General features: G+C 37.8%; 23 protein-coding genes, 6 long non-coding RNA genes and 2 pseudogenes across 59 annotated transcripts in view; 17 read left to right on the top strand and 14 right to left on the bottom strand.

Annotated features, from left to right (window-relative positions):
• Positions 1-10,028: 10,028 nt before the first annotated feature.
• LOC149042854 (uncharacterized) lies at positions 10,029-10,929 on the top strand. 2 transcript variants are annotated; one of them, XR_016188343.1, is made up of 3 exons: positions 10,029-10,450; positions 10,575-10,738; positions 10,817-10,929. It is a non-coding gene; the product is annotated as an uncharacterized LOC149042854 (long non-coding RNA). The 2 variants fall into 2 exon arrangements; XR_016188345.1 differs by lacking the exon at positions 10,817-10,929 and having other exon boundaries at positions 10,174-10,450; positions 10,575-10,796.
• Positions 10,930-11,067: 138 nt separating this feature from the next.
• Positions 11,068-16,809, bottom strand: LOC149042855 (uncharacterized). The gene is made up of 3 exons (XR_016188347.1): positions 16,756-16,809; positions 16,534-16,605; positions 11,068-11,480 (listed from the first exon to the last, which is right to left on the bottom strand). It is a non-coding gene; the product is annotated as an uncharacterized LOC149042855 (long non-coding RNA).
• Positions 16,810-24,258: 7,449 nt separating this feature from the next.
• On the bottom strand, positions 24,259-40,375 carry LOC113685351 (serologically defined colon cancer antigen 8 homolog). The gene is made up of 21 exons (XM_027202851.2): positions 40,191-40,375; positions 39,901-40,002; positions 38,995-39,074; positions 38,727-38,840; positions 37,572-37,697; positions 36,560-36,886; positions 35,673-35,726; positions 34,878-34,942; positions 34,413-34,466; positions 34,221-34,245; positions 33,700-33,800; positions 33,183-33,321; positions 32,745-32,897; positions 27,992-28,057; positions 27,795-27,863; positions 27,360-27,476; positions 27,140-27,268; positions 26,782-26,914; positions 26,072-26,189; positions 25,467-25,641; positions 24,259-24,895 (listed from the first exon to the last, which is right to left on the bottom strand). Exons 1-21 carry the CDS (start codon positions 40,237-40,239, stop codon positions 24,701-24,703), a joined length of 2,391 nt encoding a protein of 796 aa, XP_027058652.2. The 5' UTR covers positions 40,240-40,375; the 3' UTR covers positions 24,259-24,700.
• On the bottom strand, positions 29,123-32,042 carry LOC113685376 (uncharacterized). Of its 2 annotated transcripts, XR_016188346.1 has the most exons (4): positions 31,922-32,042; positions 31,570-31,617; positions 31,348-31,419; positions 29,123-29,591 (listed from the first exon to the last, which is right to left on the bottom strand). It is a non-coding gene; the product is annotated as an uncharacterized LOC113685376 (long non-coding RNA). The 2 variants fall into 2 exon arrangements; XR_003447564.2 differs by lacking the exon at positions 31,922-32,042 and having other exon boundaries at positions 31,570-31,636.
• A 24-nt stretch (positions 40,376-40,399) lies between the features above and the next one.
• Positions 40,400-43,858, top strand: LOC113685353 (nuclease EXOG, mitochondrial). The gene is made up of 3 exons (XM_027202857.2): positions 40,400-40,963; positions 42,322-42,530; positions 43,226-43,858. Exons 1-3 carry the CDS (start codon positions 40,423-40,425, stop codon positions 43,709-43,711), a joined length of 1,236 nt encoding a protein of 411 aa, XP_027058658.2. The 5' UTR covers positions 40,400-40,422; the 3' UTR covers positions 43,712-43,858.
• A 975-nt stretch (positions 43,859-44,833) lies between these two features.
• On the top strand, positions 44,834-55,356 carry LOC113685352 (uncharacterized). 2 transcript variants are annotated; one of them, XM_027202852.2, is made up of 7 exons: positions 44,834-46,384; positions 50,324-50,475; positions 51,277-51,399; positions 52,306-52,392; positions 52,631-52,717; positions 53,571-53,939; positions 54,543-55,356. In XM_027202852.2, the coding sequence occupies exons 1-7, from the start codon at positions 45,964-45,966 to the stop codon at positions 54,732-54,734; spliced, it is 1,431 nt and encodes a 476-aa protein (XP_027058653.2). In that variant the 5' UTR covers positions 44,834-45,963; the 3' UTR covers positions 54,735-55,356. The 2 variants fall into 2 exon arrangements, with proteins under 2 accessions (XP_027058653.2, XP_027058656.2); XM_027202855.2 differs by lacking the exon at positions 44,834-46,384 and adding an exon at positions 47,840-48,371.
• Positions 47,653-48,450, bottom strand: LOC149042856 (uncharacterized). Its single transcript, XR_016188352.1, has 2 exons — positions 48,296-48,450; positions 47,653-48,124 (listed from the first exon to the last, which is right to left on the bottom strand). It is a non-coding gene; the product is annotated as an uncharacterized LOC149042856 (long non-coding RNA).
• A 1,404-nt stretch (positions 55,357-56,760) lies between the features above and the next one.
• Positions 56,761-69,459, bottom strand: LOC113685385 (uncharacterized). Of its 4 annotated transcripts, none has more exons than XM_089212004.1 (7): positions 68,923-69,459; positions 62,294-62,439; positions 61,652-61,774; positions 61,232-61,330; positions 60,739-60,825; positions 59,770-60,144; positions 56,761-58,968 (listed from the first exon to the last, which is right to left on the bottom strand). In XM_089212004.1, exons 1-7 carry the CDS (start codon positions 69,389-69,391, stop codon positions 58,765-58,767), a joined length of 1,503 nt encoding a protein of 500 aa, XP_089068130.1. In that variant the 5' UTR covers positions 69,392-69,459; the 3' UTR covers positions 56,761-58,764. The 4 variants fall into 4 exon arrangements, with proteins under 4 accessions (XP_089068130.1, XP_089068131.1, XP_027058694.2 ...); XM_089212005.1 differs by having other exon boundaries at positions 62,294-62,436; positions 68,923-69,453; XM_027202893.2 differs by lacking the exon at positions 68,923-69,459 and adding an exon at positions 64,062-64,787.
• Positions 69,460-71,299: 1,840 nt separating this feature from the next.
• LOC149042857 (uncharacterized) lies at positions 71,300-74,269 on the top strand (annotated as a pseudogene).
• A 5,533-nt stretch (positions 74,270-79,802) lies between these two features.
• LOC149042858 (uncharacterized) lies at positions 79,803-83,483 on the bottom strand. Its single transcript, XR_016188356.1, has 2 exons — positions 83,425-83,483; positions 79,803-81,273 (listed from the first exon to the last, which is right to left on the bottom strand). It is a non-coding gene; the product is annotated as an uncharacterized LOC149042858 (long non-coding RNA).
• A 465-nt stretch (positions 83,484-83,948) lies between these two features.
• LOC113685381 (uncharacterized) lies at positions 83,949-89,440 on the top strand. The gene is made up of 4 exons (XM_027202889.2): positions 83,949-84,722; positions 86,768-86,817; positions 87,232-87,753; positions 88,072-89,440. Exons 1-4 carry the CDS (start codon positions 84,335-84,337, stop codon positions 88,258-88,260), a joined length of 1,149 nt encoding a protein of 382 aa, XP_027058690.2. The 5' UTR covers positions 83,949-84,334; the 3' UTR covers positions 88,261-89,440.
• A 1,779-nt stretch (positions 89,441-91,219) lies between these two features.
• On the top strand, positions 91,220-111,776 carry LOC113685377 (uncharacterized). Of its 12 annotated transcripts, none has more exons than XM_027202882.2 (20): positions 91,220-91,594; positions 93,065-93,154; positions 93,537-93,612; positions 98,422-98,546; positions 98,674-98,781; positions 99,394-99,647; positions 100,996-101,021; positions 101,434-102,156; positions 103,036-103,190; positions 103,907-103,970; positions 104,376-104,498; positions 105,944-106,038; positions 107,019-107,724; positions 108,348-108,835; positions 109,416-109,501; positions 109,785-109,896; positions 110,369-110,420; positions 110,680-110,735; positions 110,952-110,997; positions 111,151-111,776. In XM_027202882.2, the coding sequence occupies exons 1-20, from the start codon at positions 91,484-91,486 to the stop codon at positions 111,273-111,275; spliced, it is 3,621 nt and encodes a 1,206-aa protein (XP_027058683.2). In that variant the 5' UTR covers positions 91,220-91,483; the 3' UTR covers positions 111,276-111,776. The 12 variants fall into 12 exon arrangements, with proteins under 12 accessions (XP_027058683.2, XP_089068186.1, XP_027058684.2 ...); XM_089212060.1 differs by having other exon boundaries at positions 108,387-108,835; XM_027202883.2 differs by having other exon boundaries at positions 105,959-106,038.
• A 790-nt stretch (positions 111,777-112,566) lies between these two features.
• Positions 112,567-136,736, bottom strand: LOC113685384 (peroxisomal ATPase PEX6). 2 transcript variants are annotated; one of them, XM_027202892.2, is made up of 11 exons: positions 135,130-136,735; positions 134,424-134,572; positions 133,825-134,009; positions 132,457-133,149; positions 131,938-132,022; positions 131,492-131,662; positions 130,464-130,658; positions 129,200-129,339; positions 128,177-128,349; positions 122,079-122,109; positions 112,567-114,511 (listed from the first exon to the last, which is right to left on the bottom strand). In XM_027202892.2, the coding sequence occupies exons 1-9, from the start codon at positions 136,711-136,713 to the stop codon at positions 128,183-128,185; spliced, it is 3,369 nt and encodes a 1,122-aa protein (XP_027058693.2). In that variant the 5' UTR covers positions 136,714-136,735; the 3' UTR covers positions 112,567-114,511; positions 122,079-122,109; positions 128,177-128,182. The 2 variants fall into 2 exon arrangements, 1 of the variants encoding a protein (XP_027058693.2); XR_016188359.1 differs by lacking the exons at positions 112,567-114,511; positions 122,079-122,109 and having other exon boundaries at positions 130,464-130,653; positions 135,130-136,736.
• Positions 119,206-120,110, top strand: LOC149042859 (uncharacterized). Its single transcript, XR_016188366.1, has 2 exons — positions 119,206-119,789; positions 119,922-120,110. It is a non-coding gene; the product is annotated as an uncharacterized LOC149042859 (long non-coding RNA).
• Positions 136,737-136,773: 37 nt separating the features above from the next.
• LOC113685382 (ribonucleoside-diphosphate reductase subunit M2) lies at positions 136,774-138,099 on the top strand. The gene has a single exon (XM_027202890.2). It carries the CDS (start codon positions 137,019-137,021, stop codon positions 138,021-138,023), a length of 1,005 nt encoding a protein of 334 aa, XP_027058691.2. The 5' UTR covers positions 136,774-137,018; the 3' UTR covers positions 138,024-138,099.
• Positions 138,100-139,027: 928 nt separating this feature from the next.
• LOC113685379 (uncharacterized) lies at positions 139,028-163,980 on the top strand. Of its 7 annotated transcripts, XR_016188362.1 has the most exons (19): positions 139,029-139,266; positions 139,932-140,065; positions 140,780-140,875; positions 141,574-141,648; positions 141,750-141,827; positions 142,489-142,549; positions 143,599-143,711; positions 143,885-144,003; positions 145,458-145,568; positions 145,952-146,031; positions 147,493-148,239; positions 149,296-149,416; positions 149,890-149,990; positions 150,521-150,727; positions 151,252-151,363; positions 151,741-151,791; positions 158,931-159,024; positions 159,143-159,206; positions 163,215-163,286. XR_016188362.1 is itself a non-coding variant. In XM_089212066.1 (17 exons), exons 1-17 carry the CDS (start codon positions 139,110-139,112, stop codon positions 163,239-163,241), a joined length of 2,403 nt encoding a protein of 800 aa, XP_089068192.1. In that variant the 5' UTR covers positions 139,028-139,109; the 3' UTR covers positions 163,242-163,434. The 7 variants fall into 7 exon arrangements, 2 of the variants coding, with proteins under 2 accessions (XP_089068192.1, XP_089068193.1); XR_016188361.1 differs by lacking the exon at positions 163,215-163,286 and having other exon boundaries at positions 159,143-159,306; XR_016188364.1 differs by lacking the exon at positions 151,741-151,791 and having other exon boundaries at positions 139,030-139,266; positions 163,215-163,434.
• Positions 152,566-157,824, bottom strand: LOC113685380 (uncharacterized). Of its 2 annotated transcripts, none has more exons than XM_089212068.1 (4): positions 156,711-157,824; positions 154,256-154,401; positions 153,806-154,171; positions 152,566-153,447 (listed from the first exon to the last, which is right to left on the bottom strand). In XM_089212068.1, exons 1-4 carry the CDS (start codon positions 157,186-157,188, stop codon positions 153,259-153,261), a joined length of 1,179 nt encoding a protein of 392 aa, XP_089068194.1. In that variant the 5' UTR covers positions 157,189-157,824; the 3' UTR covers positions 152,566-153,258. The 2 variants fall into 2 exon arrangements, with proteins under 2 accessions (XP_089068194.1, XP_027058689.2); XM_027202888.2 differs by having other exon boundaries at positions 154,250-154,401.
• LOC113685383 (transmembrane protein 272) lies at positions 159,806-161,777 on the bottom strand. The gene is made up of 3 exons (XM_027202891.2): positions 161,328-161,777; positions 160,700-160,765; positions 159,806-160,269 (listed from the first exon to the last, which is right to left on the bottom strand). The coding sequence occupies exons 1-3, from the start codon at positions 161,368-161,370 to the stop codon at positions 159,875-159,877; spliced, it is 504 nt and encodes a 167-aa protein (XP_027058692.2). The 5' UTR covers positions 161,371-161,777; the 3' UTR covers positions 159,806-159,874.
• Positions 163,981-164,932: 952 nt separating the features above from the next.
• LOC113685422 (transmembrane protein 272) lies at positions 164,933-169,201 on the bottom strand. 3 transcript variants are annotated; one of them, XM_027202933.2, is made up of 4 exons: positions 169,087-169,201; positions 167,607-167,673; positions 166,954-167,019; positions 164,933-166,614 (listed from the first exon to the last, which is right to left on the bottom strand). In XM_027202933.2, exons 2-4 carry the CDS (start codon positions 167,617-167,619, stop codon positions 166,166-166,168), a joined length of 528 nt encoding a protein of 175 aa, XP_027058734.2. In that variant the 5' UTR covers positions 167,620-167,673; positions 169,087-169,201; the 3' UTR covers positions 164,933-166,165. The 3 variants fall into 3 exon arrangements, with proteins under 3 accessions (XP_027058734.2, XP_027058735.2, XP_089068195.1); XM_027202934.2 differs by lacking the exon at positions 169,087-169,201 and adding an exon at positions 168,644-168,777; XM_089212069.1 differs by lacking the exon at positions 169,087-169,201 and having other exon boundaries at positions 165,746-166,614; positions 166,954-167,105; positions 167,607-167,820.
• Positions 169,202-173,308: 4,107 nt separating this feature from the next.
• On the top strand, positions 173,309-176,155 carry LOC113685394 (putative skeletal organic matrix protein 5). 2 transcript variants are annotated; one of them, XM_027202905.2, is made up of 4 exons: positions 173,309-173,705; positions 173,790-173,820; positions 174,738-174,870; positions 175,400-176,155. In XM_027202905.2, exons 1-4 carry the CDS (start codon positions 173,426-173,428, stop codon positions 175,904-175,906), a joined length of 951 nt encoding a protein of 316 aa, XP_027058706.2. In that variant the 5' UTR covers positions 173,309-173,425; the 3' UTR covers positions 175,907-176,155. The 2 variants fall into 2 exon arrangements, with proteins under 2 accessions (XP_027058706.2, XP_089068196.1); XM_089212070.1 differs by having other exon boundaries at positions 173,342-173,681.
• A 10,050-nt stretch (positions 176,156-186,205) lies between these two features.
• On the top strand, positions 186,206-189,720 carry LOC113685368 (putative skeletal organic matrix protein 5). Its single transcript, XM_027202875.2, has 4 exons — positions 186,206-187,064; positions 187,154-187,199; positions 188,371-188,503; positions 188,956-189,720. Exons 1-4 carry the CDS (start codon positions 186,815-186,817, stop codon positions 189,469-189,471), a joined length of 945 nt encoding a protein of 314 aa, XP_027058676.2. The 5' UTR covers positions 186,206-186,814; the 3' UTR covers positions 189,472-189,720.
• Positions 189,721-192,334: 2,614 nt separating this feature from the next.
• LOC113685401 (uncharacterized) lies at positions 192,335-198,783 on the top strand. Its single transcript, XM_089213656.1, has 7 exons — positions 192,335-192,422; positions 194,541-194,791; positions 196,188-196,302; positions 196,422-196,553; positions 196,745-196,778; positions 197,461-197,608; positions 198,125-198,783. Exons 1-7 carry the CDS (start codon positions 192,335-192,337, stop codon positions 198,641-198,643), a joined length of 1,287 nt encoding a protein of 428 aa, XP_089069782.1. The 3' UTR covers positions 198,644-198,783.
• A 1,446-nt stretch (positions 198,784-200,229) lies between these two features.
• LOC113685323 (putative skeletal organic matrix protein 5) lies at positions 200,230-202,344 on the bottom strand. The gene is made up of 4 exons (XM_089213657.1): positions 202,263-202,344; positions 201,358-201,394; positions 200,909-201,044; positions 200,230-200,748 (listed from the first exon to the last, which is right to left on the bottom strand). The coding sequence occupies exons 1-4, from the start codon at positions 202,342-202,344 to the stop codon at positions 200,230-200,232; spliced, it is 774 nt and encodes a 257-aa protein (XP_089069783.1).
• A 2,455-nt stretch (positions 202,345-204,799) lies between these two features.
• LOC149042860 (uncharacterized) lies at positions 204,800-209,250 on the top strand. Of its 2 annotated transcripts, XM_089212080.1 has the most exons (7): positions 204,800-204,994; positions 205,611-205,870; positions 206,200-206,314; positions 206,495-206,617; positions 206,731-206,767; positions 207,620-207,767; positions 208,583-209,250. In XM_089212080.1, the coding sequence occupies exons 1-7, from the start codon at positions 204,913-204,915 to the stop codon at positions 209,099-209,101; spliced, it is 1,284 nt and encodes a 427-aa protein (XP_089068206.1). In that variant the 5' UTR covers positions 204,800-204,912; the 3' UTR covers positions 209,102-209,250. The 2 variants fall into 2 exon arrangements, with proteins under 2 accessions (XP_089068206.1, XP_089068205.1); XM_089212079.1 differs by having other exon boundaries at positions 206,200-206,617.
• A 4,355-nt stretch (positions 209,251-213,605) lies between these two features.
• LOC113685402 (uncharacterized) lies at positions 213,606-218,344 on the top strand. Its single transcript, XM_089212094.1, has 7 exons — positions 213,606-213,801; positions 214,724-214,983; positions 215,312-215,426; positions 215,605-215,727; positions 215,841-215,877; positions 216,450-216,585; positions 216,875-218,344. Exons 1-7 carry the CDS (start codon positions 213,720-213,722, stop codon positions 217,397-217,399), a joined length of 1,278 nt encoding a protein of 425 aa, XP_089068220.1. The 5' UTR covers positions 213,606-213,719; the 3' UTR covers positions 217,400-218,344.
• A 6,362-nt stretch (positions 218,345-224,706) lies between these two features.
• LOC113685403 (uncharacterized) lies at positions 224,707-229,562 on the top strand. Its single transcript, XM_089212081.1, has 6 exons — positions 224,707-225,044; positions 225,545-225,659; positions 226,311-226,433; positions 226,769-226,811; positions 227,737-227,872; positions 228,538-229,562. The coding sequence occupies exons 1-6, from the start codon at positions 224,853-224,855 to the stop codon at positions 229,066-229,068; spliced, it is 1,140 nt and encodes a 379-aa protein (XP_089068207.1). The 5' UTR covers positions 224,707-224,852; the 3' UTR covers positions 229,069-229,562.
• A 5,851-nt stretch (positions 229,563-235,413) lies between these two features.
• LOC113685404 (uncharacterized) lies at positions 235,414-251,672 on the bottom strand. The gene is made up of 16 exons (XM_089212076.1): positions 251,553-251,672; positions 249,265-249,303; positions 248,604-248,757; positions 244,030-244,223; positions 243,538-243,828; positions 242,508-242,703; positions 241,348-242,057; positions 240,684-240,919; positions 240,326-240,419; positions 239,782-239,922; positions 238,601-238,833; positions 238,092-238,281; positions 237,608-237,747; positions 237,323-237,411; positions 236,610-237,020; positions 235,414-236,240 (listed from the first exon to the last, which is right to left on the bottom strand). Exons 1-16 carry the CDS (start codon positions 251,605-251,607, stop codon positions 236,006-236,008), a joined length of 3,408 nt encoding a protein of 1,135 aa, XP_089068202.1. The 5' UTR covers positions 251,608-251,672; the 3' UTR covers positions 235,414-236,005.
• Positions 251,673-260,491: 8,819 nt separating this feature from the next.
• LOC113677157 (uncharacterized) lies at positions 260,492-264,899 on the top strand (annotated as a pseudogene). The gene is made up of 7 exons (XR_016188845.1): positions 260,492-260,708; positions 261,459-261,718; positions 262,140-262,254; positions 262,844-262,966; positions 263,281-263,323; positions 263,583-263,718; positions 264,246-264,899. The product of XR_016188845.1 is annotated as an uncharacterized LOC113677157 (transcript).
• A 2,613-nt stretch (positions 264,900-267,512) lies between these two features.
• LOC113685410 (uncharacterized) lies at positions 267,513-270,412 on the bottom strand. The gene is made up of 5 exons (XM_089212082.1): positions 269,968-270,412; positions 269,509-269,564; positions 268,953-269,059; positions 268,515-268,624; positions 267,513-268,180 (listed from the first exon to the last, which is right to left on the bottom strand). Exons 1-5 carry the CDS (start codon positions 270,316-270,318, stop codon positions 267,878-267,880), a joined length of 927 nt encoding a protein of 308 aa, XP_089068208.1. The 5' UTR covers positions 270,319-270,412; the 3' UTR covers positions 267,513-267,877.
• Positions 270,413-272,129: 1,717 nt separating this feature from the next.
• LOC113677158 (uncharacterized) lies at positions 272,130-279,612 on the bottom strand. The gene is made up of 9 exons (XM_027193916.2): positions 279,440-279,612; positions 277,772-278,031; positions 276,862-276,976; positions 276,144-276,266; positions 275,663-275,746; positions 275,108-275,141; positions 274,711-274,846; positions 273,550-274,104; positions 272,130-272,720 (listed from the first exon to the last, which is right to left on the bottom strand). The coding sequence occupies exons 1-8, from the start codon at positions 279,513-279,515 to the stop codon at positions 273,601-273,603; spliced, it is 1,332 nt and encodes a 443-aa protein (XP_027049717.2). The 5' UTR covers positions 279,516-279,612; the 3' UTR covers positions 272,130-272,720; positions 273,550-273,600.
• Positions 279,613-280,458: 846 nt separating this feature from the next.
• The window catches only part of LOC113677155 (TNF receptor-associated factor 3), a 4,196-nt gene continuing 1,930 nt past the window's right edge, over positions 280,459-282,724 (top strand). The window contains exons 1-4 of the mRNA XM_027193913.2: positions 280,459-281,446; positions 281,807-281,963; positions 282,142-282,300; positions 282,693-282,724. The exon at positions 282,693-282,724 is cut by the window's right edge and continues 124 nt beyond it. Coding sequence (XP_027049714.2) covers positions 281,307-281,446; positions 281,807-281,963; positions 282,142-282,300; positions 282,693-282,724 — 488 coding nt within the window. The 5' untranslated portion in view covers positions 280,459-281,306. The remainder of the gene's footprint in view (positions 281,447-281,806; positions 281,964-282,141; positions 282,301-282,692) is intronic.

Raw genomic sequence — 282,724 nt, forward strand, 5'->3', positions numbered from 1 at the left:
CTAAATTAATGCCTAAGTGTTCTTTATTTACATAACTTGTATGTTTTGCCTTCTGTTTTTAATTCAGTTAATTTGACAGAATGGCAAGGTGGTTTATGGGTTTTAAAGTGAATGGTTCCTTTTTAACCCCAACTCACGAAATGTTTTTTTGCACATTGCATTAGCTGGTTTCACAAATTGAAAAATTAACAAATGACCCCACTCCCCCCCTCTCTCCCTCTCTCTCTCTCTCTCTCTCTCTCTCTCTCTCTCTCTCTCTCTCTCTCTCTCTCTCTCTCTCTCTCTCTCTCTCTCTCTCTATCTCTCTCTCTCTCTCTCTCTCTCTCTCTCTCTCTCTCTCTCTCTCTCTCTCTCTCTCTCTCTCTCTCTCTCTCTCTCTCTCTCTCTCTCTCTCTCTCTCTCTCTCTCTCTCTCTCTCTCTCTCTCTCTCTCTCTCTCTATCTCTCTCTCTCTCTCTCTCTCTCTCTCTAGACGAAAAGTGTGGCACTTTAGTCACCTTTTTTCTCCCTTGTTAGAACTTCTTCAAAATCATGCCCTTTTCAATGAAACTCTAGGAGTTACAATAGCAGAGTACTGTGCATGTTTGTCCAGAGTTTTACGTCCACAACTTAAAATGCTTTTATCTTAGATGGCTTTTTACATCAAAAAAGGTACAAAAGTGCCAGTGATCGGGGTTTCGCAAACAAAAGAAGGGAACAATCCAATTTTATGTTGAATAAATGGATAGATGAGAGACTAATAAACGCTGGTATATTCCCCCGACCACCCCGCCAATTTTAAACAGGGTATTGAAGAGATTGGCAGAAAGTCGGGTGTAATAGTATAAACTTTCATCTACGTTCAAGTTTACCGTTCCGAAAAAGGCCTAAAGTTTACTCTTTGAACTTGAATGTTTTACTGCGGTCAAGGCATTTGAGGAAAAAGTCTGAAACGTTATTATGTTTGATCTTGTCTACTTAGCATTATGTTCACCAAGTTACAGCTTTCCAGCTTGCGTTGTTTTGCAATTACAGCCACTTTTTTGGAACCATGTCTTGTTGCGAAGCCGCGTTGCAAAAGTGCCACATTTGGTAACATTGAGCTAGGAATTGCGACAAAGGGAGAAATGACCTTGCACAGCGCCTGATTTCAAATCCTTTTGTACATAAACTCTCTTTGTATATATCTTGTTCTGCTAGTAATTCCAAGCTAGCAGCTTATAACCCATTCCTGCAGTTAGAGGTAAAACCTGCTCATCCTCCATACACATGCTTTTGGTGTTTCGACTGATTTTGTTGTCAAGGGGAAGTTTTAAACACTATATTTTGTACTTGATAATATTAGAATTCTACTGACTTTGTAGCATAATAAAATACCCAGTCATCCAATTTCCATGAGCTGGTATAAAACTCCGGGAAATCGGCCGCTTATTTTTAGCGCCAAATATGCATATAAAGAAAGATGAGCGGGGGAAGTAAGGGGTTCAAACTTCAGTTAAGTTTGCTTGTTATAATAAAACAGGCAGTTATTCGGTTTTTAGCGAATGTTAAATAGTTAATGACCTCTAGGCATCTCTACTGCAGAAAAGCTCCGTTCCGTGATAAAATTCCTCACTTAAGAGAAAAATGCACGAATTAGTCACCACACTCGCATGAATGTGCCGTAGTTAAAATGTTTGAGGTAATCTCACTGAATTTTTATTCCTTTGAAGACTGAAAATAATACAACTTGTGTCAGAGAGGCAAGGGCGGCAAGGAATTTTTCATCGAGCATAGAAAATTGCACAACGTCGTCAGAATTAAAAGAAGTCAGATTTTTTCAGCTTACCTATAGGTCTATTATTTTGGCTGTTGCTTTTGCTTGTTTTTTGTTTCTTTTTACCGACAAAGTAATGACGTCGAGCTTAAAAAAAGAAGTTCAATTTTCTAATAACCATTTTTTTTTTGCGTGGATTTAAAACCTCAAATAATTCATTGAAGGCACCGTGGAATGTCTTGCACAACATCGCAAGAGCACAGTAATTCCCAAGGTGAATCAGTCGCTGTTGGATGATGGATTAATATCAGGGTTGAACACCATTTCCAGATTATCTGAGTATGCTAGCCCATAAATAATAATAAAAATGATGGCTGCTTCCAAGACAACTTATGCTGCAGCTACAGCCACACACTGAAGCAATTTTTTTTTACACCATGAGCAATTTTTGAAACATTTTAAGTACTGCATTGTAAGGGTAAGCGTTCTGCACGAAGGGGACATGCGATAGACACTATATAACTTGAAGGGGCTTTGTCAGGGATTTTAACAAATTTTTAAACAGCCAAATTATGTATTGGTGTCGTAGGAAACCTCAAAATAACTGCCATTTTTATTAACAATTGCTATATCAGAGCACTGAAAGAGCTTACAACCGTCTTTGGCTGCGAATGGCTTGGATGGAAATGAATTACAACGTGAAAAATTTAGGCTAAACTTTTCAAGTTGTTTTCTCGGGCCATCAAAAAATCGAAATTAATAGTAGGGGTCTTATTTCTTTCCGCAAATTTATTTATTTTTTATTATTTTTCTCTGGATGTTTTTCTGGGTTAAGTAGTCTACCAATAATTTCAGAGCAGTTTAGACCAACTATCCACAAAATTTCCGTGACGTAGCTCCTTTAATTATTCCCCTAATATTCCTCCCTTGCACCTCGACAGATTGAATCAAAAGCCAGAGAATCCGGCCATCTTAATGAACAAGCGAAAGGGCGGATCGAAGACACGAGAGGAGCCAAACTGAGAAATCGATCAGAAAGATGCCCAAAGAAGATTTACAGGGTGGCGGGGGTAGGATTTCAAGGCTAAGACGTAGAGGGGAAGAAAAGAGGGAGAAATTAAAAGCAGAAATAACAATGACATACAATCCGCGACTAAAAAACTAATGCTCCCGTTGACATGTAATATGCTGCGTTGCAAAATTAAAGACGTCAATCAAACAGGCGCGGGAAATAAAGAATGACTAAAATGAAAGCAAATAAAATATACGAACGACTGAATATGCTGCATGTTGAATTGAGACTGAGCCTGTCTGCCGAAGGCAGTGTTTTCAATAACGACTGAACGAAATAGCGTGAGTTAAATTGACGACTAGCTGATGACAATCAAACTAAAACGTTCCCCAACGTGAATCGTGAGGGCCTGAGGTAATTGGAACTAGGAAATTTGCTGGGCATTTTCTATCCGTAAGGGCGCAAGCAAATGCAATCGTGACAACGTCTCCCAATAACAAAAGAGACAGAGAATTTCTGGATTAATGGTCGTTTCTGGGAAACTGCCCACCTACCCCTCCCCAAACCTAACATTTTGCCCAAAGAAAGAAGTAAGTTTTAATGTTAGGTTAGGGGAGGGGTAGGTGGGCAGTTTCCCAGAAACGACCATTGATCATTATTTGCTGATAGTTGACAAGGGAAGAAGGCCCAAGTCAACTATCAATGTTAATAGAGCGCCGATAAACGACACTGGTGCGCGCGTTATAAAAACGATAACGAGTTGTGAAATTGCCATACAAATGATGCCAATTCTTGGTATTCAAACCTCTCTCCTGCACCTTGTGTTTTACTCTATATTTGAGCATTTTGTGATATTCCTACTGTGTATTATAAAGTGTGTAAATCATGAAAAGAGGTTGCAGATTTGACAACACTATGAAGGTTAGGTTCTGAAAATAATAACAAAAATAATAACATGTAACCCTGACTTTCCCAAAGTGGCACATGAAAGTTGCCAAGTGCCATAAAGGTGCCAAAGTGCCACAATGGTACAAAAGTGCCATGCAAGGTTAACAAAGTGCCACGTGAAGTTAGAAAAGTGCCATAAGGTACGTTAGAATTGTGCCACTAGTTACAAAAGTGTCACTTGAGGGGTGCAAAAGTGCCACTTAACGTTGCGAAAGTGCCACATCAACGTTACAAAAGTGCCTTTTCGTCTAGCTCTCTCTCTCTCTCTCTCTCTCTCTCTCTCTCTCTCTCTCTCTCTCTCTCTCTCTCTCTCTCTCTCTCTCTCTCTCACCTTGATTGGAACATAATCTGCCAGCTATCGCAAACAGTTAAAAAAAATCTGTGGGAAGAATCCTTAAATCAACTCAACTACATTTATTGTTGAAGTAGTATTAAATGTCCAGAAGACTTTTGTAAAAAATACTACAGTTTTGGATATGTCACAGTTAATTTTATTGGAATGATTTCAAACAAGCCTCTTGAATTATTGTACTCTTCAACAACTTTTATGGTTAAGAATTGGCTTTAAAAAGGCACTTTCGAGCTCAGTAAATAACCAGAGGCCGCTAAGTTGTAAACATGGTATGACTTGCTTAGAATTTATTGTAGTTTTTGATAAAATTTTATTACTCTCTAATATTAGAGTATCTACATTTCTTATTGTTATTCTTGTCTTCACATCTGACTGATGGAAAAATGTCTTTTTATCATACTAGAATTATTGTCGTGGTTTAATGATTTATGTAAATATTGAAAATGCTGCTTCTATCCATGTCAAGCATTAAGCACTTTTAGCTTAGTATATTTAATGATTACACACAATCTAAATTTTTTTTCCCTTTCTGTGCATAATGTTAGACTTAGTTGTTAGTCATCACATGATGAAATAGATTCTGTAAATTGGCCATTTTGAGGATTATTTATTAGATATTAAAATTATTTATTGTTTTAGAGTAAAGGTTCTGAGCAAAATATCCTTATCTCGTAACTTATGTTTAATTTATTAGTCTTTAAGAATGTTTAAGAATGTTACTGTAAGGGTACAAGAATTATCTCAAACAAAGTTTGTGAAAATAGTATTTTTATGAACTATCACGAGTAGGCATTTTGTCTTACAATATTTGACAATTTTGTTGTCCAATAAAGTTTTTCTTAGTTGTAAAATATGTGTTTATAAATCGTTGGTAGGGAAGGGGAATCCAAGGTAATCAAGGCACACGGTACTTCTGTGGAAGAATACACTAGTAAGAGGGTGCAAAATTATGGGGGAGAATTCGTTGCTTTTCCAAGAAAACCTGATAGTATGTAGTGTGGATCAAGATGCCGAATGAAATTTCTCGTTCCGTGGAATATCAAAATCTAGAATACTAATCTATTCTTCAAGTACCGCGGCATTTCGGGTTCTTGAATACCAAGCGATTCTCATAGTACCGTGGAAAACCGAGTTCTAGAATACTACGCGATTCTCGTAGTACCGTGGAAAATCGGGTTTTAGAATACAGGTCGACTCGTCTAGTATTTTGGGAAAAGAATACCTAGGGAAACTGTTCTCAAGGTGGAAAAGACAATTTTTAGAAAGACACGAAAAGAAAGACCCAATTTCACTGACCGCGCGCTCGTATACGGTACGCCATTATTTGCTCTGAAAGTATAAGGAAATTTCCGGGTCTCCACACGCCGTGTTTCAATGACGTATCCTGACAACGGATTTTCCATGCCACAGGTCAAGTCCGAATCAGAACGAATACAGTTCCTGACACTCAGTGGATACGTCGCGTGTCTTGGAACACGGTACGAAGAATACAGGTCCGTATCGTGCGATACGCCTTATTTCACACAGTGCACGTATAAAAAAATAAGCTCACATAATGTTATAATGTAACCTATTGTAATAAAATAATTCATGATCAAAAGGTGGGATATCTTATTTCCTTTAAAGGAACTATAAAGTCATAAATAAAGGAACGATCAGTCATTACAGAAAAAACGTTGCGTTAAACAGTGCCTAGAGAATAAAGACAATGGAATTCTTAACATTAATTGTGACAAATAGATGGTTATGATCCAATAAAAGAATTCTTTAGCTTCCTTGATAATAAAAATAAAATAGTAAGAAAATCAATACACTACGTTTCTTAGGGTTGTGACAATTTGTCAACAATTTAATCAAACTCTTTTCTACCTTATCCTCTTATACTGACTTACCTCCCCTATGCGCCTCAAGTATCATCTCATTCATCAATCTGGGTACATTAAGCATCAAACCACCACTACTGCTCCTGATTGTCCACCTTATATGCATTTCTTTTCTTTTGTCCATAACCTTTTCCTTTTTCACGGACCCCAATACCCGATTGATGCATTTCTGTACACATGCAGAGTATGGTATCATAAAAAACCAAATTTTTTTAACAGAAGGGTGATGGTATTTTTGATGCCGTTGGTAATTTTGCATTAAAGAGCTTTATATCAAAAGGTGTTTCCTATTTAGCAAAGAAGAAAGCTGAAGCTGGCAAATATTATGCATCAGAGGCTACATGAGATAAGACAGTGCAGAAGAGGCTGTTGATTATGCTCTTGATAAATTAGACCTTGCTTTTCACAATATTGCCAGTCAAGCTGTGGATCAGTTGTCAACAAAGGTAAGACCAAACAGAAGATCTTGATGCTACTGGTAAAGGATTTGAAGATAAGTTACTTGAGATGGCCAATCAAACAAGAAGACTGGCTGCTGTTCCTGAAGCCATTAGGTTGTTAAAGGATACATTAACAAGGCCAACAATAAGTAAAACGGAAGCTAATGAAAGATATGATATGAAAGAGAGTATGGATAGTTTAAAGAGATGGTGGCAGAGAATGGGCTTTAGAAAAGGGTCGTCTATAATAACAAAGTATGGTCAGTGTGAATTATTTGATTATTTGCAATATAATCCAGTGAAAGGATCTTCATATACTCCACTTCCAACTGAACTCAAACATTCGACAGAGGGGCTCATAAATATCAAAAACAAAGATTATGAGTCTTTCAGGTGGTGCCAAATCCGATTTTTGAATCCACAAGGAAAGGATCCTCAAATAATAAAAAGAGATGATAGACATTATATAAATGAATTGGATTATTTTTGCATTGAATTTCCAGTATCTATCAAGCAGTAGAACAAAATTGAAAAGCGGAACAGTATCGATGTCAAAGTATTTGGGTATGAAGAAAAACTGTTCTTTCCAATCTCCTTTCCAATGTCAAAAGAAAAGTTCACAGATGTATTAAATCTTTTATTGATAACAGGAGGTGAGGAAAAGCATTATGTCCTTATAAAAGACTTTAATTCTCTCATATACAAAAAGATAAAACACAAAGCAAGAAAAAGCTTCTGTATGCACTGTTTTCAATCACAACTAAGACATTCTCAACAAACTTGAGACTGATTGTATTGTCATTATTGTAAATCAAGGAATAAAAATGCCTGGAAAAGAAAACGAGACATTAAATTTCAATAATTTCAAAAAAATTGGCCAGTGTCTTTTATCATTCATGCAGATTTTGAAGCAAGAACAGAGAAGATTCAAACATGCTCACCAGAACAAAATCAATCACATACAGAAGCATATCAGAAACACACAGATTGTGGGTATGTTTATAAAACTGTTTGTTTTTATGATGAGAAATTTACAAACCTGTGCAGGAGAAAATGCTGTTTACAAGTTTATGGAAAAGATGATTGAAAAAATGATTGAAGAAGTTGAAAATTGCAAAAAAAAAAAAAAAACAGACAAGAAGCATTTCAAAAACCATTGAAAATGTCTGAAGAAGATGAGAAACATTTCTAAAGGGCAGAAGAATGCCATATTTGCGGTAGATCATACACAGAAAAAGACACAAGAGTAAGAGATCATTGCCATATTACAGGAAAATATAGAGGCTTTGTACATCAAGATTGTAATGTCAATTACTTTGGATTAAAATTGGAAGATATGAAGATGATAACAGTTATTTTTTTCATAATCTGCAGGTTATGACAACCATTTTATCATGCAAGAGATTGGTGAAATAACTAATAAGTATACAGTCACATATAAGAACAGGAAAGGAGAAGACAAACAGGTGGATATAAATGCCATTCGAAACAACATGGAAAAATACATGGCTTTTATGTTGGGAGAGCATCTGGTTTTCCATGATAGTTTTCAATTCATGAGCTCAAGTCTTAACAGTTAACAAGTAATCTTCCTGGTGAAGCATTCAAATACAGATCAGAAGAAAAAAAGTGGAACACATTCAATCTCAATACAATGGGTGAATATCATGACCTGTACTTGAAGTCAGATATTCCTCTGCTTGCTGATGTATTTGAAAAATTCAGAAAGACCTGTTTACAATATTACAAACTTGACACATGTTTTTTTTTTTTTACATCTCCAGGAAGGTCTTATGTTAAAAATGACTGATGTCAAATTGGAACTCATGACTGACATTGATATGTTTCAATTCATTGAAAAATGAATGAAAGGTGGATCTCATATCTTGCCAACAGATATGCAAGAGAGAACAATGAGCACATGAACAGCCACAGTGGATGGGCCATGAGCCAATATCTTCCACAGGAGGTTTTAAACAGTTGAGTGAAAGTGAGATAAATAATGCAAACTTAGGAAAATGCACAGAGGAAAGCAATAAGGGATTGACATTAGAGGTCGACCTTGATTATCCTGAACAATTACATGAAAGTCACGATGATTTCCCACTTGCAGCAGAAAAAATATTATCTTTCTCAATTAAAGCATGGTATCCAATTATTGAGAAAGAATATGACAAAATACAAGCATCGGGCAATTAAGTTCAAAAGCTTGTTCCAACGTTATAAAAAAAAACCAAAGTATATCCTTCAATACAGAAACCTTTAATTATATATATATATATATATATATATATATATATATATATATATATATATATATATGGACATGGGATTAAAGTTGAAGAAAGTCCATAGAGCATTACAATTTAAACAGTCTGCTTGGTTAAAATAATACATCGATCTCAATACACAGAAACGAACAGCCGGCAAAAATTCATGTGAGAAAGACTTCTTCAAACTTATAAATAATAACGTTTTAGGTAAGACTTTGGAGAATATTAGAAGAAGAATAGATGTCAAACTCATTACTGATGAAAAAAAATTATGTAAACCCAGTTCAAAGCTAACATTCGTAAGCAGCAAAACCTTTCATGGCAATCTTGTCCCAATTCACAAAATAAAAGAAGCAATCACACCCGCTTACTTGGGCATAAGTATTCTAGATCTGTCAAAAACACTTATGTACGATTTTCATCACAATAAGATCATGAGCAAATACCGTGACATGGCCAAATTATTATTCACAGACACTGACAGTTTCACATATCAAATACAAACAGAAGACGGTTATAAGGACTCTTCGGCCGATAAAAATGAATTCGATAACCGCGAATATCCTGGAAATTCACAATTTTTTGATAAAAAAAATAAGAAAGTCATCGGTAAATTCAAAGATATAGCATGTGGCGTTCCCATAACTGAATTCGTTGGCGTGAGATCCAAAATGTATTCATACATTCAAGGAAAACCAAAAGGGGGGCAAAACAGCAAAAGGAATCAAGAAGAATGTGATCAGAAAAGACATCAAACACACTGTTTATAAAAATACATAATTCAACAAAGAAAAGATATATCATACCATGAAAACTAAACGAAGCGTTCATCAACTCGGAGGCCATGAACTAAAAAAAGTGTCGCTATCTTGCTTTGATGACAAGCGTTACACACATGAAGATGCTATAACATCTTACGCTTATGGACATTATAAAATTTGAAGATGCAACGTCACGGCGCAGCTGTGCCAACCTACCTACAAGTGCCATAACTCACTTCTTCGCGAAAAGTCCCTGTTGCATCATCAACTTCCTGTTTTCTGAGAATGTCACGCAATGGTAAGCGAGCAAATTTTAAATAGCAGATATTTCTTTACTTTATAAACATATCAGTATCCACCAAGTGGAGAAGATATTATGGCGTCACGGTACAGCTGTGCCGGTCTGAATGTCAATTTATTTTTATCATATAATTAACTAAATGATCTTTCAATTTCTTGGAATCCGTTTGTATTAATTTTCTTGGAATTCTCTCTCTTTCAATATATTATCAGAGCATTTTGTGATGACTTGATATGAAGACATCGAACATCTCCCAACCAAATGATCTTTCAATTTGTCGCAATTCTTTCTCTTTATTATACTATACTCATTCTGGGTATAAAGAGACAACACAGATATTTTTGCACCAAGTATCCACAAAATCTGGAACATGTCTCTAGAATCGAGTATTTGGCCGTCTTCATGGAGAAGAGCTGACGTAAACCCTTTACCTAAAGTCCACATCCCTAAAGACATGTCGGACTACAACGGAATCAACATCACTCCGGTGATTGCGTGTGCCTTTGAGAAGTGTGTGTAAAATACCCACGCACGTGATACCACGGAACAGAACTTCAACCCAATCCAATTCGCCTATTGGCAAGGAGGAAGCTGTACAAATGCTTTGTTAGCCATGCAGCACGTTCTATATGAATACCTTGACGACCCCAACTGTGGCGCTGTTGCGAGAATGTCCTATACAAGCTCCCTATTTGTGTGTTCATTTTCACTTCTTGGTGAAGGTCAGCATACGCTGTCAAGTTCAGGTAACTTTTCGCTATCAGAAGTCTTTAGTAATATTATTTTTTTGACTCAGTGGTAACTGCACAAACGTGTATTTCATTATGTTGCATTCATTCAGTTTTGTTTCTCTATGTTATCATTTCACAGGAAACCATAACATGGCAGAAGTTAAAGGGCATGAAGACTATGGAACCCTTAAGACGGGCTCAAAAATTGTCTGATGTGTCATAAATAAGCTTGTGGAGCAGGGCTACATGTAGATTGATGGAAATAAAGTTCACCTTCATTTCCATCTGGAAGGTGACTACAAGGTCAGTAAAATCCATGTGCCTAATAATTTTTATTTTAAGCGAAAAAAGCGACTGTGATTTTCCTCTCTTTTTTAATAGTTTCTGTTAGTTGCAGTGGGCACGAAAGGGGCAACATTAAACAATTCTTGCATCTGGTGTTGGATTCACAAAAGACAGGCAAGTACCCCCATAAACTTTCATTTGAAATGAAATACGAAATTTGCAGCTGCGGCAGATTCTCAATATTTATGGTCAGTGGCTCTTAAGAAGCTCTTGTATAACTTACCGGCCGTGGGATGGCAATGGGGTGATGGTGGGTCCTTTAATTTATACCAAAAATCGGGCAAATGTTCATGCCAACTTATTTATTATGTTTTTTTTGTTTTACAGGGATTCATGAATAATTTAATTTAATCAATTCATACACCTACTACTATATTAAGACAGCAAATCATTTTGATATACAGAATACCCTTTTATCTAGATTTCATATCTTTCATGAAAAACACAATTTAAAACAGTGCAAATCCGTTGTTATACAGAACACTGTCTACATTTAAATGACATGTTCACAAGTATTCGAGGTTGATCAGTTTTAAGCCTTGTGTTCGCTTGAAGAGTTTCCAGCCAAAGAAAATAGTGCTACAACACCCACGACCGCGATACCAGCGACTCCGAAGGCAAGCCAAGGACTTGTAGTAGCCACGGTCATTGTGAGAGAAGTCGCAGTAGCCGTTACCGATACTTTATGTTCATCCGACATCTGTTTTTCAGGAAAGAACAAGGAATACTGAAAACGGCCTACTTAGATAAGCCCGAGAGGATGGAAGGGGGAAAGGCATTTTCAGAAGAAAGTTTATTTGGGACATTATGAAAACCTTGACGGCAACGAAAATAAGAATATAGAGAACAGTAGCTATAATTAGCAGAAAATGCAGCACTGCACATGCGTTTCAAACCAGTTGTACGTTTCCCAGCCATTAATTCCTTGCAAAAAAATGATATAAAATCACCAAATTTAAAGTTGTCTGAGAACAAAACCCCCGACTGCAAATCAATGTTGTCCGTAATAACTCAATGTTTTAGTGTAAGAAGTAAGTCAATCTTTTTTATCACCTTCGGCATATTCTACAGCAAGGCTGTGCTCTAGGAAAATTTTCAGGGCGCCCTTCGGGCGCCTAACCATGACAAGTAGGTCGCCCAGCCTTCCAGGTTGGTCGCCCGAATTGATTAATTAATTAATAATCCATTTTATAGTTGAATGAGTTAATAATTAACAATAAGAAATCCTTATTCAAAGATTTTGATTCATGGATGGACTTCAAAGTTTATCTAGCTCTCATTAGAGAAAGTTACAGTGAATCGGGAAGCCTTCGTCATTGCAACTTACTATTTGCAAGAAAGTTAAAATTTTCAGAAAGTAGACGAAACCATTGATAGGATGTTTAATTAAAACTTGATTGCAAGTTTGTGCGACATCCGGCCGAGGAAACCATTGCTGAATGACAATCTTTACTAATCCGTGACGTTTTGAAAGAGTAGCGTTGTATACTTCTTACAGTTCCAGGGAATCCGCAGAATTGCCAAACAGTTTCATCTTTAATCTCTCTCGTTCAATATTCACTTCACCGGGCACGGGCGGCGGAGCGAGTTACTATATTTAGCAGTCACGTACTCTATTTTGGCGAACTTGTGATATCATGAAATTCTGTTATAAATTAACCACATACATGTTAAAACCGCTGAGAAAATTTCTTTGAAGATCACTAAAATAGGTTTCGAAACAAAAGGGTTCTTATATTAAAGTTTCATTTTCGTCAAATTTTGATCGAATGATCACAATTGAGAGCAAGTCGCCAAATATGGTGCTGACAAACATCTTGCATGCCACGGACGAAGCTAATTAAATAAACACAAATTTGCATCAAGGACGGTTTCGTTTTCTTAATCACGCGCTCCACTATTGAAACTGCTTTTCGGGCTAGCGGGAGCCGGGGAGCACGATGGAGTTTCTTTTTGTTTCGTTCCGTTCCGTTCCGTTTCTATACGTTTGCTGGTTTCGTTTCGAGTTTTCACACAAGCCGAAATCTATGCGCCCGGACGGGCGACCACTTTTCTTTTTCAGTCGCCCGAGACCAAATGTTAGTCGCCTGAGGCGACCGGGCGCCGCTAGAGCACAGCCTTGTTCTACAGTACTGCTAAAATTAAAGTTGATAGTCCCACAGAACTCGACTCCATCCTTTACTCTCGAAAAGTTCAAGAATCAAGGCTTTTGTCGAGTTTCAAGACTCGAGCTGTCAGGAACAAAAGGGTGGGGAATGTATCTTTGCAGTATCATCGTCAATAACTTGCTTGTCAGCGAGAAATTGTCAGCGAAACGAGACAGCGATCAACGTGCAAAATTAGTAAAGAAATAAGAGACACGCCAAGTGCATCGTTGCGTTTTGGAAGCTCGCGGGATCCTTTCAGAACACGAGAGACATGCTAGAGAAGCATAAGCCCTAAGTTTCTTAACTTAATTATGTTTTATCTTATTGCATATCATAAAAAAAAACCGTTAAAAAAAACAAAAACTTGTGTGCTTTGTTCTTATAAAGGGTTGAACTAAATATGCGAAACAAATGAAAACCTCAAAATTGAATTTTGTGAAAAGACGAGCTCTGCAATTTGTGTTATTTTTGAAAATCGGACGGGCGTTTGAGCGCTGAAGTGATTTTCGCTCAGACAAAAAATATTTTGCTACATTTGAAAAATACAAGGTGGTTTCGATTACTTTTAGATTAAAGTAATCTATGGTCACTTGACCAATGAAAAACTCTACAATGCGCACAGTGACACGCCGGGTAAGCCGGAAAGCAAAAGGCAGCCGATCGTTAAAAGGTGTTGATAGCTTGAGCGACTCGTGCTATTCGCTTGCGCTTTTAAATTTTCTGACCCGAAAGTTTGGCGGTCATTAGGATATCTTTTAATGACTTTGCTCTGCGATGCGATAATAATGGTTAGTCGCAAGGTGTCATTTCCCCATCTGTATGTTCTTGAGGTTTGGCAAAGCCGAATGAGATTGTGTTACAAAAGGTAATATTTTCATATGCGCGCTATTTTATTTGTTTTAAGTGTACTCTCTCTCCCGTAGAAAGTAAGTCCTTAGATACGTTTCCCAAAACCTTGTCCTAGGCATTCTCTTTTCTTTAAGTATAATTGAAACTCTGTACGTTTCTTATAAACGTTAAGCGTGACGAATTTGGTCTTAGGAGGCGTAAGGCTTCTCCTTTGGCGAATTCAGTATTTACGCCTTTAAGTGCATGACATGAAAAATTCTCCGTGTGTTAGATGTTCGCTGTCTCTTTGTAATGTGATACGTTTGCATGTCAAGGGTCGGTTCCCCGTTAAATAACTCGCGAATTTGAATTCGAATTTTATTCATACAGCCATCAGCTGTGAGTGTAACTGCTGCCAGATGTGTAGATTCTTGGACAAGACTGCAGTTGCGATTACTTCTGAATCTCGTCAGTTGCCTCCCTGGAACGAATTTTTCACGGAGGATTAACAGGAGACATTGTTTCTTCGCTCTGCCGTGTCTCTAATAGGTTCAATGCTGGTTCAGCCTTCTGTTTGTAAATTTCCTCTTGAATTACGTATTCCCGGTCTAGAACAGGTTTTAATTTGTGCTTTCATAATCTACCTTGAGGCTTAGCATTCGATTGCAGTGAGGTAACTTATCACGTGAACGTTAATCTGAGCAGCGATTGGTTACTGTTTTGTTTTGGTCTGCGTTATCAAATTTGATAATTATTCCGAACAGTTCACGGTCTCTTTGTTCGAATGTTCATGAACAGTGAAACGGTTTCAGACATTAACACACATATAAGCATGCTCTGTTCAGTATTATAATAAAGTTCGGATATAACGCGCGCTGTCATTGATTGATAGAGCGTGCTCTATGAGAGTATAGAGCATAGAGCTGAGCTAAAGCTGTCACGCCATGTGGCAATTGTACTGTGTTCGAGCTTTTCCGGGACTTCTTTTTAGCTTTTTTCCGATAATTGAAAGTGAAATTTCGGAACTGAAGCGAGCCGGCAAGTAGCAACAGAAGAATCAAACAAAGGTTTGTAAACATACCAGGCGCCGTAATTTACGTTATTAAAACGTGAACAGATACGAAAATCCTCAAAGGAAAAACAAAATAAACATTCCGAGTTTTAAAGATTTTCACGCTCAGTTAGATTGCAAGCTTACGTACGGTAATAAAAATCAAACACAGCCAACACTCGTATAGTATATAAAGTTCAGTGTTCAAAAACAAAACAGAACAAAACAGAAATGATGAAAAATATAACCAAACTGGCATAATTGTTAAAATTCATACTAATCATGACGGTGTCTGAGCGAATATGATCATGCTGAATTTCATCGCGGCTTGCTCATCATGGCGATCTCCTATCATCACAGTAAAGTAAGCCTCAGAAACTACATCGGCGGCCCTTCGAGTGAAAAAATAAGAGCTTGCTCTGATATCCTTTCCGATACATTGAGTGACAATTCACATCAGTCACTACAGCCGAGTTTTGCGGCGCTATCATCCCGAGCGATCTTCATGTTCCGGTGAATTCGGCTGTCGTTCATTCAAAAAACATTCGCCTTGAACAGTTTGTTTTCTACCTTCTCATGTGAAAAAACTCGCGTGTTTTTATGAGCCATAATTCGGCTGTAGTTCACTGAACATTTCACTTCAAGATTCTGTCTTAGAGACTTAAAAACTTCAGGCAAAAGTGTTAAATTCGACTTGCGGAATTATTTTAGTTTCTAAACTATCGTGGAATGTGAACTTTGATGGTTTGACACTTTTGACAGCTTTAGTCTTGAACAGCCAATCAGATTATTTTAACCACTCTAACAAGGATTCTGATTGGCTTATTGTAGCGTGCTTTATAAGAGTATAGAGCATGCTGACGACATTGTTGTTCGCTTTGGAAATAAAGTTTGTTTTGAAAATTAAAAGTAATGCTTGGGTAATTTAACGGATTCTTTATTATAAAACAAATAGAGAAGCCTTGACTGTGCTCTGTTCTGTTATAAAGCACTTAGGAAGCGGCTAGAGAACTCAAGAAGTGGGAAGAAACACTCGACTACGTCTCGTGTTTCTCCCTACACTTCTTTCGTGCTCTAGCCGCTTCCTGCGTGCTTTATAACAGAACAGAGCACAGTCAAGGCTTCTCTATTTGTTAAATATAAACGGGAAAGAGCGGCTTGACGCGAACTTGGGTCTTGTGTGAGATGGAAAAAAAATTTGCAAACATGAGAGGGCTTGCGTGTCATGTTGGAAGCCTTTGCTATCGCTTTGCATTCGATAATTAAATCGCTCGCTCGAAACCTCGAAAAGTTCTTCAAGTGTCTCGAAGCTCGAGACTGCCAATTCACATTTGAGCGGCATTGTAAGCCGTGACTTTTTCGTGTCTGCTGTCGGTCTTCAATATGTACCTCCAACGGATTGTTGCCTGAGGTTGATTACATAACTTATTCGTGAAAATGTGCATGTTTTATCGCACACTCGTCGAATAAGAACGGTTCGAAGTTGTGAACTTATGACAATATATCAGCTAAGACTTATCAGCAAACAATGTTTTATCAAAGTTACATTCAACAAATCAGCAGAGGATTGGCGATAACGAAAGGTAAAGTAAGCTTCGACCCATGAGGAAGTTACTACGCAATTTCATGAATTCGACCATTTTCTACTGTGCACTCATGATTCTTCAGCTCTAAAAGTTTTTTTGGGTTAAATGAATATATTATGTCAAACGTATGAGCATACTTACCGCTGTTAATAATATTTTTGAAAACGTCAGCACTTGTGGTTACTTCCGCTTATGATGTTCGTGTCGCTCCGCCTGGAAAAAATGAAATTAAAACCTTTTGGCGAATGCAAACGGATATCTACAGAGAGCTAAAGATATCTGGGGAGGATTAAAAACACGTAGAAAGAATCTAAATTGTTTTATCATTTCCATTCTAGCCATTTTAGCAAAAACGTCACCTACCCTTCGACTCACTGCGAGCAGAGGGGCAATTTGTTGCGCATGTCCGGTAAATTTAGTTTGATACGAGAAACCGCTGCTATGCGCCTGCGTCGGTTTCCCGCTCGAGAATCACGAAAGAAAAGAAGCAGTAAAATACGTCTGAATAAACAATTGTTCGAGTATTTGAGACAACCTTTCTTCTCATTTTTTCTTCTGTAACGTAGATGGAAGCGCCAAATCCTTGAAATTATTGTGTGATGTGTAGAAGGAAGTTATTTTCAGAATGCAAAAGATTGTTCGAGTCTTGTCTCGTGATTGTCTGGGCGATCGATGAAGATATTTTTGAAGGATGCAAGTGGCCTGTCGAAGAGTACAAAAGAATTGGATAGTATACTTTCATCGTGTCATTGCTATCTTAAGTTATCGGTGATCATTTGAAGTACTCGCCTTTCTGTAAGCGTTTTTTAGAGCTTCAACTGTACTGCTAGTGCAGTGTACCTTCAATTTTGGCAAAAATGTAAAGTTTAGAGAGGTTTATGTTTTGTTTCAAAAGTTTTTTTGACATGAATCACAACCAGCAGGGCCGATTACCAAAATAAATAGGTCAATGTCGAGTAAAGAAAGGTAAGACAATGCTAATGCTAGAGATACGGTAGCTTCATCTGGTTAGAAATGGAGGAATAATTATGGATTTTATCAGAGTAAGATGAAGTCTTTTCAATCATTAGTCTCGGAAATATCATCAGATATGATCGATGATGTGGGGAAATTGTGAATGAAAACAAGCACTAGTTTGGGCTTCCAGTTGTAAGATGAATAGTTAAATAAATCAATTATTACCCAGTAAAAATCGCTATCATTTATCATTTCAACTGCACAAATAATCGTATTCACTCTTTGCAGCCTTATTCTCCAACCTATTAAATTACAAGAGTTGTGTGACAACTTGACGGTCTGAAAAGACTATTACACATGCCAAACAACAAAGAACCAGTAAGGCTGATATTTAACAGAGAGGATAAAAAACAAAATATTTCAAAAAGCCTTCTCTTTTCAGGAATAAGACTTAGTGAAGTCAGATTAAACTAATGTGAAGAGGTTTGTTGATCTCTTTATGAAAATGGATGATTTACATCTATTAGATTTTAGAGAAATGAGACTTAAGTCAAAATGGGACTTTGACATCACATATTCTGCAGTAATGGGTGTTGGCGTAAATGCCTATTTACAGAAATTAATAGTTTTCAAGCCAGGGGTTTGGCTGTGCTAATTTTAAGGCAGAAAAATCATAAATCAGTTGCTTAAGAAATTTTATAGCTCTGACTGGAAGCTCAAACACTCTTAAGGAACAGGACAATATTTCACCCGATCACTCCTATTTTTTTCCCATGAAATTTGGACAAAACTTTCCAAAAACTTTATTGGTAATTTTATAGTTGCAAAAAAGGTATAGACACAAGTTGCATATAGCATAAGCTAGTTGAGGCAAGTTGTGTGGAGAGAACAAAAGATTGATAATTTATACCAGTAGTAAGCTTCTGGTACTAATGACATTCTCTTGAATGCCAGCTTCCCACAGCAAATGTCACACCTATCCTTTCTGTCAATAGTACCAACCATATGTAGTGGGGTCACTTCACATCTCCCTAAACAGCCGAGAACATAATAGTCAATTCCAATCATCAGTCTCAATTAAGAAGTAAAAATTGAAGGATCAAGACTTATCTGGCAAAGTGAAATACAAGTCAAACTGGTTAGAAGACATTTTAACCCGAAATTCGGTTTTAAATATGACAGAAATACTGTGGTTCACATTCTAAAGAAACAAGGAGTTCCAGCCCCTTGAGTAATTATTCATTTGTTTTATCGCTCATCTCATGTTTTAAGAACCAGAGAAAGTTAGATAATTTTAATCTGCGAGTTTTATAGTACACTTCGACTCAAAATTCATTTCGTATGGCAGAAGTATTTTATTGAAATAAACAAGATAGAATGAAGCTGACGCCATCCGTTTATATAACACATGAACATGAAGAAAACGGCACCAGTTTTAACTCATGAGACAAAGCCCACGCATTTTTTTGAGGTAAATGAACTGGTTAGACCGAAAGCTAAATAAATAAACAATGAACTGACAGTGGTGAGGGATTTGGGGGCCATGTGATAAAACAAGTTCTACCGAAGTTTATCCTCTTGTTAGCACTTCAAGCCCAAAAGGGCAATCAGAAAAATTCTCACCAAAACACAGCAACAAAATTAAATAAAACCGGAGATGATCGAGGCAAGACTATAAACGTTGTTAAGACACATGCCTAAATACCAAGTTCAACAGACTTGGAGAGCAAAAAGGCCAAAGACAGTTGTTAGCCATGACTTGGAAAATCCACCTCAACCTCCCAAAAACGAACTCGCTGAAGGTTATAGAAAGAGCAACTCAATCCTGAAGCTGGAACATTTTTTTAAGCCTTGTGTCCTATGGAACTACAAAGAGAAAGAAGAGAAGATGTTATTTGAAGTGATTTGAAGCTTGGGGGCCACCTCGAACTTAGCGTAATTTTATTTCAAAGTTGAGGTAAAATAAGATCAAATTGTAAACTACCTTCTATTATCGTAATGAATATCTCACGATCGCCTCCGCACACCACTTTGTGATTCATAGAAGTAAGACATCAACATCTTAAGACAAACCTTCAAGCTTTGTAGTCTCATGTGCACATCTTGATCGTCAGCAAATCAAATCTCAAACTTCAAGTTTTCGGCCTTTTTTCGCGTTTTGTTCGCACTTTGATCTTAAAAATATCCTCATCCGAGGAGCCAGCAAACTCCACGAGTATCCACAGAGTTAGAAATGGTGGTATACTTGTCATACTCTTTCATCCCTCTCCAAAAAGTATCAGAAAGGTGTCGATCGCTCAGTTGAAAACCCGCAACAGCGAACTGAAAATATCGAAATGGCACCGAACGCGCCGAACAAATTTTCTTGGTGCATGCGCAACAAAATTCCCCTCTGCTCTCACTGCGTACTTTCATTTTAAAAACAACAGGAGCGAAGACTGAGAATGACGACCCCGAATATTCAAGCCCAGCTTCCTATAATTCCGCTCGGCCGTTTAATTCAATATTAGGCTGGAGCAGAATTCAAACAGAAAGCTATGGAAAAACTAGTTTCTGCTTCGTAAGCATGATGGTTTGTAAAAAAAGTTTAGTTTTTTATTAAAATGTAACCTCTCCTCCATGCATTGCCGTTGAAAGAATAGTTTCAAGGAATTGAAGGTTTCAAAGCTCTTGTGGCTTTGTATAATTGTACAGATATAACACAACATAACATTTGAGCGATCAGCTATTGTTTGTAAACATATTTACCAAGACAACTAATGTAAGACAATTCGCAAATTTGGTTCACAACTTTTATCGAACGACCCAATATAATTTTATTCCAACAAATTTTAAGACCCATTCCACAATGGAAACAAACATTTGTTCAAAATATGTGATTTTGACAAGTTGCGACATTCCTCCCTGGAAATGGCAAGCACTCTCCATTTTAAATTCATGATTTAATTCCGACCTCAACTCCACTCTTCTCAACCCCAAAAGGAACTTTTGATATGTTTATTTTTCGCATTTTTGTTCTTAGGTTTGTCTTAGTGTGGTAGGTTATAAAGTTGATTTTAGTGTATTGTGTGGACCATTATCCAGTATTTTATCTTATTTTTTTTTTAGAGGGCACGGTAACGAATCCTGCAATCTGATTGGTTCTTTACCCGGTCAGTATTTTCCTATCTCTGCCCACGGGCCACGGTAACGCTTTCGTGAGTCGCTGAGTACATCTCAACTTTCGTTGCCATTTTTCATAAATGTACCTCGTTTTCCCGCTGGGAAGTATTTTTAAGCAAACACATCGGTCACTACCTCAAGCCGACTTATGAATCCTCTCTTTTCTCTCTCTCAAATCACTTTAGTTAACGAAAAAATATTGGTTTCAGAATGAATTTGTATAGGCAATAGTGTCATTACGTTGGTTGACAAGCGGCCTAAAAACCGTCTGCAATTGATTTTAATCATTCACAAAAAGTACCTAGAAAGTTAAAACGTGAGGTATTTGGTTACAGGTAAACTGAACAATGGAACTTTCATTCATTTAATGTCTGAATTTTCTCAAACAATTTGTTCGTAGTGAAAGAGCGAGCGAAGTTTTAATTTCAGTTCGACAATAAATATACGCTCTTGGTGAGTCTTTCAAAGTCCGTTCAATTTGGACATTTGGACCATAAATTGCACAACAGAAACTGAAGGAATTTATTGAGAAAAGGCCGCATTAAATCCCCTTGTGTCTCGTTGGAGTGTTAAAGTAATTTGTGATTTAGTTTGTTAAAAACACGACTTTAGGATAAAAGGGCTATAAGTTCGAAGTTGTACTTCAGAATAGGGGTAGAAACAGTATGTACTTACACGTCGGTTCCTCCTTGCACTCTTAATAATAGCCAACACTCAAGCTTAGTTTACCAAAAACACATATGTTAGCTCTGTGAAGCTGAAAACAAGAACTACTAAAAGAAGGCAACTAACGGCATTTATATATACTCCAAGTGTTAAAGCTTATGATGTAATTGCTAAGTAAACAAAATCAGAAAACTTCTGACGCAATTTATCAAAAACTTTTTTCTTTTTGCTTTGGTAACTACAAAAAACTGTAATATTATTTGAGTGGCATTTCATATTCCAGCTCAAGTTTTGAATATTGCATTGCTCTTATAAACATTAATATCCTTTCCACGAAGGAAATTATCATAATGACAAATTGTTCAAAAGGTGGTATATTCCTACTTAGGTCAGAAAGTGGCAAGAATCTTCCGCTTTAATTCAAAAAGTAATGTCGGTTTAACTCTACCTTTAGACGGGTGTCGAACTCACGCCTCCCAGACCCAAGCTGGACTCAGTTGATGTGCATAAAAAGATGGGACCAGAGAACCAAGTCCGGATAACCGAGGTCCAGATAATCAAGAATTGACTGAACTACCAACTATGCTACAATTCAAATGTTGACAGCAAGGAAAATGCTAACAGATTTGGTCTATAAAGCCTCACGGCATACTCAAGTGTCGCATTAAGGGATACTAATCGCTGCCATTTGTAATTTCTTTACCTAATTTTTGTGTCTTCACTTTTCCCTTTAGAGAACCGTGGGCTACACTGCTCCTGAGGCAAGAGCTGAATATCACTCCACCTTCCGGAGGAGAATTTGGTTCCTTCTTTTCATTGACGCAACTCCTTGGAAACATGTCCGGTGATCATCAGGGAAGTATGCAAAATTTGCCATTGTGCCACGCATATCTTCGGAGAACCACTATCGGGTTACGAATCTTTCGTCTAAAAAGCCGTTTGATGGCGAAGGGGTAAGGAGAGGAATGGGGAGAAAGGGCCTTACGTCACAACCAGAGAAACATTTATGCCAACTGATTTCATGATCTCGTTTTGCAATGCTTTATTCAAAATTTACTTAAACACTACTATTTTAAGACAGAAAATTATTTTGATATACAATCTGCCATTTACATCTAAATCGTTTGTTGACAACTATACTAGTCTGATCAGCTCTTCGTCTTATATCCTTCATGAAAAACAAAATTTACAACAGCAAAATAAAACTATTCTAAGAAATTCTATGAAAAAAATCATTTCATCAACTTCTCTTCAACAATTCGATAGAATTCGATAGAAAAAGAAATTTTGAGAACGTTCTCCCTACATAAGCCTGATAAAATGATCCCTCCCCCCTTATTCTCCCATAAGGCTCTGTAATATCCTTCTGATCTCCCCCTCATTGGCAGTTAATTGGAAGTCAATTATAGTCCCCGTCTTTATACCCTGTTGGCGACAACTGATCCCCCCTCGTTCCCCTAAGAAACCGAAGGATACCTAGATAAATGAATGTTTTTGTCACGGCGTAACACAATCCAGTGTAAAATAAATAACCTAAGAGCGACGAATAGTGGTGGGACTCTCAGTTCTCATTGTTGGTGACTAATTCGATCTATTGATGGCATACTCATGTCGAGGTGTCAGTTTTTGATTATCCTGTGTCACTTTAAATGGTTGTTTCAATAAGAACCAAAAAGAAAACTGCAGGCGCACGAAAACGAGGATTTCGAATGTTGCTAAATGAATTTTGGCAGAAATGAACACGTGTAAACGCATACTTTTTCAACAATCATTTTAATATATTTGCATGCATACGAGTGGTATGAGCGGCATGAGTGTCATTAACGAAGCCTTTGCTTTCGCTTTGCCTTCTAGAATTAAATTGTTTGCTCGAAAGTGTGCATTAAGATTCTCAAGAAGTTCGTCATGTGTCTCGAAGTTCGAGAGTCAATCGTGCTGTAAATGTGGTTTGAGATGGGTAAACAAGAATTCAAAGTGGCTGCTGATATGTACAGCAGACGACATCTTATGGACGAAAATCTATGGTGAAAGGGTATAACCTGCAGTGCAACCTCAACTATGAAACAAATTTCAATTACTCACTGAAAAGAATGGTCAAAGGTAACAATAATGAAAACAAAACTTAACAAAAGCCTGTTTGAGGAAAGATTTGATGTGTTTTTTTTTTAAAACGCTAGTCTTATGAATATTCCAAATTTGTATGGTCAAGTACGATGGACACCTACTGAACTATCGCGCTCAAAAAGGTCTTTTTTAACAATTTTAGTAACTCTCCTGATTGTCAATTAGGACATAAGCAACCAATAAATGAATCTGAATGAGGCTAGACAAAGGAAGTGCTGGACAGATTTGACGAACTTGGCTTTCACTGCAAAACACAAAACCAATATAGCCACTGGAAACTTGGATGGTCTGTGGGTCCGATATAACCCTAATAAATTCCTGCAAAGTTCGGTACTGACCCTGGCCAGCAATTACTAAGAGGACATGGTTCGATATAAGTGTAGGTGCTGTAGACCTAATATCTGAAACTTGAGGCCATGAAAGGAACCTTGAACCTTGAAAGTACACCAGCTTTATCCCCACTTAGTCTTTTTACTCCCTGGAATGACTAACAAATAATTTCTTCATTCATTATCAAAACTATATCAAACAGACAAATGATAAGAGAAAAAAAAAATGTATATATATATATTAATGTTGATTATAGTATATTATAGTCCAACTTTCAGAGGGATATATATATATACACATATATATATATATATATATAATTTTTAACTTGGGTATAAATAACTACTTGATCCAACACAAGTTTCTTAGGACCATCATCATAGGAAATGTATAGGAGACACCTAAGAAATTACTTTAGATATTTTGGGAATGAAAGGGTTCATATTTGGGTGCTCTAAACAATTCAGTTTTAACTTTAAGTGCCTTTCATTATCATTGCAAGAACTGCTTGAAAATCACATGGGAATAGAATGGTTTAATTTACAACGAAATGTGAGGAAGATTGTCGGCAATAAACATGAAAGAGAAAAGACTGATGACAGAAAGGAGCAAAAGACCGAAAAAAGCTAACTGTTTTCTAAGACTTTATTTGAGATTATTATATTGTTAGATGTTTACATTTTTAATTCGTCTATCAGTAATAATATTTTAATAAGGTGATTTCTCTTTTCATACAGTTAAGAAGTATATGAGGCAAAAACAAGGCAAACAGTATTTAGTGTTAAGACTGGTTCTCTTTTTTCTGCGCTGCCTTTTCTTTTCCTTTTTGGAAACGATAAAATAGAGGTTTTCCTAAACAAAAGATAAGAGCAAAGGCAAGCCTGCAGATATATGCAAAAAAGATTTCACTACGTTTTGAAAAACTAGAGCTAAAAGATGATAAAAGTAACGATAACACTAATAATGTACATTAAAAATCTTATCATTTTTAAATGTAGTTTTTTTTTAAATTCGTCTCTGGGGGCAAATATGTAAACAGGATTCATAGTGGATCGATGGATGCCACGCATCAAGCGTCACGTTGGTTTTCTTCGGTCATGCGACCAGGATCTTCAGCACTTGAGTTACTGGCAGTCTCCATAAAGGGTGTCACAGGTTCAGAAGGTATCTTCGTGATCAACTGCTTTCTCAAGAATTCGACTTCTTGACTCAAAATTTTTCGTTCCTTCATCAAGTTATTTCGTGTGGAAAGCAACTGACACATCTACTCACAAAAAAGGAAATCATTTATTCAATAACAAATATAATATCAATAGTAAGGATGATGATGATAATAATAATAATAATAATAATAATATCAGTAGTTACAATGATAAGAACAATAATAAACAATACGGACAACAAATCCATGAATACCAGCATCAGCATGTTGCCTTTCCAACCTTTTAAAATATCACAACTTATACTTTATCTCTAACATAGTTTAGTTACAATAATATATTTGTTCGTTTTTTTGAATTTGTTAGTTTTGTTTTTGTTTTTGTTTTTGTTTTTGTTGTTGTTGTTGTTGTTATCGTTGTTGTTGCTGTCCTTAATAGCCAGAACCAACCTAACTCGATCATAGAATCAAATCAGGTATTGCTCATTTTCCCCAACAATGAAAAATTCTTTCTTTTAGTTTTTTTTTTCCCTCTTTTGTTCGGGTTTTAATTTTTTTTTTGATTTGGTGTTGTTGATCTCCTTTTGCCAGTCACCCGTTGCTAAGAGACGTCCTATAAAAAGGTGATAACAGCATACAGATACATCTGTATACAGATATATCTAAACTTTTTTACCTGATCTACTTGCTTGCGAGTGTTCTCGTCGTTCTGTTTGAGACGAGACTGCAATTCATGTATACGTTTGTCTTTTTTCGTGTTTTGTTCCTCTAAAGTCCGCCTCCGTGTCACAGATTCGTCAAGTTTCTTCTTCAACTTACTGCATTCCTTGTTTGCATCTTGTACCTTGGCACTAAATTTAATCAAATCTCATTAAGGGGAACTCAAGGTGAATATTTAGAGAACATGCTCAAGCATAAATCTCTTTCTGACTGAGAGCGCAAGAAAGTAGTTTAAAGCAGTTTGCACCATGAACACAATACAACCAACCAAATTTCCTATCATTGATTTCAAAGATTTCACAGTATTCTGGAAGAGGCCAGATCAGACAGGAAAAAACAATCAGACAGAGGGAAAATAGGTGTGGAAATATCGACCGAATGTATTATGGGATGGAAATCTCTGTAGTGGAAATTTGCTTAGTTACTAAAATGGGATATCAGGTGGCTAAGGTTATCAAACTGGATACGAGAGGTCTGGGCCCAACCTCTGGTCAAGTCACAGAGCTGTTTTGATTTCCTTCTTTTTATTTTTGTCTAAAACACTCTACTCAGATAACCTACCTTGATTTCTCAGCGGAATCTTCCAACTGCTGAGTGAGTCTCTTGCACTCTTCTTTCATTTTGTTGCACACATGAATCTCAGCCTCGAACATCTGCTGCAATTCAGTTCTACACTGAGCTGCAGAAAGCAGAGCGAGTCATGTATAATGACATACATATCCGAAAACAAAAAGCTACTTTTAACGATGTCGTAATAATATAATCAACAGCGCAGAACGATAAGATCTAATGAAAATCAAACAGATGGTATCGGAAGCAGGATACCGATGCCGCCTTCAACTTCGCCTATTAGAAACTGTTGGGAGTCGTACTCAGAGGGCCTTTCATTGTGTTTGGTTTGTTCTTTCGCTTCTGTTTACGGCATCTCCGATAAAAGTTCCCTCAGGTAATAAAGTTTCTAAAGGATTATAAAGTTCCCATAGGTTTATAAGCGCCAGGTCAAAGGGGAAATCGGAAAAAAAAGGCAACGTTCTGATTCTCCCAAATCTGAAACTTTCTGGTCAAAAACTCTGCTTTTGACTCAAACTACGACTCCTATGACTACAGCCTTAACTGTTGTCGACAGCACAAGCTTCAACCATGAAACATTTTTGGTTTGTTTGCCAAATAAACATTCAAAAATAGCGCACATAACGCATGCGTCAAGCCTTACAAGGCTCGAAGGAATCGAATACTCATAGAGAAGAAATGATCGATAAAAATCCACTAACTGTGCCTTGTTTCTGTCTCTTGTAAGAGCGTGGTAAGTTGCTCATCTCTCTGTCCGCTTTGTTTTCGGAGTTGTTCGAAATCTTCCGCCCTAGTTTTCTCCAGCTTTTCTTTAGCAGCTATGGCACCTTTAGCCTGTAAATGAACAATCAAAATTCTTTGAACTAATCGACAAGAGGTTCATCGTACCCTGAGTATTGTGCGCCTTGCTCCCCGCGGTTCACGCGGCGCCGGGATATTTCCAGCCCACTTTGCTAAATCACGCGACAGATTATGCCAGGTAAGGGAAGGATGCAGGGTAAACGAACGGAGAAAAAAAAGAAACGACTAAAAGAAAAAAAAAAGCTGGTATACACTTACTTCTCGCTCTGCATTATTGAGTCTTTCAGTAAATCTGATGCAGTCCTCTTTACATTGCATCCACGAGTGTTCAGCTTCTTGGAGACGCCGTCTAAGTTCATCCATTTCACTCGTCAGCCGTGTTCTCTCCTGAACAGAAGAGCATGAGTAAAGTGGTCAGAGATCTGTAATTGTCTATGAATACATCAAACACGTTTTCTTGCTCTCTTTTATCTTTTACCTGCTCTCTTTCTCTCTGCGCTTGCTGAGCAGTTGCTTTGACTGAGTGCAATTCTTGTGAAGCAGTTGACAATCTCATTTGTGTCTGTTCAAGTTCTTTCTCCACAGTCTCATTAGCCTGGTGAAAACCAAAAACCTTAGATTGACCATACGAGTGAACTATTCCAAATACTCTTTGCATTTTTCACGTGTCTCTTGTGCTACGCAAGCCTAATTGACGCGCCAGTGAAACGTGACACACATTGAATGTCATAATCCCACTAACTCAAAGAGTCTTTCCTCCGATCAAAGAAAACTTTAATCCAACAAGAATGTGGTGAAAGCGAACCCAAACTTATGGTATGAGATGGATCACCACCCATCTTGTCTCGCCCTAATCTCTTCGCGCTTAGAGCTCTCATTTCATGTCATAAGGCATGGGCCAACCTTGACTTACCTTAGAAATTTCAGATGCATTCGCCAGGATTTGGCTATTTGCTTGTTCCAGCTCTGCCATAAGGTCGACCTAACGCATTGCAAAAATAAAGAAACTGAAAAATGAACGCAGAATGAGGGACAAGGATAAACGTAGCAATTAATCATCTCCGGGAAATAAGTATATTATCCCCAGAAGATAAGTCGATAAACACGAACCTTTTCGCGTGTTAGCCGTTCTAGTTGGTTCTCCAGCGCTGACTGAGCCTCTCTTAAAGATTCTATCTGTAAGAGTAAAGACACAAAAAAACTTGAACTTAAAAAAAATTGCAACAATACACTGTAATAAAACTGAAAAGAGACAAAACATTAACCAAATTAATAATTAAATAAACAACAACAACAACACCAACACTACCCATCTTGGCAATCGCTAGGAACAGACAAATGTCGTTGGTTGGCATCCTCAATTTTATCAGGAAATCAAGTGAAAAAACATGCATATTAGCCGCGAATTACCCAAGCATATAAATAACAGTTTTAAGTTCCTTTCCACTGTCTTTTCATTTGTCAGTCATATTTTTTAAATTACAGAATTTCGAAACTTGTTTAGGAGTCTGATTGGTCTTTGATTAATTGTTGGAAGTGAGAGAAACATTTGAATTTATTACTCGCGACGAGATAGTCCAGAGACTAATTCTGAAAAGGAGTGATAGTAACTGTGATAGAGATGACTTGAGAAAAACTACACGTCAAACGCCTCTGACTAAAGTTTGATAAATGTTTGCTGAGGTATTTGAGACGTCTGAATTCGCTTGCAACCTTCACCTGAACGGTCTTATACCATAAGATAACTACAAAAACGTGTTCATATTATCTGCAGAACTACTGCAAGTACAGTGTCGGTCAGTGAAATAATCATCAATGTGAATTATCTCCTATTTGGATGAATGTATGGGAGCAGTAATTGAATTGATTGACCCAAATTTTTGCATAGTGAATTTTGGCGTTGTTGCTGTTCTTTTTCTTTCCCTTTTTTTCTGTTTTTTTTTCTGTTTTTTTGTTGTTGTTTGTTTTTGGTTTTTTTACTGTTTAGTAGCTTGTTTGTGTTTTTCATATATCTATTTTTTAAGGGGAAAGGAGAAAGGGTTCATTTAAATTTAATAAATGCACAGTCTGATCAATTTAATCAAAAACTGCTTTCTTTTGCATAAGTAACTACAAACAACTGTGGTGTTATTTGAGAGGCATTACATATTCAAGCTTAAGCTTTGAACGGAAATTAAGATAATGAAAAATTGTTCAAAGACATGAGAATTGACAGGACTCCATTACACAATCAGAGAAACATTTATACCAACCGATTTCATAATTTTATTTTGCAATGCTTTATGAAAAATTTAATTAAACACCACTAAACACTACTATTTAATGACAGAAAATCATTTTGATATACAGTCTGTCCTTTACATCCAAATCGTATTTTGACAATTACACTAGTCTGCTCAGTTCTGTTTTTTATATCCATCATAAGAAGTAACATTTAAAGCGACAAAATAAAAATTTTTGAAGATAAAAAAGTAACTTGCTATTCAGAACGCCATTGACATCTACATTTTATGTTAACAAGTATTCGAGTCTGATCAGTTTTGCTTTCTCTTTCCTTCTTTTCGCCGCTTCTCAACCACAACAGTTACTACTGCAACAGTTACACACACTGCACCAACGACTCCTAGGACAACCCAACCGCTTGGGGTAGTCAATGAGGCAGTACATAAAGCAGTCGATATCGAAAGTGTATGGGCAGCCGCCATCTTTCCTGGAAAGAAAAATAAATTTTGAGAACAGTCTCCCTACATAAGCCCGATAAAATGATTCTTGCGATCGTTTAAGGGAACTAAAGGGAAGCAAATGCATTATAAGATAACTTTTTGACGATTTTATGATTTAAGGTTAGAATGAAGAGATACTATGTCGAAAGCTGTGAAGTTTTTTCTTTTTTTGTTTGGTACGCTCTGGTTACATGATCGGCAGCTGGTCAAGGCTCTCAAATGACTAAATGAGTAGCAGTCGGATATTTTTCCGAAAATGCAACATATTGAGAGAATGTATAATTCAAACTATTACATGTCGATGAGGAACCGCCAAGCGATCCCGAAGCGATTTGTAAATACCATATCTAACACTCGTTCATGTTTAACTCTGGGCCCAGAGTAAGGAGGCGTCAAAATTGCGTGAGGTCGACTGCCGGTCACGGTTCTCAAATGACTAGATGACCGATAGTTAGACATTTTTCGTAAAGTTTAAGAAATCGAGGCAACCTATGCAATCCAAATTATTATACGTCGATGAGTAACTGCTAAGCGATCTCGAGGAGATTGATAAATCTCATATCTAATGCTTGGTTTACGCTGACTCAGATTACTTAGAAATCGCGTGAGATCAACTGCCCGTCACGGTTCTCAAATCACAAGATAACCGGCAGTCGGAATTTTTTCTCAAAATTAAAGAGACCAAGACAACCTGAGCAATTCAAACTGTCACATTTCGGTGAGGAACTGTTGAGAAATCCCGCACAGGTTTATCATTTTCATGTCCAACTTCTGGTCAACGCTGGGTTTTTCCCAGATATTAAAGTAATTCAGTTTGGCCTGTCACAACCATGCCTAACATTGTAAGGCATGGCTAAAAACGAAATACTATTTCTTTTTTAATTAACTTCTTGTTGACCAGAAAAACAATGAAGGACAGGCGCCATCCGATTCAATCACTTAATTCGTCTTTCTGCGAACTTTTGAATTCCTCCTCTTCAAAATGTTAAGAGCACACTTTGGTACCAGATCTCACTCTTATATTATACTTTGATCTCATTTCATCCTGAAAGTCAATATCTCTTTTAAAAGAAACTGAAAAACAACAATTTTTAAATCGGGAAGAGATTAACTTATATTCGGACCATTTACTCACGCAGATTAAAACACAAATTTGTGCCACAAGCGGTTGAAAAAATACGGCATGGATACTTATCATCTGAAGCTTAGCATCCACGGGGTATTTATGAAAAGACAAATCCGAATTTGTGGAAGTACTGTGGCAGTTACAAACGCAACGATAGTGGACAACCCTCTACGTTTTGCAGTTAACTTTCAAGGCCGCCACTGTTATTTACCCGTTTCGGACCACGTGACCAACCTATGACTATGAAGCTAAAGAAAACAACTTTATTGCGTGAACTAGATCATGTGACATTGGTGGAAATAAACATGTTTCACCTTACACTCGCCAAACGAAATTAAAATAAGGAATGGTTATAAACAGACAAATTGTAACAGTGCATCGGCTGAACCTTAACTGAAAACAATATGTCAACAAAAGTTACATTCAACCAGTCAACAAAAGAATGGCGATAAAGAAACGGTAAAATTTCTTGACCCGTCAAGAGGTTACTACGCAATTCAATCAATTCAAACATCCTCTATTATTCCCAATTGATTCTTCAGCAATTATGGTTCCAATTTTATTGCCGGGTTAAATGAACATGTTTTATTAAATGTATGCACATACACTGTACTTACCGCCAACGATAATGATATTTTGAAACCACCTCTATGCTTGTGGCTTCGCTTCCGGTGTTCAGGTCGCTTCGCCTGGAATACATAAAAATTAAACCTCTCAGAAAACGCAAACAGGTATCTAAAGAACAATCGAGCTAACTAAAGGAAAAAAAAACACAAAGATAGACTCTTATCTCATTTATCACTTTACATTTTGGCCATTATGAGGAACACATCGCCTACCTTTCTGCTCGCTGCCGGCTTTCACTTTGTCAACACCAGAAGGGGAGACTGGGAAAGAAAATCCTGGCTATTTAGACCCAGTTTCCCGATACTGGCCATTAAGCTCAATAAGGCCAGAGTAGAAATTCAAACGAATTTCTCTTTAGTAGAGATAATATTTATTTGTGAGGAAGTCTGGTTTTTGAACAAAATGTGATCTCTGTCCTCCATGGATTGCCGTTGAAATTCCCATTTCAAAAAAGCCGTTCAAAGTTACGTTTTAGACAACCTGAGGTGTTTTTACACCGCAGGAAGAGTAATTAACATTTATACCTTTAAATTTGCACCATAAAAGTATTTAAAAGAAACTTACCCTCAGCTATCATGCGGCGTTCATAAAAATATTCGCCAAAAAAAAAGGAACAGTGTGAGCCTGTTTGTTTTTTTCTCCGATCGGAAAAACACATAATTTACTTGCCAAGGTTGTATGATGACCATCACGTATGTTCCACGCAATAAGACACACTTCTCCATTTTCTTTCGCCTTTGGTAATCTTAACAGTATCCGGTCACATGTGAACTTTGTGATGCCCTAAATCGCCGTAGCGTCTCTGTGGTTCAGTGGGGTCAGCATCGAAGCGCAGAATCTAGAGGTCTGAGGTCTGAGGTCTGGTTCCTTCTGGGGATTCAGAAGGTTCGTTGTCCCAGGCCCGTGACGAGACGAAAATACGTCTTTCTTCATTTCATTTCACCATCTTTCTTGTGTCATTGGCAATTACGACCGTTCGAATTTACGGCTTCGGACTTTGAAAGGGACAATCCTGACTAAATGAAGTTTGTAAAGGCGTTTGGGCTTTCGAGTGCCGTCAAACTAACAAACTTCCACTTTTTGAACACATGGGGTTTCAATCCTCCCTGAGTCGTTGCAACCTCGCTATGTCTGGTACAATTATTTCTTACTGATTGCGTTTGCAGCATATGTCTTGTGATCTTTTAAATCAACGTGTTATTCCGTTAGCTTTTCTACTGTTACAGTAGTACTGTAGTTCGAAGATGTTCAGATGCTCTTCACCCCGAATTAAACGATTAATTCACTCTGAAGCCATGAAATTTTTTTTTCATGTTTGGTTAGAAACAAAAACAGACACACACAAATTTACTTAACATATAAATTTACGAAAAAATTCCAAAAGCACCTGTTTAACAAGACCGCTGACTTCCTCCCGACATGCTTCTTGCACCTTTTTCCTCTCCATGTCCATTTTTTCGCCGAACATTCTCATGCTGTTTTCGTGTCGCTCTCGTTCTTTCCGCAAATCTTCTCGGAGCTGGCGAACATGAATGATGGCCTAGCGAAAGTTCACACCCAGAATTAAACACAATTGAAGCCTTTCAATATCGTCCTTCTTAAGTTTGGTCCCAATTATTCGCGGGTGACCAGCTACCTAACAACAGGACCTCGTTGAGGTCGAAATTTTATACGATAAAAAGCCATGGCGACTTCCACTCGCTGTCTTAATATTGGAAATATGCAACGGCTGCAAAATGTATGCAGCAAAATCATGTATGATGCACCCCAATATAAAGTATTGTAAACGTACACCCATTTAAGTTATATGTTGACATCACAATACCTCTGCCTTTTCTAGCTGAGCCTGTTCCACCATATTACAGCTCTTTTTAACTTGGTTGTAAGCTTCAAACTCCCGCTGGCGAACCTCAGCTAAGACGGCTTTCTGCCCTGTCAACATGTTCATCAAATCATCCCTCTCTCTGAAAACAGGGAAAGATGTACAAGAGATTAAACAAAAATATAAACAGACATGTAAAAAAAAACAACAACATCAGAAAAAAAAATAACAATAACAATAACAGAACGAAACCAAGCAAACTTACAAGGTCTTATTTTAAATGTTGGTTACATTGGGTTTACTATAATGAAGCAGATGGGAGACAACGAAGTTTATCCACTCAATGCACTAAGTACATGCGAGGACCTTTGATTTCGGCGGGGGAGGGGGGGGGGCTGTTACCAAGGTCTGTTTTGAACACGGCTAGTCGTGTGTCGTACTAGATTCACTTTAAATATTGACTCTAAGAAACCTTCCCTGGCCTCAGGGTATTTCTTGATACACCCGTTCAGATTCTTACTTTGTCAGTTGATTGATTGTGTCTATGGCTGCTTCACTGTGTGTATTGGACAAAACGGCAGAATGATGCCCACATTTGACGCACAAGGCTGGTTGACCTCTCTGATAAAATAACCAAAAGATGTACGCTTTATCATTACTCGCAAGCATATCCAGAAATAAAAGTAAAGGGTTAAGTAACACTTTGCTCATCCAGAGAAAGTCATCCTCAATACATCTTTTAAAAGCCATCTTTAATCATCCTTGTTCGTACACCTTCGATTTCACACTCGCAAAACATTAGTTATTAACTAAGATTTCTTTCTAGTGTATTCAAGAGTACTTTTTCCCTTTGCATCATCAAATAAGAACTATCTTGACGAAAACTGTCCATAGCAAATTTTTAAGGCAATAAAAGCCTCACAATACCATAAAACAGAACCAAAAGACAAACCACGCCAAAAACAACAAAAAAATTCCCAAATTTGACAAATCAATAATCTCTAACTCATAAACAACGACATAACCGTGCAACTGTCTGACCTGATCCTCTAATACTTTTTGAGCTCTGCAAGACAGGTAAAATTAATATATGGAAATTAATAATTTCGAGAAAAATGACAGGAACATCAAGTAGAACTTGGCATTAACATGTAGAAGTAGTACTTTATACTTTACTCTTCTAAGTAACAAAAACAACATATAATTGTAGTTTGTTATCTCATTCTCACTGACCTTAATTTTGCTTGCAGCTCTGATAACTGCCTCTGGTAGTCTTCAAGTTCATCTCTAAAAAAATTAAAATTAGAAAAGAAAAGAAAAAAGGTTGAGATGGCCCCATTAAAGTCGGGCAACCAGTGACAAAGAGCATGATGACAAAATGAAGCAGAAGTTCATTGTTAAATCAAGATACACAAACTCATCAGCGATATCTCATAGAGGCTGTAGCATGTCTAAATTAAGAAGAAAGGCCTCTATTGGGTGCGAAAATACACTCTAATGTCTGTCCACTGAGAGAGACCCATGAAAAGTGCTTATTTTTTCACTCAGAACAGCTGGATAATTCACTAAGAAGAATATGTCAAGGAGAATATTTCATAAAGGATTAACATCATGGTAAGAACAACTGTAACAAACACACAAAATAAAATCAAGATGGTAAGGTGAGAAAGTTGTTACTCAGTTGGTACACGACATCACCTTGTTGAATAAAGAAGAGACTCCAGATGTCTTGTCTTTGCTTCATGCAGTTTCCGGATTTTCTCCTGTAAATGACAAAGCAGTAAATATACGTTCAATTCTGCAACAGTTTGATTAATCATAAAAACCAATAACGTAAACTGTACAGAGTGGGTGGGTAATTTGAGGGTAAATTCTATTTCAAAAAGGGAATAAAACTCTTGGAAGCCTAATGTGGTATTTAAAAAATGGATTATTAACTTGAGATTGCTATCCCCTGATACATGTGCAGCTGTACAGTTGAGGAGAAAGCCTCATCAATATAAGGGAAAGCGTTGCACCAACTGTTGTGGAGCTGAAAAATGCTTCAAATATCCAAATGTTCAGGATTTAATGAAATTTAATAAAGCAATTATTCTATTCAGGCTATTTGGATATTAGCCAACTCAATATTATACACCTTACTGGCTATTTACCATCATATATTCAATGCGTGCTCAAAGAGTAATTGTTTAACATACTGTACCAGTTGTTCAAAACTTATCAACACAAAAGACTCAGATCTTTAATTTACTTAATTAAGACCACACACTGTTACTTAGAGCACTCCCTTTTTTACTATTTACCACAGAATAGGTAGCACAGCCAATCTGATTGTAGCAATTGGGATAGGTAGCACAGCCAATCAGATTGTTTGGGATAGAATGTTGGTAGATTTGTACTAAAAAGTGATAGGGAGCCTAAAAGCTGAGTCCTTAGCATATAATGGAGCAAAAGCTACATTATTGTGAGAGTGCTATGTTTAAAAGCACTTACCACCTCTTCTTCAAGCTGGTTAACAAATTTTCTTTCATTGGCAGACATAAATAACTGTCAAGATGTAAAATAATTATTTCAGTGGTGACATGAACTTGAAAATGGATGTGTGTAAATGGTGTACAATTTAGCAGAACTTGAAATTGTGAAAACAGACTGCTTGTAAGCTGTATCTTTTTCATAAACAAAGAATACCTTCACAGGAAAAATATAAAATAATCTACAAATTGATTTAAATATGTCACCATTAAAATCTTTTTCTCCTGTGAACATTGTACAGCTGTAAGTTGAGTTTGACTTTAGTGAATAGCAAGTGGAAGATAAGTGGAAGGTCTGCAATCCTTTCAAGTGGTATAATTATAAAGTTTACAAAGTCTTACAAAAGAGGTGATGAATCCATTGGTGCATGAAAATCATGTTACTATAAAATGCACCATGTACAGCCCAAAAGATTCCATACTTTTGCAAAAAACAAGCAGTTTGGATGAGTCAATCAACAATTTCAATGCTTGACATCCTTTCTCCTTACAATATCTTCTCACTATAAAAAGTATATACAGTCAGGTTTTATAAAAATAATTTAACCCTTTACACTCTATCATCAGTAAGCAAAATCTCAATAGTGTTCTCTAAAAATTTACTTAGGTGCTAACAGAGAGAATTTTTTCCACATTCAAGAGATTTTATAGATGGTGATCATTCCCCTTATTCTTGCAAACTTAATGTGTGATTCAAGGTGATATTTTAAGTAGAAATTAGATGCCAGGTTTTTTGGAGTCAAAGATTCATATATAATAATTGTCACAAAAGTAATAGAACATTTCTAATGTCTGTGCATACACATGTGCAGGTGATTGGACCATACAAAACTACATCAGAACAATTACCTGGGAATCAAGGTTACTTATTCCAAAGGAAGATTCAAGTGCTGATCTTTGCATGACAGATGGCATCAAGGATCTCCTGGGATCCCTTTCACTTGGTACTATATCATGTAAACCAAGTTCTTTTGTACTCATAGTTTCCCTGTCCATTTTCTTCAAGCCCCTCACTGGCTGTGCTTTGCTGTGTTCATGAAGCACAGCTGGCATGGTGCCTTGCTCTTGCCTCTCTTCATCATCATCTCCATCACCACTGATGGTGCTGTCCTCTGTCTGTAACCTACCCAACCTTTGTTTTGGATCCCCCGATGTGGGGCCCGATGGAAATTGTTCCTAAGCAGAGGGCAATAAATAACATTAAATAAAGTATTGAGTGATCAGTGACAACTCATCCATATAATTTAAGCGACAAGACATTTAGATTTGATAAGGCATCAAATACATGTAGGTACATTGTAACGAAAAATCATAAAGTAAAAGATGCCTGTTTCTTGTGAATTATGGTTATGAATTGAAATCAATATTTCATAATGATATAGGGTCACTATTGTTAAAAGAGTCAAGCTAATAATTGAAAACCATAATGCTTTGACAGCTCTTCTTCCTAATCAGGCTTGCAGAGAGAGAGCCTTCTGGAAAAATTCATAAAAATCATTTTTAGCATTAGACACCATGACCTTAAAGTTCAGCCAACTTAGTGACTACATGTGGAAGGATCAAGGTTCGGGATCTGTGTGACTCGTTGTGTTGGGTTCTTGTGCAAGACACTCTTCACTTACAATCCCTCCCTTCACTCATACTGGAGAGCTGTCAGGAAACCTGACAAGATGCAGGGGGGAGGTGAGGGGGCAACCTACAGTGGATTAGTATCCCATCTAGGGGTATAGCAACATAATACTTCTGGTCACTTCATGCTGCAAAGCCAGAGGAAAGCTCCTGAACTTTGTGGGTGCAGAATTAACCTTTTGACCTTTTGGCAAGGTATGCAAATGTTTGCAGTTAGCATGTCACTTGTTACCTCAGGCTTGCTTTGCTCTCCTGTTGATAGCACTTGGGAAATGGCTTGAGTCTTGAGCTGATCAAACAGATTTTCATTTTCTGTAATCACAAGTTCTGCTCTTTGTTTTAGAGACTCCAGGGCATCCTACAATTATGGCAAGGGGAAACAATGAAAGTTTCATATAACTGTGATCATTATACATGAGTGGTTAAGAGCATTTAATTAGTATTCAATAGTGTGTAAAGTTAACAGTCATGATTTCTGCAGCAGATATTGCATTTATCATGTCAAGTTCAAAGTCTAGTTTCCAAGCCTTCATCTGTGTAGTGTTCTCAAACTTTTATAAAATCAGAAGTGTCTTTTTTGTAGATTGATGAGAGAGTGTGCAACTGGACAATTCTTCAATTCTGTTTTCACATGATATCATGAATTATAATCCATCAAATATTTTTGCTTGAGCATAATTGGTCAAGACGCATCACATTCTCAAATAATCACCTGCTAAAACTGAGGAATATCCGAGGATATACCTCCAGTGAAATTCTCTAATTTTCAAACTTTATGTCCACTATGATGAAAGCATTGTTTAAACTTAAAATGGAAGAACATTTAACTATTGTTACAGAAGAAGGGAAATCTTTGTTTTTTCATAGTCACACCAAAGAATACTGAAAGTAAGCAAACTGTAACCTGTTCGAAAATATTTTTTCTGCACTTTGTAAAAAAACTTTGAAGGATAATAAACACAGTAGCCTGAGACTATTTGCTGTGAAATCTGCACAGATATTTGTCTTAAAGCATTATCTGTCCCCTGAAACTCACAGTTTTCCTAGAACTTCCCTCTCAGAAAACTCGTCACATCTCAGAACAGGCAATGTCTGCAGACAATATCTGTGTGTTTTTGCACCAAGTGGAGGCTATTGTTAATTGATCAAACTTCGTGTCTGAGTTATTTTCCTATTGAGCCTTTGGCAGATAACTGAGACCTAAGTGTTGATAATCCATGATATCATGCTCAACCTCAATCAAGAATTGCTTTATGGTACAGAGTACTTAGGCTGCCAAGTCAGTGTTCCATACAACACTTCCATTCTGGACTTCCCCCATAAGAACAATTATAGAATTGACTCTCATTAACTTTACATTGATCAAGGTTAAAAGCAGCAACCTCACCTTGTAAAACTCAACTTGGCCCTCAAGGTATTGTAATACAGTGAACTGGTTGTTCAAAAGCTGTGTTACTTCATCTGTGTTGGGCAAATGGCTCCTGTCTGGTACTGTTCCAATCTGTGAATGTTTGAAGGAGATCTAATATTGAGTGTGAATTTCTAAGCCTTCCTACCTTTTATTTTTTTATTTTTGTTGTTTCACTGGATATTCATTTGTCCACTGCCAAATAGCAAATAATTTTAAAGAATAAACATGAAATTAAATCACTTACTGACTGAGAAGTAGCTGCAGCTCTTGGCTCCAAAATCTGTGAGTCATTGTACTGCTGAAGCAAAGTCTTTAGCCTTGTGACTATAATATGAACATAGCAAAGGAAATTATGGCCACTCTTGAACACAAAAGTCTGATGAAACTTACATGTAGCACACTTCAAAAAGTTATAAGGGTATATACATTGAAACCCCAAAGAGTTGAAAGTGGTGAATGAATGAAGCTATCTGTCATTTCCTAAATTTCCTAGAATTAAAGAATCATCCCAAAAAAAAATTGCAAAAAGAATGTAAAATTAATAATTACATATTAAATACACATACACATCCCACACAGCTTTGGGTTTGATTGCTTCTGGTTCACAGTTGTTACACTTCTCTATTTGTGAGTAGGGACGGCTAGATATGTATTTAAATTGCTAAGTTAAATAAAGTTTGTCGTTGTTGTTTTTGTCATTTAAATGCTTAAATTACAATTGAGTGTCGATATAGGTAATTTTTGTGTTGTTGCTTAAAACAGGGTTGACATACCTGAAACACTGTTGACAGTGAACTTCTTGATAAAAATCATACAACAACAAAAAACAATACATTGTGACAAGGAGGAAAAGTGTGGGGAAGGAGTGCATGGCAATTAAGTTGGATATGAATGTGTGCATACTTCTACACAAAAAATCAACTCAAAGAGAAAGATGTAATTTTTCAATGGAAAGTTGGAACCACTAGATGAGCAGAGACAACACAACAGAAGTTCAGATAGCCATCAATACAGTAAGTTATATTACTAGCCGGTGTTTTGAGGAAGTCTTCTGAAGTAATTTTATTCTGTACTAGTGCATTCTGTGCGGCCACCATAACCCACATCCCCAAGAAATCCTTAAGTATTCATACACTTTCATCAATACTACCTGCTGAGCTGTAGGAATCGCCTTTATACTTCCTGGAGCCAGGTGATTTAACAGGAGAATTGAACGCATATCTGAGAGGTCCGAGGCTTTGAGATGCTCGCTCTGCAAAAGAGAAAAAACAATATTGATACACATAATATAAGAGCTGTGTAACAAACCTTTGCAAACTCAGCCTTTAAGAAATGGTCAGTCTAAACCGACTGAAATATGCAGACCCTCTGTACAGGTAATTGAGATAGACAACTGAGCTTAGTCACAGTCTTCCTGTACACCTTTATTGAGATACATACCTCGAATAACTTTTTGGTAATCTGAAATTTGCTCATCCGCATCAAACATTACTTCTCTAAGACCTTTCTACACCATCAAAAACGATATCTGAGCAAATTTCTACCAAATTTGAACCAAAATACATGTTCCTCATCAAACTAGCGCGACGGTTTCAAACAGGCGCTCAACGAAGAATTGAGCCCGCGATGGATCCTCTCGACCCAGTCTCTTGTCAGAAAGAAGGTTCTCAAGATGGCTTCTTGGATGACGAAACTTCGGTTGCAGTTCAAAGGCATTGGAAACGTTGTTACAGGAGTAATTATCGGTGCTGGCTTGGTAAAGATTTATTACGAGACTTCGGATACAGCAGATGGTAATACTACTACTAAGAAAGAAATCGAGGATATTATAGCTAGACATGATAACCTCAAACGTGGACACCATCTTCGCACAGTTAGTCTTCGAGGAGCATCCAACAAGGGGCTAGAGGTGTACCAAGTAGACAGTTCAAGGTATGAAGTTTTCGACACTGGAGACGAGAAAATGTTCAAATATGGCCTCCCACGGAGGTCATCGGACTATCTGCAATATAAAAATCACGTTTTGTGTTACGATCAAGTGAAGAAGACACCGAGATGGGTACTAGAACATTTGACACGTGAGAAAGTTAAAGGCGAGGCGAATAGGATATACTCGGTTTTTAAACCTGATCCGAACATTCCAGCTATTTTTCAGTCAAATAATGATGACTACTGGGACAGTGGATGGTCAAGAGGGCACATGGCTCCCGCAAGTGAGTACACGTTTAGGACAACTGTATTCTAAGGGTACCCCTGCTATTCAAAGTGAAAAATCTTCTGTCTAACCCAGTTCTTCTTTCCTGATGGGAAATCTCTGTTGAAGGGATCCAGAGAGCCTCTCTATTCCTAAGGGTATCCCACTAACTGCATGTACATGTACAAGATTGTACACATGTGGTTTCACTTTCAATATTGCACGTTTGACTGCTTAACGTAAGAGAATTTTTCAGGTAGGCAAGGTTGTCAAAATGACGACACATCAAACAAAAAATTACAGAATTGCAGAAATATTTAGGTGAGAATGAGGTCTCAACTACATGCGCCAAGAAGGGAATCCTTACATTACAAGGGAAGGGTCCAGTCTGCAGAGTATGGCAGAACTCAATGTGATCTTGCATGTGCAAAGATGATTCTCCAGTGAGGAAAAAAATATGCTTAGATCAAACATACTCTGCATTCAATGGAAAGGATATCATGATATCTTACACTGTGCTTTTTAAGTGCTTGGAGAAGCAATTGAAAATGTTGCATCTCCGCACTCTGTTTTCTTGAACTAAGCCTGACTTCTCTCTCATGGTGCAATCCCCTCCCCATTTCTTTGCCCCTATCTAACAAATGATGCTTAAGTGGAGATTGGCATCAGGCTAATGTACATGCAAAGAGTAAGCATTTCTTCTCTGGGCTTTCTAATACCCCTGCACTGATACCTTCTTTTCAAAGAGGATAAATGAAAACTTTATATTTAAACTGTGTAACAGCAGTATCAATTAACCAGTTAAAATGGAGCCTGAAATCAATTTAGGATTGAGAGGGATTTCATCTGATAACTGTTTTGCATTAGCAGTGGGGGAACACTTTGTTAAATTATATACAAGTGTTCTGCTCTAATCTCTCGACTCCTAGTTTGTTTTCTTAGCTAAATTTGTTGGAGCAATATCATTGTTGCAGGGCAGTTATGTTTTAAATTCCTGTTCAAGCCTGAAATTGTTCTCAGGCTCTATTTTTGCCACTGCTTTTAATTGTGTGCCCAATTGCAATTATTTGAATGAGGTTACTACCCCTGAATTGAACTGCACAAAAAGTCTTAAAAGGAAATTTTAATGTGAAGATACTCAACTCTTTAACTACCACAAGTGACGAAGAGAGAATTTCTCCTGATAATATCCAGCAGACAAGTAATGAGAAAAGTGATGAGAATAATGAAAAATATCAAGTAGGGAATTATTAATTGATCCAATACCAAATTCTTCAAACTAACACCACAAGAATTGTGTGACAGACAGTAAGGAGAATAACTAATGAGATCAAGGGAATGAAAGGGTTAACAGATAATTCTCTTCAATTCTTCGAGGTGACAACAAATATGACCAAGATGCAATGAATGCAACGTTCCTCTTGTCTAACATTGTGCCACAAAATCTGGATAACAATGCTAACTATTGGTACAGACTAGAAGCTTACTGCAGGGGTTTAACAAAAAGATACTCAGATGTGTACATAGTGTCAGGACCACTTTACTTGCCAAAAGAACATGATGGGAAGAAGATGATGCAATATGAGGTAAAGAGCTCTTCTTCAATGATAGATATTTTATTTCCACTCCCATAAGGTATTCATTTGCATTGGAGAGTAGCCTGCAGTGTAGGTGTGATTTTGTTGAGCATGTGCTCGGTATTTTCTGGGTGAAAATTATCGCCGCCATATTTGATTATTACAGCGGCGGAAGGCTAAGGAGAGGAAGAAATTTGTACCAAGGGGGTGGATGGACAGCGTAAGGAAAGGAGGAGGTGGGGTGGGGTGATTGAAATTCTGAAATTTCCCCTCCTGCTACTTACGCTGTCCATTCTAACTCTAAATCAAACATGACCGACCGGAATAACGATCGCCAGCTTGTAAGTATAGATGGAAAGAAGATACTCTACTTCCTTTTGGAAAACAACGAAAGTGTCAAGAGTATTTCGAGTGACCTGGTATAAACTAAGGCAAAAGGCAAGAAGTTAATCTCCTGCTGTCTGCCGTCTTGGAATTCTAGCATTTTGAAACGGGCGTGAGAATTGCACAGCATATTAAATACTGTTTTATCCTTAACGGATAAGTTTCTGATTTGAATTTCTGCCTGTTTCGAAAATTTATCCTGCTCTGTGCTGTAATGTTGTGTTTCGTAAAGACGTACGATGACCAATTTTCCTCAGCTTGTTGGGTTTCGTTATAACATCTACTACAAAATCATAACTTTTTTTAATGTTGATCCTTAGGTTATTGGTGCTAATAATGTTGCAGTGCCAACTCATTTATACAAAGTTATTTTGGCCGAAGACGGAAACAAGCAATCAGCTCTAGGAGCTTTCGTCATTCCTAACGAACCGGTGGACTTCGACAAAAAGTTGCCCGAATTTCAAGTTTCTTTAGACGTGTTAGCCCAGTACTCAGGTTTGATATTTTTCCCCGATTTTGAAGCTGAAGAAGCGACTGATCTTTGTTTGACTGATGGCTGTAAGATGATGTCAAAGGAACGCATGGATATGATTGCGTTTGGCCATCGTCTTCGAAACGCGCCGAGTTTAGAATTGTTAGAAAAAGTTTGGCGAGAGTTGAAGGAGACCAAGTTGACACCTGACGCATATACGATAGATGTGTACGAGTCAAGGAAAAGAGAACTGGAGCAACAAGAGAGTGAATCCGAAATAGCGATAATAAAAATAGAAGAACTTAAGGAAAACGAGGTAGAAAGAAAAACATAAAAGGATTAGAAATAAGAAAAAGGGGAATGCAAACTAAAAGTGTTTCCGATTTCCTGTTGCGGAAGCAGAATTGGGACCCGTTTCTATAATGAGCCTCAAGAACTTTTTGAAATTGCGGCAATACATTAAATTCTATACTTGTGAAAAGGATTAGCGGGTGTTAAGTCAAAAAACCGATCATTTTTGTTTATTCTTCCTGATATTTGCATTCGACTTTCAAGATTGTTTAATATTATATCTCTATGTTGAAAAGAAACATGCCAAAGACAAAAAGCTTTCCGGGTCGTCGGCTCCCGGGCGAGAAACAGGTCCTTTGGCGGAGTTTGAATCATCCCCAGGGAACCTTATTTTTCCATTGTCCCACCGGCATTAAAACAACGTTGACATGTTCCTTTGGTCGAGAGGAACAGGATATTGGTGGTTTTGCATTCGCTCTGTTGAAGGGCTAATGCTCGAAACGTCAGCTTTTAAACTCTTTACGGTGGCCAATTTACGTTATCAAATAAGTTGGTAATACTAAATTACCCTGTTATACTCTCCAACCGACGCAGCACCACAGTTTCTTTAGAAACTTATTCTCTTTATTACATATTGTTTCTTTGTATTGTTTTAGCTTTCGGCCGGCTATTGATGGTATTTGGGCTACAATCTTGATTTCCTTTCGTAAGCTGTTACTTTCGTCTACTTTTCGCTAGACTGTCAGTTGACTATCGGTTGCCATTTTGTAGACTCGGTTTGCTACCAGTGAAAATGCTGGTCAGAAGTAATTGATAGACTTTCGCTAAGCCATCAGCTGCCTTTTGCTTGAACATCTGAAGTCAGCCGACGGTCGTAAAAGAGTCTTTTACAATATTAATGTTCAAAGATTTCATATTTCTTGTAAGCTATGAAAAATGATGATTGCTCGGGAATTGTTAGTATTGACCAGCTGGTTACATCACCGGCTTGCTTGGCTTTTTCGCGATGTCTGACCATGTTAGGAACGAAAGGGAACGGAAGTGTGTAAGTTGGTCGCGTGTTTCTTATGTAACACCCATTTAAGCAAACGCCCATTTAAGGAAATACGACATCGCTTGAGGTTGAAGTGCTCACGTCATACTTCCTTCGCAACCAAATAATTTTGCTCTAAACAAACTCACAGAAACAAAATGGCGGCTTCATGTATCTTCTCTGTTGTCTTTCGCTGGAAACGAGCATAAATCCGTTTCAAGGGGTTAGAATCATTCCAAGTCTTCCGGTGTGGAAGCGAAGGTTTTGCATAATGAAAATCGCTATCAGAGAGTTAGTACATACTGAAACCGGGAACCCGGAATACGCAGGAACACGGACAGGACGCACGAAAAGCGGGTACTGCATTAAAATTGAGCTCTGTTTTTTTTTTTTTGCATCGATTTACGTTGTTTATTATTTTTTTTTTTTTCATCTTTGTTATTCTTCGAGTATTTCGCTTATATCGGTATGGCGGTATGTTCCGGTCCTCTGACTACTGTGTTTGGGCGTGTTCTGTAATTCCAGTGTGGTCTGGTATTCCGCGTTTTAGTGCCTTTCGATGGTTTTAGAAAGCATTCGAATCTGTTAAAAAAAACCCTGCAACCGACTTTTCAGAAGTAGGAGTCAAGCGTGAATGTAAGTTTCCATAAATACAACAAGAATTAAAATGTTACCGACCCTGAATTTGCAGATCTGAAATTTCCTTGTGTTTGCATTGTGCTTTCAGTTAACTTAAGTCTACGCAAAACGGCACTTGGAAAAATGAATTTCCTCTCGAAACATAAGAACAAAAAGCCACTTAAAACAACGGTGAGTCTAAATTAAATGACGAAAAAAAACCCTGGGAAATGAAATGGACTAAGTGATTGCGCATATTTGAAATAAACTTGAATTGCCGTCTGCCAAAAAAGCAAATAAAATAATCCTAAAATCTGCCGTTCGATACAGCCTGTCTTGTTTTTATTTACTTTTAACATGAATGCGGACTTCTCAAGTCAAGGGGTTAAACCCTTGTAAACATTTCTTAACCAATCACATTTTCGCGTGCACTATTATTGCTGCACAATATCTTTAAGAGACTTTGCATATTTGTTCAGTGAATCGTGAAACTAATAAACAAGCTTGACTCATGCAAATGAAAATTAATGACTGATGTCTTGTGACTTTGCATGCTGTGAAGTAAATTTCTCCACTTAAGGGAATTAGTCAAAGCTTGGAACCTCTTTGAGGTATTCTCTAGAGTTTCAATTCTTGTTTCGAAGATGGCCTACGAAAACGGGCTTCTCAATCCTGGCTTCGCGGCGAGTACCATGAGCCTTCACCGAAGAAGCAACACAAGTTTGAACACAATCTCCAATTCTTTGTATAGCGAAGCCGACCCGAACAGCCTCTACAACACTTTACAACGGGACACAAATATTGCAGTGACTCCAAGATTACGTGTAAATGAGCCGATTTACGACAAAGTTAAACCTGGCGCGAATTTACAAAGCAGACAGGAGAAGGCCGCAGCTTCACAACAAACTTTGCAAAAGAGACAGAGTGTACGAAGAAAGGACAAAATTATTCGCTTGACTGTGATGTGTCTCATTGTTTTCGTTGCTGCGGCAGCATTATTATTGGCACTTCTGCTGTTCATGGGGAAAATTGGTCCAAATTGTTCGTGTGATTCTACAGGTACCGGTAAGTCTCGTAAGAAACGTAATTCATAGTGTTAAAAACTCGGTTTAGTCAACACAGTGCCGCACATTCAGAAGTTATTTAGGGTTTAGGGTGAAATAATGCAAATTCATTCATTATTTAAAACCACTTTGAAAAGCAAGAGGCAAACTTTGGTTTAGAAATCTCTCGCTCTCAATATCAGAATATGAAACTTGAGCGATCGTATTTTTACGCCTGCTGAATTTTTTTTTTTGAGAGGAAATTTTTTTGGTTTCGCTTATTTGGCAGATTCGGTACTCCCCGTGACTGATCGAAACTTGTATGTCCACGGAATTCCGATGATATGAAACAAATTTAGTTCGCCCAGTCATTTTTTTTCTCCGTTTTTAACACAACAACTTTAAGCTGACTGGATTTTGTCGTACACGTACATACGGTGGAACTGTAAAAAGACCTTATCTCTGTTTATAACGTAATCATTTTATCAAAAATCCAAATAATGTTTTCAGTGTTCGCTCTGTAGGATAGATTCCAAGTTAAAAAGAAAATACTTCAGTCAATTTGTAGAAGTGATAAATTAACTCGAAAAATGAAGTTTTTGTGAACTCGCTATCCGTTACTTCGCGATATGTCAACGATACTTTGGTGGGATATGAATGAAGTCAGTTTCAGAATTTTTGTGCGTTGTTGAGGTGTAATCCATAATTCATCAAGCATCTATTAACTAATTTAGCAGGTCGTGGCAGATTTTTTCAGTACACAATGTCAGTGTGGTGATTTCAACTCTCCATTCGCCCCCTGAAAAGTGGAGCGTATGGCTGTGATGGTCATTTCATCTGTTAGTTAAGGTTGAACACTGAAGGCAGCGGCGACCCTTTATGATACGTCATAGCCCTTAACGATTGTCCTGAATTTGCAGAAAACCCAATGGAAACAAAAGTGTCTACGTGTTCTATTAATAGCCAATAAAGCTAACCACAAAAATTAAAAAAGGGAAATCAAAACAAAACAAGCGCCAAAAACAAGAAACAAAGAAATCTATAATTTACAGAATATTTCAGCGCAGCACACGAAGGCTGCACACATAAACTTCACAGGTTCGATCACAACGAACATATCAAAACTTAATTATTGAAAATCATTCTCGATCATATGATGCATATAATTTATTTGTCTTTGTTCCAAGGTCTTTCACTCAGAGTGTTCTTTGTTTCTAGATCTTTCTTAAGAAAGTGGAAATCTTGGTTGTCTTCATCAGTTTTAGCGAAGACAAATCATACATGAGTGTATTTCAAGCTTTCATTTTTTATTTATTTGCAGAACATTGAGTGCAGATTAATTTGTCATGAAAATATACACTTATTCGAAACAATGAACCCTCTAAGGCCTGTTCGTTGTTTTAAATTCCTGTGGTCGTGTTTGCCAAACAGCTTTTAGCTCTTTTGGCGCGCTTTGCATTCTTTACTTGTCCAACTTTGCGTAACGAAAGCCAGTATTTAATTTATCAAGACCAAAATATATTCCACGTGTACTAAGGGTAGATACTTCTCCCGTGGTAACAATCCACGTCACCTCTTGACTAAAGGCAAGCAGCCTTGCATATGCAATTGCCGTCAACGATCCAATTTCATTGAAAAGTTCTTGATACGCTTGCTTCTGATGGCTGGTCGCTCTACATCAATTGAAGATATTCACGAATCGAAGTTATACACACCATCCGATACAAGACATCGCCTTAGCTTTGACAGCTCATATGTTGCTCTAAAACAGACAGCAAATCTTAAACCAGGAAATTCTAACGCTAAACCAAAGAAACATCGCCAGAAAACAGCAAAGAAACTTCAAAACAGATCCTTAACATCGGTTTCTAATCACGATCATAACAAAAATACACGCTGCAGTAAGCTGTGCATTCATCGCATTGTTCAGTACCTTGTGCTATTTCTCTCTATTTCCGCATTGGTGATAGTCATTTTAATGATCCGTGGAGTTGTAGGAGTTTATCCAGGTGAGCTACTTGTTTTGTTGATTAACATTTTGGAACTTAGGATAAGTTTCCTATCTCTGCGAGGAAGTATAATCAACTCAACCCACAGATGCAGGAATTCAGCTCATATTTGATTTATGCAAACTATTTTTATAGATGGGTGTAGCCAAAAATGAGTGCCTATGGCAATCTATACAAACTGTTAAAAGTAAATCTTTACTAATTCGCTCAATACACCATTATTAATATTGAAATCTAAGCGTTTCATTTGGTATAAGCAGTTATTCGCCTAAAGCTCATTGGAAATACTTTTCGTTCCTTACCGATGATGCATCATTCTCGAAATAGTTATATCTTTTCGTATGCCTTGTTACGATGAAATATAGAATCTGTTGAAACCTTCGATGGGGAGGATAATGAAAATCAGACAATGTACCACCACAAATATTTGAGTTCTGTTCCAATGCACTACGAGTCGAAGGTACACAAAGTTTTGTAGTCGCAATTTTAAGCACTATCCGTGCACGTTGCCACGACTGCAGATATTTTACGAAGTCATTCATTCACTTTGCCTCATATGCCACCTCTTCGCGATAACACAGTCGCGAAATCTATATATGTAAGCTGCAGAAAATTCCATATAAATATATTAATATGTAATTTTCTAATAAAATATACAAAATATATATATGTGTGTGTGAATTGAGTTAGGAAAAAACCAAACCAAATATATATTCGCTATAGTATGTATACAGGACTGTAATACGGAAAAACCGAAAAATAGACTTCCTCTCTCTCTCTCTACATATGTATATATATATATATCTATATATATATATATATATATAAAAGTATATATATATATGTATATTCATTATTCATATATTTCATTCAATATACGTCATTTGACTGTGCTTAACAGGAAAGCGACAGTTTTTTTCGTTTCAAGATAAGATGTCCAGTTTAACATGATTCACCAAAAGTTAAAGAGCCTATATTGCATTGCCTTCAGCACTAAGACCAGACATGTCGAGATAAATTTAAATTTAAGTCGAATATCATTTGTCAATTTCCTATTCCGCGACTCACTTTGAAGTCCTTTCAAGCTATCAACTCCTGTGACGCGAAACGAAGCCTTGCAATTCACTGACCTCACCGAGTGAATTACCACGGAATGTTATGGATCATTGCATTAACCTAAGGTATAGACAAGCAACAATATGCCCCGCACAATGAATTAAGCATAGTCTATTTGGTCGCTATTACATACATAATTTAAACTACATATCTTTTAGCCATGAATGATCATGATATGTGAAGTAAACATATTTTATTAGACGTTTTAGTGTGTAGTATCGTTGAGTATTTCTTCGAGTTGTGTCGTATTTTGACGAGCCTGAAGGACGAGTCAAAATACAAACAACGAGTAAAAATATACTCAGCAAAACTACAAAAAAAAAAACATCAAAACGTCTAATAAGTCATTTATTATCCAGCTGATTTTTTTTCTGCTAAGTCTTTCTGTTCGTTTCTCATCAGGCGGGAAAAGCAAAGCGGATAGAGAAACGTAGCGCGCGCAGCCGACTGGTTAAACAACTTTTGACAGTACAAAATAAACAACGTTCTAAATGACCGTACAATATCGAAGGATATTTTTACTCTATTTGCGCGTTATTTGCGCTTTACTTTGTGCAATTGGATAATAATGATCCTCACAGAACTTCATAATTGAGGGAAAGAGTTAGGGCCTCTATGCTGAAAGAACTTAGGATACTACTTCGATCTCAATACTTGGTTTCGTAGCTCAGTTAGTTGTGGTGGCTCACCGACAGGCATGGATACAATCTCTCCCTTTGGTCTGTTTTACCTAACTGAGGTATATCTGTGAGCATCAATTCGTTCTTGAATATGCTTTGTTACATATGATATTCACCGGTCTAATAACAAAGAATTTCACCGTTTTAATCATCAAGGTACGACGTCACCCAGCACAGGCCAACAGAAAAAAGAAGAGGAAAACTCATTCAAAAATGAGCGAAAGACAACATTTGCTATGAACTTGTCTCCATATTTCGAAAAAATTGAGGAGCTGCAAGCAAACCTCTCATCTCTTTATGCAGAAGCGGTAAGAATTTCTGAATGCATGATTGTTTGCTTGTTTCAGTTGTTTTGTCTTTTTTTTTTTTGTTTTGGCTGGTGTTTTTTTGTTTTTGGTTTTTTTTCGTCCATTGCTGTATCCTAATCAAAAATCACCCTTCCCCTCCCCCTCCTTAATTTTAAAAAACGCTAGCCTTGGGAAATCAGTTTGTAGGTGCCTCTTACTCATTAGCTGTGCTGTAACATGATGGTCAAACACACTTTCTTTAGCCTGCTTGCGTTTCTAACTCCAGAGGGATGGGAAATCATTCAATCATTCAAATCCATCATTTGCAAACTTATAAGCTTTCAAAGGCACTGATGAAAGAAGGAGACTGGTCCTAGTTTCAACTGAACCAGAACCAGTTCTCTTACGTCTCAGACTTGCTAACCATTCCATTACAATACGGATCGACAGTCCGACCGACAAGCCTGACAATAGTGAATTGGCCTGCAAGCTTGGTAAGCGAGCTCTCTCAAGTGGTACGGTTGGGCAAGGAGGGAGAGCTTCCGATTTCATCTCGTAAATTTTTAACATCTGCGTATCAAAACGTCGACGTATAAGACTGATTGGCAGGTTTCATTTAACTTTTGACACACGATATCTCTTTCCATTCCTGTGCCCTCTCTACCCAAGAGACCTTGCGCGATTTCGATTTACACCACTACTGTTTTTCAATCGTGTAGGAAGTAATGCAGACCCTTTGGACACATGGGCCCCGATCGTTTATAATGCTGACGGTAACATATCGACTCTATAGCGTGTTTTATTATTTGTCTGCATCGATAGGAATCACTAATGAGGGAATCAGGAAGGAACAAAGAGGCCCTAATAGCAGCCAAGACGGAATTTGACTCCACAAGAGATGCCATTAAGTCATTTTCTGATCGGTTCTACGGAGACATTGATCGTGTAAGCTTCATTTGGCGGTTCAAAATTAAAAGTTAGGTCCTTAACGTTAAGCTTACAAAAATATTGACGGAGGCTTCATCCATGCTTTATCATATATTATCCTGCTGCTGATTTACAGGTGACCAATATATTCGAGCTTTCTGAACTGAGTCAAGAGGCTGTAGTGTGATATTTCCCCTTAGAAACCCTTTAACGTGGAGACAGTTGTGACTAAAATGGTTTTTACCTACTCGTTAATGGGGAAAGATTCTATTCTATTTTATCAACCAGGCTGAGTTGTTAATATACATTGGCCACGTTAGGCTTTCTTCAGGGCGAAGGACTGACCATGGAGAGGCTGATGCCGGAAGCGTTAGCATTAGACACTTACGAAGACCATTTCAGATTATATTACTGACTCAGTTGATAAAACCAAAATTTACTTCCTTCGTTAACCTCATAAGTAACTCGTGATTGTTATTCTTGCGTCTTTTAAACTTTTTTGTAGCTTTTTCGCCCCGTCCAAGTTTATACAACCTTAGATTAAACCGGAAGCTGCAACAGATTTAGTTGTCTCCTTCAGTCACAACTGAAAGAAGAAGTCTTGAATCAAAGCTTTCATTTATTTTAATAACAGACTGAGAACATTCCTTAGACCCCTACCCCCCCTCCGTCACTACTTGTAGACTTCAAGACTTTTCTGTTGATACTTTGGTTGTTTGTTTAGTTTAATTTTTGTCAGCTACTGCCGTGTACTTGTAGAAACCTCGCGTCACTTTCATCAATCAGTGAATCTCTACTGTGTACTTTTTCACCCCAAGCTCACCAGCCTTGGTTACTTTAGCCATAGGTAACTGGGTGGTACAGCCGTGAAGTCTTCTTGGCCCGGTGAAGAAGTTATCTTCTTTCTTTTCTTCTTTTTTTTAGGCAAATAACTCAATGCAGCAGTTTAATCCTGATCATGGTCCAATGTTCACTCAACTCGATTCTTTGAACGCAACGCTCACAAACAAGGTATATAATTAGTTGGAGCAAGACAATATCAACTCCTCTTAGTAGAAGTGATTATCATCCCTGAATCAAACAGTAGGGTTACGAAAATAAAGGAAATGATCGCTAACTAAATAAGCTCTTGATTGTTAAACAAATTCTCCTTATCCGCACCTTAGAAAATGTGTAGAGAACAGTATGGAGAATATGCATACTGAAACAAAGGTGTAAAGGGTTAACGTCACCCCTCTTATTTTCGCAGCTGTCACAAGTGAAAAGAACCTTGGAACAACATGACGACGCCATTGTTGCTATGATCGATACGATGAACAACACTGTTGGAGAACAAGTATGTTGTACTTCGCTTGCTTGTTTTGATAAATTACTGAACAATTGTGAAAGGTGATGCTTCTAATTCGGTGATATTAAAATAACCGGAAAAAAATGTCTTTGATCCTTTGAGTATATAACTGTTTGGTCGCATTTCCTTGGCTAGAAAATATGCTAAATAGTGTCTAGAAGTTAATCCATCACCATTTTCCTTGATAATATATTAATATTCATCAAGAACACGTTTCGATCAATTTTCAATTGAGAGTCGAGAATAATCCGCAATTGCTTTGTTTTTGCTTTAATTTGCTCTGTAATTGGGTTAGAAAACTCACACCACTCTCCTCCAATCAGATGCAAACTGAAACCAATCGCAACTTTGTCGCCCGCGTTTTCCCGCGCTTTGGGCTGTTTGGTTGTTTTTTCTTTGAGCTTCCATCGGCTGTTTAAGGTATTTTCGTTCCTTCTGGTGGGCCATTGAGAATACTTGGGCTCAGGTTTTACGACAGTCAATCAAAAAGGACTGTATAGGAGGCACCGAATGTTTGACTCACCTTGAAAAGTTTATCACAACTTTTTTCCAAGTTTGGCATTTTCAATTCGTCTTGACCTCAATCATGCTCTGCAGTGTTTGTTCCTCCTTGGCCCATTATATCCTTTTGGGTGTGTGTTTTTTAATTGAACGAATGTTTTAAGTTTAAGCAATTTTTGCTCATCCAAAAAGTAAAAGAAGCAAAAACTCGAAACATGGCCAATGTCATTTCTACCCTTTCCTGGAGGAAACTAAAATGGTCGGGAGAGAATTCCACTCGAAAAAAAAAATTCCCATACTTGGCTTGCTTTTCATCTACTTTTGCTCTCTCTTTTCAAAGGTGAAAGCAAAAACCTCCCTTCCTGGTCCAAAAGGCGAACGAGGAAGGAATGGCTCAGTGGGACCGAGAGGAGATCCGGGACAAACCGGTCCAATAGGACCTCCAGGGGATACGGGGTCTCCGGGTCCCCCAGGGAATAAAGGAATATCTGGGAAAGAAGGCTTCCAAGGGGCTAGTGGTAGTAAAGGACTTCCAGGTGATAAGGGATCTGAAGGCTTTACTGGCGACGATGGGCCCACTGGCGCAGAAGGACCCGAGGGACCTGCGGGACCACAAGGGATTGGTAACTTCAGTTGGTGCCAGGAGGAGACAGCTTCGGTCAAGTCCAAGGATATTCCGGGGAAAAAAGCTTCCGTTAGTGACAGTCAGGCGAGTAACCACTGAAGGATGGTTTTTCATGGCTTCACCTCGCTTTTGTTGCGATAGCCACCTTGATTTGAATTTCCGAGGCTTGAAAAAAACATCAAACGAATGACTTAACAATCTTTATGACAGCATCTGTTCTCAAAGCTCTCTAGATTCTCGCACTAAATTCGAACATTAAATTTTCTCCTCAAGATTTCTTCTCTAGAACTAGGATGGAATTCTTTTCCTTATTTCTTCTTTGAAAGAAGCCATCTTCCTTTCAATCTTTTCAGCATTTCAAAATCGCTAAAGGGATTTGTAACTCAGTCTTTTCTATCTCAATTCACGCACGATCGGGAGGCAGATCAGTAAATTATTCACGTGGTTTGTTAATGCCCATGAGTACTTGCGATAGCGATATGTATGTAAACTATCATATCGATGTAAAATCTTTTCTCCGACGAGATAGACCTCGAAGAGGATTTAAAAATTGTCGGAAACAAATGAAGTTGTTTTCTTTCAAAATAAGCTATTTAACGGGATTACAATTATTCGTTTGTCTGTATCTTCCAGATCCACTCAAATCTTCTTCATTTCATTAGTTTTTGCTCCATGTTTTCTCCGCAGGATACAAAAATTGTGGCGGCGACTTGCACAACGGATTATGGCCAAGAGTATAACCTGGTGGTAACAAAAAATGGAAATCTTAACAATTACGAATGCGTGTGCAAGGGTGTTGGAACAACCACTTCGGGAAAAACCATCAATGATGTGAACTGTATTCTGTATTATTTGGCCTGCCCTATACAAGCTCCGTGATATCTTAATCTCTACGTTTTTTACGGATTATATAATGGAACTGGAAAACATGCCGATTGAAATTGTCGGTTAGCAGTATCAAGGACACTCAACCATCGATTCATCAAAGGCATTTGCACTATTTTCCAGAAAAAAAGGCTTTATTTGTACGGTTTTATATTTTAAATTTTTTTTGTCAGTACGTGCTAATAGTGCTTAGATACAGATTTATTCGAGATTCTGGTGATTCTAGCGAAAAATTGAAGACATTTGTTTCTTCATATGTAACTACAATAAAATTCACTATAAGAATACCGTATTCAAAGAACAACACAATAGATCTGACACAAAACAGCTGATCACTTTTCGAAACAGTAGAAAGATCCAAATGACTCCCTAAAAATGTAAATAATAAATTAGGAAGGTTCGTTTCAAAATATATAAAATAAAAGGTGAGAACTCCCTACGTGAAAACTAACCTAGAAGTATGCTTGTGAATAAGGATATACCGTATCAGTGAGATAACAACGTATGTAGTTTTATTGAAAAGGAACAAAGCAAGTTTGGTCAGGTGTACAACTACATGTGTTCACATGGACAGAAGTTTATTTGCATGTGATTAAAATTTTCTTTTCCTTTGAAAGAGCGAGCATCAGCCCCTGTTTGTTCGAGCGTTGGATGGATAACGTTATCCACTAGATAAATCTCTATCCTATGGAAAGCCCTCAACGTTTTCTTAACACTTAGTCGTCGGATAGCGATTTATCCGTTGGATAGCGTCACCCACCAGTTGAGGGACTAGGCCCAGGCCTTTATCTTGAGATGAGGCTGAGGGAAATTTGTCTAAAACTCGTTATCATTTTCACATTTGCGAAGTAGGTAATCTTAACAGAAATTATTCTAAACAATTTGATTGAAAATTAGTTTTTTGTTTTATATTTTTACCTCACTTTCCTTATGAATTTAACATTCCTTTTCGTCTGCGTCTGAGAGCTAGACTGTCAGCAAGATTACTGCAATTGAAAGCTGATAATTTCTCTTCGATAGCGCAATTTTTATTTGAATGTCGATTGAAGTCCGGGAATGCATTGGTTTTGCTTTACTTTACTCTGTGATTGGTCCGGAAAACTTGCGCCACTCTCTCTACCAATCAGATATAAAGTTAAAACCAATCCTGACTTGGTTGCTTGCGTTTTCCCACTCCATAGGGAAACTTTACTTTAAATTCTCGTTAGCTCTTGGAGGTATCATTCCCCACGTAAGAAAAGGTATCTCACGAATTTACGGATTCACGGATTTATTCTGGACACAGATGTTTAATAGACTGTTTAACTGCCTCGCATAAAAAATATTATTATATGGCAAGGCAGTTCAGAGGTAAAACTGAGCAGCCTGATTGGTTCCTACTTGGTCCGTATTTTGCCATACCGACTGTATCCACGAGAATGGTAAAAATCCATGTACTTTATTTTAATTTTTTGCAAAAGCCGCCAAGTTCAAAATAAACAAGTTTGGTCGGAGTTCCATACACAATAACAAACTGCTGACTTACTTAAATCACTTACTGAAGTCCCTCGCTCGTTTTTGTACTCCCCTCGCCGCGCTAGGCGTTCGTACTGCCACGACCTAAGGCCAATATTCCAAGTACGGCCCTTACGGTCGGTTAGTACCAAGTTATTTTGAAATCACTTTCTGGGGCCCCTCCTCGTTTTTGTTCTCCTCTCGCTGCGCTATACGTTCTTACTGCCACGACCTCAGGACAATATTTCCAGTCGGTTAGTAACAAGTTATTTTAACCCGCGGAAGATCGTTTCTTAACTTTGTTAACAAAACACAGCGAAGGCGCTAATGACTACGTGCTAACGCTTGAGCTTTAGGAACCTTCTACGGTGGCCAATTTGCATTAACAACTCAGTTGATGAAACAATATTATGTTTAATATTTAGATTATAACCTTGGCAGGATCTTCCACAAACGTATAAAGAACATAATGGAGAATTTGCATACTGTAGCTAGTTACTAGTCACTAACTAATACACACGAATCGTTCAGTCATTTCTTTCTTTATTTTCAACTAAAATTTTAATATAACAGAAAACTATTCAATTCTACCTCTATGTACATACTTAGACACTTAAGTCTATTTTTACAAGGTATCTAAACAGGACTTATGAATTATATCCTAATAGCCCTTGTGAACTGTTTCTACAAATGTTAAACTTCATAGCTAACTAAACGATCTCAATTCGATAACATATTCTCTATATACAAACACCTCTGGGGTACCTTCTAAGCATCCCCTTGCTTTTCAGAAACCTGCGTAAAATAATTCAGTTTCCAATGTAAAAAGAAAAACCGTTTTTAACACGTGTTTTGTTTTTGTAAGTATGTTCGTCTATTCTGGTGTGTGTCTGCATTGCTGCCTCTACAGAGATTCGTGTTGTAAAAAAGGAGCTTGCATACCACGCACATTAAAGTACTCTATATACAATTTGTAAATGGAAACTGTAACCACAAAAGATGTTTCAGAGTTCCTAACTAAAGAATGCTATGGACCTCTTTGTGTTCAAAAATATATCCTCTGATAAAATTCGAATTCAAATAAAACTCCTAGTTGACATTTAGGCCGATAAAACATAATATCTGTTAAAACTAACAAACTAACCAAAGCAGATTATCGAGTTTTCTTACTTTGACTCCGTTGAATCGCTCTAAGAGATAATCTTAAAGTGGTCGTGTCATCTAATAAATGTACTTAATGTTTTAGTATACACATTTACTATAAACTTAGGTATAATACGCGAATAGAAATTGCTCCTCAGCATGTATGCCTGCATACAGTCTAAGTACCTTGTGAACAAGCAGCAGATAAAAACGCAAAAAACATCAAGTGAGAAAAAGTATGCTTGTAACTTCATTACCGTGCGTTAACGAATTGATAAGCATATCTAGAGCACTTTTGCTCGAGTTTCATAACACCAAATCCAAGGTAACTGCAGCGAACAATCAGAACTGAGCAAAGGTCCACGAAGAATCAACCACAACGAAAAGCAAAGGGATGCAAGAGGCTCGAAGAGCGGGAAAACGGAAGTATTTGGACTGACACTTGATTGGTTCAAAAGGAAGCGTGGTTGAGATTACACAGATTACTTTTGATACTCGATTGAAATCTACTCTAGAACTTCCGTAAATCAACATTTATAAATAGCACCACATGAATAACAACGCAATTGATAACACAATTGTTTTAAAATTTACGTCATGACTCACCAATGCTTGGGGAGATTTCCATGATGTACGTTAGTATGCAAAACTTTATGTTCCACATTGTTCAATTTAGTTAAAAGCGTTAAAATAAACAACAAATAAATAAATTGAAACTAAGTCAAGATCTGAAGGTGTTAAAAGAGAATGATTAAAACGAAAACGACGTTACTGTACATTATATTTCATTCCGATTACCTAACAGCTTCCTCTTTAAACTGATAAGAAAACAGTATTCCTCGTTTCAGATTAACCATTTTCACTGATGATAAAAACCGAAATTAACTTCTTTTTCTTTGGGAAAATAAAGCCTTCATCTAGGCTTTTTCTGTTAATCATATTGCGAAACTCATATTTTCAAATTCTTATGAGCTGTAAATCTTATTTGAAATAAAGCTTCATTCAATTCTTCTGTTGTGTTCACCTAAACCAAAAACCACTAGGCAGTGCTAAAAGTGAAAGACACTAAACTTTCAATTGAAGGATTGAAGACTCATACTAAAGCGATCTTCCAGCCGTGTGCTGTATTAAGAAAGTCGCATCGACAGTCGCATACATACGCATGCGCATACGTACCACCGATGTCGTTTGGTTTGTCAAAGCCGTATTATCTGGACGTTGATATGACTCACGCTTAATCTTCTTTGAGAAGTATTCTTGGAAAGCTCAGAACGGAAAAAGATATCTGACCATGGCAATGAGAGAAGTTTGAAAACTTTGGAATTTACATGACAAAAATATACTTCTATAGCTAACACCATTGAACCTAAAGGTTATGTGATATCATTTATGTTGTCAATGGGCACTCCCAGTAGTGCAGGTTGCATATCACCAAATTGGTCGAATCTGTGAACAGCTTAGACAGCCCCTTGCAGGTACAACGGTAACGATATTTCCCTGCGACGGAGGAGGGGGTCGTAAGTTTCTCTATGTCTAAATTGTACTCCGCTGCATGATTAGTGGAACACGAGACACCCAGAATCTTCTTCCCCTAAAAATAGCAACAATGATATGAACAATTATAAAAAAAAAGGGATAATAGCGACATACACAATAGCAAAGAAAAGAAGAAGAAGAAATAAAAATGACTTTGAGTGAATGATCAAAAGTTAAAGGAAACATCACAATCCATATATATAATTATCAAAGAACGTTTTGCTATTAATAAGTTGGCCACTCTTCCTGTCTGTGAATCATTTGCTTGATCAGTGTACGAGTCGTTTGTTGCTTGTTATTTTCACGGGAAATTGATTTCACGAAAATGAAACGTGCAAATTTCACGGGAATTTAATTGCAATTTGGCCATAAATTTATATCAAATGGACCCGAATTTCGCGAAAATTGTTTAAATACTGATCTGCATTAACGAAAAATTAGTCTCAGAATTAGCACAACTGATCTAAATGTTCCATAACAGTAGTTTCCAATTACACTGACCAAAACCGTTTTATATCAAAACGAGACTAAAAACAGTTTGACAAGTTCTTTTGCAACGATGCAGAGCTCCACAAAAGTACATGACAACGTCTATTTGCGCTATGATATTGATTCAGACGAAGGGAGCTCACGCACCAAAACCTAACTAGAGAACATTGGTCGAGACAATTTCGCAGTAAACCGACGTTGACGTTGGTTAAAGAGTTATATAGCAGGGTAATGAATATCGCGAAAACCTTCTTTACGCGATTCTTCTATTTCGCAAATTTTTGACAACTGCGAAAATTAAGTCATGCGAAAATATGTATCAATAAGGTTTTACGATTGATACAAGTTTCAAAAAGTGGGTACTTACATTCGGTTCAATTAACGAAACACTTTCTGACGAGAATCCATTAGCTGTAACTGATCGGTACTCAGAGCGATATGCACACTGACTGAAGTTCCCGGCTCCAGGAGGCCCTTTGGGGCCCGGGGGTCCGGAAGGTCCCGCGGGTCCTACAGGCCCTTGTGGTCCTTTATCACCCTGTGGTCCCAGATCTCCCTTTTGGCCATCAACACCATCAGTACCATTCCTTCCCGGGTCCCCAGCGTCACCTTGCTGACCCGGGGGTCCTTGCGCACCTGCATTTCCCTTGGGCCCTTCGTTACCTGGAGCACCTGGAACACCTTTGGACCCATTGAATCCGGGAGAGCCTATCGGTCCTTGTAACTTGCTGATGCTTTGAATCTACAAGATAAATAGTCAAGTGCAACCATCAGTGACACAATCAGCCATTTTATTTGCTTTGACCGCTTCTTGACGTCATCTGTGATCTATTAGAGAACTTAAGTAGAGACGCTTTTGAGACGCAACCGGCAACTGGATGAAGAGTAAAACTTAAGTGACTAACACACTTTGACGCCAGTGTATCGACAGTGAGGTCGTCGTTTTAGCAATTTAAGCCAAACTTGGCTGCCCAGAAAAGTTTAATTATCATTAGTAGTGAAAAATTTTAAATTCCGACTGCTGTTAGCGTCTCAAAAACGTTTGTGCTTAAGCCCCCTCATAACTGAACAGACGCACAGATGACGTCGAAATGTGGAAGGAAAAAAAAGTAGTACACGAGGAACAGCAAAATATTTTCAAATATTGCTCCAAGTAAACCGATGTTTAAATTCGGAAATTCGTCACTGTCCATATTTTAAAAATCTGCAATTATTCTAACGAGAATATTTTTTCTGCGTTGTTTTATGATATTTAACCTCATTTATTGGCCATGGCTCTCAACCAATGAGCATATCACGAATTTCTATATTTATTGAGTATGCGTTTTTAACTTACGTGTGAGGTTAAGGAGCTATTAATAACATCCAGAGAACTTTTTAGGGAGCTATCAGCATCAGACAGGCTTTGAACTGTGTTGTTTAACTGCAAAATGAGGAGTCTAAACATTAGGTGATAACATTATGTTGTATACTAAATTACTTATTACAGAACATACATGAACGTCTAAAACTCTCAACAGCTGATGGTGTCTGTATTATGCATGCAGATCTATCTCCTTCACCCTTGATCTGACGGAATGACTCTTGAGGAAATATTTTTAACAATAATTGTCTTCTTTTTTAATTGTGCTTATTCAGTTTTCTTTTACTTATTGGCCAAAAGTAGTCCCAAAGTAATAGCAGAACTCAAATCTACATATCTTTTCAAATTGTTCTTAACCACTGCAGAATTTAATTTTTTTTCCAGCTGAAATATGTGGAATGATAGTAATACAATTATTCAAAATATTTATTTTGTATTGTATTTGTACTTGGCAGACAAGCCTTACCTTTGCGATGAAAGTCGTCTCCAGAGATACCAGCTCATGGTGGAAACTTTCATTGACAACACTAACAGATTTATCAAGCTGTTGACTGATGTTACTGATCTGTAAAAAAATTAATTTGTCCATTAGAACTTTTGGGGAGACATGCAGGTGGGGTTTTTTTTTATTACTGTGCTACAAAATAAGCAGATTAAAAACAACCAAATATAAATTTGAATCAAGCAGTCTGTGTCCAGAGCCTTGATTTGAAGGCTGTTGCATGGGATATATTTTTATTCAAGTGGTGAAATGAAATTTTAGCAGCCAAGCACAATTGTAAAAATTAACTGCAGTGATTGAATTAAAAACTAACTCTTATTTTCTAAATGTAGGAAAAAATCTTTGATCCTCTTAGATGCAGAGTAAATATCGAATTTAGTATACCTTATCTATAGAGTCTTGCATTCCACTTTTTATCTGCAAAAGTCCATCTTTTGTCTCACTGACTTTATCTCTGGTTTCATTTAAATTGCCTCTTGTATTGTGAAGATCGTGCTGAAGAGTTATCTGTGGAAAGATCAAGGGCATCCAATTTATTTATGGTGACTGCCTGAAATAATAATTCATTAAAAAACTAACCATGTACAGTGGTGTAGAAATTCAAAATCTGATATCAAGGAATGGTTATGGTAAATATGACTTGGGAATGTCTGCCAAAAAAGATTCTGTCAGATGTGCAAAATAAAAAATAAAAAGTTAGTGCAGAATGTAGCAGAAAGTACAGGAATGTCAGAGAACAATTATGGACAGTTTAACAATGTGATCAACCAACAAGCAACATTTTTTGGGGAAACCTGTCATATATCACCAAACATTTTCAAGGCTTGGGCTTGTTTTTTTGTTTTTTTTAATCTCAGTCATGACTGACCCCATATTGAGCCCCTGATAAGTACACCAAATTTTATCCACCAACCCTCTTAATCTTCCTGCATTAGTTTAGTGGTCCTGTCTGTGCCCACCGAGCTCCTTCCCTTAATGGTTTTGGTACATGTACATATCATTAACCTGTCGCATTTCTTATCGTACCATAAATTTTTTTATCATCGAGATATTGGCTTTAAGTTGGTCGATCTTGTCCTCCAGTGATGAGATATCAGGTGGCGAAACTGACAGGCCCACTTCACTTCTGCTTGAGGGTGCACCACCTTTCACTTCCTGCCCACTTGGCACTTCTGATGGGAAGAGGAGAAGATCCATTGTCAGTATCACATAAAGTACATAGAAATAAGTTCAAACAACCAAGGGAACAAATGCTGTCAGTTGATTGATGGCAATAGCAAAGAGTTCAAAGAGGTGAGGTCCAAGAAAGCTTGGAGAGCAACTTTTCAAGTAAGAAAGAGTAATTCCATAAAGACTGGTATGAGACCCAACAGCTACTTTTGATCTCTCAAAGTGAACAAAAGGTACCAGAAGAACAATTAATGCTTATTAATGGAATAAACTTTCAGAAGGTCAAATAAAATATCCCTGTATAAGGCTGACTACTATGTAGGAGCATAATGTACTGGTATATTTAGATTGTCAATATAACTCTCTGTGATAAATTGAAAATATCTGTCAATATAGATTATCACTTTTGAATAACACCGTTTCTAAACATTACATTCCAATTCAAAACATTCTAGGTCATAGTGAAAAGACCGTGGGAATTTTTCTATGAGTAATTATTTTTTTAAGTGCTGAATTTGGATTTGCATACCTAGTTCAAACAGGTTAACATGAGAAAAAAGAATGAGGCTTGTATGTTAACGGTTAGTAGTAATAAATTTAGGAACTAACACAAATTCAAAGCTCTTTCAAATTTGTTGAAGTTGGCACCATGACACGAAAAATGTTAAATTATTAATAGTGTTTCTAGAATGTCTCAAATGTTGGTAACTCAGTTAAAAACCATCTAGTCTAGTCCCTTGTAGAATATAGCCATTAAATGCTTGGCAAACAATTATTGAGCCAACAAACGCTGTCAGAAATGTTATTTAAAATGAACTTTTTTTTGCTTGAGAAAATAAACGTGTACGGTTAACATTGAGAACTAATATAGATCACTTTCATCTTAATTTGCATAAGCATGCCAACGATTTCTGCGTCACATAATCAAGTGGATGTATTGTGACGCTCAATCAAAACACATTCGAAATCAGTAAGGTGTGACACAACATTCGTCCGAAGAGTGCAAAGTCAACATTGATCGAGGGAATTGATATTGCGAACCCTTAAACTGAAATGCACGCTCTCTGTTTATGAAGTGTTTAGTTTCGGTTAAAGTAAAATTCTTTGAAGTTAAAATCCCTTTGTTTACGACAGCGTGAAGTTGCAAAACACTCAGGCATAACAAATCTCAATTGTTCCCGCTGAGTTTCGATATCGTCGATTCATCTGTAATTGACACGTAACGTTCCGTGCTTAAAAATGTTGCCCAAGATTTGGTTTCCTTAACCGATAACCAGCCATAAGGGATTAAAACAAAAACAAAAAACAAAAAAAGATAGATTACAGACATCAATTAGTCGTCCAACACGCTTGACTCGCCTGGAATGTTCACTGAGGTGATTTCTATGGTAACCAGCCTTTAAGCTAACACTTCACAGTTCTAGTACGTGCGCTGACTAAAAATAAGCATACATTATTAAAAATGCCAGACCACTGTAGTCTCATCGTCTACAAGCATTAAGAGGAAACTATCCTCGAACGTACCCCGAAGTTTTTCATTTTTGTTCAAGAGACACTTGCTCTTACAAGCTGCCGTAAGTTATAAAGGACATTTTCACATCGAGCACGTGGTCGCTTCTCTTACCTTTTAAGTCTCCTTTTTCCGGGTTACACGCGCAATTTCGCTCGACGATAAGGCCAACTTTGCCAAACATTAAAAGTACCACCAATATTAACGCCGTCACCGAAGTAAGAAGAACAAAAAACAAAATACAACGGTTTAAACAAGATTCTTTTGAAGGTGTGTCCGACAGTTCTGAACAACTTGAATCATCTCTCGATCTGACCCGTAAATTCTTCAGTGGTATATGCGGCTCGTACATATCGTTATAACGTTTTCGATGTCCTGTATTCCCTCCTCCTTGTAAAACACGAACTTGTTCGTTGATAACCGTAGGATCTTCATAATGATGAGATTTTTCTTCGTCGATCTCTCGGCGGGGATCGGTTAGTAAACTTGTTTGAGAGTAGGACAATCGCGGAGACTCAAACCTCACTTCACAACTGTCTACAGCGTTCGGAGTAAAATTACGATTTGGATATAACGCAAAACCTGTCGACATCTCAGTATGTACGGTTAACTGTTCCAAAAAGCTAACTAGACTAAAGCCACACGAACAGACCCGATTCTAAAACCTTAATGAATACTATAAACAATACAATACCTAACTCCCACGTTAGCACACGAGTGAATGAGTAATTCAATAGTGTGTTTTACTACGCGCCAAAAAGGCGCACGTTGATTGGTTTATGATTCCATGAGAGCACGTTCACGCATTTACCAGTCAAGCCTATTATTTATTCTCACACGTCAATGACCTGTCTAGTAAAAGTTCCGTTTGATAAAAATTCTCGTACACGGACAATCAGTATCAATTTCCCAATTTTAACCACTGTTATGACATGACCTCTTGGTTTTTCGTCAGGGAGCGTCCCGCAAATACCAGCATATGACACGAAAATAACTGTTAGATTTCATCCCAGAAAACTCCACATACGGAGGAAGGAAATATATTGTACATGAAAAATATAAATAGATAAATAAAGAAAAGAATATGAATATGTATTTAGCCCTCTCATATTTGGTAAATACCATGACGAAGGAGAGCTAGTTTCGCTCGCCCGAAATGCCGCCCACGTTTGTACATTTTTCTTCCACAACGTTTATTTTTAAAAAACCGGAAGATTACTTCTCAATGGTAAGCGACACTAAGACTGTAATTGTAAATTTCATGATTCCGCTAAAATGCGCGATAATTTTGTAACTTACATCACTCTGGAGCCTGTAAATCCTTAACAAAAATTCTAGGTGAGGCTATCATTCCGAGGTCGGGCCCACCCTGAGGTCACTTTGGAAAAAAAAAAAACCGAAAAAATATCTGGCTTGGAAAAAGTTAATATTCTCTCTTTGTCATGTCACGGCTACTAATTTCCCCAATGGAAATTGGAGATTAATGAGGGTGTAGATTATCTTTTAAGCAGTTGGCCATACATCGGAAGGCTTTCTGGTAAAGACCTGTTTTCTTTCGCTTCGATTTTCAATTTATCTATCAACTTGATAGTTAGACAGGAAAAACTTCGGTGAGCGGTCTTTTTGCTCGCACAAATGTGCTCACCTCGAGCAGATTTCGAATTCTAACCTAGCTATCAACAACCACAAGCTTGCAAACTCCTACAACACGTGATTTTTACAGCAGGGCTGAATGAATTGCCTTCGAAGTTTCGTTTATACTAATTCAAGATTATATGGTAAGCTATTAGCATGTACCGTCAAAAAGTTGCATTTGTATCAAATTATTCAGATCATGTATTTTTCTTAAAGCCAGTCTTAAAATAGAATAGAATAGTTCTCATAAGAAATTTATAAATATATATTTTTCAAAGAGTAGTAAACTCCCTCTTACACTGAATTGTTTCTAAGTCACTGAGTTTAGACTGAGTTATACATGAACAGAAGCATATGTTTATGGAACATGCTAAAAGCACGCTTTTACTAGGCGGAGTGAAGGCCGAACGCATTCCTAGAAAAGCCGATGGGAATTAAGATTCTCTGCTCAGCCTGTTTCACTTTCATAAGCAAAGTAACACGCTTCGTGATCAGTGATTCCGGTCCTCAATTCGACCCTCAGGGCTTGGGTATAATTGTCTTAGGGTTCCTAGGCGTAAGAGGGTTGATTTGGGAAGAAAAAAAAAACCTGATACGAGAACGCATAGCTCATGCGGCGGTCCGTGGAAATTTTCTGACGCGGAACACAAGTCGAAGCAACTGTCGTAATTCTTCATTTAAAAGATTTTGTAATTGGCCGGCTTCTGAACGGTGACGCAATCATAGCGCTGTTGAACGATTATCTGACAACATAAATTGGGACACGAAATGAAAGGGACCGCAAACCGGAGATGTGACATCTCAGCGGAATCAAAGTATTTATTCCATTGAGCTAAAAATGCCTCTCCAAATAGGAAGTTGTTATGAGGAGTCATTTGCTTTAAGAAGGGTTAGCGAATTCTTGCAGATTCCGAGACAATAATAAACAATTCCGCTTAACAGCTAAGAGTGCTGCAGGGTTTCACAACAATGAGAGGAAAGTGCAATGTTACAATCACTGTTCCCTACTTTGCATTCGCCGGCTTTTGCCGAATGATATATCATAGACAGATTCAACATCGGAATATTTTTAATCGGTTGCGATTGTGCGGTATTCGGTCTTTTCCGCGAACTGGTCATAACACGTCGGCTTATCGATCCGAGTTTTCAGCGAAATGGCAGTCGGCGAATCGACTGTAAATCGATCGTAAACAGACTTTGGAGGCCTAACATAGACGCTTCTACTTCTCGTTAGTTTTTGAGAGCGACCGTCGATCATACGACAAATTTTGCACTTTTAGAGCTCTGACAGAGCGCGAGGCTTTGATTTCCTTTTGAGACCGCAATAAAACTTAATACAAATAGAAGACTGAAAACTCACTGCAAAAGATAAGAAAATTGAATATGAAGTTTTTGACTCAATACGTTTATTCTACATAACATCTGCACCTCCTTGCAGGTTCAGTAAAACTGACAAGGGCTACTTTTGAGGGAATATATATTCAGTGGATCGTTTGGCTTGGCAGTGGATGAAAGAACGCGGAATAATCTTTATGCGTGTTAAGTCCAAGGTCTAAATCAGTATTTAGTGGCTCATTTGACTTGACAGAGGGCCAAACGAGTTAAACGAGTCGGCTAGTTTGGGGCATGGTTAAAAGTGGCGCTGTATACTGTAATTTAACCGAGTTCCAAGTCAGCTCTGGCTAAGATCTACAAATCGATGAAACCACCAATCTCCCCGAATCTCTTTCGTAATTCTGTCTTCTAAGATGTCATGTATTTCTTTATAAGCTAGTTGAGGGATTTGAGAGTTACATAGGTTGGACACCTTTTTTCCGCTGATTAATAAAACTGTTTATGACACCCTTTTGTTGGCTAATGCATTGAAAAATTATAAATGGTGGTTACGGTATGTTTTTCCAAAGCCCCATTTATATAATCTGGGTACCCGAGACAGCCTTCCCCCCCGAGGTATCCTGGGCGAGCTAACTTTTCACTTATTTTATTTAAAAAAAAAGTCGTGTGAGTTATAGCCTTGGGTAGATCATGTTTTTGTTTATACATGGAAATAGGAAAAGGTGGTTTGCCAAAACCATATTAAATAAAAAACCATGACATAAAATTTCATCCTGCAAAAAAGTTATTTCGCATGGAGTTCTCTATAACAAAGCAATCGTTATATTAAACATAGTTCGCGCAGTTTCCTGGTTTGAATTATTAAGGACGTTAATGCGATGTACATTTTAGGCACGAAGATAATATTTTCTTAAATTGTTTGTAAACTTATAAATTTCATATTGATTTCACTGAGTCTCTTAATGAAATTGGCTCCTTTTTTTTAGAAGAATTGAAGCTAAGAAAGTATAAACATTTCTGTTTACCTCTGCGGAAGATATGTAGCATAGTTTGAAAAACTTAAAAATGTTCAAATTTTCAAATGCCAGCGCTGTGTTATTTTGTTGCCATTGAAAACGCAAAAATTGCCCTTTTGAACTGCAACATTTCATTACGATGATTACCAAGAAAGATTTGAAATAAGCTTTTCTGCCATTTATCACATATTTTTTTCCTTTTTCTTATCATATTTATAATGCTGAATTTGCTGAAAAATCTTCGGCTTCATTAAACCCGTAACAACATAGTAGCTGCTAAAATTCCTAAAGAAGTTGCAGCGACGCGACTTAACACAAAGTTCTTAGAAACTTCAAGGTCAAGCAAAGACTGATTCATTGTTTGTGAAGATCTGTCTGGGATTAGTTCAATTGTCCAGTGATAAAGAAACTAGTTATCCATCGGATTGTCATGGGATTAGAACATTGAATTGACGCACGATTCATCGAAAGATTTCTTTGTATAAACTTTAAACAAAATGCCGATAGAAAATGAGTCTGTTCATGTCTTTTGTAGCTAAAAAAAGGCGATGACAAAATTCATATGGATGGAAACTGGGAAGGCTTTTTTTATGCGATCATTTCGCATCCTCGTTTTCTTTGTAATAGAGATAATAATTCTTCTTTCGAGTTACTGAGTAAAGAATTAAAAAATGTAAAGTATTCAACGGGAAATTTACCGTCTGATGATCAAAACAACATGGCTTACGAAAGTAAAAGAACTTGCATTAGCACTTTTTGTAAAATGTTGCCGATGAAACATCCAATTTTTGGAAGTACTACGAGTTAAGTTTAAACGAAAAATGATCGTATAAAGTCTTCATTACGCGTACACGCACAAGTTAGAGCTACTTTCAGAACAATAACATTCCCAGCTCTATTCAACAAGTTTCAAAACACTGACTTCGCGAAATAAAGTCACAACTGATGAAAATTGTTTTAACAGCAAAAACTTAAAACCAGCCGCTTACCTTGAGCAGAATTCTTTTTACAAGAGCAGCTTGGACCAACTTTGCCAAGAATGATTAAAACAACCATGAGGAGTGATACGAGCGAAACTATCAAAATGAGAAATAAGATCAACCGACTCAGCAAGGAATCTCCACCGATGTCGGCTTCGTTGTAATCTACCCCTTCTTCTTCTGGTTCTGTCGGTTTTCTCAGTTCTGTTGGCTCATATAACTCATTGCGCTTCCTTCGAGCGCCCCTATTTATCGATTGCACCTCTAAGAGTCGAGTTGGGTCTTCATATTGGTGAGAAAGATCGCCGCAATTCTCATACGCAGGATTTTGATAGCTGCCTTTAAAAGAACTCAGCTCCTGACCCCCAGAGCCATCTTCTACGCTGTCCACAGCATACGGACTGAATGCTCGAGGTTTTGGCCGATTACTATCATTTTGAGCCATGTTCTGAAATTTAGAAAAGTCTTCTGAAGACATACACAAGCTAAGCGGCTGTCAAATCTGAAAGTATTACGCCGAAACTTTTAAGGATGAATGAACAAGTGACTATGCAAATATTTGATGGAATGTTAACAAGACCGAAGAGGCACTGGATTGGTCCCTTCGATTGGTGGGGTTTGTCTCGCCCTGATATCGTAATGAAGCGTATTGTTCAAACCTCGGGGGTGGAACAAAAGATATATAGTAAAGATATAGCAATCTCCTGAATTAGAAAAAAGTCTTCCTGTAGAAGATTTTTTTTTTTATGGAAGTTATGACAGTCAGAGATCCGTGACTGTAATGTAACGATAGAAACCCCGATTTTAATCGCTTGTCGACCCGTGACATTTTGAGTGATCTAAGGGAAAACAATATTTCTCCTTCGCAAAATCTATGGCAATAACTTGTCACATACTTGACTGAAAATATAGCGCCAAAAACTGCACAAGTTGTACAGTTCTTAAAATCAGAATTTTCCTTCTTGCCTAACGTGGCTTTGCTGTGATGTTTTGTGACAGCCTTACATGTTACCAGTTATTATGACGTTCAAAACGTTTAATACATGTTAGCGACCAGATCAAGGTATGGCTACACCGCAAGGCACGCAAACTCCTCTACGTAAAACAATTATTGGGCAGTTTTCCGTTTCCATTGAGGTCCAAAGTTTTTATCTCTCTTTCTCCAGAGATCGCTGACTCTTAATCTATCGCACCTTTCGGCAGGGAAACAAACTTTAAATATCTACTATCAATGCAACAACCCGGTGCTTATTCTACTGTACATTATGATCTGGCTTGTCAACACGTTATTTACTATATCTTTTGTCTAAGATATTTTATCTTTTCCTAAGCTTTTGTAATATATTAGGATCCCAATCAATGCATTTAGGGACTGTAACTCAGCACATGCAGTTGACATTGGTCCGTGTTGTGAGCTCCAAATATCACAGCCATGATGGTTTTTATCTGTCTTTTCTTTCCAGTTGTTGTAAATTGTTGTAAAATATATGTAATAATGAATAAAGATAATTAAAATGGCTTTGTAAACTAAATTCATAACGTGAAGTGCGCGAAGTGAAACCGTGGAAAACAAATGGGGAGGGGAGGGAAGGGGAAGGAACGAAATCAAGATTATGAAAAGCGAAATCGCGCGAGTGTAACACTCGTCAACTTCGAATACTTTTGGCTCACATTTCTCTAAGCAACGAGTGATGAGCTGAAGTTCTTATCACGATAAAACCGGTGTCAGCTTGGCAAACCTAACATTTAAAAGTCTTCTTTAAATTGCTTTGAACGAGCACTGTTCGTTCACTAATTTTTCCTTCTTTCAGAACTGCCCCGGCCAAAATATCCTGCCTGTTTATGCTTGCGTAGCTGTCATTCTTCTCAATTTTAATTTTATTGGAATCATTGAAGGGGTGTACGTTTCTAAAGAACCTGCGGTGCTTCGTTGATGGGGGGCATGACAAGATAATTTGGTTTGATCAACTGAGTTGATAATATTCATTGACAATCTTGCAGAGTTTCTAAAGCTTAAGTCAGTGTAAAAACAAAAAGCGTTATCTTTCCAACTTGAAATAATACTGTTTATTAGATTGCAGCAGTAGTGCCAGGTTGAAACTAAAAACATAAATAAGATTTAATTTAACTAATTACGATAAACAAACTACAAACAAAAAATGAAAACAAACGAAGGAAAACGGAAAAAAAATACCTTCATTGATAACGCCTAATATATATCACTGCAAAATCGACAGAGAACTACACCAAGCGGTAAACTAAGAAAATACCAGGTAAACTTGAGGTAAACTGACTGAAGAAGTGATAATGCGTAAAAGAAACTGGCTTTAAATACAAGAGGACTACGAAATAACGTGCGATAAGGTGTAACTGACGAAGAAAACGACGTGACGACATCGTCATCACCAAACCAGATAAAGGATCGGGAGTGGTCGTAATGGATAAGTCCGAATATCTGCGACTATTATCCGAAGCTTCCATCAATGATTCCAGTAAATTTCAAGCTGTTCCCCTGGAAAGGCCCTCGAGTAAAGGTAGACCGCCAACATATTACCACCCCCTCCTAAAGAAAGAGAAAGATTTAGACGCCATTGTTCGTAGAATTCTGCCTAAGTCCATAGCAGATACTGTTCGTCCTACAGGTTCCAGATTAGCACATTTGTACGGCTTACCGAAAACACACAAGGAGCGCTTGACGATGCGCCCTATACTATCAGCAACGCAAACTTACAACTATGCACTGGCGAAATGGCTCGACACTAAACTTAAGCCTCTCTCTCTGAATCGCTACACAGTAACTGACATTTTTGAATTTGCCGACGAAATTCGCGAATTGGAAACATCAAACGGCGACATTCTGGTTTCTTACGACGTGTCCTCCCTCTTTACCAACGTACCCTTGGATGAAACAATTGAGATACTCGCGAACAGAGCTTTTGACAACGACTGGTTTAATACAACCTATGAACTGAACCTGACCAAAACGGACCTTGTTGACCTTCTCAGTGTAGCTACAAAAGGACAACTCTTCCAGTATAATGGAGCACTTTACGAACAGACGGATGGCGTGGCCATGGGTTCCCCCCTTGGTCCCCTGCTAGCTAATGTGTTCATGTCTTCAATTGAAGAAAACCTCGAGCGAGAGGGTAAACTCCCTTCCTTCTATCGAAGGTACGTTGATGATACACTTACTATCATGCCAAATATCGCAACAGCATCTAACTTCCTGGACACGCTTAACAAGGCACATTCTTCCGTAAAATTTACGATGGAAACTGAATGCAATGGCATGCTCCCTTTTTTGGGCATCCAGTTACTGAACCGATCGCCCTAAATAGAGACAAAGGTGTACGTAAAACCCACGAATTCAAGTCTCCTCTTACATTACCAAAGTCACGTTGACAATCGGTACAAACAGGGTTTACTCCGAACTATGCTGGGTCGAGCACATCGTTTATCTTCTTCTTGGTCACACTTCTCAGACGAATGTGACCGATTGAAGACAGTATTCTCGCGTTTAAAGTACCCCAAACACCTCATCGACTCTACCACCAAAAATTTCGTTGACTCAAAGGTTTGTGACCAGCAGCGACCATTATTACCAACTAAAGAGACGGATGACACAATTCGAGTGGTTCTACCATTTAAAGACCAAACCTCAGCAAATTTTGTGAAAGGACAACTCAAGGATCTGAGCCTAAAAGTGAACACCAACATCCAGCCCGTATTTGTCAGCCGAAAAATTGATCAAGAACTGAATGTGAAAGAAGCAAAGCCATCGATCGTAAATGAACAGTGTGTTGTTTATAAATACCAATGTGACCTGTGCGATGCAGCATATCAAACTCATGGGGTACAAATAGTCTTAACATGAATGTAGTGACCACGCCCACTTCAACACCCCACTCAAATCGAGTGTAATTTTCGAATGTTTTACCATCGTGCGGATTCTCTGCAGAAAAAGCACTCAATGTACCTCTGAAATATTAAACTATAATATTGTGGCTTTCTATTTCGCTAATTTTCTAACTTGAAGGTAAAGTTTTTCCCTCGTCATTTTTACCTTTTCTCCGAGCGGTTGCGTGAAATTAACAAGGCGTTTTTGATCAAAACACGACCGAGCGAAGGGTCTCGGGCGATATCTCTTTTACGCAGGCGCAAATTAAAAATGTACCGCCAGAATCAAAAAGAGGAACAAATTTCCTTTGTTTTGATATGTAAAGTGTCGAACAAAAAGCAGATTTACCTTCGTCAAATGGCGTTTCAAAACAGCTGTATCTTCCTCCTTTTGATTTTTCCTGTTTTGTAAGCGTGAAAGCAGTAGGAGAGGGATCGGGGAAACTCAGAAAGCGCTTCGGGAAATAATCTGCCATCGTTTACTTACAAGATAAACAAGTAAGATTTGTGAAGTTCGTTGAAGTATGAAGTCTAAATAAATGCCTTTTTAAAGCTTGTTTGCTGGATTTTTCGTAAACTTCCCTGATTAATTTTTCGTTTCAGCTTACTAGTCTATACTATTTCAAAGCAATGTCAAGACGAAGACGGAGAACCATGAGTCGGTCCTTTCAACAATCGTAAACAAAGTGTTTGAGCAATCAGGTATACGAGGTGTAATAATCAATAGCCGCATATCAGAAGTCTTCAGAAAGAAAGTATTCTGCCTTCAGAAAGCCGTCAAGAAAGCTAATAATCGTGGCGGAAGGCAATTAAACGGGCCCTCGGTATCGATTTAATATCATATCGATCTCAATATCAAACAGTTTGTATCTTTCTTCCGTGGATTCGCCTTTCAAACGAGGGTGTATGTTGAGAATTCATTGCAAAATCGCTTTGTGTTTTTTAATTTCCCTCTTTGACCTGTCCGCCATTTTGAAAATTCGTAACGGAGAGCATGCGCGTTACCTGAGGTTAGTGGTTGCGTACACCTGGAACCGAGAAAAACAAATGTTCGTCGCACTGGGGAAAGAGTTTGATATGTTATATAGGATACACACGCGGACATTTACACAATCGTGTAAAAGGACATAAACAACAATCCTCAGCCATTGCCAAACATTGCAAGAATGTACACGGGACGATCCCTCAGGACCTACTGAAATGCTTCGAAGTTCTTAAGAAGTGCACGAACAAATTTGACTGCTTATTGTACGAAATGCTTCATATAAGAACTTTAAAGCCAAACCTGAACGTGCAATCGGACTCTATTTGTGCGAAAGTATTTGTATAATCTTCGCACCTATTATGTTAATTTTTCGCGCCACATCGCTTAAATACTGTTATTTGCATGTTTTAAACTTTTACCTTGATAATGGAGTCATGACTACTCCGAAACGTCGGATTTTATCGTTCGTTTTTACCGTTTTATCTTTTAAGAAATAAAATAAATGCGAAAAATAATTAGCAAATGCATGGATCTGACAGTCAGCTTTAGAAACTCTTATTTCAAACTATTAAAATGCAGTTTCCTTTTGCTACGTCACACACCAGCTGATCCTTATTGAGTTACTGAGTATGATAAAAGCTTGCCGGCTTTTACTGCCATTGGTTGTGCATGTGTAGCGCGCTCACTGAAATCAAAACACTGAGGGCGAAAGAAGAAAGATTTTCTGATTTTTGCCGGGTCGGAACCTAGTGTAGCTATTATTGACACTAAATTCAGCATGGAAAGTGAAAGCAGCCATGGAGGCTGTCACAACATGCTCTACAGAAAGGAAAGGCAAAGGTTAGGGAATGAAATAGAGTCCCTCAAGAAAGAAAAAATTAGCAGAATATGCTGATTAGTTGAGCAAACAGATATATATATATATATATATATATATATATATATATATACACGATATATACAATATACTATAAAATCTTGCTTATAGAGCTTTTATGTATACAAGTCCGTGACAGGTTTTGAGTAGTCTTAATAACAGGAGAACATATATCCAGGGCTTACAAGCATTAAAAAAAGAGAGCGGTAAGAAAGAGCAGTTGTGAAGACCTGCATTAGCACTATCCAAGTACATCTGTATTCATTTTTTGGACATTGATGCGTCAAAATAAATCAAAAGTTACAGTAGTTGACAGATATTATTTGCTGTTAAGATGACACCTGATTTTAAGAAAAATTATAATAATAATTTTGTCTATGTTTTTTTTTTTTAATTTGACAGTGGCAAAAGAATTAACTCCAAATCCAGGAGAGATGTATAATTAGGATAAGGATATCGTGAGGTATGGGAAAGTACCCAAAGAAGAGGTACTTAATAGGAAGGTAAATATTTTATATAGATATGCCTCTAACTTATAGCCAATAATAACAGCAACTGACAAAACTAAAGGCAAATAAGAAAACACCCTCCCCCTTTGGCCTGCTCCAATGTTGCTTTTTTAATTACCTAGTCAATGTGCATCTGTAGTGTTTGTCATCAAATTTTTCATCCATCATTTGCATCATGTAGTCATATTAAAATTGTAATTGTTTTCCTTTCACAGTGGGAAGAAATAGGCAGGTTGCGTGCGGCACAAAAAGATGCCAAATTTAAGTGTATTTTATTTCCTTGCTACGTCAGAGCAAAGGCAAAGAAGAAAAGAGAGAAGGGCTGCCATGCAGACTGATCAATTAAGTATGCAAAATCTAGCAACTGAGTGACACCACTTATGAGTAACATTCCAAATAATTATTGACATGTGTATTTGTCAAAATCTCTCTTTGCTTTCTAATTACACTCATTGCAGACTTGACTTATTTGAAAATAAAATAAAACTGTTTTAAACGAACGACTAGTTATTGTGCAGTTTAAATTTGTGATACCTCTGGGATGTGGCTGTGCGTGATGTGAATATCTCACATTTAATGTGTCTGCAAGCCTCATGAAGGGTACTATAGCAAAGTGATGGCAGGCATAACCTCCTAAATCTACCGAGCATTGGCAGCCATGCATGGACAGCTATTTTAGCCTTGTTAGGTCTTATCAGTTAGGCGTAAGGCTCAAGTTCCATATCAACCAGCTATCTACATTACACTGAGTTTGTTTTATCGCCTTGCTACTTTTCCTCTATCTCATTCCTAGTTTTACACTATCTTCCTGCTAGCTGATAATCCCACCTGATTCTTAACTAGTTCTCAGCTATCTGATTTCGAGCTCAATGCTATTTTGATTCTAGTTAATTGCTGTCTACAGGAGAATAGTTTCTTATTATTTTGATCTATATTATCTAATTTCTAGTTTATCTCTGTCTTATATCTAATTAATGTTGCTGCAAATACCTAATCTCTATTTCATATCCAGCTGAAAACTCACTTATTAGAGTATCAAATGCTTGTTTAACCTAATCTAATGCCTATCTTAATACTCACTGCAATAGTTATTTCACAAACTTATTTTTCGGATAAAATTTAAATAGAGCTACCCGCATGGTTCCAAATAACCAGTTATTGGATAGTGATAAGCTAGCTTTGAGATAGGAATTAGGATTCAGTGATTGCACAAGGGACCTGGCTAGGAAATAGCTAGTCGAAAGGTAGTTTTTAGATAGTTCAGTCAACTAGTTTTATGACAGCTAAAATAAAGTGTCCAATTTTGGAAGGGTCATAATCAGAGTCGTTAAAAAAATTGACCGTTCTGATTTTTTTTTTCTTCCGAGCTTTTGACTCTGCTTGCAACTCCGCTTTCAATATTCACCGGGACCCAGTTGTATAAAAGGCGGATAACGCTATCCAACGGATAAATCGCTATCCAGCGGATAAGTGATAAAAAAACGTATAGCGTTATCCACCGGATAGAGTTTTATCCAGTAGATAGCGCTATCCAACCTTCGAACAACCGGGGCCAGGTCGGAAAGAAGTCTCCTACCCATCCACGGTTAAGCCAGACTTCCACGTACCCAGACTTCCACGGCCGAGCAGTTGCAAGCTCCAAGTTCAGTTACAGTTACACGGTAGGATCTGAGTACGAGATTAGGTCAGAAACGCTCTTACGAATCCGTCTACAATTCCGACTCCGTCTCGGTTGTCAGGAGAACCAGCCTAAGGCTGTGGAGACATAATTCATACAATAAATTTAATACAACGAACTGTCTCATAATTTAAGGTGGCACTGTGAAAGGAAAACGTCTTCCACAGGCACGAAACATTATGACTCAACCAGTAGTCAAACCCAAACCTTACTGATCCACAGTTCCCCGCCCTTATAACCCGGCCATCACCACCGCGTTATAGTGAGTGAGTCATAGTCATCAAGGTGTCTTTCCCAAGAACACAACACTTACAACTTCTTTCCCAGGGCTTCCCGGCTAATCCCTTAAAATTGCGAAAGAGTAGATATTTCAGATTTTTGTTATCTATCTGGGATAATGTGATTGCCAGAACCCTTTTAGTTCCGGTTTTATCATGGAGGTGCTTTTTCGGAAATTTAAATCCGGAATTTTAAGCGAGAATGTTTTATCTGATTACATTACACACCCGCAATCATGAATATGAAAGCGATCTTCGCAGTAATGTTTACACTTGCAATCAGTTATAATTTTTCAGAAAACTCCCAACCATTGGACAAGAGTCTTAAGTTTGGGCAAAACCCAAAGTCATTACACCGATGTCAATTAAATTGGGGCGAAAATTGCTCGTAAAGAATGCATCAGCAAATTAAGTTAAAACTGACATAGGTCTGATCTATACCGCATTCCTTTCCTCAGAAGGTGAATTTGTGTTATAACTCTGATGAACACCGAACTGGATATTGCAAACGTTGGAGGAAAGTAAGACGCGATAGAATCTTTTAATCATCGGTTTGACAACTCGAGACATAAAGCGTAATGGAGACAGAACAGCGCCTCGTTGGAGTAAATTTCTATTTATCTACTGCGGCCTTCAGCAAATGGCTTTGCTCAGGAGATTGGAGACTGGTTTCTTGTTTCAGTCAAGTCTGTATTGCGCGTTTGACTGGATCAGGAGCTTCCATCGTGCGGGAGGTGAAACTCACTGGGTAAATAAACGCGTGTTGTCGCGGTAGTCTGCTCTCGGTATTAAAATAAAAGATCTGGTTCAAGTGTAAAAAAAAGTTGCACGAGGGAGAGACGTAATGATGCTCATCATCTGAGCTCTGAAATGCGGAAGTTTCAGTCAAATAAAATACGTTTACATGAAAAAAACATTATCCCAGATCCTTCCAGAGAACTTTGAATCGTTAACCTCGAAGTAGTCGCTTACTTAAGAAGTTTGTTTGAGCGTCAGAGTTCATTCTTTCATCAGCTTTTCCAAGAATTGGCTGCGCAAGAATCTTGAACTGAAGTTGCTAGGTATCTTCGGCCCAAACGGTAAATATTTTCCTTGTCTTAGCTTCGCTTGGATGCATTTTCTATTGTATCAACTGAAGTTTCATCAAGGCGTTATTGCTCTCCGACTTGATTCACCGCTTTGTTACCACATGGATTGGAATATTAATATCGTTTACCATATTTAATATCAATTTTTTTGTTCTTAATTTCGAAATTTTTAATCACTTTCCATTTCCTGCCCTTACTTCCTGCCTTTACGGATTTAACTGACAAGCTCTCCGCCAATAAAGTGAAGCATGTATGTATCCGCTGCGTCATCCAGCGTAAACAAATAAGGCATCGACTTTCGCCCACATATAGTTAGTATTAAAGTAATTCTCGCTAACGAAAAACACTTCAGTTTAAATAAAAAAAACAAACGAGCTATGTAATAATTAAAGTTATGGATATTGCGATTTATCAAATGCTATTTTATACAACTAAGGACATGTCTTAAGATGGAAAACATGGTGCAGTGGTCAAGTTGAGCAAAACTCGAGTGGATATCTCTATGACTCCTTACTCTAATGCAAACAATTTTGTTTACTTTAATTTGATTAGGAAACTGATCGATTCCAATTATCTTAAAATGTAAACAAAATTAGACAAAAAAACATCTCTTGTTGGATCAGAGCACTTAGTCCATAAGGAGATAACCTCGCCATAAAAATTCCATTTCGTCACCTAGTCGCAACGATAAGGGTTGGGACACTTCTATGGTGAGAGGCAAGCTTAATAAAAATTCAGGCAAAATAGGAGGAACAAATCTCGTGAGTTAAATCATTTTGCAGCCTTAATTTTTTTTTTTTTTTAAACCATTGTGCAAAACATTTATGTCTCATTTTCAAAGAAAAATTGTAGAGTGAGCAAATAGTTCCATAAACCATCGTTATGATTCCACCGCCGGCAGAGAGTATAAATTCAAACGTTTAAAAAAGTAAGGAATAGTTTCATACGCGTGTTGAAAGACGACGTAATCTAAAACAGCTTCTGATAGCTTAATGATGTACAAAGCGCGGTTGCTATACATGTCCCCATAATCTACATCATCATAATCAAATTCGCCATGAAATGATGATGGAATTTCGCGCCTAAAGAAAGAAACGATGGCGGGAAAGCACTCTCTTACACAGCGGATCGTGATCTTTTAATGATCATTCACGCGTGGGTGTGACTCGGGTTTAAAGATATTTCCTTGTGTGTTCTCTTGATAAAAAAGGAAAAAAAACCTTAGAGTTTAAAGAGTAGACAATTCGCCGATACATGGATGCAAAAGGGTGGGCGTTCGTTTGATTTTGGCATCAGTGGAGTTTCGAAGGCGGTGTGAATTGACAGCAAAAAGTGACTTAACCACGAGGCGATTTCAGAAACAACTTGCGAAAGTACGTTTTTCCTTTCGAAAGGAAATGGGATTGTATCAACGCTAAAAAGCTTCCTGATTGGCGAAACCAAGGGACGATTACAAAAAACAAGGTAAATTACAAAAGGATTACAGCGGCAGAGAATTCCCAATAACTGTTAGCCTTGATATCAAACAGAATGAAGTCGGGTCGGTTCCGTTTAGCATTTATACGTTCATGTGATAATTACATCTCTAAGCTGGTATTTAATCACAGAGAACAAGTGTAACATTATTTGAATAGGTAAAGTACGCGAGTTGATCTTAAGCCGATGTTGATAACAAATTCATTTGCTGTAGCGAAGCGATATGCTTCGAATCTTCATTCGATAGGTTTTTAGGATTCTTGTGGAAATTAGTTTAACGGTGGAAAACAATATATTAAGTCGATTAGTTAGATTTAATAATGATCAGAGCGGAAAGGAGTGTCTCCTTCTGCAATGTTATCGCGCACCTTGCCTTAGCTTGTTTCGATAGGCCCTTTTTTCTCATTTCTTTACAGTCACACCCACGGCCTAAAAGATCAAAAAAGCGAAAACGTTCAAAAGTACCACAAAAGGAGTAACCCTTAGAAACTTGTACTACTTATACCAACTGCATGCCTTTTCTCTATTTATCATGATATTATGTCTCCGTATATACAAACATTTCTCAACGAATTTGGCAGTTGGAATTGAGATAAGCCCAGAAAACTTTGGCAAAGCAGAACCACCAACAAAATACTTTACCAAATCAATGAAACGTGCTGGCAACATAGGGATAGTCTGTTGAACGAAGTTACCACCACTGAATAAAATGCTGAATTATATGAGGTTTTTACCGCTAAAAAACCTTAGGATTATTTTCAAAAGACAAATGAAATCTCGGTAGCTTTACGCTTTGATCATTGCGGATAATGAAGCAGCTAACCAGCGGATGTGCAAAGCTTTAGACAAACACAGCTTACAGGATTTCATTTGTTGCATCTAACTGTTCATTGAGTCAATCTACGAAGAAATGATCAGGATCTTTTCAATTTGAGAACTTCTCAAATGGTAATAAAATATGTCGTTGTTGTTCATCGTGGTGTAAGATAGGAGATGAACTTTATTCGTTTGTCTTTGGATGTTGATAGCGACGTTTCGACTGCAATACTGCTAGTCTTCATCAGGTGATCAGGTCGATTGTTTACATGTCGCTATTCAGTTGTAGCACGTTGGTTGTTCGATCCTCGTTATTATTCCGGTGGTTAGATGGTGTTCCCTCACAGGTCCACATCAATGGGGTGTTGGTTCTAGAGCGTCTTTAGGTCGCACTAAGTGAGACCTAAGCGTTGTGTCAGACTTGAAAACGGTCCGTATGCCTTGATGTTGTAGGCAGCGGCGAAGAACCTTTACTGTTTGAAAACACCCTTTATGTAAGGGAGAACAGCAGTAGATTTAAATTCCTACGCAGCTTCTTTGTAGGCTGTTACTCTTGTTTTCTATGCGAGATTTTGCACAAACGAAGAAGGATAACCATCAGAAATAAATGCTGATTGTCACCTCAGAAGATTACCCAAGTGACTGAACGGACAATTCGAACGCACGCAGTGATCTTTATTAATTTTAGATGATAGCGCTAAGATGTAATTTTGCTTGATGGAAGTAGCGGTTGAGGTAGTGTGTGTTTGGTTCCAACTAAAAGAAAATGTAACAGAAACTAAACTAAGAAAAATGCGTTGCGAAATATAACATTAACCTTACTAAAAATGAAGCGATCGCACGGAAAACTGAATACAAGAACTACACCAATAATACATACAAAAGGTAAACAACTTGAATGTTAAAGAAATAAAGATTTACTTTGGTCTAACTCCTAACGGTAGCAAATAGCTTGTAGCGATTATCTAGCAGCGATGATTTAGTGGCGACGACTGAAATAGAATCTTTACACGTGGAATTAATCGGATATTACAAACTTATTGTGTAATAATCATTAAAGACTTTAATGATAGAAATGAACCGGAACAAAAACGATAATAAAGTGTGTATTAACTAAGTGTTTCGAAACTAACACTGATGACAAGTGTTTCTTTTCCCCGGAGATAACTGACGGTTTCGTTTTGAGGTGTTTGGCTAGGTTGTATAGACATTTAACAATACCACGTTCCACTGACTGAGGATGATATAAATCAAGGGCTAGGTACTGGTTAGTGTGGATTGACTTTCTGTAGACAGTAGTGGTGAAAAGAACGTCTGAGGCCCTTATAACTGATGTGTCGAGAAAAGGAATGGTTTTATCTTTCTCGATTTCCATGATGAAACGAACAGTAGGCTGTTGAATGTGAACGTTTATATGTTATATATAAAAAGCGAAAATCGTTTACGAATAACTGACCCTCGTAATAGCTAATGTTGCTCTTGACAGCAGCTAACGTTGATAAACAGCAATCTTTCTCGTTTACGAAGTCTTTTTAACTCACGGTGAAGAGCAGTTGGTATTCTCTTGTGAAGAGTTAGAAATGGTGTTGGGGGGGGGGGGGGGGCGGAGGGGATATTAGTCGTCGTTAACAGAGTGTAAAAAGGGACTGTAGAAAATTGACAGCCAACTAACTACTAATGATTGGAAAAAAAATTAGCCTCGAAAATATTGTTGTATTTAATCGGATATTACAAGGGCAGTGACTGCAAATAGTTAGCAACATGACTTTCGCAGAATTTCTCACTACTTTAGGAGGAAACTCTGCACACGCTGGTTGTACAGACTTGGACTCTATACTTCATAATACAACTTACACGTTCTGTTTTACGACCTAACTCACTCCCATCTTTTTTGAGTTAAAAAAATGCTATGTTTTATTAACTACGGATACACACACCCAGATACGTAAGTCCGGAGTGGTAAGATAATTTAAGCTAACTTGACAAAGTTCCAGTTTTGTTTTACACATTCTTCAATGATTCGTGGCTACTAATTTCCTGTTACATCGGCTTGCTCGACAATCATAGTGTTAATCTACGCATGCAGTTTTACTAGCGACTATTTGATTACATATATCATTGTTTAATTTGTGAAGGCTCGATCACACGATGCTGGTTAATACTTCCTTTGACATTCCACAAATCGATGTTAGCGACAAGAAATAATAGCTTACTTAATCAACTACTAAATACCGAAACAGAAAACTTTCTTATGAGCACGTGCAAACTTTTCACGACAATGACTGTCAAAAAGATCCGCGCGTCGTTCTGGAATGCGAGCAAAATTTGTTTCCCATACTGGAATTATGCACAGGGGTATGGACTTCATCAGCTAATCATGCAGCTTTTTTTTAAACCTCAAAGCTGATAAGTCGCGCGCATAACAGAACGTGTAGTGTTGATTAGTGAAGAATTACGTCAGATTTGAGCGCAAGTACACAGTTCAAGATTGTTGAACCAGCGCGCATGGATCTTCTCCCACAATCGGGGAATTTTGCAAAGATTTAGGATTAATTTAAATTAAAACCATACAATTTCACGAGCTAACAATTTGTTCATAAGCAATGAACGCGCGCCAACCCATGATGCACGTGGAAAGTTTGGTGAACCTGAAAACGGCGTAAGAGTTTATAAAGGCGTAGCCGTGAGCGGCTTACGATTTTTGAGCGCTCTGAGAAACTTCCCAAGAGCTTAAAAAAAAGCACAGAAAAATGCTTTGTAAACTCTTCAACGCTTTACCCTAGATCTAAATCTTATGTAAATGAAACTCCCTATTCTACGCCTTTTCCTGAATAACCTTAAGCGTGCGCAGTGAGGGAAGGCGAAGCACACTTTTGACTGTGCAAATTTACCGCCTTGTTATGATACCTTTTGTTTCTGGATGGCTCTCCTGCTATCTCTCTGTTGAGTAATTAGGTCGAGTCTTCCTATGAAACAAAATAAAAAATTCATCTTACACGTGTTTTAGTTTTTTCAAGACCAAAACGTATTCTTCCTCTCACTGAATTGGACTTCATACGGCTAAGCAACTGTATGAATTCCCGCGGAGACACGCTGTAACTAAAAACTTCTCACCAATGGATAAAAAAAATTGTCTGAGGACTAGTCTCATTAAATCGCTTGTTTACTTCTCGTTTATTTATTTTTTAGAGACACGCTGTAACTGAAACTGCTTACCAATGGATAAAAAGATTGTTTGAAGAATGGTCTCATTATTTCGCTTGTTTACTTCTCTTTTATTTAGTTTTTTGGTTAGTTCTGCATTCTAGTGTTTTGTTATGTGCACTGGAATTTTTCTGGTTCGTGCAATTTTTTTCGTGACCTAGGTTAAATGTTCCCAGATCCAATAACATTCGTCAGTACTTAAATAAATTGACATGTACACGATAATCACGTAATCAAACAAGTTAAACTGATTGCGGTCATATGGTTGCGGTCAAGAACAATAGAAGTAACACGATTTGAGTTGGCGTTTGTTTACCAACCACATATTTTTCTTATATAAGGCAAGGAAAGCTTGAGAGAAAGGCAAAGCAGACACCGCTTGAGTGGCGAGAAGATCATTCTGAAAAAGATACCGCGCCAACAGGAAAGGACAGGTGATAGCCAATCAACTGTTTTTAACATCACAGTGAATGAAATCCCTTCGCTACTTGTTGACTCACGTCTAACTTGAAAGAAATTCTTCAATATCACTGAGGTCGCATTCGAACTGACAATCACGTTAGGAAACGTTGCAAAGGCACAAAGATTTGGATCCTAGCCGCGCAACCAGAACATGTCTTCTCAAAGTTTGAAAGAGCAGACAACGAAGAGGTCATCTATTGGAGAGAAGTTTCATGCCAAATTAAGTAACGGGAATCAAGTGTTCCCTACCTTGACTGAGACAAATGAGGAACAGATACCCTATTCACAATTAACGTTTGGAGTGGACGAAACAAAATCCCCATGGGCAGAGGCCGGAGCGTCAGAAGAGCATCATGGAAGTATTGCATCAATACTTCCCCGAAAGCGACGAAGGTTTTTGAGCGAGTCAAACATGATGCGAATTCTAATTGCTGCAGCCCTAATCCTTTCCGTCGCCAATCTCTTCTTAACAGTTGCGCTCACCAGAAGAGAAGAGAAAGGTTGCACTTGCCAAAAAGACAGTGCCAAGGAGTTTAGTGGTAAGAATTATAAATTAGCTTAGGAAATCTTTGTGTAGTTAACATTTAGTTATCCTTTTAGGCCTGTGCACAGACGCTATCATGAAAAAAAATAATTAAGCCCTTGAGTTGTTAAAAGACAATATTGTTTTTTATCCAAACACTTCCATGGGCGGCGCACGCAATTCCTGAGCTACTTAACACACGGCAGTGTACTTCCATTGTTCCCGAATAATTTATCTTGTTCCTCATGCTGTGCAAGCTAATAAGTAAAATTGTTAGTTTTGTTTTCTTCTGGTCAAAGCTCGTTACTGAAAATATCAAATCTCTTTACATTTCGGTAGTCATGGCAGTGTTCCAGTGGCGATAGATTATCCCCGGCCTCACCAATTTTCTCAACCAAATTGATTGTTTCATTAAGTTTAAGAGCGATAAACCTGTAATAACAGACTTATCAACCACTAAATCAAATTTTCCTCTCAATCATTTGCGGGTTTTTATTTTACTCGAAATAAACGGAGGTCTTCTTTAAGGTTACTATCGCGGAAATTGCGCACAATCGATTTTTACAACTAACAATTCATTCTCAAAGTTTCAGCTTTAAATGATATTAAAGCTCGATCAACTTAGTTTTATTTTTTCAACCTACGTGTTGTGAAAAAAAGCCCAACCTCGGTCAACTCGGTCAACTTCAAAGTAAAAAAAAGACTACTTGTGTCAGACATACAATCTTGATTTAAAATAATTGTGCCCAACAGTAGAAGGTTTTTTAGTATCACACGCTCACGGTTCTTCGAATTCTCACTTTTTTATTCCTTTCTTTCTTCAATTTCGAGTAAAATGAACCACTTATTAGGGGCTTCATCTTACACGGCTTAATGGTCCGGCATTTCGTAACCTCTAGATTGCAGAGTAAGTACACTTTCCCTCTGTTATTCAGCTTTTCATCTAGGATAGTTTTTCGAAAATTCAGCCCAATGCAGAGATGTTAACTCTTGACGTAACAACCAAAAAACACAACTTATGCAAACATACAAAGTGTAATCTTAAAAACAGCCCTGTCCTTGAACACATAACACCCTCGGTTTCCTATGGCCGGCTACTAAATTTTCTAATGTTTGAAATTTAAGTAAGACAATGACGACTAAACAAAACACAAAATCTCTAGAATGAAACCAGATGTGACAGAAAAAACCCAAAATTTATCAGACCGTTCTCTGTATCGTCAGACAAAACTAATCTTTTACTTTTGAAAATAGGTGAAATTGAGCAAGCTTCGCACACTTTTCTGGGCTTATTTTATTCTAGATATTGCCTGTGAGAAGACATGAATCGTCCTCTCGCCAAACAAAAAGTCATTAAAAAAAATACGCTTTGCATGGGATCTGAGTTGATCTTGGCATTTGAAGAATCGCCACTTTTGTTTCAAGTAGTTTAAAACCAAAAAAAATGGAATACTACTGATTAAAAAAGTTAAAACTTCCTTTGACAAAATAAAATCAGTAAAGCTGGTCAAAACATCCTTTTCCAAAAGGAGGTCAGAAATTCATTTTGTAAGACAATTAGTAATTAATAGAAGGTTAAATTTCACTATGATGGCGCGCCAAGGTTGTCACTTAATGCGTATAAGCTTATTCACTGCTTTAAAACCGCTGACCACTACATTGCAAAAGAGGAGAATTCGTGTCTCTCTACAAAAATCTAGTAAGTAGAGCCTTCTTTGAAGAAAGAAGTGAAAATTATAACTCACTTGTTCACGGAGACTTTAGTTGATTGACCTCGATTGTAGTATTGACCATAATATGAAATAAGTTTGAAAAAAGCCGGCCCGCACTTTATTTGAAAGCTCAAGACAACGGAGACTTGCGAATTTACGATACAAGGACACTAAAAAGGGCGTGAAACGCCAAGTCCATTGTTACAAAAAAATAAAAAGGGAAGACCGTAAAATTAGTCCTGTTGCGCCCCATAAATCTAGCAAGGTACATCTCCTTTCCATTCATGAATAAACGTAATCTGTTGAACCCTGTCTAAGATTTTACCTGGTTCCTTCTTTTAATTTCAAGGTCCAGAAAAATTAAGAGGCAGAGGCAACAACCGAAAAACCACCAACGAGGTAAGATATCTTTGACTCAAAGTCATTTTTTTCATTCATCACGTTGAAAGTGTGTTTACTTATTTGTTTGTTTTATCATTAATGGATAGTTATGCTGGAAAATAAAACGTGTCCTTAAGACTTAGAACAAGCCAAGACTTGAAAATTCTAAGTCGACAGTCTGAGGAAGGTCATGTCCAAATGGAATGTTAAAAACTGAAAAAAAAATTATGGAATTTATCCTATTGGCATAACGGTGTCCTTATCCTCTCTTGCAACTTACCTGTGCAAAGAAGAGTATTAGGAATAATCGATCTATTTGTTGCGTGCGATCCTTCATGAAAAGGTCAAATTGGCGACCTACTAAATTTTAACAAACTGATCAAAAGAAAAATAGTAACAAGATCAAAACATGGGTGTTGTAATTTCCTTTAGGAGGATAACACCGGAACAGAAAAGCCCCCGGAAGCCGGGCCACCCGGACCTCCCGGTCCCCCTGGACCACCCGGACCTCCAGGAGAGCCTGGCCCGCAAGGCGGAAAAGGCGATACTGGAGTACAAGGGCCCCGAGGACCACCAGGGATTGGTGCCCCTGGCCCAGTGGGTGCTCCAGGGCCTAGGGGTTATAATGGGACTCAAGGACCAATTGGACCTCCAGGTGTTAACGGCAAACAGGGCCCACCAGGTCCTCAAGGGCCAATGGGACCCATGGGCTTTAACGGCTCTCAAGGTTTACCTGGGCCAACAGGTTTGGAAGGCCCCAGAGGCCCTCCCGGTGTCAACGCGACACAAACTGGAGGAGGAGGTATCGCCGGGCCACCGGGTCCTCCTGGTCCACAGGGAATTCCTGGGCCTGGAAATATGAGCCTCTGTCAGTACAGGAATAAGATAGAAGTCGCCCAGACAGCCGGGAATTCAGCTAATTCAAAAGTTATTCTGCGAGAAGATGAACACCCGGTATGAGATAGAATTTGAAATAAGCGTTTTAACAGCTGCATTCATTTTTTTAAGGATATAATTGAATATTATGTTTACACATTACTTAATTTTCCATTCTTCAGCATGTTTTTAAAAATACTGTAGGTAATCAAAGTCAATTATTTTGAAGACTGTAAAGCTGATCCCTGAATTTGTACGAGCATTCTTACTGAAATTCTAGATTTGAGTTTCGTACCGAATCTTGAACTTAAATCAGTAAATTTTTAGTACAAACTAAACTATTATTTCTTTGTTCAGGACGAAACGTACTTATTTTCTAATTTTTTTTTGTGTCAGGGGATGAAGATTGTTGCAGCTACTTGTTCAACGCACAATGCTGCAGAGTACGTCTTTGGTGATGCAAGAATTGACCCCACAACAGGAACCATTGTGTACAATTGTCACTGTAAAGGAAAATCACAACTGTTTCTTGGCGCAAACATGCAGTGTATTATTCACTACTGGATCTGTCCAATCAATAGTTAAGAAACTACATTCTTAACCAGCACAGTCAAACAGCGTTCGTTCTATAAAATAGAGGACCAACTGTTTTAAAAAGGCACTTTCATACCCCAGATTTGAAATCAGTAAGTTAAAGATTTCATTTAGAGCAACCCCTATGTAGTGTAACAGAGGATCTTTCATTTGATCGAGCATCATCCAGAGCAGTAGTTGAATTATATCCGTGACTCTGTCCCAGAGGTTTCAGCTTCATTTTTAAGGGAGATGATATATTCCAAGGAATCAGGTCATACAAGGTTCTTAACAGTAGCATAATAGAAAACCCTTGTGAATAGCTTGTTATCGAAAATGTGCGCGGCTCTCTTCTTCAGCAGTGTGTGAGAAAATATTGGTAAAATGAGACCAGCGAAAAAAAGTTATAATTTTAAAATTTTACTTCACAGTAAGATAAACTCTGTCCTCTCGATTGATTTCCTCCCCTGTGAAAACTTAATCACCATGTACTGATTTGGATTTCATTTGCTAGAGCTTGGTTATTTTTATAGCCTCTATATCTGAGAAAAAAAAGTAATTGACTTGTCAGAGAGGGTCATAAACGCAATGGAAGAAAAAAAGGTCCCTTGAGTTCGCCAGAATTATTTGCATTGAGTATGAACTAACAAAATTAAGACAGATGTAGATAATTAGACTTTATTATATTTCACCGTCCAGATCGCCGGATTGGAAATTTCATATTACAAGTGCCATCTTTCTACGGGCAAGAAGAGAAGATTTTAACTGATTGCTTGCATGTTAACCATTATACTCATCGCTTTCTTTCTTTCGCATCAGTATAGAATAATTTGACAATACGTTTATGAGATTTTGGCAATGATTGATCCTTACAGAAAAAGTTTGAAAAATCATAACACGCTTTGATATACCAATGCCAACAACAGTCTTATATAGCAGTCTTATATAATAACATCATCTTGGTAAGATAGCCGTTAATATTACATCTCCACGTACACAGTTCATCAACTGAATTATAATCGTGAATGATTTTTATAGTTCTACACGAGTCCTTAGTGACTGGAGACTATTACATTTCCATAATTACCAATTCTTGCACTACTCGCGTCGAATCTCAACTTAATTAGAGATTGATTTAATATTTAAACTTGTGTATGGATTAAAAACACCTGTACTTAGACAGTATGATTCATAACAAGCCTTTTTAATTGTCTATTGGTATCTCAAAGCAAACGCTGGCATTTTACGTCATAAAGTGTGGTACTCGTGAGTATGCAATTACCCCTTGTTGCAATTTATTTATCATCATAATTCACAATTATCAATTACGGAATCCAAAACGTATAAACGTAAAGGTTAGGATGTTATATTCTTTACTCTAAGACAACACAGCGGTCAAACGTAAAGCACGCGCGAGGGGGTCAATAGTAGGCGGCAGTGCGCTAGTTTCCCACTCAAAACTACAAAAAAAGGAAAACAGAAGACACAACTGCTGTACAGCAAAAAAGCTAAAGGAAAGAAGGAAAATTAAGGGAAAACACGAGACTTTTCGAACACAACGCTTTTTTAAGTACGGGTATCCTACAGTTGGTTTACCCTTCTGTTTTTATCAAAAAGTTAGACAATTTTAAAGCACCATACGCGTGACGTAGTGGATTGTGTGGTTGGTTGTTTGTAACTATTATGAGACAACTTGGCTGGTTCTGAAAGCCCGAAAGTACGCCACCGAGTCATGAAGACGTTTGCACGTGTGTAAACGCTTGATCGCGGAGAATTAACAAAAGAGACAATGTTGATCTCGCTCACAGTTGCCCTTTCTTGATTTAAATATGTCCTGAGGGGTTCGGGGTAATTTAGAGACAATTGCCTACCGTAAACCTACCCACACCGATAAATACCTCGCTTCCGATTCTCACCACCCTATTTGCCATAAAAAGTCTGTAGCCAAAACTTTACTCAGGAGCCAGCTGGCTGTCCACCATCTTCACTCGATTCGAAGGCTGAGGAGAGGAAATATGTTCCTAATGTCCTAAAGGCAAATGGCTATACAAAAACCTTTCTCCGTAACTGCCAAAAACCAGTTACAACTAATAACTCTCTTCATGAAAGGGAACCAGCGACTGGTTTTGCTGTTATTCCTTACATTCAGCAGTCTGTTCAGGGTGTTCAGGGAACCCATCAAGAGAATTTTGAATAGCCACAACGTTTAAGTTGCTCAAAAACCTTTTCAGACTTTGGAGCATATTTCCGCCTAACCTAAGGATCCTGTCACGAAAGAACAACGTTGACTGTGACAACGAATACATCGGACAGACCAAACGTCAGTTTGGTACACGTTTGAAAGAGCATCAAAAAGCGGTTTTATTTTGCAAAAAGGAAAATTCAGCTTTGTCGGAGCACACATGCCTAACCAACCATACAATTGGGTGGGATAATTCTAAAATTATCACCACTAATCGGCGTTACCACCAGCGCCTTTGTCTGGAGGCTTGGCATATTAACTCCGCCCACGCTCCTTTAAATCGTGACGATGGCGGCTTGCTTCCTGACGCCTTAGTTACACCTCGTCAGAAAAAAGGCTGCTAATTAGTGATCATATTAAAAGACCTCTTGTTGTAGCGTTTAGATCACCCCTGATGAAGGCACTAGACAGGAGTGTCGAAACGTTGGGTCTATGAATTGTAACTTCTTCGGTTACATTCATTAAATCTGTAAACCAGACTAGCATCAAACCATGTCTGAAAGGCAAAATTATTGTACAGTTTCTTTTAAGGGTAAATTAATGGCGGGGGAACATTTAATCAATATTCTTCTTCATCTGCGATGTTTGAAGTGCTCATTGTGGGAAATCGTCGAAATCACAACGAAGGAAAGAATGGCGAAGGACGGCTCCTTCGTCTTTAAAATTGCTCCCCCCTCTCCCCTCCCCGAAGCGTCCACCAAGAAACCGTCAGCAATTACCTTTGCCAGCGGTTTTGCGTTTTGAGGTAAAACATACTGATCGACCCGATATCGACCCGTCGATTGACCTATGTGGAATACTCGGTTTTAAATGGAGTTTTTTTGTATTCTTCACTCAAAAGACTACCTGAGGAGAAGTAAATTCAAATGCTAAAAACCAAAATGCACTTAAAGCGGAGCCCTCTGCTTACCGCTAGAGGAATTTTCTTTCACATGGACCCGTGAGTCTCTTTTCGCTGATATCAGGTACTTTAGCTTTTTTTTGTTGCTAACGATGAAGACAGCCGGTGAGTGGGGCCTTCTGAGTTCTGATGGCACTCTGCACAAGCTATGTGAGCCAAATTTTTTTGTGGGAAGGGATGATCAGATGGATTTGACGCTGAAGGTGAGATTACTTTTCTTTCATCCGTGAAATAAAATCATACCTCATAAGTTGTCAGTTTTCAACTGCGTTGATTGAGAACGCTGGAAAACATCAGTCGTTTAATTTGCGCTGAATTGAAATCCATAGCATTTTTTTTTCGTATCTTGATATGCTATTTATTTGCAGTATTTCACCCATTATTCGCTGAAAACTGGGCGCAAATAATATTTTATGTTATTCTTGTCATACATTTTAATGTCTGAGCAAGTTCCTTGCTTTCAAAGATTTTGATTGATTAATGCTCTTTGAAGGTGTGAAAACTTGAGATGTTTTAAGCCCCTTGAGATTTAATTTAAAGATTGTTACTAATGCGGAACATTTCAGAAGTGGGTGTGAAAGAGGTTTTCCAGTTGAGAATCCAAGATATTAATTTGTGTTGTTCTACAGAAATGAGCTCGGTAACCCCCCATTTTGCATGTTCAGGGTTGTTGCTAAGCGCTGGCTGCTGGCTAAAAGTGCCAGCTGAGAAATTCGTGATTGCAGCTAGATTTTTGCTGGTGACAACTGGCAAACCATACTATTTGTGGTGTCTTCTTTCTATACCTGGCAGTCACCATCATGCAAACACGAAGCTTCGAAGCCTTACTGAGAAAGAATTGCAAAAGATTGGGAGCAAAATTTTGTTACCAGGTCTCTTATTAGGCCAGCTCTTTTCTATTCTTTAACTCCCAAGATCTGATTATTATTTCTCCTCTCTAACTGCTTCACATTTCCTTATAAAGTAGTTATGAGAATTTGTATTTCAATCAAGATAACTTCAACCTGATAAGTTTGAGTACTCTCATTACCAGTTTGCGGGACAATGTATGAATATTAGAGGGAGTTGACCCTTTACACCCTAACATCAACATGCATATTCTCTATACTGTTCTCTATACATTTCCTAATGTGCTGGCAAGGAGAATTTGTTCAGTTGATCATCACTTCCTTTATTCTCATGCCCCTAATGCTTGATTCAGGGATGGTATTGAAAGGAGAAATTAGATGCTAGTCACTCTCAGATATTATAGGGTAATAATGGCTTTAAAGTGGCAGACTACTTCCTTAGCTACAAAACTGCTTCTTATATTGCTCTGCAAAGTTTCATGAAAAATTTGAGAAAAGTTCAGTATGTATTTTGATGGATTCTGAATCTCATTAAATTATACTGCAAACATATGGTAAAGAAATTCAAATGGAATGTCAGTTGTTGTAATCAAAAGTAGATTATTCCATTATGCTGACTGAATTTCTCTTCCTTTCCTTAGTTATGATAATGATTATTCTATAACTTTAACTGAAGATGGTGGGTTTAGTTTTTACTGATCAAGTTTCAAAGATCTTTCTGACAGTGAAGAGGTTTCCATGGCATTCCTTTTCTTGCTTTAGATTCTGATTATATTTGTCTAATAATGTAATTTTTGTTGGTAACACCAAACATTTTTGTTTCAGTCAAGAAGTGTGGATAAACAGCATGCTGTGATCACAGTGAATACACAGAACAAAGAGTACAAGTTACATGACCTTGGAACTTTGAATGGTGTAAGTATATGAGGTCCTAAATGCTTCTTATTAATATTTGTTCCATTAAGTGGCCATTTTACCTTGAGTAAGCATCCACCCCTCACCCATAAATTATTTACCCTTCCAACCCAAGATCTCATTTAGTAATTCTCTTTACTGTGTGACATATAATTCTTAAGATGTTAGTTCAGGGAATTTGGTATTAGATCAATGAATAATCCCATAATTGCTATTTTTCTTTATTCTCCTCACTTGTCTGCTTGGTATTGTATGGATATTACAAGGATAACTTCTGTTTTAATGATTTTACATCAATTGCAAATAGTTAGCAATAAACAAAATGCCTTTCTACACAAAGAACAGTTACTGTAAAAGTTCCCTGCACTTGTTTTTCTTACAGACGTTTGTAAATGATTCAAGAGTAAAACAGCATCCAGTTGACTTGAAGCTAAGAGACAACATTCGTTTTGGATATGATATCCTTTACAACTACAATAGCAGTACAAATCACAATTAAACCTTGCCATACAATTACCTTTTGAAGGAAATTAAACCTCTGAATATTAACCATCCTTTAAATATACCCCAAAATTAATTGAAAAAAAAAAAAAGCCAGCCATTTTTCGCTTTATGAACTGACATAATGCCCAAGCAGTGTGGGAGATGCATATATCATCTTATTTTAGTAGTCTGGGCTTGGTAGTTAGACTCAAAATAGTTTTATAAATTTCCCCTGGTCATTGTATTCTGTTATTTGGTATGTGACTCCATTAGATTGGGTTTAGGATAGTGGGGTTACCAGCAAATAACTTGAATCCTACATTAATTCCTATATTATGATAGTCTTTGAAATGTTATTACTGTAGGAGAATTATCCAGGATCAGTTAAAATTCAGTTATAAGTCATTTCTTAATTCTCACCAGTTTCATGGTCAGACCTCATAAATCATACTTTGCATTTGGGTTCTAATTTGAAATTCCCAATTGGATGCAATGCTTTGGATGTATGTCATTAATCTGTAATAAATTACTACACAATATAATTTCTAATTATTGCCGCATTGTAAGTAGTGTAGTCACATCATCACTGATATTTGATTCACAATAGAGTGCAAATGTACTCTCTTGCTTTGTTTCTTTCCAAATTCCTTTTAAAAGGTGTTCTGACCACTATAAACCTTGCACATCAAGATTTTTCAGTTTGTTATTATTGATAGCAGTTTTTTTTCATACACTTGCATCCTCCTCTTAATACACAAGAAATGGTGTTTGAAAGTTGTTGAATGATGTCACAAATTTTTTTGGATTTCAGAAGTTTCAAAGTTGGTCAATTTGTGTTTCTTGTACAAATAATCCGTAGTTGCCATAACTGATTTAAAATTGTTTTTGGAACCATTAAAAAGTTCGTTTGTGTTTCATGAAAGTAAGCTAAAATTCTGTGCAGAAGAGATGATTTTGATATTTTAAGATTTATTTAACAAATGTGTACCTTACATTGTTTCATTAAAGAAGTGCTTCTTCTTAAAATAAAACCAAACTTCATTTGAAATTTGGTTTTTATTGAGCCGACAATATTCAAAGAAGAAGACCACTTTCCATAAAACCACAACTAAATGGTTTAGAAAAGGAAAAAAAGGAAATTTCTCCCTAGTAATTGAGCTTTTAAGAACCAGACTAATTTATTCATCTGATTCACATTTAATTTTATTCACAAAACTTTCTGTGGTTAAAGCTATACATTGAATAATTCATTAAAAATGAAACAAGATGATTGGCTGTGTATACCTGACCTGTATTACTCAGAAATTACTTCCAGTACATTAATATGCAAATTGCTGCCAGATCTGGTAGAATTTCGGTTGCTTTGTTGTGAAATTTTATTGCAAATTTTTTATTGAATTGCCATCTGCCTTTCTAGTCGGAAAGTTTCTCTGAAATGAAGGTTGAATTCACTGCACTATGCAGAGGTTTGAGGAAGAGAAGATTTATTTGGTGTGTTTTTCAGACACCATTTCCAGCACAACAGTAAATTATGGGGAACAAAATGTACCGTACATCTGTCCTTATTCATGTGCAGCAATATTCTGCCCCTGCTGTTATCCAGTTGTACAGCATCAGGTAAAATAAATTATCACTTAATACACACTGTAAATGTTCATCTGCCAACAAACTTAACTCAATTCCATCTTAGTGCAGAAGCACTGCCTGGCAAATTTTCTTGTCTCAGCAATCATGATTGAATGTTTTCTTCTATTGATTTTAAATCCAGGTTTTTCCTTAGTAATTGTAATGTTTTGGAACAGAGCTGCACAACTTTTGCTGAATGATAGACTATTTTAATTTTTGTTTTATTTTTTGAGGCTAAAATGCTTAAAGTGTTGATGTTTTGGTTCAAAACATTGAATATATCTTATGCAAATTTTTTGTTCCTGTCATATGTAAGTTAACACTTGGAGCTTAAAAGTGGTGTTAATATTCTGCATGTGATGATGAACACTTTTCTTTGTATGATTTCTGCTCAAAAGTTTGTATTGTTGAACAATATTTAGTCTCTTGACAACTGGACTTTTGAAATGTTTCTTGATCATACAGTGTATAGTTTTTATTTTGTGACCGAAGAAGAGTCTGTGGCCATTTATTTCTGTCAATTTTATGTTCCTAAGTGATTGAGAAACAAATTCTTTCTTTGTATTTTTTTTAATGTCTCTCCAGATAATGCAGATAATGACATTTGATATGTACAGCAGTAAATCAACTTGTGTGTAGCCGGATACAGCAGACACACTTAATCTTGTTGGTTGCTCCTCATTTATTAAATGTAAATAAACTGACACCAGAAATGACTGTATCATTTCCCCTTTCACTGCATTTTTCCTGATTTGAATTTCATGAGAATTTCAATCATTTCAGCATGAAAGCCTATATTCACTAAGAATACAGACTGAGAGGATAACTACAATATATTTAGTAGCTTAATTGTGGTTTAGCCACCTGTAGTGAATTGTGGGATTTGTTTACATAAGACAAGGGCTTGGCTACCCTAGCAGGTGTTATGGTAAGACATGCAGGTGTCACTGGTGTTCACAGTCAGAAAGAATCAAAGCTTCTATAGAGCAAGTCTGAACAAAGAATTAAATTATGTCTTGCCACTCTCTCTTTCATGGAACTAAATTCTGTTTTATTTTGGTCAAATTAAAGCCATATCTATCATTCTTGAGTATTTTTTTATGCTCTGATCTAGTCTTTATGCCCTGTTGGACCAATAGAGAAATGCTATGGGTCAGAAATGGGTAATTAGCATATGAAAGGCTTAAAGTAAAGCTATTGTTTGCTTAGAGGCCAAAAGTCTCATCTGAGAGCATGGTTTGGTGACATTTTAGGGTGGAAAAAAAGATTCTACCATAATATTAGGTTACTGCATGTATTACTTTGTGGTCAAAAGATTTTTTCCCACAAGTTTCTAATTTTGATCAGCAATTTCACGTGCAAAACATTGATGAAATTCAAATTTCCTGATTCATTTGTCTAAGACAAATTCTAATTCATTCAAAGATCAGCTGATATGTAAATTTGGTATAGATTTTGACATGTACTTTTTCTACCAATCTGTAGAAAAAATTATGTAATTTTTTTGCCTTTCAAAGATAGAGGAACATCAATACACATCCAGAAAATGTCTTGTTTATTTTGATTTGACTTCACTAAAATTTTCTTGCTTGATCACTGCCTTACAAATGGTATTAAATTATAATGAAGTAGCTACCAGCCTCCATTTGTAATGCTGTTTTTTACTGATCTCTACAAAGGGATTCAGTACTTTAAAATTGAATTCAGGATTTTTTTCTGAATGTACTTGGTTGCTTAGAGAGGAAAACTGATGTACTGAGTGATCTGGATGTGATGTTTTTGTTCTGTGTGAGAGTATCATGCCAAGAGAAGATTCTTTATGGACCTAAATGGATCTCAATTGAGGAGACAAGCACACTCTGTGATGTTTTACGTTGTGCTACAGGAGATAAATATGTTTCAAGGAAACTCAAAGTTGTGGTGGCCAGTGAGAAGTCTTTGAGGGATCTTTCTTTTGTGAAGCTGGGTCTTCCAGTGGTGATTTTGGATAAAAATGACAAGAAGATTGTAAGCTTTCTGTTGAAACCTGAAGGAGTTGCTGGTGTGGTAAGCGATGAACCCTATCTTGTGTTGGTTTCACAGGCACAGAGCTAGGTGATCTGATAAGTCTTTAGTGGTATAAATTGTAGGCTTTTTTTCCAGTGATATGAAAATTAGAGATTCACTTTAGATGTGATCCGTATGTTCAGATGCTATTATGATAATAGAATTTTAATCCTTGTGCAAGCCGAATAATTTTTCACAGTTGACAGAAGATGTAAATTTTCTTGTTTAGATGTGAAGTCATGTTGTGGAAGATTGAGTTTTCAGCTTTTGTAGCTAGCTGCTTGACAATTTGTCATGCTGTTTCCTAGTAACTCAAGTGTCAGAGTGTATTAATGCATTTACTCAAAGTACATTTGTGTGGATTGCCAATGCAGTTAAAGGTCATGCTATGTTCTCAAGATGAAAGAAAAAAACAACAGGATGTGAAATTGTTAAATCATATTTCAGTATATAACTTCAAAGGCAAAGGTTGAAAAGCTTCATGGAGCAGGATTACCATTAAATACAGTGATATATTGGCCAAGATTTTAAATTGAATGTAAACAAATTTATGTCCAAGAGTTGTCTGGGCCGGGATAAATGTCTTTAGACCAGCATGTAATCCATTTGCTATCAAATTATTCAGTTTTTTAAATTTTCCTATTTTCCCCTTCCATGAATTCAAAAAGACTTTGTAATTAGTTGTTTTATTTTTAGCTTCTGAGAAATATATAATATCTTTGATACATTTAAGTTAAAAAAAATTTTACACAACACTTTTGTGAACTCAGAAAGAAAAGTCTTCTATTGCAGATTGTTTAAAAAATGTCCAATAAAAAAATTGGTGAATTCAGTTTTTTGTATGATATGAATTAACAAACCGAGTGCCTGTGTTATCTGTCTCAGCTTTCTGTTTAGGCAGATAACTCAGATCTCGGCATCAATAACTCATGATGTCATGCCCAACCTTATTCAGTAATTGCTTATTACAGTGTCATGGTCCTCATGTCTCATAATTTGTGTTCATTGGAGTCCTGTCACTAAAATCCAAATTATTATTTATCTGTTGAGCAGAATTTATATTGTGGTTGCCTTTGAAATTATCCTAAAATATTTTCCTTAACCATGTACACACTCAAATACCTTTCGTGTGGAGCCACTTCCTTACAGAAATGGGCACTCAGTTCTCAGTGATGACAAACATTATGAGAGACAGCGCCTTGACGAAAATGAACATTCAATGGAAATGGTATGGGAGGTGGAATAAAGCTCTGATTTATTAAAAATAAATCTCTAATGGCATGGTCCACCTTTTTTCTTTCTTTCAATATGACCAGTTGGGCTGGCCATTGAAATTAATTGAAATGTGTTTCTTTTTTTTTCAGCCCCCTTCTGAGAGGAAACTCTCTATCCAATCAGCTGCTCAGCAAACTAATTCAGATGAGGATGGTTGTCGTTCTGGAACCCCAGACCAAGATGTTCTTGTGTACCATGTAAGTTAAAATTGTATTGATTTATTTTATTGATTAATTCTGTTTACCTTATGATAATAATTATGGTTAGAAACTCTTGGAATATTATAGGACGGGGTGCTCAAAAATGGGATGAATTGGAGGGTATAGGGTAATGATGTAGGGTTTTACATGCCGACAACTAGACAAACAAACATGTTTGGTGTTCTGGGGTATAGGTAAGAGTGTTTCCCTTTCTGGCAAACTACTCCTCGTTTACTTTTGTACTTGGCAAAGCCCAAGATTGTTTTACCCTTGTTTTTCTGCAATGGTGATGGATGGCTGTCTTTTATTTGTGGTTGCGGAGTTTCTATTGTGCCCCGTCAATTACTTAATTGTTATTTCATGATATGTTAGCACTTCTATTGTTAGTGATACTCGCTTTGCATAGAAAATGCTAGCTGACTTATCAGCAATCCTAAAAGGTGATAATTATTGGTAGGTCTGATTTCTTTTTCTAAGCCCTGCAAATTGGTGGTTGATTTGGGAAAATTAACAATTACACACCATCTCTGTATAAACAGTTGACTATCAATCTCATAGCAGATGTTCTCTTAATTTTTGTTGCTGTAACAGTTTTCTTTTTTTCTTCAGGGTGTTCCTTCGCCTCACTCGCCCCACTCTCCTCACTCTCAATACCACCCTCCCTACCCCCACTATCCTTACATGACGCCAATGTATCACCACCCACCCCCTGTGATGTGTCATTGCCCGTCATGCGCTGGACATAGGTCACCAGTCCACTCCCCCCATGGTGGTGCCCCTATGGGAAGGTTTGTTCATCATCAGATGGGGTCACATACAAACTGGGCCCACGGGCCGGCAGCAGTAACAGGATTTCAAGTCAGGTCAGTTTTGAAAACATAGCAAGCTATTTTAGGGAAAAGCCACTAGGACATCTTTCTCTATTTCCTTTCCGAGCTTAAAACTAACCATTTTTCCTAATCTATATACAAAATATGATGCTATCGACATTGCTGATCCTAGCAGTATACAGGACGCGTGTCATATATGAACTTCGTAATGGGTCTTACTCACCATGGAGTCTCTATGGCTCAGTGGTAGAGCATCAGAGCACGGAATCCGAAGGTCTGAAGTTCGATTCCTCATGCGAACTCAGAATTTTTTCTTTGTACCACGCTTGTGACAAGATGAGAAACATCTTTCTCAAGCCATTAGAATATTTGCCTTGCTTCAGGTTAAGGGCTTTTTTAATATAAGCTGTATCTGAGAGAGGGGATATCAGGCCTCTAAGCCCAGCGTTCTTAATTGCGACCCTTATTTGTCGCGATGGCGGGTAGAAACAAACTCCGGCAACTTAATTCGCAGCGAAAGTCGTGAATGTGGCCATCTGTGTACAACGGTCATATAGCGAGCTGTATGGGTTTTTTATAATTTTTTTTTTTTTTTTACGAAAGGTATCCCTTTATATCCTAGTGTCCGCTCCATATTCTCCACCCAGTTCCTATATATTTCCCTCGGTAATGACAAGGAGAATTCCTTTAACAACCAAAGCCTCTTAAGTTGGCGATCATTTCCTTTATTATCATGATCTTAATAAATGATACAGAAGTATTACTGTAAGGAGAAATTAGATGCTGGTCGCTCTTGGTTTTAATTGGGTTTAAATCCAAGACTGTTATGATGCTCCTTCGTTCTCTTATTTAAAAAATGCTACTGGTTGTCCGAAAATTCAGCCTCAATTATTTGCATGAACTTTTTGTTTTTGTCCGACGACCAGGTTTTCATAACCGACAACACTTTTATGATTTTAGGTCGCAAGATGGCGACTTTGAAAGAGTTATGCTCGAAGGCCTGCGTAGAGAAGTGAATTATTTTCTTAGGATACACTTCCTGGAAATGCGTTACTAGTCGGAACAGCTTGCTACTTACTTAGCCTACGCTACCCTCCCCCCTCCTCCCTTCCGTTTCACCTTGGGGGGGGGGGTGGGTATGGCCACACGCAGGCTACTACTTATTATCCGCAGGTCATATGTTATGTGATTCACATATTTTTTAAAGTTCTAACTGTACACTTAATATGACTTTCTGCACATGTACTTAGTTTTGTTAATTTAATTGTGAGAGAAGAAATTGATTCTTGTAGCCCTACGTAGCTGCATTAATTGCTTTGTTTATTAATTTTTTTTATATTGTTTATGATAGTAATGAAAATGCGTTTTTTTTTCTTGTCAGACCGAGAATACAAAGGCCCTTATCTGGTGAGTAGACAATTGTTTTGATTTCTTTTTCTGGCTGTGATCATCATTGACGACATTGGATTCAATATCTGTAGCTGCGAGAATCTGTAATAATCGTGTGCTGATAACAAATGGCCCGATTTCAGGTTCCCTATTACTACACTGTAGATTTTTTTGTAATGAATTTTGTATAATAGAAAATCAGGTTGTTCCATTTTTCATCTATTTCTGCGTTTGTAATCTTAGCCGGGGATGTGTTAGCCTGCGGACAGGCCTCATTGTTAGTGTTTCTGGCGCGAGCCTTTCTTCGCATGCTAGAAAGATTGAGGCATTGAGGTCTGGCGCTAATAATTATTGGCGCCAGACCTCTTGCCGGCTAATGCTTCAAACTTGAAGGAGCTCTCTCCTCACTATTTTCCCTTTTGTTACACAGTCCCTGCTGAGAAACATGACATGTTAGTGAAGGGCAGTCCCTTGTATGGACAGCCTCCGTGGTGGGGCTGGGGCTCATCAGACGACGAGATCTACAATTATCCAAACACTGCCACAATTCTGGAGAGCGGCGACGATCAACAGCCTCTTGCTCTGAGAAAGAAGAAACTCTCTAAGAAAGACGCGCTGGAAATGGCGCAGAGGAGGCACAGCATTGGGACCGTATCGGTGTTGTCTGAGTCCAGAGCACGGATTGTCACAACAAGGACTTCTAAAAACCCCGAGCTGGACAAGGCGATGAAGCAACGAGAGGAATTTGTTGTCTTTCAGAAGAGGTCTTCTCTACCAGGGCCGGGTCATAACGAGCAGTTATCTCCCGTGTTTGAAAATTCTACCAGTAGAGACTGGCAATTACCAAATGCGCTTCACGAGCCGGGAGAGCTTGATTCGACGTCTTCGGTGGAGAATTCTTCGGGTGACGGAAGCGAAGTGCACCCTAGACTCGGGTCTTCTTACGAAGTTCCTTACATACCGGACTATGATGAACTTCCTGAAAGGCCTGTAAGTCTGAAAAGCGATAAAGGTAAAATAGCATCCCAGGATGCTTCACGGAAGGGTTCATCAGAGAAGCAAGAGAGAATTGCGAGGAAAAAACCTACCAGTAAAGTTAAAAAGAAAATTGTTTCCACTGATGTCCCGGCAAAGAACGGAAAAGCATTGTCAGGTAAATTGGTGTTTCTATGTTTGTATAGATTCTCTTCCTTTTCGTTTTTTCCAGAGAGTTTAGGAAGGTGAGGAAGGGCGAGGGTTGCTAAGAAGGCGGGTGTGGCTGGGCGTGTTTATTTATCTTCATTGCCTTGCAATAAAGAACGGGAGGTGGGAGAGGAAAAAGGGTTGAGTGGGAGATTCTCACACCTTCCCCCACTTCCCTCCTAAGAACCAGGAGAGGTTTTCACAACGTTTTCGACTCTTCTCTTAAATTGGGGAAAAATTAATCCTCTCAGAAAGAAAGTACACTCTCTAAACAGGAGATACGCCTTCAGAAAATTTTAACTGAATACATCTCATATCATCGCGCAAAGACCAGATATGAAGCTATTGCATTTTCGTACTTACAGACGTTTGGATGATAGTGGCTATAACCTAACACCCAAATCAGGTATCATGCTGAATTCCATATTTTTCACGCATGAAAACATTTCTTCCCTCTCTTAGAACTGACATATTATTCCATGTTAGAACTTCTTGCTTTTCTCACTTATGCCGTTCTGCGATAAAAAATGAAAATTTATTTCAACTTTTTGGAATTAACGTTTTGATTTCTTACAATGTCATCCCTGATTCAAACATAAAGGTCAAGTGAATATGGGAATATATCTTCTTGTCAGCACCTTAGGAGGAAATATCTAGAGAACATTAAGGAGAATATGCACACTGATTTAAAGGTGGAACAGAGTTAACTTCAGAATAAGAACTTTTCAGTGTACCCTTAAACAGAAGTACACTTCTAAAGGGGTGAGGGTTGTACAGAAAGAGGAAGAGGGAGAAGAGGTTTAAAGATTGATTGTGGATGGGTAATAATTACTTTTTCTGTTCTGTACAGGCTCCAGAAAACATTCAAGTGATACCAGTGAGTCTGAGTACGAGCCGACCTCACACCCTTCACGTCGATCGGGATTAGCAGCTGTCGCTTCCCCTTCCTCCATTGGTGTGTTTGGTCTGACGGAGGTGACTCTCGGTGAATCCGATAGACAAGAGGTTAGTTCGTTGCTAGCTTGAGAGCAAACTCTCATTAGAGTTCAGGCACGACCGGCATATCCTGCGAGAATTGAGTCGGGGAACGAAGCTAGAGCTCTAAGAGAGGTCTCATTTCCATGCCAGACCCCTCGCAAACCCCTCGCAGCTCGCATCGCCACTGCCATGAAGCATGCGGGCTTCGCCGTTAGTGTGGCAGCGCCAATGAACAGGATTACAGCGCGCATTTTGCGTGACAGCGGTCGTTCTTATGTTCTCTTGAAATTATGCGCGGCTGGCCAAATTGTATCACCTGCGCATGCTTGACGTTTGACCGCTGTGTTGCCTGCAGACTAGTTCGACCCAGGGCTGAGAAGCTCCACGACTTGTCATGAAGTTTATATATCTTTTTCTCTTTTTTTAACCACAGTATTGTGCAGAAGTAAAGAGAACGAAATTTGATAATTGAAAGTCAACGGTTCTCTTTCTTCTGTCGTGCTGTTTATATATTTTTTTCTTATTATTTTCACCCTAACTGCTCGACTTCTTAAGGAGATTTTGTCCTTATTAAAATTGATGTTTTTTCCGGCGTAAAACGAAAATATAATTGTGGCCTTGGACGTATGACTCTCCAAATATTTCTCACCACTATCCTGGACATTCTGTGGTCAATTATTGTACAGATAATAATGATTTTGTTAATGGTGTAAGTTGAATATAATTCTGTTTAAACTTGATAGGCACTATCGCCAGCCCCCCTTCCAAGTTGGGTAAAACAGTGGACGAATTCTACAAACGATCGTGGTAAGTTATGTTAAAGTTTATCATTTTTCGGAAAAAAAAATTGTTGGACGAATTACACTCTTAAATGAAGTGACACACTGAAATAACATCTTCATCGCTTCAATTTTCCCATTCATCCTTGCTATTGTATAACTGCCTGTATGTTTGGTTCTCAGGGGAAATAACGCATACAGAGCTATTACAAGTGTTATAATAGAGTATTTGAATAGAAGGATGATCATCATTACACGGCTTTATTGAACTGTCACACAAGAAAGCTTTTGCTGGCTATAGAACTGAAACCCAATGTGCTCTCGCGGTTATTATCGTATCAATAACTTTTGGTTTGTAGTTAATGATCTACTAATGTTGATTAAGCTTTCTTGAACATGTCGCTTGTCACAAAGAGTGTCATTGTTTTCGCAGAGAACGCTTCAGTTTATCCAGTTGAGGTCATCGATTCATCTAGTACGGCTGAAGAGTCTGCGGGAAGCAGTGCCATGTCTTCTTCGAGTCACATTCCAGTTCCTATAGAATCTGAAAACTCCGGTGAGTGTAAATATTCTATCTGCAAACACAATAGATTCGTAACGTGTTGCTTGTTTAGTGAATCTATGCATCGGGGACCCTTTTTTCCAGGAATTGTAAACTTTATGCATAGGTTTGCCGCAGAGGTATTAATTATAAATCCCTAAGTTTGTTTTTCACATGATCAAGTTGGAGGATTATTACTTGTCTGCTAAACTAAAGCTATTGTAACGTACATGTGTAGATTAGTTCGGTGCGTTCTTGATCAAGTAATAATTTTAATATTCCTGTTGTCTTGTCTTCTCCGCTTTGTGTTCATTTATTTGATTTCAAAAATTCGTTCCTCGCTAATTTTGTTTCCGTCAGAAAAACGCAAGGATTGAGTTTTTTTTTCTTTTGCTGTGGTCGAATGAATGATTTAAGACGCCAATGGCTCGCTCTTGAAATGTGTAGAAGATGTTCGGTGGAAGAGTACAAAGATTGAAGTTATTTTTAATACCTCTCCCCGGGAGATGATTGGCGTTGTTCTTTCTTTTTTTTTTCTTTTCCTTTTTTTTTTTTTAAAAAAAAAAGATATTGAAATGGTGAAATACTGTGTGAGGAAAATAGATGCTTGTGGTCAGTTTTGTTATTCCAACGAAACAGCGCTGCACTGTCTGTCGAAAGCGTCGAAATAATTAAGTTGTTTTCACTCCAAGAAGGGTCTCATGATAAAATTATGTTAGTGATGAAAAAAGGCTCTTCTGAGCCTGTTCTGACGAGCTTCGTTGGTCACGCAACGCTTTAGTCCAAAGATGTATTCCGTAAAGAATGATTCAATTTGTGTTTTTCTTTATTTTCATTTTATTATTACTTTTTTTTTTTACAAATTTAAACCGAAAGAGCTATCCTCTGTCAATTAAATTTTAGAAACAGACTGCATTTGAGAAAGAATTCATGGCTAGAGGATCGAAGAATGTTATGTCACGCTATAGAAGGAGGGAGGGGGGGGGGGGGAAGGAGTAGGAGTAAGAGTTCTACCCACCACTTGTACCCAAGGATTTGCAACATCACGCATGCATATATATAGCATATGATTAATGGAAAAGTTCAGCTACCTAATGAAATAAAGATACATGTTTTTTTTTGTATATTGTCACTGGCGCGGGGACATAGAGAAAATCTGAGTAACCGTGAGAAATCAAACCTCAGACCTTCGGATTTGTTTGCTTTCATGCTCTACCACGGAGCTAGGCTGTTACCCAGTAATAGCTTTGCTCTCCGTAGAGTCCTCTGTAGCTCAGTGGTCGAGCATCGAAGCACGGCACTTCGAAGGTTTTGGGTTTATTTCCTCATGGGCATTCAGATTTATTCTTTGATCCACGACTATACGAGTATCCGAAGAAAAACGAAACAAAACAACGAATGCCTTTTTTAAATAGTTATGGGGGGATGTATGTCTTAATTGATTCACTCACATCTTTTAGCTCCATGTTTTACAGAAGACAAGTCCAAACCCATCAAGAGCATTTCGTCATCGAGTCTAAGCAGACCAAGGTCGGCAACATCGAGAACGGCATCGGTAAGGACATTAACAGATCAACGATAAATTCCTGTTCGTGACAATTTTTACATAATGCTCCATCTATTATGTGAGATACTCCTGACATAAAATTGTTCCAGTACTAGGGAAATACAAATAAACTGCTTTCTCAGATTCTAACATTCCGGATTTTCTAATTTTTCTCGCATAATCATTTTGCACATTATCAGAGATTAAGAAGAGCCTGTCGTCAAGATATTGGATGCAACACTCTCCCAATGAACTTTTGCAAACAAAACAGCAAAAAAATCTCCTAAAACGGACTCCTTCCCTCCCTTCCCCCAACAGTAAAAATAGTCAAAATAGTCAGGTCACATGCTCATCATACTATGACTTCATGTGCTTCCTACTCATTGAAAAAATCCCCACCCTTCCCCTCCCTAGACCTTATGCTTTTCAAAACATCAAGCTCTGTTACATGATGTATCTTATCTTGCATACCCTCGTGAAAGTTCCTCCATGGTGAAAATAATTTTTTTCTCAACCTCGGCATTAGGTCGGTTGTTACGCCTCAATTTGTTTGTTTGTTTGTTTGTTTTTTTTCTTTACGACGGTTTTTCGCTTAAACCGTTCGCCATTACATGATTATTTGTCCGTTGAGAACTAGAGCGAGAGAGGAAGTGACGCCATTTATTCAACAGTTTGAAATTTGAATTAGGTAGAACGGCAACTAATTTCTGACAACTTACTTCTGACATTTGTTCTGACGAAGGGCTGAGGCTCCAAACGTCAGCTTTAGAAATTCTATACGGTGGCTAATTTACATTATCAATTCGGGTGATAAAACCAAATTATCTGGTAACTTCAGGAAGCACGAATGCTACAGCAAAAATTCACTGGGTGCATGGAAAGGAGAAAAAGTCCATTTTTTAAGTAAGCAATTTTTAAAGGAAATCAAAAAGCGCTGAGGAACCAATAGCAAACCATTTTAATATGACTATCTCTTTTAATCTTTGCAGCCTGGTGTATTACGAAGCCAAAGCATGTCTGCTGCTAATATGTCCTCCTCTCCGAAGTCTGCGTCCTCCCCGAGAGTGGCGCGGAGCAAGACCATGTCTGCTGTCGTGCGGCGGTCGTACCCGACTACTGCCAACGAATTAGAGAAGAAACCAGTTGACAACGCTAGGGGAAGGGCTGTGATAAGCAGTACTTCAGATGATAGCGATGTGGAATCAAGTGACGCTTCCCAGACGAGACAGACTAAAGAATCGCGAAGGAAGAGCGACGAGTCCGATAAGAAGGGAGTTCAACTTATTCCTGAAAAGGAGGGGAAGCGACCGCTGTCGGCCCCCCGCCCCAACAAGACAGCTATGTTGAGAGCGTACAACAGCCGAGAAGCTGTGAAGAACAGTGGGGTTAAGAGCAAGACTGCAGTATCGGCGAAAGCGAGGACTGCTAAGAGCTCATCGCCGAACAATGGAAATTCAAGTGAATCTTCGCCGTCTGCGAGAGTGTGGAGTCCAAGTGTGAAAAGATCAACAAAGTCCTCTTCGGGCGATAGTATCCGTGAGGAAGAGGAGAATGGTACCAATTGTAGCTCGCCAGCAAGCGATGACGTCACACAGGAGGCGATAGACCAGGTTTTTTCTTCAGGCTCAGTCCAGCAACTTCCAGAGTCGCTTATAATGAAGCGGGATGATAATGTTAACAAGACTTTTGTGCTCGGTAAGGGGTTGCTCAATTAATTCATGACACTCGCGTTTTGAAATCGGCTTATCTTAACTTTTTTCTTTTTAACGCTGTTAACTTATTGGCCAGAAATATACCTTGATGTTGCCTTTCGAAATTGCGTTTCCCATTTTGCACTCCTTCGAAAATCACATCATCGAGAAGCTGTGCTAGGCAACTGGTGTAAAAGTTATTACAAGTTATTAATTAGACACGGGGACGAATGAACCATTTCTCACCAATTTTTCATTCTAGTACTACGCCTATTAATATAAAGTCTGTCCAGAGCTAAAGAAGGCTACAGATCACTAGGCCAACTAATAAGCAATATTGTTCTATGGAAACCTGCGTGTTTCTGTAATTTTTCTTTAGCAATTCAGCCCAGTTGTTTGTTTGTAGTTACAGAGCAACCATTCTTACCAGTGTCGATTATGCAAATTGAGCGATGAATTCTCGCTTAATTTTGAGTCACTGTCATATTTGCTTAATTTGGTTGCAAACTTTAATTGGCGCAATTTGAGCTGAAACCTCCCTTCATTTCCTTTAATTTCAATCTCTACGAGAGGTTCTGCCAGTTGTTCAATTATTTTTTCACCAAACTTTGGTTTTTTCATAATCAGATGACGGTAATGAGGACAATTCTGTTTCATCTCCCGAAGACACGTCCATACAAGCATGGGTCGGCGAAGCAGCCAGTGGTGAAAACGTTCTTGAGTGTAATGGCGTCGTCACGAAAAACACTGCACCGATGTCTCCGTCTCGTGAAGAACCAACGGAGATAAAACTTGAAACAACCAACACTAAAGGAATCAGCTTGCGTAGTAAGCTTATACCATTTGCACCCTTCTTGGAAAACCAGTCATATACGCCCCCCGTGTCTGATCTTCCCTTTGAACCTCCCAGTGACTCAGCCGACGACACATCCGGGAGGTCTCGTTGTTCTACAGCAGAGAGTAGGCCTATTTCGCCGGAGTCAGCGGTTTCGACCGCACCTGCTGCCTCCCCCTCGCCACCTTTGACTCCGAACTCTGCAGCAAAGAAAACATTTGATTTTAAGGGGGGAGCAACATCTTCGCAAAGCAGGAGGCAGTGGGGTGTCACTGATAAGGTAAGGCCTCGTTCGTCCGACTCTTGTTGACTTGCGTAGGGTCTCCTAACACCCGGTATCTGGGCTATTTCGAAAACATTTTTTGCCTTTATTTTCCTTATCAGCTTACTTCTCAGTTTCTTAGCGAAGATTTAAACCCGATTGCTGTCCATATAGACGGCAAAATTTCTCTCAGCTAACGAGATAAACAATGCGTAACCTTTGAGGTTCCGTCAAGGTTTTCTAAACCGATTACCAAGATTTCAGTAACCGTTCCAACCCGCCTTCTCATGTAAACAAACTCTAATTGATTCTGCAAACTAAAACAGCTCAGCTCATATTAAGAAGTTCCCCAGCTGAGCCCAGTTTTGCTTTCTGCATGATTTCAATTTGGTACAATGTAAAATTAATGAAAATAACCGGTATAACAAATTGGATTAAGCTGTGGTACTAATTGTTTAGGGCATTTTTGCCTTTCTTACCCCTGAGCTTGCTATTTTTCCTTTGAATCTCATGAAGAGAGACACAATCTTCGCTAACTTAACTGTTTAAGAAATATGGACGATTTTATTCAAAAACACTTTCTATCATTGTGTTTCAGCCTGTTGAGGATCTGATGTTGTCCTCAATCCACGCATTCTCCGTAGAGTTACGGCTAGCTTCGGAGTCCGTGCTGGGCAAAGTGAAGTACGTAAAATATTTGTCTTCATCGGTCAGAAAAAATCATCTCTGTGTTTCTAAAACACGCGAACTTAAAGCACCGACATTACGATAATTTAATTTTATATTTAACTTTGAATATAATAAGACCCTGAAGTATTTTTTTCTCGGATGGGAAAACAAGAAGGCACTTAGTAAAAGATGGCAGATGTAAGAACAGACTGCAAATGACGATTTCGAGAAATCAAGGTTACAGCCTTGGAGTAAAATAGCACACGAAACGAATGCTAACTGAATGGTCGCGTTTCAGAACTCTGTACGATGGAAGCGAGGAGCTAAACGGCGCTGCAAGGTCAAGGACGGATTCTGACGCAAAACAGGAATCCAAGAGTGCCATTCCAGATTGGAAGAGCTCTCACGCGGTAAGTGAATAATTAAGGCAAGGAAACTGAGTGTAGCACATCATAGCGTGGCTTGATGGTAGTGTTTCGCTTGCAATAATAGGGAACTAACGCTGTGAATACGACAACGCCGAGGAAAACATTAAATGAAATCACATTATTTTGTTCAGAGTTTCGCGGGTGTTTCAGTGCCAGAGCCGTTTTTAAAGGCTTCAGACCTCTTCGTCGGGATAACATATGGAGGTGTCGTCGAACTCTACTTACAAACACAATTGCAGCTCAACAGCAAACCAAACCGAACTGGTTTTCGAACGAAACAAAATTGGATTTCACGTTGCTGTTAAGCAGAGGACAACAAGGAAATCTACATTTTATCTTGATGTACTGCTTCTCCATCTCTTTTGTTTCCTCTGTAGCGTAATTTTACGGCACTTACTTGTTTTGGAGTTGTTAAGAAAGTTTCTTTTTTGTTTATTTTTGTTTTTTCTAACAGGAGATAGCTGGGATATTTCGAAACTTGCGAAAGGTTGAGCTTCGCCTTCGCAGTAAGTATGATTTGCTATCTTTTTGTCGGCCTAAACAAAGACAAATCTACTATTTTTGTTCGGGCTGGTGTAACGTGTGCATTTTACTTGTTTCCACCGGATCCTTTTCATAGCATAGCGACAAAATCCTTCTGAGTCTTGGCTACGCCATTTCATTAATTATCCCTCAAGGCATATGCAGTGAGTAAGATTACTATCTCTATTTTTATCACCACTACAATTCCAATCTTGCTAATCATGTCTCTTTTTCAATGTTCAGCGATGGAGCAGGCCTTATCCATCATGTGTGTCGCAGCTCAACGGGACCCTAATCAGGTGAGTGCATCAATCGTTAAAACACAGACATGTAACACTTATCGCTCCTGTTCTGAGTTCCAAAGCTGATGACAAAATTCCCATCTCCTGACTTGCCGTTGGCGTCTGAATGACGCCTAAATTGAGCTCATTTATCTTTGTTTCTAACGAACGATGCTTCTCATTTCAATATCAAACAGAAGCGCCTTTTATTAATCAGTGCACCTTTGTTTCTAGTCTTTCCAAGAGAGGAAGATTTCAATGGTGGAAACGTCTAGCCTGGGTAAGGAAAACTTATATGTTGGAAACCTTTGAGAAAACTTGGAATTCATCTCGTGTCACCGTTGTCGACGATTTTATCCTCTGGTGCATCATTTCATTGTTGGTTTTTGTCTTTTGAGCTCAAAAGATGTTTTCCCTTTGTTTTCTTGGTTAGCCTCAGGCCAAAAATGGAGAGAGTTTAAAATCAAGGCTCGCCGGAATTCTTGGGCAGTGGAACACAGAAGCCAGTTCCCAGTTCCACCGGCGGAATCTGACGAGGAGGACGAGGACACTTCGTGACTGGGTCATGAGATAAAATACTGGGAAATGAAGTAGAGCACTCGATCCCGCCTGGAAAAAAAAGGAGTTGAAAGTTTGTGAATGTTCGGGCTACGCCATTGTCAGTCTGTTGTTGATATTATGGAGGATTGCGGTTGGCAACGAAATTGTTTTGAATTAGTAAGTTCACTTTTCTGAGGAAGGAAAAGAAGGAATTGCACCATTGATGTGTGGTAGAATTTTGACTGTGAATTTTTTTTTTTTTTTTTTTTTTCATGAAAGATTCCGGAGAAAAGAATTTGTACATTTGCTTTTTATGAAGAAGCCAATTTTGTTCATTTTTGTGTTGAATATAGGAATCTTCGTGAAATTGCCATCTTAATGATGAAGCCAAATGAGCCGTAAATGTAAACGTATGGGAGAGCATTGTAAAAATTTCAATTGCTATTTAATGCACACAGATTATGGATGTAAAAAAATAAGATTATAAGCGGAATAAAGATAACGAACAGGAAAGTGAAACTCAGGAGAATTTCTTAGTACGTGACATCTGTTCGCCTGCTAATGAACACGGAATGGCACGTGCGTTTGCAAACAATATTAATCCCCTAATTTACCTAATTATTTATCTATTTTCGGCAGTCGTAGACCTTCCACGCCACGTTCTGAGAGTTCTACCCCTCTTTCTCGAATCTTTCTCGAATTCTTTCTCCAATCTAACAGCGAAGTTAGCTCTACAGAAATAATTGTTCGACCATTGTGCGCGAGAACTCAGTAGGCGCAAGAATTCACTGTTAAATTGAAATACTCAAAATGCGTAAGAGTCTTCCATTTTCAACTTGTACATGTTTGATGATTGCAAAATCGTTTGATTACCTCAAGGAAGATTATTTCGTTGAGAATGAAACAAAACAAAACTAATCCGATGCCGTTTCTTGATAAACGCCACCAGCGAATGGGAATTTTCCTCTGTGCGGATAAATATCGAAACTCCACCGATTCCGGCTGGCGGTTTCTCCTGCGGCTTCTAGACGACCGCTTATTTCCCTCAAAAATATCGGTGGGAGAATCTTCCTGCCGTAGAGAAAGACATGTCCTACTCAGGAAATTTCTCCCACTAGTTTCCCTTTCCAATTCTTTATCGCTCATTTTCGCGGCTCCGCGAGAAAAAGAATTCGGCCAATATCCAGCCATCTTGACATCACGCTTTCTTAATAACGCATATATTTGTTAAATATACTTGGGAACTTTGGGAGGGTACTGCAACACGTAGGCTTGGGGCTTTATGATCAAGAGCGGTAAAGACAAATCATTTTGGAGCTAATTGTGTTTAATAACATTCTCAATTTTATCTGCTTGGGAAAACATTCCTTATATTATCTTAAATTACTTAACTTAAATGTTCTCTATTCCCATGTCACAATTTACGAAAGTTGAATGCAATAACTTAATGGTGTCACACGCGAGGAACTCCTTTTGCGAGCGTGTTTAAGCACTTTTGCGTGTGATCCACGCTTCCTTACCTTTAGACATTAATTTCTACTGCAAACAGTCCGCAATTTTAAGCTACTCAATCCTCAAATTTCCAAAGCATTTTTGAACCCTTGAGGAAATCCCCAAGCTAAACACACTTCGGGCCACATTATAATTAAGTGTAAAGAAGCTAGAAAAGTGATAAACAAGCAAAATTTTCTCTAACAATAAATACAAACTCACGCGTTTCTTACGCTACATGCGATATTTACCATCATTTGTTTCAATTTGAGAAGTTTTCGGTTGAGTGTCGAACGTAATAAGGGATGGATTGGTTTGCTTTACTTTGCTCCGAAACTGGTCCAGAAAATTCGTGCCACTTCGTCAACAAAACAGATGCAACACAAAAACCAATCACGAAGTGTTCCAGCGCTTTAGGCAGTTTGGTTGTTTTTTGTTTGAGTTCTCATTGACTTAGAAGGTCTTTTCCTTTCTTTTCGTTGGCCGCTGGGATTACTTTGATTATGGTTTAACGACACTCACGAGAAGTGCTTCATAAGAAAATTCCATAGTTGGCAGAATTTGTGGAGCAAACCGATTAAGGTTAAAATATCTTAAAATATGTTTACGGCGATGTAATACTAAAAATGCATCTCCTTTCCAAGCTACCTAGACTAACATGTTCAATGAATAAACAAAAACATCGCCGCAAAACATAACTAAACAAAAGATCGCGTAGATTCTTTTTCGAACGCATGAATTTGAAATTTTCTTTTTCGACTTCAATCTAACTTACCTAGAAAACTCGTACCACCCTCTTATCTAAATCAAATGTAAATTTAACAAAGGCGTCTTTGCCACTCATATTTTCTTGCGCTTTCTACAGTTCACTTGTTTTCCATTCGTTATCATTGGCTCCCTGCAATATTTCGTTTGTTCTGATTGGCTGTTGAAATTATGGCACCTTCTTGAAAAACAAGACCAGGACACCAGAAAAAAAAGAGCTTGAGATAGAATGATCAATAACTTGCGACGCAATACGTCACTATATACATGCTGTCTAGAATTAAAAATTAAGCGAAACGACTTTTGGACAAAATATGACAATGGTAAACTGTAGTGGCCCGATCAATTCACCTCACAAGGTTTAACCATCCACTCTGCTTGCGCCGTGGAGTATTTCAACTCAAAGTAAAGAACGCTCGACGTATAAAGCAAACTTTCGTCACAAGATACGGGCTCTCTAAATTTCAATTTTATCAGTTGGCGTAAAGAAAGCAGGACTGCAACTCGCTGATCTTTCTAAACGACTCATTCGCGGGTTACTGGCCGTGGCCGCTTTCGCGAGTCCTTGTGCTTTCGAACTTCCTAACTCAACCGACAATGAGACCTTAGTCTCATCAAAATATACACTATTAGTTCTTCTTGGACGCGGCTTCGCTTTTCCTTTCACTCCTTCAACGATATATTGTCCATCTATATCACTGTAACGCGTCGTAATCCGTTTAGGGTCCACCCCTTGGGGAATGGGAATAGCTCTTGAGAATTTCGCACCCTCTGCACCCTTGCCGTTTCTCTGAGACCGCTTTCCTTGGAGTAACACGTGCTCTCCTTCGACCTTCCATGTTATGTTCTCCGGGCGGTAGACCCCTATGTCAAAACACGCAAGACGGACAGTTTCTCCAGGTGTTTCAGTGCTTTCTTCTCCCACTGAAAAGAATTCCGAGGAAAAGCCAGGCGACTTGAGAAGATCAGATAGGATTCTTTTGCTGTCACTGGAAAGGCTGTGATAAAGAACAAACGAGTCAGTAAGCTGCTTGAGAAAGAGTCTCAAAAATTTCGTGACTCCAACAATCTTAGATGACCTGGGAAGTCACAATGGCGTACGTTTTTGCTGTACATTGTTCTGTGATTGGTCTAGCAAACTAACCTGCGATAGACTCGAAGCCATCTGTTAGTTAGCATCACCAATGGTTGACAGCCTAAAATTTTGGCCGGCCGCGCGCCAATTCCTGTGCAAATATTTTGTAATGAACGCATGGGGAACAAAAAAAAAAAAAAAAAAGGAATGAAACGTTTAAAGAATCAGAAGAAGGAAAAAAAGGAGGGAAAAGAATTCGAGTCTTTTCAAACACAAAGCTCATCTAATCACGGGTAATCTGTTGATTTACAATTTCGTTTTCAGCTCTATCGGAAAAAGATGAACGTTTTAACCGTAATTGACTAGGTCGTGTAGTTCTTTATATCTCCAGTTACACTAATTGGTTTTGACAGCCTATCAAAAGCAGACGACCTGGGCTTTACAACGCTTGCGCATGTGGATACATTTGACTGCTGTGTTGCCGCAGGCTATTGCAGACCCGTGTCACTCTCTCAACTGATTAGATACCGAAAAAGGAAAAAACCCAATTGTTTTCGCTCTGACGAAGGGCTAACGCTCGAAACGTCAGCTTTGAAACTCTTTACGGCAGTCAATTTGCGTTATCAACTCAGTTTGCTATACCGAGTTACCTTGTTCTAATCTTCCACCGACGCAGCACCACAGTTTCTTTAGAAACTTACCCCCTTACCTCACCGGATTAGGAAAAAAAATTACAGACTGCAACTCAGCTAATTTAAAGTGTAAAGCAAGTGTAAACATTCGGCAAAAACTTTAGTTATTGCGTCTAAGGCAGAACAACTCTGAATATCTCAACCTCCGATGAAGTTATCAATTAAAGATAAGGAGGTACTTCAGATGAATCGAAGCAGAAAAAAAGCGAAGAATCTAGAAGTTGCATTGAGCTTTGAATATCTTTGTCTTATTATCACAATAATAATTAGCAAGTCATATTTATTCAAAACTTTCTTCACCTCAAAACCGATCTTGATTTACCGTGAAAATAGGTCTCGTTTGCGCAGGATTTGAAGCGTTCTAATAAAGACAACACCCTAAATGATAATTTATAAAATCAACCAATCTCTAAAAATTACGTTCTGAAGAGAACCTGGAAGGATAAGATCAGATTTCAAAAGTATTTATGGCTCTAATTTTGTGTTGCTCATTACTTCTGACATCGACGCTGCTGATCTTAGTAGTACGCAGGACGCTTATCATATGAACTTCGTAATAGACCTAGCTCCATCGTTGAGTCTCTAGGGCTCTGTGGTGAAGCATTGGAGCGCGGAAATCCGAAGATCTGAGGTTCGATTCCTCATGGGGACTCAGAATTTTTTCTTTGTCTCACGCTCGTAACAAGACGAAAAACATCTTTCTCTACTTCTGACATGTTTTAATTAAAGGTGGCAAGCTTATGCAAAGCATACGTGGCTTGAGTAATAATAATAGTAATAGCGAATGTGATTGTTATCTAGGCACTTCCCACCGTGTTCAGCGCTGTCCGCTTAAAAAAAAATGTAAAATTGTACAAACGATAGACAAACTTCGCGATAAAGAAGGACAGGGGTCAAAATAAACATGCCAATCTTTGGTTAGGTAATGGCAGCCCCTGCTAACTCTCTCGTAGCGTTAGTTCTCGAAGAATGAAAAGGAAACAAAAAAACCAATTCAAAGGAGTAAACTAGACGATACATTAAGCAATATACATTGTGTCGAACAGCGGGGCGTTATCCAAAACATCACGTGGAGTGACTCTCTATTCAAAAATCTCTATTTATGTCCATCGCGCATGTCAAATGCAGTGAAACTTCTAGAAAGTCATATAGGACAAGTTATCTGTAGACAAAAACGTGATAACAAGAGAGACACGTGCCCCCTAACGACCCCTCAATTAATCAAACTTTAAAACAGGTTGACTGGTTCAGGTATCAAAGCAAGAGATAGTAAATTCTCGCATCGTTCCACGATCGTTTCTAATTGGATGCAAATGCCGTCCATTACTGCCGGCGCAAGAGCAGAATATTTCAAAATTCGAACTAAACTTGGCAGAATGTTTATTTCGAGTCATTCGTGAGAAAATTAACGATATCTAAATCCTTGTTAGGAGGAATTAGCTAACTGTACAAGGATAAAGGTTTGGGTCAATTAAACTTATGGTTTCGTGATGCTTCACATTCTTTTGTTAAAGTTATAAGAGCATCGTATAATGTAAGAATTGAAACTTTAAGATAATAATTAATAGGCATCCTTGCTACATAAAAGATAAAATATAAAACTGTTTCTTGAGATAACGCGCTAATGTTCTGTTTTTTTGGCAGTGACACAAGGTTTGATCTTTCACGGTTTCAACAACCATTTCGTTATATAAAATGTATATTTTTGTTTTTGGTAAAATTACATAATGACGGAGGTAATGGCTGTTAATGAATACTAGAAAAATTAAGCTGCCACTAGTAAGGTAAATTAAAACACACAATAACGATTTCACAAAGCAATTGCTGGTGCGAAGGCTATCGGCTACGTGCGCCAAGGTACACTATATTTTTATGTAAGCGCCTGTTTACAAACAAATTTGCACCGTAATTTTCACACAGAAACGCGACGTATTTTTAAAGAATTTGGACAGCGATTGTACGCAAATGAAGTCCATAAAATAGATGATTATGGCTAATCGTTACTTCAATCGTGAACGCACTGACACGAAATGGAAGAGAAATAAAAGCAAACCTTTCTCCAAGCCTTTCAAAGTGATCCCTGGTATTAGAAGCCATGGTTTTCTTTCCAGGTTAAGAGGTTGTTGTAACAAGACAGTTTTTAAAATTTACTGAGTATAGTACTTCCGTTCTTGACCCGATTTCCAGAAATTCAATGTAAGATCGACGATCGCTGATGAAGAAAACTGAAAAATTCCAATTTTTCAGTATCGAAACGGTAGATCGTTTGCTTTGTCATGCACACGACGAAAACCACAAAACCGTTCTTGTTGCACATCTGGTTTTGATGTGCATCGCTAGGTTTTCACACGGCTGAATAAAGCGAAATTGTTCTTTGCTATCAAAAGAGCACAGCAATATCGTCTTTGAATACTGTCCCTGTGAAACACTTTCAAACCAGTGAGTTCTTCACATATATAACCGGTCCAAAATTATAGATGAAGTTTTGTTTATGCGAAAAAAACTAGATCTTCCCTCCGGAGGGTTTTCGCGGCGGAATTAGAGGCGAAGATTCAATTTGACATGAAATACATGATGTATGTCATGTCTCGTTTCGGCCAGTTCCAAAAGCGTTCTAGAAAGTTCCACGCCAAAACAACGACCCGCGAACGAAGGTTTAGTGCATATGTTATCTCGCATTCGACCTGTCTCCTCAAAGCTGTTTGCATAAGAAATCAAACAGGTCTAATGTTTCAGCAAACAGCTCAAAACGCAAAGGCGAATGTTCTGGAAGCGGAAAATAAAGACAAACAATTGCTAGGGGCAAGTACACTTCGCCTGCACGAAAATAAAAATTTAATTAGAAAGTTTAACACCGAAAAAGGTGTTTAGGAAAACTAAGACCGCAGCGGTAAATTAGAAAAAAATTCGAGCGCGATCCCCTTGAATGAGGGAGAACAAAAACAAATTAAATGTGGAACTTAATTTCATTAGCATATTTTTTTTCGCAAAATTATGCACTGGTAATATTGGGGAGACGGTCAGCTTTCGAAATAGCCTTAAGTCTCTAGAGCAATTATCCGGGATTATTTGGAAGATTAATTTTCATATCAGGAAAATTTATTTTAGAGCCTTCCACTCTGTTATAAAAAGAAAAAAATTAAAAAAAAATATTAAAAAAAAAAAAGTTGAGAAAAATTCCGTCTGGTTTTCAAGATGCTCACTTCTTGTTTCCAAAGAAAAGTAACATACTTGTACATGGTTCGATACTTTTATCATTAGTATTGGATTTTCAGCTGACGAAACAGAATTTAATTTTCTTACGCCGAAAAGTTGGGAATGCACGGCTTTATTGACCTAATAACTCTCACATGTATAAATGGTGATAAGCTGTCACTCGAAAAGAAAAAAAGAAAAAAATTCAGACATCTATTTTTGTAGAAGTAAAAAAAAAAAGGGGTACGAATTTTTGGACCGGGTATCTACTTAATTACAAAGATGAGCCAAAAGGACTTATGTAAGTGTCACCGCAAACGACTCCAAGATCGCGAGCTTTTCTTTCGTCAAAGAGGCTTGCAAATCGATCATCACCACTGGATGGATTAAATCGATTGAGCTCGGGGATTATGGTACATTAGAAGAATTAAGGAAAAAATTACCGACTTACACCTCAACAAGATCATAACTCAAAAGTTAGATCCTATTAATTTACATGAGGCAAACAAGAACTCCAGGAAAGCCGGACAGAAGTTTTCGAAAGTACTAGAACAAAAAATAACAAAGAAACAATTCCTTATGGAAGGTTCTGGATAGAAAATATGTACATTTTAAAGGATTTCGTGCACGAATCCTACTGTTAGACGCAAACGGGAGACAAAGTAGGATTGCAGTTGGAAAACAATAAAGAGATTAGAGGAATAACCAACTTAACCCACGCGACCCGTGCGAGATGAAGATCGACTTATCAAGTGTTTCATACCGCGGCCACTCACTTGCGTTACCAGTACACGACGCTCTGAAAATTCTCTCAATACAAGAAAGCTGTCGAGTTTTGGTTGCACAGAACTTTTCGAGGAAAAGCCAAGAGCAAAGCAACCAAGATTTCTTGTTTCAGCCTCAAGGCAAATTCGATGTATCTGCGAATTCGCATGCTTTCGTAAAACCAACCATCGTAAAACTTAGTTTTAGGGTCTGCTCGCAATTTGACTCAACGTGAAATGAATTACATTTTCAATGAAAGAGAACGAGTACAGTCCTCGTAGTTTAAGTTTTGGAATTAATATGATTTGGAAACTTAATGCAAAACCTGAAAACTATAAGAAGTCACCAATTGAAGAGAAAATTTTCTGAGTGTGTAAGTTTGGATGAAGCTGGTGTTTTGCACGTGTCTAAGTGAGGAATACACAAACACCGCTCTTGTCAATCGAGAAATGAACTGAAAAAAATACAAAGAACTACAAAAACAAAGCAACATGAAAACAAAAAAAAAATAGAGACATTATATTACAACCCGCAATAACCTGCTTTATGGTAAGTGTTTTGTTTCCTTTTCATGTTTCATCTCGTGTAATTTTGATTTTCAAGGAATTCATTCTACACCTTTCAACATTTCGTAACATCCCACACGCTTAATGCTAACTGTAATGTTTTGTATCTTTCTAGCTTCTTCAGACATATCGTGATACCGAAAAAAAAAAAAATGAAAAAGAAACGTGATGTTTCGCATTCTTGTGATGACAGAATCAGTGATCGAGGTCGACGAGCTGAACTGGTAGTTAAAAGCTATTTCGCAGTCATCCCAATTGCGACTTCGGAGAGCTTATGCGGTCGGAACATCAATATGAAACAAAACCAGTTCACAATAAAGAAACGACACACGATTTCAGGAGAACAACTATAGAGTAAAGCGATCTTTTGAGGCGAAAACGCAACAACCATCATGGAAGTAAGCAAAGAAGGTCATATTAAATAACTTTCTATTTATAACGGCGACCAAATTTATTCGATATGCATCGAAGGCGGCCAGATGGCGGACAAGAAGTACCCGTCTAAAACTCATAAAACCCATACAATTTGAGATCTTGCGGTCCAACTGTGATGTTATATCGTTAGATCGTTCGAGAAAGAATTAATAAAACTCACACAACAATGAAAAGAGAAATTATGATAATCTGGACGATAATCAAAGCGGTTTTTAGCACAGCAATGAGACTTTGATCGACGACGTAAACTAATCTGTCAGCTATATAACGCGTCTTCCTGAACAACCCGCTGTCACTACAAAATTTGCCCATCTGAATTAAAATAATAATTGACAATATTTCGAAACCAGCTGGGTCGAGGTTGAAGGAGTTTTAACTGTTAACCGACAGCAGGAACATTTTTGTTTATCATATAAACAAGCTAAGTGTCGCTAAAAATATAATCTTATTGCTTAGCTGACAGGTTGGAAATCCCTCGACCCACGAAATAAAGTTCCAGAAGTTTCCAACTCGTGGATTTTAACATAATAATGACCACCTACAATGATAGTAATAATAGCGACGAAAGCAGCTTAGTAATTGCTTTTTTCATAGATCTTTTGGCTTGATATGAAAATGAGCAATTTCTGAACCGCCAAAAATACGCAATATCGGTCATAAGCGAGATTCTATGGCTAAAAATTTCACCCGGAAAAACAATCGATCGCCTAAGTGCTCAAAGTCCTTATTTTTAATATTATTCGTCGAAAAACATACTTGTAAACTATTTGAGAAATAGGCATCAGTGTCACTTGAGGAAGGAAACGAATTAAAATCCGCTAAAAGTATATTTAAGCACTGAACTAAATATGAAAGCAAAGATTTGCAACGTACACGTTTGTTTTCTTGTCTGCTTAGAATAAAAATTGGCTTTTGGTTAAAGAGGAATCACTTCCGCACCACATGCTGTGGAAACCTAAAAGTTGAATCGCTTTCACGATCTCGCAGATATGCAGAGAACATTCTGGAACTCTTAAAGGTAGCCACTATTGCCAATTAAACGAGAAAGGCGAGTAACAAACACGAAATCCATTTGGACATAATTTCCTCCGCTATATTTCTATCTTAAGTGGTATTCGTGCTAATTTGATTCCCTGCTGCACGAACGTAAATTAAACTCAAAAAAGCTTCACGCGCGAGGAACGTTCTCTTATGGTTCAAGAATTACGTGCGCTCTTTCAACAGAACAATTTTAAGAGGTTCACATTTTAATCTAAAACAGCTTGTTTTCAAAAGCACTAAAACACTGCTTTTTAAAATGAGCATCAGTAGACTTGTTGTATGATTTTAGAGAAGTATCTGTTCGGAAAAGTACGAAGTACCAATTTTTCCGATGCGTTACTGTCATAAAAAGTTGCAAATGTATTAAACATGATCGTTTAATATACATAAACTAAACAATTTGAAATCATGACAGAACGTTGTCACCTATGAAAATCTTCTATATATTCTCCACCAACCAAACTTATGCATTGAAATCGCTGAAATTACACAATCGAACACCGAATATCTGAATATAAAGAGAAAAATATAAATGCGGCTTTTGAAGAGGGTATTCAAAATGAAAAGATTCTCTTATACACCGAATATCTGAATATAAAGAGAAAAATATAAATGCGGCTTTTGAAGAGGGTATTCAAAATGAAAGATTCTCGGAATTCTTTTTATAAACATTCTAGTTTCTTGGCACTCATTGACGAAAATGAAGTGCTTTTGAATAACTTATTGCTGAAATTAATCTTCTGTTGGACACAAGAAAATCATTAAAACAAAGAAAAGATCTGAAATCACAACATACCTTCCACGCTTAATGTGATTCATCACTGTATCTGAAATAAAGAGGAAAATAATTTAAACTGTGTAGGTATAAACAGGCCACACTTGGCAATGTCCAATGATTGAAACTTAAGATATACGATTTATGTAAAACCAAGAGAAATCATAAATATTAATTTTTTTTTATATAAACCGATCATACATACGTAATAAGACAGTCGAAGCCCCGCGTTCTGATTCTTTACTATGATATCAAAGCCATCTTAGTTGCTCTTTAAAACACGCTTTGCAAGTGGTTTTTGCGAAAGTCCAATTCTTCAAAGTCGTCTCGCACGACGGAATATGTGACCTGCTCGTCTGGTTTGAATACGAAGCGGTTTTTTTTTTCTTTTTTTAGATTTCATATTTTCGACTCTATGCTTAAATGTAGCTAAACCAATCGTGATTACACAAACGACTTAACTTCTGTCACAAACTAGAGACAAAATGCAGTTATCTCACGAATGCCAGTAGCATTAAGGTCATGTTTGAGAGTCGACCGAGAATAGTACACGACAATAAAACTGTCTTCGGCGTGGGCGTGAGTTCCAAAATAAATTCAGGTTGTTTGCAATTTATTGACACTCTTTTAGTAGGAAGCGCGAGGATGAAACGAACGTGGACTGAAAAGAGACCGCCAAGGCTTAGGAAGATACGACAACAGAACTTTGTTCTAGAGGTTGTTACAAAGTCTGTACGAAAGAAATCCAATTTCAATTTTAGCCCACGAACTATTCGAAAATAATATTTCCTTTATGTACTGGAAGAAGTTTGCATGTAGGATTGAAAGTTTTTAAGTGTAAAAGCCGTATTGAAGCAATTGCAATGATTGCAAAGAAATAAAAATTAAATAAACATATCACCGAGAAAAGGTCCGTCAAAAACCTGAAAGCAAACCTGAGACAGATGGAAGCGCCTCGCAGTTATCATCACTATCAGCTGGAGCTGTAGCCATTTTATCGAAATGACTTCTCGACTGCAGCAGTTCTGAATCTTAGAGCTATGAGCGGAGCGCGCGTTTACTCATGTTCGGAGAATATGCACAACCCAAACCGCAACGATATCAGAAGCAAATCTGCTGAATGAACCCGATCAGCACTATTATACCACAAAGGAAGTAGAAAGAAAATTCTAGAAGGACATCTGCGCATCTTTTAAACGTCTTAATTGGCAGCTCTTAGCGCACCTTGCCTCGGGTTTTTTATGTTAGGGGAGCTCACGTGCAAGTTGCATAATTTAACTATTCTATACAGTTATGTTGTCTATCAATCACTCTCTGTGCCGCGTGCATGTGTTCAGAAGGCACCAGAACCGAGCAGGAAAGCCTTTGCTATACCTCATCCAATAAGAACGGAAACACTGGTTCCTAGTTAGTTCGCTGCTTAGTCCAGGCGTGATCAGACTCGCAAAATCGTTATTGATAGTAATTTCGAAAGCAATGTTTACAGGAAAAGGGGAAAAAATAATAAAAACATCTGTGTGCATGTTTATTCCAGAGTCGACACATACAGGAGAAAAATCTACATATTCGCCCTAAAGTTCAAATCCTAACATCAACAAGATTGTTCTGTATAATGCTGTTTCAAGTCTTTCAAAATCTTCTTTGATCTCACAATTATCCCTGCTCTGCTTGGATTTGTTGCTTTCTCTTTGATGCTTCACGGCTTTTTCATTTTGCTAGCTTAAAGGTTACTTTGAGATAAAAAATTTTATCGAAAGGACTTTCGAGTCATGAATGTTCTTTCCTTTTGACCCAAAGAATTATACCGATATCAGTGCAAATCAATGCAAAGTCCGTACGAGCCAAAATTTAAATAAAAAAAAAAATTCGAAACCGAAGGTGATAGATCAATCCGAATTCTTAGAACTTTCTAAGGGCAAAATCTATCGCTATTCTTCGAAAGAATTTATAATAAAATCTACCAAAGATCGATTTTCACTGTCATAAATTACGACTTCTGAAATTCTCTGTCCGCGCTACACTAATTGTTATCACTTCCTGATACCTTTCATCTCAAAAGAATGACACAAGTTAAAGACAGCAACAGGAAACCAATTCCTTCGGAGGATAGGTCAATCCAAGACAGGGTCGTCTACCGGTCACTGAAAAAATATCCTGTCCTTCTTACCAGGTGTTCAACCCGAAAAGAGCACCCAATACAGCTAAGGTTTGTCGATGCACAAGATGTACAGCAGAACTGTCTTGTATCTATACATGCTTCGTTTGAGATAAGATTTTTCCAGTATAATTTTTATTTGAATCGCAAGGAAGTAAGTGGGGAATGATAACTTTGAAATAACACACTCACAAGCATTTGACGATTACTAGTAAGAGTGAAATCGAATATTGCTTCTCTTGATTTTCCACCACCTCGATCTAAGATGAACACATTAGAACAAAACAGTGCGAGTCTACGGTTTTTGTCGCTGTGATGTAAATCTCTGAGTAAAATTTAGGGTCAAAACTTGATTCAACATTCAGCATATTGATTATTCTTCAATTTATTTCTTCTGCATCTCTACTCGCGTGGAATTTTAAGTACACACAGTTACATCGTGAATATATCTCATTTTAAAAAATAACTGAGAGATTATTAATGAGCTTTCATTGGTCGATAGGTGTGTTAGAAAATGACTGTGTGCGGCGAAGTTCTAGATTTGAGCGTGAGCACCGTTTTGTAAAAATAATTGAATACTTCTTCCGTGTTTACATAACCTCACTGAAACACTTGGGTGGTTGGGACAATTCTCGAAAGTTATGCAAACCATCGACTGTGTCTTCAATTTACATACTTTCTAGAATGATCCGAGTCCCTCTCCTGCTACGATGACGCTTGGAAAAGAACACGGAAAAGGGATTCTTGCTTGAGGGCATTCGATTACATCAAATCAATGAGTAGCAAGATTTCTAGGAAATGTATTTTAAATTGTGCACGGTTTTCGCATCAAAAAGTTGTCTGTGGATCTAAGCGCGAAATCCAACGGTCTGAGGGACCGATACTCGGAGAGGGACGCTAATTGTTCCTTTGTCTTACACTGATAGCAAAAGTTGACATCTTTCTTTGCTATTTTGATATAAACAAGAACAGTAAGAGGTACGAGAAAAACGAAATAAACAAGTCAAACAAGCGGCTTATTTCAATAAAATGAAACCAAAATAATCAATCAAAAATGGCCTGACCTTTAGGTGCAAACTGAAGGTCACACAATCGCCCGCTGCAATAAAAAATCAAAAGGAGTTTTGTCCTAACCAAGGCGGATTCCAGACGTAATTGTCTCCTGGCGAGCTCCTAAACGTAATGCGGGCAAAATAATAATGGCAGCCAGTATCTTAAAATGTCCCCTTACTATGACGCTGCAAAAAAATGCCTATTTTGTTTGATTCTGGAAACAGCTGTGTACGAAAGCAGATTGGATGTTATTTATTGAAATTACTCCCAGCAACAGATTTCACAACATATACTCATCTCAATATTGGCTTGATAAAGAAAAGCGAATTTTCCAGAGAAACAGATCTATTCTCCACGTGCCTTTGATGAAAATAGTTCTCCCAGCTGTTTCCTTTACGGTCAACAAAAATATTGTCATGTTTATGCTGACTGCGAACAATTGAGGAACTATGAGTTAGGCTAAAAACAGATTGTCAAAAAAGGGCAATTCACACCAAGGAGACGTGAAGAAATAAAATGTCAAACTAGACCAAGCGGTCATGGAAAATCGAGCTTAATAGACCAGTGGAAAAACCAATATCTTAATTGCAACCAACAGGAGAGCTATTCTCTCAAATAATTATCTGCTTTTCTTAGCTTCAAGTGCTATCTCTCCGCGTGGTATCCTTTTAAAGAAGACAAAACAAACTCCGCAGCACGATTTCAAAAGCAAAGTTATCGAAGAGTACACCCATTACAAGCCAGAATGTTCTTCAATAGTGCACGACATGAACTTCTACATGGATATTACATTCATAGAGAACATACATTATTGTAGATAAATATTATCGAGGGCATATTACGCTGAAGGCACGCTTTTCTGTCATTATATAGCCTTAGAAATCCACCTTTTCTCTTCAAAGAATCCCCTTATGGCGTTAAGAGCTTTTGTCGCTCTGATCTTTCTAGATTGAAAGGGCAAACTTATTAACAGCAGGTTACCAATAAGATACAAGCAAGCCTACACATTATCTTATCGCGCGCCAAGCCACAACTGATCGATTTTTATAATCTCGTAATTTATCAGTTGATCAGTGTGTTGCCCTTGAGGAATGAAGAAATTAGATCTTTATCAACTCGCGAAAATGACGATCGCAGATTGAGATAAACATGCTCATTGAGTTTCCGAACAAACAAATATCAAAGTAAACTCTAGAACTTTTGTCCGCATACGTCCGGAATTCAAAATCAATCACCCTGCAATCTATTTATTTTCAATTTGGCAAAGGGGCAATTTCCTCAACCACGAATTTTAACTCTGTAATTATTAAGAAGTGTTTCTCGAAGCTACTGTACTTAGCCAAGAGTGAAGCAGTCGTTACCAAATAAACATCAGAGCAATAACAAATAGCTTTAAAGTAAACGCTGAAGCTACTGAAAATGAAATTCGAAGATTTGAATCGCCGAAATGCAAATTTTCCCTCTGAATGCAATTTTCTATCTATCTAGAATATAGCTACTGACGCAGTAATGACTTGGTGGAAAATTGCCACGCGGACTTCGTGAAATTACTCCGGTGATTTGTCTCTTTGAGTACATTTGTACACTGTAACTTAATTAAACATCAATGACGACTAGCCGGGGAGAAATTACCGTCTAGCACTTTCTAAGATATCGTGGTGTGAATCAATGAATATTACCATCTAATATAACAGTATCAGAGAACGTCTGCTTAGCTAGATCGATTTTGTTTTGCCCTCGAGGTCTTGCGGCTCGTTTTAGCGCCTCTATCACGTTTGATTACAAAAGAGCGCTAAGTAACCCACCAGCCACGCGGGATAGGAAGCAATTTTTTTTCATCTTTTTTAATTTTTAATGTGAAGACAAGCAAAACTACCTTGACGTGGCTTAATTGCCTAGAAGACATCGAACGAGAAAGAATAAACTCATAAAAATGTAAACAATGTTAAAGGTGAAGGGCAACTGCGATGGAAAACTTCCAAAATGTAGCCTGAATTTTAACAGTAGACAGACCATCACGAGGTAATGATTGTTTGAAAATCATTTTGTCGTTCATAGAGACGGTCGCTATTTTTCGCCCAGGGGGGGGTAAGGAGGGTCGGGGGTTTTGGTCGTGTCTCAATAGAATTTATCTAATCCCCCCACAGGTCTCTGTGGTATTCTAATAACGCCCCCACCCCCTCTATGGTAATAAAAGTGAAAATATCAAGTTAAAAATATGTGTAACCAATTGCCTCGAATACAAATGTGAGTTCAACAGAATTTGAAGTATATGAGTTTTCAAAACATCAAGCAGAAGAGCATGTTCTGTGTGACCTTCTGAGCTTCTTTAATAAGACTTAGGCTTTTTTTTTTTAATTATGAATAATTGACCCTATTAGGACATCATCTGACCCTCCCCCACTCCCCGCGATTAATAATGAGTGGTCTCTTATTGAAGTTTATATCATTTTGGCGCAAAGTAAAGAGAATCTCAAGAAAAAGTCGACATCTCGCTTACACTCTTATCAATGAAAACTCCTATAGACGTTAACGAGCGAAAGAACCAAGAACCTCACGGAAGGCTTTAATGTTAATCCCGGAGCAACCTTCGTCAATGGTTTTCCTGACAAGCCGACTATTATGATAATCCAAAACAGAAAGCGTTTCCATCGAGTATCATTTGATCAAAATCAAGTAATCAAAACGGCAGATCAGAAAAGGAGAAAGACACAACTCACAGCACATTTAGCCTCAGTAAAAAACGTGACTGATCACGTCGCGATTCAGGGTTTAGTTTCACGTCTGCCAGGTTGGTAGCGCCATTTTTTCTAAACAAATGACTGAATAAAGTAAGGTAAAACCAACACGATCCCAGATTTCATTTGACATTCGATTGAAAATTGCTTCAGTAACTTGCGGCCGAACTTACCATGAATTATCGACTCTTTGTAACGGTGTTGGCCACTGCGAACCGCTGCTGAATGTCTTTGTAACGTTTGAGTTCTTGCTGGGAGACAGATGGTGTGAGACTGTCCAAAGCTTTCCGGAAATCCGCTTCCGTAACTTGTATGTCGGTATCATCTAAACGAGGGTCAGCTTCGCCTAAAACACAAAGCAAAGCTATGTATTGACTCATGAAGCTCCCGTGTAGTCTCAACACAAAAATACGCTCATTAACAGAAAGCCAGCACTGTGTCCGTAAGGTTCTCTTAAGCTTAGAGGGGGGCGAATATTCCATGCAAGACAAGCGAAAGTATTTAACCCTTTGATCCTTAAGGGTGACTAGCATCTAGTTTCTTCCTACATCTAGTTTCTTTAACCTTAAGAGTGACTAGCATCTAATTTCTCCTTACAATATCACTCCTCGATCACACACCAAGGTCACGAGAATAAAGGAAATGATCACCAAATAAAGAAGCTGTTGATTGATAGACAAATTCTCCTTTCAAGCACCGAAGAAAATGTATAGAGAACAGTCTGGAGAATATGCATACTGTATGTTAAGTATTCAGACAAGTATGTAAAGGGTTAAGACGAGTATGAAAAGGGCTAAGACGAAAAAATGTGTTGATGGGCCTGCATGACTCCTGAGTTAATCCGTTAACGCACTTTGTAACGCTTCCATAGCATGGCTGTTCCTGTTATTCACGCGACTTTGCATGTCGCTGATTGCATGCGATTTTGTGTCAATGCAGCCAATGATATACAGAAAGTCTGTAGGATGTTGTTTGACGATAGTTGGAGACTTAAGGTGACATGTCAACAGACCATTCATTACCCTTGCGTGTTTAACGCACCGCGCTTTTTAGAACAGAGCAACCGATCGAGAAATGGAACTAGAAAAAGGAGCAAAATAATCTAGCGCCTTGTGTTTGCAGAAGGTCAGGTGGTTTTAAACTGACATCTGAAATAATCTTCACTACGCACGCTTTGCTGTGAAAATGGTTTTTACCTTGCTCGAGTTCTTCAATCTTTCGCTTAACCGATTGCAATATGGCATCTGAACACAAAGCGTAAAAGTCGGCTCCTGTTAAGTTGGAGGGACAAAGTTCCGCTATGATTTCCAACTGCAAATCAGGGTGTAATTTAAACCTGCAAGAAACGAAAATACACAGCCTTACATCCTTTATCAAAATGGACAGCTTCAAGCAGCTACAATATCCCTAGCTGGAGCTAGACGCCAAAAGATTGATTCTGGAAAGTGAAGAGTAGCCATACTAAAACCCAACTGGAGCACATCGCAACGACAATTCGCTTTTTGCTTTGTGGTACATTTTTTGAAAATCTTTCTCTCGGTGATTATCGCAGCGCTCGGCTTGATTACTTCCCTTAAATATTTTCCTTAACGAACTTGATTGGAAAATATGCTTTTTGTTTTTTTTCCATCGAAAGCGCGAGGCAATTGCTGGTTTTCAGTGTCACGCCATTCAAAATAGATCAAAATAAAAAATAAAAACCGTTCAATCGATTTAGTCTAGAATCTGGAAATAGAAAGAAGCTAGATATGTAAAGACTCTCGCCAAGATTCAGGTCACAGCAATTTTTCTTACGGAAGATATGAGGAGAAACGTTTTTCCCAAATTTATAGAGATTTGTATGGAGCCGCCATGCTGGTGCCCACCTAGATGGGCACCAACATGGCGGCCGGAAACCAGCAGAAACATCTGTCACTGAGTTTTGCTACAAAAGCGTGAATTTATCTCTCTAAGAACTCATAAACGTAACAATAATACTTTATTCTAATACAAGAACTGTTCAGATAGCTGAATTTCCCTAAATAAGTCACCTTTTAAACCAACATAACAGCTCTCTCGCTCGTCATGTAAAGGCCACGTCACGCAAAAGCTTAGAAATTTAAGAGTAGTCTATCACTAAACCAAGAACCCATTTGGAGTGAAAATTTGTCTGAATATTAGTTTTTAGCTGCTCTAATACATCATGAAAGTAAAATCTCAGGAGGATCAATAGTTCTGAAGTCTGAAATTTAGTGACGTCACGTGAAAACCAGCAATAGTGTCGAGAGCGCGAATAACGAGTCACACACGCAGGAACGAGCGCGGAAGAGGTCAGCGCGGTAATAACCGCTGACAATTTTTTTTTATATCGTGGACCGCAAAACAAAACGGAAACCATCCCCTCGTTACGTCGCCAACAACAATATCATTCACACAAACCTTCCTATTTACCATCGTTAAATATTCAGTAAGTTGACTTACTTTCTCGTCAGAGCCTTGAGAATGTTGAGCTGTGATCTGCGGTCCTCGCTCACTCCTAGGTACAGTAGTTTATCAAATCGACCAGGTCTCAAAAGCGCTGGGTCTAGAAGGTCAGGTCGGTTTGTAGCCCCAATGACGAATACGTCACATGCTTTGTGAAGCCCGTCAAGCTCAGCGAGCAGCTGCGACACTACTCTGAACAGAATCCCAAAACATTGATATAATTAAAATTGAATTTGCTAAAAGAATACGAAACGCTGATCAGTCGCGCTTTTTCCCGCGCTCCAAGCAGATTGCTGGGTTCCGCTATGAGACATCACTGGCTCCTTACGATATCTAACAATTGCTCACCGAAGTAGAGGTAAATGTTTACCACTTTCAATGACAATGAGTTGAATCATTGTTTAAGTATATACCACACAAAAGCCAAAAATCAGTTTACTTTTGTCAATATACCGAAAAAATGATCATGTTAAACTCTTGACTTCCGACTTTCTTCCTTCGGCTTTTCAGAGGGGAAGAGTACCACCTAATCACTTCTGAAATAGCGCGGGCAAAAAGCTCTATTCAGCTGTGTAGTATATATACGTACTAATTTTCAGTGCTCTAGCTGGCCGATAAGATTTTTTTAAGTGTTGTCTTCGACACTCAGTTTCCCCAATCGGGAAGTTCTCTACACGCTGATCGCAGCCATGGCAATTAAGTACTTATTTTAAAAAAATACACAATTTTCAAGTGTACCCGCGACACAGAAAGTGATCTACACCCATCTGTGAGTAAAATATCTGTCAACTGGCATATTCGAAAAATCGACGATTTTGCCCATCGTACGTTTCGAGCGTACTCGTTAACTATAATCCGTGTGATTACCAGTGAATTCAGCCAATCTAACAGTCAATCTAATTCACTAATTCAGAGCTGAGTGCTCTCCTCAAGCGACGACGAAATTGCAGAACGATTTCCACTGACGATCAAATCGATTTTTGTATAATTAGCTTTGGGGAAATTGTGCTCACTCGCAAACTCACCGATCCATGACTCCTCCAGAGTCCCCACTCCTCCCCCTGTTGGGTGCCAATGAGTCCAGTTCATCGAAGAAGATTACACACGGCCGTGCACTTTGCGCGCGACTAAACACTTCGCGGACATTCCGTTCACTTTGGCCAACATACATGTTGATGAGCTCGGGTCCCTTCACACTGGCAAAGAAAAAATAAGATCGGTGAGAGAATAAATAAATGAGGCAAAGAGGAAACAATTTAAAGACACTTTTCGACGGCTAAAAATGGCAGTTGCGCGGGTGTTTGCCTTATTGCAAGGCCACCCTCGACCAACCATGCGAGTTCGCCACCTAGAGTTCATCAAGTTCGCCCTTACCTTTACCAGTTCGCCCCACTTCAGGGAGTAGTAGGAAGGGGGGGTGCGACCTTGCAATGGGGAGAAACTGTTGGTGACCCAGTTGCACGATACGTACCTCAGAAAGTTTAGAGAACATTCTGTAGCAACAGCTTTGGCCAGTAATGTTTTACCAGTACCAGGCGGACCGTACAACAGCACCCCTGTGAAAAGATATTACGTTAGTTTAAATTTACAAGTGAGGCAACGGCAATGGGCAACAATTAGGATTGCTGAAAGTAAAGTAAAGTGTGAACTTGTGAGAAACTTATTGATAGAACTTTTGTGAGTCGTTGAGAGTCAAGTTTATTTCGTTATTGCTGAATCCTAGAGTTTCAAAGAGAATGGCTCTTGGACTTTTGAGACAAGGGAATCAAGTGTTTCAGTTTGAGTAACAACAAGTTGTGAAAAGCACGTTTAAGTACACGTATTTAAGGCATAAATTCGTCACAAAAGTCTTGTCACTTCTTTGGTAAAACTACAGTCAGACCCGATTAATTCAAATTGCTCAGCAGTTTTGAAGAAAATTTTAATTTTGGGATTTAGACCATACGGCAGTAACGATACCTTGGGACCAATTTACAACATATTACTGTACCTGATCTCCTCAGCCCGGCTGCAAACAGCTCTGGATGCTGCAGCGGTAACTGGACAGTGTCCAAGATTTCTGCTTTCACCTCTACCAATCCTCCAACATCTTCCCATTTAACACTTGGTATTTTAGGAGCTCCAATCGCATCTGACAAGGACGACTGAAGCATCTCTAGGGAATCTTCAAAATCCTGCTGGCAAATTTTGCCTCCCATTTTGCTCAGCTCTTGCTCAAATTCCCATGGAAACCAAGTTTGGCTTTTGGTTTCAGTTGAACGCCCCAGTTTCCCAGGGCACTCCTCTAAGAGGCGCTTTACAGCAGTATTTGCGGCATTTGAAAACAGAGCAACCAAGTCTGCCAGCACCAGTCCTGCAGTTCTCCTTGCCAGCGATTCAAACGGCACTTCATTTCCTACAGACAGCATCTCAGCAAGTCCTCTAAGCATATCACATCTCTCCTTCTCATTGGGTGCTTCAAGTTTCAGCTCGTGAAGGAAGCATGAGTACATGTCAGAGGTGATGTCATTAGCAGAGGATGACGTCGCTACGACGACTACTGGCCAATCTGAATCGTCCTTTAGGCTGCTGAGACAATTGAGCATTGTGGCTGCTATTCGTGGTTCGTCGTCATTTCCTTCTTTGTCTTTTCCCAGAGCATGGATGTTGTACAATAACAGGACACAAGGTGAGCAGAAAACAGCTAAACAAAAGAAAAAAAATATATGGTAAAATCAGGCACGCTGATTTACTGTACTGGCCTAATGAGAACCTTACTACACGGACAACAATCACATCTCCTTACAATGATATTTTATGTTCTTTCGTGTGACATCCCATACTAAAACAGTGCCTCCCTTTACTCAAAGGAAATAGTAGGATTCTATTTTAATCAAAGATTGGCAATGAAAAGTTCGATTTACAAGAAGTGTAAGCATTTTTGGGGTCATATGTCTGCACTTGTTTCATCTCACTCAGTCAAGAATTACACCTGTACCTGCGGACATTATTCATCTCCTACAAAATTCCAGTGCACCATCCATAGTCAACCCTCAGACCAACCAAGCCCCATTTTAAGAAGATACTCAGATAATTTACTTGGCTTGTCCACCTACATAAAACATTGAATTCTGCCAACAGTTTTTCATTTGACTGGAATTTAACACCCCTGGGCTTAGCTTAAGGCACTGTAAGAGTGCTCTGCTGAGGAACCCTACACAAAGTGTCCCTTAGAATGGTAGCTACATTAAAGATAGATAAACAAGGAAACACATGTATAGGCTTCCTTGCTCCAAATCACTAAAAGATAGTCATCCACTTCAAGCAACAGCACAAAAAGCTAGGCACTTTATTGGCCAAATTTATGACAGATACATACCTCTTTGGAACACATTTTTCAGTCTTGTCTCAGTAGCTGCCACTGATTCACCAATCAGATCAAAGCAATTGACTTCAAAAGTATGCATGTTGAACCTTTTGCTTGTTGCTATGGCTATCGTCCTCTTTCCAGCTCCAGGAGGGCCAGTTAAGAGAACACTACATGGAGGCAAGGGGTGGGTCTCTCTGGAGCAGAAAGATATAATCAGTTAGTTGTAGTATATTTGTGTATGATCAATGAAAAACAATGAGAACTTTTCTCAAGAAATACTTGTTGAGGCTCATGTATTTGATTCTATCCTGGCCAATGAATGCTTTTCACCTTGGTGGATAGTAAATGATCAGTTTCTTTATTGTAACCCTGACTACACCTAACAACTGTATGTATATTCTCCATACTGTTCTCTATACATTACCTAAGATTCCAACAAGGAGAATTTGTATATCAATCAAGAGCTTCTTTAGTTGCTGATCATTTCCTTTATTCTTGTGACCTTGATGTGTGATTCAAGGGTGATATTGTAATGAGAAATTAGATGGTAATCATTCTCAGGGGTTAAAGGGCTAATAATTCAAGAAACTCAAGCCACTGATCTGTACCTGGTATTCAAATGAGGATGTACAATATTGACCAACTCAGCAGTGTAACTGTTCAGCCCAGCAGGACTAAACTTCTCCCAGTAATTCGATCTCAAATCACAGAACTGTCTCCTCCAAACAGGTGGCACATAACTGTGTACTGTGCCTCTCTGAGAAATAAAATGATATAAATATAGCTTTTATCAATAATACAACATATAATTGGCTACAAAAGGCAATCATGTACATATACCAGTAATTTAATTGGTACCAGTGCCTCTGATTTTGCTTTCTTTTCTTGTAATGTTTATATAGATGCAACAGAAAAGACAGGCACATCTCTTGTTCATGTAAAAAAGTTGAGCCCTGATTGTGACCTCTTGAGATGCAAAATGCAAGAAATACAAAAGAAACAAAGAGAAAGAGGAGCATTCATACATGTACAATAAAATGTTTGATGACTAAGAGGGGCTAGACTGTAGGTCAAAAAGAAAAAAAATTGCCTCTTACTCATGATCACAGTATGAACTTCACTGTGCTTTATCTATACTCCATGACCTATGTATTTGTAAAGCTAAATATTTTCCCATCACATCCATTCAGTCAATGAGTACATTGTACTGGTAGTAATGTATATGAACCATTAGCAGCAAAGGTCTTATCTTTTTAAACTTGTATACCAAGTGGACTGAAGCAAAGACTATTGAAACAAACAATAGAAACTTACCTGATAAAGGGAAGTATGTGCTGTGTGCACTAAACAAGATTTTACTTCCTGAGCTGCACAAACAAGCCTTGTCACTTGAAAGAAAACAACCAGATTTCTGCATCCCTGATCATCAGGTGAACCCGACTCTTTAGAAAGGTCACCATTTTCTTCCCAATTATGAAACATGTAGAATACATCTCCCACTGTCAACATTCTTGGAGTTTTGAAATGTTTTGCCAATGCATGATCAAAAGAATCCATGGCTTTGTAATAAGGAGAGTGCACCAGGGCAATGTGAGCTTCATTTGCAAATGCAGGTTTTCTACTCATGCTTGCAGTGCTAGTGTTCTTGTGTTCTTCCTTCTGTATGGTTTCTGGGATTGGGTAGACATAAATACTAGGTCTTTGGTTTTCATTAAAAAGGCTGTCATGAAACAAATTAAAGTAGAGTAAAGGGGCAATGTATCCTATTCCATCTTCAATTTTGCCAATTGAATGCACAGGGAAAATTTCACTATTATTCAAAAACTCATTTTCATTATTCTGGGAAGCAGTTACCACAATTTGAACCATATGACACTTCTCACTGCTGTGACTGTTGTGCAAAGCATTTGAAGCTTCTTCTGAAGAACCCTGTTCCTGCTGTTGATTACAGACTACATCCTGATTTTGATCAGTGCAGATTTTGACCCAGCTGCCATTGAACATCTGTAGGTCAATCAAAGTTGACAGTGACACAAGGAGCCTGCTTGATGGATCAAATGCCAAATTGCTATGACTTCCTTCATTGAACTCCAAAACACTAGCTTTTAAATGGTTGCCAGGCCTGGTTGAGCTACCAGACAGTGTAAGTGGTTCCCCATAAAGCTGACTCCTGGAGAAGTGGCGTGCAAAATCAGAGACAAGAAACAATTCATTTGCATTGGATGGCACCACAGGAGGATCCACTTCACTAATTTCAGAGTCAAAAATAACATCTTGGTCATTCAGCTTGGATATGACTAAACAAGTTTCTGATGTAAGGCCTCCTTGTACTAGAGGCTTACACTGCAGTATAGACAATTCTAACCACTGCTTTTCCTTGGTTTCACTTAATATTTTACGTTGATCATGAAAGAAATTTAGCTTGCCATTTTCTCGTACATTTATAGGTCCATTTGAAAGACTTTCGCGAAGAAATGCTACTAATGCGCTCTTAGCCCATGAATATCTCTCTTCGGATGAAACGCCAATGACAATTCTCTCCAGTGGAAAAGGGTTCACCCTTCTACACCAAACGATGTCATCAACATGCAGCTGGTGGGTTTGAAGAACGTCTTTAAAAACAAAAACTTTCAAATTTCCATCAGATGGTGGAATTTTTAGATCAGCTTCAGTGCAAGTACAAGCATTCAGTATCAAACTCTTCTCTGTAGTGGAATTTTGAAGGCCGTTTCTAATTTCTAAAGCAAACCTCTTTCCCACTTCTTCGATAAATTTAGAGTTACCATTAGCTACAGGAACGATACCGTCCACGAAGGGAAGATCAGAGACACAGGTGGAGACAAAATCCTCTTTGGAAATTAGACAAATCACTGCCCTTCGGTAAGTATCGTCCGCCATTTTCCAGTGAGCTATGCTGCCTGGCGATGAAGCTCTGATACCAGTCTCCACTCGTCAATGCATTTGTTTTGTCTTTGAAGCTCAATATTTGAGAACACCAGACAGGTACCACATGTAATTCATGGACTGTGTTATCTACGTTATGCAATGCGTTACGCACGTTCCACAGTAGATTTCGAGGGAAGAACAGCTTAATGGCCACATATAAACTTGGGTTTTCACTCGAATTATTGTTTGTTTTGATTGCAGTACACATATATTTGCTGTGATGTAATGTTGCAACTAGTCCAATTTTGAGATTTGCGATGTCTGCAGAGAATCTACAAAAGGACGAAGTCGAAGAGCCCCTGCTTCAAAAAAATCCTAACAGGTTTGTCTTGTTCCCCTTAAAATTCCCTGACATCTGGGATTTTTACAAGAAAGCTGTCGCCTCATTTTGGACAGTGGAAGAGGTCGACCTCGGATTCGATCTCTTCGACTGGGAAAAACTGAATTCTCAAGAAAAAGAATTTATATCTCATGTTCTAGCGTTCTTCGCTGCGAGTGATGGCATAGTTGGAGAAAATTTGGTTGAAAGGTTTTACCAGGAGATACAAGTTCCTGAGGCGAGATGTTTCTATGGATTTCAAATTGCAATGGAGAACGTTCACTCAGAAATGTACTGCCTGTTGATTGACACTTATATTAAGGACCGGGATGAGAAACAAAAACTTTTCAATGCTATTGAAACTTTCCCCTGTGTAAAGAAGAAAGCTGAGTGGGCCTTCAAATGGATGAATAAGAACTCTGCTGCAACTTTTGGGGACAGAATTGTGGCCTTTGCTGCTGTGGAGGGGATCTTCTTCTCTGGGGCTTTTGCATCAATTTTCTGGATTAAAAAAAGGGGGCTAATGCCTGGACTTACCTTCTCAAATGAGTTGATATCGAGAGATGAAGGACTTCATTGTGATTTTGCTTGCTTAATTTTTTCACATTTGAGGCAGAGGCCAGGTAAAGATCGTGTTGGTGAGATTCTAAGTGAGGCAGTGACCATAGAGAAAGAATTCTGGATAAGTGCATTACCTTGTCATCTACTTGGAATCAACTGTAACCTCATGGGAAAGTACATAGAGTTTGTAGCCGATAGGCTTTTGGTTGCATTAGGATTCGAAAAACATTACAAAACTGCAAATCCTTTTTCATTTATGGAAAACATTTCATTGGAAGGGAAAGCTAATTTCTATGAGCGTAGAGTTGGAGAGTACCAGAAGAATGGTGTAATGAATGACAGAATGGAAAATTATGTGTTCACTCTTGATGCTGATTTTTAGCCAGTGAGATTTTTTTATTTAATATTTAATAATGTTTGTTTGGTATTAAACCTGGACAATTTGCCACTGTATAAAACCAGTGTGATATTTTGTCTCTAGAAAATGATCCCTTTTAGGTGTTCAGAAAACATGGGCTGGGATCCTCCTTGCCATCCGTGATACCTTCCCTATGGCCATCTCTATTACTTACCTTAAAATGGATATTTTATGGGAAAGAAAACAAGGAAAATATTGTTTATGCATATTGATCCACTGTTTGACCCTTTACATCCTAACATCAGTATCAATATTCTCCATACTGTTCTCTATACATTTCCTAAGGTGCTGACAAAGAGAATTTTTTTAACAGTCTAGGGCTTCTTTAGTTGGTGATTATTTCATTTATTCTCATGACATTATTGTGTGATTCTGGGGTGATATTGTAAGGAGAAATTAGATACTAGTAGCCCTTAGGGGTTAAGAGGTTAAGTCAAAGGGATCTCTGTGTCTTCCTCAAGGGTCCTCTCAGTGGTAATTTCAAGACAGCACCTCCCTCCCCCTACAAATGAAATAAAGACATTCACCTCCCTCTTGCAGGGCATCCATGGTTATATATTATAAAAGGCAACACATTTTACAGCATGCACAAGAAATGTACTGTCACAAAATTTTTTTCACTGAAATCTCTGCTGGGAGCTAGTTTTTGCAAACTTTTGTTCAAGCAGCAGATCATTAATCAGGAAGCAGGTATATCAAATAGATTAAACTTTTGTATTGTTTTGAGAAACAGTGTAATTTCCATTTTAGGAAAAATTCAAATTGTTTGTTTCTTAGGTTTTTGTTATTGTTGTTGTTTATCTTTATCTTTATCTTAACAGTTCTGAACGGTCTTAAATGTTTGCAGTGTTTCATCCAGTAAGACTATTTTTCTCTTGATGGGAGCCACTTTTTTTAAGAATCAAAGACAGGGTGTAAAACTCGTAAACCCCAACGCACACAACACGGTACCCTCCCTTCAAGGCTCCCGGCCCTACCCCGGCGGGTACCGTCGGGACACCCCTTAAAAAAGTACTAGTATCCAATCTCCTTGGCACGGTAATTTTCAAAATGGCGGGTAAAGGCGATGCGGTGATAAATGTGAGTTTGAATGGAACATTGGAGCCAGCCAGCCCGTCGTTACAAAATTGCATCAAATACTCAAGCACTGGAAAATACTTCAGTGTCCTGTGTGACTTTGGAGTGGCTTTGATTCTTGAGATAAAAGGTACTTCAAGAGTGTATGTCAGTCTAAAACTCGAAATGAAATGTCGCGAGTCAATGTTCACTGTGCGTTTTTGGAAGAGAGCAAGTCAAAGATTAGTAATTTTGTAGGTACAAAGTTTGCAGCTGTCCCCTTGTTTGCCCTAGAGGAAGTACAATGCCTTTGTATTGCGAGCCGTAAACTTCCTGTAAATGCGTTGCAGTTTCAAATGTGGGACCAACATTCATTAGCATTCGAAATAAAGCATCGATTGCTACTGTACAATTTAACTGTGTACATGTTGTAAACAAGTTATTCCGGGCAAGAGTACTTCTTTCCGTCGAAATTCTTCACTTAAATTCAGAAAGTAACTTTTTGAATGACTACTGTCACGGGGAAGTTGCTGAGAATAGTAAAATTGTTGCAGTTAAATCCTTTTTACAATTTCCTTCATAAGCGACCTTGCTGATCACCTACACGATTTCGTCCTCTTAATGTTTTCCCTGCTAAGTCTCTATATTCAAATACTGACAGATCAATTTTTCGTTTCTTACCTTTGGTGTAGCTATGTTTCAGAATACTTCAAATTATATAATTTAATTTTCTTTCAGTATCAAAATTCTGCTGTAATGAGACAACATGCAAACCAACTCTTAAGCTTACAATTTTAATTTTGCATGGCGTTGCAGAGCATGATGACAGCTTCCAGGCAGTCATTACCAAGAAACTCTCATTTGGTAAAGGTGAACTTCTGGAAGGCCATGCTTGGTCCTGTGATGATGAGATTTTTGCTGTGGCTGGATGCAAAATCCGTCTTTGTAAAGTAAGCATGTGAAATCTTAGTGGTACCTCTGCTACTTCTGTTTCTGGGAGCAAGATGTTGCCAAGTGCTCACCTCCTGCTGCTGTGGCTTGGGTTGATTCCCAGACCTTTTATGATAGCTGCCAAAATCTTTCATTTTTATCCAACATTGGGTACTCTTAGAATCTATGAAAAATAAGACTGGAAAGCTAAGATGCCATTTTTTCAATTTGACCAGATTAAAATATATGGTAGGCAAGGAAATTTGCAAGACCTGGGTTCAGTTTATTGTTGATTCTTGTCCTTGCACAGAGAATTTTTTCTCCAGGTCCTCTGGTTTTCCTCCCTCCCTGAAACCCTCATTCTAAATCCCAATTCAACCTGGAAAAATGGACAGAAAGAGCCAACTCATGGAATATTCACTGCTAAATCATTATTTATTATTATTATTATTATTATTATTATTATTATTATTATTATTATTACTGTTATACTTCTGGCTCTCATTGAATGATAGCTACAATGTTATCAGAAATGTCCTGTACTGTTATTGTCGTTTCTTTTTTATTTCTTTTTGTTGCTAGTGGATCAAAACATTAATCCTCAATGTTTTCTCACATCAAATGGCTAGATCTTTGGTCTCTTTAACCTTTCCAATTCCAAGGATTTAGTTACTTGAACTATACCTAAAAGTATTTCTCCATAGACTTACAACACTTTATATTTTAATTGTCAGGTCAACAATGACTTCCTCATCTTCCACACTATTCCTTTGTATTATTTGCCAAAAGACATTTCCATTATCTTGAGTGACTTTTCATCTTCCAATGAGGTAGTGTATGAGTGACTACAGTAACTTTAAAAATAAATAAAGTTCCATTAAGTGTTGTAAGCTTTTGGGTGAATGTCTCGCCATAATACGACTGAAGCTGTATTAAGCGGTTACCCACAGGGAATGGCAGGGTGACTGCTTAACCAGTACTCAGTTTTATTCCTTTGTTGGAAATGGTTACTGTGATTTTGAAATGTTTGGCCCAGTGCCAGCATAATGCTCAAACTTTGACTTCTAAATCTGGTTTCTGGCTTCCCACATGCCAAAGATTAGGCTTAGACTTGCTCCACTTTGTAACTTTGGAGTGCAGATTTTAATTATTACTCTGTTATTTAAATACTAATTGTTGGTTAAATTTATTTGATTGCTTCCTGATTAGGAAGACTTAAAGTAATGCTTCAGCTTATATCTTGACATTTACATTGAATTTTATCTCTTGCAACCACTTTCTCAACCCTGTACACCCTAACATCATTTGTTAAATTCTCCCTACTGTTCTCTGTACATTTACTAATATACTGAAAAGGAGAATTTATCCAACAATCAAGAGTTTCTTTAGTTAAGGATCATTTCCTTTATTCTCATGGCACAAATGTGTGATTAAGTGGTGATATTGTAAAGAGAAATTAGATGCTAATCACACTTAGTAGTTAAAGGGTTAATGTTGTAACCTTAAGTTTTCTCTTTTGATTCTTCAGATTTATCAGTTAGCAGTTGCCAGTCCAAATGGAGTGGAGCTTTATCAAATGGAGATGACAGACAACTTTAAAATTGTACCTCAAAAACAAATTTTTGATTTTTAATTCCAAGATAAATTTTCTCTCTGTGCTTGCTTGTCTTTTTCATATGAAACAGTTTGTCTTTTTTCTGTCAGGATGGGTCCTTATCTGTTCATCCAGATCTGGCCATTGCATTGGTGGAATTTTCTCCAGACAAACTGAACCTGGTTGTGGTATGCTACTACATCAATTAAAACCTTATGTTGTAGAAATAATTAATAAATAAATTTGAATTAATTCAAGGGCAGTTTTGAAAATTAAAAATTGGACATGAAATGCTATCAGCTTTTATTGCTATCATTATTATTATTATTATTACATTTTTTTATCTTTTTTTATTTATTTGCTTTTATTCCTTTTTTATTTTCATTTTATTTCTTTTTTCATCATTTCATTTTTTATTTTTTTTACTTTTTTCATTATTATAATTGTTTTTTTTTAACAGAGGCTGGACTTAACATGGACAATGAACTCACCTTATTTGTCCATCTTCAAAAATTTACCTTTATGTGTTTAATTTGGTCACAAGGAGACCATGCATTACCCATCTTCTATTAGTTAACTGTTTTCAATGTGCTTTTAAGTGTACCCTTGATGTCTTTCGTGCGAGCAAATGTGGAATTATGTATATCTTCAGATGATATTCTATTCACAAGCCAATCCTTGTGACAATTTTCATTTCAAGTTCAATTATAAGATTATTGAATAAAGGAAAATGAAACTGTCACTGTTCAATATGATGACAGTTTTGTTACTAAAAGTGAAAACATTTAGATGAGTGAGTCAGAATAACTCACTTATTTCATGTCTTATTACAATTTGTTGGAATTGCAGGCTGCCTTGGATGGCCATTTTGGCATATGGACTGTTTCTAGCTTGTATACCAACCAGAAAGGTTAGTATCAATGATAATAAATGCATTTGTTGAGAATTTGAAGCCTAATGAAAAGTAAAGCAATCTTCACAGTAATGAACATTACTTAAACAGCAGAAAATCACTTTTGTATTCATTTCTTAACTGGCAGTTCATATATATGATTTTCATATATTCACAGTCATTCAATTTGCAACCTGTTACTTAATTATACTGGTAGTTCTTTGAAAGCATAGTCAAGGTAAATGTTGTATAATTGCATATTGCATAATTGCATAATGCATACTGGTAGCTCTTTGAAAGCATAGTCAAGGTAAATGTTGCATAATTGGCTGCACAATTATTACTTGATATTTCTCAGAACACATAAATCAAATATAAGGCTAGCGTAAAATGTAATTGTATAGTGTTTTCACTATTGACTGGATATGGTTAGACAATAAATTGAGTCAATACTGGTGGCTGTTCATGTGTTGATGGAGGGTCTGATTACAGTAGTGTTTAACTGTTCAAGAACTAAAATATGCACCCTTAATTAAAATGGGTAAATTGGGAGTTAAATAGTTAAATAGCATGAAATGAAAACTGACTTCTTTTAGGTAAACCTGAAAATGAAATGCAAAAGAAAAGTCCTGAGATTGTAAGAATTTTTCAATTTTTTTTTCCAATTTGTACAGTAGACTTCAAAGGGCCATAAAAATAAATTTATTGATGTATTTAAGACCATTTGTAGTTGGATGTAAATGTGGTGATGTGGCCCTTGATCTGAAATATATCATCTCACAAACTATAAAAGAAAAAAAGATTGCAATACATTGCAAGATAGATAAAAAAGAATGTTATTTCAAACCTAACAGTGACTGCTCAATCTTGCTGAATTTATTATTTTATCTCTGTGTAAGGATGGTTGTACAGTTCTAATACTTTACAATTAAGACTTAAATACCTGAAAACGTCATATTTATCACACACAAACTCATTCAAGGGCTTAAGTAGAAAAGTAATCTTCCCTCTTTCCTTGTGGATTTGATAGTGTTTAATTAATATGTGCACTTTTGGTGTATTTGCAGAGTTTTGGTATATCCACCTTAAAACTGTGCGCATTACTAGCATAGAGTTCTCACATGACAGCTCTATGGTCGCTGTGACTGGTTGGGATGGCTGTTGGCATTTGTACCGGAAAGTAAGTGTTAATGTCATTGTTAGAATTAAGTGTCTGTATACTGATAAAAGAATGTTTGAAAAAAAGGAAATAAAAGCAAAAAACCAAGTAAATATAGTGTGGCAGTTAAAAAAAATAGATCCTCAAACATTGAGCATAATCAGCATCAAATATTTCTTGTTACCTAATTTTAGGCAGTTCAAGATGGGACATTGACTTGGATAGAGTTTAAACATAGTACCAGCATTGATAGGGTGTCAGGGGATTTGCCTGGTTGTTTTGTGAGCTGGTCTCCAGATGACAAATTTATAAGGTTAGTAAAATTCCACTTATTGTAACAGTAGGCTGACTAACTAAATATTTGATCTTTGCCAGCACTTTCTTGGTATATAATCAACTTAAGGAGGCTTCATAGGGTTTTTTTTTGATTGCATAAGATCTGGGTACAAACATTGTGCAAGCTTTTAACACAATACAGTTTTTATGTGATGGAATCTAGGGTTTCCAGCAACTGCACCTGTAATATTCATAAGCCTTCTATGCCTGAAAAAGAGGTCAACCATGCAATAAGAAAACACAATGGGAAAGATTGCCATAAGGTGACAGATTTGAAATTTTGTAAAACATATGCTCAGATATAGATCTTTTCTATTCCAATGTTTTGTGGCAAAGAAAATATTGATCTTTCCAGCAAGATTTATGGTGTTTCCTTCAATGGAATTTCCTAAGATTTGCTGGACAATGAAACATATTTATGCCCTTCTTCGTACCTGTTGATAAAAGAGTCATAAGACCAAATTGAGATAGACAAAGAAAACATAAAATTGCAAATAGAGTGGAAACTGCCTTTGTAACCCTTATTTTCTTTGGCTTTTAATTGATTGGCAAGACAAATTTCGCAAATTGTGAACATTTTGAGAGATTTCACCAAAGCAAATCGAAGAAAATCAAAGGCAAAGCCAAATTATCATTGGTGAGCGCCTCCCTTTGTGGAGCGTCAGCTTAATAACAAAAATCATTTTCTTAATATTTACTACAGCAAATGATAGTCCAAACCTTACTCATTGCCCTTTTGATGGCTTTTAGTGACAAGAAAGCAAAAACATGAAAATTTTCTAGAAAAACAATACGCTGGTGTGTGCGCCAACATTAATAAAAAATCCTATGAGCCTCCTTAAATAAATAATTTGTTTTCTATTTAGTAATAGAAAACTCACTGTTTAAGGTGATTTTGATTTTGAGAGATATCATGCTCTCTACTCATTAACTGAGTAATTATTTACAAAAGTGTATGTGAAGAGTGGTGGATATTTTGTGCCGAGGTAAATATCTGCTGATTTCACCAACACTGTGGTGAATAACTGTTGTAGTATATACCACATAGAGACCAAAAGGAATAATTTATTTCTATTGATATGCCAAAAATGGTGAAAAAATTACCATGATCATAACAGTTGTCGACCCAAGATTCTGCTTCTTTGGCTTCTTGGATGTGAGTAGTACTTTTCATGCTAATTTCTTTGGAACCAGCCAGTCAGCCAGTGTAAAAAGCATTATTCACCTAAGTATGTGGTATATACTGGTCTTGCATATTATATTGTGTATTTCAATATAACTCACCTTTGCATTCAATAAACATTTATTTCCATTTGTTGTCAGTAGCATACTTGGTACACACAGTTGATCATAATATTTATTCATGGAATGATTATTGCAGCTAGTGCCTATTTTTTTAGGTTTGCTAAGACTGGCTAAATTTCGTCTTAGATTAATTCAATGCAATGACAAGACATTTATCCTGGCAACAATGGATGTTCAGACCTCTGTAACTACACAACGTTGTCTTGATGGCACTCCCAAAGGAGCAGCAAGTTTCAGGTGGTTTTAAGGGGAAATTTTAATGATTATTCTTAATAACATTGTTATTATTATAATTGGTAGTATTATTATTATCATTATTATCATCGTTATCATCATTATCATTATGATCATCATTATCATTATCATTATTATTATTATCATATCATCATCATTATCATCATTATTATTATTATTATTATTATCATATTATCTTCATTATCATCATTATCATCATCATCATTATTATTGTTATTATTATTGTCTCTGTTTCTGTCTCTGTCTTTGTCTTTGTCTTTGCTACTATTATTATATTTTTTCTCCTTCCATACAGCTCTTTTTCAATGGCCATTACCTATAAATCCAAAATAAAACGTGATTCACTTTTTCTTACTTTTTGATAGAAAAATATCAGGGGACTACACTCTCTTTTACTTGCGATCCAAGCATTGTTTTGCCATAAGGTGGCCAGAAACTCAACTTGGTAAGTACCTTTATCCAATAAGGTGAAAACCTCCCTGAAAATACCTTTTGGTTAACTAATTAACTCTATTATTCTTTTTACGAACATGAGGCTATCGACATCGCTGATCCTGGCAGTATGCAGGACGCGTGTCACATATGAACTTCATAATAGACATCGCTCACCGTAGAGTCTCTGTGGCTCAGTGGTATAGCATCGGAGCGCGAAATCCGAAGGTCTGAGTTCCATTCCTCCTGGTGACTCAGAAAATTTTTTCTCTGTCCCACGCTCGTGACAAGACAAAAAACAAAACATCTACCTCTAAGAAAAAAAACATGTTTCTTCTTCTGTACTATAGCTCACAACGCTCTCTCACTTTGAATTAAGTTTTATACACACAGTTTTCTCTAGTGGGCATTGGGTTTGAAAATTGGGGAATATCACTCAGGTTATATCCTCGAATATTCCCAGTTTTAATTGGGGGATATTCGGTCACGTGATGCATTTGAAACATCCGCGTTTGAGCAAAATATTTCACGGATTTTAGAAGCTATTAATAAAAGCGGGATCATTATGTAATGCGATTTAAGGGTTTTCATGGCTTAGCCATTATGGTTTATGTGCCATTATACCACACTCCACAAATATGGTAAGTGTACGCGTCAAAAAAATATAGTTTACAAAATAAAGTTGGAAAGATTTATCTATATGTTAGGGCGTTTTTATTAAAACAATTATTCCAATCGCGCTTGCTAGATATGAGATGATTTTAGTCAACTCGGCCTTGCAGGCCTTGCAGGCCTCGTTCGCTATCGATCATCTCATATCCAGCGCAAGCCCGTGGAATAATCGTCTATAATAAGCCACCCATTAATTTTCTCGCGATTCTTTTTGCTGCTGTAAGTCACTTGGTGCATAATCGCCGAACAGTTGTCCTTCAAATATTGTCGTCGAAAAGAAACAAAGCCAGCGGAAAAAATCTAGATCAAGAGTTTCGCGTTTTCATCCTTTTAAAGGAAAATGAATTCGTTTTGTAGGGACCAGAGATAGAGGCATTTAAAAGCTGGTCTCAATTGTTGCTCCGGAAAGTACAAAAAAAGTTAACAAATTTGCTGTCAAAGCACGATACGAAAATTAATGGGAGGGTTATTAAATAAACAAATCTCCCTCTGGCTTTCTGATATGTTGGCTGATAATGTTCTTGGCTATGAGATTGTCCTAGAATTTCAAATTTGCCCTCGAAGCTTCACTTCTCGGTCAAAAATATAATTCTTGGGAAAATATATCAGCAGCGGACATTATCAGCCCACACACCTGCTGCCTGAGGGGGTTATCTACTAGGTAGTGGAAAGATGTCAAGAATATGGACATTCCCCTTTGAACTCATAAAGCTTGGTCTTAACTTTATTCCAAGAAAAATTAGAAAATTGTCACAGAATTATGACCAGCAGGTCATGGAGTCTCCTCCTCCTATCTCCACAGTGTCTTTAATGAAAAGTGTTTCCGGTAACGAAGAGAAAACAAGACTTTTATTTCAAGAATCTTTTGAGGGCTCTGTGCTTGTAGAACTTTCGTCCAAAGGTTTATTGACTCTGAAGTGGAGGAGGACGTCTCAAGAGAGCTTTTCCTTGCTTAGGGAAAGAGGAAATAGGTGTGAGAACAGCTGTGAAAATTCATTGAGAGGAGTTGGCTCAAAATGCTCAGAACTAAGGAACGAAGGGTTCAAAATGGGCGAAGAATCTCTGGAGGAAAACAGAAAAAACGACAGCAGCCGTTTAGAGGATGAAGATAGATTGACTGAAGTTTCTGCAGAGCTTCATGCCGTCGGGTCTACAGGAAATGCCAGCTGCCTGTTGGGTTATGTGAAAACAACTTCCGAGGACAAAGCCGTTGAAAGTATAAATGCACTGAATACACAAACTTCAGAGGGATCTGATACTTCGTATGGGAACTGTCACTCGGAGACTTACGAAAAACTCCAGTCTCCTTCCAGTTTATCTAACGAAGTATTGACTTTAGAAGCACAATTTCTCAATCCAGAACTTTTTCAGAAGTCTTGCTCTGGTGGTTTTACGTTTCTATCAAGAAGTGGCGTGCGACTGTTAATCTCAACAAATTATGTGATAGTAGCCGTCTTGCCCCTCTTAGCGTACGTATATGAGTCGCAAATTGAAGAGTGGAAAACGCTGCTATTCCCCTGTCCAGTCGAAAGCTGCTGTATCACTGCAGGTTTGTGTTTGGCCATGTACTTCCCAATATCTGATACGCACTTCTCCTTTCATACCACCATACATTACCCTACACGTTTGTTGAGAGAATTTGATGTTATATAAAAATGATACCCTCTAAATGATAGGTGTACAGCAGTTTGTGGGACGCTTGTTGCATTTGAACCCAAAAATGGCATAACTCAGGAACGAGCTTGAGTCTTCAAGATCTGTAGAGCATCCGAGCGCGGAAATCCGAAGGTCTGCCATTCGAATCGTTCTGTTTGGTCTCGAATTTTTGTTTTGTTTTTTTATTTTGTTGCTGTTCATCCCTCGGTCGTGACCAATGGCTCACATCTTTCTTGAAATTTCTATGTTCTCAATGCCTGTTTTGTGATTATGTATTATTAGCATAACTGCTCGGGTGATTGTGCGAGTATTGCGTGATATCTCACTATATTTTCCTCACGCGAGCTGATTATAGCAGGAGCGCTTAATTTCAAAATGGCTACCCCGCTCTAGGCAATGTTACCGAGGAAGTGATAAACGCGATAGACCAAAATTCAATTCTGAAGAGTACGAAAGGTGCAACACTTTCAAAACTAAACTGTCAATTTTTCCCTGTTAAATTGTAGTGGATACTGACTGCTTGTCCTGATACAAGTTAGTAATCAAAACAATTATAACAAAAGATACGCAAAGTTTTCAACAGCGGCATGGATTTACATTTACAAAAGGATTTGAAAGCACCTGAGCAGCTATGCTAAAACAATTATTCGCCACAGGTTCGAAAAATATTCAAACAATAGCCAATAAACAATAAGCAATGGCTCGAAAATACTTATGGATATTTGTCTGCGGACATTATCTGTTCCAAGATGCGAACAGTTTTCAAGAGCGAAGCACGAGGAAAACTAAGCCATCCTTCATGTATTTTGCGACGTGCGTGAAAAAATGTGTACGAATAGCTTATTGTTTGCAGCGCGAGATGTTTTCGCACAGTGCTGTCTAAATCTTAGAGCTTTTCTTGTACTTTTCATCTTTTCAGATAGATATCTTGTACTTTTCATCTTTTCAGATAGATATCTTGTACTTCTCACATCCAGCGGCAAAGTAAGTATTTGGTGTTTGCACACCATGAGAAAGATGCACTGCACAGGCGAGGCTCTTTTCAACTTGGAGCAGAGTAGCTCTCAAAGGTAACTGGAAACTGACTTAAACGGAATGAGAACGAACCTCCCTGTAAAGGATTTATGCTTCGTTTTTATACCTTACGTACCTGGTCTTTTTCCCCTTTGGTTTTTGATCTGTCACATTTCGCCTTAACCCCCAAACTAATTGACAACCATATTCTTAATGTTTCCTTTATCAAAGAAAGCGTGGAGTCAGCTGTGTAACGTTGCTTTGTTGAAGAATGTTAAAAAGCGTACTCGGTTTCGTTTTTCATTCCCCTGGTGCGGAAGTAGAGAGGCCCTGGGAACGATTTTGGGAAAGATTGTCGAAGAAGGAGAGTGGCATTTATTTTGTCATTATGTTAACTAAGTCGACAGCGAATATTCAGTGCACGGAGGTGCTAGCAGATGACGGACTAGGCTGCGAGTGTGGAACGTTTCTTAATTCAATTATGCCAATTCCAAAATACTTTTTGTTACTAACTTACTTCTCTCCCAAGGTGTTTAATGATGTCAGGAAATCTGTTTGAGCTACAGTTTAACATCGTGAAGTTGGATAAGACTGGCTCTGGAAAAATGATACGAGTCTCGTTTTATCCAGGTAAAGCTGAAATAAGATGTAGCAGAGAAGGTTCCAACATGTACACGTTATTTGTTCCTTTGTCTGATAATGATCCTACTTTTGTGCCGTTGCTGGACTACTTAAAGTGGCCCATAATGCTGCAGCTTGTCTAGGTTTTCTTTGTTTAAACTGACAAGGAGTTCTGCTACTCCGCTGTCATAGACTCCTATTACACTGCAAATCACCCCTAGACAGTTTAACATATTTTCCTGATGGTTCGCTGGTACCCATTTATACTTCTGGGTGCAGAAGGAAACTGCGAGAGTAAAGTATCTTGCTGAACTGAACACAAATCGACGACTCTGTCAGACCTTTCGACCCGAGGTCAAGCGCTAACCTTTTGGCCATTGCGTCATCCGTGGATGGCGAGAGCAAACGCTTAATTGACGTTTATGCCTCGTTTCATTCGAATTTCTTCTCGCCTGAAGTCCTTCATAAAACAGATTGAAGTCTTTAGCATTAAGTTTTCGTTTGCCTTATGCTTTCTTGTTTGATTGTTATGATTTCAGACCAAGTTAACTTCAAGGTTACTATGAAACGCTTAGCGCTATGTTATCCTGATCTGCTGGGTCAGAGTAGTAAAAGTCAATTATGTGGCTCAATTGGTAGCCTGATTATCTTCAAAGATAGCCAATTTGCGGACGGTGGTGACTTTCCAGAGGCAGATCGTAAACGCGAGGATTCCTGGTCAGTCAAGTGGGTCGTATTAGTTCCAGGTACTGTTGCAGATTTTCTGAGAACCAAATAAGTTAATCGCCAGTTATATCGTAGGACAATTGTCGAGGCTAGGCGATTGTTACAACAGGAACAGCAAACTACGAAGTGAAGGTAGTGTGAGACAAATATGAACACAGTTTGTTTTATGATCCTCTATCGATTTCTTGGATCCTTCTTGAACGTTATGCGGTGCCTCTGAGGGCAAGCAAAAAACCTTGGATAAGTACAAAGTACATCACGAAATTTCTTAACTGATGCGAGCTATTTCAATCCGTAGTTAAACCCAAAACATGTTTAACCTCAAACACCCGGAATGTTTTCATTTTCTGAATAGTCGAAAGATGTTCATCGCACCAGGGCTTTTGTTATTCTAATCTTCTCAAATTACCCGACATGCGCCTTACGGGTTATGTCCTCTACTATTGCATTTCAAATCTTTTTTTCTTGATTTTCGTGTGTGGTAAGATTTGTTCGTCGATGGGTTACCGAACGATGTTTAATCGCATTTTTCCATTATTTCTAGAACTATCCATCAGCCGAACATTTCTGGAGGAGCCAAAATGTACTTTAGAGCAATTTACTACTTTACGACGTAACTATTTACATCAACTGGATGAACTCACACGGACATCTAAGTAAGTCGCCTTAAAGTCGACCTCGCATTTAGTATGGACACCAATAAGAAGTTTACTCTCTTTTCCTTTTTCTCTCCTTTGTGCAAAAAAAGGCAAATGCGTCGTAAAACATATTTTCTAAATTGTACTATACACATCTACGAAAGCTGTACATCATATGCATAATTAACTAATCCGAGTCTGTGATCCTCAATTAAATCGTAGAACTAAATTAATAATTATTTTTGTTTATTTATTTGTTTGTTGTTGCTGTTGATGCTATGATTCTCCACACGCACTAGAGGAGAATGGGTAGATTTAGCGAAAATATAAAGTTCAAGTGGTCTTGGTGAATTTAATTGTCTTGTAATAGACATTTCATGTTTTTCGATTGAAAGGGATTACTTGGAGACCATTGTTGACCAAAAGTTGTAGTTCATTTGTGTAAGGTAACAAATGCCCTTTGTCATAGCAAGAGAAGATCTCTTGGTCATACAAAGAAAAATTATTGCTTTAATTGATTAATTATTCATGCCTTTTTATTTAATCAGCGATCCATCCATCCATTTAACCATCTTTCCAACCTCTTCGATTACTTTTCTCATCTTTTCTTTTTTTATCACGACTTTGACTAATTTTATCAGAGCGCGAAGCGCAGGCACTGAAATAATAGAATTTCACGAGCAAACAGAAATAAGATGTATTTTAACCGACCGATTAATTTTCGTGTGATTCTATCGGCTACTTTACGTCTCGTGGTCCAAAATCACCGGACAGTTATCACGCAATGACCCTCATCTACGTCGATATTTGTCCTCCGATTATTTTCATCCAAAAGAAAAAAGCAGGCGGAAAAAGACAGATCAAGAGTTTCCCCTCTTCATCTTTGTTACTTTACATGGAATAAAAACGAACTCGTTTCGTAAGAGTCCACTGATAGTGAAATTAAAAAGCTGATCTCAAATGCTGCTCCAGAAAGTACAACAAAGTCAACAGAATTTGCTGTTAAAGCGCGATACGAAAATTAATGTGACGGTTACAAAATAAATAAACCTCCTAGCTTGCTGTCGGCTGCTGATGTCTTTGGCTTGGAGATTGCCCTCAAAATTTCACGTTTGCCCTCGAAGCTTCGCTTCACGGCCAGATATTAATTTCTCTGACTCAGACATGGGTTTATTTCAGTAACTAGCATATTCTCTCCAGAACAAGACAAATGAGACGTACCAGAACTAAAACGAGGTTTTATTGTTGCTTGGTCCTAAGTAATGTACATAAGAATGCAGTACTGCAAAATAAAAAGAAAAAAACCGACAATTATGCCAGTGGTCAGAAGTCTTTGGTTGAGATTACTGGCAGATTTTTTTGAAAAGACAAACTACAAGTGGTTTAGACATTTTTTCTCTTTTAATGTTTCGATCTACCAGGGATTGATAAACATTGATTTGGAAACGAGCATTAATTTGTAGTTCATATGTTCAAGGTAACGAAAACCCTTTGTCATAAAAATGATTGCCGTAATTGCTAATGATCGAAGTGTTATAGGTTTATTTATATATCTTGTCATTCATCCATCGATTTGTTCCTCCACCCATCCACCCCAGTTACCTTTTTAGCTGACTTTGTCGGAAAAACGTGAAATTTGTTTAAAAAAAGTTTTCATGTCTTTTAGTCAGTCGTCATTTTTGTGCAGCCAAATCAACCATTTTCCTACAGTCTTCTTTTCTCTACTTCTCGACCCACCCCCCCTCCCTTTCCGTGGCGAAATAGAAAGACGTGGGATCGGGCCAGCACTAAAATTACTTTACATCATTGGATCAATGAATTACGGAGCTACCAGAGAAAACATTATCATATACTTAAATTACATGTAACAATTTTTATTTGCCTAACAGATGATCCTCACATTTCTTCACTATTTAATTTCTGATTGGACAGATCCAGTAGTGAATAATACACTGCATGTTTGCGCCAAGAAACAGTTGTGATTTTCCTTTACAGTGACAATTGTACACAATGGTTCCTGTTGTGGGGTCAATTCTTACATCACCAAAGACGTACTCTGCAGCATTGTGCGTTGAACAAGTAGCTGCAACAATCTTCATCCCCTGGGACAAAAAAATTAGAAAATAAGTACGTTTGTCTTGAACAAAGAAATTATTAATAGTTTGGGTTGCACTGAAAATTAATTGATTTAGGTTCAAGAATCGGTTCGAAACTCAAATCGAGGATTTCAGTAGGTGTACTCGTTTAAATTCAAGCATCAGCTTTACAAGTCTCAAAATAATTGACTTTGATTACCTACAGTAGCTTTTATATTTTAAAACTGGCATCCGTCAGAAAAACTGTTGACATCGCTTCGTACGTGGACACTAAGACAATTAATCTCTCGGCTTACTAAACACTCTTCCACCATTCACCTCGATTTCAAGACTTAATGTTAAGCAGAAGGTGACGTGAGCCTACCGGGTGTTCATCCTCTCGTAGAATGACTTTTGAATTTGCTGACTGCCCTGCTGTTTGTGAAACTTCCTTCTTGTTCTTGTGCTGACAAAGGCTCACATTCCAAGCCGTGTTCTTTCCAGCTGGTCCTTGGGGGCCTGGTAATCCTCGTGATGCATTATATCCGCGCGGGCCCATTGCTCCTGGAATACCGCGAGGCCCTGGTGAGCCTTGAGAACCGTTTAAACCTCGAGGACCCGCTGGTCCAGCTGTACCATTGGGACCCATAGGACCAACGGGTCCCCGGGCCCCTGTTGAGCCAGGCGGTCCCATTTGGCCGCGTGGGCCTGGAGGGCCTGGTGGACCAGTGCAGTGGCTGCAGCTTTGTTCCTGGAGAAAGAAGAAGAGGAAAAATTCTCATGTTTCATTGATTTCCATGCCAGGCATTTGACAGAGGATTATGTTCACCTGTACCGTTAGGTTCTCCATCGCTTTCTTTTGGGTCTGTAGTTCGATCTTGAGTTTTTGAACTTGAAAGCGGGTGAGATTTAAGGCCTCTTCCAGCTTTAAAATCTTCAATTTCATTTCTTGATTATCGTCCCTTCCACTTCCAACAGCCTCTGAAAAGAATAGAAAAACCACAACTTTTTCTTGCACTTTTTGCCTAATGTAGGAGTAGGCTGGCGAAAGACTTTTTTAACCGAGTGAAACAAATGATGTGAAAGAGCGGGATGAGAGACAATTTCAGAGACTTCTTGCTTAGGTCAATCTTTCTCCATTACTATTACAAAGCCAAACAATGCACGAGATATGAGCCACAAGTGGGTGTGACGGGCTGAATCCTTCCTAAATTTTTAGACACAAAAAAATAAAATTGATTTTTGCTTTATTCGATTGAAACCAAGAGAGACATACAAGATTCAGTCTTTGCCGACCTCTGGCGAAGTGTGCGAAGAATGATTGATGTTGGTTGGTTTCCATTCAGTTCAGTGAAAAGTCGTCTATCTTAGTCTTAAAAACTTATCAACGTCAAGTCAGTAGCTCTGAGCAACATTATGTTGCGAACAAAAGCAGTCTCTTTCGAAATTATGTTTACTGCTAAGCTTTACACTTTTGATATAACTAGGAATAAACCTTTCACCCGTTTAGGATTTATTTTCCAAATAAAGTTGAAAGGCGACTTTCCAGATGTCGAATTAAACCTTGCATCTTTTAACAGAAAAAGAAATTTTATATGTGTCACATTAACTGTGTAAATGTTTGAAGGCGTATCATTAATTGTCCATGTTGCTCTTGGTCGTCCCTGTACTCAGTTGGAAGTCTCGTTTAAAATTGTACTCTATATGCATTCTAACATGATTTGCCTTCCATTTGATAAAAGAACTTTGTATACCTTACAGCACTCCCCTTTACAAACTGTTTTATCGCTGAGTAGACGGTTCGAGAGCTTTGCGAACTAAAGAACTGGACCGGCTTTGCAATTTTAACCTAATTGCCTATTCTTTGACGTCTTTCCGACAGAGGTTTAGTCACTCCTGTCGATATCTAAACTTCTTATCCTGGCGATTTCCTTTCACCTCTGAGCGCCTGCTGTTTTCTCAAAGTTGTCAATTCCCTTCCATGGGGATTTCCTGACAGCACTCTTAAATTTTCCCTCTTACAAATGCAAATACGGAAATGCTTAACAATTGTCGCTTTTTTGTGAGGAGTATTCCATTGGCGTTATTTAGAGAAAATAATTGCAAATAGTCTAATTATAGCTCTCGTTCCTAGGCAACGGTTCAGATTTAGATTACGTAGTACGTTTTCAGCAGGCAAATCGGATATGGTACGTGTACCCTCTTAATAGATACTTCAAACAAGATTTGACGAATAGACGATAAGAATAGCTGGATTAAAAGGCTGGAAAAAGCATGCATTTATGCTGCAAAAAGCATGGAAAGACAATTGATCATTAAATCCCTCTTTGACTTGTTAAAAGAAGGAGGGAACTGCGAAAAGATTCGAGGCTGAGTACATTTTAACTTTTCCGTCCTATTCCTACAGGGTGGGCGCCGCTTTCGAGGTTGCCTGTAAATACAGTTAGGGGAATTACGAGACCGCTAATTTCATCGACTCTTTTCTGAACGATATTGCGCGTTTTGTGGAATAATCTTTTTCGGTTGGGGAGCAACTGGCTTTTCTTGATCATCTGTGTAATGTAACACGGTGGTTCTGAGACGTTTAAATGGGATTTAGTGTTGACAAAATTTAAATGAAGAAGTGGCAAATGATGATAATGAGTAAATCAAGTTTCAACCAATCGATTACTCAGGGTTATCCCGGTGAACTAGTCTCGTAGTCATTCTAAAGGAAACCTACGAACATACAATGCCCGTAAATGTCTGGCACAAAGCATTCAAAGTGGAAAGTGCCATAATAGCCTGGTGCTGGAAAGAACACTTATGGTTAGAGGTCGCCCGCAAATTTGGAAGAAGATCCTTTTTCGAGTGTAGACAAAATAGTATTTCCTGTTTCCTGTTCCCTGCCTTTTTTTTAGCTCTCTCCGGTTTTTTTTTTTTTTTTTTATGTAAGCATATAATTTGAAAGAGCGTGAAAAGAATGTAGAAATGTGCTCATTGAGTACAGAAATTCGCCCGACTACAACTTCGAACGATAAACTGCAAAGCTGGTGATTGAAATTCAGTGAATCATGCCTTCGTGTCTCGCATGATGGTTTTTTTCGCTTTACCTTACATGTACACCTGACCTTTCAATCCAATGATCCAAACTGCTGAAAGCTTTTACATATTTCGGTCTTGTTCTAGAAAACTCTAATTCGATCAATTTTACTCCTACGCACATGGAAGGAAGCTAAATTTCGTATGGCTGAACAAAATTAATGCCATTGAACAGTTTGCCATGTTCAGAGGCCATAGATCGCACTTACTTGGTGGTAAAGTAGGCGTTGGATTCCAACTTAAGGTGTTCCCTGAAATAAGCATCATCAAAGTCAAAGTCAGGCCAGCTGCAGCTATGAGAAAAATAATCATCAGTAGTGCAGTCGTGAAACACATCGTGCGGCGGCATGAATTCATTTGTTGTCCTGTTGTTTCAGCGATGATGTTCAGTGCATCGTAGATTGCATCTCGGTGGTCCACGCAGGACTTTGTCGTTATGTCAACCGTGGGTCCCTCAGCGTTATTCGCAATGACTTTATAGACTGCCCCAGTACGATTCAGGTCTGAATGAGGAAACTCGTTTGTTTTCTCAATTTCGGTTTCTCCTTCTTCAGGCTTTAGAGACTTAAGTTTCGTTTCGTTGACCTGTCCAGTTGTTCTGTTTTCATTTTTGGAGGTGGATCGATTTCCCCGGAAGTTAATCATTTCGTACCTTGGCTGTTCTTGTACTCCTTTTGGGTGCTGCATTTTGTGCCAGTGAATCAAAAAGTACCTTTGATCGGTGTATTGTTGTTCTCCCTTGTATAGAAGAGAAGCGATATCGCACCCAATGAGGTACCTTGAAACTCACGCTCAAAACTGATTTCCTCGGGCAAACTGAGGATACAGATGTTAACTCAAGGGGTTAAGAAAATCAGGATGTATATGCTGTTATGTAAGCAGATAATATTATGCACACAATTTTGGTTTCCAATATGTTGACGACGATGACGGTGGTAACGAAATTACTGTTGCAGTAGTTATAATTGTTATTGCTGTTTGTTGTCGTCGTCGAATGTCCTCGTTGATATGAATGGACTCGTTCAACACGTAGGAAAAAATGCGGAATCGGGTAACGATCAGGCAATTAAGAGAGCTATGATGGCGTGATAAGTAAAGTAATTAATATATTTGTGTGATAAGATTGTCGTGATCCAAATGTGATCACGTGTGTGCCTCATGTAACCTTCTTACCGAGACACGTGTAAAAAAAAACACTCTACGGATCACGCGGTGTGGTCTGTATACCATGCTTGGAAGAAGGCAGGAGGATAGGAAAAGGTGATGAAACAAGTTTTTCCTATATCCATTCTTTTTCAACCCGCTCTTCTCTTTTCTCACTTTCATTTTTTATTGCTCTGCCTCGTTCACTTCAGATTCTCCACTTACATTCCCTCATTCCAGTTTTTCGAAGCTCTTTTCTCCATCGTCATGGAGAAACTAAATTTCGGAAACTATGTCGTGCACATTGCGCCAAATATCATTTCTATTGTTGAGAATTAAAGGCTTCTGCTATCTTTTCGAAACCATTGCAATAACCTTCCGTTAGCGTGCGTATTTTTTTTCCAAATTTACCCCTATTGTCTTTGAAAGCCCATTGGTCTTCCTAATGGACATTCGAGAAGAAGTTTCAAGATCTATTCCTGTTTGTGATTATGTCAGTTTGTTGTCATGTACACTGACTGATAGTGACAATAAATGATACTTGGTCATAATGAGGTAAATCCCAAAACTGGGTTCATGAGATGGAGTATGGTGTGTGAGACTTAAGCGAGCATGTTAGCCTCTTCAAGGCCTTCAATTAGAGAGAAAATTTGCATTGTCTCAGGGGTGACTAGCAGATAGTAAAAGGGAATGCCATTGGAACCTTTGTGGTCGGAAGCAAGAACCTTTTTTTTAACATTTTTTTCTCTGAGGTCAAAATTAAGTCGCCATTACCTGCCATTATCAAGTTTCTAAACATAAACAATAATACCTTTTGAACTATAACGGGCGGCAAGCAATATTAAAAAAAAAAAACAGCTCTGAGTGCCGACAGGAAACAGTGGGTTTCCGTTACAACATTAGCAACCGTGAGGTGTGCTCTTGTGCGAAATTTCTTCTCTCTGTTTTCATATATTTGTTTTCATTTTGTTGAGAAAGCATTTTGAAGACTTAAGCTAGTTTGCATGTAACGAGGCTTTTGGAGTGTTTGGCACCAGTGCGCAATACTTTTGGTTTTGTAAAGCATAGATAAGAATCTTGTGGAAGTAAAACAACCGTGGTGGACTGTGGTGGTCTCCAACCCACCCACGCGGTGCATGACTTGGCGTGTAAATATAACGCTGTTTTCCTTGCATATGAATGTTTGCTTTCCAATTCCGTTTCAATTTTTGAGAATTTGTCGTCATTGCTTTAAAACATTTTTTCCCAGGCTAACGCTTTGCCTCTCTTTTCTGTCGCCTTTTCAGGCTGATTTTGTAAACAGTTTCAAAGGCAACAGATAACTAATTTCACTAAATATAAAAAAGACCGCCAAAGTTGGCCAAGCTGTAGCGAGGGAAGGTAGTATATCATTATAATATATCGGATTTTATTTTACAATTAATTCATTATATTTTATTGGTATGTATTTGTTAATTTAAATCTCCTTCACCCCTTTTTTTCCATTTTTCTTTTTCAGTTCCTTTTTTAGTGTTGGAGTGTCAAGAATTCCCCCTTTGGTGAACACGCCCCCATTCCTTTATGTAAGATGAAATGATTTTGGTTCATTGAAGTTTACACCAACTTGTCAAGAATCTTAAATTAATACTACCAAAAATGTTGATTTTTGAGGAGACTCGAAAATGCTTTCCGAAACCTTTTTTTTTTTTTTCGATGTACCGCTATTTCTGCAAAGAAATGAACTGCTAATCGTTTCGAATCGTCTCATATCCCACTCACACCAAAGCTTGAAAATGTTTCAAAGCTTCCTTTTAGAAGTCGGTTGAAAATTATTTTTCTTTATAAAAGCTGCTTAAACCGATGTTTTTCAACTTGCGATGACGCACATTGAAAATAGTATTACATGTTGGTGACTACTTAATTGACACCAAAGGAAAATTTAGTTTTTAAGTTCTCTATTTCTGATTTCATTTAGTGAAACCCGGTTTAACTACTAAATCATGTGTTGCTGATGTGAGTTAGGAAATGGTTTATTGCCCTCAACGCAAGCAACAATTGCTCCTTGAACTAAATAAAGTATGTGCTATTTACCTGTCACAGTAACCCAACTTACTCGACTGTGCAAGGGGGCAATATTGTTTGTGCCTTTCAATCTTTGATTTTAAAAAATGACAACAGAGTATTTTCATTATCTTTTTTTTTTTAATATTATTTACATCGACATGAATGTGATAATCTCCTTTCGGAACTTTTACACATCTACACACGCTTTACCGATGCCTACAGTGGCGGTGCAAGTTCCAAAGCAACAGAGACAGACTGATATGAATCCGTAAAGAATGTAAGCAGAATTCGTGACCCAGAATGCAAATAGATAAAGTGTCTTATGGCAGTAGTCCAGACTCGAAGGGTCCGTGTAATTCGGCTCATAGTTCGCGTAAATCCATACATTCCCACAAATGAACCAAGCGAAAAGAACAAATTGCACAAGAGCCTGCAGCAGATTTACAGTATTTCCATCATCCCCTTGCTGGTTGTATCTCACACCGCCGGTACAACAATTGGCGAATAAGCCGGCAGCCCCAGCTACTATGAGGTAAACAGGGATCATTTCTTCCACTGGGCACTCGTCTTTGTATTTTGCTCCTAAAAATATGAAATGTAAAAACCGATTAGGAGAGGCAAAAAAGAGAAAGAACGTTTTAATTGTTGTTTGGTATCACCCTGACATTGTACTTTTCATTTAGCTAGTCTTTGTTACCTCGTTAGAATAGTTTTCAACTATGCAAAAGCAACCGCATCAGAAAAACATAGACAAAACCAAAAGCTATTCTTGGCTCATCGTTATCATGCCCGTCTGTCACGTCAAACTGTCACACATGCGAAGATTCTTTGAAAACGTGAGTCTTTGCCCTTAAACGAAGCACTGCGAAGTATTTGAGGTTTTGTTAAAAACGTTACTAACAAATGGATACGGAGAGTCCCTGTAAAGAGAGTCATAGGAGTTTGATATTACGGAAATCTAAATTCTAAAATTTAACAAAACAAAATTATCGTAAAATAATTGTGACCTTACCAATAACTATCATTGCTATCTGGAGAGGTATGGATGCCAAAGACACAAAAACCATAGCAGTCGCAACTAGAAGAATCAAAATATACTATCATTTGAGGAGTTCAACCCATAGTTTATGCGTAAAGAGTAGGCCTCGTTCAAATATCAGTCGAGCTTTAATTTTTTTTATGGTTCCTGTCTTTATTGTAAAGCTATTCCTACGGGTTCTCCGAACTACCGGTTCTCGAAAGCTTTGGCGGCCATAAAAGACTTTCATGCTTCGTGAAAGTTAGATGTTCAAGAGATTTATTTGAAATGAGTTAGTGGTCGAGGCAGGGTGACTCTTGACTCCACATAACCCCAATACTAGCGTCCAACAAAGCCTCAGTTTGAAAGGATTAGGCGATTTTTTTTAAAGAAATGCATCCACAATTTAGTATTGGATTATACGAAAATCTTGCCACAATCGCCAACTTTCGCTATATTTTAAGTCGCTTGCATGGCAGCTCGGCTTCATAAAATTTCGCCCAGTTTGATATCAATAGTATGGTGATCGATCAAACTTGTGAAATGAACGATGTCGAAATAAATGCTGTAAGATATGAAAAGTTAGTAAGATTCATAATACGCGTTAAGTCGTAAAACTTACAAGAGACGAGAAAAACCCAGAAACCTGCCATAATAGCCTCCATGTTTAAAATGCTGTGATCTTCTCTTCTTCTCGTTTCACAAATAATTCGGTTATCCTCTGTCCTGTGTAGAAAGAAGGTTCAAGTTGTACAGGACTGTTAAATAAGTTTGATATTTTCACCACCGTAGACAATTTAAGTGACCATCTTCATTGTTTAACTGTTCCAATACTCGTGCATTTCAGATGTGTACTATGTAGATATAAATCCTGTCCAGAAGAATGACGTAATGAAACCAAAATTAGTTCGATTCATTATGGCAATCTCGGCGATTTTTAAAATTACTCGTCGGGGCTATTTTTAGGAGAGATGGAAATAAAACATTATACTTTTGACGATAGTATTCTTTCCTGATTTTTTTTTTCACGGCCAATCCACTTCATAACGACAAATTTTTGTCCATTGAGAGTGTTCTAACTCTTTTTTCTTTAATAGAAAACGAAATAATTTATAACATTTTGTTTTCCAGTACGCCCTATAAATAGTTGTTGACATGTTAAGACATCCGGTCTACATGCAAATCATTGTTGTAACGAATTTGTAACGTGACGATGTTCATTTCTAATCGTAGTTCAAATCGCTGCTAGCCATGGTTTGTATTTAGGTAAGATGCAGTATTACGAAAATTAACCCTCTCGAGACAAGGTGTGTTGATTCAAGATGGCCGCATTTTAGTAAACAAGAAAACAGCATATGAACGGGTGAATAAATAAGGAGAAAAAAAATATAATCGTGAAAAGAGAAAACTTAGCCTATATCCAGTCCTATCGACCTTCGACGTATATTTTTAATTCGCACATATTAACAAATCAAAACCGAAATGAAACTGTGGACTCTTGAAAATATACTAACAAGAGATGCAAAGTCGAAAACTTTAAAGAATTTTAAGACTTAAAGTCATCGGCCTTCGCCTGTTAGGGAGCTTAATAATGGGGACCTTTAGCAGTTAGGAAGGCGACGCCCTGGAAGACGTTGACTTAAAAATGAATACATATTTTCAGTTGGAATTTCGCGAATGACTGGATGTGCGTACCATCTCTTACGGCGTCGCAAGTCCTCAGCATAACGTATGAGAGCGGCGTCGAGTTCCAAATGGAAAATAATGTGCCGTCGCCGGGGTTTCCTTTCTTGTACCACGCAAATTTTGATGATTTCTCTAAGTTATTTTGCAGAGAACGGGAAAGAAATGTATACAGTTTTGAAAGGCACGTGCTTAGCTATCGTTCTGCTCATAAGATCTTTTGTTCTGCCACTCCTCATTCCTGTCACCGTTGTGGTTTGCTAAAGGTCCCTAATCAAACCAGGACGGTAACTGCAACGAGAAAATGGTGAAATAAGAGTTCTAATGAGCAGAAAAATTTCTCTGTACGTGGGTTTTAAAACTTTGCTCATTTTCCGGTTTTCCTCTGCAAGAAAGCAACTTGAAATAATAAAATTTTGTTTTGTCCGAGAGGTTGGACCCCATTAGTAAATTCTATACGTTTCTTCCTGGAACTCAATAAATGCCTTTACAGTTCTACTGAAGTGAAGGGGATAAGATATCGAGTCACTTGCAAATTCCTAGTTAGAATAAAACTTAAGTTTCTTTCGCTGTCATGATATGACTGCGTGAGGTCTTTTTGACTGACCCACCCACCCCTCTCCCAGGCCCTTCTCTTTCCGTGCGCTCTCGCCTGGAGCGAGGAAAATTTGATTTAGCATCTTAGCAGGAAATTAATAACAAAAGCGAGTAGAACCGACTTCTTACGAAAACACTCAAAACTGCGTGAATCCTTAAATGATTACTTGAATGATATATATGATTACCTACTCATGAAAACACAGCAAATATGCCAAATTTATTTCAGCATGTCCAGAAAAGAACTTATCCTTAATCCACATGACAGCACTGACACCAATTAATCAGTTATTTGGCGACCTCAAAGACGGATGGAAGCAAAGAGAAGACATTGATGAATTTCTAACATCGAAAGCGTGGCAGTTTATTAGCTTAATTTTACCACAGGTGTTGTGATTTATAAAAGTTTTCACTTTGATTTTCTACATGTTTATTAAATCGTGCATTACCCACGCTTGCATTGCTCTTATGTGGGAAATACTCCGCCATTTGAGAATTGTCATTCATCAGTGTTGGCTTTCTTCATCTCCGACCTCTATTTTACAACCAGACTGTATGCGTTCGCAGAACAGAGAACAGTACATCGGAGCTCTATCGGTCATTTTAACCCCCTTCCCCCCCCCCCCCCAAAATAAGAAAAGAAATGCGTTATTGAGAGAAAAACTGGTTTGCTGTAGGTTATGACACTTCATAGGCATCACTACGAAATCGCTTGCACTTCATCACACGTAGGAGAAATGTAAACTATGCATGAAGTTTACGTAAGTGGGAAGTGTTTTGAATCCCTTTCAAGCCTGAAAATATGCACAAAGGCATATTAATTTATTTATTTTTGATATTATTTCTATTTTTCTAGGTATCATAGGAAATCTTTGAATAGGAGCCCATTACTACGGCTCCTGCTTTGAATAAGTCCTCAAATAAGGCAACGATTCTGGCAGGTGGACAGCAATTTTAGCAGTTGCAGGAAAGAAGCCTGAAAAAATTCAGGATTCGAATCCGTGCCTCCTAGAGAAAATTTTAGAGGGCTCTTCTTTCCCGTTGAGGAATCTAATACGTTTCTTGAAATTAAAGACTTCTTGCTGTGGCACTAAAAGCGGATTAATGATACGGAAATTGTGCTTCAGGTACGCATGGATGGATTAATGAATTGTCCCTGTGACCGAGTCCAATATCAATATCAATGACATAAACGGAACGAGCAGTGATTTTACGAGAGATTAGCGTTACCCTGGCGTTATTATCTTGAAACGGTTTCGTGTACCGTTTACACAGTGCACTCTTAAGATACGTCTCTCAGTGAAAAAATAAAATAAAATAAAACGTATATCGTAATTCAGACATGCTTGCCATGATGGCAGCACTTGTTCTTGTAACTGATGGTTCAATATATCTAAACGTCAGGTCGTTTGCTTGTAATTTCCTGAGTTCATTTTAAAGCGATATCTAAATATTCCATTCTCACACGGTTTAATTGTTTTTGCTCTTACAGCGGTAGTATGATAATAGAACTTGAAATTCAAAAAAGCACGGACATAGAAATGGCAGCACTTGCTCATGTAATTACAAGGTTAATGGGGGTATGTTTCTAAAATAACTGTGGTGCTGCGTCGGTGGGAGAATATAACACAAGGCAATTTGCCAGTATCAATTGAATTGATGACGTAAATTGGTCACCGTAAACAGTTTCAAAGCTGAAGTCTCGATCGTTAGCCCTTCGTTTGACACTGTGCTGAAGGGCTTACACTCGAAACGTCAGCTAAAACTATTAACGGCGGCCAGTTTACGTCATCAATTCAACTGATAATACTAAATTACATTGTGATATATTCTCCCACCGACGCAGCACCACAGTTTCCTTAGGTACTTACTCCGTTTGATCTTCAAATTGCACGAGCAAGTGTTGCCATTTCTATGTCCGTACAACATTGACATTTATCAAAAACATTTATGTTATGAAGAGTTTATTTTCAATCAATATATCTTGAAGTTATTTATTTTAAGACTTCATTTGGCTAATTACATTTACAGTTGGCGTTTGTGCGCAATCAGTTGAGTACATCTCTGAAAGATAATCATTCACGTAGTCAACCAGTGATAGAAGATTATATTCTTCCACAGGCGGCCCAAGCTCCAGCTTATCAGTGACACACTCGGCTGCGCCTCGTGTGCCACTTTTTTGTTCTTACCACATTTTGACGTCATCTGTGATCTATTACTGAACAGACGCACGGCAACTTGGAATATATTTGTTAATTTGACGTATTGTTTTATTCCTTAGAGCGGTCGTAAATATTCTCATACAAACTCTAATAATTCCGCCATGATTGTTATTGTGCAAGATGATCATCTCACAGCTGGAGCTTGGGCTGCCTATGATTCTTCTTACCTAAAATCTTGCAACCTGAAGAGATAAAGCAGGTAACTATACGTTTCATATATACGTTTCATAACTATACTGCACACTTCCAGCGATGACGTTGCAAGAAGTGATAAACATGGCGAAATTACAAGTAAAGAAGGACTTGAATTAATGACGGTTAAGGTTGCGGTATGCTTCCCATATACCGATAGGTTAAACCGGCGTTCAAGAATTGAACAACTTCCGATGGGAACTGGATAAAATATTTTGATAAGAAATATTTTCAGGAAAAGGATGGAAACGACAGAAGGCAGGAAAAATTCCGGAGGCTTCTGAGTTTGAATGCTGCTGCCAGAGTCATGATTCAAGTTAATGCATTGTATCAAAAGAACTAAAGATTTATGTAATTAGAGTGTTTTATTCCTTTTTTTTTCTTTCCACATGATAGCAATTCTCGAAAATCATTCAATTTTGTGCGGATTATGGATACGTATTTTTTAGTAAAGTAACTATTTAATTAAAGCTTTCATTACTTGAGAATCAAATCTGTCACACAGGTCGGGCGCAAGCAAAAGAAACTGAACTGAAATTTGGTGAGTTTCCTCTACTGGTCTCCACTGACCAACTCAAAATAGCCTATGGCTTCTCTTTTGGGATTACCCTGGTGCAAATCCATGCACTACTGGTGATAACTCCTTCAGCCTCATTCAACTAGCGTTAAATCACGTCATATTTTATCCTAAACGTACTGCAAATACATAGGTCAAGAATGATTCCATTCAGATCCCCATTTGCGGTTGGCCTTAAGCGCTCATGAATTAGCTCTTTGGCAAAAATATTCGAGGCATATCATAGTCTTTTCGAGAATATTTGTAAATATAGCATATGTAAAAAACACAAAGCATGCAACAACCACAGATCATGACGATAAAAGAAATGAAATAATGGGAAAAAGTGGACCAAAATGCAAACAGGTAAAGTGTCTTATGACAATACTTGGGACTATTAGGGTCAGTATAATTCGGCTGATAATTCTTATAAATCCAGAAGCTTCCACAGGCGAACCAGGCAAGGAGAAGTAATTGTATAACGGTATGTAACCGTTTCAGAGAACACAATGGGCCTACTTCTTCACTTTCTTCATCACGTTGTTTTCGGAACGACATTCCAAAGGAATACAAGCTGCCCAAAATACCAGCAGCTCCAGCCGCGATCAGATAGATCGGGATCATTATTTCAACGGGGCACTGGTCTTTGTATTTAGCACCTGCAAACATAAAATGATTTGGATGAATAGGAAGAATCCTGTCAGCCATATCATTTTATATGCCCTCGCGGCTGAGGCGGGCTGGAATGTAGGAACAGTAGGTGGGGTGTAGCGTTCCAGCCCCTTTCCTTTTCATAAATCATGTTTGAGAGAAAAGGTAACACTTTGGTGTACCGTCGATCAAAAACTTGATACACCTCTCCGGTGCTAATCTAAGTGATAAGATTAATAAGTGCGAAGGCCCTTTTAATGACCTAAATGACAGAGCGACAGGTCTACTACTTATTGACAGATAAGCTGGAGAAGGGGAGTGCAACTTGTTACGTCAGGCAAACTTACCAATAATGATCATTCCTATGTGAAGAGGTAATGTCGCAAAACCCACAATCATCGTGCAAGATACAACTATATGTTCAAAAAACAAGTAACGAGACGTATGAAGTGAGACAAAAAGATGGTATTTCTGTGTCCAACTGATTAATCCTGTGCCGCTGCATCAAGATCAAAAATAGCATTGAGATCAAGAAATGTTTAAAACTTTTGTTTCAATCGTTTACTAAAGCTAATAAAGTAGATCCATAAGGCATGTTTACGATCGGAATGTCCTAACGGACAAAAGTATTACTTTTTATATCTACGAGGAAAGTCTGAACTGAAAAATCATCAAGGAGGGAAATGTGTCTTATTTAATTACAATCAAGATTAGGTGGTTTGGTTTGTTTGTTTGTTTGTTTTTTTTTTTGGCTGTTTTTGTTTGGGTTTTTGTTTTGTTTTGCTTTGTTCCTTTGTTCGCTTGTATTGTTTTGATTTTTTTTTGTTTGCTTTCTTTTCGTGTTGTTTCCGTTTTGATTTTTTATCTTGTCTTTTGTTTTTGTTGTTTTACGAGTCTTTTTTTTTTCTTTTTCTTTTTTTTTTTCGTCTGCCGGAAAGAAAATAACTCTATGTTCAGAGAATCCTTGCTTGTATTAAAAACTCACTGTATTAAAACTTACACGCTCCTTCCATGTTTTGCCCTCTGTTTGATCCTTTTACGATAAATTCTTGAATTTGAGGAACTGCCTGTCACCATAAAACATAGAATGACTCACTTTAATCTCTCTTTTATGGGATTTTTCTCCCATTTCTCAAATACAATACTGGATCTTATTGATCTGAGAACATTCTAGTGAGAAGATTTGGTCTTGTACAGATCTTTCCGGGTGCAAGAACGACGATTCAAACATAATGTTGCAGGTTTAAATATGATTAGAGTAAAGACACAGAATGCGCTGACGCTAGTGATAAGGTATCGGTCATCATTATTCATCTCCCTGGGGTGGGAGGGCGTAAGAGAGGGGGCTAGGGGGGATCTTGGAGGATTCTAAAAATTACCTGATCTTCCTCTATCGGGCTTAAAAATATTCCCCCTCTGTTGCAGTCAATTTGCAGTCATTTTGATATATATATATATATATGTATATATTTCTTTTCAACTGATTCCCTTTTCGTTCCCTCCTTAAAAACCATGTGATCCACCCAACAAATTCTTACACCTTCCTCCCCCATAATAAGTTGTGTCTGGTCCACAGGTTACTTTCCTATTGTACTCGTTGAATCTTGCGGGAATAATTCATCAGAAACGTGCGTAAGTTACTCTGCCAGCTGACACCTCGTGCGTCATTCTATAATGGTTACCATATGTTTCATTTTAAAGATGATTGAGATTTGCATTTAGCCTTTTGACTTTGCATAATTTTATGGCGGTTTTTCTTTTTCGCCGGAGCTCCTCTGGGTATTATTTCTTACATACAAAAATTATGAAAGCATCGTAGAAGCGTGATTCCAAGAAGTTTTCATAAACATCAGGGGAGGAATTTTTTCTTTGTCCCACGCTCGTGACCAGACGGAAAAACATCTTTCTTTGATTCTTTACCGAGCTCAAAACTTACCATCTTTCTCTTCTATCTACAAAAATTACGCTACCGACATAGCTGATCTTAGTAGTATCCAAGACGCGTGTCATATGAACTTCGTCATAGACCTCGCTTACCGTGAAGTCTCTGTGGCTTAGTGGTAGAGCATCGGAGCGCGGAATCCAAAAGTCTGAGGTTCGATTCCTCGTGGGAACTCAGAATTTTTATTTGTCCCACGCTCGTGACAAGACGAAAAACATCTTGCTTTGACAATTGAACTGTTATAAATTATAATAAATATTAAAACATCGTCTGAGTTTCCAAGGAGCAGATAATCTTAGAAAAAGTTTATCATTCAATAGGTCTCTAAGGAACAAAACAAATACTGCAGGGCCTCACTCCAAAATTACACAGAAAATTTTTTTTCATGAAATAATGCGATGAAGACTAAACAGCTCCTTCAAGCTCGTCGATAAAAATCTCCGATATAACCTCGCTTTTTACACCGGTGCCAATTCTTGAAAGACATCGGAAAAAGAACATTCCTTTTGCTTCAAATTACTCTCAAGGAATACCTTACCTTGCTCTTCTTTGCTGAAATATTATACGTGGTTGTCTTGTTAATGTTTTACTAATGGACGGGAGATATTTCATACCGTCTCGAAATATTAATACTCGTCATAATTTTATGCTAATAGCATATAGAAAGTGAACGTTAATAGCTAGCGTCATTCATAATAATTAACATTTTCCTGATAGATGATATATTTATGCTGTATATTGGACCATATTGGAATACCACGAGAAAGAATAGCAATAACCATAATAATGATGGAAAAAAAATCTTATTGCATCCATGATATCGCAGCTCTGTTGCTGTGTTACAGCTTTTTAAAACGTAGTGAATTTGTCGAATGACCATCTTGACTTGACAGTAAACAAAAGTAAAGCCGTCAGTGTATCTGTCATAATTTGAAAATAGTCCATGCCATTATAATTATCGCAACGGAAATTGGACCAGTGGCGTTCAAAACTATTGATAATGCACGGAGTCTGTTATGTGTTTCAGCCTGTAGGCTATTGACGTCAATGGTTGTGATGTGGAAAAGCCACGTGGAGTTGCCAGAGTCTCCACTGATACAGTCGAACCTGTATTCCGTGGTCACCCGCGGAAAATGGCGGAGTGACGACTTATAAAGATTGGCGCCTAATCTAGATTCCACAAAAAAAGAGTTATTACAAAAGAAAAACGATGAATGGCCACAACTGGCAACTTAGCAAACAAAAATCCTGATTCTGGGAGGTAAACTTGGACTAAATTTTTACTTGAAAGATTATTCTTAGTATTTCAATTTGTGACTAGTTGCGCCTAAGGATAAATTCGATACAGACAGGCCGTCGGGATTCAGTAAAGGGTGACCACGAGTTCATGACCGCGTAATAGAAATGAAAATTAAAGAAATGAAGGAGAAAAATCTCAGGACATTGAAAATTGACCGCTTAATACGGGGTGACTGCTTAATACAGTGCCGTGTAATACAAGTTCCGCTCATATTTTTCTATTTATGTTTTCGATCTTGATGTTTGATGTATATTAAACTTATGGAAAAGATAAAAGATTACAAACACGAATCTTCGTTGACAGACCCATATCTTGGTGTTCAATCACTTTTGTTTCTTTTTGTGTAAACTAGCGATAAGTTGAGTGTTTGCATGCCTTTTAAATTTTTCCTCTTAAAAAAGAATCTGATCGCAAATAATCCGGGTAAATAAGCCTGGCTCTTTAGTTTTTACTTTTTTTTTTCTGATTATCATTATTTTAATGTACTGTTTAGTTGAGACCTAAATTTGATAATTTTAGTGAAAGATTATTACTTATTATTACTTATTATAACATATTACTTGGGGGTGGTTAGAAAGGTTCATATTATGATAAAAAATTTGTATTGCGGGGGGAGAGTGGGTGGAAAGTTTTCTGTAGATCTTATTCTAATTAGTGATGTTATCTCTTAACGTTCACACGGCAACCAGGTGGACAATCAGACATGGTTTGATGCTACTCTGGTTAACAGATGGCATAGGATAAAATATGGACTGGACTCTTTTTTGGACCATTTTTTTTTGGACCATTTTATAAGGGGGAAGCACACCATTAGTTCTCAGGGAGGGGTGAGATGCAGTCTATCTGTACTAAGGGAGGAGTGGGAGGCATAGTGTTATTACTCAGGGAGGGGTGAGAGACGGACTATTACTACGCAGGGAGGGGTAGGAGATGGTTGTAATAGGAAACACTGCTGGTTAATGGAGCTTTTACTCGATCATACAAAATTATTTTAATCGGTTTTTCGACTGACTTTTTGTATGTCAAAATTTTAGCGCTGGGCCGTGGCGTTTCTTCATTTTTTTGTCCTGCGAAAGCGAACTGCCATGTAAACAATGGACTTTAATTTTTATTGAAAATTTCGCGTTTACGACCCTCCACTGTTGAGTTATGCGTGCGCCTTTTAAGTCAACTTATGCACCATCAGTTGCTTCACGTTTCCCTTTGTGTATACAGTATGTAAGTACTAAATTTATCTATCTTCCTTTTGTCATTGATCTTATCAGATGAGATCACGGAATTTCTGGTCCTTAGCCCTTAACTTAGCTGCATATAGAATTCATAAGCGCTTTCGCAATTTTAAAGTTTACACCTTGACTATATAAAATCAGCAGCGGAAGATTTCGAAGAGGAATTCATGTTCTCGAATCTACCAAAACACTGCTGTACTTGCAAAATGGGAAAGCGCAAATATCGATTTCATTTGTTTCGCAAACAAAGGAGTTAATCACCGACACCGGAAATCGCGACCAAGTAGGTTTATTTTCCATTTTGCTCGGGCCGCTGCCGATCACTTCCTTCGTAAAAACCTACGAAACCTGCGAAGTGGAACTATGGTGGCTACTGTTGCCTGCCGATATTTTCCGTCGGCAAAACGTAGAAGTCCAGTGTTTACGTGGCAGTTTCGCTTTCGCATGACCAAAAAAAATTAAGAAACGCCGCGGTCCAGCGCTAATATTTTGACATGCAAATTTTAGTCGAAAAACAAAGTGAAATAGTTTGTACGATCGAGTAAAAGCTCCATTAACCGGCAGTGTTTACTATTACAACCACCTCCCACCCCTCCCTGCGTTGTAATATTCCGTCTCTCACCCCTCCCTGAGTAATAACACTCTGCCTCCCACCCCTCCCTCAATACTGAAAGACTACATCTCGTACTAATGATGCGCTTTCCCCCCCTTTAAAATGGTCCTTAAAAAATAGTCCAGTCTATATTTTACCCTATGCCGTTTTAACCTGCTGTCTTTCCTTGCTTCCGAATCCATTTTGCATTTATCTACTGCCGTAGAAGCGAGAAACATCTTGAAAACAACGATTTTGGAGAGAGATTATCGCTTTTTCGCCGCCTTTTTTTTTAATCAGAAATGGATTTGGATATTGTTGATAGAAAGCCAGTGTAAGTGTTTTTTTGAACAACTATGAGATAAGTAGTAAAATCAACGATTACATTTTCTCCATACGTAAGGTTTATTATGAAATTGACATCGTTTGGTCTCCAAATTTAGAAATATGAGCCATAAATTTCCAACAAATAACTCAATAAAGCCATTTAAGTTTATTTAACGTGTCTAAGTCTTCTTAGAGCTTTCTTCTTGGCTAGGTTATATAAACAGAGTGCTACAACAGCCACCTCGAGGCAGCAGAGGATCGAAATAGTGTAATTGAGCATTAAATGTTATAGTGAAGTGATTTCATTGACAGTTACGTAGCTTGAACTTGCTTCTTTGTTGTGATCAATAAGAACGAACCAGAGTTGTTAATCAGCTCACAATAGAACCCTTTCTTCTGCGACGATAAGTAGGAAAAAATGGGTGGCTTAAGGAGCGAAGCACAACTGCATACATGTCCACAGTTTCTGCCAGAGTTCCCGATATATGTCTTTTCCTCACAAGATCCGCCAGGGAGTTCGAGGAGAAAAGTGGCACCTCAAAAACCTTTCGATTTTTCTCAAAAAAACTATCGCCTGACCAAGAGATTTCCTCATGTTCTTCATCGCTTATTTCATCCTTCCAAGGAGCGACAGCCAGGTAAAAGTAATTTCCATAAAAGGTAAATTTTCAGACTTCGCAATTTTTTTTTTAAATTTAATATCTTAACATGTACGAAAACAGGCTGTATACACAAAAATACAGATGAAAAGACTGGAATTAGTTATCTCCCGGTGATTTATGGCTAATTATGTCGAGTCCATTTCGCAATAGACTTAACGCAAAGGAGAGAAGTTTATCGGTAAATTTTATAACATATTTTGTGGTAATTCTAACAAAAACTTTCCAAGGTCGTTCCAAGAAGCAGACAGTCTTTTTCTAAGCTAGATTCGTTTTGGCTGAAGGCTGAAATTGAGTATGCAAACAGAGCCGTTTTTATTCCATTTCTCATCATATCAGTGTTAAAAAAATAGTCTTGGAGACGCATCAATTACTTCGTCCTTTCACACGGCGATGTCTACAGAAAGTGTTACAAAGTTTACTTAAGTCGTTCCAAAGAAACAAACAGCCTTTGTTTATGTTCGATTCGTTTTGGCCGAAGGCCGAAATTGAGTATAGACCAGTATACAAACAGAGCTGTTTTCATTTTTTTCATTTCAAATCAACAGCTGGCTAGTTTTGCATATTGATCGTATCAATCAAGTGTGAATGAAATAAAAAGGGTCAAATAAAAAACGTGGCCGAATTTGATTATTTATAGATATTAGCAGTCAGGACGAAAATTCGTGTTGCTCGACTCCTGGCCACGTCAGTTGGTAATAACAGCAATTAATCTCCGGAGCGCTTAGCAAAAGATACTCTGAGAATTGCGAAGAGCAAACGCAGTGAAAATGCACGCCCCTAGGCCTGTTGCTTGTTCCTTCCTTCTCTCTTTCATTCTCTCGATTTTCACCATAACTGTCCGTGGTGACAACGCTTCAACCATATCAAAGCCGACTCCATTCAAATTAAACGACAAGGCAATAGTCTGCAATGTGGTAAACTCGCCCCCTGACGAAGCCATCAAATCACTTGAAAGGACTCTAGTGGAAACGTTGGAGAAAAAATTCGAACAGCTTATAGCCGCAGTTAACAAAACAGCTGAAGGTGCAGTTAACAAAAGAGCTGAAGGTAATCTATCCGATTAATTCCTTGTCATCAATTATTCCACTTGAACTGAATCGTTTCTTTATCTCTTCTGTTTTCTTCCTCTAGCTTCATGTAAAGACATCTATGACAACCACAAGTGAGTTCTATGAATTTCTTTTATTTTCGCCTTTAAGTTCGTCCCCGAAAATAATTTAGTGACCTTACAAAGACACTTTAAAAAAGCTGAAACCTGTGTAACACTGGCATCGACAGTATTTTCAAGGCTTTACTGTCTTTACTTTATTGGTGGAGAACAGGCTATCAAGAAAGACGACCAAAACTTGAACAATGCTCTTGCGATGATTCCGTAACTTTGTGTAATCTTTCGGAACAACCTCGCGAAGTGAGAGCAAAACACCCCGGGATTTACCTTTGTTCTTTCAATCACGCACCTTTAACACGCGAATTTTCATCTTAAAATTTCTTCTTAATGTTTATGAAGTATCCCTGAACCGGAACCAATTAGGGTTTTGACGCAAACCCAACACTGAATGTAAATCGTTTTGTTTGTTTTACGATCTGATTTGAAAAAGAAGCAGTCAAGAGAATATACAGTTTTTAAAATAAGATTACTGGCTGATTAATTCGCGGCTGGATCCATCAGAATAAACTGAAACACTTTAGTAGACGAAAATAATCGCGTGCGTTTCAAAATTCGTGGACTTGACTGCCACGCACCTTACATTGTACTCAATTAAAAAAAAATGTAAACCAGCAGTCACAAACAAGACATCCCGTTTCGAGGAAGGAGAGTAAGAGGTTCGTTTTTATTTGAAGTAGGAAGAAACTTTTTAGACAAAGATCGTCGCGTTACAGCGTAAATATTATATGCATTAAGCGACTACGACTATGAGAAGCAAGTTTTGACGGGAAAAAAAAAATTAGATTGTCGGAACCGGAAGTGCTCGAGTTAAGGAATTAGAAGTAGACTGTGACCGAATTTAAAACTTGGGCTTTAACACAGGTAGTCCAAGTAACTACTAACTGAATACATATGGTGTTCCTCTTCGTAAGGTCCGAAGGAAACAAACCTTACCCCTTACTGGTAAGCCCCCAGAAAAAGGTGCCCGTGTACTGTCACATGGCAAGCCTGGGTACATGTGGAGGTGGTGGTTGGACGCTGGTCATGAAAATAGACGGCGCTAAGGTGTGAAGAGTTCGGAAGCGTACCTGGGCAATTCGTTCACAAAATTTCTCAAGTTAGCGTTTTAAGAAAGGGTTATTTCAAAATAAAGAAGCCGTCTATAATTCAGTAGGTCTCGAGACAATTTGCGTAAGACTGGACTCCAAGATGCACAACAATCGTTCTTGCGTTAGAGTGACGTCGACGTGTAAACTAAAATATCTTGCCTACGTGGTAGCTGTTCAACAAGAATGTAAAAAATATAATCGAGGTGAGAGATGTCAGACACGTTAAGCACCCACGATGTATCACTCGTGCATGCTGGTCTAAATATCTCGCTCTGCTACGTTCTATTAACGACCGTCAATTTTTCGCACCCTAGCTCTCAGTGAACATGTACAGCCCCGAAAAAAAAGAAGCGCTTCTGAAGATATTTATTTCGGATTTCCCTGAGTAGAATGCGACAACATCACAAAATATCATCGCCAAAATAGAGAAGAATGAGCCAATGTTATGCGCCAGGAAATTTGATATTTTTCTTTCTATTTATCAGCTTACATTTCGTTACAATTCCCAATTGTGGAACAATAAAGTCGACTTCAATCTTCCTGGTGGGAAGACTGGACTGGACATGCAGGAGACTAAACTGCCAACCTACTGGAGTACACACTTCTCCAAGATCTGTCTCGGTATGAGGCTCGGCCAGCAGGTGCGCTTCATTATGATCAACAAGCATGCCAACTCCCTGTACTCACTGATCGCCGACGGAAAATATCGTGCCACCACATTGGGTCGTCACCAATGGAAGACTCTCTTGGGATCCCAGTCCTCGCTGCAGGAGCATTGTAACCTGGAAGGGTTTAATGTACGTCCACACCCAAATACCCGCAGGGTCAGAATTGGTATCCTTGGAAATAACGAAAACCATTGCAACTCTTGTGATTCTAGAATCGGTTTTGGTTCTGCTGATTCCTCTAACGTTTGTGGTAATGTGGCCGCATGGAGAGGGGATAATGGAGATAAGCAAATAAAGGCCATGGGATACATTTTCGTTCAGTGACATTTTAGAAAATCTTCATCCTCAACCTGCTTCTTAAGGGGAAGTCGCATAGCAAAATGTAATTAGCTTAATTCTACATAAGCAGGTGTGCTTGTCTTTCATAGGCTGTAAAACGTACACTTTGGAATAAAAGCATGTTAAGCGGGGCGCTCTTAATACGACAAAGTTTTCACTCTTCAGAGGCTTTAATAGATCAGAAAGCACAAAGAGTTGTAAAACTGAGAAATAAAGTTGGTGATGGGAAAAAAAGTGGTTCTTTCTTCGATTGAACAGCACAGGCACATTATTAAAATACAACAATATATGCAACTGAGTAAACAAATAACTGAGAGCTTAATATATAGCTGCCGACTCCACTTGATGTTGGCAAATTCTTCACCGCAAAAACTAACCAAGCTCCATGTTTCTCTCGGCCGAATCCGACCCTGCGTAAGTGCTTGTGAAGAGAAATGACAATTCCGCAGAAATCTTCTTATAAAGAGACGAATCATGAATAAATTAAAGAAACCTTTATGCAACCCCATCATTGTATATCTAATAGAAAAATGCTTTTCGAGAGCTATTGGCCCTTACCTCAGATCCCGCCAAGACCTGGTGAGCTAACGAGTCAAGAGGTGGGTAAGATTCTTTCGAAGTCTTTGACTATACTTTTATGGCCTTGTTAAATGTAGTCATTTTGACTGAGACTCGAAGCAACATAACCTTGTGCGATGCTTGGGCGTCAAACCTTCCGTTCTCAATCGCAATACCAATTGTTTTTTACAGTTTTTCATTCTTTTCTCATAATTACACCTCGGAGAATTAAGTCTTACATTGAACAAAATCCCCTGATGAATTATTTTACGACATTTTCATTACCCTTCTGCTTGGCAACGAAATGCCGATATTCTATGTGAAATTACTCTGTTCCATCTACCTCTCCATCCGAGGCTCTATTGTTCAGTCGCAGCGGAGACTGCAAATTTTGTTCACAATTCAAAGTTGGCCGAATTACACTTTGTCTTGGTCAATAACGTACAGAGATCTCTCAGCCCGCCTAGCCTTTTGAATGAAAGATAAATATAAAATTATCTGATCTAATGTCGGGCTCTAAATTGCTCTCTCTAAGCTCCGTGTTTTGTACTCTGATTGAACACACTCTTTCAACCAATTAAATGAAGTCATGTCGATCCAATCCAGGAGGCGATTGACGACCTACTTCTTCCAACTTTGTTCGGTCAATCAGAACCTCTCCCTAACAGGTGCGTCTAATTGTCACCTTAACAACGGCTCAAGGGGGTCTGGGCATGCCAGATTTGAGAGCTGAGAGTTTGCTGAGAGTACGTTAGAGGTTCACGAACGCCTTTTCAGAGCGCGATACAACACTCCTTAGACTGCAACATAAAAGTCGCCACTGCGGGCATCTTAAGTTTTTTTTTATGGGAAATTTTCAAGCTAAATGCTTTTGTATTATACATGATTTTGAATTTTTATGAAATTTCGTATATTAATTTTATCAATTGTATTTTGTTAATAATTTTGAATTGTGAATAAAGTAATCCTTTTTCTTATAAAATGCGATTAACAATTCATTGCCATCTGCTGCAAGATATATTTATCTTTCTAGGAATACCCTTGTTAACATGTTTGTTATAGGAAACGCTCAATTTAACCCTTCAGAAACTGACTGTATGTGTTGACAAGCCTTTTTCAAAGACTTTCCACGTTCTGCATCGGGAGCTAATAACTACAAGGCATAATTCCGTGCGAAATCTTTTTATAACCATTCAAAGCCACCTATTTGTTTCAATAAAGTTGCAGACACCCATTGGTCAAATTCTTGAAGAGGAATCCAGAGACACAGCGTAACCACGTATTTACTTATTTGAATTATCAAATAATATTCTTCGAATACACTGATTTTGTCCGCTAAATTACACATTTAACATGAATGCATAACATAGAGATGACATGTATCCTCTCTGTTAAAAACACAGAACAGACGCTTAGTCACTTAAAAAAGAAACTTTTTTTTATTACATTTATTTCATTTGGTTGGTTTGCGAGTGAGCATAACATAAAGATGACATGTATCCTCTCTGTTAAAAACACAGAATAGACGCTTAGTCACTTAAAAAAGAAACTTTTTTTATTACATTTATTTCACTTGGTTGGTTTGCGAGTGAGCATAACATAGAGATGACATGTATCCTCTCTGTTAAAAACACAGAACAGACGCTTAGTCACTTAAAAAAGAAACTTTTTTTATTACATTTATTTCATTTGGTTGGTTTGCGAGTGAGCAACATGAGATATTTCTTAAAAGCAAGTCTGAAGTGCATAAGAGTTTTGAAGGTGGTTTGAAAGGGTAACAAACTCATATAGATGTGAAGTAATACTTTTTACTTTTAAAAGGTTGCTGAATTATTTCAATCAGGTAAAGAAACACTAAATTCATGGGTGGGAAAATGACAGCTGCTATTGAAATTTGTCGATTGGTTTAAAATCAGAGTGAAAATTTGAAAACTTTCAGCTCCCGTTTCTGATGCATTCAAGTGGATTTAAGCTTAACAGCAGAAGACGATAAAACTTTTCCTTTACATTTAAAATGAGATCAAAATGGCTTTGATGAGATATCATGGAAGATGTACCCTGTGTAGTAATGAATTGTTGACAGGCATCATATTTCAAAATCCTGGAATTTATCAAATGTCATGGAAATTATTTTTAAATGTATGTTGTAGATCTTATGTCCCGTCAGTGGCAACTGCGAAGATAAGCAAACCTGTTACAAAGATGGGGAAGCCAAGGTGGTTATACTTGTTGTCTAGAACCTCACGCTGTATGTTGCACTGATAGACGGACCTGTTGTCATAGGGGCTAGACATGTGATCGAGGTGAATGCGTTCGACCAGGAATAGTACCTAGATATGAATTGCGCCACTCAATTGAAGGCCACTCAACTGGTTTATAGTACAGGTAAGAGTGGACGTGATGGTAAGGCTGGTAATGGATCCAGGGTCGTGATGGGTAACGGTAAACCTTTTCAACAGGTTAAAACAATGTTGAAGAAACGTCCTGAGATCAGCACCTTAAGTGGCCTTGTTTGTCCTGTTTAAAACACCAGTGCCCGGATGGAGCCACTTCTTGCAAGCTGCGTTCCGGAATGCATGAGTACTGCTCCATCAAAAATGCAAGACGTTTGAATATGATTGACACCATTCCATCCCCACTTTCAGCGAAAGGCTTTTCTGGCAAAAGAAATCTTGTTCCCTTGCTTATTAAAAACAATCCTTAAGCTCATACATTTATTTCCATAAACCTATATGTTTGATTATTCAAATGTGCCGCGGATTGTTTGAACTTCTAAGTGCTTTGTGTCCTTTTGAGGAAATTAATGAGGAAGTCAGGAGATGATGTTCGCAATAAATTAATTTTAGCTCGGTTTGGAATCATGGGATTGGAATCGCTACCATTATGTTGTCTTTGCTGCTGTTGTTCTCATTTGATTTTCGTCGTTACCTGATCTTTTCCAGACGCCAAGTACCAAACAATCGTGCAGATATGGTTGAGTGAAAAGACAAACTTAACTGATTTCCTTGAACGGATTGATTAATTAAACTAGTTTGGTTACGCAATATATAGCTGGGACTAACTACCGCAAAAACAGCTTAAGACAAGGAAAACTTTAGGCGATTGACGGACGCAGTTTAATTCTAGTAAACTTAAGAAACATTAAGCAAAAAATTGACCGTTTTACTTTGTTTCAATGAAGCTAGAATAGTTTTTTGCATAATTTTAAGCTGAAGTTACGAAAAATTATTCTCGTTAACGAAAATGTCTCAGCTAAGTCCTTCAATATACTGTAACGTACCCTCTTTAGATTATTAAACATATTTGTTTTTGATCACTCCAATTTTCTTTTTGTTCGCTGTTTTGTTAGGTGCGATAGGTTGATTTTATAACGGATTCGTTATTTGTCTTGCTAAAGAACAAAATATTTTGAACCATGCATATGACTTCTTCTAAGTGATTGTATGAACAGGACGAAAAATTTAAATAGGGGCTTTATTTTTATCCGGCGATATTTTTCCCAAGATAACTATAGTTTAAAGAAAACATATATTTCAAAGATTATTTTATGTCCGGTACTTAGGGTTATTTCTTCCCATTGCTTTGAGAACATTAATTAAACGCACAGTAATTTGCGTAAAATAAGAGCCTTTCAGCGTGTTGCCAAACTAGTGCAATATTATTATTTATACACGACAGTTTGATACATACCTATCACCATAAGCTGTTAAACTGACCTCGTAGAATTTATTTGGAGAGTGTCCACGAAAGCACCGGGCAGTCGTGCTACATGCCACCTCACCGATTTCAATGAAACTTTGCCAGTTTAAAGGGTCTAACCCAAAACTCAAAAAGACAAACTGGTTTCTGTTTTGGTTTTTTCTGGGGGGAGATAGACTACCCCCCCGGTTTTTCTTGGTTTTCACCATCATTGAAATCGCTTCAAAATAGGTAAAATGTATGAAGCTCTCACTGCGATGGTATTTAACCAATTACTCTGAGAGTTTGCACACATATTTTTCTATCCTTAGTTAATGTTCACTACAAGTATCAGTAAATTTGACTGACGGCTGATCAATCAACAGAGGCAAATATACAACTGTGTTTTTAGACTTTTCGATTCATCCAAATATTTGACAACTTTGAAGTCAAATATCTCCCGTTGCCAGAAAGCTACAACACTAATCATAATTACCCTTTATAACCCACTATTTCATCTCTGAAAATCATCAAAAAAAATCTTTGGGCACTACGGTATTTTTGTCGTGGGTGCCTTTTAAAATCTGCGACTGCGACAAGTTTCTCTCAACTAAACCTGTCACGCAATTCTTGCTCTAGGCGGTCACTTGACAAAATAAACCTCTATTTTTTGCTCTTCATACAAGATGATTGATCAAGAAAGTTGAAAAATGTGGAAAACTTTCGAGACTTTTGTAGGAATGGAAAATTTCACGTTTAGAGAGAGATGCATGTAGGCGAAAATCAATGGGAAAATCGTAGCGTTTCTCTCCTCAGTCGTTTATTACTGTGAAGATTTGCTAAAATCAGGAAATGGGGCTCTTGTACAGAACAAAACATTCATTAGTCTATAATTTGATCGTCTCTTATCATTATCGCATAGTTTACAATAAGGAAACTGTAACAGGAGAGGATATTTTAAAGTCCACGTGCTTGTTGACGTACAAGTTCCCGAGTGTAACAACTTGGGCTTTTCCCCACCGCGGATGACGAGAAACTCTGCCCCCCCTTATTTGATAGGAAAGATCAATAGCCCCATAAATTCATTAACTGCGCCATGTTTCCAGAAAATAAGACTAGAAAATGTTTTTTCCACTTTACACCATCAAGAAATTCCACGTAGAGAAATAGTATTTGTAGCGTGTCTGCGTGACCTTTCATGAGAGGTAAAAATTGTTTATCTTTTATATTTAAAGAAGACACTTCTAGAAAGTTCTTAATTCTTCTGTTACCTTATTTTCCTGTTTTTTGACTGCAAATATCATCTGTATTTGCTATTATTTTCGCTGATTGTCATGGCCTTTCCTGCGTGCAAGTGCGAGCCAGTTCATATACAGCACTCTTTCGAGTTTCTCTAGGTGGTGTCGGGCTTAAGTGTGTAGGTCTAGCTCAAAAGATATCTGCACGCTGCAACACGGGTTCCTATGTTTTCCCCTTTTTCTTTATTTATATTTTCATTCTCTTCCTTGCATTATCACACATTTATGTTTTTTTATTCCCTCAGTGCGTTCCCTCAGATTTGGAAGTAGGCTATGAAAAGTATAATATTGACCAGAACTGAAATCCTTTTCTATCACTATTTGTTTCAGAGAACCCCCGTTATTTATAACTTTATTTCTCAAGAGAACGTGTTTTCATTTGCTATTTATTTCTATTAGAACATGAAAATAGATCCTGATAAGTTTTTTTGTTTCGTGACTCCCAAAATCGTGTTTGCGACAACATCAATTGAGAAATGAAAGGTAATTACACCTGAGAAATTCGCTTGTAGCCTTCTACCCGCAGAAGGCAAATCCATAACGTTCGAAGACCTCTGTAAACTAGAGACATTGCGTGATGTCAAGGGGTCAAATATTTACACTAAATCTGTCCCCCTCAAACGAACACGTACTCGTACATGTAACGTCCGGAAAATGTCACGCATGTATAACACCGTAGGTGCACCTGGTGAATTCTATCCACTGGCTTCAATAGTAAAGAGACAACTTATTTACGATGGCAGAAGAAAGTCTTCCTGGGTCTTCCTGGGTCTTCCTTATTTACGATGGCAGAAGAAAGTCTTCCTGACTCTCCTGGGAGAGTCTTCCTGGTGTCAAGGTGACTGTAAACCTAATAGAACGCGTACTATCTGCTATCTTAGAGTCGGCAATGAATAAGGAACAAGGGCAAGAAGAGCGCTTATCTGAACATCAGTTTTCCTAACTGGTGACTTGTGACTGAGATGAACTTTATATCATGTGATTGCCAGAGATACGCAGGTACTGTAGAGGCGCTCACATAAATAGAGGTGGGCGATCCTCCCTCTGACTTAAGAACTGTGACAAGTTTATAGCGCAGACCAACTGGCACAGTTTGGAGCACCTCAGGGTCTTACTGGGCTCATCACATTAGAAACATTCAGCAAACTAATCATAAAAGCGGGTGTTTATCAGAAACGTGCACAGATTTCTGTACGCGGGTCATCACGAGAACTGTACCCACTCCTTCACAGACAGAACAAGAAAGCGAGATATTTTTGCTAAAAGGAAGGATATGTCGAGACGTTTCAGTCATTGGCTGCCATCCAAAAGCACCCTGACAAAGACAAACACAGGAGTGAAGCTGATAAAAAAATCCGCCTATGATAAGATCAAGAGCAAATGGACGAAGTCTGGTGTCACAGCGGATTTGGACCCCCCGCGGATTTGAACCCCCGGTCCAAATCCGCTGGCGGATATGGACCCCCTTCGCAGATCTGGACCCCCCTACCAAACTTTCCTTTTAAGCATCCTTTGTATCATATTTGGTAAATAATTCTATTTGCAAGCTTTCTTGTCGATGTTCTTTTCAATCACAACACAACATTTCCTTAATAAAGGTAAAAAAAAAAAACAACAACAACAGCCATTTCGTTCCAATTCTATCGCATTCATTATAGCGAGTCGAACATTATACGCAAGAATTAGATGTGAAGAAACTACTGCATTCGAACTATTGAAATTGTTACATTAAATCTTTGCTTCTTCTGATGCGAATCAACAATGGTACGAAACGTCATAACAATAGTGGAGACTATTGCGTCCAGTCACAAAAATAACTCAGTCTGATTTTCTAAAATAATAACATTAAACAGTTTTTGAACAAGAACAAAGAAACTACTCGTATTACAAGTCGTTCGTAAAGCCTATGATAAGTAAAAATGTCTCTATTCTGAACTATTGAAACTCTCAGCTTATTATCAGATGCGAATCAACGTTTACTTAACGTCAACGTCGTAACGAAAGTGGAGACTATTACATCGAACTCAATCTTATTTTCTAATTTTAACGATTATTAATTGTTGAGGAATCCGAAATAATACCTTAACAATTACGAAGACGTCTAGAGTCTGGCAATCTGCAGACAATGCAGAGCCACTCGTCCTCCGAGGCAGTCTTAAATCCCTCGCACTGTACCATGTCGTCCCAATACTCGGGTATTGAACAATGACAAAATAAATTAGTGTCACAAGTTTGTTTCTCATTGAATCTAACGGTGTTCGACTATCGCGGAAACGGTTCAACAACGACCTCTCTCCAGACATCAAACTGAATTCTTTCCCTTTATCCCTTGGTCAAAAGAAACATCCGACGGGATGCTAGTTCGTATGCATTAACGATACGCATTTTTTGAATTGAAAACATACTTTAGTACGCTCTGGAACGTAAAGTATCATCCTTTTACTATAACGTTAAGGATGATGTTTTCACTCAGTTTTGTTGAGGGGTCTAAATTCGCGGAGGGGGGTCCAAATCTAGGAGGGTCCAAATCCGCTGGGACACCGGCTTGCCATTCTATAAGAGATGGCTACGTTCAAGGTCGGACCTCAGGTAAAATTCTGACGAACAATCCCTAATTAGCCAAGTGGATTTTGGATGGGCTCTTTGGAAAACACAAAAAACAGCCGCCTTTTCTCAGAAAGCACAATATTATATCCTAGACGTGTGCTGGACAGGGGAGGAAACTAGTTAGGCAACTGCCTCTAATGTGACTTCCCAAATATCGAGTTTAAAAGACGACACCAGCCAGAAATGTTGTCTAAGACTGACCGGTCGATACAGTAGCAAATCGCTCGATACTTCAGCCGGTTATCTGTCGTAACAAAAATTGGTTTATTGACGAGGACCCTCTCTGTAAATATGAATGAGGACGAAGAGGCCGATGCCAATGATCTAGCTTCAGAAGTCGAAACTGACCGAACAAGGCAGAAGATAAGGAGGGACCTTGCAAAACTTAGACAAAGACTGCAGGAGAGGGTACAGCTACTATTGAGCCAAATAGTAGCTACTATTGAGCCTCTTCGATTTTTCGCCTACATGCGTCTCTCTAAACGTGAAATTTGCCATTCCTACAAAAAAATCTCGGAAGTTTTTCACATTTTTCACCTTTCTTGATCAATCATCTTGTATGAAGAGCAAAAAATATAGGTTTATTTTGTCAAGTGAAAAGCCCAAGTTGTTACACTCGGGAACTTGTACGTCAACAAGCACGCGGACTCTAAAATATCCTCTCCTGTTACAGTTTCCTTATTGTAAGCTATGCGATTATGATAAGACCCGATCAAATTATAGACTAATGAATGTTTTGTTCTGTACAAGAGCCCCATTTCCTGATTTTAGCAATTCTTCACAGTAATAAACGACTGAAGAGAGAAACGCTACGATTTTCCCATTGATTTTCGCCTACATGCATCTCTCTAAACGTGAAATTTTCCATTCCTACAAAAGTCTCAAAAGTTTTTCAAATTTTTAATCTTTCTTGATCGATCATCTTGTATGAAGAGCAAAAAATATAGGTTTATTTTGTCAAGTGACCGCCTAGAGCAAGAATTGCGTGACAGGTTTAGTTGAGAGAAACTTGTCGCAGTCGCAGATTTTAAAAGGCATCCACGACAAAAATACTATAGTGCCCAAAGATTTTTTTTGATGATTTTCAGAGATGAAATAGTGGGTTATAAAGGGTAATTATGATTAGTGTTGTAGCTTTCTGGCAAAGGGAGATATTTGACTTCAAAGTTGTCAAATATTTGGATGAATCGAAAAGTCTAAAAACACAGTTGTATATATGCCTCTGTTGATTGATCAGCCGTCAGTCAAATTGACTGATACTTCTAGCGGACATTAACTAAGGACGGAAAAATATGTGTGCGAACTCTCAGAGTAATTGGTTAAATACCATCGCAGTGAGAGCTTCATACATTTTACCTATTTTGAAGCGATTTCCTTGGTAAAAACCAAGGAAAACCGGGAGGGTAGTCTATCTCCCCCCCGGGAAAACCAAAACAGAAACCAGTTTGTCTTTTTGAGTTTTGGGGTGGACCCTTTAAACTGACAAAGTTTCATTGAAATCGGTGAGATGGCATGTGGCACGACTGCCCGGTGCTCTCGTGGACACGCTTCTAAACTGATTTCACATAAATACAGAACTGTTCATGTCTTTATTTTGTACATTTTTTTAAGGACAATTTTCCAAAACGTATTTAAAATTATTTTGATTAAATGTAAGTGTCACCTATGGACAGGTAAAAGAAGGCGAATTCATATAACCCTTTCGTTCAGTATGCTAATGAGTTCGTCAATGAATGCTAATGCGAAGAACGCTTAAGAACAATAGTGAACATTCATTCAATCAACCAGTGCTGCAAAGTGTGATGATTTTCGTCGGGTGGTGGTGATTGTTAACTTACAAAAAAAGGCAGATATATTCAAAAGCACTACACCTATGAGTGCACATCCTTGACCTTTTGTCTCGACAAAAGCGCACGCCAAGAAATGCAGTGTTCAAGAAATAATGGAGAGTTTACTAAATACATGTCAAATCTTCCAAGGAAATTTTGAGCTTTAATGAACTTTCGCTTTTTGCGGCTCCGTTACGTTATTTACACGCAATGAAAATATGATCCGCAATAATTTCTTTGTTCCTCACACAGCAATGACTACAGAAAGTGTTACAATGCATAAAAGTTTTCCAAGGTCGCTCTAAGAAGCAGTTTAATTTCGATTCGTTTTGGCTGAAGGCTGAAATTGAGTTTACAACCAGAGCTGTTTTTATTCCATTTCACATCACATCAGTGGTCAAAAAATGGTCTTAGAGAGTTTAGTAAATACATGCAAAATCTTCCGAAGGAATTTTTGAGCTTTTGTGCTTTAATGAACTTTCGCTTTACACGGCTCCATACATTGTTTACTCTCTATAAAAACATGATATGCATTGATTACTCCATCTCTTCACACAGCGATGACTGCAGAAAGTGTTACAAAGCCTAAAAGTTTTCCAAGGTCGTTCTAAGAAGCAGACAGCCTTTGTTTATGTTTGATTCGTTTTGGCTGAACGGGCTGAAATTGAGTATACCAACAGAGCTGTTTTATTCCATTTCACCGGCTGACTAGTTTTGCATATTGATAATATCAATCAAACATGGTTAAACAAAAAGGGTCAAATAAAAAACGTGGCCTAATTTGATTATTTATAGATAATGACTGTCAGGACAAAAATTCGTGTTGTTCGACTCCTGGCCACGTCATTTAGAAATATTGGCATTTAATCCCGAGCGCTTATCAAAAAATACTCTTAGGATTGCAAAGAGTTAACGCAGTGAAAATGCACGCCTCTGTTGCTTGTTCCTTCCTTCTGTCTTTCATTCCTTCGATTTTCACCATAACTGTCCGTGGCGACAATGCTTCAACCGTATCAAAGACGACTCCATTCAAATTAAACGATAGAGCAATTGTCTGCAATGTGGTAAACTCGCCCACTGACGAAGCCGTCAAATCACTTGAAAGGACTCTGGTAGAAACGTTGGAGAAAAAATTCGAGCAGCTTATAGCCGCCGTTAACAAAACAGCTGAAGGTAATCCATCCGATTAAATTAATTCATTGTCATCAATTATTTCACTAGAATTACATCGCTTCTTTATCTATTCTGTGTGCTTTTTCTAGCAAAGAAGTCATTCGCTTCGTGTAAGGACATCTATGACAACCACAAGTGAGTTCTATGGATTTCTTTTATTTTCACCTTTGAGTTCGTCAACGAAAATAATTATGTGACCTTACGAAGTAACTTTGAAAAAAGCTGAAACCTTTGTAACACTGGCATTGACAGTAGTTTCTTTACTATATTGGTGAGGAACAGGCTATTAAGAAAGACGACCAATACTTGAACAATGCTCTTGCGGTGATTCCGTAACCTTGTGGAATCTTTCGGAGTAATCTAGATCTCACGAAGTGAGAGCGAAACACTTCGGGATTTACCTTTGTTATTTCAATCACGCACCTTAAACACATGAGTTTTCAGTCTACAAATTTCCTTTTAGTTTTTGCTAAGCATTGCTTAGCATTGCTGAACTACAACCGATTAGTATTTTGACGCAAACCCAACACTGATTGTGATTCCTTTTGATTGTTTTAAGAACTAATGTGAAACAGAAGCAGTCAAAAGAATATATGCAGTTTTTAAAATAAGATTATCGGCAAATTGATTAGCGGCTGGATCCATCAGAATAAAGTGAAGCACTTTGATGGACGAGAATAATCGCGTGCGTTTCAAAATTCGTGGAATTGACTGCCACATACCTTAAATTTCACTCAGTTTAAAAAGAGTAAACCAGCAGTCACAAAATAGTAAATTTTTTTCTTTTCTTGACAAAATGGTACCATTTCTTTCTTCTTAGGGCCTGTTTTTTTCCACCAAGGACGTTTTTCCACATTTGATTTTTCCACGTGCAATGATGTTTCCATAGACAAAGAACTTCCAAGTGTGAATTTTGTAAAATGCGCTATGTAAATAAAATATGAAAATAAGATGAAAATCGAGCCCCAGTATGAGCGGTTGCCGCGAAAATTTCCCCAGGGGATTCACCCATGTCCGAGATTATGACGCTTTCCTGATTTATTAACTTTTATTTGAAAATACGTTTTTCTTACTAACTCGGGTGCTTTAAAAGATTTCAGATATTTTTTTTTCTGGAAACGTTAGGTTGAATGTTTGAATTCAGTTTAGTCAAATACAAGAAAAATCTATTTTTTCCGGCCTCTGAAGGTGGAAGGTAACTTAAAGGAATTAAGAAGAGGACTGCGACCGAATTTGAAACTTGGGCTTTTTCACAGGTAGTCCAAGTAATTACTGAATGAATAATTATAGTGTTCCTTTCTGTAAGGTCCGAAGGAAACAAACCTTACCTCCTACTGGTAAGCCCGCAGAAAAAGGTGCCCGTGTACTGTCACATGGCAAGCTTGGGTGCATGTGGAGGTGGTGGATGGACGCTGGTCATGAAAATAGATGGCGCTAAGGTGTGAAGAGTTCGGAAAGTACCTTACCTTAAGAAAGGCCAATTTGAAAATAAAGAAGTCATCTATAATTTAGATTGGACTCCTCGATGCACAAGCATCGTTCTTGCGTCTGAATGACGCGTGAACTAAAGGTGTTCGGCAAGAATTTAAAAAAATATATGCGCGAGGTGAGAGAAGTCAGACACTTTAAACACCCACGATGTATCACTCGTGCATGCTGGTCTAAATGTCTCGCTCGCTCTGCTACGCTTTATCAACAACGGTCACTTTTTCGCCTCATAGCTCTTCGACAACATGTACAGCTATGAAGAAAAATAAACGCTTCTGAAGGCATTTGTTTCGGTAATCCTTGGGTAGAATGCGACGACATTACAGATTATCATTGCCAAAATAGAGAAGAATGGGCCAATGTTATGCGCCAGTAAAGTTGATATTTTTTTTCTACCTCTCAGCTTACATTTCGTTACAATTCCCAATTGTGGAGCAATAAAGTCGACTTTAACCTTGTTGGTGGGAAGACCGGACTGGACAAGCAGGAGACTAAATTGCCAACCTACTGGAGCACACACTTCTCCAAGATCTGTCTCGGTATGAGGCTCGGCCAGCAGGTGCGCTTCATTATGATCCACAAGCATGCCAACTCCCTGTACTCACTGATCGCCGACGGAAAATATCGTGCCACTTCATTGGGTCGTCTCCTATGGAAGACACTCTTGGGATCACAAACCTCACTGCAGCAGCATTGTAACCTGGAAGGGTTTAATGTGTCACCAAGTGCAAATGCTCAAAGAGCAAGAATTGGCATCCTTGGAAATAACCAAAAAGATTGCAAAACGAGTGATTCCAGAATCGGTTTTGGAACGGATGGTTACCCTGATCGCTCTAACGTTTGTGGAAATGTGGCCTCACACGGAGGAGATAATGGAGATAGGCGTCTAAAAGCCATGGGATATATTTTCGTTCAGTGACATTTTAGGAAATTTTTATCCGTAGCTTGCTTCTTAAGGGAAAGTCGCATAACAAAATATATTGAGCTTAGTACATCAGCAGGTGTGCTTGTCTTTCAAAGGCTGTAAAACGTACACCTTAAAATAACTACGAAGTATGCTGAGAGGGCGCCGTTAACACGACAAAGTTTTCACTCTTCAAAGGCTTCCATATATTAGAAAACACAGAGAGTTGTAAGACTGAGAAATAAAGTTGGTGATGGGAAAAAATGGTTCTTTCTTTGATTAAACAGCACAGGCACATTATTAAACTACAGCACCACATGCAACCGTGTAAACGAATGATTGAGAGCTTTATGTATCGCTACGATCCGCCCCTTAGGATGACTCTCCCCGATGTTGGCAGATTCTTCACTGCAAAAACTAACCTAGCTCCAAATTCCTCTAAGCCGAATCCGACCCAGAGGAAGTGTTTGTGAATAGAAATGACAATCCCCCAGAAATCTTCATATACCGGTAACGAATGATGAATAAATTATAGAAACCTTCATGCAATCCCTTCATTATATATGCTAAAAAAATGCATTTAGAGAGCTAGTGAGACTCGAAGCAACATCACTTTGTTCGATCATTGTGCGTCAAACCTTCCGTTCTCAATCGCAATACCAATTTTTCTTACAGCTTTTTATTCTTTTCTTATAATTATACCTCGGAGAATTAAGTCTTACATCGAACAAAATCCCCTGATTAATTATTTTACGACCTTTTCATTACCCTTCTGCTTGGCAACGAAATGATATTCTACGTGAAATTACTCTGTTCCATCTACCTGTTCATCCAACCCGCTCTATTGTTTCAGTCGTAACGGAGACTGCAAATTTTGCTTACAATTCAAAGTTGGTCGAATTACAATTTGTCTTGGTCAATAAAATTTTAGAGATCTCTCAGCTAGCCTAGCCTGTTAAATGAAAGATAAATATTAACTTATCTTCATTTGAAAATTATCCTATGTCAAGCACTGAACTGCTCTCTCTGAGTTCCGTGTTTTGTATTCTGATAGAACACACTTTCAACCAATTAAATACTATTAATAATTCCTTAGCATCTGCTGCAAAATATTTACCTCTCTAGGAATATCCTTGTTAATATGTTCGTTGCAGCAAACACTCAATTGAACCCTTCAGAAACTGACTGTGGGTGTTGACAAGCCTTTTTAAAAGACTTTCCACGTTCTGCATCGGGAGCCAATAACTACAAGGCATAATTCCGGGCGACTTCTTCTACTAACCATTCAAAGCCACCTATTTGTTTGGAATAAAGTTGCCTCTTGCAGACACCTATTCGTCAAAACAATATAATGCAACACAATTAGTGGGAAGTTGTGGTGAGAAATGATTATTGCGCTAATTTCAGAGACTTGTTCGTAGGGTTTCATCATCGGAAAAAACAAAAAAAGGAAAAGAAAAAACTTAACAGTGCATCATGGAAATTGTTTGCAATAGGGCAAGGTTTTTTCTTTATTCGTAGCAACCTCCTTTGTCCTTTTCAAACAACCTTTCTCTGAAGAACAAGGTTAGTCATTATTGGTTTGTCGCATATGTGAAAATTTGCGCTATAATTAAGCTCAAAATGCATCACCATCCCAAAGTGAATATGTATCTTTTTTTTTGAAGAATATTTAGCTCTCCCCACTTAAAAAAAGGATTGAATTCACTTTCATAATTTGTTATTTTTTCATTTTATTTCTTAAGCGTTCAAAAATGTTTTCGCGCAATAATAAGAAAAAATTAATTTTAAAAACCGACCGCTCAGATAAAGAAAGTCGATAACGAAAGGCTCTTTTGCAATGAAAACTCTTTCTCCTATGAACGCTTTTCATAACCTCGAACTGTAATTGAACAACTTGTTCACTTAATAAGGGTACTGCTCGAGGGAATTCGCTGAGCGGTAGAAATGGTTGTTGCACACTATTTTTAGAAATTCATATATTTTGTAAACTATGCCTTTGATAAAAAGCAACGTTGATATAAACTAGATTCAGTGACACAGAGATTGATTTTTAGAAATGATAGGAGTGCTTTTGGTTGCGTAACTATACAGCAACCCAAGCATTTGGAACTCAGACTGTTTAATAATTTAAAACTGAATCCAATCTTGTAATTTTCATGATTTATTTTTTTTAATTAGAAGGAGCCTTATTGTAAGATGAGGTAAATTATAACTTGGCATGCAAATTCAAATTGAGTTAAAGTTGCCAGTTACAGACACCTATTAGCGAAAACAATATATTTTGCCTTCACTACACAACCGAACACACTCAAAGGTTGAGGCATGGGCGCGTTGGTCAGCCAGGCCCAAGATAGAATTTAATTGTGACAATGAATTTACAACAAAGTGGATAAGAGATACATCAAGTAACGTCCTACATGCGCCAAAGCCGGACACGTAAACCCCAAAAACCTCTTGTTAGGAAAATAGGGACCGTGTACCCCCGACCAACTGCAGTGGCGCCACCTTTGGGGTTTTAAGGTTGATCTATAAACAATGAAGAGAATAAAGAAAACAAATCATATCAGGCTAATTACACAATAAAAATAAACCTTATGGGAAAGTGCTAGTGGCAAGGCTGACCGTAGAATGCCACAAGTTTCTCAACGATCTCTCCTTACAAACATACTACCCATGAGCCTCCGCGTACTACGCTCGCACCCAGTTCTCTGTTCCGTGTCGGCAAAATATTAATTTATGTCAATACCGATTATCACAAATTACATATTGCAATATATTAGTGGCAAGTTGAAGTGTGAAATCAGTTACTGCGCTAATTTCAGACAGTCTTGTTCCTAAGCTTTGATCATTGGAAAATAAAACGTAACAGTGCGCTATGGAAATTGTCTGCAACAAGGCAAGGTTTTCTTTATTCATAGCAATCTCTTTTCTCCTTTTCAAACCAACTTTCTCTGAAGAACAAGGTTAGTCATTTTTTTATTGTTTAATCGCAAATGTGAAATTTTGCGCCGTAACTAAGCTCAAAATGCATCTCTATTTCAAAGTGAATATATAACTTTTTTTTTTAATGTTCGGCTTTTCCAACAAAAAAAAATTTTGAATTCATTTTCATACTTTGCTATTTTTCATTTTATTTCTTAGCCGTTCCAAAATGTTTTCGCGCAATAATAAGAAAAAATTAATTTTAAAAGCCGACCGCTCAGGTCAAGAAAGTCGATAACTGAAGGCTCTTTTGCAATGAAAACCCTTTCGCTTCTAAACTCTTTTCGCATTCATGAACTGGAATTGATCATCTTGTTCACGTAATAAGGGTACTACTCAGAGGAATTCGTTCGGGGTGGAAATGGTTGTTGTTGCACACTATTTTGAGAGATTCATGTATATAGTACACCTCGATAATAAGCAATTTTGATGTAAACTACATTCAGTGACACAGAAATTGATTTTGAGAAATGATAGGGGCGCTCTTTGTTTGCGTAACTAAACAGAAATCAGAACATTTGGAACTCAGACTGTTTAATAGTAGGTCATCGAAACTTTATGTTTAAGGGTAAAAATATTGCGTGAGATATTGCCGATAAAAACGGAGACAAAAAAAAAAACGTGCAGAAAACATAGTGTTAGACAAAATATTCAACTTGATAGTTATCCTTCCTTTTAAACTGAATCCCCAGTAGTTTTCAGAATTTTTTTTAATCAGAGAGAGAGCCTTATTGTGAGATGAGGTAAATTATACCTTGACACGTTCAAATTTAGGTAAAGTCGACCCTCATAGACACCTATTAGCCAAAACAATACATTGCAATATATTAGTGGCAAGGTGTAGGGTGAAATGATTATTGCGCTATTCAGACTGTCTTGTTCCTAAGCTTTCATTATTGGAAAAAGAAAAAAGAGGAAAAAAACTTAACATTGTGTCATGGAAATTGTCTGCAATAGGGCAAGGTTTTCTTTACTCATAGCAACCCCCTTTCTCCTTTCAAACCAACTTTCTCTGAAGAACGATGAGAGTAATTTTTTATTGTTTTGTCGTATGTGAACATTTGCGCCATAGTTAAGCTCAAAATGCATTCCATTCACTATTCCAAAGTGAATATATATATCTTTTTTTTTAAAGAATTTGAAGCTTTCCCCACTGAAAAAAAAGTGATGAATTCACTTTCATACTTTGTAATTTTTTTAATTTTATTTATTAAGCGTTCAAAAATGTTTTTACGCAAAAATAAGAAAAAATGAATTTTAAAAACCGACCGCTCAGGTCAAGAAAGTTGATAACTGAAGGCTCTTTTGTAATGAAAATCCTTTCGATTCTAAACACTTTTCGCATTCATGAACTGGAATTGAACAACTGAGGGTATTGCTCAAAGGAATTCATTCGGAGATAGAAATGGTTTTTGCACACTATTTCATATTTTTTGTACACCTTGGTAAAAAGGAATGTTGATGTAAACTACATTCAGCGACACAGAAATTGATTTTGAGAAACGATAGGGGCGCTCTGTGTTTTCGTAACTATACAGAAATCCAAACATTTGGAACTCAAACCGTTCAATAATAGGCCATTTTACAGCTGTGTGCTTAGTTGCCAAGCCTTTGATATGGAGTGAGGCTGAAGGTGGCTTGTTGTGATAGAGACCAGTATCTAGTTAGCACGATAACAAAATAATTTGCATTTGAAAAGCAGCAATGTTTGTATTATAAAAAGGTCACCCTTAGCCCAAGCTCACAACTGTAAAATGGACTATTAGTCATTGAAGCTTTTTGTTAAAGGGTAAAAATATTGCATGAAATATTGTCTACAAAAACAGGAAAAAAAATTAGCGTGGAAAACGTAGTGTTTGACAAAATATTCAACTTGAGAGCTATCCTTACTTTTTAAACTGAATTTTCCCCCTGTAATTTTCAGATTTTATTTTTTTTAATTAGAGAGAGCCTTATTGTGAGATTAGGTAAATTATATCTTGACAATACCTCCGACCCCCGACCCCAACACTAACCCCCCCCCCCCCCCTTTCCATATCATTTCATCACTTTTGTAAAGAGCATTTCTGTAACACTGAATTAAGGAGATACTCTTTCAGCAAACTGTCGTCAACTCGAGTTCAACACGGTGCTACATGGTCGACGTCTTATTAACAACGTGATTCAAGTCTCTGGCATCTCGGCTCAGGATAGCTGTGAGTTATTATGTTACTTGGAAGCAAACTGTGTTAGTTACAACTTCGTGGAAGGCAATAATGGAGTAAAACAGTGTGAATTGAACAATTCTACATATGAAGGGAACGAATGGGATCTGGAACAAGACTCGAACTCTGTTTACCGTGGAGCTATGGTAAATGTTCAGTTTGAAAGGATGACAAAATAGGATTGTCACCTGATAAATATAGTTCAATGGATATTAGCATTTCAGGGATACTTCAAGGTCGGGCTGCGGGCAACCGGCCAGAGAGCGCCGTCCTGTCCAGCAGAATTATCAACACCTGCAGGGGTGTTGTAATAATCAAACCGGCTTAAGCTGCTCGATGATTACTTCATCTTAGACAAACAGAAATATTTCATCAGCTAAATTTTATTTTGGGTTTATTCGTAACTTCCCTTAAATTCTACTTTTTGAGATGACAGCTCAGCATTCTTGAAATATTCTCATGAAAAGCGTGTGTCGCTTTAACGCCTAATAGCTACATAATGTGAACAGTATCTAAAATACATAAATAACATCTATTTTGCGCGAAAACATGCACGGACACTTGTACACGAAGTAAGGAAGTTTAAAAAAACCACGACGGCAGCGGCAACGGGAACGTCTCCTAATAAAAGGTTTCATGAGCAGAGCAATGGCTTTGCACGTGTGTTATAAATCTCTGTACATTTCTTTTGCATCCTCTTCAAAATCGCAAGGCGAGATGACCAAATTTTGCGTTGTCTGGAGAACGTGAACGACATTTCTAATTTAACACTGTTTTCCATACTCAATTTTAAGATAAGTTTGACAGATGGAAACAAACTAAATGACTTTAGAGTACTGAGAGAATTGTAGGTAAAATCTAAGTTCGTTTTTTAACCAATGCTATCCACGGCGTCGCCGTCGTTGTTTCTCAAACTCCCTATTATCTGTTCTGAAATGCTAAAAGTTTCTCGAGAGCAAAGCTCGAGGAAAACTGTGAGCTTCGAGGAACAGATTATGTCCAAGGACAAATATAAGAGCATATTTTCGCGCAAAATAGAGGCCATTGTGTCTATTATCCTTTAAATATTTTCAACGCACGTGTAAAAAGCAGCAAACAGGAAACAGCTTACTTTTCGCTGCGTGTTTTCTTTTGAGTGTTCTCTGATTCGACTTTATCAACAAAAGAAAAACAATTTATTTTCTCCTGTAACTACCAAAAAACGCTCTCTCGTTCTGTTTTAAATTTTAAACGAGGACTCATCGTAATGGACATATGGTTCAAGAATTGGCAAATATCGCTTGGTTGATATCCTCAGATTTCCCCAGCTTTAGCTGGGGAATATTTGGTTACGTGATGTGTTTATCGCGCACGAGCGAAAATAGTTGATTGATCACAAGTCTGTATATAACCATCGAGTCAAATTATGTCACTATTACCCATTTCAAGTGAACTATACCATTGGCACTTGCATATGCGATACTTACATCAAGGTAAACAAGGCTTATGGCTTGCCTTGTTATCTTAATTTTAATTACAACACCTTTCCTCTCCACCTACCAGGATGCTTGCTTAAGCAATCGATGTATGAACGATGCAACGTGTCAAACAGGTTTCACCCATAGAGGATATCGATGTCTATGCAGCGAAGGTTTCCATGGAGAGGACTGCGAAGAAGGTAAACTGTGGTCTCTTTGTTATTCTAAGGTGTTATTCTGAGCACCAATTCAAGCTACCCATTTAAGCCTCATTTTAGTGGCTACACCTGAATAACCTTCTTCTTCTGGTGTATTTTAGACATTGATGAATGCGACATAGGAACATATTCTTGCAGTGATGTTTCAGATTGCATCAACACCAAAGGTTCATACAGCTGTACTTGTAAACAAGGATATGAAGGAGACGGATGGAATTGCAGCGTCAAGTTAGGTAGGTTTTAAAACGTGTCTTACATAATGATAATAACAACAACTGGCAAGTGAACTCTTTCAAATATGTTAATGCAGAATTTGAAGAAAGGAATTGGTTACAAAATCTCACTTAACTTTACAAAAGGCGAAATTTCCCATTATTACGAATTCATCCTATGCAGATTATCAGTATTCTCCTCTATGTTTCAGTGTCCACCTGCAAGGAAATCTATGACTATAACATGTAAGTATCAGGCAATTTTACTCAAGAACTTTCTAAATGATTTCATTCAATTCGATTATGCATTTTTTAGATACAATTTTACGTCGCCTGTAGATAGTTACGCATTTTACACCTGTTAAAAGATTCTCCCTCAAAGATCTTCACGATCAATTTTGGTCGCACTGCTGATTTCCAGTGTAAGGTTTTTCAGTAGTTTTTAAGTGATGCAGAAAAGTTTAAATTATTTGTTTCAACACAAATTTTTCTGAGGAAAGATGATAAATTTGAGTCCATGTAAGAACTAAAAATGAGAAAAGAGTATTCTGTTAAATCAGAAGCCAAACGAAAGATTTCTTAAAAAAAAAAAAAATTACCGAGAGAGATGTGATCAACCATGATGGATCGTAAGATCTTAGAGAAACAGCCGCTTGAAAACTATTACATTCTAGTCTGGCAAAAAAATTGTTTGATAAGAAAAAACATTTCCTGCTCCCTTTGCAGTGACAACTTTTATTGGTAGAAATGTGACACGGTTGGCACGACGAGCTATACTCTACTCCATGTTACTTTGAGTGACTCACGTAGGGGTTGGGAGTAGGCACAAATGAACGTTGCAGCAGTACACTTTATTTAAGAAATTAAACCCATTGACAAGGATTTAGGTAACTTTAAAACTGCGATTACAATTTACCTTTATTGATAGCTCACTTAATGGAAATAGAGACTACTTACTGAACATTGGATCTGAGATGATCCCAGTGTATTGTCACATGGATAACAACGGCCTGGGCGAAAATGGAGAATGCGAGGGAGGAGGGTGGACTCTAGTTATGAAAACCGACGGCACAAAGGTAAAATCTAGCGAAACAAGCCAACTACACATCATAAAAAGTATTAGACGTCATGTAAATTATAACAAAGTACCATAAATGACGATAAAAGTACAAGCGAATAGTCAAAACCAATGATTTTCATTGAGAATAATTATTGAGCAAAGAACCTCACGCTATCGCGCTTTCAAGCTTTCAAATTCTAGTCTACATGAAAATTTAATTCAATTAATTGAAATAATGCTAGGAGTGTTCAACGGAACAGGTATTACCGTTGGAAGTCAGAAAATTTTACTGCGCGATAAATGCGAAACGAAACTTCTTCGATGGATGTAATTATTTCACATGAGCTTCCTGATATTTAGACAATACCATGACCCTTTGAGTAGTACCCTTCACGTCTGTATTTAGAAAGATTGAAATACTTGAGCAAGTTGATGCATGATAGATAGGTTGAATCCAGTTTTGTTCTTCACTCAGTTCGGGAATAATCTGTTCCGAACGACAATCTCACGCGAGGCTATATTTTCTCGGCAGATGACGTTTCACTACGATAGCCAGTTGTGGAGTAATAACGAAAGCTTCAATGCCCACGACGGCACAACTGGGTTTGATACTCTTGAAACTAAGCTGCCCACCTACTGGAGCACCCCATTTTCCAAGATCTGTCTTGGTATGAAGATTAACACGCAACTGAATTTCATTTCCATCGATAGGCCATCGAACTCTCTCCATGCACTTGTCGCTGACGGTCAGTATCGCAATATTTTGCTGGGCCGTGACAAGTGGAAGAAACTTGTAGGCTCACAGGCATCTTTACAGCATAATTGTAACAAAGACGGCTTTAATGTGTTTGGTACAGACTACGGGCATTCCAGAACTAGAATTGGTATCCTTGGTAACAATGAGGACGATTGCAAATACTGTGACTCAAGAATTGGATTCGGAGCCGGTGGAGCACACGACAATTCTAACACGTGTGGGAACGAAGTCAGGTATGGAGGAGATAATGGAGACAAACATCTCAAAACAATGGGATATATTTTGGTGCAATAAAATTCGTCAGCAATGTGACGTTATTCTTTACAGATAGCCTATGAGAGGTAGGCTTTTATGCTTTACTGATACAGAAGGAAACGATAGACAGGTAGTATTGTATGTCGGATAATCACACAGCGATGTTGCTCAGCAAATACTCGGTCAATCATTTTTAGTCTCCAGTTCTCCCTCGTTCAAAAGAATCCAATAGGAGGACAAATACCACTTTGAAACGACTTTGGCATTTTATTGAGTCTTAAGATGTAATAGATTTCTGACCAAGTTTAGCGAAGCATGAGACGAAGGGTCTTTAAAACCATAATGGCTTTTAGGAAACGAACATCGCAAGAACTACATTTCAGCCATATTGAATAAATGTAACGAAAAAGCCATCCCCGACCACCCCATCTGTGCGTTTCTGGGGTTTTCCTTCTAACTCAACTCAATACCAGGGTTACAACAAATAAAAGGCAAGAGGAGGCACTTCCGATGTCTAGTCTTTAATCCAGAATATAGCGAAGTAATGTTTTTTAGCAACGTGAGGTTGCATTTCCCGCTAAAATACTTTCAGTTAATTGTGCAAGTGTGTTGTTAAGTAAGTTTCAAATGTGTGTTGCAATAAATAAAACAATTCAGTTAAATAAGCAAATAGATAAAACAAATATGACATAAATAAAGCAGCTTCTTTTTTTTTCATTATAGTTAAATGTTAGGAAATACAATGCATTCACTTGTGTCCATTTTAGTTGAATATTGAGTCAACTGGAAAAAAAGTCAGATGAATTTGATGTGGTCAGCATGAAATTTCTACTCACGCACATGTGTAATTTATACCGACCCTCCTGTTAGCAGTGGTCCTCTTACAACTTTAGTTTTTGCTAAACCTCTTCACTGGAAACCTAATCGGATTCGAAAGAGAGGAGAGGTTGAATTGGAAACAGGTCACATCTTTTGGAGGATTTGAATTGCTATGAAGAAATGATGTACTTGAATGAATCGAAGCCTATTTCTGTGTTCATCACTGAAATTGCAAACAAATTGAGTTTTTCCGCGTCAAATTAGCCCTTCCTTTACTACTTTAAATAAATGGTCAACAAAAATCACGCATCATGGCCTCGGTTAAGATATGAACGTAACCGTTTCTTCTCCTCCTTTTTTGTTTTATTAAATGTAGTCCCGAGTTTTTATCACAACTAAATTTGCAAACTGGTACATGGAAACGTGTCACCTCTGTCACTCGTTCACTGCATAGCTAAATACAGCATAGGAGCAGCTCCAACCCCCGAAATTTTCTGTTTCTCGGAAACTATTGCACTCTGTCCCCCTAGCCCGTTTTCACCGATTATTTTGAAACATCTGATTTAGCAGTTTGGCTCTACTCAAGCGTTAGAAAAGTTAATACATTTTACGTAGGATATGTTTTAGTTTTTCTCATTTTAAGTTTTTGTTGAATTTTACCATATTTAGGCGCCGTAACAGCTCAAATTTCAATAATAACAGCTTTTTTTGAGAATTTCGATAACTTTTGCGTCACACATGCATAAAAGATAAAAAATAAGCACGCACGCACACACAAAAAAATTTCAGATTACAACAATCCATCACTAGATCAAGATGTATCCCACGGCCTTAATTCTCTTGTTCTCGTTATCTGCACGTAATCCATCTTGAGCAATGTTTCCACAGGTGTTAGAGTCATCAGGAAATCCTCCAGTTCCAAAACCAATTCTGGAATCGCAGCTGTTGCAGTTATTTTGTTCGTTAGCAATGACACCAATTCTTGCTTTAGAATGCGCCACTGAAGTCATCACATTGAACCCCTCTTTGTTACATTCCCGTTGCAAAGAGGCTTGTGTCCCGATTAGCGATTTCCAAGTGTTGCGACCCAATGAGGTGCGTCGATATTTTCCGTCAGAAATCAAGGAGTATAATGAGTTGGCCTCCTTCTCGACTGGAATAAACTTCTGCTGGTGGCCAATTTTCATTCCGAGACAAATTTTGGTGAAAGGCATTCCCCAGTAGGTTGGTAATTTCGTCTCTTCGTCGTCAAAACCTGTCTGTCCTCCAGCAGAGTTAAAAGTTTGATTGTTCATCCAAAGGTTGGAGCCCCAGGGAAAAGTTCCCTAATATTTGATCATCAAGAAACCCGACGTATTTATTGTGTAACAAGAGCTATCTAGGAGATTGCCGGAAAAGACATAACCTTACCTTTTCACACAACGTAGTGTACAACTAAGAGCTAACCATTCACTCAATAAAGAATTTCAATGTTAGTCACATTACCTTTGAGCCGTCAATCTTCATGACCAGGGTCCAGCCACCAGCTCCGCATGGTCCAAGATTAGTCCCACTGAGGTGGCAATATACAAGAAAACTAAGATTTCCTACCCTCAATTGATAAGCTTTGTTTTCATTGAACCTGAAAAGCACGATCTGGCTGAGTCATGCAATACTACGGCAAATTTTGTTATGTTGTTTGTTTATTATTTTTCGAATAGTATAACTTGAAAACAAAAGGTATGGACGAAAATTTATCAATTTGTTAATTTTGGCGGAATTTCAGTTACCCCAATATAATGGATTGACTCAAAATAACATTTCTATCCGACTAAACTTCGATTCTATAGGTAGATCTGTATCTATGGATTTTCCTCAGAATCAAAAGTGAAAAAAGTGCCGAAGTGTTTTTTTTTAATGTAGGTACAAAAATTATGCTTCGTAAACCCACTTACAGATTCAAGTTATAAATTTCCTTGCACGATGCAAATTCTGCAGAAAAAAAAAATACAATAATAGTTGAATGCTAAAAAATGGATTACTAGACATGTAAGGATAAAGCGCTTTGACGAGGAACATCCTGACTTCAAGCAGTAGTTGTTATCTCGACGGTAAGTAAGCACTGATCAATTCTTGGATTGAAGCCTACGCACAGTGAATACTGCATTTTTACCTTCCCTCTTTCTTCCTTACAGTTAGCATTGTTACTAATGAAGGAACATATAATCCACTAGACAAAGCAAATGAAAACCAACCAATCTCATTCCTCAGAAGTAAGAAATTCTTTTGATCATATATTTGAGACTTTCTAAGAGGTCGCAGTGGCAAGATGATTAACAACTTTGAGAACGACTCATTCTATCGTTTTTGAACTTCCTGTTTTATTTTTGAAGCCTAATAAATTACGGGGAACTGTGAAATTAGCCATTGTTCATGGAACAGATATCTGTTATAATTATCATGATAATATGATATGGTTGATGATCTTTTTTCTATTTACTTTACTAGTTTTTTTTTGGTTATTTTCTTTATTCCTCATTTTAAATTAATTTTTCATCTATCATATGTTATTACTTGATAGTTTTGTCGCTAATTGTTTTGGGTAGTCTACTAACTTTTATTTCCAACTTCGATTTTAGGGACTTACTACGAGCAAAAGAAAGAAAAAGCAACAACTGTTGCTTTCGAAGCGTGGAACCTTTTACAACGAAGAAATGTAGCACCTTATATAGAATATTAAGTGCAAGCTCTATCTTTTACCTTAAGGACAAACGATAACTAACTTATATCGATCCGGACACGTCCTGAAAGGAGGTATTTTTCCTTATTTTTACACTTACCGCAAATTTTGCAGTCTTACCCCCGAAAACCCGGAATGCACATGCAGTGATATCCTCTGTCAGTAAAACCAGTTTGACACGTCGCATTGTTTTTGCATTCATTGTTTACACAAGCGTTCTAATGACCATGAAAACCAAAAATGCTGGTCAGCGGATATCTTTACATTTTGCTTTAAGGTATCCATTATTGGGGATACTAACTCAGTAACAGATAATTCACTCGTGGAAAAAAAAACAAACAACAAAAAAAGGAAACAATGGTACTATTTAGCTAGCGCAGCGTGAGGACATGATGATGTGAAACGTGAATGCTGTCTTGTGATTTAACCACCCGAACAGTCATGATTTTCCTATGGAGCTCATATGGGATTGCCCGCATTATCTGACAAAAATTAGTTTGAAAGCCTTTAAAATATCAACTAAAGCAAAGAAAATTGTGTATGGTGCGCAAGGAAAAAGCGCTTAAATGTCTTTATCTCGTCAACACATCTCTTCTGTTCATTCCAAGGGTCAACTTATCTACACTTCGCCTATGCTGCTCCAGCCTCATGGAAATCGTTACCCTTATCAATCAGAGCCAGTAGCAGCCTGACTATTTTCAGAAACAACTGTAAACTACAAACTCATTGTAAGGTAAAGCGCTCTCGAATATGTAGATAGTTTTTAGCGCAATATAAAATATTATCATCGTTTTTACTTTTATTATTATTATTGTTTATATTATTTTATCATTCATTATATAATAATTATATACAAGTTTTCAGGGATTCTAACCTGAGCTCCGTAATAAGTATAATTAGGGCTGCTCTCCAGATCACCATCATACTCTACATGTGACATATCATTTAATTCACACCTTTGCCTCCCAGCTTCACCACGAGACAAAAAATTATAACTGATGCTTAATCACGTGGTTAATCAGGCGTTTGCCTTTGAACGTGTAACTGCTTCTGAACTCCAAGTTGCGACAGTCACCTTAGACAAATTTTCGCTTATTAGTTGTTAAAACTATTTCACAAATTAATCAAAGATAAAAAAAGTCAGAGCTCTCTGTTTAACAAGTTTTTTTCCCTTAGCATTACAATATATTGGAATTATACACAAGCTTAAACTAAACGTACATATTTCCATCATCTTAGGACACTTTAAGAGTGTCTGATGCTTTTATTCTGATGGTAACATTACATAGAAATTGCGGGTCTTAGTTGAATTATAATTCCCTCACAATTTTGCCGTACTTATAATGCGTTCTCGTCTTAAAATATCAGTTAGACCTGAGAATTATTTTTTCTAGCACGCTTTAGCATTTTTTTTACAAAGGAGATCAAAACAAGCAATCAAAGCAATCAACAGATAATTTTAATGGTAAAGATTTGATTATTGTCATTCTAGCCACGCCACTGGTCTGTTACCATAAGTTACGGATCCTGATTTTTTTTATTTTCGATGTGTAGCCTGCCTAGACTTTGCCCATGTACTGTAACTCGAGGAGATAAAACTCGGAACCAAGGTGTAAATAGTAAAGGTGTTTACGTTACAATAGTCTCAACAACTGTGCTTCATTGCACGTTTTCCTATTTGAGTGAAACCTCGACAGTTAATCCATTACGGCAACGGAATTCTTAGAGGATTGTTTGTTTTTATCAACTCATATAATTTCGCTTTTGCTTTGGGATGTCAATTTATGTCGTATGATAGATGGAATGCAAGGATGTGCAACATACCTGAAGCACTGCTGGCTTTTGGAATCAAAGCGGAGATTAGGAAGACAAAGCCGTACGTTAAACTCAACAAAGTAGACATTGCTAACAATTTGGCCCTTAGAAAGTCCCAGGAAAAATGTACTCGGTTATGTTTTGGAATTGGGGGTCCTGTTATAGAGTATTCTTCACGGGTTAAGATTAACATTTGATGAAATCCAAACATTAATCTTGCCCATCAATTCCGGTAAACAACGTGCTTATGTTATTTGCAAGTTTAAACCATATGATGTACCCCTGCAATCTTGACTCATCAGCTTATTGTTCCATGAGGACTATTACGACAAAAGTGTTTCAATAAGAAGCTGTGAAAACTTAACCCTACACTATTTTCAAACAACTTTAACCTAGCAGACGTTTTACGAGACCAGGTGATAATTTAAGTCACAATTTCATTATCGAGTCATCCGATTCTTTAAAACTCAAATATTTAGTAAAAAGAGAACATATCGAAAAGAAAAAAAAGTTCACTACGTTTTCAAATCCTTTCATTTTCGACTTGTTTTGATATATTCATCTCCACAATAGGAATTTATGAAAACAATCTTTGAATAGGTAACACCATTTGAATACATACAACCAGATATTTACAGAATGGAATTTGCTTCTTTCCGTTAAAAATACCATGCAAACTGTCTAGAGACACAAGGTAAAAAATCCATGAGTCCCTTTGTAAAATTCCTTAGAAGTGAATCAGATTGACTTTTGCGACGTATATCAATAGATGAAGACTTATTTTAACTACTAGTCAGTAGGGTAGATGATATTTTTAATTATCATTTTCCTGCAACAAAGCTAGTAAAACCCATACTGTGAAAGTTTATAAAAGTGAAAACAATAGATCTTTCAATTCATATTCGCTCATGAAGGGTTGGTCAGCTTTAAGGTTTTACATTTCTTGCTAACAAAAATGGCTTTTAATTTCGTCCACTATGCAAGTATCCAGTTCCTCGTTTGGTTGCATTTGATCCCATTAACAACATGCGCTACAGGTTAGAATCCATTTTTTCCTATGCCTTACATCATAAAATCTGTAGGGAATGTTGCTACATGACATTAAGATCAAAATATGGTTGAGAACAGTAGAAAGTAGGAGTAAAATCAATCATCTTTGATGTCAAAAAGGCAGAAAGCATCATTTTAACGACTATTGCGATCTTGGGCCAGTAGGAAATGTTGTTACATGACATTAAGGTTAAAATATGGATAAGACCAGTAAAAAATTGGGAGTAAACTCAATCCTCTTTGATATCAAAAATGTAGAAGGTATCATTTTATTTATATAACGACTATTACGATCTTAGGCCAGCAGAAGGCTTAGGAACTTTTCTAAAAATAAATTTCGGTACAAAAATGTTTTTTTAAAGATTAACAATTGCGGTTTATGCGAGCGTGAGTATTAGTATTTGCGTGTAAGGGCCAAAGCCAATGTAGAGAAACTCTATTAACAATTGATAACTTTATCGAGGATATCAGGGAGAAACCAACAAAATTTTTTTTTTTTTTATCATTATTGTTATTTTGTTTACGCAAACAAAAAATTCAGAATTGTACACAAGAAAAACGTTCGGCCGTTCCTTTAAACATAAATGTATTCCGTCTTTCCAGAAAATTGTCGGGATTTGGTTTTCAGTACTACCAGACTGTTCGACGGGAAACGTTTGATTAACTTTGTGATACGCGCCGCTGAAGTCAAAGACAAACAATTCTGTGCAGCATTATGCTTTATGGAGAACAACTGTTTCAGTTATAATACAAAGACAAGGATTATCAATGAAAAATTGAAATGTGAACTAAATAATGCTACTCACGAAGGACACGAGAACGATTTTTTGGATGACCCGGACTATGTCTACTGCGCAGCTGAGGTATAACATGATAGAATTCAATAATACTTATACCACTCGCTGAAACTTGTTAGAAAGCTCGTCATTCAATTATCTATAGGTCTGTTCAAAAGTTTAACAAAATCTGTGTTAGGCATGCACCTGTTTGTTTAGTAGAGGCAATTTTACAACAGCAGTAACAGACGAGCCTGGAGTGAGGAAGTGAGTCAGTAATTAACTGGGTTACCCCCTGAATAAAGATTCGTTCTACCGTAGTATTAAACAGGAGGAACTGTTTTTTGATCGGCAGAAATGTTGGAAATGAGTCTTTTTTTAAGTTCTTTTTTGAATACTGCTTTTGTATTGGTCAGAATGCTTGTGCCAGTAACCCTTGCAGTAATAAAGCTACCTGTCAAACTGGTTTCACGAAGTTCGGATATCGTTGCTTGTGTCCAAGAGGATTTACGGGCCAGACTTGTGAAAATGGTAAGAAACGTTTTTTTTTAAAGTTTGAATCACCGGTAAATTTTGATAATGCAACGAGTTTATTTTGTAACCGGATCAGAATGTCTAAAGTAAGACTAGTCGGTTTCACTCGGGCCTACGAAATGAGGCAACAATGCATGGCTACACCCAGAAAAAGTTATGAATTTCCTCTCTTTTCAGAAATTGATGAGTGTTTTTCGGGAACACACAGTTGCGACGCTAATGCAGAGTGTATAAACACGGCTGGTTCGTACAACTGTACCTGTAGACCTGGATATCATGGAAACGGAAGCAGCTGTGAAGGTGGGTGTCTCTGTAAAGATAAGGGAGTGTATGTTAGGTCTTCTGGGTTTTTAAAAAAGAATCTTTGCCGCTTTCTTCATTTCACATTTTTCAATGTCATGTTTTCCCTGCAGCACTATCCTCATGTAAGAAAATTCACGACAGCAATCGGTAAGTACTCCACTCGCCACAATTTGTATCAGTACATCGTCGTAATATCATTTAAAAATTGAATATTGTGTCAATGCTTTCTGTAACTGAACCGAGCGAGAGAAAAGATGACAAAGGCTTAAGATCATTGATAAATTAAAATTAAACTGGGTATCCCTATCGAGTCCAATCGAAGCCATTCGGTGTACTTTGAGAAAGTGATGCGTGAGCGAATAGAAATGAATTTTCTTTTAGAAAAAATGGAGATGCAAAAGCATTCAAATGGTTTCCATTAGATTAAGGCTGGTACTTGACCATCCTTTTATTTACGACCAGCCATGCTGCACTGCTAATTTCTAGTTTAAGGTTTTTCAGTAGTTTGTAAGTGATGTAGAAAAGTTTCAATCATTTGTGTTTCAACATAATTTTTTTTTGAGAAACGATGATAAATTTGAGTCTGAGTAAAAACTAAAAATAAAAGAAGAGTATTCAGTCAAATCAGAAATTAAACAAGAGATTTCTTTGAAAAAAAAATTTACTGAGAGAGTGACATGGGATCGACCATAATGGCTCGTAAGATCTTAGAGAAATAGCTTCTTGAAAACTATTACATTCTTGACTGGCAAAAAAAATGTTTGATAAGAAGAAGCATTTCTGCTCCCTTTGTAGTGACAATTTGTACTGGTAGAAATGTGACACGGTTGGCACGACGAGCTATACTCTTCTCCACGTTACTTTGAGTGACTCACATAGGGGGTGGGATTAGTGACACGAATGAACATTGCAGCGGTACACATTATTAAAAAACTTAACCCCATTGACCTGGATTTAGGTAACTTAAAACCTGTGATTGCAATTTACCTTAATTAATAGCTCATCGAATGGAAATAGAGACTATTTACTGAACATTGGATCTGAGATGATCCCAGTGTATTGTCACATGGACAACAATGGCCTGGGCGAAAATGGAGAATGCAATGGAGGAGGGTGGACTCTAGTTATGAAAACCGACGGCACAAAGGTAAAATCTGGCGATACAAGCCAACTAAACATCACAAAAAGTACTAAAAGTCATTAAATTATGACAAAGTATCATAGATAACGATAAAATTATTAACTAGTAGTCAAATCCATTGATTTTCATTGAGAGTATTGAGCAAAGAACGTTACGCTATCGTAATTTAGATTCGTGATATATACTATTTCTTGTAAGACGGATACTTACGGACTCAAGCGGGCAAAATAAGCTTCCACATGGTTGTGATGTACTGGTCAAACCTCCATTCCTACGTGCATACTGCCATATACTTAATCTACCGTTTATCTGCACACATACTGTCCTATAGCTCATTAGAAGAAATAGTGTTTCATTACATCGTGCCCAATTAAGGAATTGCGTAAAACAGACTTTAAATTCTTCGATGCAACTCAGCGTTTCTAAACTGCTATTGTTGTTAGTGCTGTCGGAACTAGATGTGCTTTCAAGCTTTCTTCAAATTCTGGTCTACACGAAAATTTTACTCCAATAAATTGAAATAATGCTAGAAGTGTTCAACGTAACAGGTATCACCATCGGAAGTCAGATAATTAGATTGCGCGATAAATGCGAAACGAAACTTCTTCGATACGACTAATTATTCTGACATGAGCTTCCTGATATTTAGACAATACCATGACCCTTTGAGTATTACCTTTCACGTCTGTATTTAGAAAGATTGAAATACTTGAGCAAGTTAATGCATGATTGTTAGGTTGAATTCAGTTTTGTTTTTCACCTAGTTCAGGAATAACATGTTCCGAACGACAATCTCACGCGAGGCTATATTTTCTCGGCAGATGACGTTTCACTATGATAGCCAGTTGTGGAGTAATAACGAAAGCTTCAATGCCCACGACGGCACAACTGGGTTTGATACTCTTGAAACCAAGCTACCCACCTACTGGAGCACCCCATTTTCCAAGATCTGTCTTGGTATGAAGATTAACACGCAACTGAATTTCATTTCCATCGATAGGCCATCGAACTCTCTCCATGCACTTGTCGCTGACGGTCAGTATCGCAATATTATGCTGGGCCGTGACAAGTGGAAGAAACTTGTAGGCTCACAGGCATCTTTACAGCATAATTGTAACAAAGAGGGCTTTAATGTGTTTGGTGCAAGCTTCGGACTTTCCAGAACTAGAGTTGGTATCCTTGGTAACAATGAGGACAATTGCGGATCCTGTGACTCAAGAATTGGATTCGGAGCTGGTGGAGCACACGACAATTCTAACACGTGTGGGAACGAAGTCAGGCATGGAGGAGATAATGGCGACAAACATCTCAAAACAATGGGATATATTTTGGTTCAATAAAATTCGTCAGCAATGTGACATTATTCTTTACAGATAGCCTATGAGAGGTAGCCCTTCATGCTTTACTAATACAGAAGAAAACGATAGACAGGTAGTATTGTATGTCGGAGAATCACAGAGCACTGTTGCTCACTTGGTCATTCATTTTCAGTCTCCAGTTCTCCCTCGTTCAAAAGAATCCAATAGGAGGACAAATGCCAATTTGAAACGAATTTGGCATTTTAGTTAGTCTTCAGATGTAGAAGATTTGTGAGCAAATTTAGCGAAGCATGAGGCGAAGGGCTTTTAAAACCGTAATGCCAGTTTGCTGGCTTTTTAGGAAACGAACACCGTAAGAACTACGTTTCAGCTCTATTGAATAAATGTCACGGTGTAAAGCCATCCCCGACCACCCCATCTGTGCGTTTCTGGGGTTTTCCTTCTAACTCAACTCAATACCAGGGTCACAACTAATAAAAGGCAGACGAGGCACTTTCGATGTCTAGTCTAATCCTTTAGACAGGGAAGTATTGTTTTTAGTGACGTGAGGTTGCATTTCCCGCTAAAGCAGTTTCACTAAATTGTGAAAGTGTGGTGTTTAGTAAGTTTCAAATGTGTGTTGCAATGAATAAAACAATTCAGTTAAATAAATGAATAGATGAAACAAATATAACATAAATAAAACAGCTTCTTTTATTTATTATAGTTAAATGTGAGGAAATACAATTGTAATGACTAAAACCTGATTAGAACGCAGACAGTCAAGTAGACACTTCAGTGAGTTATTTACGACCTGTACTGCTGGTTACATGTTTTTGCAGTCACGATAAGATATCAAGTTTTCGAGATGGTCTGTTTTGAGTTTAAGCTTTAGCTTCTACTAAGTTTGTCGAGCAAGATTTCATTTGTTATTAGTGGAACAAGGCACAAAAAACTTGTAAGTATCGATCGGTTTTTGTTTAGCTTTCTTATCCTTTGTGATTCGGTTATTACTTTGCTTTATTCAGCAGATTTATGCATTTGATTTCAGTGAATCTTTGTTGATGTAGTAAAAAGAGTTTACACTTCAGCGCATGTCAGGTTTTCTTGTTGCGGCTTTCTGGTAGGGAACATTGGGTTCCTACGACAATGCATTCACCAATGTCCATATTAGTAGAACATTGAGTCAACTTGAAAAAAGTTAGATGAATTTGATGTGGCCAGCATAAAATTTCCACTCATGCACACATGTTATCTACCGACCCTCCTGTTAGCAGTGGTCCTCTTACAACTTTAGTTTTTGCTAAACCTCTTCATTGGAAAGCTGATCGGACTCAGAAAGAGAAGAGAGATAGAGTTGGAAACCGGTCACATCTTTTGGAGGATTTGAATTCCTATAAATCGAAGAAATGATGTACATTAACGAATAAAGCCTATTTTTGTGTTCACCACTGAAATTGCAAACAAATTTAGTTTTCTGCGTCAAATTACCCTTCCTTTACGACTTGAATTAAATTTTCAACAAAAATCACGCGTCATGGCTTCGGTTAAGATATGAACGTAACCGTTTCTTCTCTTCCTTTTTTGTTTTATTAAATGCAATCTCAAGTTTTTTTATTACAACTAAATATGCAAACTGGTACATGGGAAACGGGAAACGTGTTACCTCTGTCGCTCGTTCACTGTATACCTAAAGGAAAGATAGGAGCAACTCCAACCCCCAAGATTTTCTATTTCTCGGAAACTATTGCACTCTGTCCCCCCTGGCCCGTTTTCACCGATCATTTTCTTGAATTCAAGTCAATGTGCATTTTTATTTTGAAACATCTGACTAAGCAGTTTAGCTCTACTCACAGAATTCTATTGCGGTTTGTGTTTTTTTAGCGCTAGAGAAGTTAACACATTTTACGTCGCTCATGTTTTAGTTTTTCTTATTTTGGGTTCTTTATTGAGTTTTGTCATATTTTGGCGCCGTAACAGCTCTAAATACCTTGGAAAATTTCAATAGTATTTCGCTATGACACGAAATTACTGAAATTATCGTCATAATTATTATGAAGTGACATAACAATCTGTTATTAGTAAGACAAAATTAAATGACTACTAGTCGCGGAATTTGAGACACCAACGGGTATGTATACGTTACTTTATGTGCTTGATTATCCTGACAATCTTTCTGACAGAAATATATATATTTCTACTAGATTTCGAATAGATTTGAACTTGTGCAGAGATAAATAACAGGAAGAATAAAGTGTACATTATTTGGAACCTTGGTATTTGGCGGCTAGCAGTTCAAATAGTAACGGTTCTTTTTGAGAATTTCTATAACTTTTGCGTCACACGTACATAAAAGATAAAAAAGAAGCACACACATCAAAAACATTTTTTTCAAATTATCACAACAATCCATCACTAGATCAAGTAGTATCCCATGGCCTTAATTCTCTTGTTCCCGTTAACTGCACGTAATCTATCTTGAGCAATGTTTCCGCAGGTGTTAGAGTCATCAGGAAATCCTCCAGTACCAAACCAGTTCTGGAATCGCAGCTGTTGCAGTTAGTTTGTTCGTTAGCAATGACACCAATTCTTGCTTTAGAATGCGCCACTGAAGTCACCACATTGAATCCCTCCTTGTTACATTTCCGTTGCAAAGAGGCTTGTGTCCCGATTAGCGATTTCCAAGTGTTGCGACCCAATGAGGTGCGTCAATATTTTCCGTCAGCAATCAATGAATATAGTGAGTTCTCGACAGGAATAAATATCTGCCGTTGGCCAATTTTTATGCCGAGAAAAATTTTGGTGAAAGGCATTCCCCGGTAAGTTGGTAATTTCGTCTCTTCGGTGTCAAAACATGTCTGTCCTCTAGCGGAGTTAAAAGTTTGATTGTTCCTCCAAAGGTTGGAGCCGCAGTGAAAGGTTCCCTAATATCTGATCATCAAGAAACCACGTCTTTAATGTGCAACAAGAGCTATCTAGGAGATTGCGGGAAAAGACATAACCTTACCTTTTCACACAACTTAGTGCACAATTAAGAGCTAACCACTCTCTCAATAACGAATTTCAATGTTAGTCACATCACCTTTGAGCCGTCAAACTTCATGACCAGGGTCCAGCCGCCAGCTCCGTATGGTCCAAGATCAGTCCCACTAAGGTGGCAATAAACAGGAAAACTAAGATTTCCAACCCTCAATTGATAAACTTTGTTTTCATTGAACCTGAAAAGCACAATCCGGCTGAGTCATGCAATACTGCCGCAAATTTTGTTATACAGTAAATGTTTTGAACCCGAGGGTAACATGTAATAGTGTAGTTTGATCGTCCGGGTGAGTGTAGTCCTGAGCAGGACTGTTGTCGGTAGTGGTGACTCACATTTCGACAACCAGAGCGGAAGTCATCATCAGAGTCAAAAAGAATCGAATGTCGCATTGTTTTTGCATTCATTGTCTACACAAGCGTTCTAATGACCATGAAAACCAAAAATTGTGGTCAGCGGATATCTCTGCATTTCCTTTTAGGTATCCGATGATTCGGGAGGACACAATGTTAATATCTGGTTAATTGCACGTTTTCCTATTTGACTGAAACCTCGACAGCTAATCCATCACGTCAACGGAATGCTTAGAGGACTGTTTGTTTTTATCAACTCATATAGTTTCGTTTTTGCTTTGAGAAGTCAATTTATGTCGTATGATAGACGGAACGCAAGGATGTGCAACATACCTGAAGCACTGCTGGCTTTTGGAATCAAAGTGGAGAATAGGAAGGCAAAGCCGTACGTTAAACTCAACAAAGCAGACATTGCTAACAATTTGGCCCTTAGAAAGTCCCAGGAAAAATGAATTCGGTCATTTTTTGGGATTGGGGGTCCTGTTATAGAGTATTCTTCACGGGTTAATATTAACATTTGATAAAATCCAAATATTTATCTTGCCCATCAATTCCGGTAAACAATGTGCTTATGTTATTTGCAAGTTTAGATCATTTGTATCCCTGCAATCTTGACTCATCAGCTTATTGTTTCATGAGGACTATTACTAGAAAAGTGTTTCAATGAGAAGCTGTGAAAACTTAACTCGACACTATTTTCAAACAACTTTAACTTAGCAGACGTTTTACAAAGCCAGGTGACAATTTAAGTCACAATTTCATTTTCGAGTCATCCGATTCTTTAAAACTCAAGTAAAAAGAGAACACAATGGAAGGAAAAAAAAGTTCACTACGTTTTCAAATCCTTTCATTTTCGACTTGTTTTGATATATTCATCTCCACAATAGGAATTTATGAAAACAATCTTTGAATAGGTAACACAATTTGAATAGATACAATTAGATATTAACAGATTGGAATTTGTTTCTTTCCGTTGAAACTATCATTCAAACTGTTAAAAAACATAAGGTAAAAAAATTCATGAGTCCCTCTGCAAAATTCCTTAGAAGTGAATCAGATTGACTTTTGCGACGTATATCAATAGATGAAGACTTATTTTAACAACTATTCAGCAGGGTGGATGATATTTTTAATTATTATTTTCGTGTAACAAAGTTAGTAAAACCCATACTGTGAAAGTTTATAAAAGTGAAAACAATAGATCTTTCAATTCATATTCGCTCATGAAGGGTTGGTCAGCTTTAAGATTTTACATTTCTTGCTAACAAAAATGGCTTTTAGTCTCGTCCACTATGCAAGTATCCAGTTCCTCGTTTGGTTGCATTTGGTCACGTTAAAAACATGTGCTTCAGGTTAGATTCCATTTTTTCCTATGTCTTATATCATAAAATCTGTAGGAAATGTTGTTATATGACATTAAGGTGAAATATGTTTGAGACCAGTAGAAAGTAGGAGTAAAATCAATCATATTTGATGTCAAAAAGGCAGAAAGCATCATTTTAACGACTATTACGATCTTGGGCCAGTAGGAAATGTTGTTACATGACATTAAGGTTAAAATATGGATGAGACCAGTAAAAAATTGGGAGTAAACTCAATCATCTTTGATATCAATAAGGTAGAAGGTATCATTTTATTTATATAACGACTATTACGATCTTAGGCCAGCAGAAGGCTTAGGAACTTTTCTAAAAATAAATTTCGGTACAAAAATGTTTTTTAAAGATTAACAATTGCGGTTTATGCGAGCGTGAGTATTAGTATTTGCGTGTAAGGGCCAAAGCCAATGTAGAGAAACTCTATTAACAATTGATAACTTTATCGAGGATATCAGGGTGAAACCAACAAAATGTTTTTTTTTTAATCATTATTATTATTTTTGTTAAAATATGGTTGAGACCATTGGAAAGTAGGAGCAAACTCAATCATCTTTGATGTCAAAAGGGCAGAAGGCCTCATTTAACGACTATTACGATCTTAGGCCAGCAGAAGGCTTAGGAACTTTTCTAAAAATAAATTTCGGTACAAAAATGTTTTTTAAAGATTAACAATTGAGCACGTGAGCACGAGCATTAGGATTTACGTGTAAGGAGCAAAACCAGTGTAGAGAAGTAATTGATTGCTTTATCGAGGATATCGCGCTGAAACCAACAAATTTATTATTATTATTATTATTATTATTATTTTGTTTACGTAAAGAAACACTTCAGAATTGTACACACAAGCAAAACGTTTGGCCGTTGATTTACACATAAGGGTACTTCGTCTTTCCAGATAATTGTCGGGATTTGGTTTTCAGTACTACCAGACTGTTCGAGGGGAAACGTTTGATTAACTATATGATACGCGCCGTTGAAGTCAAAGACAAGAAATTCTGTGCAGCATTATGCTTTATGGAGAACAACTGTTTCAGTTATAATACAAAGACCAGGAGTATCAATGGAAAATTGAAATGTGAACTAAATAATGCTACACACGAAGAACACGAGAACGATCTTTTGGATAACCCGGACTACGTCTACCGCGCAGCTGAGGTATAACATAATAGATCGTAATAATACTTATATCACTCGCTGAAACTTGTTAGAAGGCTCGTCACTCAAATATCTTTAGGTCTGTTCAAAAGTTTTTAACGAAACCTGTGTTAAGCATGCACCTGTTTGTTTAGTAGAGGAAATTCAACAGAAGTAAAAGACGAGCCTGGAATGAGGAAGTGAGTCAGTAATTAACTGGGTTACCCTCTGAATAAAGATTCGTTCAACCGTAGCATTAAATAGAAGGAACTGTTTTTTGCTCTATAGTAAAGTTGGAAATGAGTCTCTTTTTTATTTCATTTTTGAATACTGCTTTTGTATTGGTTAGAATGCTTGTGCCAGTAACCCTTGCAGTAATAAAGCTACCTGTCAAACGGGTTTCACGAACTTTGGATATCGTTGCTTGTGTCCAAGAGGATTTTCGGGTCAGACTTGTGAAAATGGTAAGAAAATTTTTTTTAAACCGGTAAACACCGGTAAATTTTGATAATGCAACAAGTTTATTTTGTAGCTGAATCAGAATGTCTAAAGTAAGAATAGTCGGTTTCACTCTGGCTTACGAAATGAGGCAACAATGTATGGCTACACCCAGAAAAAGTTATGAATTTCCTCTCTTTTCAGAAATTGATGAGTGTTTTTCGGGAACACACAGTTGCGATGTTAATGCAGAATGTACAAACACGGTTGGTTCGTACAACTGTACCTGTAGACCTGGATATTATGGAAACGGAAGCAGCTGCGAAGGTGGGTGTCTCTCTTACGGTGATAGAGTGTGTTTTAGGTCTTCTGGAATTTTAAAAAAGAACCTTTGCCACTTTCTTCATTTCACATTATTCAATGTCATGTTTTCCTTGCAGCAATATCCTCATGTAAGGAAATTCACAACAGCAATCGGTACGTACTCCACTTGCCACAATTTGTATCAATACATCATCGTAATATCATTCAAAAATTGAATATTGTGCCAATACTTTCTGTAACTGGACCAAGAGAAAGAGAAGATGACAGCGGCTTAAGATCATAGATAGAGTTAAATTAAACTGGGTATCCATATCAAGTCCAATTGAAGCCATTCGGTGAACTGGACGGTACATACATACATACACACGTACGTACGTACCTACATACCTACATACATACATACATACATGCATGCATGCATACATACATACATACATGCATACATACATGCTTTATTTAGCGTCGGAAAATACTCTAAGAAAGTGATGAGTGAGCGAATTAGATGAATGCTGCCGCTCTACCATCCTTTCATTTAAGACTAGCGATCGCGCAGAATGCCTGGACATCATTAACCATTAGCACTGAAGTGGGAGATTTGAAAAGCCCGTAATTAGAGAAGAAAGGGCCGTGACTAGCGGAGCAGCGTTGATAAAATTCGCTTTTCTGTCTATGAAGACAGAAAGAGTTAGTTCAATACCGAGGGCAAACTATGAATAATTTTTTAGGTTTATAGAGAACAAAGCTTACTTTTTGAAAGTTGGAAATCAAAGTATTCTCGCCTACTGTGTTCTGAACGAAACAAGTTTGGGACCTTGTGGAGGAGGTGGCTGGACGCTGGTCATGAAGATTAACGGAGCACAGGTTGTTTTAATTATTTATTTCTGTTGGTCATACAATAGCTGCATGCCCCCATAATGTTTGCAGAAAACAGTTAAGATTTACAGCCGAAAAATCAGAGATACGGATGCATGGTCGGAGACAAATAGAACTTAACTTTAAGATGTCAACTAGGGGAATAAGATTAGAGAGACTGAAAAAGTTTTGTTTATTTCTGAATGAAATCCTTTAATTACGTTTGATTTGATGAAGAAAGGATCCAAATCATTTGTCCCGATCCTAATTATTTTATTCACTTGCTTTAATTTTGTAGCAAACATTTCAATATGGCTCCCCTTTATGGAGCGACAAAACTGCTTTCAATATCGTGGGAGGTGAGACAGGATTTGACGAACAAGAGACGAAATTACCCACTTATTGGGAGACACCCTTCTCAAAGATTTGTCTCGGCATGAAGATCCCTGGTGAACAAACTGTGCATTTCATCGCTGTAAACCAATCGGCTGACTCCTTGTACTCTTCGATCGCTGACCAGCAATTCCGTTCCACATCATTGGGCGCCGCTAAGTGGAAATCGCTCCTTGGTTCCCAAGGCTCTCTTCAGCTAGGCTGTAGAAAGGAAGGGTTCAATGTAATTTGCAACAGTCAAAGCCACGCAAAAGCAAGGATTGGCATCGTTGGTAACAACGAGGCCGATTGCGGTACTTGTGATTCTAGAATCGGGTTTGGCACGACCGGTGACCATGATTCATCGAACACGTGCGGTAACGAGGCAGTCATCGCCCCAGATAATGGTGACAAGCATATTAAAGCCATGGGATACATTTTTATTCAATGAAACATAGCCATACTTATGTGCTTTTCTCTGGACATAGTTATCAAGAGCTTTTAACATTTTCATAGAATAATTTATTAACACTTTTGAGCCTAATATGTTGTTCTCCGTTATACAATGCATGAGGCCAAGTAAATAACTAAACTTTTACTAGGCAAATTTAAGACCATTTAAGTAGCTGGGTATTTTTAAAAATAAGTTTAGCAGCACGTGCAAGCATTTATGATATCTCTGTTGATAGTATTAAGTATGATAATTTTTTTACTGTCTTATGAATCTCTAGCAAAGGAGAGAACAACACAAACAAGATAATTTGATCAAATTATTGCATTTAGGGGAATGCATTAAAAAGCAGAGAAAGACGGAATGGATGTTACTCGAAGATAAGACAGTTTTATAAATGATGACGACACGATCTGGTCATTTTGGAGCGAGGAAGCAAACTGGAGGACGACACTACAAATCCTTTTTTTAGATCTTAACAGTAAAAAACACACAAACAAAAACAGAGCAAAACAGAACATTTGGTGAAAACCTTTTTCTATGGCCAACATTAAAAAACGAAATAGGGTAAAAACCTCAAATTTTTATTGAGGCGTCACATAAAGTACACGGTTTGTTTTTGTTCGAAGGTTTTAGCCGGTCTTGCTTGAATCCATTTGATCCTATAATCGCTTTTTTTACCCGCTCGGTACTTAAAACACTTCATTAAAAACCTCAACAAACTTCTTCATCAACTCTGAGTCTATATCACCTGCAGTTTTTCGTTTTCGTTTTGTTTTGTTTTGTGTTTTGCGTTGAAGTTGAGGAAGAAACAACAACTCTTAAGAATCGTTGAATGACGTTTTGTTCCAATTATGGTAGTAATTTTAATGATAATAACAACAAAATAATTAAAGAGGCTATGACGATAATGTTAGCGATTGTAATTAAAGATGACAGGAAAAAGGTTCTCTCGTTCTTATCTTCTCAGTTACGTTAGAACAAAAAATCAGGGAACAGCTGTAGGGTCCTCAATGACATTCTGTAGAACAAATCAGTCTGACTAAGGGGATCGATCTTCTCCGGCTAATAAACAATAAAGTGTAATTATCTTAACTCAGTCGGAGGTGAGTGGTTTTTAGGATTATCAATTTTTGAGAACAACGCATACAATTATAGATAGATTCATGAGGAGACATGTTATTCATTTACAAGATAAAAAGTGATGATATGCCCCATTAGAATAGAAGTGGTCCTTTTTGCGTCGATGACGAGTAGATGCTATAAAGAACGATAAATGCGTGAAAACTCTGAGGAAAAGTCTTATCGTTTCATTGAGGTGGAAATGTAGAAACACATTGAAAAAAAGCGATTAACTCCCACGGCAGTTCATGTGTTTATTTTGATTGGCAGTGCACTATCATCAACATTACGCCTTACAAAATATACGCTTGCTCTCTCTTAACCGGATAAAGATTTAGGACCCCTCGTCATTTTAGAATCTAATAATTTCAAGGAATTTGGACTTAAAATAATTGACCAAATAATGCTAACATCAATTTTTCATGTTGTTAGATAAATTATTCCCATGAATAAATTTAACAGCCTTAGATCACACTGTAACCTTGGTCCTTGCATCGGAGAACTTTGAATCATTCGATGACATGCATGTCAAAGAGGTTGCATCTTATTCGTTGTCCACAAAAAAAAAAAAACATTCTAAGCAATATAGGCTTTTTAAGTCGATAATGTCCCCTTCTTCCTCCCTCTTTCCATCAAAATAGCCAAAGAAAAAAATGAAAAACAAAACTAATAAAGTATTCGGACTGAAGCTACTGAAATGTGTAAACAAAAGAGCGCCGTGCGATTCTAAAACGTTGTCGCCTTAAAGATCGAGTTCGCAGCCAGTAGGGATCTTTCAAGGGTCTTCAAGATGTAATTGAAAACGCTTGTTGAGCTAAAAGGAAAAGCAAAGCTCTCGACTGCCGTAACTGCAGTCTTAAACGGGTAAAATCATAAAAGAGGCGCTAAAAGTTCTGATACTCAGTGTGATATGAATACAAGAGAATGAGAATATGAAAATATACTTAACGACCACATTGTATTGAATGTTGCTTTGTCCTCATGAAGAGTCATCGTGGTGTGCTTTAAGTAATTCACACAGAGGAGTAGGAAGTGAAAACACTTGGATTAGGAAAGCGTTCTACTTTCTCTTGCCATGTGTGATGCGCCTAGAATTTGTATAACTTACATTATTTTATCGCTCATACGGTCTTCAACAGGTTACTTTTAAATTTACCCATTTAATGTTGTAAGATAAGAAATCCGTATTCCGTTGCAGAGTTACAGTTGTACATTCCTATGGATTGATTACTGGACAATCTTATTGCGAGTCGGATCTGAAAACGTACACGTTTTCTGTGTCTTGGAAGAATGCGCTCGGTATCAGTGTGGAGGAGGCAGCTGGACACTGGCTATGAAAATTAATGGAGAAGAGGTGATTATCATCAGTGCCAAGATAAGGTTAATTTTTTCAGAATAAAAACGAGCTTGTAAGCATTTACAAACACATCACAGCAGAACATCCCTATTCACTAACTCACGTCGACCAGGTAGAGGGATAGGGAAAAATTCTGAAAGTACTAAGTGATAGAGGATTCAATAACATGTGCAAAACTCATTTCACCACCTACAAAGGGGCAAAAAAGCTCCAAGAAACAGACTAACTAAGTGTCTACAACACGGGGACGTTAATTTTTCAGTCAAGGTTGCTATTCGTTTTCGGTTGAGGAAATTTCTGTAAACTGCAAGGGTAGGGGTTTGCGCTTAACATTGACTTCAATGAAATTGAGCTTTTCTTTATAATGCGGGCAGTTTCAATTTTTTATTTGTATTTTGCTTTCTGCAACAACCGTCGTCTGAGACGACTGTATTTCAATTTTTCCTTCATCTGCGATATCAGGTTTCATTCTTACCCTCTTACGCCGTAGCAAACGTTTCACTATGACTCCGAACTTTGGAGAAACAAAGAAACACACCGGCCTGCAAATGGGAAAACCGGATTTGACGATCAAAAGACAAAGCTGCCAACATACTGGAACACACCCTTCTCCAAGATTTGTCTTAATATGAATATTCCTAGTGTTCAAACCTTGAGTTTTATCGCCATAAACCAATCGGCTACTGATCGCTAATGTGTATCGCGTCACTACGCTGGGCCGTGAAAGATGGAAATCACTTTGAAGGGTTCAACGTAATTAGCGGCTCTGTTGAGTATCCTGAAAATGGGGCAAAAGCAAGAATTAGCATCATTAGCAACAACGAGCACGATTGCATATCTTGTGATTCCAAAATTGGGTTTGGTATGGTGGGAGTCCAGAGGATTCTAACTCATGCGGTAATGTGGTGTTTTTGGTACACGACCCCGATAACGGTCAAAGTCTTATCAAAGCCATGGGATACACATTTATTCAGTAAAATCACGATCTTCTTGAAAGCATTATTTAGAATCTTTTTGGTTTCATTTACTTGCAATTTTTATCTTTTCTTATCTTTTTAGGTATTCAGGGACTTGTCAGAAATTAGCAGGGGGGGGAGGGGGGGTGGAAACAGAGGGGGGGTCACAACTTTTTGAGCCTCAGAAAAGGGAGGGGTCATGAAAAACGGGCAGTTAAAAGGGGGAGGGTCATGCAAATATATGCCCGTGATCATGTAGAGGTTCACCCACAGAAGAAAAAGGAAGTTCTTTATTTGGCAAAAAAAGATGTAGCATGACAAAGAACAGATTAGAAATATATTTTGAGTTTTCATAATACTGACGCACCCTAGTGTATTGCAAGAACTAGATTTTATCATTTATACAAGAGGGGGAGGGTCATGATATTTTAGGCCAAGCTCAAGGGGAGGGTTAGCAAATTTCACTCCCATTGCAGGGATGGGTCACCTAATTTCCGAACCCAAATTTAAAATTCCCACCCCCCCTCCCCCCCTGCTAATTTCTGACAAGTCCCTCATCGACGTTCCACAGTTCAGCAGCGGTGCTTCAAAATGGAACCAGAACGTTAGAGTATTCCAAACACAGGTAGATAGCAGGTAAACGCTTACTTTTGAGCGGTGTGAAAAACTGCCGCGGGTAGCAGCTCCGCGGTTCATTTCCTTGTCTCCATCTAACTGAGCTCCCCCAAAAAGATCTCTTAATGCACCGGTTACAATAAATGGGAATAAAAACCGAGAGCATGCTTGTTAACTAATAACTAATTATTTTAAGAACTAAAAAGTGTCACATACGTATAAAAATTCGGCGAAAGGCAACTTTAGAGGCTGTACCGCCTGGGTTTGATGGACTATCTCGATTGTGCCCGTAAAAGTTGTTCACTGGAATGCCAAAAAGTAAAAATCTAAAAACTTGCTGACTAAATTTTGAAAGTTTCTACCTAAATTTCTAGATATTTCTACATAAACGTTAATTAAAAGCTTTATTTTTCGTTATTCGCAATAAGTCCTAAACATCGGTCTAGAAAAACTGCTTAAAACCTAAGGATGCTTAAATCAAAGGGAACAAGACATATGCTTCACTTGACGTCTTGCCGAAAGTCATTTTAGTCAATTATCCGTTCTAATATGAGAAACAGATCGCAATGAGCTTTCAAAACGTTGTCAAGTGACGGGTCATGTGTTAGCTTCCAATAAAATTGTTGACTTCTTCATGATTGATATTTTCTATAAACACATATTTTGCTCAAAAGTTGTTCAGAGAGGTAAAAATTGCTCTAAGTTGCCAGAAATTTGCTCCAAACGTTAGAAGTTGCTCAGAAATTACGAGCACAATGGGGACAGGTCTGAGGGTTTGTAGTTCAAGAGAAAACATTGAATTTTGTTCTATAATTTAGTATACTAAAAGTCCACCATTGGTAGGTCATAATTAGCGTAGAGGAGAGAGAATTCTCAAAATTATTCTTTAATTGTAGGAGAGTACACTGAATGAGTTTTATTTGTGTGTCTTTATTTTAACGCAAATAATTCCACATGCAGAGGCCTTTCTTTGCTTTGCTGCCGCACGCTCGCTTGCATTTCGAAACAATGCTGCGCAGCCGCAGCCAAAAAGGATGACAGAGAGGAAAGGATAATGTAAAAAACGAAATTATTGCCATAGGTGAATCTACAGCTCGGATATTACAGATAAAAAAACGTGAAAACAAAAATCCGAAACAAAAAAGCTGCAAAAAATCGTTGGGTCCCCAATTTGTGGCTCCTCAGCCTAGTTTGAACTAGCTGATATCTGGTGGACAGCTCACATGTAAGGATCATTTTGTTACTGATTACCATCGACACTTCAAATTCTTCTTCACTTCATCACATTTCACAATGAAGAGATGTCGTAAGGTGATAAGTATAGCGGTTTCGATTCCACAAATTGGCCGTTTAAAACCGCGAAAATTGAATGAACATGCAGCTTATAGACACAACTTGAAGTATCAAAGAAGAAGAGTTCTTTCATTATGTCTAGTAATACAAAAGAACGAATAAAAGCTATCCTCGCAGCTATGAACACTACTAGCTAGTAGTTAAAATAAGACCCGAAAAAAATTCACGCCCGTAGGGGATTTGAACTCATGACCTCTGCGATACCGGGGCCAAATGAGCTAACATGCTAACTGGGAGCTGGCCAATATGTTCCTTCCAAGTGGTGAATAATGACTGTTAATATATGAAAAGCATGTATGTGCTATGCGGTGAAGAAATGAATATTCCCTTAAACAGCTCCAGTTGGCTTGTTTGCTCAGTTTTTACAGTCATAATACAAAATAAATTTAAAAAAAAAGAGGAACGAAAATTTTGGATCGGATCTTTGCCTCACCTGAACTAAACACTTCGTTGCAAAATTCTTAAGATATAGTTAGGTTAAAAGGGAGAAAAAAGCGATTGATTTTAAAAATAACTGTTTTCTGTCATGTTTACATGTACTGAATACGGGTTTCTTTTGTCATACATATTAGTCATAGCTACCCAGCGCTGAAGATATATGTTTTCAGTGCCTGAGACCTTTTGTTCTCATAAAAGTTAACTATACAATGTACGCTGTAAGTCTCGTTAAGTCAGTAATCATTCGGAGAAACGTGGATCGTCTTCGTTGTTACCATCGTTTCAGTTCTCACTTTCCTCCCAAACAATCCTGAAACAATCGGGGCGATGTTACACCACCCTCATGCTCGCCAACTGCTGGGAACATTGTGATTGTCTGGTTGAACCTGTGTTCTTAAATCTAAAAATGTTTATATCAATTTATCTCTACTCTCCTCTCTTGACTGGAATTAAGGAAGTCACATGGACACTAAGCTAACCACAAATTATCTGTTTTGGTTTTTTTCATCTTTAAAATCAAAATAATTCCATAAGATTTTTAAAGATTATATGGTGACTGCAGGCTCTAGTAACACGTTAATTGCGAAATATTACATTGTTGTATTTCAAGGAAATGTTTTGATGACCTTCAAAATTATTTGTTAAACAATATGAGGGAAATGGTTTAGTACTTTGCGTCTTCTGTCAAAGAAAAGTAATCTCTTGCAGGGAAAGAAATATCACTCTTGTCATTTCAAACCTAAATTAGTGAACCTGAGCAACAATTCAAAGTTAACAGGAAAAAAATTTACAAATTGATTGAAAATTAAAAGAAGGTTGATTTCTTACCATGAAACTGGAAGAGACAGGGGAAAGGAAGACATCTCTATCTCCATATTTTTTTATGAAAGTGAAGTGGACCCCTGTATCGCATATTCCTTGAATTACAATTGAGTTAAAATTCAATCAAGCTAATGTATTCAGGGAAACAGAATCAGACCATGATGAGGTATTTAAATTTGTTTTTTAATTAGTAACCAAGCACTCTGACAAAACATTGGAAAAAAAATTACCAAAAGAGTCTTACTGTGCAGCCTTATTGAAAAGGAGAATAAAGAAGTAATTTTCAAGTCAGTTGTTTTCAGTTAAACAGGCTGTGAAATGAAAAGGGAAAAGCCCAGGAGAGACTTGTTTTGAAACTTGATTTTTTTTCTACCCTCTATATTTGTCATGTCTGCCCAGCGCTCTTGTTTTTTATTCCTCTGGCTATCTTTGATTCCCAAAGCAATAGACTCTGCAGGTTTGAATTTGATTATTTTTGGTTAATGTTCAACCATGTAAGATAAGCGAACTCATGAATTCATAGTTAATTGTATGATTGAATGATCCAACGGAAACTTTGTTTCGAAACTGTGGTGCAGATCACCAGTAATACCCGTTACTTGCCTTTTTTTTTTGCTTCTATAATTTAAGTAGCGAGCGACGTTTTTTTGATTCCGTCTAACTTACACATGCACTTTGCAGTCAGCGCGATATCGAACCCGTAATAACCCACAACCAAAAAGAGATTGTCATCTTCAAACTTCGTCTCATTTTTTCAGCGTCATGTCGCAGTTTAAAGTTTACAGCGACCATGCGTATCGCCTATGTTAAGGGCCAAGAATTTTGCGATGTGCTATGCTTTTTGGAGGATAACTGTTTCAGCTGTAATTTCATGACGATAAGTGAAACTGGAAAGCAGAAATGCGAACTAAATAATGCTACACACGAAGGACACGAAAGAGACCTGAAGAAAGAAATGGATTACGAGTACTACGCAGCCGAGGTATGATCCATACTCATAGTATCATATCCTTCGATGCTCCAAACATTTCTCAACCAATCATTGTCGATCATTCTTTTCACGGAAAGCTACTAAATGTAGGAAGGAACTTATTGGATGAACTGAAATCACCCAACCACAACTTTTAGTGCACGTTTACGCGAGATCTCTGAAATATCGGACGGAAAGAAATTATGCATTAGTATAGTGGAGAGCATTTTCCGCCTAAATAGCCCAGGCGAATTCATGAAGTCTTGTTGTCCTTGAGGCTCTTATTTCAATTTACGCTACAAGTGGTAAATATATCAAATATCAACTTCATTTTTCGAAAAGTTCTCCAGAGGAAAAGTTTTAGATGCAGTTGTCTGTTAAATATAGCCTAAGAGAAGGCGTCAAAAATTTGTCTATTGTTTTCCTTTTCCTTGTCTTTTCTTTTATTTTCGTGTCTGTTTCTTTTTGGTCGTTTCCTTTAGTCGTTTAATTGTTTACCAACTCTCTTACAGAATAGCTGCTCCAGTAATCCTTGTCATTTGAATGCTACCTGCCAAACCGGTTTTTCAGAGAGAGGATATCGCTGTTTGTGTCTCCAGGGATTCGCTGGCCTAAATTGCAAAACAGGTGAGAAATTTAACCATAACCACAGCCAGCCGAAGCGTGTTAAGAATTTTCCCTTCCCCGAAAAAAAAAACTTAATATTCCTGGGTCAGTGAAGAGAAGACATTTGTCTGTCGTTGCAACTATTGTGGTAGTTGCCTAGGCAGGAAATTGAGGGATAGTGATACTCTGTGTGAGAAATAATATCAGATTGCTGTCATGTTCACTACTTCGGGACCTTCGAGATTAAACTTATCAGATTGATTAAATGTTAATATAAGCCAACTGATTTATATCAGACGGATCATTCCATTCATTCAGCGAGAAGAGCTTTACAATACTTTTTTAACTCGTATTTCTAATGATGGACATAGTTAGATTTTAACAATATTACAATTCTCATTAGCTTGACAGTAAAAAAGGTTAATAAGACAAAAAATTGGACAAATGTCCACTTAATTGAAATGAACTATGAAGATCGAAAAAAATTAACTTAAATATACGATTCACCGGCCAGCAGTTGGCGAAACATGTCTCCAGTGACCACCCAGGGAACCCGCGTAATGTCCTTAGTGCCGTCCATCAAAGACAGATATGTTTAGGAAGATCCTAAAAAACTGAGAGCTTACCCAGACTAGGTTTGCGTATCTAAGGATCACTGGATTTCTCCTTCAGATGTGGACGAATGCTCTACTGGAAAACATGGTTGTGATGTTCATGCGGACTGCAAAAACACCGAAGGCTCTTATGAATGCATTTGTAAACCTGGATATCAAGGAAACGGCAAGAACTGCCGAGGTTTCTTACTGTTCAGCTTGCTATCATATAATTTATGTATGTAAAAGTAACCAAGAGGTGCTTGTTACTTCAGGGTTGCATTCATTGTCAAAGAGGTTAAATAACCAACAGATAAGACAAATGATATACCAGAGCCATATTAGTACATGAAAAAGGGCCTAGGGCGGTACAAAACATGATTTAACATTAGGGTAGTATTAGCCAAATTCGGTTAGGTTTCGGAAAAAAGCAAAAAAGCAATCACATTTCTCCTTTGTGGTCTAACTATGAGTAAAACTCTATATTTCGACAATTGTCATTGAGCCTGAGATGATCATCAAGTCTATTTATTTCAGCTGAAAGTTTTTCATCAGCCAAGGAGATTTACGCGCGGACTTTGTAAGTACCTTGTGTCAATTAAACTTTTTTAGGATCATTTTTTAGACTATTCTCTGATTCTTTATTTCCTGCACTAAAATTTTGCTTTGCCAGCTTCTGCTTCGTGTAACTCATAAAGGACAGTTGTAAAAGTGCACTCGGTAAGCCGGAGTCGGTAACGGGGAGGTTATTTCTTCCCACCAGATTTACGTCACTGAAACAATTCATTATTGAACCACCGAAAATATAGCTCGACTGTGAATAACATGAGGAAAATGATGAGAATCCCGTTCTCTAAAAGGTTAACCAAAGAAGTTCTGAATTCATTTTGCAATTCCTTTGTGTGATCAGGTAGCCAAATGATAAATTTCATACTTGATCGCTCAAAATGACTAAGTATTGACCTGCTCCCCACAATCCATTTTAACCTAATACTGAAAAAAATTAAATGGAAGATTCCCGAGGACTGCATGGCATTTGCGAAGGTTGCAAAAGAAAAGTGCTCAGTTGACATGAACAGATTGTGTCATGTTTCCGATTATGCATATGTAGTTTTCAGAGTCTCCGAATTGGGTCTTTTTCTTCGAACTTATTATTCTCCACTTAAAAATGGCTAAGTCCTTGACGCCAGGATAATTTCGATCAGAAATATGGCAATTTCTGTTCAAGTTGTCGAAACAAACTTCCCTGCGAAGCAAAAATAACTGTTGTTTGTGAAAAAGTTTTGAGTATGGCTGGTTCCCTCAATTGGGCAATATGATGCGAACTCTGTACTATGACTGGTTATCAAAAAGGGCAGGTATTCAGTTGGCAACATCTGTGGAGGAACTTATAACAAAATCAGAAATCCTCAATATTGGCCATGCCTTTTTGGTAATGATGACGTAAAATGAGGGTTTATGATACGATAATCTGCTTATATATATATAACATTTGATGATCTCAGGTCCAGAGAGAACAAAGCCTTCTTGTTAACCTTCGGGACCGCACAGGTTAACGTATTCTGTGTCTTGAACGACACCAGCTTGGGATCATGTGGGGAAGGTGGCTGGACACTGGTCATGAAGATAAACGGATCAAAGGTTCTTATCAAAATTGGCACTATCGAGATTTATAAGGCCCTCTACATCGGTTGTTGACCTTTGCCAACTTGGAACTCCCAATAAGTGAGAGCGTAGTTGGCTTTTCCTGGATGTCCGTCATAATTTAATCGAATTTCCCTCAATAAACCTTACCCTGCATCACTCAAACTTTTCACGAACTTGAAACAACTTAGGAGTCTCTTGAGAGCATTTTCCTCAAACTTTTACCTTAGGACCACGAGAATTGGAACTAATTGTTTGTCAAAACATCACGATTCATCAAAACACCATAATTTAGTGCACTAAAAAAAAATCCAGAAAAACATACAGAATAAAAAAGATGAGAGACCTGTTCTATATCAGCATCATCCGCAAGAAATACCACCTACATTAAAAATACTTCAAATGTCTAAAAAGAAGGTAATTTTTCAAATATAAAATATGGAACTTAACTCTTTTTCATGCTCGTGAACACCCTTTTAAGAACTTCAAGTACTCCTCCACTATTACCACATCCCTAATAACTAGCTTGCAAGCTTTCCTTTAGAGCCAAAAAATACTTGTGAAGTCTTGTGTGTGTTATTATTAATCCGATTCTTCAAGTGAATTTGGTATATGTTTGCGATTTGATAACTATTTCTATCATCAATTTTCTAATTCTTAAGCAAACGTTTCACTACAACTCTGCTCTCTGGACGAACAAAGAACCATACAATCTTGCCGGTGGAGAGACAGGATTTGACTCAGAAGAGACTAAGTTACCGACATATTGGAACACAGCTTTCTCCAAGATCTGTCTCGGTATGAGGATCCCTGGCGAAGACTTTGCACGGTTCATTGCCATAAACCGCTCGGCAGACTCTCTCCACTCACTAATCGCCGATGATCAGTATCGACCCACCTCATTAGGCCGTGAAACGTGGAAATCGCTGCTTGGTACACAAGGCTCTTTGCAATATAACTGCAACAGGGAAGGGTTCAATGTATCACCCGTAAGCTCCTATAAATCCTTTTCCAAAGCAAGAATCGGTATCCTTGGCAACAACGAAAACGACTGTGCCCAACCCGATTCCAGAATTGGGTTTGGCACAGGTGGAGTTCCTAATTACTTTAACACGTGTGGTGATGTAGCAAAATATATTGCAGACAATGGACCCAAAAATATTATAACAACTGGCTACATTTTCGTTCAGTGAGACCTCGTCTCAAGAGTTTATGGGAGCTGCTATTGTTACCTCATTCCTATCTTGATAGTGTACAACAAGGTGTTGCTTGGTGTACAAAAGAATATCATAGCACGACAAAAAGCACCATACATTATTAAAAAAAACAACAACAATAACAAAAACAAAACAAAGACAAAAACAAAAACAAACATAGAAACGAATAAAATCAAATGAAAAACACATTGTAAACACAATGGAATTTGTATCAAGTGGACACCCCTTAATTCATATTTCATTCAAGGTATCCGCCTATTAACTAATCATAAAGTTTGTATCAAATTGCCACATAATAAAGACGGTAGTAGTAGAAAAAGTTGAACCTCAGTTGGTTTTAATTTTATATTTACAGCGTAATTTATTATTTAGCATAAGTGTTACACACCCACACAAATTTTATATTCAATGCACTTGTAGAGATGAATGTTTTCTCAAATAAAACTCAACACTTCTATATTTGCCTTTGATATGAGATAAGGAGAACTGCTTCTTCGTACTATTTAAGACATTTTTCATTAATAGACTTTGCAACAGAAAAATTTTGTACTCAAAAAACGCCAACGACGAAAGAAATCAAGAAATGTAGCTCTTCATCAAAAGTTTCGAACGACTTCTCCGGAATCAATGGAATGCCCTGCAGCAGTGTAACCATGAAGTACCTCAAAGGTGAATCGACAAATAATCCTTTGTTGTTCCAACCCGTAGATCCATGCTTGCAGATTGCAGAAATGTGTATCACGTCCAGAAACAATACAATTTACAACCCGGGAAATGAGTAGACCAAGCTTTTCGGGGTCACAAATCAGCTGTTGAACAATTTCATGCAGAATGCATGAATAGCTGTGATTGGTCATGATTCAGTTGAAAACAAGGAGAAACAAAACCCTTGAGCATACCTCTGTTGTTGTTTGACACATCCGCGAGAGTTTTTTTTTTTTTTTACAATTTGACTGAATACGCCCCACGATCTATTTTCTTATTCGTGAATAACTTGTTCTTATACGATTCTCAGAGAGACCTTCGATAACTTTGGCTTGAAAAACTACTTTCTTTTTCGTTCAATAAGAGGGTATCTTAGCTTTCGATGTGTATTTTGATCAGTTACCATGGTAACTGAAAATAAAGTGATGTTTTCGCGCGACTTTTTTAAGCGGACCGAGTATAATTTGAATAAATTCAGTAGAATGTTTTATTTATGTAACAGACACAACACAGAAAAACGATAGACTTCTTTATTTAATTTCAAGGCCAGGATGGTCCTTTCAGATGTTGCATACAACCTGTTATTGATAGGATCCCCGAGCGAAACATTTCATTATATCAATGTTTGCATGAACATAAAATTCAAATTGTATGCGTTAATTTAATGTTTACATAACATATCGTCGTCTAGAAAAATTCTTGAAAGCAATACATCCCTGGTGATAAAAATATATCTCTGTTACTTCCGTTTTGACAGGTCACGTGTGTGAATCTTATTGTTAAAAGTTAAATAAATCTTAAAATATTGCGAAAAACGCATTTCTTTACATGGCGTCTTTCTCCAATCGCACGCCACCTAAAAATCTCCGCGACAAGGCTGCTTCGAATTGTTCTAGTAACAGTTCCACCTGCCTTCTTCTGCAAAGCCTTCAATACCTAACTCTTTTCATAACCGCAGAAACCCCACAGTGTATCTTTGTAACCTAGAATTGGTTTAATTAACCAGATGTAAACAGTATTGGCACTTTGAGTCGTCAAGTAACCTAGGGAAGACGGACTAACATGCCTATGCGCTTACCCTCCCTAAAATCATTTGCTTTACGTGACTGTTCAAATTAAGATGACCATCAAATACCACGCCTAAGTAAGTAAAATCGTGAACCCTGTCAGCTGGTTTTCCATAAATATGTGTATATTAAAAGATTTTGCATTAGAAAGTCTGAGATGGTTCCAAAATGCATGGCATCAGTCTTACGTCAGATTAACAAAGATAATCGTCTTTTGATCCCGGGGTTAAACTGTGTTCCTAATCTGAAACTATTTGTATCGTACACTTCTGTGTTCTTCTCACTTACCTTCCTACTGAGAGTAAAACATATACAACAACAACCTGGACTCAACACTACCCAAATTTCTGTGTTTTCCCAACTTTGAACTTACATTTTCAGCTATCCCTTAGTATTATTAAAGATTTAGGGTAAAATTTGCTAAAGGCTCCAGTAACAAATGAAGAATTAAAATTTTGAAAAATTCACAATTTCATCACTTTTTTAAAATGTTATTTTTCAGCCTCAATGGGTCAACTCATTTGAAACAATGCCAGAGAAGAGCCGTGGTGCTTAGCGTCACTAATAAAACTAATAAAAGAAAGAATCTCTTGCAGAGAAAGAAATATCATTCTTTGTTATTCCAATGATAGAAACCAAATCTAAGAAGTGATAAAAGTAAACAGGAAAAAAATGACGAATTGATATAGAATAAATTTAGTTCATATTAGAACGTAAAAAAAAGAAGATACATCTGTCTCTGCTATTTACTTGAAATGAGAGGACTCTACTTTAACTAATAACCGATTTTTAAATTTTAATCGACCCAATATTTCCCAATACCAAAACTTTGATAAGCTATGCCCGGAAAAGAGTTCGTTAACAACGACGCCATGCTGTGCAGCTAGACAGAAATATATAACTACAATGGAAAAGCTTGTCTGAGACTTGTGCTGGAATGGGTTTGTTCTACCCTCTAGATGTGTTATGTACATTCAGCGCGGAATTACCTTTGATACCTAGAACAAACGGCTTCACAGGTTTGAATTTAATTAATTTGTGCTAACTATGCAAGATCGAAAAATAGAAGACGCCAATTCAGCTAATCAATTGACTGAAAGAAGCTTTACTGTGGCTAGTTCGTAATTCTTTTTGTAGACTACCATGACGGTTAAAAGTTTGATAAAACCCAGTCAGTAAGTAAGTACTGTGCCAAATGATATCGCACGAGCAATGTTAGCGGGGAAAATTTGTCATATCATACCCATGATACAATAATAACACCCCACAAATGTATAACAGCCGACTAAAAAACAGATTTGAAATTATAAATCGGATGCCCTGACTAAAATTCTCGCGGGGTTTTACACAACAGTTCGTACGAAATACGGGTGAGATTACGAGCATTATATCTTTCCTGTAATGACTACTGCTGTCGACTGATGCTAGACAAAGAATACAAACGCTCAAATATTCTCGAGAAAAGTCTTAAAAGTTTGAAAGAAAATTCTTGAGGAGACAGCTGATTATTGCTGCAACAAGGCAAAGGCAAGCGGCCGAACTGGTGAGCCATGATACAAATGACAACTGCGAGGGAAACAGAGTCATATTTTTGCTTGCATATTATTCATTTACTAACTGAAACGACCATGTCAAGAAACATACTGTACCGAGTACTTTAAGAGGTCACTTAAGCTGAGAGTTGTATAGGTTTCAGTTTAATACTCTCTCAAGTATGAAGGAATGTTTTACCCGGGTACACAGATGCGATGTTTATGTAATGGTTAATAAACGGTCAACAGGGAATATCGGATTTGATATCCAGGGCCAAAAGAGAGTGATTTTAGACCGATTTAAACACATGACTACGAGTTTATTTAGAGTCCTCAAAGACATTCTTGGAAAATCTTGTCTCCATAGATGCCATAACAATGATTATTTTGAGGACGTTGGAAATTAGACCACGAAAAAAAATACGTGCAGTGACTTTGTATCTGAGAAAAGACCGCATACTAATTAGTAGGAGGTTCTATCGACATACCATCACTGCACGTGATGTATTATGAAAAATTTGATAAGTCAGTGATCTTATGATTTAGAAATAACTTTAGAAGCTGATCACATTAGCATTGACGATTCGTGCGAATGCTTGCGTAAACAGGGAATGGCTTTTTAGGGCTTGGCGCATAATATCAGGTCTGGCAATGTAGCGACGTGAAATAGGCAGAAATAGTTGTTTTGCTGGAACAGAAAAAGTGATTGGTGCCGAGCCAGAGGAATTGCGGGTGAATATTTTTGATATAAATGGCACTCCGTTTAAATGTGAAAATCGTTTGATCATTTGTCCACGATGTCTGGAGCTACAGGCCTCTGAATCTACACTTGTAGCGAATACACCAATAAACTCTCAAATATTTAGTTACATAACCAGTGGTGAATGAAAATCAAAAAAAGAAAGGATAGCAAGAACATGCCTGACGGTTTGGATATTTATACGAAACGACATACAGAAACACAAAGAAAAATTCTGACTAATAATTTATTGGCGCGAAAACTATTTTTAAAAATACAGTAAACCGCGCAAAGATTGGAGACTAACAAACCGCTGGACGATGCTGCAGCAACACTGTTGTATGCATTTCACTAATAGTGTAGTCATCATCACATATATAGTACTGTACACCAGCTGGAATGGAAGAGATAGGTTGAATAGTGGCTATCATTTCTTCTTTTCATTTCCCAAGATGTTTGATTCTTACAGAGACTTGTTCGTAAGTGCTACTTTGTAATGTTACACGTTTCCACAATGAAGGTGATGGAAAGAGACATGGTCCACCTGATTATAAGATGGAAATGCTAAAACAAAGTGACATACGACGAAGTTTTATTTTACTCAAATATTGGTAAATGTACCGAAAGAAAACACAACTTCACTTTAAATACTTTTTACACAATAACGAGGGATAGCAAAGAGCACTTTACCTCGCTAACGTACCAACGGGAATTCTACTAAAATGACGACAGAAAAATGATGCAAGTCAAATGTATTAACTAAAACGGATCACTACAATTCTGCACGAAGATTACGATCCTTGATTCTGACTAAAACTAAGAAGGACTATAATCAAATGTGATTAGCCTTCTTCGATGCAACTGCATATTAACCTCGATGCAGCCGGCAGGGAAAGCCAAACGTGACATTTTTGAATGGGTTGCCTGCAAAAGCAAAAACAAATAAAACCAAAAAATAAATAAATAAACCATTAATAAGCTGAAAAAAAGCAAAACCTCGACACTGAAAGTAAAAAAAAAAAAAAAACAGCGATGGAAAAACGATTAAAACTATCATGTCTAACTATTCAGTCTCGGTTTGCAGCTCTAAACTCAAAATTAGATAAAACTGAAATTTAAGTAAAATCGATTTTTTGAAAGCAATTTGCTGTTGAACAGAAAAGTTGAAGAACGCAAAGCCTACTCAATAAATTCCTCGACCTAAACGCTTTCTGAAGGAATTTCCGAATTATAATGTCTTGGTTGGTCTGTTTCAGAGCCATTCGCCGTTGCCAACTGACTTTCCTTTGCAGTAATGCGATATCAACACAGTTTATAGTATGCTATATTGACGGTTCCCAATGAGGTTCTTCAATTCTGCGATCCCGACTGAAATTTTTTCTCCCTTATTTCAATGACGGTATTGGCAAAAGAGAGAGCTTCTCGATGTTACGTGTCTCGGTGAACCGGGATGTAAATGGTATAAACTCCGTCTTTTCAGCATTACTTCTTAGCATGTTTTGCGTGTTCCATCGTATTACATCCTCTATACAACTTCGGAGGGCTATGGCGATCAATTACGTGTTGAAGAGGGGCGATGCAAAGGGTGAAAAGTAATGGTTCAAGTATAGAGCCCTGTGGGACACCTTAACGCAGAGCACAAGGAGTGGACACTTGATCTCTAATAACTATTGATTGCCGACGGTTTCAAGGTAAGGTCTGAACCAGCACAGAGTTAGTTTTGAGAAAGCAAAGTAAGACTTGAGTCATTCCACCAAGATCGTATGATCAATAGTGTCAAAGGCCGCTGATAAATCGAGTAGTACTAATACAACATCTTGGCGACGGTCAACCGTTCTAAAAATGTCGTTTGTCACACGTAGCAAGGTCATTTCCGTAAAGTGGTGTTTCCTGTATGCAGACTGCGTAGTTGGCATCAAATTATTCGTGTTTCGACAACCTTTTCGATCACTTTGCTAAGGAACGGAATATTAGCAAAAGGCCTGTAGTTCTTAAGAATCTCCTTGTCGAGGTTATCCTTTTTCAGACGTGGGTGCACGTGTGATAACTTCAGAAGTGAAGGAAACTCCCCCGTTACATAGCAGATAATAAATCAACATACACCCCCCTCAATCCTGTTAGCTTATTCTGGGCATGGAACTTCAGACATGGTGTATATGTAACAAACTTTCCATTTCCACGACTAATTATTTCGTGATGGTGTTTACAAGTTGCAAAAATTTAAAAGGTTGGGTTGATATAGTACAAAGACTTGCCAGTGTATGGTCATATGAAAACCTTTTTACAGATCAATAAATTTATTGTTGTGTTTCATGTTAACATGTTGCCAGAACTCCACCTTCCAGTAAACTCATTTATCTGCAAACTTGAATAAATACCATCTAAAACTTTTCTGAACCTCTTTAATATAGCCAAGAACAACATCAAATCAACTTAAAACTAAATCGAATACTTCATTGTGTTGGAATTGATTTCTACAATGTAAAAATGAAATCCAGGTATTATTTCAAGGTATCTACGAATATCTTCATGGTCGAGTCCTCGGTCTCTTTACATCATCAAGTTTTAATTATAATATTCTAGTTCTAGATTGCTTCCCTTTAAATCAAACGCAAGAAACATTTTACCCAAATTTCGTGTTTTAGTGGCTAGAGTTGCCAAGATCATGGACAGTCGGCTTAAAGGAACTTACTTTGCATGAAATTACAGCAGAGGTTACCGAATTATACAACGGAAAAAAAATCCCAAAACGACTCCGCGTATTTCCGACCAGAGGACAATCATGAACGCGAAAAGTCGTAAGAGGAGAAGTTTTAAAAAAATAACTGTTTTTTCCCTAGGAACAAGGGCCACCTTCCTTTCCATACAGATCAGCAGTTCACATTTTCGTTTGGCGGGATCTCTTCACCGGGCCTGGGCAGCTTCTCCTCATGGTATTCCTCGTCAAGTGATGTTTCCTCAACTGACACCCCAGCTATTGTCGTACCACTTGGTTTGCTGGAAGTCACACCATGCTTATCTGCATTCTTATTAACAGCTTCTTGATCTAACTCAATTCCTTGATTGACCTTGTCGGTGGACAGGGCACGGCGTTTGGGGCCGAACCTATGGTGGAAATCAAATGAAACTCCTATGAAGGTGATAACTATCACATGATACCTATTTAAAATGTCTGTGAGAGTGAAAGAATTTCGAGAGAACCGAAAGCCAACTCAGCCCAGCTAAATTGCTATTTCAACTTCTGGCTTATTTTTTTTTTGTCATAATCTTCATATTTTTATACAGATAAAAATTGATGACCTGTTCCTTTCTCCTAATCTCTCCTTTTCTCACAATTACCCCTTTCTCAGCTCGTTGAGGGGCCTACAGTCGCTTTGGAGTCGAGGCAAAATCGTTTTATTTGAGAAACCCCTATGACATAGCGATATGATTATTCATCTGCTCCTCTTTGAACTTTAAAAGAGACTCTTGTACCTATTAGATTTGATAAACAAGTTGACAGCGATGAGAATCCCCAGCAAGGACAGGGATCCAAGGGTAACACCCACAATAACCGAGGTTGAGATTGATCCTTTGTCATCTGTCTCATCTTCTTGATCTACTTCATTCTTAGTGGATGGCATTGACTGAACAGTTGTGATGCTAACACCCATCGACCCTTCAATAGATTTTATATCGCTTTTCACGATGTTTTTCAGGACATCTTCGCTGACCAAATTATCTCCGACACCTCCAGGAAGTTGTAGGTAAAAAGCCAACAACGTTATGCTTGGATCGTCCGGTGACAGCCTTGGGTAACCAGAGACAATCTGAACCATATCGTCTGAGAATTGAGGGTTCCCAATGAGGTTCTTCATGCTATCGGATGATCGTCTCCGACGAAGACTGAAATGGATCAAGCAGTATATGAGACCTTCCACAAGTATATGATAATTACTGCGGTCCTTAGATATCCTATCTCGTTCTTCCTTATATGCGTAGTCGATAGTGGAGCCGTGGGTGCTATTAGGGCTTAATGCCGTATTCACTCTGCTCATAGTCAATTAGAGCGGACTTTATAGCAGCCATCGGCCTAGGCCATCTGATGAGTATAATTATCCATCTCACCGTTCGTCCCTTCGCATTACGTTTGCTTTGTTCTTCATTTAGTTTGCTAACTGCTGTTTTAAGATTGTTGATTGGTTTACCTTGTTTGACAGGATGCTCCTCCATCTGCACAATATTCATTAGCTGCACTTGCAACTTCTCGTTTAAAGTCTGCTTCCATCTCCTTCCACTGCGATGGACAGATAAAAAACAGGAAAGGGAATAATTTCATGAATGCTGCGACAAAAGGAATTCGCGTCGGTTGATTCAACTCAAACTACGTGTGCAGTGAAAATTGTTTCTGTGCTTAATGACATATTGTATGATAAACGTGTAGGATTTTTTCTTCGTCTTTGCCAAATAAATGCATAATAACTTAAGATCACCTTCTTCATATCAAAATTTGTCATTTTTAACATTACTGCTTCTTGTATTTCTTTTGCCGATGGAGTGCGAGGAATAGTAGTCGGATTGTAAGTCAGCACGTGGGTCGACGTAAAATTCCCCTTGGTTGTTGGAGAATTAACTAGAATCGTAAAGAGAAAAGACAAAACATTGTGCTGAAAATTAAATATAGCATGCTCTATTTCTTATTGAGGTTCAACATTAGCTCTTTCAACGTATTTGATATTTGTATGTTCTATTGCTTAGTAGTGTATAAAATGCGTTTTGTTTAATAAAAAAATCCTGATGAAAAAAGCACAATGGTGAATACCTTAAATGTGTCAAAATTGAATTTTTGACAGAAAGACAAAGGGACATATTTGACATATAGATAAGAGTGCAGTTGACACATTTTTGACTCTTCCCACATAAAATAATGAATTTAGGTCTTGAAGACTAGGACTATGTTTCTATCTCGGCAAGTACCTGGCATGGACGGCTTTTGGGTGGTCACATTGTTGGAACTGTTAGGTTTTAAAGAAGGCTCAATAGTTGTCAGAGCTGAATGCCATGTTGGAGGCGGAGTTTGCCCTGAGCAGCTCCCACTGGATACGGTGACGTCATCAATGGCTATGTCACCAGTGAAGGAATATCCTACTATTCCTTCAAATGTCAACTGCAAAAGCGAAGATGGATTTTCTTAATGAATTTATTTAGACGTAGAGGGTGGAGAGAAAGATAACGCCCCAAAAGTTGCCAAATTTTTAGTGGAGATGGATTTAAATATTGATTGAACACAATTAATATTGTCAAAAAAAAAAGGAAACCTTCTCTCGAAAATTATTGTTGATGAATTTTGGTGGGTGTGTGTTTTCTGTTCATTGGATTTTTTCGATGAAAATCATACTTGCCCATAACTATTGGGGTCAATATTGTCATGATACTCGCGATCTTATTATAAAAATATGTTTCCGTTTTCTTCCAATAAGACTTACTGTTGTATCTGAATGAAATGTCCTTTCTGCCTTTATCCAAAGGTTTCCATGATTTCCAATAGAGTTGAATATTAAATGATTTTCACTGTAGACATTGAGTGCCCCAATAGTATCTCCATACATGTGATAATAGAACCTAAGGCAAGAGACTTCTCCGTTTCCGTTTAAATAAAGCTTTAACTTGGCGTTGTCACCAGCATTTTTCTTGGTGGCTTCGATGTACATATAGTAGCCTGAGAAAATGAAAATTGTCAACATATATAATAAACTAACATGTATGTAAGTTATGACAAGCCGTTTTACCATTCAAGTGCAACAGAACTCGTAAAATATGTTATTGTAGTGGACCGTAGAGCTGGGCAAAAATACGGACAGAGAGTGGAACAACAAAATTTCCGCAATGAATGATTTAAACTTTCATTTGGCTGTCAGCAGAGATTTCAAAAAGATATATTGTTTATATTGATTATATTGTTTTCGTCATGAGAATCTTTGATGATGCCGTGAGGTGTAGGTCAAAACAAGACGCTATTGAACTAGATAATGAAATCCTAGTGGAATTATAAATCACTTATTCGATGCTGAAATATAAACTGGGTGGATATTTTGCTCTTAAAAAAAAAAAAAAAAAAAAAAAAAGCGTTGTTCTTTTTCAATTTCAAGTTGGGTGAACTTAAGTATGTTTGATATGAAATTGAACAAATTTGTCAATAATGCTGTTTTAAGCAACTTTGTTTTAGTCGATAGATTTTTGCATATCAACGCTTGGATTACTAGGCAAAGTCGCTGGTCTTTGTCATAATGACAGGAACTGGCAACTAAGCGAACACACTGAATGAAAAAGGAGTATTGTTCTTACAGGCTCTCATTATTAGTGTCAGATCTCAGACGACTCGCGTTGTTCAAAGCGTTCTCACGGGCGATAAAACACCCGTGCCATTTTCTTCGAATGGCCTTCTGTAGAGCAGACACAACATCCCGTCACACACGTATTTTATCATTTCTTTGAAAGTGACAGAATGACAGCCAATTATGAGACAAAAAAGACTCACTTTAAATTCCATGCGTTTCTCAAAGGGGAAAAAGAGGCGCTTGATTTCGCTGTGTCCATGGCATTTTAAGATATCGTTAACCAAAGAAATTGAAATGTAATCGTTGATGTTAGTTTTAAGGAGTCTTACCAAAGCCTGTGGTGTGATCGTAGTCTGGGCCAGTGTTAGAAGATGTCGTTGCTCCCCTATTTCGTGTCCAGTCAAAGACATCGGAGTAAGACTGCAACCAACCGGAGCACAGTCTACTGTCAAAATTACATGTCGTGGTTGCTGAAATATTCAATAAGATAAGATATGACTAATCCTGATTTTCTTGCGTATAGTTATTCAACAAGTTTTATCACTGGGCTCTTACGAGGTAAGAACCGTCTCCTATGATCTCGTAGGGGGGTTTCTCAGAGCTCGGAAGAGAACTATGAATTTGAACTGAGATAAATTAAGTCTTATTTTTTTTGAGTGTGGTATTAATATTAACGAGGAAATTTCGAAAAGTGAAGTGTGTAAAAAGGCCGGAAAAGATGAGAGGCTATTAAGAGTGAGCTCGTTATAAAAACTTTGTGGGTGTTTATTGAGAATTGATTTTGAGTGACTTAGCCCAGCTGCAGTTTTCAAGATTGTGAAAGGAAAAGAGAGAATCACACGTAGCGTCTATTAAAATGTTCATGCTACGCACCTGGTGATGTAAGACAGCGTCCGCTCTTAATCGAAACGTCATCAATGGCAATGTCTCCCTTAAAAGATGATCCTACTATCCCCTCAAAAGTGACCTAAGACAAAATTTGAATAAAGGACGTTCTATAATAAATCGAATTTAGAGCTGTGTAACTGGACACTTAACTCTTATCCCACTTTGTCAATAATCCTTCACCTCATGGAATTATTAATGCTGTAAGCAAAGAACTTAAATTTTCACACAAACCACCCTGCCTACATTGCATTGCGATAAGCAGTCATTTCAGATAAGAGTTATTTACACCTGGTATTATAAGGGTGTTGAAAAAAAAAACAATGATATTGCTTAAGTGACTTACAACTTTGTCCAAATAAATAGTTCGTTCGGCCTTCTGCCAATAGTTGCCTTTGTTTCCTGAGGCACTGAATACAACCTTACTTCCACTGAAGACATTTAGGGTCCCAGTAGTGTTTCCGTACATGTGATAGTAGAATGTAAGACAAGCCTCATCTCCATTTCCGCATAAGGAGAGTTCAAGCTTTGCTTTATCACCCATAACTCGAGGGGACGATGCCTCGATGTACATATAATATCCTGAATAACAGAGAAATACATATATATGAAAAAACTACATTGATGTCTCTATTTAAGTTTCTGCAAAATTCATGGGCAAAATTAACCTGAGTTTGTTTATATCGAATAGCCAATGTGATGGAAAGATGGCTTAGTGTAAGAGAGTGAGTGAGTGAGTAGGTAAGTATGACTAAGGCTTCAAACATCAGCTATGTATGTTGGTCAACTTGCGTTATCATCTAAGTCGATAAAACCAATTTATCTTAAAAGTTTAAGAAACTTTTCAAAATGGTTTATCTGCATAGCAACGGTATACAGTCGGATAATCTTAGCAAATATCTTGTGAATGTGAATTACGTGAATAAATAGTCTCCTCATGCTAAGGTTTCTGGGTCATGATAAACTTAGAGAGTCAGCCCATCGACTCGTATATGATAGCAAGTACATACCTGATCCACTAGTGTGGTCATAGGATGGTCCTGTAGACAGAGATGGAGTTGAACCCCGATGTCGTGTCCAGTCGAAAGCATCTGAGTAAGACTGCTCCCAGCCCGAACACAGACTTTTGTCAAAATTACATGATAGGTAAAACGCCGTAACAGGGAAAGAGGACATCTTGCTTGTTATCCACGACTTTAAATGGCGAATGTTGGCATATACAGTGTATTTCAATGGGTCTGCGCAGCGTTTGCTCCCCCAACTAGTAGCTCCCTCCAGATACCATTTACCACTGAACTCACACACAAGTGGTCCACCGCTGTCGCCAGAACAACCTCCTATTCCACCTTCATCTTGGCCAACGCATATCATAGAGTCATCGATTTTATCTGGGTATGACGTAATACAGCGCTTTTTTGATACCAAAGGTAAATCAACTTGCATCAACTCGTTGGGATAGGTTCCATTGTACGAAAGTCTTCCCCAACCAGTTATCCAGCACTTCTTGTTAGGACTATCGAAAGGAAGCTTAAAACTCGTATCCGGAGGGCAAACAAGCCCAACTCCTTTTCCAAGCTTAGCCGGTTTTGATAACCGTAATAGAGCTATATCATTGCTCCAGCGGTATGGGCTATTGTAGCTTTCATGTTCAATTATTTTTATAACATCAAAATTCTGCTCTGTGCTGACATTGCCATAAGATTTGTAATGTGCCCCCAATCTGGAATTGAATCAAAACACAATATATGTTATTAATCGTACCGTAAGAAAAAATCGCACATTTTAGTATACAATAAAAATATTTTAAAAACATATTGAGCGTCAATTAACCGTCAAGGGGAAACGGCGAGGCCGCGTGTGATGCAGTTTTGTAGGTGGCGTTGGATTTCAAATCTAGGGCCCTCGGTTTAAGTCACCTTGCTGCACATCAAGGTTTGTTTGCACCATTGAAAAGTAATCCTATCTGAAAAGTTCGCCGGAGGTTCAGCTTATCAGGTTCTATTCATGAATCTTTGTTGTTCAACAGTAAAATTTCTAGCTTTTCAATTAATTTCCAGCGTGCAGGATTGAATGAATTTTCTACACTTGTTGCCAATTTATTAGGAATATCAACTGCTAAAGGCTTAATTTTTAAAAGACAGTTAAGCGTGAAGAAAAATTTTCTCCTAACAGGACTTTCACCGACGACGCGGATTTTCCATGTACGCAATGAGCGGCCGTGACAACCCAGAACGGATGTATCAAACTACCACCGCAAAACTGCCAACCATAACTGTTCCGCAGCATCGCCTGCCAGGGCCAGCTATTGATTGGGGCGACTGACCCACCAACAATACGCATGTCACTTGGTCGATATCCGCATGACACTGAAAAAGAAACAAGCAACAATTCAGCAAGGTCTCAGAATAAAGCTGTTTGAATATTTTTATCATTTTCCGGCTATATATATATATATATATATATATATTTAAATCATTATCTCTTATCAATATATTACAAGTTAGTTTAATCTTTGTCATGGCCTTTTCTGTCATTCATTTGATAGAGTATCTGACCACACGATCGCTTCTGGCTCGAGTCCTTGCGGCGTGGACCGAGATTTCTTCACCGTCCTGATAAATTTCTAAGCATGTGTACTTAGCTTTGAAGTCTTGAATTACTATTATGATTATGACCAATCTTCGGATAGAGCAAAATCGTCACTTCGTGCCCGATCTTATCGCCGAATCTTTAAGTGATGTTTATACATTGCTCTTGGCGTAGTGTGGTACAGCGTAGGTCTCGATAAGAAAATCACCATCAGGGCCCGGTTGTTCAAAGGGTGGATAACGCTGTCCAAAGGATAAATCACTCTCTAGTGATTACTGTTAACGAAAAATTATTTGCTATCCACCGGAAGGCGATTTATCCAGTGGAAAGCGTTATCATCCACCCTTCGAATAACCTGGGCTATAGGGGATTTAATTGACACAAATTAATAATATAGTTGCTGCTACCCAAAAGTTTGTAAGTCGATTTTCGATGGGATGTCAACAAGTAAATACGTGTACAGCTTAAAGTCATTCCTCGCAAGGTCTTCGGAAAACACAACATCAGGTTCAATTTTTAGTTTACATTTAATGGTATATTTGTCCGCGCAACTTTCTATGGCCACCTAAACGAGTAACGAAAAGATCTAAGCTCGTACCGTATTGCCTTACCTTTTTTCGTGGTAGCGTTCACTTCTAGAGTCTTGTAACAATAGCCAAGTGCGTCCACTCCAAACACTTCCATATGATACCTTTGTGAATGGTCCAGTCCATAAATTTCTATATATAGTCTACTTCCATCTACATTAGCATGGTATGGTGGGCTTCCATCGGAGGATGAGAGAAGGACGATGTAGTGAAGTAGTTCTCGATTTATAAAGCTGGTTAGGTTATTCCACTGAATTAAAATACTTGAGCTTGTGATATTGTCTACTGACGCTAGCCAGCCAGGAGTATAAGTAGCTAAAAGAGTAAGAATTCAAGAGGTGCTTTTTCATTCCTAGCCATAAATGAAGAATTCCGTTCGTAAAATGTAACATCAAGCGGTGAAATGTACAGTAGAGGCAGAAAAATCAAACCCTTAGAGAGATGTTTAAAAAGAATGTAAAAAGTAAGGTGACTGTGCAAATTTAAAGCGCAATGACAAGTAACATTTTTCCTTACCTGAATGGAGGCCATGTTTTAATATCACAAAGTGGGATGTTATGCGGCTTTGTAGTTCAGTCAATAGAATATTGACTTTGATGTTTACGGATTGCATAAAAGGAATTTCAATAAAGGATCCCGGATCGTTGGGACAACAACCCTCCTTGTGATATACGAGGGTTCCATCGCCACTGAAAATCTTCACATACTCGCTGCAATAAATGGCAGAAAACACAAAAGTTAAAATGCGCTTCCTGTACAAAAGCGAAAAGGAAAATGAACACGATGCTCGTTTCTCTCTGGAAAGTAACAAATTTTGATTATAACAGCAGTGGTTATCAGATATCGCGAACTAAAGATACACTTAAAGGTCAAGAATACGTTTGGAAAAAAACTTCGGTTGGTATATGAATGATGGTTAGCTCCCTATGTTTTTACTCTAGGTATCTCGAGATCCTGTAAAAACCGAGAGAGACTGAACACCTCACGTTTATTTTCTGGATATCTATGTTAAGATGCTTGGCTCACACGATGTGAACAAACAAATTACGAGGTATCAGTCTTCGATCTTTTTCAGCATGTTGTAAATAGCTTGGTAACTTTTATGATAGTGGTAATTGCACAATAGTGCTATATCGGAAACTGGCACACAACAGGAGAGCTATACTATACCTATAAATGCCCTACGTAATTTCTTAATTAAGAGGCGTCTGTTTATGTGCTATGAAGACTTCAAAACGCTCTTTTCAGCTGTCAAAAGTGCATTTACAACTGTTTTCATTTGATTTTATGGATTTATAACACTTGACAGCGTACAAATTAATGTTTCTTATGAGTACTTTAATTAGTAATTAGTACTTAGTAATTATTATGTAGCAGACCTCGCAGCGCGAGCAGCGTAGCCCCATAAGTACACGAAATAGTAGTAACCCATCAAGCCGAAAAAAATTCGACTTATTACCGTACGGGCATCCGTACCAGATGCTACTTTTAGCATGCGTGACCAACTGTATCGCGAGCACTATCTCAGCCATTACGTAATGGAAGGCCGAGGAAGAATGTAATGTGCAGGCGCCATTGCTTGCGTAACTTGGATACACCATTAGTGTGCGCTTGGAGACGCCGACGATATCTAGAAAAACCTTCCAGGAATCAATTTTCAGAAAACTAAAATGTCCAGATCCATCGATGACTCCTTTTCTAGTGTCACAGCGGATTTCGACCCCTCTACCAAACTTTTAAGCTTGCAAGTTTTTGTCGATGTTCTCTTCAATCACAACACAACATTCCTCAATAAAGGTAAAGAAAAACAGCCATTTCGTTCCAATTCTGCCGCATTTATTATAGCGAGTCGTACAGTATACGCAAGAATTAGATACGAATAAACTACTGCATTCGAACTATTGGAGTTGTAACAATAAATCTTTGCTTCCTCTGATGCGAATCAACACTAATACGAAACGTCATAACTATAGTAGACACTATTGCGTCCAGTCAAAAAAATAACCGTTATGAGTGACTCATCTGATTTTCTAATTAAATAACATTAAACAGTTTCTTGACAAGAAAGAAGTAACTACTCCTTCTACAAGTCGTTCGTAAAGCCTATGATAAGTAAAAATGGTTCTATTCTGAACTATTGGCACTCTCAGCTTATTTTCTGATGCAAATCAACATTAATGTCAACGTCTTAACAGAAGTAGAGACTATTGCATCGAACTCAATCGTATTTTCTAGTTTTAACGATTATTACCTGTTGAAGGATCTGAAATAACAAACTCGCACTGTACCAAGTCGTCCTAACAATCTGGCATTGAACTTTAACAAAATAAATTAGTGTCACAAGTTTGTCTCTTACAGAATCTAGCGGTGTTCGATTATCGCGGAAAAGGTTCAAAAACGACCTTTCTCCAAACATTGAACTAAAGCTTGCGCGTTTCCCTCGGTCAAAAGAAACATCCAACAGGTCATTTCGAGCTGCCAGTTGATCTCATTAAGCCGCGCACCGGCATCCTCGAGACTCTAACAGATATCGTTGATTTTACAATGTTGGGAGATGTTGAGTGTCCTAAGAGGTGTCCGGCCATTGTAAATTTAGGGTTAAGTCGATTCCAAAAGCCGATAGGGGAATTGGGAAGCGTGTATCACAGATAGTACTCAAGATGTCTGGAAAATTCATAAAGCCTAGCTCCGATAAGTAGGCTTCTTACCACCGTTACGCTTCCCGTCAGACCTAAGTATCGATTAGGAATTGGTCAATAGGCTACCAAAAATCCAGACAGAGGCGGAGTTTCCTATACTAATGTTTGAACACTTTGATGGCCTCCCGCAGTCTGGCGGGGCGCGTAATTATGCACACGGTGAAAAAGGACCCATCTGCTCAAGCTACTAGACACTGAAAGAACTTGTTTCTCTTCACCAAAAATCACATTAAAATTTGTCTTTGCTCAATTTCAAGTGTGCTGCACGTGTCATCACCCCACGAGGGACACCACAATTATATAACATAAGAGGGCGGGGATGCACGCCAGGAATTTCGAAAACGACCCTTATAAAATTATAAATGATACCTGCGTCTTATCTGTGTGGTGGTGGTAACAATCGATGTCTACCCCTAAAAAGTACCAATTCAAATGCAAAAAATTGAAAAATCCCAAAAATAGAAACTTCTTGATCCATGTGCTCTAGAGGCTCAAGTTAGATCATTAAAATCGTCCTAGTAATGCTTATTTCAGGTATTTTGTTGAGCTAAAAACACCTTAAAACGTACCAGCTAGGTCTCAGGTAGTCTACTAAAGTTAGAGACACCGTGAAAGGTACGTACCAGATCACTGATTTTTATCCCTATCAATTATTGCGTGCCTGGCTAATGATATGAGTGGGGGAGGGGAAAACACAACGCAAAACCTGGGCTCCTATCAAAAAGTCATACCTAGGCGTAATATCATAGTTGAGACAGCTTATAAATCACAAATAAACAAGGTAAGAGTGTTATGTTAGGTTTCTTTACAAATTTTAGTAATTTATGCCAGTAAACGGTGGCGACAAGTAGGCACACCATGTATATTTCATGGTCGCTATCAAGTAAATTTTGACGAACTTTGAGTTCGTCTCAAGATAGAACAACACAGAAACACAAGGAAATGTTTAAAGTAACTTTTCAACCATCCTTTTGTCTGTTAAAAGCTTGAAGCTCTGTAGGTTCGGTCATATCGGTCATTGTGATGAAAACTGTATTTGTTTTGATGCTAAATTTCGACATAGGAAAAGTATGTCGGACAAAAATATTCACCAGAAAATAAATATTTCTTTTCCAGCTTCGATAATGACAGGGAATTAAGTTTAGAAGATAAAAACAAGAGAGCCTATTCCCACACACACCCTCATCAATCCAGTTAGCTTGTTATGGACATAGCATTCCAAACATAGTGTATACGCCACAAGTTTTCCATTTCCCCAACTAATTATTTTGTAATAGTGTTTACAAGTTGTGGAAGATGGTTGAGTTGAAATATACTACAAAGACTTGCCAGTAGAAAACTTTTTACATATCAATAAAATTGATTGTTGAGTTGCATGTTATCGTGTTGCAATAACTCCACCTTCCAGTAAATTCAATTATTTGTAAACGTGAGAAAATACCATCAAAAACTTTTCAACCTATTTAATATAGCTAATAACAACATCAACTCAACTTTTAAACTAAAGAGAAAACTTAATTGATGTTTGAAATTAATTTCTGTGATGTAAAATGAAATCCAGGTATTATCTCAAGTTTTCTTAAAGGCACCCACATTTTATGCAGTTGTAGTAGAAGTAACGGAATTAAATAACAGAAAAAAAATCTCAAAAAGACGTCGTATATTTCCAGCCAGAGGATAATCATGAAACAAGAATAGCCAAAAGCGAAAAAGTTAACAAAAATTTCAGGTTCAAACACGAGCTGCAAATCACTTTTGTTTTAGTTTTCTATGCTAAACAGAGGAGGTTGAAACGTTGGGGAAAAACGATGGGGTAAGCAGTCATACCGGGCAACTTCAAGAGAAGGTGTAAGAGAAGCCCATACGATTCTGGCGTATTGTTTTACTGAATCACTGTGCTCATGTGTATAAACTTCAATCGACTAGTGATGTCTTAACGCAAAGTAGTTTACCGTCGTTTCTTTCTATTTTGACTCGTTTTCCCAAACCGAAATTATAAGTCACGCATAATAGAATGTAATTTCAACTGTTGCTGACATCATACACTTTTTCTGAAGAAGAAACATTCCCTATCTTCGAAAATGTGCTCAAAACATCGGGAACAACGACGAAGGCCATGAGTTGTTTGAAGATACCGCTGAGTATTATGCGTGTTAATCGCTTTGTAAGTTGAGAGAACATCGTCCCCAGGTTCCAGACTTCGACACTATCCCCCCCCCCCCCGAACTGGTCTCTCAATCCCCTTGAAGAAACTCTTCTACAGCCAGCGCTGAAGAGTTTTTTTGCAGTTTTTATTCAGTATAGTGAAGGGCTGGAAAATAAACTAACAAGAGCTCCGCTTCTAGGCTTGGCTAAATCTATATATTATTATTGAAAACTCGTATTATTTACCTGCAAGAAACAATGGCCGTTTGGTCGAATAGAAAAAGTGCAACCGCGTCCGTTATTCCAAAATTGCCAATTTTCCAATCGCAGTATAGATTCTTATAATCTGCTTGTGTCACATCTATCAGTCCAGTGGATTGGTTTAAACTGATCTCGCAAGCTAGGGAAAAAAATGAAACATTTTTGATAGAGTATCATTTCTCGCTTCTGTGACTTTTAAAAACGTGTCTTACTTAATAAATAACAAGTGTTCAGATAATCCTAGAAACTCACGCGCTTTGATTTTCCCAGGGCTACTTCTTACGCATTGATACAGCGACTGAATTGTTGATTTTATCTAAATCACGAAGTTATAGGGATCGGAAAATGGAAAAAGCCCCAGTCCAGTTTTGATAAATATTTCTTAGAATATAGATCTAATATATACAACTAAATTTATGGTTTAAGATATGATATGAGCAACGGGAAAGATCAATATGTAGTTGATCCAGGCTCTATCAGCAAGCCTAATGCAATGAAAAGGTTTCCTTCAAAAAGATAATAAAACATAAAACAAAACAACAACAAAATAAAAAACAAACAAATATGTAGCTTCCATTCAGAAAATTCTGAAAATAATACTTTCCAAGATGCACAGGTAGTTGTTGAACGAGATCTGTTTACTTACTGTGTTCAGCGCCAGTCAGCAGGGTACAAGATATCAAAACTACAAAGAAGAAATTCAAACAAATCAGTTACCTTGATAAACTTTCAGTCATTTGCGTCATCGAAATTTAAAACGCAGACATTAAAGTAAAAGAACTTTACGCTCAGGAAAGATGCGTCCCAGGTACACATTACCTTCAACGTCGATTTTTATTGGTATAATTTTTCAGATTGTTGGTCCTTACTGCCTCCGATTTTATTACAGTCTCATTGCAAGGGGATTTTAAAGTTGAGCCCCAATTTTAGAACATCCTACTTGCAGTTTTAAGATGGTTCTGAATAATAGATATAACTGAACTTGTAATTACAGAAATGCATCTGCTCTTTGTAATCTGGCCGCAAGGAATGGGTGTAAACGATGCAGAGAATTAGTTGCCAAAGCCTTTTTTTTGTCTCTCAAAGGTTTATCTGACTTTCGCGATACATCCTTGTTTCCATTAAAATTTAGCTCTTCTATAACAGTAAAGCAAAACAAAGCGTCATCACTCGAACATATATTTTACAATGTCCAGAAGCAAGAAATTTAACGTTAACTCTTTAACACCCTTGAGTGACCAAGAAAGAATATCTCCTTACAATATCAATACAACATCAACCAGATAAGTAACGAGAATAAGGAAAAATATAAATTTGGGGATAATTGGTTGATCCAATACTAAATTCGCTGAACTAACATTATAAGAATTGTATGGTTTACAGTAAGGAGAATAACAAATTGATCTAAGAGTTAAAGGGGTAACCGAAAACTCGGAGTAAGGAATCTAGCTTCAAATATTCTTTTTGCACACTCCATAAATATGTAACAAGGAAATTCAAACTCAAAGGTTGCAGTTTAAAACGGCTGAAAAAGTATATTTTTTTCATAAGTAAAGGTACGCTATGTGCCTCAAAAAGAGCTCACAAAGTTTCTGCATTGCTTTTTCATATATTCAGAAGACAACAATAGAGCTGATTGTTGCAACCACTATGAAGCAACATGTCCCCTCAAGCAATGACTCAACCGCTGAGATAATTTGTTTGATGAGTATTCATCTAACGTGGGCTTTACGAGTGAAATTCTAAAGCTTCTCAATCATTTAAACATGTTCTTTTGTTCCCTCTGTTCCAAAAGGAAACATTGCGTTCTAGAAGAGAGAAACAGCAGTGCAGAGCGAAAGTTTTGGAGCAGTCATCCATGCCAAGTCCATGTCATTGTCCACCCTGAATAAATTTCAGTAACTGCATGCATAACAAGAATAACTTGAATTGAGTGGATCTTAAAGCATATTAAATTATGGTGAGCTTTCGTCTATGGTGAGATCTAAATGTTTAAGAAGGTCTGCACTACGAAAAGTAACAACATTATGCCTTAACGCGACCCCGCGCACAGTTGCCATGAAACGTTCAGCAAATTTTTCACTTCAAAGCTTCCAACAGACTCGTTGTCGTTAACGTGTCTATAAGTATGAGAAACGCATTGTTATTCTCTATTGTAATGATTTATAGAGACGTCGAATGGTTTATAGAATTTTTTTCTCGAAATCTAATCAAGTAGTGTATATTCAAAGGGGAGACGAGGAAAGCAATCTGTAAATAAATGCAGGGGTTCAAATAACCACTTGCTATGGCCTCTAGCCAAATTTTGAATGTATGAAGCTGACTGAGTATTAATTCCAGAGTGTGTTAGATCAATATTCAATTCAAATTATCCGAATTTCACGTTCTAAAGGTAATTTTTACCCTGACTAAGCATCATACATGAGTAATAATGTTGCAGCTGCTCAAAACTGCATCATTAATGCATATAAAATACAATATCTGCTCATTTGACCTGGTTTACCCTGACCCTGTTTTGAACATGCAGCCATGATTTCAACGATAGTTTATTTCAGGGAGTACAAAATATTCCCAAAGAATGCTATTTTCAGATTGGTTTGTAATTAGATCTTGCAGTGCCACTTATTGTTGAAAAACAATTGCAGTCTTGTAGGGATTTCGAAGAAGTGCGGGTTTTCTGCGGCACTTATAGCGAGCAAGCATAATCTACAATGACTGATGAAATGATCCGATGACAGATATAACTCCGACTGCATGAGAAGCAAAATAAAGCACTCTTAATGGATCAGGCGAGGTCGACATTTAGGGTTTGTCTTGATGAATGGAGATTTTGATAACTTCATACCGTTTGTTAGAGAGTCCGCTCACGTAGAATAGTCCATTTGATCAAGTCACAAGTAACCTGACTAGTAATTAGTAAGATTGGAAACTCACTGTTTGTTACGACGTAGAAAATGGAAAAGAGAATGGTCTTTCCAGAACTCATCATCGCATGTTCCAGTTAGTTCGTTTCACACCCAATGTCACACACAGAACACTTTCACACCAGTTGACACCAGTTGACCATAATTAAGAATTTTTGTGCTCCCGTTTCAGCACAGATGACGTAATAATTTATTTTAAATAGACCAATAGAAATCACTTAAAGCAAATAAAATGACAGTCACGACTAGACAAGCAAATGAACGATTAATCTTGTCGATGAGTGGCATATGTGGCCATAGAACTGCCTCTTTTGCACAAAGCATGTACGAAATCACCTTGAGCAGTCCATTGTTCCGCCAAGTGCTTTTGATAACATGATGGACAAAGTCATTATCAGTTATAATAACTTGTTACTCAAGCTCCCTGTTTCCTTTTCTCATCTTACTTGCATTTTCCTAACCATGTCAGCAGTTTATGTATCGATCTCCGCGCACTACATTTAGAGATCGTTTTGGTGCGAGATTTAAGACAGCAGCTCTTAGTCGCATTCGCATAAATGTCAATCCAGCTGAAAGCTTTGTTGAGTTTCTTGTGCTCCTTAATAGGACACCTTGTCTACACCCAAACCAAGCTAACTATAGGACCGCTCAAATTTCAAATCACGTTATCTATAACAGGCAAAGTTGCATCTTGAAATATCCGAAAAACCATTTGTTTCCACTATGTAAGGATATGAGGTAGGAGGTCTGCAATAACTTGTTAGGCTTAAATGTTATTAACTTTTTTCCCCTTATTTAGGCTGGTAGGTCAACATAAACTAAACTTGGAAGCATGCATTAGAATTGATACTCTATAGCTCTGGTGCTTTTAGATCACTTTCGGTGTGCGAGATCAACGGCTGCTGTTCACAATATATGGGCGCGATGTTTGTGGCACGTGAAAGACCTTTTTCTTGTTAAGGTACACGTCCTTAAAATTTGCGCCCGTCGTCTATGGAGTTTAAACCTACCGGTTTTTAAAAGCACAGGCGTAAATAAGGAAAAAGCCTTTCAATGGATACATCATTTAACTCCGAGCTAGTGCGCCATTACGATAAATTTAGGACATTGGCTCCTATTCTCTTCAAAGAGAATGAATCTTTTGAATTACCTTAGCGAGGCTATATCGCCTAGAACTAGAAATGCCACGATACATTAGAAAAGGTTTCGTTGGATTGCTCATTACGAGGAAAAGATTCTGAAGCATTTGGAAAACGTGTTCGTGCATTAATTGTTCCATACTATTCCCAAAGGCAGTATTATTCCTGACCTTCGCGTGCTAGGAGCGTTTAACGCATTAAATACCTTCTTTTTATTATTGTTATTATAATTATTACTATTATTGTTTGTTTTGTTATTTCTATACGTTAAGGGAAAATTGCGAAAAGAATTGAGTTAAAAAGTGGGAAAAAAGTTAACGATACTCTATAAAACAATGAAGACTGCTTAATATAACACTACATTTGCACAGAATAAGGTCTAATGCTTTAGTCGAGCGCGACTCCGCAATGAAAGTGAAAATAAGTGGCTCAAATATCGGCTAATGTGTACAGCCTAAAGTGTGCCAGCTAAGTTTGTCATCTGAATCTAAAGACTCGTTCGAATTTTAAGACGCGGCGGTCAGAAAGTGAAAATTTATTTTCCTGATCGTCCTAAAAATAGCGAAGAACGAGCTGGAAGCTTGAATGAATTCAAGCAATTGTACGTATCTCTCGCTAAGATTTTTAATCCACCCTGAGCCCAAATATGCAGTGGTTTTGTTATTTATAATAGGCAACATCTATCCAGAATTCAAAGAAACTCCCCGTTATTTTAAACTGAGAAACACTTACTCCGAGATCATGGAGTCTCGTAATTGACATCGTGTATTGTTTGATAGAACGTAAAATCATATATTCGTCACAGTTGGATCTTTTCTAAATCGGGGCAAGAGGTTGTAGACTAGTCATCCTTGACATTTCAATGCCAACACTCTAAGCCCAACGACCAAAAGCAATCTGGAACTGTTGCAAAACGTAATTGTTCATTTTAGAAAATTAAGGATTAAACTTTTACAACTCAGGGAAAATTTGGCTCAGGGTAAAGATTTATTGTTTTCTCCATGACTGTAGAAGCATACAGTCGAGCCTGTATTACGCAGTCACTCAAAGGGAATGGCGTAAGTGACCGCTGTGACAGTGGATACGAAACTAGCTCAGTCTGTTCAACAGAACTTCTATTTACTGCGTCATAAAGGCTGACCAGAAACAAACTCTCTAGTCCAATAGCAGCCAAATTACCTTAAATAGGTCTGGTTTGTCATCGTGGTAAATATCACTTTCAAAAGAGAATATACAAAATAAATGTGTTTAGGAAAGCTCTGGCCACCAAATTTCTGTAGATTTAATGATCATGACTCTCGAAACCAACCAAATGTAATGCAAAATCGCGAAGAAACATTCAACCATGTGAAAGTAAGATAATTAATGGCCTGGCTTACCAAGTCGTGCATTTAATTACGACCGTGCTCAGATATGAACCTCGTAAAAGTATGGTTTAACTCTCCTGTAACTATCCTTAGTGGTGTTTACAGATGAATGGAGCGTTAGAGAGTCTAGGGTCAACGCTCGGTCTCAGATTGCATATGATTGGAAACCTTGCTACGTGTTAGAAACTGATAGGAATTGCTTACTTATACAGGGTATTATAAGTTAAAAAAAAAATTAAAAAAAAAAACTTTAGACAGAACAACCGAGAAAAATTCAGTTGGCAAAAGGACCAATCAAGTTCCATCCTTCTCAGTGCCTTTGTCTTAATTAATCAACTCCAAGCGTATTCGAAATAATCACGATAGAGAAAATTTTTATAGCTAACATAATTACCACCAGAAACTTCTCAAGTTGCTCCCTTAAAGACACACGTACATGGACGCGAGAAACAACCGAGTCAAGATTTATTCGAGTTGGTTAAATGTAGCATATGTTGTATGGGGAGAATGATGGTCATTTTTAAAACATTGTATATTGAAATACACCTAATTAAACATTCGAACGTTAGCCAGTCAAAATTTTTTACTATTGGTCATTTAAATTTTCAGTGCGAATGCACCCCACTCACCGTTTGTCAGAGTTAGAAGTCTCTACAACTTCATCCTCTCGGTAATCTCTTTGCCAACGTTGGATAAGGATTTAGAAGAGGCTTTTTAGGTTTCATTTCTTTTCCGTTTAACCCTTTAACTCCCGTGAGTGACCAAGACAAAATTTCTCCTCACTATATCTAAACAATATCATGCAGACTAGTGATGAGAATAAATAAAATATCAATTATCAGATCGCTAAATGATCTGATACCAAATTCTCCAAACTAACATAATGAAAATCGTTTGGCAGACAGTAATGAGATTTTGGGAGTTAAAGGGTTAAGCCAGCAGACCAAGTAGATGCACGCTCAATTAAACCGGAGACATATTTTGAATATACGCTCGGTGAAATGTGCATATTTTTTGACGTGAGTAGAGATGTAAATTTCTTTGAACAAAGTGATGGAATAGTGCATTTATGAACACAAAGAAAAAGGTTTGTTTAGCATCTGACGACAAAAATAACTCATGTAAATCTACATTTTCATGGCAGTTATTTCAATCTATCTCTCAATATGTCATAGTTGCACGCTTCCGTCGGTTTCATGGGTTACTTTGAAAACACTGTGCGTTTGCTTTCGGGTAGGCGAATTGGAAATAATGAAAATCAATTAAATCAAGTTGCGGTCTCGATGTAGTTTTGAACGATTTTGAAAATCATTTCAAAAACAAGACATGATCGAAACCATGACTTAGACTAAAGAACAGATGCACTAGCTAAAACAACAGATGTACAACTTCGAAACTGGTATGACTAGTTTTGAAAAGAAATAAATATTAGAAATGAAGCTTACATGTACGAGCTGCCGATCTAGGAACAACATGGAACCGTAAAAGAAAACAGATATCTCAAGGCAAAGGGCACTTGTCAACTTAACTAGGCAACTGATGGTTTTAGAGTGCAGGATATTATTGCCTGTTTCATTTCTAATGTTTCACTTTTGATGTTGACTAACCAAACATACAGTGAAAAGGGTAATGGTTTGAGTTTTCCATCGTTTGATTTATATTGTGTGTGTGTGTGTGTGTGCGTGTGTGTGTGTGTGTACATGTTGCATTTGATTTTTCAGGTGCTAAGATTAGGCGATTTGATTACGTGCGACCAAAACGCATGAATGTCATGTACTTTTAAATACATGTTTAAACGCGAAAATTACAATTTCTTCGTGAAAATCGAGGAGAAAAACTTTTTTAAAAAAATCCGTTTTTCCACTTCCCAAGTTGTTATTGGTGTACAGTTTATTATCGGAGAACTTGTCATCAAATATATCAACCAGGCATATGGTGTCAACTAATCTCCCTGATACACGTTTGACCCTCATCAATACAGCCGACCACAAAGTTATGTAGTATAATTTGCTGACTTTATTTCCACAAACTTTCACGATCAAGTCTTCCTTTTTCTCCTCACTTCATTAGGACATATTCTATTGCAATTCCGAGCTCTGGAGTAACAAGCATAATACAGCAGTGAAGCGGGCTTAACTGGAATTGATGATCAAGAGAGAAAGTTACTGACTTACTGGAACACCAAATTCTCTAAGATCTGCCTTGGTGTGAAAATCGGACACCACATCAACTTTATCGAAACCAAGAAGGCAGCTAAAACTCTATACTCGTCGATCTCAAATGGGAAATACCAGCAAACCTCACTTGGCCGAGTTAGATGGAAGATGCTGATGTCATGGCTTCCCTGCAAGATAACTGTAATAAAGAAGGGTTCAACGTTTCCCCGAAGGCAAGAATCGGTTCCTTGGTAACCATGAAGAGGACTGTTTGAGCATTGATTCCATAATTGGTTTAAGCGTTTGAGGCTATCCTGATGAACAAAACTCGTGTGGAAATCTGGCTTCCGATGGTGGAGACAACGGAAGCAAACGTATCACAGCAATGGGATACACTTTGCATCATAACAAAATACGTTCGTTCACACGTGATGGACACAGTTAATGTTTCATTGGAAGCTTCCCTTGTAGAAAATAATATGCAACTACTATTAAGATGTTCCCACTCCGTAGTCTCAGTTTCGTGGTATCCCTCGAGTTAGCAAATGAAATACATCGAAATTGACCTGAAAATTAACAAAGTTCTAAATGTTTCATTTAAGACTCAACGTAAGCCTTAATCGTAATCATGTGTAGCTTAGATCACTCTGTGCATCCACGTTTGCTTTCGGGAGATGAACAAATAAATTCTGGAGAGATGTGATAATAACAAGATACAAAGTAGCTTGCGAATTAAAAAATGCTTTTCGACGAAAATTTAAATAGGACATCTGCTTGTATGCACTAATTCGGCAGTGGCTGGGTACATTTCTTTTCAAATCACAATCATGATAACAGACGAAATTTATTATGATCTCTGAGTCTAATCTATATAAAGCTGAAATCTCGAGTGCAGTAAGAAACACCTACACCATTAAGACTTATGACGGTAAGTCAGATGAGGTGCAAAATATGTCCATGCTCCTTGCCGATCTTCATGAATAGTCATTGTCTAGGATTAATCAATGTGGACACCCCAGCTTGCAGGTATTTTATTTCTAATTTTCCCATCTAAAGGTCAGGGGCCTGTTACTTAAGAATGGAAATGGTGACCTCAAGCAGGGACAATGTTGTCTTTTCTCACCTTGGCGACTCGATAAACTTTTTCACATTGAGAACAACACTTTTGCCGTCGGAATTCTCATGATGTGAGGTCAGCAAAAACCTGAATGTAGGCAGTATCTCATCAGAACTTTTGCAAACTCAGTTAATGCAAATCTGAGAAAACTTTTTAATGATCTGATGGATGGAGAAATTCCTTTTATGCCCAGAATTGTCATAATTTGGACCATTGAGAACTTCTCCTAGTCTACGGGCGACTGCAAACCAGTGTCTGGAAATTGTATGGCTCCGTATAAACATCTGTTCCTCTTTACTTTCAGTTCTGATCTCTTGCTCGATATTATTTAGTTCGCTATTTGGTTTCTTTTCCACCGTTGTGAGTTGTTCAGCTATTGATTGTTAAGGAACGACACAGACTCCAAAGAAAAGGACCCTGTTGACATCTTTCATTCAAAGTGATAAGCTGAAGGCTAAAGATCATGAACACTAACAAACTAAAACTGTATCATCGAGACCAAGAGCCGCTGGCTGATAATCTTCAAGGGGAATTCATCATTTATAAATTCAAAGTCAGCCGGAAAAGAAACAGTTATTAGAGAAGAAGAGTACAAGCACGAACTGCTGATTTTAGAATAACATGGAAATCTGAAAGAAAACAGAAATCTGCTGAGAAAGGAAACTAGCGAATCTTACGCGCCAACTGATGCTTCTCAGTGCAAGCAAACAAGCCGATTATCTGAGGCAACTGACACTTCCAGGTTGCAGGCGATTATTGGCTATTTCATTTCTATTTCATTTTCCCTTTTGTTAGTGAGTAGTCGTCTGCACAAAGGATGCGGCTGCTCGAGCTCCATGAGTGAAGGTCAGTTTCCAAACCTCTCAAGTTGATTTTTTTGTTATCCGCTGAGGTCACGGTTTCAAAATCGTTAGAGCTCTTGACTTTTTTAGTTCTCTTTGTCATGCATCGGTAATTCATGTGACTTGCACTGTTTCTTCTTCAAATTAGTGTATAATCAGCTAACAAATAAACATTTTCCTCTCCAGCCGACAAAAGCTCGCAGAAATCTCATGTTTCCAATAGTTCTAATCATACAATAAAAAGGGTCATGGTTTGCTTCTTTCCTTCGTTTAATTAAAAGTGCGTGTTAGACTATTTAAGTAAGTGCGTAAGTCAGTACCGAAATGCATGGAAATCATGATTATCATTTACTTTATCGCTGGTAGCGCCCGTGGGCAATATGAAGCGAACCCTGTGTTCCGATTGCTTACTCCGCGAGAGGGCAAGATGGGCTCATGTTGCCCGCGCGGGATTGCCCGTCTTGATCCCGCGCTAGAAAGACAGGGGCGGCAGAAAACAGACAAAACAAAGAAAACATATACGACTCTCGTAGATTCGTTGTGCTACAAACACGGTTAGCTTTCTTTCCCCGCTCTTGAAATAAGCCCAGGCGTATTCGGTCACGATGGCTGGATATACGCCTCGTCATTTTTATATTTTTTTTTTCCCTATTTCATGGACCGAGACGAAGTCATAACATCAAACATTGATGATATGAGATTTTTCGCTCAGGTTTCCTATCAGTAGCAGGTTGCTTGTAAACATCTGAAAGGATCACTCTAGCCCTAAAACTAAATAAAAAAGTCTTTCTTTCTGTGTATGTCTGTTAGAATACAATTATACTCTATGCCTTTAAAGGAGTCGAAAACATCACTTCATTTCCAAACATACAAACAAACCGAAAAAAAATCATTTTCTTACTAAAACATTTTAACCCGAACAGCGAAGAAAATCAATGTTTGCATGAACGTGAAATTAAAGTTGTATGCATTAACTTAATGTTTACACAATATATCGTCGTATAGAAAAATTCTTAAAAGCAATGCATCCCTGGTAACAAAAATATCTCTCTCCAATTTCCGTTTTGACAGCAGGTAATTGTAGCAGATCATGCTGTCTGGTTACACGCGAGTGAATCTTATTGTTTAAAGTAAAATAGTTCTTAAAATATTGAGAGAAAACGCCCTAAAATACATTTCTTTACAAGCTGAAAATACGCTCCTGGCGTCTTCCTCCCATCGCAGGCCACCTGAGAATCTCCGTGGTAAGGCTGCTGCGAATTGTTCTAGTAACAGTTCCACCTGCCCTCTTCTTCAAAGCCTCTAATGCCTAACTCTTTCATAACCGCAGAAACCCCACAGAGTATCATTGTAATCTAGAATTGGTTTAACTAACCAGATGTAAACAGCATTGGCACTCTGAGTCGTCAAGTAACCGAGGGAAGACGGACTAACATGCCTATGCGCTTACCCGCCTTAAAATCATTTGCTTTACATGACTTTTCCAACTAAGGTGACCATCAAATACCACGCCTAAGTAAGTAAACTCGTGAACCCTGTCAGTTGGTTTGCCATCAACATGAATATTAAAACAGTTTGCACTATTAAGCCTGAGGCATTCCCAAAATGCATGGTTTCCGTCTTACGTCAGGTTCCCAAAAGATAGGCGTTTTTCGATCCACGGGTTAAACTGTGTACCTAATCTGAAACTATTTATATCTTATACTTTGGTGTTCTTCTCATTTACTTCCCCACTGGGAGTAAAGCATATACAACAACCTGGACACAGGATTACCCAAATTTCTGTGTTTTCCCAACTTTGAACATACATTTTATTCCTCAGCATTATTAAGGATATAGGGTAAAATTTGCCAAAGGCTCCAGGAAGACGTTATTAGTTATCAAGAAAGCTTTTGAAGGATTAAATTTTTGAAAAGTTCACAATTTCATCAATATTTTAGAATGTTATTTTTCAGCCTCGATGGGTCAACTCATTCTGCTAAACAATGCCAGAGAAGAGCCTCGGTGCTTAGAGTCACTAATAAACGAAAAAATCTCATGTAGAGAAAGGAATATCAATCTTTATTATTCCAATCATAGAAACCAAAACTAAGAAGTGATAAAAGTAAACAGAAAAAAAATGACGAATTGATGGAGAATAAATTAAGTTTTTAGAGCATAAAAAAAATAATGTGGAGGAAAAAAGAAAATACATCTGTCTCTGCTACTTACGTGAAATGAGAGGACTCTACTTAAACTTATAACCGATTTTTAAAGTACAATCAACCGAATAGTTCCCAATACCAAAACTTCGATAAGCTGTGCCCAGAAAAGACTTCGTTAATAACGAATCCATGCTGTGCAGCTACACTGAAAGGAAAGATTAAAAAAAAAAAATTTTTCAAATCATCTGTTATCAGTTATAACCACACAGGGAAAAGCTTGTCTGAGACTTGTGCTGGAATCGTGTCTTTTCTTCCCTCTGTATGAGTCATGTATTTCCAGCGCGTAATATGTTCTCTATTACTTTGTTTACCTTTGATACCAAGAACAAATGGCTTAACAGGTTTGAAATTGATTGTTTTGTGCTAACTATTCGAGATCGAAAAATCGATGACGACATCTCAGCTAATCAATCAACAGAAAGAAGCTTTACTGTAGCTAGTTAAATTTTTTTGTATAGACAACCATAACAGTTAAAAATTTGATGAAATCCAGTCAGTAAGTAAGTTCTGTCCTAAATGATATCGCACGACCAATGTAAGCGAGGGAAATTGGTCATTTTCATACTCATGATACAACACAATGATAACGATCCGTTTGGAAGATGTCTCCAGCACGAAATGTTGCAAAACTGCGGAATATTTCTCTAGTAATGCTGGGTTTTAACATTGACCCGGAATAAAAAACTGTTCGCATGAAATCTTCAGGGGAAATAAAGACAAACACGAATTTGTAAAAAATCAGATTCTGTTCTCATCAAAGAAAGTTATTCGGAATTGGGGTATTACTGCGAATTTCAGTTATCAGTTTGTTTTGTTTTGGTTTGTTTTGTTTTGGTTTGTTTTGTTTTTTACCCACTGTTTGGAGAATTGGCGCCTAAACTCTGGCAGAAAAAAATTCAAACTACCGCTGAAGGAAAATTTATGTCAAAATACTACTGGTCGGTTAAAATAAGTTTTTTGTGGCGAGTGATTTTGTGTGATCTGTCTTAACTGCATATTAGCTTCGTGTGTGGTTTGCATACCCACAAAAATATCATCTCAAGTGATTGCTTCCCAAAAACTTTATTCGCTCCTTCAATATCCTTCCTCAGAGCCATGTCGCAATTTGGAGTTTACAGCAACGAGAAGGTACAAGGGCAAACGCCTTTCGAATCACGTCTTACGTATGGCTGACGTAGAGGACCAAGAAATATGCGAGATGCAGTGCTTCATAGAAAACAACTGTTTCAGTTATAACATTATGACCAGAAGTGATAGTGGAAAGCAAAGATGCGAATTAAATAATGCTACACACGAAGGGCATGAAAGAGACCTGAAGACAGACACGGATTACGTATACCAGGCCGCTGAGGTATGAGGTCTCTTTTGAAGATTAACGTTTATGATGACTTTCTACAACAAGCGAATTCTGAGCTTATAAGCTAAACTTGGAACATGATTTCTTCTGTTCCTTCCAATCTTTTGTCAACTAACCTTTTTTAATCATTATCGTAAGGGACAACTTCTTAACCTAATGTATCGAATTCAAGGTTAAGAACATGGCCCATGGAACAGAGTTATATGTTTCGCCAGCAGTTTTAAGTATTAACGGATAGCAGTGATACATAATTGGGGCGGGGAGCCTCTTCTAAATTGTTTTAAAAGTTTTTATGTATTCACTCTAGAAAAAGTCGATCTAAATCCCACTGGTTGTTAGATATATTTGAAGACATCGCAACCAATTTAGTGAACACCCCTAATTTTTTAAATTATTTTTATCTTCCCTTATACAGAGCAGATGCTCTAGTAGCCCTTGTAGTAATAATGCCACCTGTCAAACTGGATTTACAGAGAGAGGATATCGCTGTTTGTGCCTTGAGGGATTCACGGGGCTAAACTGCAGGAAAGGTGAGCATTCAGCTATAAGCTAAGCCTGAGTCCAGGCATATTGTGTTTGAATTAGGGATCACTTGGAATATCTCGTATGCGGCATTTTGTTCAGTATAATCGCAACTTATAGAAGATAAACCTATCCGTTATGAAGTCTATTCCTTTCTAAGTTATGATTCGCTCTTTATTTGTTGTTATTCTTTATAGATCGTGAAAAGATCTTAACGATATGTTGATAATTTCGGTATTTTTTGTGATCGACTAAAAGATAAATCAGGAAGAATTTCGGTTTGGTTCGTCGCGTGCAGGTAAAAATGTTTATCAAATCTAGAGCATAAAATTTCTACGTAAAAGACATGAGCTTTTCCAGATTGAGTTGTCACATGTCTGTTTCATATACATAACAGACTTGTGTAACTAACATAACAATACATTTTTAAATGCTGAGCGGCCAGGGAAACTTTTCTTGGGTGCTCGCCAAAGTAATCGTTGCAGTGTCTACTCAATAGAGTGGTCCACTAAATATAGGTTCGTTCTAGTCGAATGCGAGATAAAAGTGGAGAAATTAGTCCGCCTATTTAAGGTTTCATTACATTCCTCTTTTCAGATGTGGACGAGTGCTCCTCTGGAGTACACGACTGTGATGTTCATGCTGATTGCATTAATACCGATGGTTCTTTCAAATGCATTTGTAAACATGGATACCAAGGAGAAGGAAAGAGCTGCCAAGGTTTGAGGCGTGGTTTCATGTAACACGAATGCAATCTTTGTGCATGGCCGAGTGGTTATGGTGCTGGACTTTTAATCTGGTGGTCCCAGATTCAAGTCCTCCACCCTGCCATTCATAAGGATGACGGTTACTACTGGGAAGAGACAGTTGTAGAACAGCACCATTAATTTTTTTTCTATAAAAGGGAATAAGCGTTTGAGGTTTCGAGACAAGCAACAAATGGATTACCTTTTTTCTGTGATTTCTTGCCTAACTATATTTCGACAATTGTGGATGAGCCAAAAGTAATTATTGTGTCTTTTTTTTTCTTTCAGCTACAAATTTTTCATCAGCAAAGGAAATTTACACGTCGAACTAGTAAGTAACTTCCAAGGCTTTCATTATCATTTCATGAACAAATTTAAACACTGTTTTTATTATTGTTGTTCCTAGTCTCAAAACCTAGACTACGCACTACTCCTCCATTTTCATTCCAACACTTCCAATTTCTGTCTTGTGTTATTCAGTTACAAAAAGTGAATGCAAAAGCGGCTCAAAATAGGCATAAATTAAATTTCAGGTTTCCTTACATGAATGGCGTGATTCCAAGCTGACACAAACTTTTTGATTATTTAAGTTCCAGAGAAAACAAAGCCTTTCCACTGCGCGTTGGATCTGAAGAGATCCGCACATTCTGTGTCCTAAACGATATTAGCTTAGGATCATGTGGCGGAGGGGGCTGGACACTAGTCTTGGAAATTGACGGAAAAAAGGTGCTAATAATTATAATCATCACCGTCATTCACAAGATCACGGGAAGGTCTACTACCACTTCAAATCTCACTTGCTCGAGTTCGGCGAACACGGAACTCGCTCTTAATCGATAACAGCCCCGATCTTCACCATTGCTTCACACCCGTTAACACGTGCTACAACCTCTACCGTCCTCGCAACTCGAAGCAGTCTTCGTTTTCGTTCAGAACGTTCTCTATATCATGATCTCGCAGTCCATAACTCGAACCACATTTCTCATTTGGAAAACTTAAAGTCTTAGAATTATATGATGTTCCTTTCTTTATCCTATTTTTCTCTAATACAAAACGTGCCATCACTTTAAAAAAATTTCATTTGAATGAACTTCGCATCGGAATCTTAGAACCCCATGCATGAGCCTCTTATCGATTCTTTGGAACAAGCAGTTACCAATATATAATATATTATTCACATTCGGTTGCTCAAATCCATTTGACATATTTCTGTCTCTATCAATACTTTAACATTTTTTTTTTTTTTTTAACAGCAAACGTTTCACTTTGACTCTGCTCTTTGGACAAACAAAGAAGCATACAATCTAACCGGTGGAGAGACAGGATTTGACACTGAAGAGACTAAGTTACCGACATACTGGAACACACCTTTCCTTAAGATCTGTCTTGGTATGAGGATCCCTGGTGAAGATACTTTGCATGTCATCGCCGTAAACCAGTCCGCTGACTCGCTCCACTCACTGATTGCTGATCAGCAGTACCGACCCACCTCATTAGGCCGTGAAACATGGAAATCACTGCTTGGTTCCGAAGGGTCTTTGTAACTTAACTGCAATAAGGAAGGATTCAATGTGATGAAGGAAAGCAACTGCTCCAAAGCACGAATCGGTATCATTAGCAACAACGAAATCGACTGTTGGACGGGCGATTCCGGAGTTGGGTTTGGTATTGGTGGTTACCTTAGTGTCAATGGTACGTGTGGTAACGTGGCGTATTATGATCCAGACAATGGAGAAAAAAGTATCAAAACTATGGGATACATTTTCATTCAGTGAAACAATTATTACGTCCATTTTAAAATCACTAGTGATCTTTGCAACCTAATTGGCTCTTACCAGTGCGATTTATTTACAAATCCCACCAATTTTTTCTTTTATTTTTTACTCTAGATCGAATAATTTTCTCAGTAAATGAGAAAATTGTACTAAAAAACATAACAACTAATCGCTTTTGAAGCTTGTTTAAAGTAACGAGTCAAATTACAAGAAAATGAAAGACAACTTTTGCGACTTTTAAGTCGCAGAAGTTCAATAAAAAAGGTGTAACAACTGGCTAAAAGTCTGGCTTACGTAAACGGATTTGAAAGTATAAACCGGAGGCCCTTAATAAAATTCTCGCAGGATTTTACGCAACAGTTCGTAGGAAACACAGGTGAGATTACGACCATGATAGCTTTCGTGTAATGATTACTGCTGTTGACCGATGCCAGACAGAGAAACAACAAACACTCAAATATTCTCGAGAGAGGTTTTAAAGGTTTGAAGGAAAATTCTTGAGAAAGCCTGACTACTGCTGCAACAAGGCAAAGGCAAGCGGCCGAACTGGTAAGCCAAGACACGAAAGACAACTGTAAAGGAAACAGTGTCATATTTTTGCATGTATATCATTCACCTCCTAACTGAAACGACCTTGTCAAGAAACGTACTGTACCGAGTAGTTTAAGAGGTCAATTAAGCTGAGATTTAAATAGGTTTCAGTTTAATTCTTTCTCAAGTATAAAGGAATGTTTTACCCGGGTACACAGATGCCATGTTTACGTAATGGTTAAAAAATGGTCAGCAATGAATTACGGATTTCAAATCCAGAGCCGAAAGAGAGTAATTTTAGACCCATTTAAACATGACTACGAGTTTATCTAGAGACCTCAAAGACATTCTTGGAAAAATTTGTCGCCATACATGCCATAACAATGATTCTTTTGAGAACTTTGGAAATTAGAATACGAAAAAAATACGTGCAGTTATTTTGTATCTGAGAGAAGACCGCATACTAATAAGTAGGAGGTTCTATCGACATACCGTCGATAGAATGATACTGCACGAGATGTATTATAAAACATTTGATAAGTCCATGGTCTCATGATTAACTAATGACTTTATAGGCAGATGACATTAGCATTAACGATTCGTGCGAATGCTTGCGTAAACAGGGAGTGGTTTTTATTAGGGCTTGGCGCATAATATCAGGTCTGGCAATGTAGCAAAGCGAAATACGCAGAAGTAGTTGTTTTGCTGGAACGGACAAGATGATTGGCGCCGAGCCAGAGGAATTGTGGGTAAATTTTTTTTTGATATGAATAGCATGCCGTTAAAATATGAAAATCGTTTAATCATTTGTCCACGATGTCTGGAGCTACAGGCCTCTGAGTCTACACTTGTAGCGAACACACCAATCAACTCTCAAATATTTAGTTACATAACCAGTGGTGAATGAAAATCAAAAAAAGAAAGAATAGCAAGAACATAGCTGACGGTTTGGATACTTAAACGAAACGACATACAGAAACACAAAGAAAAATTCTGAATTTTAATTCATTGGCGCGAAAACTATTTTTAAAAATATGGTAAACAGAGCAAAGATTGGAGACCAACAAAACTGCTCAACAACGTTGCGGCAACACTCACTGCAAAAAAAGTGGTGTTCACCCGTTCGGAAAACAAGTTGTGAATATTTGAAAACGCAGCATTATTCACGCATTTTCTGACATTTTCCGAAAAGAAAATCCAACGTTCTCCCGTTGTTTTCGAGTCGGCAAATTGGAGTATTCGTTCCATTATCCAGCAATTTTCCTCCACAGTGAACTCTATGAAAACGATTGTTTTCTTAGTGTTAAGAGTACGGTTAACAGACGGGAAAACAGTTTGTATTCCATTGCTTACTGGTGTTTTCCCAGTAACAAAACATTGTTTTCACAGACGTTTTCCGTTGAAGACAATGCGTTTTCTTCCATTTTCTAGGACAGTAAATGCGTAGATAACGCTTGAAAACCAAGTGTCGTCCAACGTTCACGGGTTGGCTAACAAATTGAAATACAATATTTTCTAGCGTTTGCAGCTGTTTGCGTTGAGAAAACGCGTTGTTAGTGGCGGTTCACCACCCGAATGCGGTTATTCCCACGCATTTTCTTGTATTTGCCGTTCGAGTATCGTGCGGAAAATGGCATGTATTCCTATATTCATCGGTGTTTTACACTGTCAACCATTTGGAAATTTATATTTACATTTACTTCTCTCGCTCATAATTTCTTTAGCTCCAGGCTCCCTTGATCTAGAACGATTTTGAAGAAGTTCTACCAGTCGCTGAATCCACTTCGCAAATCAAATGATCCATTGAACTACTTGGAATCATTCCCTCCCGTATGTGACGCAAGCAATAAGAGCCTTAACATAAATTTTTTTGAAGCCTTTTTATTACCAATTAATCAAAGTAGTATTCACCTAGTTACATCAGTTCTTAATCATACGATTTTTACAAATATTCACAACACAGAAAACCTTGAAATCTAACAGTTAAAAAAAATTTTAAAAGTATCAGCGAAAAAAAATGCACTCTTACTACAATATCAACAAAATTGTATGTCTCACCCTTGGCAAACAAATACAATCTGCTTCATTTTGTTCAATAAAATGAGACTTCTAAATGACACAAACAAACCTTGCACAAAAATGAGTGAAACCTAATGTCTGTTCACCACCTAAGGTGGATCATATGTAAAATTGGGAAAACGTTGAAATGCATATATGTGAAATTTGGATGATTATATTGGGACTCACATAGGCAGTTGTAAAAGAACCTTTTACATGTATCATCCAGTTCAACATTTCGAGCTGTTTCCTTAATTTTGATAAACATCACAAAAATACTCAGAAAATTTCTAGGCTCAAACATTAGAGTTTGAAATATCCTACTCAACACCATCCTCAAGTGTAAAAGAACTTTTGCAGTTGAACTTAAGGAACATAGCAGGGCCTCTAGAAGTAAATATCCCATATTTAATCTAAATCAAGAACATCCATTAATTACTGCTTTACTCTAATGGATCCACTGTAACCAAAATTGCCTAGTAAACAATAACAGCATTCATGGAAAAAAAAATAGAAAATAATTACAATTTAATGGCCCAGAGCAATTTCTCTGGCACTTCATTGTGGCTTCTGGTACTTGGACGGCCAACCTGCCTGTTTACAGACTGCCTCCTTTGTTGGGTGGACATATTTTCCCTATGCCGTGAGTCCAGTTCTTTGAAGAAAGAAGAAACCTCCTCTGTCCTCCAGACAAGATGCTTTGTGGACAGGGTGTCATCCTCGCCATCAGATTCATCTGAGGATATCATTGACAAATGCAATGCCTCGAACAATTCTGACTTCTTTTCTTCCTCAGTAACCACTCTCAGTCTCTTCTCCAGTTTCTAGGGTAAAACATGAAAAGTTTAAGACTTAGCAGACTTTCATTAAATAAACAATAGTTGTGGTTAGGAGAGATTACATCATTTGAAATAGATGTTTCTCTCTAACTCATAATACTTAAAGACATTTCCAAAACTGCTTGGCTCATTGCACAACTAACATGACATTCAATTTTCAATATTAAACTAAGCTCAAGCAGAAAAACATCAATAATGGCAATCTCCACAATCACATAGGGTAGAGAAATAAAGGAAAAGAAAGAATTTAAGAGGTGAATGAAATGGTCCACAGTTAACTTTTTGTGTAGAAACATCATTGAAGCAAGCTAACTCTTACCCTTTTAATTCTTTGCCTCCTTTTCTGTTCCCTTTGGTACTGCTCATATGTACCATTTTCCATCTGCCTCCTCTTTCTTTTGTTGGAGGCAAAGTTTTGAGAGACAGCATCTGAAAAATTAAATATTTCTGAGGTGAGGCCAGGAAACCAAGGTTTAATACTGAAGCTGTACCCGAGAAATTATTTGACTAGCTTTATACAGTTAATGTGCCAGAGCTAAAATCATTTACTCTGTTTGAAAAAGACAACATGTAGGCATTGTAAGTCAACTTAGGTGATGTAAACAGAGCAGGTTTCTTGCGGTTTAACTTTAAAAGAAATCAATCCCAATGAAGCAAAAGTTGAGTGAGATATCCATTTCTTGGAGTTGATAAGTGATAAATAGTTGACTTAAAGGTCCTGCCCAATTAAAACAATCAATACCAAAGGGAAACATACCAAATATCCGCCTCTCTGTGCAGAGAGAGTCATTCTTTACGTGCTCAACTTCTTGAACTTCTTTGAGAAGTCTTCTGGCAACTTCTTGGTTTGGTGGCTCATTCTCCCTGTTGGAATATAATGTGTAGATAAAAGTAAATTGCAAAACCTCAAAGTCATTTCCAGCATAGGTTCCCCCTCTTTGGTGCCCCCAAATAGAAACTGTAACTCATTATTCAAATGGTTAGGTTTATGAGAAACCTCTTCTTTTGGTGTAAGTGGTAAAAATAGCCCAAATGGAGCCATGACACAGCATTCCTCAGTATGGTATTCTTACAGTGAACTTCCATGGACTAACATGAGTGATCAAGAAAACGTGGGACTAAAACGATGATTTTTACTTCTGCTCTCACCACTTTGATTCTACTTTTTTCCTTTGTGGTTGAGATTTTATTAATGCGTAGCCCTTCAAACCACTTGCACCTCCCACTTTCTTTCCACATGGACTTCCGTTGTAAACTATTCAATCGCAAACTATGTTACAAGTATCTTTACTCCCCTTTGGCTATGAACTTACTTCCTTTCCGTGTTCCACGACAGTCCTAACTGTTCCATCTTGGAGCGGACGTAATGCTGTGAATGATCATCAATAAATGCAAGAGGAATTTAACTGAGTGTTTTAAACATCAGATAATTTAAGTTTGTCATTCTTTCTCTCTTTCTAAGAGAGAGCAAACAAATCAATCGCTCACATGCATAAACACATCTTTGAACTAAGGAGACGTTAGCGTCACCGAAAGAGGACGGATGATAAAAGAAATTCGCAACCGACAGCAAGTCAAAAATGGCGGGGATCGGCTTTGATCAATCAAAAGGTGTGATATAAATCACAAAATGCGCACGAAATTTGAAAACGGCTTTTGACTTCCCTTTCCATGTTCTTACCGGGTAATCCTTTGATATATCTTATAAATTTTTATGGTTAACATTCTCAACGCAAAGAAATAGCAAAGAGGAAAATATTCACGTATCTTACCGAAACATCAGGGTGCCGTGCGATTTTTCTTTTTCTTGAAGAATTCGGCGGCGTCACTGCATCATAGCTTCCAGTCTCATGGCTGGTTAGTTTGGCTTCTAGCGTGGATATCCTGTCTTCCATAGTTTTGAAGCCATTTACCATCGTAGAATGGATCCTCTCCAAAGTTTGCAGGACTGTATCGGAGAAGTCAGTCTGGTTACCTTCGATAATGCTTAAGGAGTCATTTATATCCGACAATTTAGCTGCAAGACTAGATTGATCGGACCTTTCCAGCTTCTCATGTAAATCTTTGAGTCTGCTCAAGACTTGGCGAAATTCGGATACATTTGAGGCTCTGCTAGATGCCATTTCGCGATAAAGAGTTAGGTAAATAGACAGCTTTCACTCGACTTGCAAGTCGCACGTGGAATGATTCTTGTGAGTTTTCCCTTCACGAACAAACTAAAACAAGGAATGTGAATCACTGAATTGCCCCAGATGATCCAACCAGCTCAAATACCACAATTGCCTCAAATGACCCAACTGGCTCAAATGACTGAATTGCCTCAAGTGACCCAACCAGCTCAAATGTCTGAATTGCCTCAAATGACTCAACCAGCTCAAATAACTAAATTGCCTCAAATGACCCAAGCAGCTCAAATGACTGAATTGCCTTAAACTACCCAACCAGCTCAAATGATTGAATTGCCTTAAATGACCCGATCAGTCAATAATAGCCAACTGCCTTAAATGAACCAACTGGTTCAGATGACAGAATTGCCTCAAATGACTCAACCAGTTCTAGTGACCCAACTGCCTCTAATGACCCAATCAGCCAATTAAAGCCAACTGCCTCAAATGATCCAACTGGCCCAAATGACAGAATTGCCTCAAAGGACCAAATTGGTTCCAGTGACCTAACTGTTTCAGATGACCCAATAATTTTAAATAACATTTACTTTCTGAAACAGCAGAACCTAACATGTGGCCATCAGCGAAAATGACCCAATCAGTGCAAGTGACCCAACTGCCTGAAATGATCCAATCCACTCAAATGACTCAATAAGCTTAATTAAACTACAAAAAGCTACAGGAAAACAATGCAAGCTGTTCACAAGTGTTTCCATAGAGCAGGGAAACAAGAGACGAACAGCACATCTTCATTTCTTAATCACGGTCGTTAGTAATTCTGTGAGAACAGTATCGTTCGCGTACTCGGGAAAAGTAGAGAAAAACTTTCGGTTGAACAAGCCATACATTAGCGTTTCCATGGAGCAGGAAAAAAATCGACAAAGATCATGTTTTCATGCTATTAGTAATTATCTGGGAATACGCTTGGAAAATGCAGCAATCGCGCGCTCGGGAAAACTATAGAAAAACTTTCTGGAAAACAAGCTATCAGTGGCGTTTTCGTGGAGTAGGAAAACAATCGACGATTTTCTTGTTTTTTTGGCATTTACCGTTTGCAATTCTGCAGGAAAACGCTCGACAAATGCAACGTTCGCGCGCTTGGGAAAATTATAGAATAACGTTCAGGAAAACAAGCTAGACACTAGCGTTTTCCTGGAGCAGGAAAACAATCGACAAACATCATGTTTTCATGGCATTTACCATTGGTAATTCTGCGAGGAAAACGCTCGGAAAATGCAGCGATCGCACGCTCGGGAAAACTTGAGTAAAATGTTCAGGAAAACAAGCTATACAATAGCGTTTTCGTGGAGCAGGAAAACAATCGACAAACATCATGTTTTCATGGCATTCACCGTTAGTTATTCTGTGGGAAAACGCTTGGAAAATGCCTTGTTCGCGCGCACGGGAAAACTATAGAAAAACGTTCAGGTGAATAGGCTATTCATTGGTATTTTCCTGGTGCTGGATAACTTGCGATGAACTTCGTGTTTTTCCCGAGTTTTACTGAGGGTGAACAATGAATTTGCCGCACGTTTTCCGATATCGGAAAACGTCAGTTTAATGTTGAATTTCTCAGTCATTCACCATTTCGGAAAATTAACAATGAACGCATGTTTTTTTGCCGTGACTGTTGTATCTATTTCACTGATATTGTAGTCATTATCATATATATAATACTGTAAACCAGTTGGAATGGAAGAGATAGGTTGATTAGTGGCTATCATTTTTTCTCATTTTTCCATTCAAGTCTCTTCGTTGAATACACTTGACCTTTTTTTCTTTTTGTTAACAGACTTAATTCAAGTAACTTAAGGTAACATTTTCAAGCTTTTCTCTGTGAATCCAATATTAAAATCATTTTAGTCCTCAACTTGAATTACGTTGCAATACCCGTTCCACCAAACGTACCTGTTCCTGGGGGGCTATCAAGTGCTACTTTGATATGATACACGGATCCACAATGAAGGTGATGGAAAGAGACATGGTCCGCCTGATTATAAGATGTAAATACTAAAACAAAGTGACATACGACGAAGTTTTATTTTATTCAAATAGTGATGAGTGTTCCGAAGGAAAACAACTTCACCATAAATATTTCCTCTAACGAGGAAAAGCAAGGAGCACTTTACCTCGCTAATGTACCAACGGGAATTCTACTCAAATGACTACAGAAAATTGCTACAAGTCAAATGTATTAATTAAAACGGGTCACTACAATTCTGTGCGAAGATAACGATCCTTACTTCAGACTAAAACTAAGAAGGACTATAATCAAATGTTAGCCTTTTTCGATGCAACTGCATATCAAACTCGATGCAGCTGGCAGGGAAAGCCAAACGCAACATTTATGGACGGGTTGCCTGCAAAATCAAAAGCAAATAAAGCCAAAAAATAAATAAATAAATAAACCAAAAAAATGCAGACCAAAAGCAAAACCTCAACACTAAAGCCAAAAAAACAGAAACCTCGACGGAAAAAAATTAAACTGTTCATGCCTAATTATTTACCCACGGTTTGCAGCATTAAACTCAAAACTAGAGAAAACTGAAATTTGAGTAAAAATGCTTTTTTGAAAAAAATTTGCAGTTAGAGAGAGAAAAGTTGAAGAATAACAGGCGCACTCAATAAATTTCCGAGCTAAGCACCCTCCAAATGAATTTCCGAATTATAAACGAGGTGCAGAGAACGCGAAGTACAATCAGTTGAAAGAGTAGGGATTTAATAGTGAGAAAATTAGGAAATGGAGGAGTTTTTCCTGATCGTAAATTGGGCTTGAGAGTACTCCCCTAAATGAGAGCTAAGAGGTCTCTAAACTAAAAAAGGACATAATTTTCTTGGATATTCCTGTGCAGAAATCAAGTGTAATCAACTTAGTCGCTTTTTTTTTCTATTACCCGGATCAACATTACTTCAATTACCGTGGAAACTTAGGCAGTTACCACGGAAACTGAACAGCCGTTTTGACATAGAATTCAAGAGAAGAGAAGAGAAATAAACATAAGAAAAAGTATACTGTTTTGAAGAGGTGAGTCACATAGGAAACGCATACATCCATAACATGCCTGTGAGTACTTGAAAAGAAATTGAGCTTAGTAAACGACATCTTTTCTTTCAGTCAAGTTTTTTTCCTTCATTGACGGCCTTATTGTCTACTCCATCGCTAATTTCCCCAATCATTTATTTGCTTACCATCTGTATTCATTTATTTGAAGGTGGCCGGCAAACGTTACTGAACGAAGATTATCCCATTGTTTTAACCTTCACGTTATTCCAGTATGCGTTGCCACACGTGATAGAATCATCCGAAGCTCCCCCACTGCCAAATCCGATTCTGGAATCACATGAATCACAATCATTTTCCCCATTACCGAGAATACCGATCCTTGCTCGAGCTCTGCCTGCACTCTGTGTGTTGTTCCCAGATGTGTTAAATCCTTCCTTGTTACAGTTCGGTTGTAATCGACCTGGAGGGCTGACCAAGCTTTTCCACGCGTCTTTTCCCAATGGTGTGGGGCGATATTGGCCATCAGCAATTAATGAATACACAGACTCAGCTGTTTTGTTAATAACGATAAGTCTTGTGGCTACCTCTCCCGGGACCTTCATGCCAACACAGATTTTGGAAAAGGACGTGTTCCAGTAGGTCGGTAACTTGGTCTCTTGCCCATCAAGACCCGTCTCACCTCCTTCCAAGTTGAAGGCCTCCTTGTTGGTCCAAAGACTAGCATCATAATGGAAGGTTTTCTGTAGAAAATAAGCACAAGATAAGGTCAACAATCAATGGTATAAAGTGCATAGCAGAATCCACTTTTTATATAAAGTCTCCTCATCTTCAATGACCGTCTTTATCAGTCCTCTTTAGTAAAAATGATATTTTATATCATCACCATACCAATCTTTGCCATAATCATCGTAATCACCTCCAAGCTAAAGGGACAGTGTTCTGAAAAGCAATGACCCTAAAAAATTATATTTCCTGTGTCCAGATGGTTTACAACACAATTGTCTGCAACAATACTGTACGATTATACAATGAAACGACAACCTTTCTCTCTACTGCTCTTATTATAATCTACAAATTTAGATACACTCTTCTTATTTCATATGATTCTCTTTCAGGAGGATAGATATCATTGGTACTTTCATTTGGAAACAGATCAGATAATGCAGATATCTCACCACATATCTGGAAAAATTCCGATCACGGCAATGAGCAACTCACTCATGTACATTTGCCCCACTTTTACCAAGTGATAATGATATCTCGGAGACATGCAGGGTTCGAATCTTGCAGATCATCGTACGTTGCAGCTCATCAGCGAAGATCATTTCTTTATTCGGATATGTTACCTTTGTTCCGTTCATCTTCATAACAAGTGTCCAGCCTCCTCCTCCACATGGTCCCATGCCGGTAGCGCTCATGATACAGTACACGGGAATCTTCTCAGGTCCAACTACTATTTCATATGCTTTGTTCTCACTTTGTCTAATGATTTAGAATAAAAAAATGACATTAGGATTTTATTTTTCTCACAACTACCTCGAGGGGGATAAACACAATAGAGGTAGGTCAATTATAATTCACCAAAAAATATACAGCTGTAAAGTTTGAAAATTGCACCAATGCCCTGTTTATTGCAGCATTGCCCAGCTGGGGAGAAACTTCATTGGTCGCAGACTTTTCTCCACAGCTGGACATGGCTTAAAGTTTAAGGTGTTTTGACTCTTTTTTATGTCTGTCACTCACGGGTTTCTGTCGTAGATCTCCTTGCAAGTGAATGCTAAAATGAATAAGAAGAATAAAGAGAATGTATATGCATCTTATGAAGTGTTAGTTAACTTTAATTCAGATTAGGATAATACATATATATAGGGAAGGATGGATAGCTATGGTAGTAGTATCTGTTAAACAATTGTTTTAATGAAAACAGACAGAAGGAAAGGAGTGGGTGTCATGGAAATGTTGACAGTCGTATATCTGTATCAATTTGCCTTGAAATCAATGGTCCTCGAACATGTCTGAATATGTGGCAACTGAGTAAAACCATACCAAAGAAAAAGAGACAAATGAACAAAATAAACTAATCAATTAATACCAAAAGGAAAAAAACTAAACATGTGATTGATGAAACTGTTACTTTTCTCTCTTCTGAATAATTGTTGTATCAATTAGATAAAGCGGTATGTTAAAATAGCACAGGCGAGGGTATATTAATACTAAGAAGAATTTCTTTCATGTGAGTTAAAAAATAAAATATAGTAAAATAGGAAAGAGACTATGTAACAAATAAAGTTTACTAACAAGTGCAAGTGAAAGATCCATCTGTATTGTTACACAAATGATCTGCAATACAGTTGTGAGTATTTGTGGTACACTCATCGATATCTGAAAAAATGAACGTGATAATGCTACAAATTAAAATGGGCATATTTAGCAAGTAGCAATTAAAAAAATATCAAATTGATTTAATCGAGACTACGTATATATATACTTATATAACATTCACCCTACTTATTCACCATGACCATATTCGCAGACGCTCAACGGAGGAAGGACTTTGTATCTCATCGTTTCACATTAACTTACGAGGTGAGGGTAAGGGTAGGGGTGTGGTGCTAAGTAACTAAAAGGCCTCAGTTCTCAGAACGGTGGAGTACAATGAATTTTTTTCAGTTTGCGGCCAAATATTCGCCAGACAGTACTCTATCCACTCTTCCGAACAAATGGATCTGAAGTATACTCTACATGACAAATACACCTAGCGAATGTCAAGCAGCTTAACCTTTACAAATCCTTCCATCTCCGTGGAATCCTCGATTACAAATGCATTCGTAAGAACCGTCGGTGTTGGAACAATCAGCATTTATGTCACAACTGTGAGTTCCCTCAGAGCATTCGTCAATATCTAGAAAACCAAATTCTTACGTTCATTAACTTTATTACGCTCGATTTTGGTGAATCACTCCTCAAAATATTTACACACAAATGTTTTAAATGTATCTACTAAGTAGAGTCAACTTGCCAAATAGTTCCTTTTCAGTAACATTCAAAGTTAGAATTGCATCAATATAAACCATGTTAGACGATAATTATCTACATAAAAGATAGATAATTTGATTTTATCAACTGAGTTAATAATGCAAATTTCCCACCAAAAAGAGTTTCTAAAGCCCACGTTTCGAGTGTCAGCCCTATGTCAAAGTGAATTGTGGCAAATTTACATCATCAGCTCTATTAATCAAACCAAATTATCCTTTTTACCCCCCCCCCCTTTCTCCACTAATGCAGCACCGTATTTTCTTCAGAAGTATGCCCCCTTTACTTGTTTACTTAAAAGCTAGCTTTCCTCTGAACCATTCGTTTATATTTAGATAGAAAAAGGTACGAATATCCTTCTTCAAGAAAAGTTGACAGGTGGAAAAAATCATCTATAAATCAAATATATGTACTTTGAAGTAACCTCTATTTATCTGAGACTACATGGCTTCTTCTGAACTTACCACTAAGACAATCCAGACCTGTAAATCCCGAGGAACACACACAGCGATAGCCTTTCTGTGTGAACCCTATTTGACATTTCCCTCTTCCGTTGCAAGGATCATTGTCACATGCGTCCTAAGGGAGCATGTAAAAGAATCAGACGAGAGTGAAAATTGTGTACCCTCGCATGCAGTTATCCATCACTACATCCGTCAATCACATGTAATCTGTTAGGTGGCTAATCATAACCGTTACAAATTCCTCAAATACTACTGGTGCATTCACAGCTTCATTTTTCACTTATCATCCTGTACAGTTGTAATCGGACAGTTGGCTGTAATCAGATACCTATAATCGGAGAGCTGAAGCAGGCAATCATACTAAGTCCTCTCAGCTAATCCGCCAATCACAGAAATGATCAAAATAACCATAGAAACAACCACTTATCCACAGCAAAACCTAGGGAATTTCCAAAATAGAGGAATTTTTAAATAAAGATATTGTCTCCACTGGAGATATTAGCTCCAGGCGTATTTGTTTTTTCGGAAATTGAAATGGTTATAATCAATTGCTAACAGAACTTCTTGTCGTCCAATTCTGTCTGTAATCATACTCGAGATTAACAAATCGGCCTCCCGCTTCGCGGTCGTCATATTTTGTTAATCATTCGTATGATTACACACCGAATTGGACTCCACTCGGTCCTATTACCATTATTAATCAAGTCAACCAGAAGGATGATAGATCAAAATTAACAAACGATCAACCCTCAATTAATAGATGATTAATTTTAAAAAGAGAACAAATATATAGCAACAAAAGAGTCGAGGGTAGTCCTTGACCTTTGCCTTTTTGAAGCTAATAAAGGTGTTGGCTGCTAAAGGAATAGGAGAAAGTAAGTTCTCTGGAACATCAGATATTTTTTTTTACCTTAGCGGCACGATAAATACAACCGGGATAGTCCACCAAGTCACTTTCATGTCCTTCGTGAGTAGCGTTGTTCAATTCACATTTGTGGTTTTCAGCCTCACTTCCCGTTATTAAATTGTAAGACATGCAGTTATCTTCCAGAAAGCATAGGGCTCCACAGAACTGTTTGTCTGTAACTTCAGTGGCGAGCATGAGATGATTCATCAGACGTTTTCCATTTAGTTTTCCGACCGAGTTAAACTCCAGAGATCGACATTGCTCTATGTAAACAATAAGCAATGAACAACCAGAGACACAGAACTAATAGATAAGATAGATAAGCTATATAAGATAGATATTTAACTAATAGATAAGCGTGAGGTCAACTTAGCTCGATTTTGTTTTTCTTTTCGCATTTTCCATGACGACTTCAACACGGACAAAGTGTGTAATTCTTCAAACCCCACTTGAGTGGGGTTCGTGCATATGTATGAGCACTGTTACCTAGTAACGCGTGACGTATTTTACGTCAAGTTCCACTGGGAGTCTTAGATGGAAAGTGTGCAGTAAAACCATTTTGGATGCGGTCTGAGAAACTAGGATAGATCGAGAAATTCGAAGTGAACTACGTCTGGTGTTTTGACTGTAATTTGGAAAGCTTTGTTTGCTATGTAGATAAAGATAAAGCAGATGTAGTTTAGAAAATAGTTTTGATCTTTGAAAGTCATAAAGATTTCGTCCATGAAAGATTATGCAAATTCACGCCTATATTGAAGCGAACCATAATTTGAGCTTTTTGTTTACATAAGTTTTGTGTTATATTTAAAAGTAAAAGTCGGTCTTCTTAAAGCGAAGACATTGTTCGCTGAAGGGAAAAGTTTCTTCGCTTTCTTTTCCGATGAGGCAATGTTCGATCCCTGATCTCTCGTGGATCCCAGACGCGGGGATTCTACTCCACATTGCTGGCGTTTTCCTAAATTACGAACTTTGTCACTGCAGTCGACGAAACCTTTTTTCTTGCGCGGGATCAAAGTGGGAAACCTCGATCGAGAAAGATGGGCCGATCATGCCTGTCTGATAAGCCAACTGGAACACAGTATTTGTTTCACCTCGCCCACGGTCGCCGCAAGTTACATAGTTACAAAATGATTTTTTTGATTAAATCAGAAGGGGAAGAATGATAAATTTTGAACCCCGTCACGTATGAAATAATGAACTCTGAGGTAAAGAATCCACCACGAATCAAATGGTTTGAAGCCTTGTAAGATACGCCAATTTTTGCTCGCCCACGCACTTGATGAAATATCTCATAGCTACTTAGTTTACAACGAACACTCATTCAAATTGAAGTTGCACAGGCTGAGTGTAATGTATCGAAAACCTGCAGCTTATAAACATGTAAAATTACGTTTGCAAAACGGCTAAAAACGTTTAATAATAAAAATAAGAGTTTACACACACGAAGAATTTTTGACAATGATTCCTAGATTATCCGCAAAATAGCTTTGCCGATGGAGTACCTTATCATAAACGGCTCCATATAGTAATTTAGAGATACTTCATTTTACTTTCTTTTCCTAATAACCTAAAAAGAATTTCAATTTGTATCAAAAATCTTAAACGTTATCTATGCTTATCTCCACATTGATGTTTACACATGTTCAACTCTAAGTAAAAAGTTAAAATCACCTTGAGAGCTACTTGCATAGTGTATTAAAGGAATACCAAAAATAAACCATACACCGCGGATGAAAATACTAGCCATGGCCGATCGAATTTCTTCCGGCTTGCAGGCAAGGATCTCTTTCGATACTCCTGCGAACCAGTTTAGCACAGCTTGAGAGATAAAGATAGCGCTTCGAAAGTTCTATGTTTTCCATTGTATATAAAAACAATATACCCATTTTTAACGTAAACCCTGTCCTAACAAATCAGTCATTTCTCATGCTGTTGATTGTCTTCATCTAAATTATTCAGACCTAATTTTAAATCCTTTCAATTTCATGTCACATCACTGAGGTAAAAATATATCAACAAATATCTGGACCCTGATATGCAATGCATAGATCAAATTTTTAGTTTAAAAGTTAAGAGATGTTTAGTGAAAGAGGAAATCTTTAATTTTAATTTCAAACAAACATTTTAGATCACACCGGGGGGATGATGTAAATTTTAAGCTGCATGCAGAGACACTTTCTTTAAAGCTCAGATAAACAAATCGGAGAATACAAGGGAATAAATGAGGCGAAGCCACCACGGCACTGTTACCACAATCTGTTACCACATATACACCATACAAATTTTTTTAGGCTTGTCAAAGCATAAACGTACAGTGAATAATTCTAATAGTTTGTATGTTACATCACTAGTTTCCGTAACTTTAACAGACTTTCAATAATAAGTGAATAGTGAATCGTTGTTTTATCATACATTGATACAACAATCTGCAACGGAAGACACCTCTCTAACTCTTCAAAATTCGAGAACTCTAAACAGTAGGCAGACTTTAATCTCGACGAAAGTGCAAAATCTCCTGCAGATATTTCCTTTATCATGTCAACCTTTCACGCTATTGTATAGTGATTGATGCTTTCAACCAGTTAGATTTTTCACAATATTTATAGTAAGTCTAAGGTTTAATGATAGCAACTGACAGCTGCAATAGGATCGTGACTTTATTACGTGTGGAAATCACGCGCTCTAATTTTGACTTTGCCTCGGTGTGCGAACCTGAGAAATTTCTATTTTTGTTTTAATTTTTCACCGTTATTTCGAATGCTCGGGCGACAATTTTGCCTTTTTACTTTCTTCGTTTTGCGTCAGATGTGAACGTGAAAGGTTCTTAAATCGTGGATGAGCTCATCTTTCAACTGCTTCGACCGCAATTCAATTCATCCCACAGACAGGAAATCTTTCAGCTTTTGGTATTGAATCTCGATAGTATTGCATGAAATACTATCTTCAACGCGTTTCCTTTGACAGTAGCAGACTTTATCAATTTTTTTTATAAACAGGGTAAATAAGCTTGCTTATTTACAAATAGGAAATAAAATGTCTATTTTCGACCTTTTACCAATATTGTGAGGTAAACGAAAAAGTATTCACAAGGTGTGACCAAGGTGTTGTACATGCGTGACATTTTTTGGACGTTACATGTACGAATAGGTGATTTGTTGGTAAGTAAAAGATTTATTACGATTTAGGATGATGCTTGCTTCGATACGAATGAAATATCAGCTCATAGGGGACCACTAATAAATTACTTTGATCAGTTTTACAGTTTTTTATTGAATGTTTAACTGTTTTCTTCAAAATACAGTATCTGATCTATATTTGGCATTTTGCGTGATTTTCGTTTTCGGTAAGCTTGTTATGTTTTTTTTAATCTCTCGTGATTCAATATCCAATTCGAAAACGAAAGTGCATCGAAGCACCCGGAAGCAGAGAGTAAAGAAACGACAGAGAAAAGCTTTACTCGAGGAGATCGTTTGGATCGCTAAAGTAGTCGGTTCTGGTGCGCTGGTTTATTCAACGTCGAGTATTCAAGATTCGATCAATGTCGAAGGCTAAAATAAAGTTTCTAAAGCGACTCGATAAAAAACTTTTGTGTCCACTGTGCCAAAGTGTCTTCAAGCAACCCTGGCAGACATCGTGTGGACATCAATTCTGTTTTGAATGCCTCCAGGCTCTTCTCAGGTATGAATACTTTTTTTCTAGACGAGCAGATTGCCAATGGAGTTGAGTTCCCAAGCTTAAACTTTCCTGTTTATTGTTTTACTGATTTAAAATTTTGTATCACTTTTCAGTTACATATATATTGTTCCGCTAAGCGCTAGCTTAAACTCAGAAACACGTTACACGATTATGATATCGAAAGAGAGCGACAATTTTGGAAAGAGCTCGATTAACGTTTCAAATGACAGCACAGCCACATAGTAGTGAGTTTCATCAAAATTCTCATATACTCTCAAACTACCTCTGTCTGTCACGAAGCGTTTCGTTCCCTAATAATCGAAACTTACAGTTTAATTCCGACCTATCTATCTTTATTACTAGAGCTGCTTCTCCAACATGTCCGATAGACGGCAACACGATTGCAAGAGATTCATCGTTTCATGATAAATGCTGCGAGCGGGAAGTATTAGATCTTCCATGTTTCTGCCAGTATGAAGCCAGAGGATGTAACTGGCGAGGAGAGCTACGACATGTACAGGTAAAGGGCTTTCGACGGCCATTAAACGCTTTCCTTTCACTTTCCCATATCATTTGCAAATCCAGATCTTGGGCAAATAGACAAGTGTGTTCAGTTGGAAAGCAGGCAAAGCTAAAAACCCGTCCGTCCTTGACTAAGTGTTTACGAATACTTTTTGATGCTCCCTTGATCCTACTAGGCACATGGAGAAAGCTGTGAGTACACCGATGTGGTGTGCAGAGAATGCAAAAGCTTAATGGAGAGAAGACTTCTTGAGCATCATAAGGTTAATAAATGTATCAACCGAAGAAGCCAATGTATTTATTGTGGAGCGGAAGTACGAGACAGTGCTTTGAAGGTAAAATTAGAACATTCCATCGGGAGAGCTAAAGTTCTTGTCTGTTTCTATTTCGAATGAGCAAACGTCGCTTGTATTCTTTTATATATGGCATAACCAAGTTGCAATGTAGTTTTTAGTCATTTCTAATAATAATAATTCATGCACTCCCATATTCCATTACAATTGCATATGCGGGCCTTAGACGCCTGATTTGAGAATAGCAAACTCACGATCGTTTTCTCGGAGATTGTGCCCTAAACTTAAAATTTCTCTTTTATTTATCGCTGTACAAGTTGGATATTTCATTATTTGACGGCAGTGAATTCTTCAAATTGAAATATCATGATAATGTGTGACGGGTAATTTCACGAGGATAAAATGTAGTCTGCATTCTCTAAATCTCTCATTAGGATCATTTCAAAACATGTACAAAGTTTCCGAT

This window comes from Pocillopora damicornis, chromosome 7 (genome assembly GCF_964200805.1).
Source record: "Pocillopora damicornis chromosome 7, jaPocDami1.2, whole genome shotgun sequence".
NCBI lineage: Eukaryota > Metazoa > Cnidaria > Anthozoa > Scleractinia > Pocilloporidae > Pocillopora > Pocillopora damicornis.

Coding starts and splice junctions, on each gene's coding strand:
- LOC113685351 (XM_027202851.2), bottom strand. CDS start 40,239: ATGTTTGATGCGGATGAGCAAATTTCAGATTACCAAAAAGTTATTCGA. Junction 35,727..36,559: donor TAAGTAACCTTGATTCCCAG/GTAATTGTTCTG, acceptor ACATCTTGACAG/TTATTTATGTCTGCCAATGA. Junction 26,915..27,139: donor TCAATAATGCAGAGCGAGAA/GTAAGTGTATAC, acceptor GTTCATTTACAG/GCTAAAGGTGCCATAGCTGC.
- LOC113685353 (XM_027202857.2), top strand. CDS start 40,423: ATGGCTTCTTGGATGACGAAACTTCGGTTGCAGTTCAAAGGCATTGGA. Junction 40,964..42,321: donor AGGGCACATGGCTCCCGCAA/GTGAGTACACGT, acceptor CAATTCTTCGAG/GTGACAACAAATATGACCAA. Junction 42,531..43,225: donor AGAAGATGATGCAATATGAG/GTAAAGAGCTCT, acceptor GTTGATCCTTAG/GTTATTGGTGCTAATAATGT.
- LOC113685352 (XM_027202852.2), top strand. CDS start 45,964: ATGGCCTACGAAAACGGGCTTCTCAATCCTGGCTTCGCGGCGAGTACC. Junction 46,385..50,323: donor GTGTGATTCTACAGGTACCG/GTAAGTCTCGTA, acceptor TTAATCATCAAG/GTACGACGTCACCCAGCACA. Junction 52,718..53,570: donor ACAACACTGTTGGAGAACAA/GTATGTTGTACT, acceptor CTCTTTTCAAAG/GTGAAAGCAAAAACCTCCCT.
- LOC113685385 (XM_027202893.2), bottom strand. CDS start 64,539: ATGTCGACAGGTTTTGCGTTATATCCAAATCGTAATTTTACTCCGAAC. Junction 62,440..64,061: donor GGAAAAAGGAGACTTAAAAG/GTAAGAGAAGCG, acceptor TCTTCCCATCAG/AAGTGCCAAGTGGGCAGGAA. Junction 61,331..61,651: donor TGCAAGACTCTATAGATAAG/GTATACTAAATT, acceptor ATTTTTTTACAG/ATCAGTAACATCAGTCAACA.
- LOC113685381 (XM_027202889.2), top strand. CDS start 84,335: ATGTCTTCTCAAAGTTTGAAAGAGCAGACAACGAAGAGGTCATCTATT. Junction 84,723..86,767: donor CAGTGCCAAGGAGTTTAGTG/GTAAGAATTATA, acceptor TTTAATTTCAAG/GTCCAGAAAAATTAAGAGGC. Junction 86,818..87,231: donor ACCGAAAAACCACCAACGAG/GTAAGATATCTT, acceptor AATTTCCTTTAG/GAGGATAACACCGGAACAGA.
- LOC113685377 (XM_027202882.2), top strand. CDS start 91,484: ATGAAGACAGCCGGTGAGTGGGGCCTTCTGAGTTCTGATGGCACTCTG. Junction 93,613..98,421: donor CAACATTCGTTTTGGATATG/ATATCCTTTACA, acceptor AACCATGTACAC/ACTCAAATACCTTTCGTGTG. Junction 102,157..103,035: donor GAACGGAAAAGCATTGTCAG/GTAAATTGGTGT, acceptor TGTTCTGTACAG/GCTCCAGAAAACATTCAAGT.
- LOC113685384 (XM_027202892.2), bottom strand. CDS start 136,713: ATGGCGGACGATACTTACCGAAGGGCAGTGATTTGTCTAATTTCCAAA. Junction 131,663..131,937: donor TGTTCTCTAAACTTTCTGAG/GTACGTATCGTG, acceptor TTTCTTTGCCAG/TGTGAAGGGACCCGAGCTCA. Junction 129,340..130,463: donor CTCAAGGCTCTGACGAGAAA/GTAAGTCAACTT, acceptor CGTTTCTTGCAG/GTTTAAATTACACCCTGATT.
- LOC113685382 (XM_027202890.2), top strand. CDS start 137,019: ATGTCTGCAGAGAATCTACAAAAGGACGAAGTCGAAGAGCCCCTGCTT.
- LOC113685379 (XM_089212066.1), top strand. CDS start 139,110: ATGGCGGGTAAAGGCGATGCGGTGATAAATGTGAGTTTGAATGGAACA. Junction 145,569..145,951: donor AAAGGAGCAGCAAGTTTCAG/GTGGTTTTAAGG, acceptor ACTTTTTGATAG/AAAAATATCAGGGGACTACA. Junction 149,991..150,520: donor ACGAGTCTCGTTTTATCCAG/GTAAAGCTGAAA, acceptor TTATGATTTCAG/ACCAAGTTAACTTCAAGGTT.
- LOC113685380 (XM_027202888.2), bottom strand. CDS start 157,188: ATGCAGCACCCAAAAGGAGTACAAGAACAGCCAAGGTACGAAATGATT. Junction 154,402..156,710: donor AACGCCTACTTTACCACCAA/GTAAGTGCGATC, acceptor TATTCTTTTCAG/AGGCTGTTGGAAGTGGAAGG. Junction 154,172..154,249: donor TGGAGAACCTAACGGTACAG/GTGAACATAATC, acceptor TTCTTTCTCCAG/GAACAAAGCTGCAGCCACTG.
- LOC113685383 (XM_027202891.2), bottom strand. CDS start 161,370: ATGGAGGCTATTATGGCAGGTTTCTGGGTTTTTCTCGTCTCTT. Junction 160,766..161,327: donor CTGGGTTTTTCTCGTCTCTT/GTAAGTTTTACG, acceptor TGATTCTTCTAG/TTGCGACTGCTATGGTTTTT. Junction 160,270..160,699: donor GATAGCAATGATAGTTATTG/GTAAGGTCACAA, acceptor TCATATTTTTAG/GAGCAAAATACAAAGACGAG.
- LOC113685422 (XM_089212069.1), bottom strand. CDS start 167,683: ATGGTGACAGGCAGTTCCTCAAATTCAAGAATTTATCGTAAAAGGATC. Junction 167,106..167,606: donor GCAAAACATGGAAGGAGCGT/GTAAGTTTTAAT, acceptor ATCTTGATGCAG/CGGCACAGGATTAATCAGTT. Junction 166,615..166,953: donor CATAGGAATGATCATTATTG/GTAAGTTTGCCT, acceptor TTATGTTTGCAG/GTGCTAAATACAAAGACCAG.
- LOC113685394 (XM_027202905.2), top strand. CDS start 173,426: ATGCACGCCCCTAGGCCTGTTGCTTGTTCCTTCCTTCTCTCTTTCATT. Junction 173,706..173,789: donor AGTTAACAAAAGAGCTGAAG/GTAATCTATCCG, acceptor TTCTTCCTCTAG/CTTCATGTAAAGACATCTAT. Junction 174,871..175,399: donor TGAAAATAGACGGCGCTAAG/GTGTGAAGAGTT, acceptor TCTATTTATCAG/CTTACATTTCGTTACAATTC.
- LOC113685368 (XM_027202875.2), top strand. CDS start 186,815: ATGCACGCCTCTGTTGCTTGTTCCTTCCTTCTGTCTTTCATTCCTTCG. Junction 187,200..188,370: donor GACATCTATGACAACCACAA/GTGAGTTCTATG, acceptor CCTTTCTGTAAG/GTCCGAAGGAAACAAACCTT. Junction 188,504..188,955: donor TGAAAATAGATGGCGCTAAG/GTGTGAAGAGTT, acceptor TCTACCTCTCAG/CTTACATTTCGTTACAATTC.
- LOC113685401 (XM_089213656.1), top strand. CDS start 192,335: ATGGAAATTGTCTGCAACAAGGCAAGGTTTTCTTTATTCATAGCAATC. Junction 194,792..196,187: donor CTGTTTACCGTGGAGCTATG/GTAAATGTTCAG, acceptor TCCACCTACCAG/GATGCTTGCTTAAGCAATCG. Junction 197,609..198,124: donor TGAAAACCGACGGCACAAAG/GTAAAATCTAGC, acceptor TTTTCTCGGCAG/ATGACGTTTCACTACGATAG.
- LOC113685323 (XM_089213657.1), bottom strand. CDS start 202,344: ATGAATGCAAAAACAATGCGACGTGTCAAACTGGTTTTACTGACAGAG. Junction 201,045..201,357: donor GAAATTTATAACTTGAATCT/GTAAGTGGGTTT, acceptor CGTGCTTTTCAG/GTTCAATGAAAACAAAGCTT. Junction 200,749..200,908: donor TGAAGATTGACGGCTCAAAG/GTAATGTGACTA, acceptor ATCAAATATTAG/GGAACTTTTCCCTGGGGCTC.
- LOC149042860 (XM_089212079.1), top strand. CDS start 204,913: ATGGCTTTTAATTTCGTCCACTATGCAAGTATCCAGTTCCTCGTTTGG. Junction 205,871..206,199: donor ATGTCTACTGCGCAGCTGAG/GTATAACATGAT, acceptor TGTATTGGTCAG/AATGCTTGTGCCAGTAACCC. Junction 206,618..206,730: donor AAACGGAAGCAGCTGTGAAG/GTGGGTGTCTCT, acceptor TTTTCCCTGCAG/CACTATCCTCATGTAAGAAA.
- LOC113685402 (XM_089212094.1), top strand. CDS start 213,720: ATGGCTTTTAGTCTCGTCCACTATGCAAGTATCCAGTTCCTCGTTTGG. Junction 213,802..214,723: donor GTTAAAAACATGTGCTTCAG/GTTAGATTCCAT, acceptor TCGTCTTTCCAG/ATAATTGTCGGGATTTGGTT. Junction 214,984..215,311: donor ACGTCTACCGCGCAGCTGAG/GTATAACATAAT, acceptor TGTATTGGTTAG/AATGCTTGTGCCAGTAACCC.
- LOC113685403 (XM_089212081.1), top strand. CDS start 224,853: ATGCGTATCGCCTATGTTAAGGGCCAAGAATTTTGCGATGTGCTATGC. Junction 226,434..226,768: donor AAACGGCAAGAACTGCCGAG/GTTTCTTACTGT, acceptor TATTTATTTCAG/CTGAAAGTTTTTCATCAGCC. Junction 226,812..227,736: donor GAGATTTACGCGCGGACTTT/GTAAGTACCTTG, acceptor TGATGATCTCAG/GTCCAGAGAGAACAAAGCCT.
- LOC113685404 (XM_089212076.1), bottom strand. CDS start 251,607: ATGATGAGTTCTGGAAAGACCATTCTCTTTTCCATTTTCTACGTCGTA. Junction 242,704..243,537: donor GAACGCTACCACGAAAAAAG/GTAAGGCAATAC, acceptor TTTCTTTTTCAG/TGTCATGCGGATATCGACCA. Junction 238,834..239,781: donor CGATCACACCACAGGCTTTG/GTAAGACTCCTT, acceptor TCATTTTCTCAG/GCTACTATATGTACATCGAA.
- LOC113685410 (XM_089212082.1), bottom strand. CDS start 270,318: ATGGCATCTAGCAGAGCCTCAAATGTATCCGAATTTCGCCAAGTCTTG. Junction 268,625..268,952: donor CACAGAGAGGCGGATATTTG/GTATGTTTCCCT, acceptor TTAATTTTTCAG/ATGCTGTCTCTCAAAACTTT. Junction 268,181..268,514: donor GGAGGCAAAGAATTAAAAGG/GTAAGAGTTAGC, acceptor GTTTTACCCTAG/AAACTGGAGAAGAGACTGAG.
- LOC113677158 (XM_027193916.2), bottom strand. CDS start 279,515: ATGGCTAGTATTTTCATCCGCGGTGTATGGTTTATTTTTGGTATTCCT. Junction 275,747..276,143: donor AGATGGAAGGATTTGTAAAG/GTTAAGCTGCTT, acceptor TCATTTTTTCAG/ATATCGATGAGTGTACCACA. Junction 275,142..275,662: donor TGGATCTTTCACTTGCACTT/GTTAGTAAACTT, acceptor TATTCATTTTAG/CATTCACTTGCAAGGAGATC.